Source organism: Dromaius novaehollandiae, chromosome 10 (assembly GCF_036370855.1).
Source record: "Dromaius novaehollandiae isolate bDroNov1 chromosome 10, bDroNov1.hap1, whole genome shotgun sequence".
NCBI classification, from domain to species: domain Eukaryota; kingdom Metazoa; phylum Chordata; class Aves; order Casuariiformes; family Dromaiidae; genus Dromaius; species Dromaius novaehollandiae.
The window spans coordinates 22,069,784-22,282,100 of NC_088107.1; the positions used below are offsets into that span (position 1 = coordinate 22,069,784).

Here is a 212,317-nt window from a genome sequence, read left to right on the forward strand (position 1 = left end):
GTGCTCGGTGAGCCCGCTGGACGGCTTCACCCTGTTCCTTTTGCCATGCCACGTTTACTTCTCGGGTGGAAAAAATGCTGCCATGGCATCGAGGGCCTGAACATTTTAGGGATCGATCTTATGAAGGGAGGAAAGTAATAATCAGTTCTATTTCACTGCTCTGTTCCCATGGTAGCAAAGTTAGGTTTTTTCCTCCCACAATTTTGGGAAGTTATACCCAGAACCAGTTCCTAGATACCATGGAGATAGGAAGTCTTTTTTCGGCTTTCTTTTCAAGCCCTTATGTGCTGATGGATAAAACTCGCCAATCTTGCAAGGCATACCACAGCATTTTCTGTCTCTAGGAATGAATTTATATACCCAGAAGACATGCTCAAAGTTTGTTGCACTGTTAAATGGTTTTGCAGTGAATTTCTGGCATTTGGGGTGTGACACTCTCTTTTAATTTTGGGGTTTTTTTTTAATGTGTAGTCAGCTTGTGCTTTATACCTTACAACTCTGTGACATGTAATACATTTAAAAACACATTCATGTTATACCATTAAAAAAATTGCAAAGAGCTGATAGAAGAAAAACCTAAGACTAGTTTGATAGAAAAAAACTTTGTAGGATTAATGATGACATTTAAAAATCCTTTCAAAGATTTTAGTACAATGCTGCTATCCAGTTTTAATATTGAGATTACAAATATAACAGTCTACTCTGATTTTCTGTATTAATTTTCTGTATTTTCACAAATATTATACATATTGTACATATTCTGCAATGCATATGTGGGGCTTGGTGTCCAGTAAACACGTATCTGTTTCTTTTTTTGCATCTGGCCTTGTTTGAGAACTGAGTATGTGATCAGATGCAGGAAAGGAGTAGGATTTCATGCTTGGACAGCAGAAAAGTGCTGCTGTGTGACAGCCTCTGACAGGGTTGCAGTTTTACATATGCAGGGGAACGAAAGAGGTTAGCTTCATCGGGAGGATGGAGGAGAGCACTGGGAGGAAGGAGGAATTACAGACTTTAGTCAGTCTTTTGAATGGGCTGAGAGAGACTAACTCAAGTAGGAGGTGGACTTGCTTTACCTGAGATGGCAAAACCAAGCACCAGGAAGAAGGTGAATGCCAAGTGTATCTGTAAGCATGTCCCCTATGGGAAAGCAAATGCAATAGTGGATGGCATTCTTCTTTGCTGTGCCACTGCTTTCGTGGCTGGTAGTGGGTACCTGCATACGGTTTTTGTCGGGCTCTCGTGCAGTGAAATGTTCTTGGTTCTCTGGAGAATCCACAGAAAACCTTTGAGCACCATCATTCTCCATAACTTCTAATCCACAGACTGTCTTGTGTGAAGTGTGGGCCAGTGCTGACATCTCATGCCGAGTGGGGCATGCCTATCAGCGTCCTTTGGGCGGGAGATGCAACCAGTAGCAGGATGCCATCAAAAATTGCCCCTTCTGCCTACATGGGAATGGTTGGCAGGGAATTCTAGCTCACTGCCTGTACAGGGAGAGGAGGAGGAGGAGGAGGGACAGCTTGCTGAACTAAGCATAGGCAGTGCAGTTCCCAGGAGAGCAGAGAGCAAGGTGTGCTGGACACAGGTTCTAACAAGTGTTTTGCAGACCATTTGCCATTTCAATAGCCAGCTTGACTGAATTGGATTGAACTGTCTCCAGCACAGCCTTGCTTGCTTAGATCTTCTCCACCTCTCTTGATGTGGATGGATAGCTGGGATATATTTTTGTCTTTAATCTGGTTAAGCCTCTTTGAAATTCTTCATGCTCATTAAGCATTTCACAACATTCAGCTTGTGACTACCATCATGGCAGTATTTGCAGAAGTGGGTACTTGGATATAAGGATATCCTTCACTGTTACTTCTTTTGAGAAAGTGAGAGGATCAGAGACCTCAGGATGTGTGCAGGGCAAGGATGGGCCGAAGTTCTCCAGTGAAGAATGCAAGTGGGCTAGCAAGGTGTTCACTATGCAGTTTGTGAACTCACAGCGGTACAGTCTGGCAGTGCCCTAGCGTTTAACCTGGGAGGTGACATGTAGCCACCAAGGTGCTAGTGCAGCAGAGACCACACAGGTTAGCTGGGGGTCTGGTTAAGGTAAGTGGCGGGGGAAGTTGTTTGGCAGACCATCAGTAGACTCGGACATGCAGAGATGAGTGTGCAAGCAGATACCACTGATGTAGTTTGCCCTTAAGTGGAATTATGCCTGATTCAACTCTCCAATTTTTTATATAAGCAGTAGGAGTTAAATTCCGTGGATACAGTGCACTTTACATTGATGCAATTGAGCCTACACTGTTAAAAATCATTGATTTTGACGAGCCTGTAGACAATTCCACAGCAGTGATAATTTGCAGTTGCAGGTATGCATTAGAAAAGTAAAAATGTTTTCTTGTTTTTGGGACAAACAGTGTAGTAAATGTAATACAAATGAGCTAACTCTATTTGAAAGAACTAGGTATTATAGAATAATCTCATGTTTTTCATCATCTTCTGAGAAAGTAATCAGAAACTTCTTTGATACTTTGGAGAATATACTTTGAAGAGCCTGGAAATGTCCATGAAAGTTGAAGGATGCACAGTAAAAATGCCTGCTTGCTTGACACAAACATTTTCCTAATCAACCTTTTTAGTCACTATATGGAATCACAGTTAGCAGAATAGAGCATCCATTTGTCAGTGTGTTGCAAACTGGTGAATAGAGACGGGGACAGGGTCTGTCGGTGTTAAGTAGGGAGGGCAGCAATGCATTTGATTTTTCATGTTTTCTGGAACAGAAGAAATCTCTTACCTCTTTAGGTCCCCACCCACCTGATTTAGTAGGTCCCGGGAGCACCAGTCAAGACTTGCAATACGTTAATTGCCCTTCACTGGTAGCAAATGATCTCATAGGAGTCACTCCTTGCATTTCTTCACTTTTTGATGGACTTGCTCACTGTGGGCCTTCGTGTAATGATCAGATGTTGGAAACAAGGTCCATTTTATTGCCACAGAAGTGATGTAGAGAGAACTGGGAACGCCCTTCATGACTAAGGGGAAAAAAAAAGGTTGAGATTAGTTTATTGTCTTTTCCTCATATGGTCTCTGTCATCTTCATGCTGTGAAAAAAAACAGAGGGAGGAATCATGGCACTGTCCAGCCTGGATTTTGGATGGGACAAACTACACCAAACTACAAGTGGCACCTCCGTTCTCACTCTCCCATCATCCTGTCTTCTGCTAGAGCTCTCTGCGAGCTCCTATCAGCTCATCTTTCAGGATCTACATCCTGGAAAATGGCTTCAGTCTCACATTACCTTTCCTTTGGCAGCAGAGCCTAGCACAGGTCTCCGGTGTCTGCACCTGCAGGTACACGCTGCTGTCCCTGCGCCGCCCCCCTCCTTTTCCTGCTGAGCCACTGCAGCTATTTGAAGTGGGGGTGCTGCTTTTTTATCCACAAACAGCTTTGCACTGCTGAAGAAGTGGCTGGGGGATGGGAACTGCTTAAAGAACTGGTGTCAAAGAAAGGTTTGTGAAACCTCAGATCATGCTTTGGTGAGTTTTGCCTTTGTGCAGCAGTGCCAGCTGAAGCAGCCCTCCTCCACTACCTTCTCCTTAAACCGTCTTCCCATGGATGTAGCAACGGTACCAGTATAAGTATTTGTGTAACCATGGAAACCAAGAGCGCGGAGCAGATCATGGGAAAAAATAACTCAGGGGGAAAAAAAAAGTTGTATTTTTAACTTGGATTGTTCCCCAGTCTTTTCACTGGATGGTCCCCAAGACAACGTGCACCACCCCAACTGTTGGGGCCATGCATAGGCAGAAATCAACAGTAGGCAGTTGGGTTGCTTAATTGGCATTGCTGATTGAAAGCAAAGCTCCTCCACCTTCATCTTCCAGAAAACTGAGACTCCTGGAAAGTGTTTCACCTTCCCTGATATCCTCCAGCCAATGTCTGGTTTAGTCTAGGCCATGTAAGCTGGCTCCCCAAGTTGCTTCTGTGGCCAATGGAAAGTGAAAGGGTTGTCCATCCTGTCCAAAACGAGGTGTCCAAGACAGATGAAATGGCTCGTGTCCTGAAGGGACCTCTCAATCCATTAAATATAGAGGGAGCCTAAATGAGCGGCTCAGATGCTTGGTCAGATGAGCTCTCTTGAATCTTTAAACTGTTACTGCCCTGCAGCTCTCAGCCAAGGGCACGCAGAGTTTCTTACAGAGCTCCAGTGCAGCTCCTGCTGTTAACTAAAACCACAGACTTCCCAAGAATGATTTAAAGAACAGCATTTAAGGACCTATGCTCTTTCACATCCAGTTCACTTTAATTTGAACTTTACACGCTGTAAACAGATATACTATGAACCATCATCGCTTGCTGTTTGTTTTTTGTTCAAAATACAGCTGTTAAGGTTGTCTTCTGCAAGCTCTTCTGCTCTTTGTACCATGCCATGCTCCTGTTTCTTGCTTGTACTCTGTATATCTGTATTGCCTTTTGCAGCATCCAGTTCAAGCCATTTCACAACACTCTTACCCTGGCTACTTAAGTTTGTTTTACCCATTCAGAAAGTGCTTCGCAAAGAAAATAGGATATTTTAAAGCTGATGTAGAGTTAAGACAATAACTCAGCAACAGGCAGAAAAATCAAATAAGTGGGTTTCCTTACACTTTGTCCTGTATGAGCACTGTCTGGGCACATCACCCAACATGCATGTCTCTGTCCCCATTACATGGTGGGGATACCTTCGTTTTCGTTACGTGGTGGCACACCTCGGGGGCATGGCTTGGGGAACGGGGGGGCTTGGGGAGCATACTGCAGACAGGGTCTCCATGAGGGGTTGCAGGGCCTCTCTGCCTAAGATGCTAAGTGTCAGAGTCTATTACATAGGTAGCTGCAGCTGAAGCGCATTTGAAGAAAAAAAATCTAGTATTAAACTACTTAATCCTTGTAACTGGCATTGCTCTAGCTCAGTACTTGCTTGGAAAAAAAAAGATTAATCTTAAAAAAAGCCCGCAAAACTTCCTTAAAAGACAAACTGTAGTCACAAACCAGCTGGGCTGTCTTCACTTCTGAAATGCAGCTCTGCTGAACTGTTCTCCTGGTGCCATCTGTAGCTGCTGTGAGCTGCTCCAAGATTTGGCATCTGTGTTTGTACACAGGCCTTTTAACAGAGTTGCTTGCAGTCTACCAGTGATTTAACCCTACTATATGGAGAGGAAGGAGGGTCTTGCAGTCAAAGCACAAAGTGCATGGCCTGCGAACCTTGCCTGCATTTATTCTGTGGTACAAGGGAACGTGCGTATCCTCTGCCTTTGCTTTCCTCATGACTGCCAGATTTCGTTTCTCCACCTCCCAAGTGTACTGTCAGTCTTAAGCTGATGTGTAGAGGCCTGCAGCTTCTGGAAGTCAGGGCTCCTACTGCAGCTGTTCCTCTGTGCTCCCTTGCACGGGTGTTTCGCCTGCCCTGTTAGGAAAGGCCAGGGCGTTATCCTTACGGGTGTTATCAGTGGGCCCGGTGCAGATGCTGAGCATAATCCTGCCAGGTGCTAAGCGCCGTGACATGGCTCCAGAGAAGTGTTTCAACACCCCCTTGCATTCAGGAGCAGTTCTGGGGAAGTGAAAGATCTGGAGAAGAAACACTTGCTGCTTTCCAAGTGGGTAAGGATAACTAAAGGGAACGTAACTACTTGTCTTTTATTGACAAAACCAGCGTTTCTTTCAGTATTCTGTAAATGTCCATCTAGAAAAAACATAAAATGTTAAGTTTTATGTAGAGCCCACATCACTGTTTTAGTACCTCTGTAATACTGCAGGCTACCTTTTCAGGGGAATTATTTATGTTCTCCAATATTATGTGTATTTTAGTGCTCACTTAATGACAACCTAATATTTCAAACAAAATACAACTTCTGTAATGAGATACCTCGTTTCTGCCAGGATGTTATTAGGATACCTGCTGCAGTGATCTAATGAGATTGACCTTCATTTCCTAACAAATTGCTCTCCCCCTGAAACTATTTTTAATGGCCCTTCTTGATTTATGCAAAGGGACCTATAGCGATAGCCTTCTGTTTGGGGGAATAAATGCTTCAAATAATTATAAATTTTATCAAACTGACAAGTCGTTTTCAAGTGCTACTATATTTTTTACTGTTACACACACGTTGAGTCCAACATTATGAAAGTCTTTATTTCCTCTGCCTCTCTGCAAAGAGCAAAATAAATGAGTTCAGTTCATGGCGAACAGACAATAAAGGCATTTAATTGCTCGCGCTGTTTCAGCGGTTCCCGGGCGTGTGCCTGGAGGGGATTGCAACTCCCTTGAGTGCTATTTGCTGCCATCTACCGGGCCTCGCTCAAAATGTCAAAGGAGAAGTCGAACCTGTGCTCTGACGTTGCCTTTCGCCTCCTGATACTAAAAACTGTTGTATATGTGACTTCTAATATCTATTTTTAATGAGATGAATTCTGCTTTAAAAGATAATGAAGGAGAAAAATAGAAATACATATTCTGAATATTTGTGCCGATTGTCTTAAAGTTATTGATTAGTTGAGGCAGGATGGTTTAAAGCATTTCAGAGGGAAGATGCTTAGAAGATGGCACAGTTGGTGTTGCATTAATAATAGATAGGAATGTTATGCTATTCTGTAGTTATTGTAATCTGAAAAGCCAAAGTATCTTACCAGCATTATTTAATCCTCACTGCATCCTTGGGAGACATCTTTTATTACATAGTACCAATTTTATGGACTGAAGTCATGTATCCACTGTGCGGTGGCAGATTTTCAGGTTTTGCATGCAAGTTTCCAATTACAAGAAAAATAAGTGGTATGAAAGTGATACAACTGTGTATTTTCTTAGTGCAGCTTTTGCATTTATCCCATTTTTTTCCAGCCTTTCTACAGATCAGGCTACAAACATCATGCTAGTAAACACCTCTTCCAAAAATCCCAACACAAAGACTCTTCTGAGTAAAGAACTTGACTCAAGAAAACGATTTGAGGGTAAGATGGAAGTTAAATTTGAAAGGCAAGGCTTCACAAAAATAACAAGCACACTGTATTTTCCTCAAAGACCGTACATGCTCCCATTTTAAGATAATGAGCTTTCAAGTCTCTACGTAACAGCACCGTCTGGTGACTTCTGCCACAGCAGGGTACCAAGCAGCGCCTCTACATACCTTGCCAGCGAGGCGGTCAGCATCCCCCAGCGGCCCCGCTCCTGGTGGTCTCCTTGCCAGATACAACTTGCTCACAAAGGCAGAAATACACTTTCACTCCTGTTTCCCGGTGTTGGCTGTTGTCATCAGTATTTGTGCAGATAAACAGGAGGATTTGCTCGTGCTTGTGGCCTCCTCGTTTCTTAGTACAGGGACGTGCTTTCCTCCGAGTGTCAGGGAATGGCTCTGCAGGCAAATCTCCCTGTTTACAGTCCCGGCCTCGGTAGTAGTCAGCAAACACGTAGGTCAGTGTCTGGCACCGAGCCTCTCTTGGCTGCCCTTGTCCTTCCTCCTGCCTGAGGCAGCAGTTCAGTCTGCGGCTTTCAGTCTTGCTGCCCACTTCCATTTCAGTCTGTCCTTGACTTTATTTTGCAGCTGTCCCATGTAATGCACAGTCCTTCACTACAGAACAAGGGTGGGAAACCGTCCGGTTACCTCTCATGCTGCTTCTCTGTAGATGTTGGTGGTGCCCTGCCGGAGTAGGCTGCACTGCCTGACCTCTGTACCTGTGATTGCTCATGCCACTTGCGGGCACATTTGAAATTTTTTTTTTTCTTTTCCCCCTAAAGGGCAGTCCACGGTACTATTTTGCTATCAGACAGTGCTAAAGGTAAAAGAAGACCCCCTCGGAGGAGGCCAGCTGACCTCCTCAGTACAGGCTATTACTTCCACAAAGCGAGGAACTGCGAGATGCCTTCGTGGGCACTATCGTCTGGCACCACAACTGTTTGTGGACACGTGGCATTGAGCAGTCTGGTCACAGAAACAACCAGCCTCCAAGAGACTTCAGTTTTCCTGTAAGCAGAGAGCAGGTAAAAAGATATGGAGCTTAATTCTCCAGTGTGTTACACCATAGTACCCTTGATTTTAGTACAGTTCTGTCTCATCTTAAACCTAATGCAATTGACTGGTATATCATGCTTTTAACCCAGAAATCCCCTAGATCCCACACATCTTAGGCAATCACCTCATCAGTTACAGATTTCCGATTCAGCTGTGAGAGTTTCCATACCACAGCACAAAACAGATCTCCTTTGCTCCATCCCGGCAGCATTCTTTGGGTAGAAAAGCCTATGAACTTAACAAGAACGTCATGTATCTGTGTCTAAATATAGCAGATAAGGTTTTACCTCCAGCAGCAATCACACAAATGCTGCAGGAATAAGATACTGTTACTAAGGCTACTCTTTCAATTTTTTCACATAGCAGCTTTCTTACTTTGTTAGAGAGCAGTCTCTTACAATTCAGAGCAGCAAACTAAGCTGACTAAAAATCAGGCAGTGTTGCAAGAGAGCAGCAGTGACCTGCCAGCAGTTTATATTTCATCTGGTGACCTGTCTGCTTCAGCAGACAGGTGCATATATTTTAGGAGTAGAGGGAGGATGAGGCCCAGAGATCACATCTGAACAAAGATTGCACCTGTGAGCAGAGAATGCACAGGATGAGGATTGGAGATCAGCAAATAATACTGTATTATATAAAATTTCCTTCCCAGAGTGCCTGAAGCCTTTTGCTTTCTGATGAAATAACCTGGCATGGCATATATGTCAATGGGTGAGGCTTGGAGGCCTGCAAGGAGGCTGTGAGGATATTTTGGAAGGGGAGGAGATCTACTGAATGCTAAAATATAGCTTTATACTGAGATTAGATTGGATAGGGGATGAGCTCCATTGTAAATACAGAAGCTCCTAGCTCCATAAGGTGTTGTGAAAGGCTATATTTCACCATTTGAAAGTTCATGTTTTCATCTGCATCTTTTTGTTGGTTTAACCTGTTTGGGAATGTCTTCATAGTGAAAGACATGGCACACATCATTGTAGGCTTTAAAACTATATATAAGCAATAGAGAGAGCATGTGTTATACTACTATTATTGATTGATTTTGGTTAAAAAAACCAACAATAAAATCCAGTGAAAACAGAGGCAAAAGATCAAATTCAGAAATTCCTAGCTGTAGTACAGTCCTGAAATACAGTGTTGGGCTGTTGTTAAACGCAGACGTGCTCGCTGGCTTTCACTGATTTTTCTGCTCTTAGTGTTGCTTGCGCCTCACCCAGGGATGACACGTTTGCTGTAAAAGCAGTTGTTTCATTCTTCCTTTCACTGTCGCTGCCAAGCAGAGCTCACCCGGGCCTCCCACACACTGAACGGCTCCGCAGGGAGGAGGCAGAGAGAGGACTTTGGCGGTGGATTTGAGCCAACAGGGTCAGACTGTCTGGTATTGCTTGGAGCCTCCCTTCCCCTCTTCCCAGTTTGCACAGCGGTGTACATACGGCATTCAGCTCCTCTCTCTTTGGCACATCTTCACCAAATGGTGAACAGTGTCAAGGGAAGGACAGAGCCACAAAGGATCAGAGTTAGTTACAGGGATAAGGGAAGGGAAGAACGCGGGGTCCTAAAATGGGCTGCTTGCATCAGCTTCCTTTGGGAACTTCCCGTAGCGTTCAATGGGATTTAGATTTAGGCTTCCCATTCCTGATCAGGACTTTGGGTGGACCAAAAAAAAAGAACCCTAAAACCTCTCCCCCATGTATTTGAGAAAAGACATGATGTATTCTGAGCTGGGATAGGAACTTACGAGGAAAGTCCTGACCATGGGGGATATGTCCAATAAACCTTTGTGCTCTTTTCTCTTGTTGGCAGTCGGCGTACTGATGCTCCAAGTAACCTGAGACGAAACAGAGCGTAGATAGGGACGGGAAGCTTGTTGCTCTCGGAGGCTCAAGCTTCTCCTTTCACCCATGCCCATGGATAGTGGCAGGACACTGTGAGTACAGATCCAGCTTACTGACGCTGTAAGCTGAAAGCAGTGCCAGCCTGGTCAGGTTGTGTTTTATGTGTTCAATTCTGAATAACCAGAACATTGGGCCAAAGCAGTATCGATGCAGGGCACATGAAGCCTTTCATTCACAGCAAGCATCTTGCTCACTGCAAATCCCTTGGTGGGAGAGAGCCCGCTGCTCACTTCAGTTCCTGTGGTATAGTTTGAGGAAAACCGTGGTGGGGTGGTCAGCCACTGAGCCTTGGTACCTCCAGCTGTGGCTCTCATCATAGGACAACTTTGCCAGGGATCTGCAGCCTTTAATTATGAGCTTCTAACTTCTGAGGTTTTATAGTTAAGTGTTTTAACTATCTAGGGGTTCCTATGTTCATGGCCATGCTGTTTTATCATCTGACACATTCAGCACATACATAAGAATATTTTACAGCTGCTTCTTTCATATCCTTGTGTCTGCATTCCCTAAACTGGGCTCTCACATGTTTTGAATCAGCATAGCTCGGTGGCCTTCGGTGAGGCTATCTTAATTTACATCCAGACCTGCACAGACAGAAGATGCAGCTTTGTGAAAGGCATGGGTCTCCAGGCAAAGTAAGGCCTCCTTTCTGCGTGTAAACTCTTGCCAAGCCAGATGTATGAGCAGAGGGGTTCTGCTGGTCTGGTGTCCAGTGTGCTTCACATTGAACTTGAGCATTTTTCCTGACCATAATTGCAATTGATTTTTCAAATCAGCCTGGAAAAGTTATTCTGTCTCTGATATAAAACACAGCTGCGTGTAGCACAAGGAAGGCCTTCTCCAGAGATATAAAGCATTCCAGAGCCCAGCCTTGTGCTGCTCGGGTAAGCACTGGGGCTGGTTTGTGCTGCAGGGGTTATGTGCAGTTATTGCCTTTACTCTTGAAGTGACCTATTTGAGCAGAGAGTAAGAACTGTTCTGCACAAGGGCAGCTATTTTGAACTTATGATTTTTTGGAGAGAGGAAGAAGTGCAACGAAGGATAGAATTAGGTCATAACTTTAGGATGCCAAGATTTTTCTCTTGCTTTTGTTTACTGCTTTTGTAAAGCAGGCACTCACATTTAACCATATTGGAAAGAACAACCTTTTGTCTGCACTCCCTGGATCAAAGTACAAAGGAATTCATTGACATGATGAAAAAAATTAATTTTCTACATTTCTAGGGGAAAGTACAGCTATAAGGACAAGTCAGTCCTGTCAGCTAAGTAATTGGCATTCACCATCAGGAGAGAATAAACAGTCAAAATCAGTTAAAGTGTTTCTCAAAAGCTGTTTGGAAGCTCAGTGAAGTGACTAAAATGCAGTGCAGCACACCAGCACTTCCATGATGAAGTTAGATGTGGGGCAGGGACAGCAATGGGATCTTTGATGATGAGTTGGGTAAGAAAGGCCCCTTCTCAAACTGAGGAGCAAAACCCAGCTCAGTACAGTCCAGACAGTGTCCTAAGCTCACTGATCGCTTATTGAAATCTTCGTTCTTTGGGCTATTCAGAGCTAGTAAGTGCATTCAGATTAGAAACTAATATGTAATCACACCCATCATTAAGGCACTTTAGGCAGTGTGAAAAATAAAATTATTTAAAAATAATGTTAATAAATGGATGACCATATTAAGTGTGCCTGACATACAGTGTGGTATACGGCTTTGCTTTTGGAGGCGGTGAGCACCCACATCTATTCTCTTTTGCAGCACTCGTGCGCACGTGTACGTGGGAGGGAGTGGGTGCGCAGAGAGCGCTTTTGGAAATCTAGCCTACATTGTGTGAATTAAGAACTTAGAAGTGATCTTGTAAGGCGAACCTGTGGCTATTACCAGATAGACACTTTTGCTATTACATGATATCCACTTTGAAAACTGCTAAGGATTTTGAGTGCTTATCTAACTGTATCCGGGATAAGGCACACTTTCCATACATGGTTTAAACAAACTGCTCTTCTTACCTTTTCGGGGGATAGCATAAATTCAGAGCCGTGCCACTGGCTTATTTTGGCAATTTGGAGATGTAAGAAATATTGCAATCAGATGTTTCCAATTTAATTCAATCCCTCATTATGTTGATCTTCCCTTTAATTCAATCTCAGCCTCAGGAACTAAATCATTTGTATTAAAAATAGCACAGTGTCCACCCTTTCTTTTAATCAATGTTGACTGCTTTAGGCAGGTATTAACGGATAATCTCATTACCGGCTACATCGTGAGTTGACATTTAATTAATAACTAAGGGGAAATATTTGGAAATTCAGAAAATAATCAAAGGAGAAAAGAAACCAACCCTTAAAAAGATACACAACATTAAACAAAATTTGAAGGAAAAGTTATTTTGGCCAGGGAGTGTTACTGGCGCAGTCCCTAAGGAGTACAGCCCGTGGTCTCCGCCATGGGCGACAGGCTCAGCCACGTGTTTCGGTTGTAGTGGTAAGGAGAGCATCAACACACTCCCAAGAAGGAGGAGGTGTATGGTAAATCTAACATCATTTCCGCTTAGACTTATTTACACTTACTAATGGGATTCGTGTGTTCGATGCTTAGTGGTATAAGCTGGGATACCGCCACGGAGGTCTGGCTGCGTCATTTCCAGCCCTCTCCTTCTGTGAACGCGGGTGGACACCGTTTGCCTGCTCAGCGGCCTTTTTGTGGGGAAACCACTCCTTGTTGTCCAGTGTCTTGTCTGGGACTCGTGTGCTTCCAGATCGGTGCCCGCGTGTGTGAAGGCGCCTCTTGACGCAGCTAGTTCAGCTGGTGGGGCCTCCCCAGCACCTGCCACAGCTCCCAGACTCTCCCGCCTCCCTGCCATGTCTGCGATTCGGGTCTGTAACGTTCTGTGTCTGGGGAAGGTCCTGGGTGGGGGCAGGCCGCCCTGGGGCTGGGGGCTGGTTCTGCGGGCAAGGTGAGCTGATGGCAGGAAGCTAGGAAGGGCCTGGGTGTCACCAGTCTAGGAGCGTAGGCAGAAGCTGGGCCGAAAGTGAAGAAAGCAGGAAGAATGTACTAGGTCCTGGAGCAGGGCAGGAATCAGGGCTGGCAAGAAGTATCCTGGTGCACAGCTAATCCAAGTCATGCTCTGAGCAGTGGGGAGCAGCTCTGCGATCGCTTCCTAGCAGCTCGCGGGGAAAGTCGCCAGTCAGGCTCGCTGGCCAGTTCTTTGATCTTCCCTCGCTGACTTGACTTAGGAGGCCCTCAGTTCTCTGGAGACAGACAGCTGCCAGGTTTAGGGCTGTCAGCTTGGCAGTGCTTGACAGGCGCTGACAGGGACTTACTTTGAGGTAACTGTGCTGCATCTTCCTTGTTTTCTTACAAGTGTCATCCTGGGAACGTCTCAGAAGTGGGTGGTTTATTGTCCGCTCTCTTTCCATGCAAATGTGCGATGCTGTTGTAATGACAGGCCTTCTGGCCAGCCAGCGACTCCAGCGAAGACTTGGCTGGTTTTTTCCACCCACCTCCCCTGTGACTGCTCCTGATGCTTGAATGACCAGGCTGAATGGAGCCCATGGTCTGCAGCTCAGCGGATGGCACTTTTCCAGTGCATCAGTACTGGGACGATACCCAGCACAGCATGAGAGATCCCAAGCTCCTAAAGAGTCTGTCTGGTGACTGGAACATTTGGTCTTGGGACCAAAGTTGTTCGGCATTTCTGATTGCTGACTTGCAGAAAGAAACAATTAATCACCCAGTGGAAGTGATTCATGGCTAGCATAAATCGCAGAAGCTTGTAACAGATTCCGGGTGCATTTGAACTCCCTGAAAAAGCAGACAAAAGCAGCAAAGGAAATTTAATGTTGAATAAACTCAGACTAGTTCCTATTACTAAAAAAATAAACTAAACAGTCTAATCTGAACATCCAGGATTCTCAAAAATCAATGCTCCAGGCCTGGAGATGTCTGCCCAGCAAAAGCAAATAGGGCATTGATGTGCGAGACATGAAATACCTTCTGTCATTTCTACCAAATGTGAATATCCCCCCCCAATCTCTCAGTGTGGCCACGTCACCTGAGAAAACATGGACCAGGAAGGTCTCACTGAAGGCAGTGAAGAGATTGGGACTGTGTGCCGAGCTTTCCTGGGAACGAGATGCTGAAAGTGGTGCCCGCAGAGTGAGATGCTGCACACCACAGAGAAACACTTTGTGTGGTTCATGCTACAAAAAGGTCAGCGTTGGTCAAGCTCTGGGCTTGGGTTTTATGAAGCAGTGGATGGTTTTACAACATTTTTAACTGGAGCCATAAAAAAATGTCATGTGGTATCCCACAACATCATCTGATATCCCATTGCTGCTTCTTGTCTTAAGCTGAGGAGAATCCTAATGTCTTGCGGTGGCTGCTTTAGCAATAACTCCTGCACAGATACTGATACATAAGCTGGAGCATGTAAGGTGGGCGAGCATAAACATTATTTTCAGGACTAAAACGGAGAAAGTTTGCAAGGAGACTTGCTCCCCTTGCGTGACTGGCTCCACCGGTTATGGGGTGTTCCTTTTCTTTTGATGGGTGAGGTATTGGCCGTCCATGGGGCAGGATACAAGCCCATCTCCGATAGTAACTTGATTTAAGCATAGTGCCCATGTAGGAATCAGGATAATTTATTGTCTTGATTTAATTCTCTGTTTTCTTTAGAAGAGCATTTACGTTCTTTTGCAATTTGGAGAGGTGCAAAGTCAATAGCTTAGTTCTTACAGTTAAATTGCAAGTATTTCTGTTTTTTAATGCTAATCTTACACTGTTCACTGCCTCTAATCTAGGCCAGTAAGACTTCAACGGAGAGGCAAAACCTGAGACTGGATGTTAGACCTGTAACGGCCCCCTGCCCCGTCCCACTGCGCGTGGGGCTGTCCCGGGCCGCTCTGCCCCTGCACGGCAGCGTGGGGCTGCACGGGGGAGCATGGGCTCTCCCCCAGCGCAGGATGCGTGGGGCTGCATGGGGGAGCGCGGGCTCTGCCCCAGTGCAGGATGCGTGGGGCTGCGTGGGGGAGCGCGGGCTCTCCCCCAGCGCAGGATGCGTGGGGCTGCATGGGGGAGCATGGGCTCTGCCCCAGCGCAGGATGCGTGGGGCTGCGTGGGGGAGCATGGGCTCTGCCCCAGTGCAGGATGCGTGGGGCTGCGCGGGGGAGCATGGGCTCTCCCCCATTGCAGGATGCGTGGGGCTGCGCGGGGGAGCGCGGGCTCTCCCCCAGCCCGGGGCGCCAGGCCGGGCGCCGGGTGACAGCAGCGGCACGGCACATCGCGGCCCCTGTAAAACACCATGCAGGTACACACAGGGCGCACGTCGGGGCAGAGCTGGGGGAGGCAGCAGCTTCCCGTCTGTTTGCTGAACAGGGGGGCTATGAGCAAGACTGGCCAGTATGAACAAGAACAGAGGGCGAAAATACCTTTGCGAAAAGCCTCTGCATTCCCATTCCTCCCCCTTGTGTAGTATAAGATGTAGTGGAGGCTTGTAGCGTTACCTTAGATGACTGTCAGCTACTTCCAGCATCTGCTTCTGCAGACGTCCTGGCTCAGCCAGCTGCAGTGCAACAAAAGAAACCCAGACAACGGCCGGACCAGCAGGTCTCATTAGTGCCTGGGGGTACGGGCAGGAGATGCTGATAGGAGATGTTCGACAGCCATAATTTTCAGCTCTCCGACTTAATACACATGAACCTGCTTCAGAGTCCCGAAGCTGCGCTCCCCGTGCTCCACAGCCTGCTTCGCCCGCCAGGCGATACCACCACTCGCTTGGCTTCTGTTCTCATTTGAAAGACGGTCTGATAGCAAGGAACCTGCCCCGATCTACAGGTGGATGGACTAAGCACCACGACTTACAGCTGCCTGCTGGGACGGCAGCAGCAGTACCAGGTGAGCTGCAGGTTTGAAGGCCCAGAATGGTGTTTGAACACGTATCTTCCCCCGCAGAGCCATGACTCCTCCAGCTGCTAATATCTGTGGATAAAGACTAGGTACTTTCCTGAAAGATATACTTGCGCTTAAATTACTGGTCTCAGGGGATTTGTACCAACCCAGGATATATCAATCCAGTAGCAGCTAGGTGAAAAGGGAGGCCTAGATCTGACAAATGACGTAATGGTCCATTTTTGGTGTTAAAATCTGTAGCCTGTTCTATGAATATGATAGAGCCATATTGGTTTTATGGGCAGAACTGTCTCCTTGTGTCGTTTCCAATATCAACACTGCAGTATTTGAGCATCTGTGCATGTTTTACAGAAATAAACAGCTTTGTTTAGGAAAGGAGAGTGCCATTTTTAATGGCATGCAGGTCCTGGATTCTTCCTCATTTTCTGAAGAAGATCCCTTGAATGACCAGTGATTTTCCAGTACAGCCATTATTTCTGTTCAAACGCTTAACTTGAACAGTTTGCCTTGTGAGCTGGCTGCTCCTCTCTGGTTCTGGTTAAAACCACTGTGGAGTGAGGAGGAGGATGGCGTGATTCACAGACGCAGCACAGAAGCTCATGAGTTGGACTGAAGGGGCAGCCGGCAGGGCCTACGCGGCGCGTGGAGATTTCCTAGAACGTAAGGGATGGTCATGTATAGGAACTTAGCTCCTTAGTGCTTTCCTTCACAAACACTGCCTACCAAAAGCGAATTTCTGCACTGGTAAAAAACCTGATGCAGACATTTTCGTATCAGCTTAAAACAGGCATCTTTCGGCTTCGCTTGCATTCGTGTCCGGCGCAAGCTAAAATGAGAACGTCAGACAGTGACCCCACAAGGAGACCCACTAAAGACTTTCCACTGACATAACTCAATTAGTTTCAAACAGGCTTTAGTTAAACTAGTACAATTATTGGGCCTTGAAAGGTTTCAGACTGTTCTTGGATATCTTTTCTCTCCGCAGTGGTGCTTGGTGATTGCCGCTGACAAATGGCATAATCTAGCTCTTTTAACTGAGTCCCTGGCACTTCATTAAAGCGAACAGGGATTACTCTGGCAAAGCCAAAATATCTCTGTCAGGCTGTTAAATGTGTTGCGTATTTACTGACCTCTCTGGAGTCAGTTAGCTTTGGATTTTTAAAAAGGAGGAGGAGGAGGACAACAGCTTAAACCGGTTTTGGAGGGCTTTGAAACAGCGACCAAGCAGTAGCTGGGAATGGCGGGTAGTAGTTACGCTGCAGCCGAATGCTGACCGCAGGTAGTGACACACCTGCGCAAAGCCGGCGTAATTGCGGGAAGAATTGAGCCCTCAGGCTTTTGGCTATTTTTTTGAAAGAGTATTTATGAACAGTGCTACGCTCAGGCAGAACCACAGCATTGCTCTGGTGCGTGTAGTGTCATCTGGTCTGGTGTATGTAGTGTCGTCTGGTCCATGCTAATACATTAGCATCTGCAGCTGCTATTGCTACCTATCAAATCCATGTACAAAATTGAGCCGTTTGATCTCACTGTCACCGGAGCGTGTCCGCGTGATCACGAAGACATGTGTTATCCCATATCCCATCTGCTTTTCAGCAGACTCCATCAGGCGGTGTGCTTCAAGGTCGCGGATCAGACACGAAGCGGACTCCGCCGCACATGAGTGCCTTGGAGGCATCCTGCTTTGTCACGGCATATAAAAAAAATCACTTAAAGCCATTTATTCCTTCGCAGCAGGTCATTTAAGCCCTGCCCACACTAGGGAAGTTGCTAACTTTGGCTGAGCTCCTTCAGTGACAGCGGTCGCCCTGGCGTGGACACGTAGCTGCCTCCGTTTGCATCAATATGTCAAATCACTTCACTCCACGGAGGCCTTAACAAGCCGGTGGTTTAAACAGCACAGCTGCCAGCGGCTGCTTTATCCTTGGGCTGCTGCTGTGGCCGGTCCGGATGGAGGTGAAATAGTGCCAGCCACGGGGAGACTTTTGGGGAAAACGGTCGGAGGCGGTGGGCGGTGCCGGGGCGGGGGCCGGGGAGCCCCAGCGGCTCCCGCTCCCCCCAGCTGCACCTGCCCCCAGCCGCTGCTGCAGCTCTTCTCCCAGCCAGAACTGCTCCTCCACCTGCACCTTGCGGCAGACACGCCAGCGTCACGCATCTTCCTCAGAAAGGTGCATTTGCGGCTAGTTGCCTAGCGAGAGAGGAAAAGAGGACAACTGCAAATTTGACTTTCAGTGTAATAAAACTAGTTTATTTACACAGTAACATGAATGCCACAGAGTACACAGCAAAGTACCACAGCAAACCAGAGTGTAACTGCCCCGATCACAAAGGAAGGCTTGAAGTTTATATACTTATTCATATAAAAATGTGTAAATAGCAATATGAAGCACCAGATAAAGCAATGCAACCAGGAATTCCAGATACAAATTACCCACAAGAAATGGAGTTGAAATCAAAAACAAAAGGAAAGAAAAGAAAAAATCCCTTTTCCAAGGGATTTTAAAGAAATCCCGTTTATAAAAGATCGTCAATTTTGGAATCCCTAATTTTAAAATAATTTTCCCCTTTTAATAAAAATGAGAACATATTCTTAAATGCTCAGCATAATTAAGATTTAAAAGAAAAAAACCCAAGGATTTCAACTGCAAAACCTTCTAATACCAACAAGCCAAAGGATGAAGAAACAGGTTTCAAGTCATTTTTGAAGAGGTGTTATTTGTTTTATGAAGCTACTATGTTCAAATTTACACAACCTTAAATATATATTATATATACAATATATAATATATATATTTTCAAACAAAAAGGGGCAAAGAATACTTTTGGGATACAAAACTTCATATATACACATATATATATATATGCATATATATGAACATATTTCTTCCATATAAAAAAATTCCAACCTCTTCTAAATCCCTGAAGTCTTCCCCTTGGATTTAAGGAAAAAAAAAATCTTCATAGCCTGAAGTTCAAACCAAATTCTCAAAATCTGTGGCGTGGTAAAATGCTTATGTACAGGTAAACTGAGAGTCCATGCCTCACTGGCAACTCTGCGTGATCTGAAAGCGTTCTGTGGTTTCCAACTAAATGCTGAGTGGAGCACCAATGCAAGGAGGCCTAGAGGAAATTATTTAAATTACGTTCTACATCTGTTCAAAACCATCACCTTCTAAATACTGCATCCAGGTGAATAAAAAAGTCCGTATGGATTGTCTACTAGAAATTCTTTGCAACACAGCAGTGGAGAGGACTTGCTCTGCCTTTTGGAGTTGAGGATACCTTAAAGAAATTTCTCCCCAGTATGTCTTTTGAAAAGTACTTTTTGCCCTTTCCTCCCTTGAAGTGTTTGGAATCCAGATGATGGTTTAAGGAACATCTGCACAGGTGTATTTTTGGGAGCAGTATTATTACAGAAGTATTTAAAATGCTATACTGCACTTCTTTCATGTTATCTTACTGCACAACTAAGTCACCATCACATCTCTCTGTACACTGACTGAAGAGCTCTGATTGTGCTCTGTTTAGGTTTTCAGGAGTTTTAGCAGAAGCCACACTACCTCCACTAAATCAGAGTAAGATTGATGGCCCAGTCATGTAGGAAATAATGGTCTTATCCTGTTTGTACAGAGAAACAGACTGCGTAATTCTTATTTGGGGAAAGGGGGAAAGGAAAGTGCATTAAATGTTCCCTCAGAAAAACTGGATTAAATAAAAATGGGACTATTTTATTTATATTTACACATGAATTTAAGTGTTTAACTACTTATTAAATTTTTATTAAAAATAAAAAATTATATTAATTTGGGTGGAGCTTCTCAGCACAAGAACTGAGAAACAGAGACATTTCTAATGCAGCAACAAATACTATTTTTACATGCTAAAGTATGGGACCTACAGTATGAAGCTGCAGAATAAACTCTTCCAGTAACTGATTGCTAACACACATCTGATTTATTTAAACAGTATATTCTTCTCTCTAAAATGTTGGAATTTCCCTGTGTTACAATGCCAAGATGATCTGTTCATATCTTGTGGGTGCTTTTGGCACGTGTGGAGCTTAAAAGATGTAAGGTGGAACATTTGTGTAAATGCTCTCTGCATTCTTGTCTGCAGGCCAGCAACAAAATAGTCTAGCTTGAGTTACAGATTTCACCACGTCTGAATTTTAAAAAGAGACATTCCAGAGGCTCCAGAGTAAAATCCTGGATCCCCTTTATTCCTGAAGATTTCTGGGCAAGTTTTTACTAGTAGATTCTCTTTACATTCACCTGGATTATGCATAGACTGGATCAAATCTGAGGCTTGAAAGATAATCAGTGAATAAGCAATTCCAATTTAAGAAATACAAAGCAAAGACATCTTCCATAACATCTCAGAAGTAGTTTTCCGGCACTCGTGTGTTGTCGGAGGTTTGCGTTTCACTCCGCAGAGCACAGCGTGCGGCACGTGCAGCAGCTCCCGCGGCAGCGGCACGCCTCCCCTGCACCGCCCCTTCCCACGCCAGTCCGACTCCTCACCTGGACGCCGCGTGTCCGGAGCAGATTGTCAAAGCAATAGGCTTCTTGGATGTTGCTGGGGTCAGATCAGACCAACTGACTTCTTAGCTACTGTTACTTTCCTTGTGCAGATTCAGTTCCGAATTTGAAAGCCCACAATTTTGGTTGTTACTTGAAGTTAAGCTGAACTACAAGCAACTTAAAGGAACTTGTTCACATAACTGAATCTCCAGAAACAAATCTTCTCATGGAATAGATCCCCTCATCCTCATATGAAGTACACAATTTCATTTTTTCAATAGTCTTCTGCATCTCAGTGTGGGCAGTAATATTTGTAGGGCTATCACCAGAAGAGTAAGATTCCCACCAACTGACCAACTTCATTTTATTTTTTTGACAAGGCACTAAACGTTGTGAATCCAATCACTGTGCTCTCTCTGTAACATTAGAGAGATTTTTAATGGCTCTAAAAGGATCAGAAACCATTCATTATAATTCTTCTTCAGACAAGCATTTGATTTTCCAGAAATTACTTTGCACTGGAAAAATCTGTAGAGTTCATGTTAAAAATATTTGAATGGCAGCTTTTATTAATAGAAAAATATATATTTACAGTCAATACTGTTATCTTAGATTTGCAGCTCTTCCTATTTCTTGAGCTCAGCTGAAAGTGCTACACTACTAAAAAATTCAAAATCTGTGCACATGTCCATTTAAGTTATCTATGCACAGTTAGGGCTTCTGTTCCTGTTACACACAGGATCCCAATTACAAACGGAGTGGGTTTTTTTCCTTTTGCTGAGCAATTATGCTGTAGCATTCTTAGGATTTGTTTACAATCAGTTTAATGCATACATTCTCAGGTATTTATCTGGCACAACCTGTTGCCAGGATGGAGGACCACCACAAACACAGTTACAATCACCGGTTATGGGCATATCTGCAAAGTCAGCCTGAAGCTCCCCAAGGAACAGAGCTCAGGACAGATTGTGTTTGACTTTGTTGACCATTCTTTTTTAAAGAAAAAAAACCACACAACACTACAAATTGCTAAAGTTTACCCAGTGCTGCACAAGAAAGAGATTGGTAGTGAACATCTATCCATGCTTGATTATACTGCAGAGCTAAAGTGAGTATTGGTTCATCACAAAAATACAAACTGAAATTAGATAGCTAGAGATACAAAGGCTTTGGACCAGCTGCATTAAATATGAAGGGTTGTAAAACATTCAAAATTCAACTTTGCATGTGCGCGTTGACATGGAAGCAACACTGAGAACATGTGTCCGTATACACAGAAACCTACCGGCTGGAAGGAATGAGCCCGTTGCAGTGGCGAGTGGTCCAAGAGCTGCTCACACAGCCTGTACTACTTACGTGAGAAGTTATGTGCGCACAGGCACTACAAAACAAACACAAAACCAGACCACAGAGAACAAGAAGCAGTGCCCTACTCTCAGCTCAGCACACAGTGACTAATAGGTAGCAGAGAGTATTTGCGTGACCTGTCATGCTCCGCGCGTTTCCGCTCTCCGAGCACCGCCGGCCCGCGTCCCGATGAAGCGGGGCTGCATTGCATGCGTGATCCTTTGTAAAGGGTCCTTTTACAAGCCGCTGCTCAGCATTAGTGTAGAAACCTTCTTTCCTGATGTAGTGGAAGTACCTCAACTACATACATTGCACTTGGACTTTCAATGCACTATCCTCTTTTTTCATCAATGCCAACATCTTAACCTTTTTGCCAAAAAGAAAAAAATACATATCACATTAAAAATATATTATTCTTATCCTTGCCTGATCCTTCACTGATACAGGTGAATCAAACAACAGAATAATAATCAGAAGTTTCAAAAATCTCTAGAATGGTCACAAAAAAGGTCTATATACTACTGCACAATCGATGTAGGCTTCTACACACATTCAGCTTAGCTCTGATAGATGCCAGAGAAGACTAATATAGACATTTTAACCCCTCCGAATGTATAGTGTGGGTCCAGAGCTAGTTTTGCTGACCTTAAGCCTGCAGGACTGTTTGTTCAGTTTCCATGCCTCTGGTCCAAGCATGCATACGCTGTATAAAGTGGCTATTTGTTTCAAGGCTGAAGTGAATTGATTCCTCACAGTTTTAACAATTAAAATGAAACATCATTCCATAAAAAGAACAGATGGATATCTGTGCATTTATGTGCCAGGAAAGTAAAGGAAGGGGCTGCAGATCTAGCATCAGGTAAAGGCTGGTATGTAAAGTGAACACTGTAATGTACAGCTTTAAAAAATACATACAAGAATTGCACATAGATCCATAGGAGAGAAGCACAGGCTCGTAACTAGGGCTGTCTGCTGTCCATCACCCGGGTCAGAATATTCGGTGTCGCTTTTTCCCCTGCATCCAAACGTATTCTCCAGAGCGATTTAGGACACCATGCAGAGCCTAGCAAGACTGAGCAAAGACACTGTCTGCAGTCGCAGAGGTTCCATAGGAAACAGCCGTCACGGCAGGCGAGCAAGTCGGCAGCTGCCTTTCAAAGTGAAAAGCTCCTTCAGGTTGAATTTTTTAAAATTCTGTCTCTTTAATACTCAGTAACTCCTTTTCTAGTCCAAACCCTGCCTGCAATGCTCCTTGAGCTGTTGTGACAACATGCTGGTTTTAGGCTGTTGTCTATTAGACGTTAGAAAACACCGGTTGCACATAAGATATGCAGGCAAACACTGCTGCAGGAAAAATGGATCATGATATTGTTAGTTGTGGCTGCCAAATTAACAGCTCCCTCACTAATTAAAAAACAGTGTTCTTGCCCCCTTGTTTTTCCCCTTCAGAGAACTGTCTGGAGTAAAAGTGTCTCCAGGTGGCCTGTTAGCTACACACAGACAAGCTCTGAACAATTCTGCCTCCTGCCAACATCCAGCAGGGCCAGTTTCAGTCCCACTTTGCAATATGGCACAAGTGACAAGAGCAAACCAAAATAAAACAGAAGAGGTGGCTGTTATTTTCAATCCCACTTCATAACAGTGGTGGTCAGAGAAGGTTATGTACTTTCTATCCATTTCCAATCAGGCTTTAGTGCCTTTTGCAACGGAAGGGGAATTTCAGTTGTCCACCATGTGTTGCACTGTTCTTGTATAAACACAGTTGTATCCACAGTACATCAACCACCCAGCCTGGTGAATGCCGTGTAGGAAATGGGAAAGACAGAGTGTGCATACTGTGCTGCTTAATGCAGAGATCTTAAGCTAAGGATAATGGTCTGATTAAGGCAGGATCATTGAAATCAAGGATCCATGGTTAGAAGGGATATGGGTAGGCAGCGAGTCAGAGACAGAGAAAGGGGGAAGAGGACAGAATAGAGATACTTAGTGTCCGCTGACACTGGCCGCAGTCAGCAGGATAACCATGTTTGGGAAGAAAACAGAAGGCAGAAAGTGTTAGAAAGATCCAAATCCTTCTGGATGAGGCCAGGAGAAAGAGGGGTCCAGCCCAGTTAGGGGTGACTGATTAAGCTGAGAGAAAGATTTGCATGGGATGTGGAATGAAAGCAATAGAGGGTTTTGTGGCCTGGAACATGGTGGATCATTCATTTCCCATTTAATAATTAATCCAGTGCTGCTGATGGTCACTGCTATTCACTACCAATGCTACATATAGAAATGACAGAAACCATCCAGAAGAGGAGGGGAGTTTGTTCACTGCAATGATAGAAATAGTGTTATCTGTTAAGGTTTGCTCTCCTTATCAACCAGATATTAATCAAGTTACAAAATGTCTGATCCAAATGTAGTCATATATATATATATATTTATATATATATATACACACATACATATGTATATAAAACTAAGCCTGGCAGAAAGCAACGTTTTGGTTGTATCAGGTATAGGATGCAATGTTTCCTATTAGAACCTATTTGCTCAGGGTTGCTGGCTTTGAAATCTAGTTTTTTTTTTTTTTTTTTTTAAACATTACAGTACAAAGTGTGATCCCTAGGGCAGGCTGGAGTGAGGACTGGGGCAGGGGGAGGCTTCATGAAAAGCAACAGGTTCTGCACACTAGTGCTGCTGCATGATTCTCACAATGCGATGAAGTGAGTCTGTAGTGGCAAATGCCAGGTATTGACAACAAAGCCAGTCTTCGAGAATGACTCCACAGTCCCTGTCCAAGGACTTCTCTGCAAACTTGATCATCAGCAGCGTCCGTTTGATGTCCAGCCAGTTCTGAAGTACGGCATCCCTCCGGGCTGGGTTGGAAGACGTGCTGAGGGCATGAAACAAGTCCTCACGTGGACCCCACAGCAAACACTGAAGGATTCCCTTGGCTTCTGATATTAGGATCCTCTCTGAAGGGTTGGGATTCAGCAGGCAGCTGGCAAGCTGTTGGAGCCCTTGAGAGTAGAGGGAACGGCAAGGGATCTTGGGGAGGTCAGCACGGGTATACTCCTTCTCCTTCAGCTCTGGATTCTCATCAAAGGGATTGGGTAAGTGCAGCATTTCATAGATGAGGATGCCAGTCTGGAACTCATCACACTTTTTGTACTGTGTTGCAGTGATGATTTCTGGAGCCAGGCGGGACTGATCCCGTAGGACCTCAGGATCCACCATATGACTCTTCTGCTTGGCCTGGGAGAAATTGCTCACTATTAACCTGGCTGGGCAAGCAGTGTTGGGACTGGGCTCCATGGACTCAGAGTTCAGAGGGCTGACCCCTGGTCTGGAATGAACCAGCAGCAGGTTCTCCAACCGCAGATCACAGTGTGTGATATGATAGGGTTTCAGGTGCTCCAGGCCCAAACAGAGCTGTAAAAGGAGTAGACAGACCTGCCTCTCATATAAATCTGGGCTTTTTGCATGGCGGGGTGCAGATTCCCGCACAAAGTCGGCCACCGTTAAGTATGGGACCTCCCTTGTGATGACCACCACACGGCTGCGCTGCTTGCTGATGGTCCCCTGGTTGCTCGAGCTGTCTTTTTGTGAAGCCTCTATATTGGAAGGAGTCTCTCTGTTCTTATGCTCAGGTTCTTCCTCCTCTTCTTCCTGCTCTTCTTCCACCTCTGGTGCATCGGTATCCTCCCATGGAAGGAGGCGAACAGGCACCTCAGCAAGGAAATGGCCACAGTCCTGTTGGATGTTAAAGTTGATAGCCAGACTCTGCCGGATGGATAAGCTGTGATAATACTGCTGGGATTCTTTAGCTTTGCTCTTACAGATCTGAGGGAAGAAAATAAACAGAACAGACATAAAAATCCTTAATTTATAAATTCTATATCCTTTTTTTAATACACACGTTCTTGATGGGCATCCTCATTCTAGCACTAAACACAAATACTGAAAAAGGTGTTACTGAATGGACCTTGGAAGACCATCTTAAGGCACATGAAAGTTACTGTTGGATAGGAGCAACTGCATGTCAGTAAGTGCAAAATAGTTTTCCCTGTGCACATATTATACAGTGGAAAATACGACAATTCAGCCAGGTTGCACTTGCAGGGAGAACAGCAGCTGATGCATGGTAAATTCAGAGTAAAGTTTACTTTACAGTAACTTGCTTATCCATCTCCTTTTATTTCTTATTCTTCTCTCAGGTTTGTGTGAAGCTTCAACTGGATAAAAATAATCAATAGCAATATGAGATGTGAAGAAATCAGTGTAGAATATTTGACGATATGATCAAATGATTCCCATAACGGAACTAGCACGGCTTAACGAGTTACCACCTGCCGGCTGAGTCGAGTGATGGGCCGCGTGCTCCTGGCCCACCGTACCTGGAAACTGAAATCTCTTTGCTGAAGCTACGGGAAGCGAACACACTTCACATCTGCAGCGAGGTGAGGGGGAGGGCAAGCAACTCACCACGGCTCAGGTGACAAATGGAAACTCATTAGAGCATGGTACCTTAATTGCCTTCAATCATCTGTCAAGAGCCTGAGTATATGCCTGTATTTTGCCCTACATAGCTGTAGTTCATTTCTGTCCAGAAATATCTTGTTGATAGCTAAATTAGCACCATAATTATTGTACTTATTAATTATTTGCACTGCCATAACAACTGGCAGCTCCAACCTCGTCCCGATAGGCGCTGGGCAACCGCTATTGCAGTCGCTGTTCTAAGGCATTTCCTGATTGAAGTTACTGCCCTGTAAGGACCGAGGCACGTTAACCTCTGCATGTTAACCTTCGTTCTTCTGACTTCAACAAGATTGTTCAGGGCGTGTAAGGTTAAGTGCATGCTTTAATCTTCACAGGGTTAAGCCTAAGTAATCAGTTGGTATAATGCAGCAAGAGGTTTTAACTGCAACGCTCAGACAAAACGAAGACAGGAAGACACTTTTTTCAGATGAAGTTACAGCTTTTGTTAGCTCATCCCAAAGAAGAGGAAGGTCAGATTGATAAGGTAGAGGAGCTTAGTAAGAGTCAGCACTAGTTCTATACAGTCACAACAGTCAAGGAGCCCAAGTCTTGGACTAGCCCTAAATATAAGTGTAAGGTGGCTTTCCTGCTCACTTCTCCCTTTTCTCCTTGTCAGGAGCTCAAGTAGGGCTAGTTATAAACTGGCCTTTCACTTAAAAAAAACCGAAAAACAAACAACCCCCCCCCCACAACTTTTTTAAATCTTTTATGTGCTTACACAGTTAAGAACTATATAGTTTAACGGGAGATTAAGTCTTTTATGCTTGCTGTTCAGAAAAGTGCATTGTCAGATAATGGCATGCAATTAGGCACGCACTAAGTGACTGCATTTTGATTGTCCTCCTCTCTTTGATCTTGTGCCTGCTTCCATACTTCACAAGCATTTAAGCCTCCCTAAATATGATATACGCTATAGTTTAAATTACCTGTTTATCACTGCTATGCACAAAACCCCCAAATTTTAAAACTGCATTTTCTAGTCCATTTTACTTAAAAGAGGAAAATCCTCACTTTTTCAGGAAATGCTGACAGAACCACCTTTGTGCAGTGGCTCTTGCCAAGTTACATTTACAAATGTATTTTACACTGTTAGAGGTAAGGTGAGTTACCAACGGAAAATAATGCTCTCAAGACTTATAAATTTAAACAGATACACTAAAAATACAATTATATATGAAATGAAAACATCAGCTGACTATCTTGGAGACTGAAGTCCCTAGATCTAATAAATACCTAATACTGCACAGAAGATGGAAGTAGAAGAGTGCTGTAGAGACTATCCTACCAATATGTCACATGCATGAGCCTAGCAAGACTACTAAACTCTTATGTAGGCCAGCAAAAAGCTGTTAAGATTGTAACTTTTGGTTATCGCTGATCTTAGCCACATTTGAAATGGCAGCCTAGAGGCAAAAGACTGCATGCAAGATTCCCAGTATGCCAGAGCGACCAGTCTCCAACACTCCATAGGAAAATTAGAAAGACAAAATACTTAAGTGACATGTCTCTCTCTTACTCAAAGGAGGTCCTAAATAGTTTTACTGAGATCACGGGAAAAAACTCCAATTTAATTTTGTATTACTATTGCATGATTAGGAACTTTTAATCTGGTCTGTGCTTCTGTTTTATAATGACAGCTGAACAGATGATGTGTTAAAAAAGAAACCTGGCTCAGTGGCCTTCTTTTACAGAGGTGCGGTAAGATGGTGCCTTCCTTTCCAGGCAGTCAAGGACGAGTATCATCACGGCTCTAACAAAACGCTGTGCAATAAAATGCAGCTTCAGTGTTGTCAGTCAGGTCTAATGTATGCAAAGTCCCATTTCCTCCCCTTCAGCAATAAAAACACTCCGTGGCAGAAAAAATTTATGATGAATAGTCATAAGTTAAAGAAAGGGACTCCCTTGAATTTACACTCTGCCATTACTAGAGTATGTATAAACTGCAGTTTAGAATGATCTGAGTAAACCTAAATTTTATATCATTCCAAGTAATCTGGGCTGTTTCATAACAAAAGTGTATTTATGTATTTAATCCAACTTGTACTTTATTTCTGCCCTTAACCATCTTATGTGGAACATGCAGGAGATCAGGAGAGCCACATCCAGCTCAGTTCAGGCGGAGCAGGCCAACGTATGCACCGCACGCGTGCACCGAGCGCGAGGCGGAGAATGAGAATTCATAGCCATTCCTCCTGCCCAAGAAGTTACATGCAAATCTCTGCACATCTTCAAAATACGATTTCTCGTTTGATAGGTGGCACAGAAATCTCGTTTGCTGAGCCTCTTATGATGCTAATTTACATAGGAGTATTACACTACAGGAAATAACATCCTGCACTCATGACCATTTGTCTAATATTAATTATCCTACTTCTATTTTTTAAAATACTTAAATGACCTAATCGAAAATATAAACTCATTGTAAAAGAGTTTAAAAGTCAAGCTTACTTGCTGATAAGAAAAGTGCAAAGAAGCACTTGCACTTAGCTTCTGTACACAGAGGATTCCCAAAGCCACCTGCCAGCTAAAAATGATATCCTATCAGGAATATATAACCCGTAGAGTATTTGCTATCAAACCAATTAATACGTCTCAGTTTGGTGAATAGAAAAGTGCAAGAAAAGGATTTTTCCTTACCTTTAAAAACCCAAAAGCAAAGGATCAAGACTTGCTCCTTGTTTCTAATTACGGTTCCAGGCAACCCCTTTTTCCTATATACTTTAAAAAAGGGCTCTCACATTTATTACTGAAATTTCAGTTAAAAAAAAAAAAAAAGAGAGAGAGATACTAGTGCTTTCCACCTCTCAAAATCAGGCTTGGTTCGCTCATTTTAGAAAATATCCCCAATCCTAGAATTATAATATTACACAACTAGTTTCATAGGCCTCTCTGCATGTGGCAGTGCTGACTCCTAATTTCGAAAGGGCTGGTCATGCACATCTGCCCCAGCAGGCACCCAGCTGTGAGGGCACAGTTTGCTGCCTTTGCAGCCCGTCCCCATTTCCTCCGAGCCAGAAGCAGGAGGCTGAACAGAACTGTCCGGCAAGGCGAATCTCATCCGTCTGCTGCCAGTTGGACCATCCCTGACAAATGCCCCTTCCAGCCTAGTAAAAACACCCCAAAAGGGAGATCCCACAATTGTCCTTCTGTATCTTGTCCTTTCTCTTTTTTCCTGCTATTCAATCCTAAGTCTCTTCCCGCTACAAATTAAATTGATTGCCCTATTCCTAACTGATCTAACTAAACTGAACTAAAAAGTCTCAATTCTCATTCTTTTAAATATACTTTTACAGTCTGGAAGAAAATGTAACTTTCTTCACCTCTTCATTGTTTTTTTTTCCCAAATAACCAACCCTCATTTCTTTCACCTTTATTCCTAACCTTCTGCTTCTTGCTGCTCGTTTCTGGGTTGTCTCATTTATTACATCTTTCCAAAGAGTGCTGCCCCGTAACGAATAGAGTATTTCAGTTAAGACCTCTCCAGCATCTTATATATAGTGATCATTTTAACACTTCCCAGTGTTAACAAGTCACATTATTGACTCCATTATGATTGTGGCTCATGACCACCTTTGGATCAGCGTCTGAATCCACAGCACAGATATACTTCCCCCAATGTCAAGAGCTCTTAAATGAGGTTTTATTTCAGACTCAACTCTAATGAGATGAGAAATGAGATGAAATGGAGATACTAATTTCATCCCTGCTACAGTACCATTAGATATTATCTTTATAACAACGAAACAGAAAGTGAAGACTAAAGCGATATTATAGTTAAAATCAATACTAAAGTGACTGCATTAATAAAAACAGCTTTCCACTCCTTATTCTGTTGTTAGAGAAGATAACCAATAAAGACAACAATTTTCTCATCCCATAAATGCACAACAGGGATGGCTTTTGGACGCTCTTCTCCCTTTTCCGTGTTGCAGACAGAAAAGCCCGTGGGTAGGTGAGCACGCACGTAGCCTCGACAGAGACAACCGGAGAGCCGAGCTCTGCCTAGAGGTGCATTTTCTGCTGCTTGTGTTTTGTTTACAAACAACATAATGCGAGAAGTGAAAAAGGCTGCTGGGTTGTTCAAGGCTGTCTGTACCAACACTCACACTGGCACACTCCAACCTCCGCAGCTGCCGAAGGGGAAGGGAAAGCTCAGCTGTCTAGAGGCAGCACCCGAAAATGGGAGCATTAAGACAAATCACACACCTGACCGCATTTACAAAACAGCTTCTAAAGAAGAGAAACCTGCAATAATCTTGTGTTCGTGTACGCGTCGGATTACTCTTCAGACTCCTGCTCTGAAATGTAGTGGCTGGAGTCCGGATAAAAGCCGGGGGTTTAGACTGCGGAGCCTGGATTCCCGTCGCACTGGCACTTTATTAGAATGTGGAAAATGTGCTGAAAGCAGCAGAGACAAACTCAGTTTTCTTATTGATCTTCTCAAAGACAGTTTACAGAATGCAAATTTTCTTTACCAACTTTCACTGTATTATCTGGAATCAGAAAAAATAATGGCTAAGAACAAACCTCTTGTGCTACTTTATCATTTTCAGTGGTGCAGTTTCTACTCAGAACTCTATTTTATATTGCTGTTTTGCAATAGTCTTTAATGCCATTAAAAGGTAAGAATCTGTTTACATTAATGCTCAGGTGAGCACACCCCAAAACTATCACCTGAATGACCACAGATTTAAAATTTTCAGAAGAGTTGGATTATTTTAAGTTACGCAACCAAAGCCTACATAGACCTTTAGAAATGATTTAGGGAACAGACGGGGTCCCTGTGTGAAAGCCGATGGTCTCGGTAGCGGGTGTTTTACACCGCCTGCGAGGAACTGCTGAAGGTGCGGGTGCTTTCCTGGTTTGTGACAGGCAACGCTATGTCAAAACTGAGTAAATACAGAGTCTGGTTTTCTTTGCAGCATTTTAAAAGCCTTCTTCTGTTCCACTGAGCTACTCTAAAAAATACAGAAATCCTGTTGCCTTTTACACAGATAGCATGCTGAATTCCTATTGCTGAGACCAGGAAAAGATGAAAATGCTCTGCCCAAAACACCAGCAGAGACTAGGATAAGTCATTTAGCATTGCCTTTAGTTAGCCGAACCATGAAGATGTGATTGTGGTAACACCTGAAGGAAAAGGGCTGATCTGGGCTTGGCAAGCCTTATTTCCAGTGCTGATAAAGGGCTGTTCAAAAGATGAGGTAATGTTGGTTAAAAGCCCTTCCATCTGATGCAAGAAAATGAGAAAAAAGAAGAAGAGAGAGATGAATATGAAGGAACAGAAGGTTTCCGTCTCCCTGGTCACTGGAATACAATTACCTTGCATCTTCGGCAGTGAATCTGTAGGAACCAAACTACATTCACATTTATCAGGACAGGCTAAATTTCTCTATATTTTGCTATTTTAATTTTCTTTTCCTCCCCCTCCCCCTCCCCCCCCCCACAAAGAAGCAAGATTTTAATGTTGCAGAGCTCCTAAAAATTGTTTGGCAGTAGCTTTTATTTCTCCATTATAGGTCCAGTCGGCCCACTGTGCCATCAGCCGACTTCCACTTCACCAGCAGGGAATCTCATTTCCACCCTGTCCTATGCATTTCACAGGGCGTCAGTGAACTTAAAGCAAGAGGAATATTGCGGGGAATGAATTATAAAGCGATGAAAATGAGAAACACTGAACATTGCAAACGCTGCACCATCTGTGCTACTTTGCTGTATTACACAGAGGCACAACTGCAAAAGAAAATGTGTGTCGAATGAAAGCTTGCTATTCCCAAATTGATAGCTTGTTCTTGGCACAACCTTTTCTTCTAAGGAGTCCAGTTGATCTCTGATTAACCTCATTTTCTTGATCTGGCCTTGGAGTGCTGCTTTGTCTTTTTACCAGTGTGGCAAAATACAGAATTCTGCGCTGCTGTGACCGAACTCGGAATGGGTTAAAGGTTTAATGTATATAGCTTTATTATGATCTGAAGCATGAAGTTCTGAGATGATCTTTGATAACACTTCTGCCAAGAACTCGATTAAGAAACTGAACTACCAAAAAAAGTCAACTTTGCATGCCCTGACAAACTAATCATAACTAGAAAATAATTGTGAGCTGCGACTAGGAAACTGTCAGCAACATTCAGCCAAGTGTTATTTACATCTACGTTGCTGTATTTTATACTTGGGACTTGAACCTTAGCAGAAATCCTAATGCTTTACTGCAAGAAGAACTGCTGCTGCCCTGAAGAAATCAAAAGGGATTTAAATGTCCAGCTGCTCCTTTTGAGCTACCGCTGGCACCTCTGCAATTCCTGCATATCCCACTTGAACTGCACTGCAGCACCTGCCTGCGGCCAGGACGCACAGGCTGCAGCCCACAGCCTCCCTCTCTGTTTTCTACGTTTGTGTTGCTCCATGTGGCTTCTGAGTTATGATTCCTGTGTGTGTCTACATATGCTATTGCACAGGAACTGTCTGTGCTATTTCAGCCTTAAGGGAGCTTGATACAGAAAGTGGAAGTCGTTTCCTCCACGTCACTGACGCAGTAATTAATCTTGTTTAACCATTATTCATTCCGAGCAATCATGCCTGTTCCTGATTTTTTTTTTTTATTTAGATTCCTGTTGTATTGCTGCCTTATTCGGTATGTGTAGGGATTGCACTTGTCCAATCCACGTTATACTGCTTTTATTTTAGCGTAACCTTTTCACTACATACTTGGAGTTACTGATAAGACTGGTTCCAAGGGAGTGTACATCCGTGTTGTCCCAGATCTACCAATAATTTAGACGACGGTATTGCACTTGTTAGTGAGGGAAAAATACCTCAGGGGCTGGAATTTTATGAAAACCCTTCTTGTAAGGATACTTCTATTTTTGCACGTTGGAAAAGCAATTTTCTAACCTTGACTAGGTTTATTGTTTTGTTTCCAATGTCTGAGTCAAGGTAATTTCCACATGGCTTCCTGCAGCTTTTTTGCAAAGACATTTATTGGTAGATTAGGTGAGAATAAAGCAAGATGCATAATATAACGTTAGGACTGGAAGTGCACACCCCTACAAGCAGTGCGCCTCCTCTAATATCCAAGCCAAACAGAGCAAGTTGTGCTCTAGCTCGTCCTCCCCCCAGATTTATCAGATCACCTTCTTCCAGTGATACCACCTGCACAAAGGTTCATTCTTCTAAATGCATTTCAGTAGTAGTCAAACAGTTAAACTCTAATTTAGCATTGCTTTTGCATCTCTCCTTTTGGAGATCTGGCATTAACATGCAATTTTTGACTTAAGACTCTGAACATCTTTGGAGGGGTCAATCTCTTTGTGGTCTACAACGATGTAATAAAAAAATACTTTTCCCATTATCACATTCTCTCAAATCAAATATTAAAATCACCAAATTTAGAAAGACTTTGAAGCGTTAGCCAGTTTTGCTTGGGTATTTCCACTAAACTCAAAAGACCTATACAAATTGGCACTGTCAGAAGATGTGGCTCCATATACACTTTCAAAGAGTATTTATAAGGCTGCTTCTGCTACTTTCACTTGTTTAAAAGTAATAGAAGTACGGTATTTTGAATTCATTACAGACACCAGTAATTTTAATTTCACCATTTTTTGCCCTTCTGTTTTGGGGACAAGGGGTTTTAAATGACAGAAATACATAGCATAGTTGTTGGAGGTAGATGAAAATGTAATTTGGTGCACATGTAAGAGATCCATAAGCCTGATATATTTGTTAAATCTAAATTCACAGCATCAGAACACATTCCTATTGAATTATGCAGTTTTAAGATTCTGTAAAAATTTGATCCTGGACTGAGGTCTTGTAACTCAAAGCTCAACTTAGGGGCAAATGCTAAGACAAAGTTGAAATTCACTAAAATTGAATTTAAGGGGAAAGAAAGAAAGAAACAAACCCTAAGAGTTTAGAAAATGTTATATAAATCAATATATTAGCATAGAGAATGCAGTAATAAAAACATGCACCAAAGAAATACGCCGCTAAAGAGAACCCAACTCAGCTGAAAGCATAATATGTTAGGTAAGAGAAAAAGAGAAAATGAAAAGACAACAGAAACCCCTTAAGCTGGTCATGCTTGACTTATAAAGAAATCAAAGAACATTTGTATTGAGAGTATATCTTCCTATATCACATTAACTGCTCAGGAGGTTATTTTCAAGAATAACTTTTCCTCTCATCATGACAACACAACAGTCCACTGTGACCTCCAGCTCAATGATATTTTATGGATTCTTCACTCACTCTAGAGACCATCGGCCCTATTACACTGCGGTAAATTCTGTTAGTCTCTGAACTGATTTCCAGGATAACATCTGTAAGTACAAGAAAAGAAAAGCATATATTTGACCATGCTACATGTTTTTTCTTTGTGCTGGCTTTGCACAAGAGATCCCTGCTCTCCTTTTAAATACTCCTAAGAAAACAACAGCATAGGCCCTGCCTGTCAGGAGATACTTTAAGGGCACATCCCACGCTGTGCGAAGAGAAACCAGATTAGAGATAACCCAAACCTGCATATATAGAAAAGCACCACTTGGGGTCCCAGGAGCAGCAGCCTGAGGTCACACTGCTGTAACCATATTCCTTCAGTTTTTGAATTCTAGTTCATCTGTAGCCAGCTCAGCTAGCTCTGTACTGTGACTCCCCATGCAGTATAGCTGCATAGGAAAGTGCATTTCATCAACGCAGGTATTTTACTCAGTATTTAATAGCACTCGTCCTTCAGCAGAACCGCTAACCAGTTGCAATGCATGAAATAACAAACCACCTGTCTGGCAGACTGTTTTTTCCATCCTTATTTAAAAAAGACTGAATAATGTCAGACTGTTGATTCTGCAACCAGACTAGATTGACGGATATAGAGTATTCATGAGCTTATTCATGATCTGGTTCTCAGCTTTTGGTGCCAATGGACATGGTATCCACATTACATTTCAAATCCTTTCAAAAAAGAGGTCCTGGCTGGCTAATAAATAAATATAAATGCCAAAGAATACAGCTATGCCCACAGATCTGCTTAGAAAGATGTCTTCTCAATTTCAGGAGAATTTTTGTATCACATCAGCTGCAACAATCTTACCTTTTAGGTCTTTATTTCTTTTTCATAAACAGTCATGTGGGAGTGATAACAGTATTTTGCACTTTCTATAGCACTACCTTTCTGAGAATTTCATTGTGCTCTATAAGGAATGGTCAGTTAGGGCTCACATACCTGGGCTGGGCAGTCAGTGTTTGTCACGTGTTAAACGGGGAGGGTCAGAAGTGCAGTGATTTGCTTGGGGTCATACAGGCAAGCTGACAGATTATGACTCTCGGCTCCCCGTGACTCTTTCTCACTATCGTCCTACTAGATAAGCACTGAGAGCTGTACAGATGCAGCACTCAGGCAGACGAGCTTACCTCTGTAAACCTCAAATAATAACACCTTGTGAGATAGCTGTCAACTGTTCATTCATATATTAACAGTAAATCTCGTAAACCTTATTTCTTATATTAGCTAGCTGAAGAATAAATTAGACAAAAAACCATTGTTCTTTTTGTAAAAAGCAACAAAACCAACCAACGGTGACGAGCTCCACTTCTTTTTATGTAGAGCACACAAAGCAATGCTGATGGCTAGACAGAGCTTTTGAAAGGCTGGTAATGAATGCTGGTGAAAACTTAAGAAGCTGTATGGGAACATAGAGACATATTAGTCTAGATTTTACATTTAAAATACACAAACATGGAAAACTTTGAAATCTTCCCTAATTAAGAGTAATGATTTAGTGTAATCTATATACAGATAAATGTAAAAGTTTTGTTATTGCAGGTTTCCAAGAAACCGCTGACACACTTGATACTAAAAATACAGCTGTATTTTCATTTTTTCATTAAAAAAAGAACATGGTAAAATAACTGAGTTCGGTTCATTGTTTTAATGGTTTTAGAGTTGCCAGAAAAAAAAAAAAGGGAAATTTAAAGACCAGATACTAATGCCACATGTGGTTCATGAAAGAAGGAAAAGCCAGTATTTGGGGATTTTTACTTTTCACACAGCTTTGCAAGCAGCACTTATTTATATTTGTAGGACCTATCCCAGTTGGGTGCAAATTAAGGTTATTGTTAGGTTTTGTTATTGATGTCTAAGGCTACATTTTTGAAATGCCTCTTACCTTGACTGCGTAATTGTTGAGAGGATCTTTTGCGTAAGAAGCTGGGTAGTAAACGGCATCGCCGGCCTCACAGCACGGCTTGTCACTGGTTAGCCTGAAATCCGACCAGCTGTCCACCCCGAATCGCAACTGGTCTTTCTGTCCGGCCATGAACAAGTCTTCACATTTCAGTGCCAGCTTCTTCAGTGAGTCGGTGTGAAGACTTCGGATTTTACCTACCACCTCTTCTCGGTTCTCAATCCCTCGATAAAGTGCTTGCCTTTGTGGCTTCTGGACACCCTTGCCCTGCTTAGTCTGAGAGAGGTGTTTCCCCGTCAGAGACTCCATGCTGTTGGAGCACCTGTCCTTAATACTGATAGTGGTTAGGCTGGAAACACTGTTAGTTGCTGAGGTGGTTGCTCTTAATTTGTCTGTAGGCCTGTCCAAGGAGTCTCCCGACTCGTTGTCCAGGACCTTGAGCTCCAAGCTGACCGATGAGCAGGCACTGCTCGCTTCCCAGTTGGTGTCGATGTCGTAGGTGGGATTGGCCACGATGCACAGATTGTTCTCCAGAGCCTGCTTCTGGAGGTCTCTGGGAGTTGGCTCTGTGTTAGCTCTCAAAATGGTTTTCTTTGGCAGTGGAGGTGGCGTTGGCTGTAAGTTGTTCATCGTCTCCTGGTCTACCAGGCCTCCAAAGGCAATGGCATCATCCAAAGCTCCCTTTGGTTGCCTTGGCTGTTTTGGAGGTATCATGGCTGCTCTAGACTGGCCTGTGTAATAAGAAAACAGTATTTAAAAACATTAGAGCAGTTTGCAGAGTGCAAACATGTAGATGCAAAGAAGTATAAGAAAACAAAAGGAAAAAGCTGACTAGGGCCTGCCCCCACTTGAAGAAAACCTAGAAGAATATCTAATCAGAAGCCAAAATCATCAAATCAGCATCACGTATATATTGTCACATAAAGCAAGCCTTCATTTGATTTGGGGTAACACCCGGCTCTGTATTTTACAACCAGCCATGCCGGTGTTTTACATCACATGGGATTACGGACGAGGAGCGCAAGCAGAAACCAAAAGTCAATCCTGACGCTCTGGCCGAATTCCCGTACCAGGAATTGCACTCCCCTTCCCTTAATCCGTTCTGAGTCAATTGACTGAACGTCCTTTCTCATTGCCTGTTCGAAGGTGCTAAAGCTGTGGGCGGATGCTGTTAAGCAGCTTTCTATCCCATCCCTCAGAGAGGTGCGTTTCTCTGGCAGGTGAAGTGATCTTTATATATCCTTGTACTAGTCTGTAAAGCACTGGAGATCACTTTGATTTGAAATGTGAAGAGACTGGAAGTATTATTCCAGAACGTAAATCAGAAGACTTGAGACACAAATAACATAGTTTAGATACCTCAGCAGTTGCATCAGAAAAAGACAAAATTGTACTAGTGCATTCATTAGTTGAAAATAAGTTACATCTATGTTCGTTAAGCCACTGGTTTCAGTAAGAGTAGGATCATATGTTGAGATTACCAAAATGTAAGTCTTATCTTTTCCCCTACAATTTAAAACACCCCTCGTCCTCCAGTCATAACTTTCTCCAGGAACAATTTCCCTTACTCACTTGCCATGGGCACCTTTGTTGGGAGAATTATGTTCACACATAACCTGATCTAGAGGCAGTCAAGAGATTTCAAACAGCAGCTCTGAGACCCAAAAGCCTGGGATTTCTGCTGCGAGGCTCATTGCTTGCAAGCATTTGTGTGCTTCCAGGGAAGATAAAAACATCCTGTCATGTGTTTTAGATGGATTTTAGAGAGGACAATTATGTTTTATAACTGCCTCAGTCCTTGGAAATAAAGAATAAATACACAATAATAAAGAGAGCAAAAAACAAAAACCAGACTATACAAATGACCAACTAACTGCTCTTTGGGACAATTAAACAGTTGTTACTCATGATGATGAGATATTTTTCCACTCTTTTAAATTGAGAACTAACCCATTTTAAAAATGGGATATTTTCCCACTCAATAATCAACTGCTATTTTCAGAGAAATCATTTCATAAATTTTCTACTACTCCTGTGAGGATCATTGACTATCATGTTAAAGTAGGAAGCCAATTTTTACAATTGCAACACAGCAAGCATGAAATGAACACTCTGTATAATTGCAGCTGAGCATCTTTACTTAGAAGGGAACAGCAAGGAGAAAGACACTGACTATTAGACTGCTGTTAAAAAAATACGTGCTTTGCTGAACCTCTGTAAAGAGAGGACTGAATTGGAACATGCAGCCGAACTGTGGGGAACCTCAGATTCAAATCTGAATTTCATTACTTTGGGCCATAATTAATAATAAATGACTATGCACTCCCTGAAAAGAAAAAAGATTGCTTATTGTAGACTTTAAAATATGTTGTTACAGTTTTTATGAATAATACAGAATCCAAAATTCTGCTGGGCAGGATGCATAAAACCCTGGAACATTGGGTTAGACTGCTGGAAAGACCTCTCAATTCGAGGAAATCAAGGAAGATGGTATTTTTTTTATATATCCACAAACAGAAAAGCATTGAATCTTGAATTCCTAACAATCATTCCCTGGAGACAACATGGCAAATGAAAGTTATATTTCTATCTTTTGTTTAAGCTCAAGAAACCATTGGAAAAGCCTTGTAGCTTTTGTGAGAAGCCTGGAGAGTCCAATGCTTAAAACCTGAATTTTGAGCAGGAAATCCCATTAGCTTGGTGTGGTGCATTGACGGTGGTCCCCTTCACCCCGATCCTGAGCAAAGGCTGCACAGGACTGCTCCCCTGGGCCACCACTTTGCAGCCCCCACAAAATAAACATGTTCAAAGGCTAGGAATAGTGGAGAATCCCTGCGCATCTCTCTCACATCATTGTCAAGGTTGCTTCAAAAACGTAACTCTCAGGGGACCCTCTGCTGCTCCTCTCTGATCTTTGTACCGCAGTGGGTGCCCTCCGCAGCAGCGCCTCGTCCTCTCGGCAGCTGGACGCCCTGCGGCAGGTAGCACCGGTGTTAGCTGAGCAGGACAGAACCGCGCTAGAAAGCTGCCCGTGGCAGAGACCGAGCGGCAGTATAGTAGTGAAAAGCAGAACTGATATCTTGCTGCCATAAACACACATCCAAATAGCACAGTCTAACACAATCCTGAAACTCGTTCCCTTCTACTTCCTATCCATTTTTCGTACCCATCCAAACATTTGCCGCCTTCCCCAGCAACTCTTTCCCTTGCACAAGCCGTGACCCGTGTGCTTCTCCCCTCTGGCACCATTCTGTGTTAAAGATCACTCTCTATTTTATCATTCCTGCCCTCTTCCCCACTACGCTGAGTAACTGCTGGGGTTTGGAGAAGGGCTGCTCTTGCAGGAGGCAGTCTCTTAATACGTGCTGCCTTTGTGCCTGGCTAATCCGAGTGCCGAACGGGTACTAGAAGGAAACGACATGAAATCAAATCAGAGCGAGATGCACATCTCAAGCAGCAGCAGCAGAAATCCTCTCCAAGAAAGGTAAGGTTCCTAACTGCTTTTCTTGCTGATTCTCTATTTCCCATCTGCTTCAACCCCTGTCCTCCACAGCCCAAAAGAGAAAGAGGGTTGCTGCTGCAGCCCATGACTGTTGCTTGTTGCAGCTTTTGGAACCGTCACATCGAAACACAATTAGAGAAGTTTTTCATAAGCAGAAATGGTCCTTGCAGATGTCTGGTGGGGGTGACAGCACCCAGAGAATTTCGTGTAGAAGGCACTATGTAGTTACTTTCTCAAATAGTCTTAACTAAGGAGAATGAGTTCGTAAAATGTGTCATGTTACAGTATAGTTTCTCCCCGCAATAACAAATTTTCCATAGTGAAATCCATCCATCTGGATTAAGTCTTTGAAAAGCTTCGTGTCTGGACTGTTTTTATGCTGAGTTCTTAATCCTGTACATTTCTTTTATGGCCAGACCTTCCAGCTCCACTCTCCAAAAGCACGGTGTGATATTCCATGCCCTGCATTTTTAAAGTCATTGTCTAACAAGAAAAATTTTGTCTTTTAATTTTTTTCCCTGTCAAAGGGAGAAGAATGTTTTTACGCACAGGTGGTGGCAGAGCCTTTGTTTCTTTTTCTTGCCTATCTTGCCTATTCTCCCTTCTCCCCCCATTTGCTTAACAAGTTACTCCTAATTTCCTTACCTCCTAACAATGATTCTCTAAAAGTACAGGCACTCCTGGAGGCAAACGAAAAGGAAAAACGGGCACAACATCAGGCTACCACTTACAAAGATTTTTGAAGTGGCTTCCAAACCATTCAAGGACAGAAAGAAGTTAACTCTTTATAATTTTTTTTAATAGTACACTGACAGCAGCTTCATAGAGAGTTTGAAGTAGTTCTACAGTAAAATAACACCTTCCACTGTAGAACTTCACTACACTATTTAAATATTGATGCTTTAAGCCTCTAGACGCCTTGCAGAAGTACAAAACTCTAAATCAGCTCTAAAAAAAAGCCTTGTATTTCTCTAGGTAACTGATTTATCTTTGGACATTGCATTGCGACCTGTTTATATTAGCTGATGGAACTATCAAATCGGACACCTTGAGCTCCCGTTTAATTCAGTTTTATATTCCATAAGCGTATGCTTTTCTTAGAGTAATGACATCAATAATTTTTGTTTAGAATTCTTAATGCCGCTGTGCGTCTTTCTTTTCTGCTCAGACCAGATCAGCAGTACGTATTGTGATAAAATTTCAGAACTGTGAAGAAAAATGCTTATTTAACTGGGGAGACCGCTCTTGGTGAATTGTACAAGCCAAGCGGGTGACGTGCTGCATGCTTCCACGCTTCCTTGAATAGAGCTATTCCTGAGACATCTATTACTCCACAATACATAACATATATTAGTCCAATACATCAATGGCAACAGGCTCTTTTATGCACTTTCTCCCATCTCATTTTGCTCCTGGCATGGTAATCTATGCTACATTCCCTTTCACTCTTAAAAACATGTTTCTAATTATATGCCGTTACCAGCTCTGACCCAAGGATAAAGTGCCTTGTGGGAAGATGTGAATTAGAAAAATGAGCCCAAACCAATACTCCAGCATTCACAGTAGTGACTAGGCTATTACTTTGATTAACTCTATTCTCAGTTTTAGTGACCACTGCAGCACCACTAATCCCTAATCCCCTAGAGCAGGAATTTGGGTGACCAAACAGGATCCATGAGGCTAAAATGACTGATGCCTCTGCCATTCTCCAGCTATCATATCAGTTTGACAAAGATTCCATGTTTTGCATCACCAAGAAAAGCAAAAATTCACAATCACACCTATACAACACAGGTAACCAGCCTTACAAGACCATGTCTATCAAAATCTCAACAGAACTAAAGTCGAAACTGTGGACTGCACTCCGGAGACCAGCAAGAGAGGGCTGGGCTGGTCGCAGGCGGGGGCAGCCGCTGCTCACCTCTTTCACCCACTGCCGGGAATGGAGTCAGATATCCCAGTGATGCCCACGTCGGTACAACCCTACTTCATGTTACAAAGCCTAGTCATAAAAGCCACTTAAAGTATTTACAAAATAAATCCTCTTGAGAGCCATCGGTTGTCCACCCCTGCTGTACAAATATCCCTCTCTGCCCTTGTTCTAGTATTTTTTCCCCATGCATTTGGATATTGATCATCATTTGCATTCTGCATTTTTATTATAGATTAGATTCTGGAAAAGATTCTCTGTATAAGTAGCAGATCAATTATACTGATCTTTAAAATCACTCCCTAACAAACTCTCACCCTGACTGATAAAAATCACTAACAAACCATGAAAAAATAGATGCATAGAATATGCTCCAAGCACTACAAAAGCATCCAGCATACTGCACAGCCACAATTCCAATAAACGCAACACATGTACTCCACTACTCTGCAAAATTATTCAGGACAGATTTAAATGAACATGATAGTTAATTATTCTTGTATTAGTAGTTTATATGTTTATTGTTAATTTAATGAGTAAGGAAAAATCTGCTACCAGAATGATAATAAATGTGTCCTGTACAAAAGAAAGGAAACTTAACATTTATTAACTAATATTCATGATGCACCTCCTGTTTCTCACCAATAGCTTGAGACCGTACAAAACAGCACAGAACTATATTAATATGGGTTGCAGGTACTAAATAATTGACAACTTCAGATGCAACAGCTTGTCTGCCTTGGTGATCCGTCAGCTCTTGCTACGGCCCTCCATTGTGCCGTGTTAAAGATGTTACCCGTGCTAACATAAATTATACAAAATGCATCAGACGGATATGATAATCACTGCCTGTCACTGAACTGTCAGGTTTAGTCGGCAGTGCTTTTGTTGCCTTGTTTGTAAGCCTGGCTGAAGCACGCTGCCCTGCTCTGCTTTACTGACTGTGACAGTACTCCGTGGCAGATGCTGTGATTCAGGACTTTTTCCAATCTCAGTAATCATAAAAAATACAGACATTGCCTACTTTTTTCCCTTTTGGTTAGGTGTGAGGAGAAAATAGTTGTTAATAAAACCAGCTTTTCTTCCTTACATCTTTTTTAAAGTATAGAAATACTGCCTGGAGTATGTTCAGAATATCTTGATTTATTTACAGTGATGCAAACTCAATCAAGTTGATTTCCCCAAGCAAATTCAGAGAAAAATTTACAGATATGTAAGGGAAAGGGGTTTAATAACCTAGTCCATTGTCTTATCATAAGCCACAAGGCTTACCTGAATTATCTTCTCTTAGAATAAGGGCACACCTTAAAGGAAATATATCCAGTCCCTACCTTACACATGAATGTTGGTGTTTCTATGTCTAGATTCAACTGGCAGCCACTGCTTTGTGTTACAGCGTTGTCTTTTTGACACCGAAGGCATCCCTCGTCACAGCTCTGCTCCCCACGTGCGCACCCCCAACCACATGTTGTTTCTTTGATAAGCTAAACAGATTCAGCTTCTTGAGTCTCTCACTATACTGTGCTTGACTCAGTGTTAGGCATTTTAAGAGCTTTTCTTTGGAGATGCTACAATATTAACATTCTTCTTAAACTGTGGACACCTGGGCTTGACTTTGGCCATGGCAGATGCAGGGTAAAAATGAGATATACACTAGCCTCTCTGCCTCCTACTGAAGCTTCCTTCTCTTTATACACCCAGGAACATACTGGGATATTCTGTCCTATCATCGTGGTGGGAGCTCATGTTTCCTATAACTCCCAAGTCTTTGATATGGTATCTGATTCCCAGAGGAGAATCCCCTATTCTTGCAAGGCTTGTCTGCATTTTTTTATCCCTAGATGTATGATTTTACATTTTAGATAAAGTAAGAAGAACAGTCCATATTTTATAAATGAGTTATTCTGAAGTTTGCATCTGCAATTTGTACCTGACAAATAACTGCAGGCACATCTCGTAGTGCTTGTGGGCAGCACTGTGGACACATGCTGGCACAACTCCTGTTGGAGCACGGGGAGGCCAAAAGCAAACCTATCTGAGAGCAGGACCCGAGATAAACTACCACCTGACTGCAGAGGGAAATCTACCAAGCTCGTCATTATTTCTATTCATATAATTTCGTGTAAAATGTCACAACTGAAGATGAGACATTTATCAATGTAAGGATATAATATTGCCTGCTTTGCACTGAAAAGATAAAACATGTATTAGAGCTGTGTTTTCTAATTAATCTTGTACATTATGCTCACATGATACAATGTTCACATGATACAATACATTTCCCAAAATACTATACAAACTGTAGTATGTAACCGTAAAAATATCCTTGATATCCTTGTACATGCGCTTTTATGCGTTTAAAAATCTTGTAAGAATTTGTCAATAAGTTTACTGTGCATTTAGCAGAGACAATAATCACATTCCAACAAAGCTGCTAGAGATAACTTACTACTTTTATTGTAAACTATATGCTGAGCTTGCTTACTGTACAGATCCAGCTTGGCTGGATCTACAGAGATCTCAGAAGAGCCAAAACTACATCAAAATGTAAATGATACAAATATATTTATTTGCGCCATTGTAATTGTGAAAAAACATATAGTTTCTTTAATATGCTTTTTTATTTTTTAAACACTGGGATTACTCAAACAGTAAGAACTTCTCTTCAGTGCTATAATATCAGCTTTCGGGTTAAACAAGGCAAGTTTCAATACAGAGCTACAAGTCTCAAGAGAGAGATGGGTTCTTCAGTGGAAGAGTTGAAACATTCCTACCATAGCTGCACAAGTTTAATAATATATATTATTTATTACAGTTTACTACTAGAAATGTTCCCCTGTAAATCAGAAGCTAGGTAAAGAAAGGTAACTGTAGACACAATTTCAGTTGACAAAGCAAGAGTCAAATGTAATCTAATTATTTTACGTTTTCTCTTACTACCTTTTGTTTCAGCTGCACACATCAATATTTATTAACTCGACAAAATATGTGATTTTGCTGCTCGTCTGATGTAAGATCTAAAACGGAAGAGCAGTTATTCTGTGTCCCTACCTAGTCATCCCTTGATAGCTATCTGAATGAGAAAGCGAGGTTGCTTGAATAAACCAACAAAAAGTTTGAATGGGAGCCAGCGAACTCAGTACCATTTAGGGTAGCATTGCTTTTAACAACAAGCAGCAAGCTTGCCAAGCCAGATTAAAGTCAAGCCTAAAAGTTAATTTAACTCTTTCATACCTGAAATTTGCTCTGGTGACAGCAAATCTGAAAGGAACTCAAGGATGAGGAAAAGATTCTGAATAAAGTGCTAAAAGGTTCAATTTTATATGGTTTTATGAAGGAGCATTCACACATGGGAAGAATATTGACAAAAGTAATGATTGATGGGTGTGATATTTTATTACTACATTTCCCATGAGTTTACTACTACACGTTAAGTGTGTCACAAAATGCTAAAGCATCCTTCCTAAAGGAAGGACAGATGTCAACAACCAGAAGCACGTCTAACTCTATAAGCTAAAGCAGCTGCCATCGGATGTCGTATCTTGCATAAGAAACCTGAGAGATAACGTGTAAAGATTTAAACAGCAGATTCACAACATCATTTCTTGGAATACGAAATGCAAGTAATGCCTTGTTGTATGAGCACAACGGCTATGAAACAGCAATCTGTTAAATGAATTTATGAAGTTCAATAAAGGCAAGTGCAGAGTCCTGCACCTGGGGAGGAACAACCCCATGCCCCAGTACAGGCTGGGGCTGACCTGCTAGGAAGCAGCTCTGCAGAGAAGGACCTGGGGGTCCTGGCAGACACCAAGCTGACCATGAGCCAGCAATGTGCCCTTGTGGCAAAGGCAGCCCATGGTATTCTGGGCTGCATTAGGCAGAGCATTGCCAGCAGGTCGAGGGAGGTGATCATCCCCCTCTACTCAGCCTAGCAAGGCCACATCTGGAGTGCTGTGTCCAGTGCTGGGCTCCCAGTATAAGAGAGACAGGGAGCTACTGGAGCGAGTCCAGCAAAGGGCGACTAAGCTGGTTAAGGGACTGGAGCATCTGTCACATGATGAAAGGCTGAGAGAGCTGGGACTGTTCAGCCTGGAGAAGGGAAGACTGAGGGGGGATCTTACCAAAGCATTGAAATATCTGAAGGGAGGGTGTGGAGAGGATGGGGCCAGACTGTTTTCAGTGGTGCTGAGCAATAGGACAAGAGGCAACAGGCACAAACTGAAACACAGGAAGTTTCATCTGAACATAAGGAAGAACTTTTTGCTGCGAGGGTGACCGAGCACTGGAACAGGCTGCCCAGAGGGGTGGTGAGGTCTCTATCCTCGGAGATATTCAAAAGCTGTCTGGACAGGGTGCTGGGCAACCAGCTCTAGGTGAACCTGCTTGAGCAGGAGGGTTGAACTACATGTTCTCTAAAAGTCCTTTCCAACTTCAGCCGTTCTGCGATTCTGTGACCATGAAGAGTAAGTGATACTTCATATGTTAAGTGATTCCCTAGCTTCATCTTTCTATATGTCAGTCTAGTTAGAGGACGTGGATAAAACATGAGCTATAAAGAGTCTTAATGGAGCAAGATCTACTGCCTGGAATTTTAGCTTTCCTCCTTGCTGTTGGAATGTCTTGGTAGATGTTAATATCACTCTTGGGTAGGATGCTTTCCTCTTTGTGCTTTATAAACAATACCTCATTAACGTTTCATTAGCAGAACACACTAATGAGCCAGGCACTAATTCACATTAAAGCAAAAATATGCAACAACATCACTAAATGTCTATGGAATGTATGCACCAGAGGGTTTAAAAATTTCATCCTTGATCCCCTGAACATATATGGACATGCCTAACTCTTACTCAGGAGCCATCCCAACGCAGTCATTTTATTCTTGTCCAAATGCTACACTTGCTGGTGTGCTTACAGGATTGGAGCCTTACTGAAAGAGAGGTATTCACATATTCTTGAAATTAAATAAGTAAAATAGATTTTTTGTTCTAGAAAATCTGGATGCAAGTGTTCCTAAATTCCCAGTACTTCAGATCAAAATGCTTTAGAAAATTACACTGATAACATTGATACTACTTATTGGGAGATGCTTTTTTGTCTTGCTCACTTGTCTTCCAGAGAAACCCCGCAGGGAGCTCTAACTTTCTAATGAGAGAGAGGAATTCAGTGATAGTTGAACAGACTTCAGGACATATTTTAAACTTGTCTGAAGGAGCAAAAGTAAACTGCCAAATTAGGATAAAAAGAGGTTAGGGTCAACAGAAGATGGCTACAAATATTTTAGAAATTATTATTGATATTACAAAGTAAGCCCTATTTCTTGCTGGAGTTCAGAAAAATACTGAAATCTAATTCTTGCTTCTAAAAATATGTGATAATTTACTCTGTATTTTAAATCTCTTCTTTGATAAAAATTCCTTTAAACGTATATAAACAATGTGCTTTGAGAATGAGACAACAGAATTTTACCTTCTATAAATAGATATTAAAAAGTTTGTTTTTAGGAACAAACTTAATGAAAGCGTCTTGAGCTGTCCAAAGGACAAGGTCCTTCACGGGCTGAGAAAGGTATCTGAAGGATGCTCCAATTTCAGTTTTCCTCCACGAGGATACACTTACCTAAATTGCTGTAGGTAGCACTGCAAGGATTTACGTCAGGAGGACTCGAAGCTTCTTCCTTGTCCTCCTCCCCGTGTGGGGCACGGACAGACGACGCCGGTATGACGGAGGCGCTGCCGCCATTGTCCTGCTTCACGAACACGGCTCTGGGCACACGAGGGGACAGATCCTCCGCTGCCGTCTCATCGGGCACTTGACTGAAACACACAAAACGAGACCGTCTGCAGACCACGGCGGGTACTCGAGCTTACTGGCAAAATACCGGATTAGGAAGGACACATCAGTAAAAGGAACGGACTAGTAAAGAACTAAGCTCCCTTCACCCCCTCTTTTTTTCTTTTTCTTTTTATAATAGCTTTCTACAATATTTATTTTCCTTAGTAAGAGGAAGTAGCTTTTGCCTGAAAGAGTAACAACGGTTCACACCTTCCACGCAAAAGGGGTAATAAAACGTTTCCCAGCTGGCTACAGCCAGCACAGCACGCAGAGGCGCGCGGCCCCATCCCGTGCAACGAGGTGTGCCGGCCTCGCAGGACGGCAGCGAGGTTCACGTGCTCTCACCAGCCAGAGCGAGTTTGCTTTCATCAACGGTACCTGAGTATAGCGAGGGGCCTGTACGTCTTAATAAATGCACAAAGCTTTACTGATAAATTTTCATATACTAGAAGGATGGTGGGAATGGACACTTTGGGAGACAGACCAGTAGCCCATCTAGCCCGGTATTCTATTTCCCATATAAAATATTCCAGGATTAAAATCCAACTGCTAATGCATTAGGCCATTTACACATTAGGCCATGAACACATTTTTCTATGCTTGCTCTCAACTATGAAGGTTTAATCAAATTGTGATGATTAATAGCACAAAGCTGTGAAAACCATCCAGTCAATCACTTTCCGTGGATGTTTTTACTGTAGTATGATTTAAAAATTATGCATAATATATCAAATAGAAGAGTAATATGTCCAGATTTATTTAAAAAAAACCCTGTCCTATTGAAAATATAGCAGCAATTATCAATAATCATGCCACATGCTAAAGACAGACCAAAAATATTTCTGTGCCTTTATGCTCTCTCACTCACAGAAACAAATACTCACTATGGGCCAAATCTCAAGATCGCATATCCTAATCGCTAGTTCCCAGTATTTCAGCCTGATCCAGTAGGCAGTGAGAATTTTAAACACGCGTATTCCCCCATAAAGGACAGGGGCAAGGCACTGCCTGCAATAGATGATCACATCATATATTTGCACAGGTGTTTAATTTTTATGGTTAAAATTTAAAATTTAACTTCTGATAAACAGAAAAAAAAAATAGTGATGCATTTGTAAATAGGCAGAGCAGCCGAGTTTCCATGATACAAATCTTCACAGTGGAAAGAGAGACTGTATCCTCAGAGACTTACCATAAATCATAGGTATACGTCTTTCTACGCTAACCCGAAACCGAGTTACTGAAAAGCATGATACACAATCTTCCAGCAGCGCCAAACCCCGACTGAAACATGCCCCTGCCCTGCAGGCCGCAGGCCCCGCGTGCAGTGTGCACATGCTGTTCCCCCCGCCGGGCTCATGGATTTCAGCCGCAGCCTGGTACAAACAAACCCATGAGACTGGTTAGTGAAAGAGGGAGACGAAACGGCAAAGTTCACACCGCCGTAACCTTCGATCAGCATAAAAACGTTTGCTCGGTTTTAGTACCATGCACGGGAATGGTGTGCCATAAATACACCCACATTAAAGAGTTAACCTGAGGTAAGTGCCGAGTACAGCATACATCAAAGCTAAAGCAGTAAAAAGGCTCTTAAGACAATAAGGAATTATCATAAAGACTTGCAGTTGCTGTAAATCATGTGCATACCTGCATTCCTCAGCAAGAAGGTTTTCTTTTCAAACAAAATAGTTTCTAAAAGCTTTACCGTTCTCGCATTGCCACATCCCAGGAACGCGCACATCTCCGAGCGATCTTAGTGCTGCCCGGGGAAGCGCAGAGCAGACGCGGCCTCCGTACCGGACGCATGCAAGCACATTCGCTAAACCCAAGTCCAGAAGCATTTTGCCAAACAAAGTAAACCAACAGCTCGCAGGGAAGAAAGGGAAAAAAAAGAGCAACTCACCCACTGTACTCGCTCACACAATTCCCCATTAAAGGAAATTCTTTCAGGGCCTTCTTGAGTCTTTTAATCATGTCTTGAACCTCGGGCGAGCCATTGATTCCGCCGTGTTCGGAGGCGCTACAAGTTGTGCAAGCCGTGAGCGACGCGGCCGGACTCTGCACGCGGCGCTACCCCTCCTGCATCTTGGTGTTTACCTTCGCGGCTGCTCCTGGGCGGCCGGCGCTAGCCCTGCCCGCTTAACCCTTGCGCTGCCTCCGCGGGCGCGGACCCCCTCGCGTCCTGCCGCGTGGCTATTCCGGTGCGGCAGCTACGGCCCCGTCCCGCTCATCGGTTACGGGAGAGCGGGTTCAAATTTCAAGGGCGCTTTAAAGAACTTGGACGTAATGTTAAAAGTAACTGAACGCCTCGACTGCGTATTCCCAGCGCTTCCAGCATCTGAAACTAATACACGTGAAAGGGCAGCAGGGAGGCGTCGGGCCGTGCGAGGAAGCGCTTCCCGGTAACTTAATGGCGAAGCGGGGGAGACTGGAGAGCTAAGCACACGTAACGCGAGGCGCCGACTCCACGAGCAAAAGGGCAACCCACGGTCGGCACCGGCACCGCGGGGGGAAGCCTCTCCATCACGCCTTAGCCTTCAAGGATCAAATTCACAACTGCTTTTGCTTCCTGCGATAGTCTAAAAGGTTAAAAATCTCTCGGTTTCCTGGAGAAGCAGAGCAGCTGATAAAGCAGCAGTTCTTTGGGATCAGAACTGCTAAAGCCTGGTTTTGTGTGAATTTGTGTCTTCTTGTTGACTGCAAGTGACACTTAAAGCTATTCCCTTATTTGGGATGTTTCCAGCTGTTTTGCCAGGGTGGATTCCTCGATGCCTCGCCTGGGAGCACATATTTAGCCTTGCCCTCGGTGGGGCACGCGCCGCTCTCCGAGCCCATTTTGCGAGCTCCATAGGAAACGCGCCGCCTTGGAGCGCCCGCGCCTCCGGCCGAAACTCAACATCCAGGTAACGAAGGGAGCGGCCAGACGCACAGAGATCATGTTTGCTTTCCCAAGAAGCTGAGGTTACGCAAAGCAAAAATGCTTGCCATAAAAATAACTGTCCCTCAGATAACAGCCCTCTGAATCCGTATACGCGTGATTCACTCGGGCACCAGCACAGAACTGTTTGAGAACAGTTTTCTGCTGGGACAGGTAACGTCCCCTGCGCCACCCTCACGCCTCCCCAGTTGGAGCCATCAAGAAACAGAAACGGACACGAAGGAGCGAAGAACAGGGAACGCTTGTAAAAAGCGCTTGGGAGAGCGCGTTGCTGAACTGGGGCCAGGTGTAGCGGTGAGGCTGAGCAGCCCAGGTCGCTCCAAGGCAGCAAACCAAACCGCAAGTGGCAGAAAGGGAAAAAAAACCTGAGGTGGCCTTCGACCTAGCTGCGGCTCTGATACTCTCTCTGAGTGGACACCTGCGAAGCAACAGGCAACGTCTTTCCCTGCGGTTTGAGATGAGAGCGCCTGGCAAGGAAGACGACTCTGTCTTTCACAAAAAGTTTGTGGAGCTTCCAGATATATTTCGTTTCAGAGAGATCCCTTTGGGACCCCGGGGGCCTACAGTTTTAAGCTCACATAAAGCCTAACTTCACTGAACAGTGCTTGAGGAGAAACGCAGAGAGGTCAATGGCTTGAGGGTGGGCAAAGGCCACCTCCTGCAGGAACTTCTACTCCCAGCACAGGACGACTTCGTTTCTGTACAGCACCGAGCAGAGGAGACCACTGCTCAGGTTTAACCCTGAGTACGTCACGGGTGAAGGACGCTCAGTCTAGTGGCTCCTGCACTTCAGCTGCCCGTCACTGTCATTAGCCAGAAAGAGTCACTTAAGAGGAAAGTGACAGAAACTCTCTCTTTCAATTCACTGCCAATGACAGTCTGAAATAACCAAGCCATACGGAAAGTTTATTTCTAATTCTTTGTACTTGGAAGTTGACTTATTCCTGAAGCAAAAGATTTATATTCCTCCTATTTTTCTTTTTAATCTCATATAATGCGATGTGTGCGTGGATAAAGGGAATACACTGGATAAGCCACTAAAGACATCCTCCTAAGCTCTTTAGCATCAGTGATACTTAGTGGCAGTGAGTTTCACAGATTAACTGTGCACTTTGTAAAAAAGTGTTCTTTATCCATTGTTTCCGCCTTCCCATTTTACAGACTGTAGTAGAGGACATAAGAACAACATGACTAGGTTTACTATTTCTTATCTACATTTATAAAATAATGAATGATAAAATCCCTTCTAATTTGCTCTTTAACAGGTTTCAGTGTCTACAAATCCTCTTCACATCAAAATTTACCTATGTTTGCACACTGAACATGCATAATTTCTGTCTTCTGTTAGTATATAGATGTTCTTGAGAGAAATCTCACAGGAGTTTTTCATAGGTGAAATGGTAAGATAGGTGGCTAAATGCTCTTGAGATCAAGAGAAGAGAGTCTTTAAACTGGGAAGAAGGACTTTGCTTTAAATAGATTCCTACAGTGATTTGAAATATTTTGTTTTCTTCTTGAGTGCCTTCTGAAATAGCTATGGGATCTGCAGGATCTGAGTCAATGATAATGAAAAGAAATGGTCGTGCTGATCCTTCCTGCTTGTCTCTGGATATGATCCTTCTCAGTTCTGGTGCTCTAAATCACCTCACTGGAGTTGTCTTTCTCCATTGCCTATATATGGAAATTAGATTCCTGACTCGGATTCTTAAAATCACATTTGGCTTAGTGTAATTTAAAGCAAGCAGTGTGAACAGTCTCGAGTGACCTCAAGGCAATCAGAACCACAAAAAGCATTTGAGGATCACTGCTACCACTGAAATCCCTCCAGGGCAGGGAGGAACTCTGCAAGTCTTTGGCCAGTTTTCTAAAAGATTCCCAGCTGTTGCTGCCATATATGTTAATTTTAAGAGCGGCAATCTGGCTGGGAAGTTGTTGAAGGTGAACTCTTTGTACAATATAAGAGTCTAGCATTGGGGTAACTTCTGAAGGATAACAAGACATTTCTAAACATCTTGATACCTACGTACTCTGGTGAGAATGGAACCTGTTAGAGTGCTCAGTGTTCGGGGGTATTTTCATGACAAATAGCCTTAACCCAAATTGCTGATGTACTATGCAACTAAAATGGAGAAACATGCTTTTTTTTTAAAAAAAGAGACCCCCAAACTGCTAAACCAATCTTTAAAACATATACATAAATAGACATAATAAGCATTTCATTCCTTTCGGAAGCCAGACACAACACAGGGATAGTGCTCTGCTGTAGCCCTGGGACACGGGACTCATACCTATCCATTACTAGCTCAGCTTCCCGGCCTTTCGACAAAGAGTTAACATAATGCCTATTTGAGGAATTAGACTCCTAATCCCAACTTTAGCTATGAAGAAATGGTTTCTTATCTAAACCAGAATGCAATGAATATACAGACCTCACTACCTGAAGGAAGGATTTCTGTAAATAGATACAGTTTTATCTTTCGTTCATCCAAGTCTGGCCCAAAGATCCTATAAAGGAAATTTATGAGTGATTTGTAGCTATGAAAGGGAAAAATTAGTTTAAAATGTAATTGAAATTGAAACGACTGTGAACAAATTTCACAGACACTACCATCTAAAAACAACCCTGGAGGAGATTTTTAATTCAACTCTGATGTAGTTTAGGAAGGCAGGAAAGGAAGACTTGGAAAGCTGCCCTAAAAATTCCTTTTAGGGAACATGACTCAATCTAAACAGCTGCTACGGGGCTTCGGCAATAGTCGCTAAGTGAAGGAGAGGTCCTTCTTTTGTGAAACTCCAGTAGGTGCAGTCTGACCCACTAGGTAACAAAGCTTTTGAAGAATATATATTTTTTCACTTTTGTGTGGGCTCTGAACTGTGCCATACCACCCCCAGCAATTACAGTGGCTTCGGCCAGAAACATTGTCATCTTATCTCTTCAGAGGTCTGTTTTGGCTTTGGCCTGAGAACAACTTGTGCATCATGAAAAATGGACTACAGATGTTCTGGGAAACAGATTTTCATTCTGATAACTGATTGACTGACGTGATTGCTGATTTTTAGAAAAAGAAACTATTCCATCTACAAAGTCTTGGAAAAACTTGGTTATTATAAATTCTGTTTTGTCATTTTCTTTTTAAAGAAAAACAAACCAAACTCTTGGAAAAGGATTACAAAAGTGTGAAATTTTTAACTGTAATAAATTTAATTTTGGTTTTCAGAGATAAAGTCAGATCCTACTTTAGTATTTGCTAGCTCCTTTTGAACCACCATATATGCATCCTAGCACCAAACCAAAAGAAACTATCATATGGATAAAATATTAGGATCTTCCCTGCAACAGACATAGATACTTTCAGCGTCCTGAAAAACTGCGTATTTTCCAAGTGCTTTTATAAAGGATGAACTGACCTTTCTAGGGATAATATAACTTTAAATACCTTCAACCCTGTTTTGTGGTTATCAATCTCTACCAGCTTTGTAATCCACTGCAAAGTAAGAAATATTCTATCTCCATTTAATATGCTTTCAAGACCCCCAGTAATCTGACATTTCTTAAGCTTGTCTGATTTTCCAGGTCATCAGTTGGGTTTTTCAGTGAGCTTACAGTTGTTGGTGTTCTCCATTAGAAAAGTGTCACATTCATTGATTGCTATCTTCATGTCTTCAGTTTTCCTTTAAGGCTTCTGCAAGCTTAACTGAAGATTTTAAACATATTTTCGATGCACAAATTTTGGCCTGACTTAACATTAACCTTTTACTAACACCTGATGAGTTAATACAAATCTACAGTCAACTGTTATGTCTCCTCCTTGTGCAAAAATGGGAGTTGACAAGCCTGATTCTCACCTACTGGAATATTAAAAAATACATTCATAACCCTTAAACAAAATTAACCTTATTTTTGGCATCGTAATGCTTCTTTCAGTCTCCCTAACAATATTCAAAACTGAGTTTAAAAAACCCCCAACAACTAAAGGCATCAAATTTCATGGACGTATCAAAAAGAATAACTGATAGATAAAGATATCGACCATCCAGTCTTCTGACTATGTATTTCTCAATAACTCAGTGAACGTTCTTAAGAATTTGTAGAAAGAATAGAACAGTATTGCTAGGAAGAAGAAATTCCAGCTCTAACACTTGGAAAATTGCAATTCCAATTTTCACCAGTGAAAATTGTGAGATACGGTTTTAGCCAATATTACCACAACTTGCAGAAAAATGAAAAATAAAAATGCTCTCTGGAGTAAGATAGGAGAGAATAACAATTCCTTTCAACAGTAAGGGTAAAAGATACTCCAGCGGTACCACAAAACTATAGAACAGGGTGACAGCACCATCTCTAGGGTAGTCTAAGAACAAAAGCTAACTAGGAACGTGGCCATCAGCCTGCCACTGCCCTTCATCACTGAGATAAGCTGTTATTCCTTCCTGACTGCTTCCCTGCCAGATCAGAGAGCTGATCCGGCTGAAAAGTAACATGGTGGCTGTTCTCCTCTGGGATCACTCCTCCAGCCTGGGTCCCTGGGGCGACCACAGGAATGGTCCCGCCAGCACAAGAGGGGGCACAGAGGAGGTGGCCCGCGAGGCTGCGAGACGAGACTCTCCTGATGGCAACACAGCCTCAGTTTCTCCAGGTTCCCCTAGAGTTAATAGAAAAATGGTGTTCCTCTAAAGGGACTATTGAGAGAACAGACTTCTCTGATTCTTTAACTTGCTCTCCAGAGTTGCCTATTTCTCTCCATTTCCTCTAGGGAGAGTCTAGGCGCTTCTCAAGAGCTGGTCCGCCCCGGCAATGCTCCGCACCGTCCGCAGCCTCCCACTGGATTATGCCCTGTATCTACAGGGATCCTGCTCTCGCCATCACGCGTGCCCCACGCTGCTGTGGCACTCTACAGCTTGCAGAGGCGCCAGATGCTGACCTCACCGGCTTCAACAGCTCGTGCGAGGGCTTTGCCTTGCTGAAATTCACACCAGCAATTTGCAGGGGGACTTTCTTGCTCTATGCATTTCCATGTGAATTTCAGTATTATTATTTTTTAAATAAAAAGTCATGAATCTTAGATTACCGTTCATCTAAGTCTGCAGAAACAGACAGTACGCTAAGTTTCTGGAGACCGTCCTTATCTTGTATTTGGGACAATTACTTATTTACAGCAACCTCCAAAGACATATCCTAACACACGCACAGCTGTAGTCAGTACTCAGTGAAACGCATACTGCGCCCACAGGACTGAGTGCAGCAAACGTCTCCAACCCCGTTGGGTTATGCGCTGCCATGACGGCCACACAAACTGAACGGCACATTGAAAAAACGGCATGTTGGAAATAAACACGGTTCTTAGCATTCAGAGACACCCAAGCACGTGTACTTTTGATAAGGGAACAAACGGACCTCTAAATCAAGACGTAAAATGTTAAACTATCATGGATCTAAAGGAGTAAAATAAATATATATTGACCAAATAATTTCAGAAAAATCCAAACAAAAATGATTTCAGCAAATTATGGTTTAAAAAATGAAATTAGTGAATGAAATTGTCAGGCAGAAACAGCAATCAGCTCTGTCGAATCCAATGCTGTTACGGGACAAAATATTCATCGCTACAAAGGCCTGGCAAAATGGAGAGAGATTATTTTATAAATAATGTACTTCTATTATCACTTTTTTATATAGTTCATTGGAGGAGAGTTGTAGTGATGCGGCATTGTAACATGAAGTTAATTAGCATACCTTATGCTCACGGGCATGCGAGATAACGTTAACGCACCACATGCTATGAGTCATTGTTCTTTCAATTTCTGTTTTTCTATTAAATAGTGGCTTTCTATTTTTGCAGAGGAATTCTTTAGTTTTCTGATAACACCAGAACACTTTTGTAAGCTAGAAATCCAGGATAACGTATCTGATTCAATGTAACCTGGCTATCACAACGTATTAACGAACCTGCAACACAAACTCCAGATACTGGGTATTGTTCCTAGTTAACTTTTGCAGCGGATCTTTGCTGATAACCAAAGTAATGCAAAGATTTTTAAAATATTCTTTAAGATACCTAAAATAAATATATATTTTAAATCTTACATTTAATGTAGTAATACTCCTTAATTTCTTCCCTTTTCTGTAGGATATACAGGGCATTTCACAACTGAATGAGAGATTGAATTCAACTGAATGAAAAAGATGAGCAGATTACCTGGGGATTTTCTTGGGAATCTGAGATGGTGACGAAGGGCTCTTTATTTTCGGCTCGGAGCTCTCCAGAGAGTTTTCTTGTGTTTCTCCTTTGTCTTTTGCTAGTGCATCTGCAATCGAAGACTCCAGTCCAGTCAGGTTTTGACGGTCAACCTTTGGTTCAGCTTGTGCTGGTTCACATCTATACATGAAAACAATAGATGGCTTCTCACTGGAGTCTGATTTGGACTCACTGAACCAATGATGACGCTGAACTGGAGGAGGGGGGAGCATATGTATAACAGTTCCATCAAGACCCACCAGCTTTCCTTTCTCTCTTTCTTTCTCTTTGTCTTCCTCATCATCAGTCTTTCTGCGGCGGAAGAAGCTCTTAAAAGATATCCAGCGTTTAGGTTTTGCATCAGCAGCTCGACGGCCTTCTGAATGAAGGATCGACTCAGCCTCTGTCGACCTAGTGGGACTATTTGGCTTGGTCCAATTGCTGAAATGTCTTTGCAACAAGTTACTTGCATGATAGGGTGAAGATGTGGACCGTGGAGGAGGAAACGGTGGTGCTTGCTCCGTTTTGGGACTTGTGGTGTTTTGCATGCCTCTCACTGGCTTTGGAGAATGGGTGGCAACTGGCTGTGCTACTGTATCTTTCTGCATCTTAGGGGCAACGTTTTCCATGGTCTTAGGTGACTCTACTTCAGACTGTGATGTAAACAGAGATTTGGGTCGTACCAGGGTGTTTTTAGTAGCGTCTGCATCAGGGGGTAAGGAATACAGTTCTTCTACGCTACAAGACTTGGGTCCAGACTGAGGTGTTTCTGGAGGAGTATGCGGAGGCTGGATGGAAGCCACGATCTGGGAAAGCACCGTGCTTGCATTCTCTCTGCTGCCGCTGCCAGCAGAAGCCTCCGGCGTCACTTCGGTTTTCGCTGCAGGCTCTTGGGTTGTCTTTTGAATTCTTGGTGGGGAGCTGTGGTCAGAACTATGACTTCTTTGTGGTGATATCTGACCTTTACTGAGACAGCTGTTAAACTCCTGGACCTTCTGAGCCACAGAACCCAGCCTGCATTCGGTGCTATTAGTCACCCCCTTTGCTTGGGAAAACTCCGGGTGTTTGTTTCCGGCAGTTTCAGTCATTTTGCTTTCTGTTTCTATTTCTTCATATGTGTGGCTTATTACACTAGTAGTTTTATCTTTGATAGACAGCTCTCCGCTGGTCCCTAGAAAACTTTTATAGATAGCCAGATTATCATATGCATTTGGATTAATTACAATGGGAACTTTAATAGCATTTTTGGAACTCTTAGCGTAAGTGGGCTCATCATGAATTATAATAGGAAAAGGTGGCATGCCAGCATTATTGTAGCTGTTGAATTTTATCTCAGATAAATTGGGAGATTTAACTGGGATAGTTTTTGAAGAAATGTTTGTAGCTGTAGGTGAAGTAGGAGCTGACTTGTGGCTTGTCTTTCTAGGAGGAACAGAAGGTCCTGAGCTGTTAGCAATTAACTCCACCTTAGGTATCTTCTGTCTTGGACTAGTACTAGAAGTCCACACTTCTTGATATCTGATTGCACTGGATTTTTTCAGATTAGCATTTACTCGTCCAGGTGATGCTGCAGAGGATGTAACAGGTGTTCCTGGAGTTCCTGGTGAATTTGGGTTAGATGATGTATTTTTGGTTTCTGAGGTTTCGGTCTGATTCTCCTTACATTCATTGGTCATGGCAGCTGATACATCTACTATGGTATATGGCTTGCAAACTGGTTGTTCCATATTCACTACCCTGTAAGGTTTGGCTTGCTCTTCCACAGGCACCAGATTTATAGTTACAGCTTGACCAGTAACATCTGAAGAACTTTTATTCTCTTGCTTATCAGTCTGCACAGCAATTTTGCCATCTTTCTCTTCCAGTCGAAGAGCAAGGACTGCCTTGTGGGTTTCTAGACTTTTTGGAACATTTCTAGAAACTTTTGACACATCCTTCACCTGCTGATTATCACAAAGACTTTCATATTCTGGTTCAATCAGTTTGACATCCTGAGGAGTACTGGGAGATAATCCCCCATTACAGAGCCTCTGTGAGGAACTGCTGGTTGTTCCAGAACGAGACTCTTCAGTCAAAGAAGAATCGGGAGATGTAGAATCAGAAGATACCATGCTCTGCATGCTCTCCTGCCCATAAAGAATCACCGTCTCTTCCCCATAACCATTTAAAATTTCATCATAACTATCATCATAATCTACTGCACAGATCCGCTGAAGAGACTTGTTTCTAAGGGGCACAGTATTCCATTTTTTGTCAATGCAGAACGGAACAGGAGACAGGGTGTTAGCTCTAAAATTAGCAAAGCGAGGTTGGCCCCTCATACGAATTTCCATTGCTAGCAACTCTTCATCACTTTCATCCCAGCTCTCATGCTCTTCTTGCATGCTGCCAAAAAATGTATCATCCTCACTCTCATCTTCACTAGAGAATTCTGGATAACAGAAACGTCCACCTTCATTACTTATGACTTCAGTGCTTCCACTCAGAATAACATGCTTACTGTGTGAATCCTTCATTCCACCCATCATGCAGCTTGGAGGGATCTTTCTTTCCAATGATCTTTTATAGCAATTATTTATTCTTCCCAAGAAGGTTTCTCTCGAGTTCATTTCATTTCCAGTTAGCTGAGGTGTGGTATCCAAACCTGCAATCTCCTTCAACACTTCTGTCAGTCCATTATTATTGTTATTTGGTATCTTACCTACGCCATCATTGTTGCCAAAAGGCCTATGAACATGGCTATAACCTTCAATTTCATCTTCATTATTATTGTTCAGTGGTTTTTTGTTCAAGACAGCTTTGTTTCGGTTCCACCCTGCGGGCACTGATTTATTCTCACAATGATCCGGTGCAGTGATTTCACCGCATACACCCTGCCCATCTACCACCATCATGGTGGGTTTCACAGCTATAGTGGGTTTCTTTGCCACAGGTGGACGGAAATTTCCTGTATTTCTACCGCGATGGCTGTTACTTTGGTTTGCATTGGCTTTCAGATTTCCATGTGAGAGGTTTTTCTTTTCAGAGACCGGGGGTAACTGATGCAAGCTTTTAGGCTTGAAGCAGTTCTTACATTCACCAGGTTTCCAGACGTGCTCAGTGAAAGTGTTGCAAGCAGACATTTTCCCACAGCTCTGCGCTTGATGCTGTGCTGTTCAGTGCATGGTAAGAGCTTCATCCATATGTTTCCACTGCTCTCTTAGCAGGACTCCTGGTTCAAGCAGCGATCATTCTGAAACATGAGAGAGAGAATGAGGATGAGAATGGGGAAAACAAAGTTAAGCATTACACTTGCTTGTATTCTGACTGTTCCTACTTTTCCTATGCTCTTAACAATGACTCAGAATAACTAAGTAGCCTTTTCTTGATGCCTTAGCTCTTTTTACTGAAATTGAAAAAGAGAGAGAGAGAAATGGCAATGACTGACAATTGAGAATAATTCTCTGACTAGTTCAGGACCATTGACCTGCAATTTTGCCCAATAAATCAAATGCTAGGAAGAGGACTGAAAGCTGAAGATTAGTGTATATTGCCACAGACATAACCATTTAAATATAAGACAGTGAAGTAAGAATATGTTTTAGTCTCTCAAATACGTTATAGATAATTTGTTTCAGCTTCAAATGTGAATGAGCTCAGCTTTAAGTGGGAAAATATGTTCAAGCAATTCCAAACTCTTCTGCCATTTTAGTACCTTTTTCTTCGAGTTAAATTATTACTGGACAGACACGTTGGTTGAAGGGGCAGGCTGGACTGTTATTCTTTCTATTATTAGATAAATTCTATCTATCTAATTCTATTCTACCTATCATTAGATAAAAAATGCTGGGGTGACCTTTCTAGAAAGTTACTGTTCTTTCAGGTGTAGCTATTCCACCTAAACCCCAAGAAAAGTGTTACCCTCAGATAATTGAAAATCTACTTCAAAGTGAGTCTTACTATTTCCTGAAATGATCAGCCTCAAGTAAAAACCAAACATGGATCCGCTGTACTTCATAGTCCTTGGAACATCCAGGACTTGAGAGTTTCACAAATTAACGCCTGAAGATTTTAAGCCTTCTCAGCCAAATCCACAGGTCTGGTCTCTTCGCCGTTGTTGCATAACAAATTATCTGACAGATCTTACAGAGGTGAAAGAACCTCCATGCGTTCGGCACTACATCTGTAAACACAGGCCTCGACAACCAATACTTTGATATTCTTTCAGGCTTTGTGTGAAAATATACTTGCTGATTGCATAGATACACTCGAAGCATACTAATAAACCTGGTCCGGCCAAAGCAGCAGCTCTCAAAGAGGGTCCGTGGTTGGTAACTCCTCCGCAGGACTGCTTTGCTGAATTCACCGAGGGTACAACAGCTTTTCGTCGGTGCAGCAAACGATATAAACCACGAGGAAAGCCTGGCACTGGGATAAATCCGGCAGCCTCCCCGCGCAGCGCCCTGCCTGCGGGCCCAGCCCCGTCCTCCGCTGGCGAGCGCTCTGGAGCAGAGCCCTCCTCCGACGCCAGGGGGCGCCGAAGCCCAGCGCTGCGGCAGGAGCTGCCGACACGGCCGCGCGGCCGCAGCCCTCGCGTTTGGTACGTCGCCTGAGCATGCTTCCTGACAAAGCTTTTTGCCAAAAAGTCCGTGCCAAAAGCTTTCTCTGTGTGACCTAACAGATATAACCTCTGCCAGGTGGAGATCTACCCAAACTTTCAGCCCTTGTTTCATACACACACACACACACACGCACACACACAGAGTTAAATGTCGTTTTAGTTTTCTGAACTCTGCCAGGATCTGTTGGTTCAACACTTCACAAGTCCATATACTGTAATCAGAAAAATCACATTAAGAAATAATTCTCCTGAAATCACTAAGAGCAAGAATGGGCAGACTAGAATTCTGCACCCTGGTTAGCTCCTTCCTTTCTACCCCTGCCCAAATAAAAGAAAAGTTGCGCTAACTGAAATCCAATTCTTGGAAAATATATCTCTGCATTACGTAAAATCTCTGCAAACAATTTCGACAAAAGGGTTAGTGCACGTGTGTGCAGTTTTTAAGATCCAACTGGCTGGTGTTGCTTCTCAGAAACTGCACAAAATACTCTCGCTCTAGAATCCTATCGCAGACCGACCGTTTTACGGCCTTTTAGGCTAAACATTTCCTGCTAATAAGGTTGGAGCAAAATGATGAGAAAGCAGTCTGTTTCACATATTCCATACGACAAGATTTTTATGCTCTGCTGCTGGCTGTATTTACTCCCGTTTGCTCAGAGATGCTGATCCATTTTTCCCTGGATCAAATCAGTGCCGTGCTGAACATCTGAATGCTAACTGCAGGCGGCTTAACACAACGACGAAGCAACACGGCAATCGGAGTATAAAAACCAGGGATAGTCATAGCCCTGTGTGAACATATATTCCACATCCCAGGAGTACTGCTGTAGCAATTTAACTTTAAAATAAAATGTATGCAGACGTGTATATAAATGCAGACGTGTACAGCTATACACAAACAGAAAACACATAAGATGTATATCCATATTTTAAATTGTTTGCACTTCAGCACCTAATGCAAAAGGTTTAAACACAACCACATGCTCTAACATGATTTTTGACACAGTCTGTGAAACCGAGAGGAGCCGCTGACTTAACAGTTTGATAAACCGCAGATGGGTTTCAATTGGCTCCGGCAGTCGCGGGAGGAGCAGCTCCTGTAACAGGCTTTGACACTGCCTGCAGCTCGAACCAAGAGGAAACCTGCACCTTCGGCCACGGGGAAACCTGCGCTTTTCTCAACGCAGAAGTGAAAGAATTCTCACGCAGTGCTTCTTTCAGCCTTCGAAATCGGAAGCACTCGGATGCTATTAAAAACTAAATTCATAGTGACCTTCATGTTGGCAAACAAGTATTTGCACTCTAAAAAAAAGGGTCTGTCCATTTCTTCACATTTCTTCATTGCTGCATAATTGAAAGTGATTTTTCTGATATCTGCCTCTCCCTTAAAAAAATTACATTTATTGTTTCAACTACAGGATCACTATTATGACCCAATAATACAGCAGAATTGAAAGCTTCTTTCAATATAACAACAATCTAAATCCATATTCCTCACGCATTCAGGATGTTGCTTCAGTTGCAGTTCACTGCTACAACTTGGTAGGGGGCAGCAGAGACCACCGAAGGTAATGAAAACGCACACAAATAACACAAACATTTCTTTTGGCTCAGATGTCCAGACACCGCTCCTTTCTCACGTAGATCCGGACAGGCACACACCTGATCTCTTAGGCTGCTGCAGTGCTCCAGGCACCTCCTCTTCCAGAGCTCCCCTACTTGCAGTTACGACCCACTTAACCGCTAAGGCACGGGAGGGCACCTGCTGCGGGCCCTGCTTCCTTTGCAGCGACTAGCTGGGAAGCCTTGAAGATAGAAAATTGCAGCAAAATCCAGGCAACAATAACCTGAGATGTTAAATATAGAACAGCATTAGGCTTCTAAAGAAAGCGTTAGCAGTAAATACAGCACGTTGATGCTGTGCATCTCATCCCTTGACCTCAAAGCTTTGTTTGCAAGGTGAATAACACCACTTTTCACTATTTATACATGGAAACACTGCAGTGCAATGACACGAAGTGGCTAAAATTCACCAAGTGAGCCAGCGACAGGAACGAGTGCAGCCAGACAAACTCTGCCCCAAACTCGGTGCTGCAGCCGCAGATCGGGATTGAGGTAGCGCAGAGAGTTTATCGGCTTCAAAGGCCAGATCACTCCTGGTGTAAACAGGAATAAGGCAACTCATTTCAGCAGGTACCGCACACAGGAGGGCTCGGCCTGGCCTGTTAAGTGCAAAAACATATTTCACTTTCTAGGGCTGTGCAAGACCAGCGCAGATTCAGAGTTGCAGCGCAGAGATGAAGCAGGGAGCAGCTGAGACATCCTCACATCAGGAAAACCGAACCTTGCACAGAAATGCAGAAGTATTTTCGTGGCTCTTATTTATTGACATCTTTTTTATTGAGTGCACGAAGGTAGTAATAAACATGCATTTCAGGCATTTTCCCTTTGTTCTAAGCAATTTCAGGCTGGCAGGTCTCCCTTGGATGCATGCTGGCTGAATTGCAATGAAGGCCTTCTCCAGTAATACTTTATACTAACATAATCCAATTAAAAGGAACTTAATTGGTGTGCAACATTCCCTACAATTTCAACATTTTAAAAATGAATAGTCTCAGTAAGTACCAGATGGTGACATGCACTAATTAATCAGGCCTGCTCAATGAACGAGCATATTAAAATGAATGCACCTATTAGACATGTGTTTTCAATGCTGTATGCTGCAAAAAAACTCCTCTTAAATGAATGCCTGCTATATTACTGAGCACTATGCACAAGTGTGCATTTCATCACTTGTAACACTATCACTCTTCTGTCTCTGCCTAGATCACTAGATACCTCCAGCACTTTTCCTTTTGTGTGTTCTCCTCCAGGGAAAAGGCATTTAGCTTTAGCGTTCCCCGTCATGAAAAGGGACTCACAAGTTTTACGCTGCAGCATAAATTTCACTGATCGACCTTCTCGTCAGACAACGGTCCATTAAATTACTAGCGAACGACCCAGGAACCTCTCACCATTGACAGGCGTGTCCACAGACTGAAAAACCAGCGGTGTAGGTTTCCTGCAGCGCAGTGCCTCCACACCACAAAACCACTCTGGCTTTGTGGGCTTGTCTGAACTGCTTCTGCTGCTGTGGACAGTCACTCCTCATCATAAACAACAGCTAAGTGTAACACAGCAAGAATAAAAGCCGGGTAACATAGCAGGAATCAAATCGATACCTGATTTCAGTATCTGTCAATATCCAATTTCTCTTTCTTTTCTTTTATTATAATCACAAACATTTTAAGAGATTCTTTGGAAAACCAAAACGCTCCAGCGCCTACATTCTGCCCTACTTGGGTGGCCACAGGCTCTGAAAACGCTCCATCCCAGCCAGTGTCACGGCTTACTGACCCGGGGCTGCAGAAATGTGAGGACATCTAGCACGGATAACTGGGGCTACAAACCAATGAGGCATGGGCCATTTAGGTTATTTTGTCCTTCATGCTGTTAAAAAAAAAAAATTCTTCTCAAAGTTTAGATCCTTGGTAGAACTTCAAAGAAAAGCGAAGCCCAAGTGAAACCAACTGCAACGGCTGTTATATACACAAAATAAAACATGGACAGAAGAGCTTTACAGCCAGAGAAGACATGGTCCCAACTTTAGGGCGTGTTGAGATACACATGCTTGTTTACATTCAGTACCCAAAAGCACTGTGCTTTGACTAATCTTGCAGCATTTATTAATGAAATGTAAATCAAGCAAAAAATGTATACGATGCCATAGAGTACTGCAGCAGAGGCTGGAGATAAAAAATAAACTATCAGTATTTAAAAATGTGAGAATTGCACTCAAAGATCTCACAGCACTTTGCAAAGGTGAATGAGAATTTAATAGTTCAGATTTTGTAGAGAGAGTAACAGTGACTCAAAATCTTCTTCAAAGTCATAAATCCAGGTGGTGGAAGATAAGAAATAGAAATCAAATCTCCTGATTTTCAAGTGTGATGCCATATTCAGCGGATCACGGCACTTAGTCTGTAAGTGGTATGCAAGGAAAGAAGGGGAAACTAATATTCATCGAATATGTGACCATTGCAACAAGGCTAGAATTGTGAGTATGGTAGAAAGCACAGATGGAAATTTCCATAAATGCTAAGTTTTATAATTTTCGTTAGAAAATAAAAGTTCTCTCCTTTCAGACAGTTTTTTTTGTTTTATTCAAGTTAGAAGTTCTGAGTGCCCTGCTAACTGTCTGAGGCAATAACATGAAAATCCTGCAGAAAATTTAATGAACCTTAAGTGGATACTGAGGAAGCAACGACAGACTAAATAGTTGCCAGCTTATTTTAGAACCACTCTTTGGACATCATTGTACTCTGTTGCTGAAATATGAGGGCTGTGATGGATGGAAAGGAGAAGAGAATTACTACCAAAATACCGCAAAAAACTAGTTGCAAACTTGCTGCAAGACATTATGAAAAAATCAGGAATACAATCTTACACTATTTCTTTTTTTAACCTCTCCTGCTGTCTTAACGCTATCTCTCAGCTACAAAGAATTTAAGTTACATTAATATTTGATAAAACTAAGTGAGTAAAGGAAACCCTCAAATATATTTTTGCCATCTAAAACCCATAAGGAAAAATAGTATAGAAATAACAAACTGAAGCAAAAGTCTGCCTAAGGCTAGACAATTTCTAATCCGCCAGAAGAAAATGGGCATTTCTTTAAAATTTACCTGACCCAAACAGGTAATTCCACATAGCAGGGAAGAGGCAAGAAGTATCTTCGGATCTGCACAGCTAATTGCACTGGATCCTTCACCATCATATTTAGAAGACAAAACCCGGTACTAAGAACAGGCTCTCACAAGTGGTTTTGAGGCCCAACAGACCTGCCGAATGACTGATTTGAATATGAGTTCCAATAAGAAGAGAAGATTCTTTAACAGGACAAAACCATAAAAAATGTATTTTTCCTTTTGGCTAAATCATCATATAGCATTAATAAACCTTAAACATATACTGATCAGTAATCACTCAGACAACGCTGTAGAGTATGTTCTTTAGGAATAATATTTCTTTTCACGTAAACAAAAACAAGCTTTGTTTTCTTTTTCTTTTTTAAGAAAAGACCCAATAAGATAAGTCAGACTTTCAAATAGTTTGTTTACCTTCCTTCCTAAAAAGGGTTATGTACAATGTTCCAAGAACCAGCAGCAAATTAAGGGTAAGCCCATTAGCTGAAGGGAGCTAGAATAATAATAAAAAACCCATCCTCAAGTTCAGTGCACCTGAGTTTGTCTCAACTTTGTTTACACTTAAGCATAATTACGTGAATTAAGCCCTTCACAGAATCTGGAGGATGCAGCAATACAGCTATACTTTGACCAAGCTAATTATCTTTGAGTTACGTTTCCTAGGCTCAGTGTTTCAGTACACTTGAAATCCTGCCCTATGATGTCTTTTGCCAGTTGTTTAAGCACACGAAAACATCTAGAAGAATAAACTTTACAAGACAGTCAAATCTCCACTGAATCAAGCATTCACAACCAACAACAATAAAACACCTGAAGAACAGTGATACCGTTTCTGCAGTTATAAAACCTGGTAATATTTGTGATTATCCTTCTGCTGAGCACAGTTTAAAAATGAAAACAGTGAATATTATTACCACAATATTGAATCCATCAGTTCTGCAACTTCAACTTACTTCAAATTCTCTTCTTTGGACTGCTGCAACCTCCAGTTCCAAAAATCTTTACCCTTAACCCCTCAGATAGCCAAATACACTATTGCCAAAAATATATATCCATCATCTTTGGCTTAATAAAGTAACTTATGGATAGCAAAATACAGAATAGTATTAGAAAGGATATGAAGGATCTGATAAAAAATATGCAAAGACAAACAAAATAAAACACAGTAGTATCAAAAGCAGATAGTTTATAAGAGAATTAGTAGATTGAAGCCTTAGTGTAAAATAAAGACATTGCAGAGAAGCCAAATGATTACTCTGCATCAGCTTCAACCACCTCCCCAAGATCCTTGAGAGGTGCTACATAAAGACTTGAGAGAATTAAGTGTAAAAATAAAATACTATCAGCCATTATTTTAAAAAAAGGTATTAAAAATAACGGATAAATTAAGAGCAACAGCTGATAGGACTGGATCATGTAAAGCCACAAACTGTGGAAAAACTTGAGAACTAAGTGGCTGAGCTACTCAAAAATACGTGGGGTCTTATCAAAATCGAGTACAAGTTTAGCAGCTAGGTAAGGAGATGTGTTTCATTACGACTTCTGTAAAGAAACTTGCACTTCTTTTTCCTACCAGATAATGAAATAATGGGTGAAATACATTTTTCTTTAATTTTTTTTTAAAGTTCTCACAAACGAGCAACAGCAGGACATGCAAATGGTGCAACAAAATATGCAAGGCAGCCAGCAAATTATATGCTTTCATTGTCAGAAAGTCAGTGATGTGACTTACTGAATATTGTGTTCAGTTCTACTTATGACATCTCAGGAAAAAACACAGCATAAAAAAGCACAGAGAAACATTTTAAGGAATGAAAAGCTTTTCATATTAATTGAAACTAAAAAGATTAGGATAGCTTAGTTCAGAAATGAGACAAATAAAATAACATGTTTGCAATATATTAAATGATGAATAACATAAAGGAGATGGACTGAGTGTTCCCATTTAGTCTCCCATGAAACAAGAACAATGAACCTGAGAGGCAGCTTGTTTAAATCTTTGAAAAGAAAATTATTTTGTACAAAAGAGCTTCCTGGCACAAGAGACCAAGAGGTCAGCTGGATTCAGAAACGGATCAGACATTTATGCAGATGATGAGACATCAACAGTTATATTAGGTGGGATAAATTTAAACCCTCCAATTTCTGTGCTTAAACCAAGCATTAACTAACCGTGTTAAGCAGAAAATTTGCTCAGTGGCAGCTTATTCCCTTACTCTCCATTCAGGAGATTTCGACAGTGCAAAGCACACGGCCATCACCGGAGCCAGGGCACCAGACCGCAGCCATCCTGGTTCCAGTTCAGCACGTTTCCCCTTTCTGCGCTTCCTGCAAGGTACCTGCTCGTGAAACCGTGCGTCAGTGGTGAGGCTCTTCACGCTCACGGATCCAGCTCTCCCACTTCCTTTCAGCAGGTCCGTTGCGCAGAAGAGCCACCGAGTGTCGGGGCTTCTTGCAGCCCCCTTGCCCGCGGGCTTCCGACCCAACCGACGCCTCCCCGACGCCTCCGCGCCGCAGCTCCCTTTTGCTCAGGGTTTCACCTGCAGAAACCTCCCTCCTGCAAGACCCTTCTCAAAATGCATCTTTTTAAATAACAACATGATTCTGTTTTCTCTGTTTTATCCGAACCCATTTTCTGTCACTATACTAAACTAAAAATACTGCAGCTGCCCAAATGGTTAAGTGACATTGCTACCCCTCGTCTCTCAGTGGCACGGCCTTTCTCTTCTTTCCTCCCACCTTGTTTTGTCACTCCTGGTTATGTCAGGCTTAGATCTCAGCCCTGGAAATGTTTCTGTGTTCATTTCAATTTTTAATGAGTACGTGCTCGTGTACGATGTTGGACAACTGGGACCTCAGGCTGTGAACTGCTTGGGGCAGGTGACTGCCTGTTACACTAGCGTGTCTCTTGTCACGGTCCACACAAATCATAGCCATGGTGGTAATGGCAAAGGTAAGGAAGTCATATGAAAATGCTATAAAAGATTAGTACTGTTTAAATGTCATACTACAGGATAGAAAAATTAGAAGAAGATGGCAGAGGATTGATATGAAAGGGATTTTTCCTCTAAAATTAATGCAAACAATTTAACTTTTGAAGAATCTTACATTGCTAATTACAGAAAATATAAATAAAAATAAAACACATACCAATAGACCTCATTTGCTACGTGGTGCAGCAAGTGGTTGGAAAGGAGGACTAGAATCTTTTAGAAGCTCATCCTATTTCCCATTACAGAGTAACTGGCTGCTCACACTTCTTCCTTGCATTTATGATCAAAGTAAGACATTCCAATTTGAGGGTCTCTGATAACCTTGAGAAACTAGCTACAGCTAATTTTTTGTCCATCAAAGCAAATTCAAGCAGCTTATTCTCACTCAGACTACTCTCCTAATTAGTATGTCACTTATTCATCTGAATAAACTATTTTACCAGACATAATGAATGCAATAAATTTTAATCTGCAGTCATAAACTATAGCGATGAAATGAGTGAACAGCTATAAGGCTGCAGGTTAAACATTATTGTTTACTAATGCTGAAATCAGAAAAAAGCCCTCTGCCTTACAACAGATCTTCTCAGGTACCTCTTTGTCTATAATCCATCCCCACAAATGGGAAGCCACTGCTGATGAGAACCCGACAGGGATAAGAGCACTGTCGTGTTTGAAAACTTGCTCAGGATAGGAATTAGTAGATACTGAAATTGTGTTCTTTTTAGCATATTTATACGAAATAAAAATAAGGCTTTTATTTATTCTGCTGAGCGAGTGCTGTTTCCAACAGCTTATCTTTCACTGTAGGGCTTCGGATCCTTCCTTACATCCCAGGGTAACCCACCCGCAAACAGCACGATTCGCTTTGCCATGGACCCCTTGCACATTCGCGTGCCCAAGCGTACGCTACCCACGTCTGCCGATGCAAGGCAGCGCTGGTCGGGCCGTGAGAAGGTGCGACGCCAGGGCGGCACGGCCGTGTTCACGCAGGGCCTCGCAGAGGACTCGGCTGCGCTGACAAAACGGTGCTTCTGCTGACATAGACCTTTCTGCTTGTTTTTACCAGATGGTACCAAACTGTATTTACCATAACGGTACTAAATGCACATTATGAATGATTCATCAAGTATAAAATTCTAGTATGCTTGTAACAGCAGCATGTAAATACAGACCAAAAGCCAAGAAAGGTAATACCTTACTTCATTTACAACATGGTTATGAGGACTACTGTGAAGAACACAGTGGCTTTCGTGCTCCTTGGCTAGGACACCTGAGGTAGCAGGATCGTCAGCCCCGGAAAAACCTTCCCGTCCACCAGCCAGCAGCGACCCAGGCACCTTGGGAGCGACTCCGTAACGTGCCCGCGTCCCTCCACGAGTACAGGAGAGGATGAACAGCACAACACAGGGCATCCTACAGCCAGCTACTAGCCTTTTAAGCCACCAAAAAAGACATGATATAGGGCAGGAATAAATCAGTAATTTATTTTGGCCCATCAAATCTGATTCCATACTTAAAAATAATCCATGGAGAGAGGATGTATGCAGTAAGGGCATCACTAAATATAGCCAGGAACAAAATTGGAAAGGAAATTTAATAGAAACTCTGTATTACCTTTTATCTTTACATCCAGAGTGTTTTTTGTAGCTAGAGAATTTGCTTAATTTCCTGCATGAGAGGAGAAATGGCCTTTGTTTATTTTCAAAGACACACGTGTAAACCCACGTGAACCACTACAAGCTCTACTCCAGCATCATAAGCTGGAAGACGGGAGAGAGGGAATTGCTCAGCGCGTACTCTGAGAACCGCCAACTCCATGCAGGCAAAGCACGCCGGAAGGACCACCGTGCCTGGAGGGCGGCAGGAACATCCAGCTGAGTTCAGCTGCTTGAAAACCCGAGGAAGCCATCGCAAGGAGCAGGCGCAGGGCGCTGCAGCACCCCCAGCCCCTTCCCGCTCCGGGCAGGCCCGGCAGCCCGGGCCTCCCGGCCGGCTGCTCCTGCCGCCGCCGAGCAGAGATGCCGCCAGGGCTCTCAGACGCTAATTAAGAGGCTGCTGATCATGCTTGAGAATCCGAGCCTGAAACCTAGCCAGCAGTCGCTCACCGGGTCAGGACACAGCGTGGAACAACAGGACTGAAGCACTGCAAACAAGCTTCATCAAAGGCAGTAAGGAGAAAGAGAATCGGCGAGAATTTCTGCTTTCAGAAATGGTACTCAAATTCTTTCGTTAGTTCTTTTTAAAGATATAAATGTTTTCCTAAAGGAGTTGATTGCCAATCAAATTCGCTGCTTGCGCTTGGCAGAATCCTAAAGATTCAGAGCTTTTTCTATCCAGAAGAAACGCTACATGAATTTCCCATCTCATTCTGCTAACGTCACTCAGTCCTAATCGACAGGGATCAGAAGGTAGAAGCAAAATCATGCTCATCTGAATTCCTTCCCTTTTTGGACAGGGTTTCATGACTATACACTTTATTAACATGCAAGACCTCTATGAGCCCACCATTATAGAGGAATGATTTCACACAAACCATCTAAGTCCAAGGCAATTACAGTCTGTCACTACCAGCCTGCGTAAAACACGAAAGGCTGCTATGATCAGCCGCTCTTGGAGGGTCCTGTTGTGTTCCCGGCATATGCAATACGGTGCCATTTGGAACTAAGCTGGAAGGAGACAAAGAACTAGTCTCATGAGGACCAAGAACACTGAGAGACCAAGTCCAACTACTACTTCCAAGTCACAGGCATCAGGCTACAAGGGAATAACAATAGTTTTTCCACTGCTTCTATTATTTTTCTGCACTGCAACCCCATTGCTGCCGCTGTAAAATAGCGGCTAACGCTCCCCTTATTTCACAGAGTCTGCAACTGTTCAAGTATACCTCGGAGAAGAATCCAGGTATCTAATTCGATAGACTAAACCTTTATTGTATTACAGCTCGCTTCAAATAGAGTATTTCAAGTGGTAATACAGAATAGTCTTTTGTACCTTTCTAGTGGACTAAAAGAAAAATATACAGGAAGCTTGAATCTAGCACTGATTTCACACTTACAGATCTGTCCCTTGGGCACAGACCGATACACAGAGGTCCTGGCCTCAGCCTCTACAGGCAGGTCTGGAAGTGGTATCAATACGCCATCAAATCAGGAAAATGGCTCAGGAATTGACATCGCACTTTCCAACTACTGCTTCAAAAACACTGTGCACAAAGAGGTGACACGTGTGCCATGTCTCGAACGGTACGGCCCATGGAAGAGACTACACGATCCCTCCATAGCACTTAACCCTACAATTTATATGGAACAATCTGCACTGCAGATTTAAAGGTTGTGGGCTCAAATTTGGTTTAATAATGCACAGTGACAGTGGGGAATTAATTATACAGTGTAATCACAGGGATCCCAACTGTTAGTGAAATGGTGAATTGCTACTGTAGCTGCAACTGCTACGCAACGCAGAACGCTATTTCATTTCTTCTGCCCCCATAAATAGTTAAAAAGTACTATTGAGTTTCTCGTTTGCTAATAAAAAGCGAAAACTGAGCTCTTAAGTCTTCTCTGCAAAAGAAGCTTCGCAAACCTTTAATCACTAGTGACTTTTGTGAACGGTTACTAGCACCCTCGAACTGTTGCCCTCCACACGCAGCGCAGCATTGCTGGAGCTCGTGCCGGGGAGCAGGGCAGCGGGTGAACCCCTTCCCCTCGGGCACGCAGGGCCCCCGCGGCAGGAGTCCCCGCGCCGCCCTGTGAATCCAGACTTCTCCAGGACTCGGAGTCCACGGATAACAATCACGACTCCAACAAGCTTTTGAGGATCTGTGCTTCTCTCGGTGAAGTCCCCCATCAGGCAGGTTTGGCCTATACTCCTTATTCCCAGTTTACAGTTGTACGTAATAAATACAGATTATTTGCTCAAGCCCCTTTCCACTGTAACCAGTGGGTTTCTGCTTCTGTATTATTGCTCTCCCAATCTTTGTTAGCTGTGATTTTACATTTTGTTTCACACTACTGGTAAAAAAAAAAATAGAAATTAAATTAAAACATACTATATTTAGAACTGAATTTAGCCTTTTGTATACCTGCTAATGGAATACGTCCATTCATAGCTGACTGAAATCTAATACTCAAGACCTAAAAACCTGAATACACATACAGAAGATTTTGCCCATGTTTGTATAGAATTAAAATCTAGCAGTATAAGCTAGGAAAAAGTGAAATAAAATACGTTATTTTTTCAGAAAGCAAGCTTCATTCCAGCAGCTCTATCATTTGTAGTTGCTGGAGCACTGGTTGATTCCATGTACTGTTATGCCATGAAGCTTTGAAGTTGTTTCTGGTCTAAAGCCAGTTCTGCTCAATAAGGATTAAAAATTATTCTAGTAAGATTCTTGGTGACTTTTTGTACAGATAAATCTCACCTCTATTTTCTCCTTACAGATTCAGCACCAGCACCTCCGGGTTCACGGGTAGATACGAAAGACGTGCCAGAAGTTGCAAAGACCGGAGACCTGCAGAAGTCCCTTTTCCCGCCTGTACGATGGGAAAGGGCTCGCGGGTGGACAGTGCTTCCCAGGAGTTTTCCATATTGCCAGCCTGTTGCTACCTCGATTCATTTAGATATCAGAACTCTCAAAGTCTCATCAGCATTAAATACACCTAGCGTATAAACCAGGGCCCTCCGAAAACCACGGGTTAGACTGCGTGAAACAAGATGGTTGTGGAGAAGTTGCTCTGGACTTGCTGGAGCTTGCTTACACTAAGCAAATTAGTCAGTAATGGTATTTCTTAACTGGAAAATGGGAACATTTATTTCTCATAGGGTTATTTATAAAGATTATCTAGCATTTGAGATGATCTGTATAATCCATCGCTTTGGACTAAGATTTTGGAGATAATTTCAGTATTAGAAGTGCTATGAGGAGAAAAGGATACTAGGTTTTGCAGAAACAATGGATTTGTTTTATTTTTAAAGCCATTTTAAAAAGAAAACTTTTTGCTTGCAAGTTTGCAATTTTTGCAATAGCACCAGGCATGCCTGTTGTTCAACAGAAAAATCAGTTTGACTAATCTGTATAAAAATTCAGGTGAGTTTCTCAGGCTTTCAAGGAAATTTACAGATATTTTCTGGCATAACTGGACAATTTATCACTCCTAGCTTCACCTTCTGCTTGACTTGGCTGTTTTAAATACCCCTTACTCATATCATTCGCATATTACACTGAGGAAAGTGTTTGTTTCTTTAAGTAATCTGTTTTTAGAAGTCTCTTCTTGAAACTGAGTGCATTAATAGTGCTTCTAAAGCCTTAATTGTGACAGAAATTGCAATATGCTAAGGGCAAGGAAGGCAGCAGAACTGTGTGTGGATGCAAGAATGCAATATGTAAAAAACACCTAAATGCCAAACTGCAGTAAAGGAATATTCATCAGCTGCTCGTGACAGGTTTAATTGCAATTATAGGATTTGGCCCCTGCATTGCTTGAGACGAGTGTGCTGAGTAACTGAAGTTCCCAGTGCACCCGTGCCATTGCAGCGATGCTCCCGATCCGCGCGAGCTGGCTGCGTTGCTGCTGCCAGCCCCACTGCATTTTGCCAAATGCAGTTCAGTACCAACATACCGCACTTCTGTTCCAGCAGCCAATTCTTCTCCGTCTGATATAATTCAACATGATTAACAAAAGCGTGGTTTCACAGCGCTAATGAGCGTTGTGTAGTTGCGAGATAGACTGTGGGCCTGTATCTGTAATGTCCTATGTTAAATCTGTTCTCCAGGCAGAAAAGACTGGTACATTAACCATGTCTTATTTTCACATTCTTCTTTTCAGAGCAGCCCAGATGAATGGGTATGCACAGAGATAGTCTGAAACACTGAGCAGATGATTTCTATTAAATCTCAAGTAAGACAAATTAGAAAGGATCTTCAATCGCTGCCTTGGGATGTGTGGGCGATGCATTACATTTTACAAGTAACAGCAGTCTGAAATCCAGTTTTCGCTCTTCAGCCAAGGCACTCTTTTGATTACACACTAAAGCTTGAAGAACAAAGAACTGGAAAGGAAAATAGCAGAAGAGAGACTTCACAGAGATAATGAGATGGCTGCTTGCTGAAACGAGGTAACATCATCGTTAACGTCTGCAGTGTTGTGCTGAAGAATGAAAAAAGAGGAGGAAAAGAGATTCCCTGTACTGCCCAATTCAATCCATTTTAGAAGTGGACCGGTTTTGTAGTAACTAGTTGTAGGTAAGACATGAAGTTCCAGCAGGTTAACTCGTTCAGTGAGGGTTTATTTTCCAGGGTAGGATAGAAGAACTAGTTTGAGGCTATGTAAAAATAAGTTCTGCCTCAGGTCTCTGTGAACCCTTAATATGTCATGATCAATAGACAAATCAATATCTCAGAAGGTTCCTGGAATCTCACTGCTGGGTATGCCCTTTCCTTTCCTGGCACACACTTTATTTTTACAGTCTAAAAATAACGTTAAAAAGAGGAGTTAGGAGGAACTGCCAAACTGATTTAGAAACTCTTTTTTTTTTTTTTTAAAGTTCAATCTTCCAAGACAGTACCCTTTGAAGAACGTGTTTCAAAAATCCTTGTAATTATTATGACTAAAGATTGTCGTTTTTAGATTGTTTGGATGGATTTGATACATTATCCCACAAGAATATGGGCACGTTTCCTTGTTTTCTTGTAGATGCATTGGATTATTATACCAAGTTTCAGCATTACTGCTACTATTAAACACACTCATAACAGAAGCTAGGTGAGTACTTATTTTTCTCAAACTGGTAACTAAGTTGTGAATCTTATGTTTTCAAAGGTTGTGCATCAGGTGGCTCAAATATTAGTGGCTTAACAGCTTGGCAAACTGAGCTAAAGCACAACTGAAAATGATTATTTTCATTTAATATGATTGTTGTAGTATTAGGCGATAGCTGTAATACAGCAAGTATAGAAGTTTAACTGAAAGGTAAACTGCTTACTGGTTTTGCCTCTTTCAGTTTACCTCTTCAAATCATGAAAGTGATTCTAAAAATTACTGTGCCCCAAAAGTTTGGGAAGAGATTACCATTCCCTTAACCACTGCCTAAACTAAAGAATAATTAAGAATAGTAGTAGTTTAGGAACTGAAAGTCACTAACTAGTTCGTTCTTTAAAAAGGCACGTGTACTATGTATATGGTTTGTATACTGTAGTAGTTGAGAAAGATCTATTGTATGTATTTTTTTATATATATATATATATATATGCACATGTATATAAAATGGAAGGAATTACAACTATGAAACACTTTGGTATATTTCTGAGATCCTGAAATTAATACACAAAATGTATACATCACAGGCAGAAAGCTAAAATAAGTAAGTGTGACCAGATAAAAGAGGACTCAAGACTGAGAGGACATGATATACCAAAAGTCTGTGCTAGCAATGAATCCATGGAAAATTATTTTAGACAACCAGCTTATTCCAGTGAAAGATATAAATCCACTAACTGCTTGAAACATGTCGTTATAGAAACAGTCTATTAGAATATAACTAACAACAATATACAAACCCAGCTGCACACATCTGGATACCTACTGTAGTTGCCTCCACACGAGATTATATGGCTTTGTCTACAGCAATGGTTTTAGGGACTGCTCCCGCTGCTGCCGGAGCAGTGGGTCTGCCGTAGGGATGTTAAAATCGGACCGGCTCCCAGCTGCTGCACGATTTTACCACGGTGCCATTTGAACTGTTGCAAGGAGGGCGGCTGTACGCAGCCACGGCTGTCTGCTCTTGCAGGCCTGGTGGTGACTGCAGCAGGTTCTTTTTTATATAGTATGTACTGAAATACATGCATTCATGTAGACCTACACATCCTTTACAAAGTGCCATTAAATAATTCCCTACACAGAAAATGAAATTCAGCTCAAACACTGTAAATCTTCAATAACTAATGTGAGAGCACATGCCTTACATACGTTTAATTTTTTAAGTGGAGAGGAGGAAAGGTCATAATACTGTGAGCAAGGAACTTCTAAACCCAGTTCTAAAACTCCCTTCAGCTTTGATAATGGGCAAACTGTATTCTCTTCTGCCTTCTCTATTATCTTACTTCTACAATCTTTCTTCTTTCTCATCCACCTTAGATGCTCAAATGCTAAATCTGATCCAAATTCTTAACAGATGTCAAGTGAATAAACACTGCTATTAACAAATGCTCGTTTCCATTTGCTTTTTAGAAATGCATTTTTTAGAAATGGATTACACTTTCTGCATTTTTTACACAATTAGGCATTCACAGGCATCCTGAGCGATAATGCACAGTCAAAGTGGAGACTAAAACATATTTTTGCATTAATAAGAGGGTCCAAGTGGTTTGCAGAGTGCGCTCTAGGGCCATTCAATTGCTCAACACAGTGTTAGTATTTCAAGCAGAAGGCATTTAACACTATTTCTTGCAGGGTCAAAGTATAAATGCAGGGTATCAGGTATTTATGCAATGCAGCTAGAAGATTTCTATCTAGTAATTTTCTATGACTTAAATGTAAATGTTGCATGAAAAATGTATTAAGTGTTAAACACAAGTGTTGTAACAGAAACACAGCACTGATCTCTGTATTTTGCCATCGCCAACAACTGCTGCCCAACCGCCCCGAGGAGTCTACAGCTCCTATCAATCTGCAATCAAACTAATAAAGAGCAAGTGTAACTTCAAAGAAATTATGCGTACTTTAATATGTGCGTTCACTAAGAGACAGCCATGAAGCACTGCCTTGTTAAATGTTATAAAAGTTCTTATAAATATTCATGCGCAGCATTTGTACTCTAAGCATTTGATCAGTTCTTTACAAAAAAGGGAATGGGGGGAGGAGAGAGGAAGAAATTACTGTTTCCTCAATTCCAGAGTTCAAGGCAACCGCAGAGATGAATTTGAGCATGAGGGCTCTGCAAATTCATTAGCACCACAAACTCACAAACCGGAGAACATTCTTCGGATGGCCTTTTTTTTTTAAAATTACATCTGAAGTTTAAAATAGTTTGAAAGTACTAAACTAATGATCTTTAAATTTGAATTTCTATACCATCAATTAAAAAAAAAATCCAAGAGATTGATCGGTTGCTTCTGAGAACATTCGTACAAAGACAGACTTAGTCATTTGTACTTCCCTGCATCTCCCAAACCCCCTTGTCAAAAACGAAGCGAACGTCACAATAACAGAAATAACCCCGACTGCTCTTATGCCGGCGAGGCATTGTGCAACGCCGAAACCCAATCCATCAACGCACAGCTGCTGTGGGCTAAAATAGCAAGCCTTTAAATCCCACCGTTGCCCCTTGGAAGCATTACATTTCCAGCCCTGTCCTATGGCACGCAGTCTCTTGATTGCTGGTGATTAAGCCTCCGTAACAAAGTCTATCACTACCACTGTGAATTAATATAGATTACTGTAATACATGCTAATGATAGGAAAGCTTGTTCACAAAAGAGAAAAGAGACTGCAAAACAGCTTCAAATAAAATTATAAGCCTAATACAAAAGGTAAAAGATGTGGAGCAGTAACAACTGAACTCCTCAGAAACCACCTGAGGAACGGAGAGACGCAATCAGGGAACAGCTCAGCCTCCGCGCCAGACCAAGAAAACTGACTCTTCCCCTTCGACATTCAGTTTTGAAAATTGGGAACTGTGCTTTTTGTACCAGCAGTGCATACTGCTGCACTGTAGCTTTGGGTAATGGTTGTATTTTTCAGATACTACGCTCTGGACATGCCTCCCTGTTCGACATGCTAGCTACAGGAAAGTCCACGGAGATGCTTAATTTAGACCTCCTCCTTCACGCACACCTCAGTGACAGGTAGACGTAATGTTGGCTGAACAAGATGGTAGAGCAACCTTACTGTAACAGGGAAAAAGGCTTCTTGCTGTGGTACTTCCAGTTCCCTTGGATATCAGTCAAGTCCGACTGCTCGCAGATGTACCGGATCCTGCTCTCAGGTGCAGAGACAAACCTCAGCAGAGTTACTCCACACATATACCAGCTTAGAAATGCAAACCAAGACCAGAAGCACATTGATGCCTTTTACTTCCCTCAGGAAAACTGCCTTTCGCAAATGTTCTTTATCATTTTCATTATATCCTGTTTGATTTGCTTTACCATTTTGACTGGAACAACAATAGCTAGCATATAATAGAGAAACATTTTTCCACAGGTTGGTTTTAATTACAGTAAATCTCAAGGGAGACAGGACATTTAAATAAGAAACAACAACTGCAATAAAGTCTCAGATAATAACATGCCAGGCTCTTTCAGGTGACTGTTAAAATGAAACATTAAACGTCACAAAGGCTCCAATCAGGTTTCGACATGAAGGCCGCTTCTGCGGTGGTCTGCCGCTGCAGAAAGCGGTTTGGCAGTTATTGCAAGTTGACACTCAACTCTGAACAACTACAGCAGGCTATCCCTCACGCTAAAAGTGACTTCCATCTTTGTAACACAAACCACGAGATACATGCATTAAGCTCCGAGTGCAGCGAGGCAGTGGGAAAAGCAAGGCCCTTGCAGGATTCACCACCTCCTGCACCGCAGCGCGAGGTAGAGGGGAAGTTCTGCAGAACTCCGGGGTTGGAGCCGTACCTCTAACACCTTGTCACGGTAAGCGAGTTCTCTTCTAATGTGTTTGGAAAACATACCATCTTTAGATTGCCGAAAAAATACAGAAATTGAAACACACTAAATGAAGGCTGCAGATACATGGTCTATAAAACCTGTCATGGCCCCATAGTGTTTGTGTTTGATGTTACAAACCACCGCTTGGCCGTGCATCTGGTATTGATGCCTATGGGACTCCGCAGCAAGTTCTCCTATAGGGAACTAAAATGGAAGAAACAGGATTCGGGGGCCGGGGGGAAGGAATTAAATTACATTTTCTCTCCCCTGCAACCCCTAAAGGAGCTTACCACCTCTTTTGGTCAAGTGCTAGAGTAGGTCAAAGGGAAGAAGTGTCTGCTTTCGGAAATGAGGGAAAAGAGGATACTGGATCAACCCCCTTTTATCACAGCTAGTTACTACACTGACCTAGCTGTAACATCGAACCACCTATACGTGATTCTACAGTGTGATTTACTAGTGAAAACTATGCAAAGCTGTATGGCTAGAGCTGAAACTGTTGTGTATATATAAGATGTATGTGCAAATTTGGATATCAGTTATGTATCTGTTCAGCTGCTTTTCCAAAGTCATCATAGTACAGTTTCAAAGAAATTATCTAAACACTCTGAGGATTAAGAGATTTATTTTCAGTCAATAAACAGAATCTGAGATTATAAATTCTATGCTTAGAGAATATAAACTTTCATAGCAGCAGTTCAGTAAACAAGACATTCTTGATAAATAGCAAAACATATATTAATGCTCTATTAAGAATGTAATTAAGTACACAGAAGAAAATTGAAAAAGTTAATTTCAGTGCACAAAATAAATTTTATCTTGTGTTTATATTCTGCATTTCAGACTTGCAAGTCTAAAAGTGCACTTATGCAAAAATTATCACGTTTGCCTAGTGAACAGTGCTATGGCACTGAAGGATGATTGTTCACATGCAGAAAGTTGAGCAAGTAATAACAGTTACGTGACCATACTGCAAAGACATTTTCTAAATGCAACTCACATTTGCACAGCCACTGCTGGAGATGCACGTCTGAGCAGATCTGAATCTAAGAGGGGAATACATACAGACATGAAGGTAATCAGTAAAAGGAAGGTGCGACTATTTACCTATGAAAATATTTAATTTGCATTTAATAAACAAAGGAGGAGGAATTTACCTTGCATATCTTCCTCTATCAGTTATTATTTTTGTTTAGCAATAATAAGTTAACCTCCTTCAGGCCCTTTTGCATACAAGACTTTCGTAAACTAAAATAAGTTGAAGGTGCTCACTTCATGTATTGCCACTTCTCTTGTAGGGGCTACAGAACAGCTCGGAGTCACCTCCACTTCCTAAACGGACATCAAATTAACCTGTGGATGGGTGAGGACGAGCAACTTTCTGCTAGGTTACCAAATGGAAGGGGCTCACACAGAGGAGCTATAAGCATCAAATCTTCAACACTAGAGGGGACAACACTGCATGGCTTGGAGAGGCAGGGAGGTGGCTGTTGTGGTTACGTTGTCCTCTACACCCCAAGAAACAGTGGCCAGCAGTGATCTCAGCAGATGAGCAACGGCAAGTTTTACGCAGGTGTCATGGTAAGATCGATATTGTTCTGAACCTCTTGGGGTCAAATTGACCTACTCTAGTTGCATAAAAATCTTCAATTCTGCTTAAGTATCTCTTCAAAAGAACACTTCAGTGATTTAAAACTGCTGGAGCAGTCTGCCACAGCCTCTGCTGCAAGGCCGCATCAGCACCGTTCTTATGTCCAAGAGGTTCCCCAGCGCCAAATGTTTTCCTTGAGAACCATGAGTAGTTTGGGTAAATCACAGAAAACATGACGTTTTAATCTGTTCTAAAGGTACAGACGGGTGCACTTCACCTGGGGCCTGTTAATCGCCTTATTTCTTTCACACAGTTTGGGGCACGTATCTCCCACGTTGGATACCACAGACATACCAATGTATAAGGTAACACACAAATTAAGCAAAAGGCTCGCTCTTCCCCAAACATCAACAGATTTGATTGCAAGTCAGTAATAATTTGAAAACTCGCTAGTCTTTATTGTGAGTGGAAATAAGGGCTGCTAACAGCGGAGGCTGCACGGAGCCCAGGTCAAGGTGACCTGAGCCCTGAATACCGACGGCAAGCTGCGCCGTGCTGCTGGAGCTAGGGCAGCTCCAGAAGCAAACGCCAGCACTGCAGTGCTAGCAGTTCAGCAGCGAGCAGACAAAAAAGGCAGAGGTACTTCAACAAATTGGATATGATATATTGCACTTCTGGTGTTGTATCCCATGGCTACTGAACTACTGAACTGTCATCGACTGTTAGAAGTCACGTGTACTCTTGATTTGCCATCCAAGTGTCTTCCCACACAGGCTGGTGGTCCCTCATTAAGACCAAGATTTACAGAGCACAGATTTCAGATTTTATAGAACCCACTGAGCTTTCTAAAGATCCACCTTTTCTTCTCATGAATTGAAATAACATTTTTTGGCTGAGACTCCTGTTTTTGAGACTTATGATGCATATTTCCCAGGGAGAGCGCTAAGTATGTTAATAAGTTACCCACACAGTCTCTCTTTCATCATTTGCCCCCCTCTAATTCTTTGCAATATGAGTACTTTTCTGTTTCAGGAAATGAGGACAAGAGAAAGCCGTGGATCCCATGAATATAAAAACTGTCTTGAAGGCATGGAACAATCCAGCCCTAATTACAGCCAGCTGGAGTCTGCTCTCCTTGCAGTCATACTTCGATAATTAACCAAATACTGACTGACGCAAGCCCCAAGTATGCCACTACTATTCAGATATTCAAGGTTAATTTTTGTATCCATCACTGAAATCAAGCCTAATGGATATTTTCAGCTACAGTCTTGAAAATGAATCAGTGACACACAGACAAAAGATTAGGCAAGGATTATTTTTTATTCCTTGGATTTGGTGCTACTTTCTTTAGCTGCAGAAAAAAATCGTCTGCATTAATAAGACTAAACTAATAAATTCATGATTAATTTAATGTCTAATACCTGTGAATTCATCCAGTCTAACCGCCTGAGTTTATATACCTTGAAGTCACAATGATTTCACAGAATACAAACCAAAATATTCCAATAGGTATTGTTGTAGCAATACATGCTTATTTCTCACAGCATGCCAGCTTTAAATTAATGTTTCTGTGTTTCTTCCTAAGGAAGCTTTATGTACACTTGAAACCAAATAGTACTAAGCCAAAAGTCAAAAGCATTGATTTGACTGTCAATATATATACACCAAAACTATTATAAAAATAAGATGGCAGAGACAGTGCTCAAGAAATTTGAACTGCTTGGAAGGCAAAAAACTGCAGCCCAGCCCTTCTTCTGCTTGTGGTGAAATACCTTTTTAAATTTAGGCATTGGAATTGTATTTGCAGCAAAACACAGCAAACTGAAAGAGGAAGACGGTACTAACAAGATAGAGTGGCCTTCCCCAATTCTATTTTCAGCCGTCCTCTCCCTGGAAACATGAGTTTTTAGGAAGATTCATCCCCTCTGACTGCTGTGTCTCCTTGCATAGTGCATTAGTGCTGTAGTGATGAGGGGGAAACACTCTGTCAGTGCTTTCTATTGAGTGGTAGCTCCTGAAACTTTTATTTCTAATCTCTAACTCAAGAAATCTATTGTGAAAAATTGAAGTATTTTAACCTGTAAAAGTGATGGTAAAAACTTGGGATGGCAGTACACAGTAGAAGCAGCCAGTAAAGCAACAGTGCAATGGGAAGCATATGGCCAATAAATAATTACTAGATCTTGGGTAGGACTATAAAGAAGAAAAACATCACGCGTCTCAGCTGCATACTTGTCATGTTTTAAAACAATCTGGGTGGGGAGGTAGGAATCTGAAGAATTTAGAACAGGTATTCTTATTTTTTAATTTATTTATCCTCTCACCTTATCTAGTATTGAAAAATAAACAATTCCAGTTATGTTTACACACAGGCTAACACAGTCCTTCAGCAGGAAAAGTATGAATTTTGTTAAATATTTTCTGAATGCCACGATAACTCATACCACAAAGCACCAACCACAGCAGTTGAAGTTAAACTATAACCCAGTTTCTCTCTGAAGGATATACGGAATTTTTATTACCAGAAATGGAAAGCAATTGATTAAAAATGAAAGCTTTGCAAAACATAGATTAACTCTCATATCAGAAGTGATATACAACGCACTGCTGAAAGAGAAAGCAAGCCAGGTATTTCTGGACTGATTCTCAGCTAGATTAAAACCCCTACCTATTCATTTAAGAAGCATTTCTGCTTAAAATATACACGTGCAAATGTTCATATTTAAGGTAGTGATGATTAGGCTGTTACGTATCACTGGCTGTAATTGCTCCTGAAGGCATTTTCAGAGAGTTATACAGAAAGAGTTAAGGAAATTCATGTTCAAAAAGAAGAGTTGCATTGTGGAGAAATCACTAAGGACCCTTCCAGTCTGAGAAGCCTCCAGTATTTCTATTACTGTGTCTTAAAAGGCAGGAGAACAGAAGCCGACTCTACCTTCACAGTAGCGCGGTGACGCTCTAGATACGCGCAGCTCCCTGCACGCAGCCGCGACAGCGGGGCAGAGCAGATGAGCGGGGCGCAGGCGCAGTCCCACGCGGGGCTGCGTGGTGGCCGCTGCCGAAGCAATGCCCTGCAAGGCGAGGGTGTAGCGCGCCCCGACAAAACCCGAACCTTGCTCCAGCTCCACTACCGGCACTTGGCAAAACGCTAAGCGCTTCCCGAGTTTCAGACACATCCCTGGGTAACTGCAGCAAGGAAATGGCTGCACGGTAAGAAGTGAAGACAACCTGTCTTCACACAGCCATGCAGCATTTCTATCTTATTTCTGTCTCTCAGGTATATTTTCAGATGTGGTTGCTTTCTGTTCACTCATTCCCTCGTTCTGCTCCTCACATTAGCAAGCGAGTACCGCCAGAAGCGTATTTACATAAGGGCCGTTTCGTATTTGGGAAAACGCAGTTAGTAGAACTTTTAATTTACAGATTGCGTCACACACCAGCACCAATACTATAGGCTTTAACTCTGAGCTAAAAAACCCCCTCCAACTTAAGAAAAAAAAGATTTACGGCAATGGTATACACAGTCTTTCCCCAGTCAAATAAGAAAAATATTGTTTATACAAAATGATTCTTGCTTGCAGTAGACTTAAAAGTGAAGCATACCTTTTCAGCCCTAGAAGTCAGTCATTCTCTTAATTAGCAGAATCTGAAATATTTGTTGAACTTGCTCTTTGGAATGGGAGAACATTTCTTGCCAATACAACATCAGAGAGGAGGAGGCCAGAGAAGAGAGAAGGACTTAGCATGAAAAATACAATCTAATAGTCACCAGCCAAACAGCTAATGAATGAAATGACAAAATAAAATATATTAGTTTCATATGATGGAAATTAAGGGAGGGTGAATTTGTTAAGAATATAGAGCAAATGAAAATTGAAGACCTCCCTTTAAGCAAGACCTCTTTAATCTCCCCAGTCACTAAAAATTCACTACTCCCAGAACAGGCAATCTATTGCCCCATCGCAAAAAAAGCCAAAAGATGTGATATTCAGTAGCCTAGTAACTGTGATGTGAAATACGGGCGCCTGTTCAAAACGAAGAGCAGTCCTCGTTTGGAACTTCAAAGCTCCCGAGACGATTTTTCCATTTTGCCTGTGCTGCTTATTTTGAAGTTTCCAGGGACAGTCATCACATCACCATGAATTTAACAAACGCACAGGCATCACTGCCCTTTTATCAGATGAACTGACGAGGGCGGTATTTATAACATACCTGTGTTGGGACAGATTTCATAAATAAACATAAATGAAAACGGAGACTGTAAAGCAAGCTAGTGAAAAATTAACTTTGCCCTTGGAAGGGAATTGCTTTTAGGAACTTTTAATAAATATTTCTACTTCATTGTAGCTTAATCTGTCAGTGTTTCCACTTTGAATCATCATGTTCAGTCATTTAAACCTCAACTGAAAAAGCCTGGCTGGACCTGAAAAACTAGCAAGCTAGGTCTCAGGGAAAGAACAGTCTTTTTGTAAAAATATCCCTCCCCCAACCCAAATCTAACCTGAATTTAACATCTACTTCTGAGACTGAGCTAAAAATCTTTGTTTTGTTTACATGTAATTGATCTTAAAACGCTGACCTATCTTTTCTTGGCATAGCAATAGGCAATTCTCTGATTCTTAGCACCCTAAGAATGAATGCAACTCACCTATTCTGCGCAAGAAACACAGCATACAGCTCGTCTTCCACACAGTCCAAAATGTACTTTCTTGTAATTATTTCTCTGAATTACACCAGGGAATACGCAGTATTATGAGTGTCTGTGCAGCGAACGCTTTCTCAAACAACAGTACGAAATAATAAACTGTACAGATGAAGTTTAGTAAGCTCTTCAGGAATGCATGAAGGAAATACACTATACAAATGTAAAATCATTAAAGGAACATTTTTATGATTATTATCTTAAAAATACATTTAAAGCCAGTAGCTCCTCCTCCTCTTACACAGGTACTTAACCATATCTATAGCATAAAGCAATCATATCGGACTCTGCTTCGGTGCCAGCATTTTATGCTCCCTCCTCGCTCCCTGTGCCAAGTCAAAGAGAGGAAACAAAGGCCGGGCTTGTTCCCGGGGACGGAGGAGTTCTGCAGCAATCAGAGGGCTGTTTCCTTTCACATACGCGTAGGGCAGCATCCCACATGAAGACCTAACCTATGCAAACACACGCCTAGTGCAATAACTTCCCAACGGAAAGCACCCCCAGACAAAAACGTGCGCGTGTGCTGCACGTGGAAAAGGAGGTTGCTGACGCTCTCGGAGGCCTTCTCTCCAAGGGCGAGTAGCGGCGCGGCTGGAGAGGCGAGCAGCCTGCCGAACGCAGGGCCGCTGGGCTGCTCCCTGCCTGCCTTTGTCTCGCCAAGGTGGAGGTTTCCTCTTCAGGGATCCTTTCCCCTTATTCTGCTCTTCCTTCCTGATGATAAATCCACTTTTTATTATTCTAACCAATTCAACATTAATTTTAGAAATTTTATCGCTCATTTAGATTTCACTCAGTGAGTCAAGTGGAAAAAATGTGTTCTCAGGCTGAGAGAGAGCCCTCCCAGGCGAGGTCCCCGAGCCAAGAGCACCCTCCCCGGCAACATCCTCCAGCTGTTCCCAGCCCGAGGAAGGATCGCTTCACGTGGCAGCCTCGGCCGCCTCCACCGGCAAGGAGACCTGCCCCGGCGGCAGCCCCTGCCTGTCCCCAGGCCTCCGCCCCCATGGCTCATCCAGCGCTCGCTCAAGCCGAGCGAACCTCTCCACGTCCAGCCGACTCAGATCTCCCTGCGCGAGAGACGCCTATCACACAGCACTGTTATTCCTGCTCCAGCACCGCCGATGCTCGCTTTCATCAGCTAAATGATAATCTGAATACAGAAACAATTATGGGAAACTGTTTCCCGAGCTGGAGCCTTTAGCCCTAATACAATCACAGCTAGTGCTACTTTGACAAATGCTGGATGCATAAAGAAAAGGTGGCTTTTCTGCCAGGCGGCAACAGATGAGGTGACAAACAAAAGATCTCCTTTCAATTTGCTACGAATTTTTATTCTGAAATGATGGCAGCTGTAAGCTATTTATATCTTCACCTAACTTGCTGAATAAGACATGCCAAGATGGTACATTTTCCTTGGTGAGTGAGAGCTTGTGATTAGCACTGCTTTTTAACTTGTCCTGCCCATATCTGTGGGCTTTCAAGTGTCTTCTAGAAATCTGAAAGCACACTGAAGTGCCCCAGTTTCACAGCTGTGGCAAAATAAAGGCACGAAAACTGAAACTGTCTCTTCTTCTTGTTCTCATTAGACATGTCAATAAATCAGAGGTCTGGAAATATATGCACAAAGAGAAGGGACCATAGAAGAAAGGAGAGGAACAGAGAACTTTAAAAAGAGCATAGGAAACAAACTTGAAAGAAAAAAACAGACATTTTGCTTATAATTCCTTTCTGAGCTTCATTTGTCACCACTGCAGATGAAGGGGATCTGCAAGCCCTCCCTTCTCGCCCAGCACAAGAGAAATAAATAAAAAATACACCCAACTCCAAGCCAAAGAACCTCTAAAGGTGGGAAACCACTGACCAAATAAGGCATCAGCCAAACAAGGAGCCTTAATGTGGATTTCAAATAGGAACTGTTATGCTAATGCTGAACCTTTTCTAAAACCTTACCTTTAAAAAAGGTAATGAAAGAATTATCCTTGAGCAGCACTAACAGGTATCCACCGAAATGTTAACACAGTCTATAATATATGGGTGGACTAAATCCCTTATAGTTTTCTCCCTTGCCCAGTCCAAATATTTGTAAGGTTCAGAAATGCCGTCCTCCTTTGTCTACCAAAACCACAGTAAGAATACTACCAGACCTGCCCTCCTTCCCTTCTCCTCCTCCTCCCTCCCTCCCTCCCTCCTTCTCCCCCTTTCTCTCAAATAAAGGAGAGGAGTGTAAGAAGGAACCTTTATAAAATCTTGAAAATCTGCATTCTTAAAATTTTTCAAATTCTGGCAACATACACGTATAGATATATATTCATATGTATACCCCCACATATATACAGATTCCTCCTTTGTTGATTCATGCCAAATGAAAGCCACATGGAGATATGTCATTTTTTGATATACTCAGCTGTATGATTGGTTTCCATCAGCATAACCAAACTAATGGAAATTCCACTGTACACAAGGCTCTGTGCAGCTTTGAGAACTGCATATATATATACACAACTTCTTTACTCTCTTCTCTCCAAAGACAGCAAAACATTTCCTTGAAGTACTAAAGGCAAGGTAATTTTTATTTTTATATACGCCTTTTATTTTTAGTCATTGGTTGCACTTCACCCATTTTTACAAAGGCACAGTTACTACAGCTCAACAGCTGTTTGATGACTATCAATAAACGATACATTAACAAGGTAGTCCAGGGTAAAACACACTAGCGATGTGGAAAGTTAGTTCTCATGCTGTGCTTGTGTCCTTGGGAGATTCTGTCAGCATACTGTGGCATTCAGTATTCTGTAGGTTCTTACTTCAGTCATGTATTTACATTTCACATTATCATGACTAAGCAGCTAATACAGTCATGGAAAGATAATGGACAGTCAGCAATAGAAAAGTCAGGTATCACAAGCTTTTAAGAGCAGAAAGTATTTGCTGCGTATTGAAATGTCTAAAATTATTTCATTATAACTAAAAATATGGAGAAGCTAGAGTCTTTCTACTCCACCTTTAACTTTTTAAGTATCACATTTTTGTATTTCTGAGTAGCACACTGTCATGAAGAAGACATTGTACAGGTCTCCAGTATAACCTACGTATATTTTAGATGTTTCATACTCAATCATGAATCGATGAGAAAGGGAAGAGAATAGGATAAGCAAGTGAGAGCAGCAAAGAAGAAAAGAAGAAAATGGGAAAAGGGAAGACTTTTTCAGAGCAAATGGTCTGCTGATTTTTAGCACAAATAAACAGTCTTCATAGAGCACTAGAGAAATGTGACTTTTGTTATGTTTCAGAAGTTGCATGAGTTACTTGCCATGTAACCAAAAATAGGTATAGAGATGCTTCTACAGCTTATTCTGAATTGTAGTTTTGCTAGGCATTTGGTAGAAAGACATTCACGAACACAGCAATAACAAAATCTAACCTCATTTTTCAACCATGAAGAGATAGGAAGAATCCTCAGGAAGAAATTTCTCTAAACTACAACATAAACCATCAGATACTGAAAGTCTAAAATTCCAGCTGCTTGCTAATAAATGAAACTCACAGAATCACAGATTCATCCAATGTTTAGCTCTTGTAAAATTACTCTATTTAAATTCTGGTTGTATAAGAACATAATCCTCTATAATCCATACAAGTTATCTAAGGAAGCTGTACTAGGGAAATAAAAAGATACCAGAAAAATTAGTTACCACTTAAGTTTGAGGCATTTCATCTATTCATCCGGGTTGGCTTTGCAAAACCTTCTGCAGCAGCTGGCACTAAGCCCCTTTGAAACTTCCAAGAACTTCTGATTTCTCCAGACAGACTTGCTTCACCCCCTTCTCTTCATGGCTACAGATCAGGACAGCAACATTTTCTGCAAAAGAAAGATGATGATGTTATTTCAAACAAATTTCAAACATGGTTTATTGTTCATTTTCCTTCTGTAATGCCCCTTGGATCTCTTAAATGCTACGAAAGTCACCTAGAGACGTCTGCTTTAATCCTATTTGGAATCGACTACTCTTCACAACGCAGAAAGTCTGAGCAGATTTTAGACTGATTTATATAAGCACAGCACAGAGATTTACCAAATGATCAAGATCAGGAATAACTCTTTGGCACAATTAATGCTTTACAGTTTTCTGCTAATCCTCCGCATGCCCCTCTACCATCTATTTAAATATGCGTAAGCATTTCTTTTATCAGAAGACTTATTTCATTTTAACATTTCAATCCTAAAAACTACAAACATGAACATTGCTGGAACACTTGGTCTTGAAATAGATACATTTACTAAAATTAGTTTTTTGTTTTGTAGCTAGAGTTTTAAAGTTGTCAACCATGATGCCCAAGGCCATCCCCTCAAAGAAAAGAACAGTGCTGGGAGGAAGGAGGGGAACGCTTTTAGTTAAGAAGTATCATGCCACAATCCATGAGTGTTACTAAGATGACAACTGCTCAATACAGCATTTACCTGAGAAGGAGATAAGGAGACACCATCTTCACCCTTTACTGTTTTCAAGCCTTTCTCAACTTTTAGAAAAGTTGATAGCACTTTTCTATTTGGAATATCCCTATCTGAAGTCTGGGATTCAGACTGCACAGCTGGCATACTAGACTCTCTTCTCCACTTTAGCAAACAATTTTCTTTTCTGAACCCCAGAAAAGGAGACTGCAGCAGTATGCTTAATTTTATCTGCTATATAGCCACAGCGTAACCCAGTACTACAAGTCTTAGCTTTGTGACAAAACCATGGGTTAGAGTGCACATGCTGACTAAAGGACTGCAAAAACCAGCTGGTATAATTGAGGTCTTTGCTTAAGAAAAGGAACAGGTGACCTTAAAACTTTTCTTAATTCTAACTACAACTTCCTAACAAAATACAAAGAATGAACTAAGAAAAAAAAGGAAGAAAACTAACTGGATATATTACATGTTTCAAGAGAACAAAAGCACGTGGTTTTGTGTTAGCTATGTTGACATAAAAGCACTTTATGGTGCTTAGACCCTCATTCCAATAAAGGTTACTTGAATAAATAACGTTTACCTTAATCCAGGATAACTGAACTCTCAAAGACATTTATAGGTTTTCTCATCTCCTAATACAGAAGCATTTGTCAGTTTTCAGACAGTGTCCAGACTGCGCCTCCAAAATTCCCGGTCTTTTAACTAGTTACTTAATGAAACACTACTGTCTAGTGGGTTTTTTTTTTCCATTTTGTTTTGTCTTTCCTTCTTTCGTTTGGCATTCTGCTGTGACTTCAAGTATGAACATATTTGTGGATGACAAAACTGGAGGAAAGAAAGTAAACACAAATGCCTGAAAAAATTTTATTATTATTAAAGTCCTAGGTAACAGGGAACAAAGTGTTTTACTGCTTGTGTGTCAGGAAGGACTCACAGCCCGATGAGCATACGCAGACTGAACGGCAGGCGAGGACTGATGAACACGACGAGTAGAGCTATCAACACGTGAGCAGCATAAACAAAATGCATTGAAAATGGTGATCATAAAAACATTTGGGGGACAGATTTGAAAGGACGATATTGAGATAGCTTTGCAGATGCACATCTACAGATCAGCTAAGTAAGAGCCATCATGAAAGAAAACACATTATTTGTTCAAAAATAGACAGATGGGAAGGGTGACCATCAATACTCTCCTACTGAAGACAGATAAAGGAATAGGCACTCTTAGTCTTGCTGAGGTTCAGCTTGTGGCTCATCCTCTGAATGGAGATGTTAGAGATTAGTCAGAAACTTCATCTGGATGGAAAAGATTTGTGTTCTCCTCCAGACGAGTTACCAGCGTGGAGAACCCACTGGAATTTGCTTTTGCAGATAAAATTAGCCAGAAGTACCATGTAGAGCAAGAGCAGAGTGGAGAAAATAAGAGCCCTGCAAAACCTCTAGAAAGAGCGGTAAGGGAATACCACAGTCCATAGCCCTCGGAGAACCTCCTTGAGCAGTAAAGTCTGAAAAATTTGGGCATATTATGGAGTTCTTTGAATTAAGAAAAAACAATCCTGAAAAACAGGGAAATCAGCAAATGCTTCGTGGCATGGAACAGATGCGTTGAACAAACATTGAAAAACTCCCTCAATAAGGTGACGTGAATAATTTTTCCTGGCTAGAAAAACAAGGGATTGGGGAATGTTACTGAACTTTGCCGATTTAGGCAGCATGCCCTGATTGCAGCTTAAAGAAGCTGGCTAGCGGAGGCGGCTGGATTTCTCCTGCTTTGAGCTTAGTCCTGAGATAGCCACGCTCCTTCAGCCTGCAGGCTGCCTCCTCAGAGCTGCCGGCACCTCTGGGTATAACACTGCTGTAGCCGTATCAGTCTCTCACCTAAAATAGTTGGAATAAAGCTAGAAATCATACTTGCTGGCAGAAACGCCCCCTCAAAACTCCAGCACAGCTGGAGATGGCAGATTCGCTACCACAGCTTTATACCCATCAGGTCTTCAAGTTGCTCGCGGAGGACATGCAGGCAGTTTTTAAAGCTTCCATTATGTTTTCTGGGTGCCACAGAAGATATTCAGATCTCCCGCATATTATTGCATATTAAAAGACAGCTAAGTCAATGAGTGCTATGAACATCATATATTAATACACCATATCAAGGTATTACTGTACTCACTGTCAGCACACTGCCTTAAAAATCACAATGTACCACTCAAACCCTGACTACTCTATATTTACTTACTTTTCAGTGATCAATACTATAGGATTAATTTACAACGTTTGAAGATAAACGATAAAAATGACATGAAATGCTTCCTTTTAGCTGCTGCTCCATATGTAGCAGCCTATAACACGGACAGAATAAACGAAGGCAAACCCCTTTCTTCCTTTTTCCACGGCCTTCCCCCAAGGTACGAGAGGTGCGGCCCCATGGCCGTACTCGGTACGAGAAGCGCCGCCACGTGACTCCGTCGCACACAAGTCGTCCTGGCGAAACACGGAGCGAGGAACGCTGAACGAAGGAGTCGCGAGCCCCTGCGCGAACCCTCGCCGCTCCCCGGCCGCCGGCACGGGAGCGAGCGGCAGCGCGGCAGGCAGAGGGCACCTCGCTACAGCGTCAGCAACAGGGATCCTGCGTTTCAGAAACCACCGCACAGGTTATGATTTCTGACTGCGTAAGGAGGCAAAACTGAAGCAACGCACAAGGAAACCAAAGCCACGATTTGGGAAATATTTCTCCTGTTCATGTTGACTATAACTGGACTCTTCATGAGCTGTGGAAGACCGAAGATGCTCCAGCTTTGTGTACACTGTCCTATTTTTATCCTAAGAACTACTCTTCGCTTTCAGATCGCTACTGGGTTTGCCAAACTAATAAGCTTTTTGGCATCGCGCACACTGTTTATATACCAGCATGTTGGTATCGCGGATACAAAACCTTTGAGAAATACATAATCACCAGGTCCAGCAAGGCCTGTTTAAAGACCTTGCCAGAATAGTTATGCAGGCAGCCAGGTGTTGCCTCTGTGAAATAAGTGAACCAGAAAGTCCTGTGAAGAATGGCATCCTCTAACCATTTTAATGATAATAATAGACTTATTACAGTGCCTGAGCACAAGGAAAGCTCTGAAAGCCTGTCTAGGAACTCTATTTACAGCATGAGACAAATTGCAGAGGTACCCTGGCACCTCCGACTAGCTCCAGGTATGAGAGCAATCGCAGCTGCCGCCCCGCGAGGGTTTACTGCTATACTACACCTGTTTGGCTAGCATTTCTGCACAAGACTGGAAAAAGGGAAACCCGTATTTCCAAACTGACTGCCCCAGCGAAGCACAGCACAGTGTCACACGCGCGGTGATAACGACGGCCACCGCAGCCTTTCGTTAGAGCATGGGATTTCCTGCAAACGAATCTCACAGGCCTCCTGCAGACAGTAGATGGGTGGCAGCTTTGCCGAAAAGGCTGTACGAATCACATGGGGTAGAAAATATGAAGCTGAAGGCAAGGATTTCTATAGCTGCCTACGTTTGTATACAGGTAGTTCAGACAGCTGTAATACTCAAAAACTCCCCGAAAGGCTTTCTCCCTGCCCCTGCAAGAGGCAGTGACCTAAAAAGGTGACAAAGCATAGCAAAAGTTTTAAAAATAATAAACTGGGGGACCAATGTGAACAGAAGAATTGAAAAAGTATCGCAAACACTTATTATTCATAGTGCACATAATAAACAGCTGAAAATAACTTGCTTCTTACGCTCAGAAATGATGGCTTTTTTAAGTGGCATTACTGAACCATCGCTCAGGTAATAAGTGATGCATTCTACTTTCAGACAGTAATAATTTTTCACTTCAAAATTATCTCCTGGGGTAAAGAAATGCTGCAGACTGCCTGAGTACATCCAGTCCTAACAGAGACAGAGGAAGGGGACAAAGAGGTCTAACTCGGTACCTGGCATGTATCTTCCTCTCTGGGTAGATTTATGTTTTTAATATAAATTCATAGGTGTACAGGAGAAGAGACTCAGAAGAAGGGAGTTTAAAAGTCTAATTTAAAGAATTTTTTTAGTATGAAATATAGACTGATTATATTGTTTAAAATAGAACTGATTTATGGAGAGAAAGGAAGCACTTAATGGCTTGTTCATGCTTAAGGACTCTTACAACAAGTATCTTTTACTCATGCGTCTGAAGGATTTGCACTGACTTCTGAGCCACCAATTTGAAAATGCTTTTGACACTACGACATCGAGAAACATCCCAACGGGCTTTAAGTTGAAAGTCTGTGCACTCTCCAAACACTCCAGTCCTTTCATGGATGGATAGAGAGATTAACAAGCGGAGGGGAGGAAAAAAATCAAGTTACTTTGAATATGGAAAAGAGGTGGGGGGGGAAAGGCTTTCTGCGCAGAGAAAGAAACAGCTATCTTTGTTGCAGTCTGTTCATCGCGGCACAAGTGAAAAAACACGCAGACTCTGAATATGCATCTAGCTACCGTCTTGTGATCACATCCAGCTGAGCTTCTCAATGAAACAGAAAATACGACACCCTAAAGCTAGAGCAGCCAACCCCAAAAGTCGGAAGCAGTTCTGTGGAATCACATGGACTTTCTCAAACACAAAACCCGATCGCACGTGGAAGTGACACAACCTTGGTTATGTTCATCCACAACTCACTTCACCAAACAAACTGAAAAACTGAGATCAGGCTATCAAGCAGGGCATGTCTCACTGTCTGAATTCATACACTTAAACCACACACGAAATCCACCCCCCGGCCCCGAACCACTCCAACCCGCCAAAAAACCCCCAAACACTTCACGTCATGAAAAAATAGTGTGAGAGGAGCCCATGAGGGACTGCCAGGCCCTCACCTCCCAGGGTCGAAGCTGCATCTTTCTTGCTGTAATTTAAGTTCATTAGTTTTTCACCTCCTGTTATAGATCTAATACTCTTAGATAAGGCAAGAAAGTCAGCAGAAAGGAGACACAACATACTGCTAGTCATCCAGCCTTATTAATGAATCTTCCAGTACAAACTCGTCTTGTATTTCAAAGAAACACATGTTTTCTCAAAGCTTGGGAGATGGTTTCAAACTCAGCCAGAAGGGTCTTAATAAACCAGCATGCAGCCAGAGAGCCTCGCGAGGGAGGTCGCGGGGCAGGAGGCAGGAACAGCAGCAGCGCAGCACAGTAAGATAATACAAGTCCACTGCAACTTTTTACTGTTCTTTGCTGCAACAGCAAAACTTCCTACGTACATGTTTTCTGCAGATCTACACTTTAAGTGGTATTTCATATTTACAAGAGTCTTCTGAATAGCTGCGCGTGGCCTTGCAGAGGACCCTTGGCAAAGCAGCGTATCCCTCAGGTAGCAATATGGACACGGGGGTAGAGGGAGGCGGAAAAAATCAGTAATGCTATAGCAACAGGGAAAATGGGAAGCAACAATGCCAGAAACAAAACACAAGCAAACCACCAACCCCAAACCCTCAAATGGCTTTTTACGCAACTTCTTTCTTTCACAAACTAACCCCAAAGCTTGCCCAGGGATTAGGATTTGAATTTCAATTCGCTCCCCCCACCCACCGCCACACGCGCGTGCTCTCTGCCTGGTTTTATTCGAACCATCTGCGAGATCCTCCCTTTTCGGTTTCTCTGTCTGTTAATCTGGCAGCTGCACTTTATCATCTATTGAAAAGTCTTTGTTGCAAAGTTGTTGAGACAGAAGGTCTTTTACAGGCTAGAAATTATCTTTAGAATCAACAAAGAAACCACATCACATGCTGTGTTTTATGGATTAAATGGGAAGAATGCAAGTCGGAAAATATATTTTTTTAATGGAAAGCTAAGTGAACATTTTAGGAATCAAGAAAGTTTCTACCAATACAGTTTTTCTGACCTAAAGAACAGTTTACTGAAGTATTGCAGGCTGTCACTGCAGAGTGGTTTGAAGACCACCAGCGGCACAGGTTGACAGGAGCAAGAGAAACGCACAGCAGCAGCTCGCTGCAGCCTCTGTGGGCAAAAGTTAAGCAGGGGCAATACTAAGCGCAGGGGCTGCTCGTGTTTAAATCCAGCAGCAGAGTTTCAGTCATCGTCTTTATACAAGATACAGTTATTACAAGTTTTTGGATACAAAAGTAATGGAATTTAGACTTTCTTCGTCTTTAAAAGTACCTCAGATCTAATTATCACTGCAATATCCTCCACTAATCTAGCCACAAATCCTGATATACACACACACACAACTGTCTCTCTCCAGACCTTTAAAAGTCTGCTAGTATAGGCGTATCATTTGCACGCATACCACCCATGCCAGGCAAGATCCATTCATCACTAAGAAAAAGTGCACAACTTACTTTGCAATCCTCTCCTTGCTTTTATTAGCCTGTGCATTTCACTTCTCAAGCTTAAATCTTTCTGCATCGCCTTCCTAAACCATATGTGTTTGTTTATATGTACATATGCGTTGCCACCATGCATTTTATCATGAAGGGATAACTTCTGCCTTTAGCATATGGTAGGGCACATCATCACTGAGGAAAAATGGTAAAAACCCTTGTGGTTTTAATTTGTTCCGAGATTTTTCTCCTCCAATCTGTTTCTGAAGAAGCAATTGTTGGCTTACAAAAGAATAGTACGATCTCACTTTTTGGGGAATTAACACACAAAAAAGAGTCTTCGTCCTGGTTTTTCCAAGTGCATCTCATAAAACATTTTTAAATGAAGAAAATGCATTTTAAAATGAACACAAAACTCATGAGTTTTAATTATCCGAGCAACACGACTTTTACTTCTTGACTTATAACGCTATGATCACTTCCCTCCTTTCCCCCCTGCAAATAAATGCTCTCACTACATGGTTGCTACCTCAAAAAGGAACAAATAGAGACAGTATCAAACCGCAATCAAAAAATACTTATATGCATTTGTGTGCAAATTTGAAGAATTCCAGAGAAATGTTTGCTTCCTACCTGGATTTTCTGAATTTCCCCCCCCCATTACCTTAAAACTGGAAATACGTTCCTCCATGTACACAAAACTGAAATGCATTTAACTCTGTAAAACGTATTTGGGAAGTATGCCTTGTACTCACGTCTCATGACTTTTCTGATTCTGTTTTATACAACTTAACGCCTGGGTTTCACCTGACCAAATTCTGAATTCCTCATTTAAATAAAGGAGGCCATTGAAAGTTTCTCAAGCACTCAGTCTTTGCCAAGACTTCCTCACTTCCATATACTACTAGGATTTGCTCTTTCCTCCTCCTCCCTTCCAATCATAATTGAACTTTTGTGTTTTTAATAAATTTAAGCAGCATTTCAGAATTGTCATGAACAATTATAAATTGGTGCATCTTCTGTCCCAAACTTTACCATAAAATAGTAGACCAACTAAAGATATTTTACTTGTAGAGGCTCCGCAAAAGAGATGTGAACAAGCCTAATCCATTCTAAGTCAATAGATCATGCAAGACAGACTTTCAAGGTGCTTTCATCAGGCATTAGAAACAGCATAGTCAGAGTCTATAATTTTACTTATAAATTTGGATTTGCATATAAAATTTATAAAGTAGACCTGAAAAGGTGTACATTAAAAGATAACCCATATACATTTTCATATTAAAAAGAAAAAAAAAGTCAGATCTGCTCTAGAAAAATATCCTGGATAGTCTCAGGAGAATTAATGAAGTGATAATCACAGAGTATGTGTATGCACAACCAATTAAGAGGAGAAAAATTTTTACTAAAATATTTAACAGTGCTTTTGTTAGCATCTATTTCATTTCCCTAACTTATTGACCATCTTGATCTTCTGTGAAAGTAAAAACTGAACAAAAACAAACTTTGAGAAAACAAACTTTAAATTTCTCAAATAGGAAAGAGGAAAAATAAAACGTTTTGATAAAAACCTCGTTAAAAACAAAACATCTTTTCAGATCACTTTTGATCTTTACAAAATGTATACATTTATAGAAGTTAGAAACAAACACCCAAATATATATATTTTTAAACTCCTCCTTCGGCGTTCACCTGTTCTCCACCGTCCAAGCAGACGACTTGAAGCCCATAAAAGGGTGTCAGTGGCCATGTTTTTACAGTTGAGGGCAGAGCCAACCCGTAGAGGTATTTGAAAACAGGATAATTCTCAGAAACTGAACTTCTGCATAACTATCAGAATAACCACCAGCAATTTTTGATTCATTTCTGGTGAACTAAATTTTAGTGAAACCTGTTTTTATCAGAAAAAGCATGTAAGGAACCACAGACCATGAATACGTTTAGCCCAAAGAGCAAGGGGAAGGAAGACTGCTCGGGCCTGCAGACACACCGCCAGCCAGCGTGGCAAAGGCGAGCTCCCTGCCCTCGAACGCAACGGTACCGTCACCCAGGCTTTCAGCGCAGCCGCGGAAGGTGTGAAATAGCACCGCGTTTCCCGTGCACCTCCAGGGCTGCATCTCAGGCGAGCCTCGGCCCTGGACGCAGAGTGCAATCTAAGTACCAAGATAAACGGGACACGGAGCACGTCACCACGTGTCACTCCCGGGCGGCCAGCGGGGCACTGCAACGCTCGGCGGCCCGCTGCGCAGGCAGGTAACGTCCCACAGCGGTGCTGCGCACGTCCGCACTGCTGCTGCGTCGCGTGGTCGGGGCTTTGCTTCTGCTGAGATTTGGGATCCATCTCCATTGATCCTGTCTGTCTCCTGGACCAAACCACGGACAAGTGAATATTTCACCAGCGTTGAGGACATGAAGAAATGTGCCGGGAAGCTGGCGTACACTTCACTGACCCTGAACACACACGTTATCAGCAAGCTCAGCGGTTAATTACAACGTCCCTACAAAAATTCTGGTGGATGGCAATCCAAAATACACTAACTCGCGTGGTGGGAAAATTCCAAAAAGCTGCAAAAAGAAGGTGTCAGACTGGTATTGGACTGCAAATAGTAAATGATTTGTTGCAAAATCTGACAGCAAGAAAACAAAGCGCAATTCTGTGTTGGGTTCGTTCAGGAACGACCTCGAGGGCTCACCCGGAGGGAATCTCAAATTTCCAGTTCCCATCTCACCAGCTCATTAGCAGACACTTGAGAGATACTTCAGGGCGACCATATCACAGAAAATTTCTTAAAGGCATTCATTTGCTTTTACTAAATAAAAGTCATCACCGCAAATGCAGACTAGCCCAGCTAGAGGAGCGGCGTTCTCTTTGCTCTGAAGACGTGCCCCCCTGCCCCTGACAGCAGTAAATGGGAACCTGCAGAGTCGGTGCCCTGAAGCCCCTGCTGATCATCGCAACGGACCCTCCCAGACCTCGCGTCCCCTCTCCTTAAAGTAGGAAACAGAATAAAATACTTTTAATAGAAATCAGGCAGATTACCGAGAGCTTCCTGGTACCAGCGAGCTGCGGCTCTCCACACTGCGCAAATTCGACACGCTGCCTTTTCCCTGCCTTGCCAAACGCACCGTTTCCCCATGCGCTTGCAGCGAAACTGCCCTTGCCGGTGCCGGCTGCCGCAGCACCGCCCGGTCCAGGAGCCTGGCGCAGCTTCAGCACAAACTGCTGCCGGGGCGCAGGGGCTGCCCGCCGAGCCGCACCGCGACCGGCCACGCCGAGCACCCAGCTCTTCCCACAACTACGTTTGGATGACAAAAACGTAAATAGGAAAAGCTACAGAGAAATGCTTTAGCTGAATTTTCTAATCACTATGCCCAGGCCAGCAATCTTTACTTAAACGCTAAGGCACGTGCACAGGCCGTTGGTCAGGATTACCTTTTCCTTGGAAGAGTTTCATCAGCTTGGATGTTTTGCGATGCTGCAGCTGTAGGTCTGCTCAGCGCGGGAATTCACACTGATCTTTAGGAAAATTATTTTCAAGAGACCATGCGAAAGCATCTGGCATGTATTGCTGTCATTTGTCAAAGTTTTACTTAAAAGCAAGATGTTAGAAATTGGTTTGGGTATTAAGATAAATGAGACTGCTCAAATGAAGGGGTACTTCCAAGAAAATAGCGGTACTTAAACTCTACAAGCCTGTGACCACAGCCATTGCACATGGCTTGACTTCTTGGTGAAGTACCGCTTGACCTTGCCATGAGACAGGCAATAAGATATAAAAAAAACTGAAGCAAGAAACTACAACAGAAAGTGAGCTGAATGGAGCAGAAGAGCCAAACGCAAAGAAATGCAACACATACTCCTAGCTCTGAATTAGTCAGAACAGATGCCAAAATTTAACATCAGTTAAGAATGATCAGACCTGCGTAACCAGGGCCACCAACAGTAAAAATCAGAGCTTGAAGCTGGGTCAGAGTTTACAGTGCTCTTTGATCATAAAATCAAAGTAAAAAGAACTGGACATAATGAGTAGTATGTGCCCCGAGACAAAACGCCGCAGGGAATGAGAGTAATGCCCTGTGGCAGGGATCGGAGGGTACTAGCAAGGGGTCCCCGCTGTTTCTCACTGCATGGTATTTCTCTCTCCTCAGGTATTTTCTGTAGGCACTTTTTCTGATTCTGACTGCAATTTAAAAATACTGATGGAAAAAAGCTACAGCTGCAATAAGGAACTGCAAGAAGTACTTAACATTGCTGAAATACTATATAAAAAAAGAATGAAGTCCTTACTAAAAGAAACCAGTACTACTTGCCAACATTTCTGCACTAGACGTTCAGATGACAAGGAATCTAGGACATGCTGAATGGCTCAAGTGTTTTTCCAAAGTCACCTGAAATGCTCCTCCCTGTGACCCGCGCTATCCTTTCCTCCCATCTCTCCAAGTTGTGCAATGGAGCATTTCATTGTTTAAACCAACCATTTCAAGCAACAAACAAGTTCAGCACGGCACATGAGCTGAGCACAAAGGGAAATTTTAGATCATAATCTGAAGCGTCTCATCTTGCAAAACACCGATGCAGAAAAAGGAAATAATTTCTTAAAACTCTCTCTCTAACTGCAGACAGGTGGGGCACTAAGTGCTTTTGGCAGCTACACAGATTGAGCTGTGCGAAGCAGCTGCAAGCTGGAAACAGTCTGTGCGGTGCAGCACGGGAGCGGGCAAGGCCGGCAGGCAGGGCCCAGGGAGCCCGCGCCGCTCCTAGCTGTCATTGCGCTAACAGTACGGGTCAGCTGCAGCACCATGTGGGGCTCCGAAATAGCAGAGCATCTTCTGAAAAAATATCTATATATAATCTCTCTACAGATATAGACAGACAGATATACCGAGGATTTTATTTAAGAGCATTTTATAAGCAAAGGAAGTCCTTGAAAATGACACATACCTTTAACGTGGCAACGTATGCACAAGTATCTTCATAGGTGAAAATTAAAAATGGGGAAGGGGTAAGAGATGAAGTATAAGCAGATCCTCTTTGCAGAATAGTTTGCAGGTCAGTTAAAGATGGTGACGGGACTAATACAAGGCACAGTAAAACTTGAGCAGTCCCACGAAGGATGGCAGAAACATTTCTGAGGTGCTTTCTGAAACTGCGTAGTGCCAGCAAAGGTAGCAGATAATTTCAGATGCAGAAGCAGGGATCATGCTGAAGCTTACATTCAAACTTAGAGTTAGCATGCACTTGTGTTGACAGAGTAACTCATATGAAAAGGAAAAACCAGAGCAGCTAGAGCTGTGAAATCTTTTGCCAGAGAAAAATGCTTATTTGAAACCTTAAGCTAAAGAAAAACAAAAAGAAGTTAAAACAGAGTAATAAAATATTATCAAAATAGCAATGAGAAAGGAGCCACTGAATAACATGCATAGTTGAAAACCCACGCCTGAGAAATGGCTCATTTGGGAATACAGAGAAAAGAGGCGATAGGTGAAAGCAGTAAGGGAGGAATCCTGGATGCAAAACAAGAACTGCTGCGGGACCGGAGCAGCTTGACAGGCTGGTGCAGACAACGAGGTCGAACGGTGAAGGCCTAATTAGCTAAAGAAATTGTCAGGGATGAAACGACCGCAGTCAACGTTATGCTTCAGTGAAACAGCCAAGACACAGAGAAATTATTCAGTGGCATTTTTAGAAAATGATTTTATTATATGTTAGTATAGAGCAAAATCCCAAATTGAAAATGCAGAAGTAACAAGCTACTTTCTCAAACGTTTACTCCTAAACGCAAGTTTAGGGAGAGAGGAGTAGATTATGCTGAAAAAGTAATAGTGATCCATCTGTGCAGGATAAATTATTACCATCTTGTAAGTATGAATTGACTATAATAGACAATATAAGAAAGGATGCAATTCAGCTGATGAGATGGGAAATAACACAGGTACCAACTGTAGATTAACCAAAGTTCCCAAATATCAAAGATGTTTAAAAGAACATCAGAAGGATCATAAATACCATAAGAAAAAGCCCAGAGGAGACAAAATGCCTAAAAACGTGACAGCAACCTAGCAGGTTAGACCAAAGGTCCAGCCAGCCCAATAGCCTGCTGGTGGCAGTGGCCCAGAGCATAAAGGCATATAATGTACAGCACCGCTTTCCCCAAGCCCTCTCCCAGGCTCCAGCATTTGCAGCTTGGAGACTTCCAGAATCAGAAATGGTGCCCTTCCATTTGATGGCCGAGGATGGCGTTTTCCTCCACAGATGTGTCCAATTACCTTCTGAGCCCACAGGAAATTCGGCCCCGTAACACCCCGTGGAGGGACACTGCGCCGCGCAGCTCCGCGCTGCCTGAAGCGCCTGCCTGGGCTAGCTGCCGGGCTCTTGTCCCAGAGGAAAGGCAGATAAGACACTTGTTCCTTCACATCACCTCTACTGACTTTTTCCTATGCATTATGATTTTCAGTCTCTCTCACATCCCTCCCTCAACCTATGCTGCAGGCTGAAGTGTCCCGATACATGTAACAGCCTCTGAGTGGATGCTGTCCCATCCCTTCAGCTACCCACACCGCATCTCTCTTCTGAAGTCTTTTCAAGTCAGACGGCATATGACATTCAGATGTTTTTGAGAAGAGTATAGAAGAATTTTAGAGGGAGTGAGAACAGAGAGACATGTTTAAAGGTGGAGAAGAATTTTAGGGGAAATACATATAGAAAATAGGTTAAGGTTCCTTGTGATACCGTACCTTCTTTGCAAGCAACAGGTCTGTTCAAGCAAGTATTCTTTAAAAAAAAAATTCAAAATAGGAAAGAAACATTTTTAAGATTTGTAGTAGAAATTAAATGATTTTTCTGTGCCTTCATATTGCTCTACACAGTCCGAATCATTGCGTGCCTGCTCTGCTTCCCCCCTCAAATGAGCACTTGGTGGCATTCTGTAATCCTCTACCCCATCTACAGAGACACAGTCACGCTGGAGGCAGTACACTAAGGAGGTACCTTGTATTAGACCTGCATTTATATTCAGTGAGGAAAGAAGAGAGATACCGACAATAAAACAAACTGCTGATAAATGGGCAGTGGGTGGTGGTAAAGAAGGACGAAGAATGATTATTATTGATCTTATACTTTTAAACTTGTAAGTAAAACACTTTGTGGGTTTTCTTCTCCTCCCAATATTGAAAACCAACCAGGATCTTTATTATTCCCAAAAGCATAAACCATTCACAAGACATGTGAGAATGCACCGTGACCTGGCACGCCAGTCAGTCTCAGGAGAAAGGTCCCCTCGGACCTGGGAGCCCCTCAGGTCCCCACTGCCTGCACTGCAATGCTACGGAGCAAGGCACTGCGTGCAAAGCTGCTTTCCTCAGCTCGCTGCTACCTGCTCGCAGGCTGGTGGTACGGTAGGAAACGGCCTGATGCAACTGCTCTAAAGGAGGATTTAATGAATCCCAGCTGAGGTTGGTGAGGCTGCTGCATGTACAGCCCCCTTTGGGCTAAACATCTCGTATTAACAAAATGCTTCAAAATACCCGTACCCCAGGCTCTGCACGCAGGCACTCAGAGCGGCCCTCTTGGGTGTGAGCGTCTACCCGAGGTTGAGCGTGCACGTAGGAGGTCTCGAACTCCTAGAGATTGCTGTTCCTCATTTGCTTCTAAAAAAACGTGGTCTCTCCAGAGAGAAAGACACACACACAAAATGTATTCCCTGTTAGAGCATCCCTGCACTGTAAAGCCCACACAGAGATTTTGGACAGGGTGTACTTCTTCAGATCAAAAAGATGATCATAAATGCCATAAGTTACATTAAAAATGTTGGTTTGCATTATTTAATGATAATGTCCTAGAGGTATACTTTATTAGAATATTACGACTTCAGCAGCTTGTCCAGCAGCTACCTTATGAGCTCCTGCCTTCATTTACTCGCACTGTTGCCATCTTCAGTTATTCAACCTAAAGCTCTCCAAGCAATCTCAAGTCCATTTCTTCTTTTTGTTAAGCTGCAGCAAATGTATTTCAGATTTTCCCAAGAGTAAGATAGAAACACATTTATTTTCCAGTATGACAAAATCACAACTGAATTTTTCTGCTTTCCTGCTTAGAAATTCAATATATAATTGAATTTTGGTGGCTATGAAAATTTTACTGTTTAGATAAAATCTCTGCAATTTGGCAGAGCATGAGGGTTTAAAAATCTGCATTTTTGCATTTCAGTAGAATACAAGAAACATTGACAAAATCCATTATCTACCAAGCATATCTTAAGTCTCTTGGAGCTAGACGAGGGGTACCTGTCCTATAAAAAAGCAGGGAAAGACCAGAGAAAATACTGTTTTTTCCACATATGACTACTTGGAAATATACATATAAATGGGACAAAACACAACAATTTTGAAATTTGTTATTTTCAAACTTTTCAAATGCACCACTTCATACACGTAGTACTGCTACGAGCAGCTACAGTACCTTCGAAGGCAGTGGAAATGAACTGAGCGCATGCTGCTGCTGCTGCTCGGCGGAGTTTGCAGCGGGGAATTCTCCCCACCTCGCTGCTGCCTGCTCTGCATAAACGTGTCCGAGTCGGAGCTGCTGCTCTGCCACGCTTTCCCCATTGTAATCCGCTTTCTCTTATTCTCTCAAACCCCATCGGCAGGTCATTTTTCTACCAAATGAGCTGCTTAAATTCTTTCTCCTTTTTCTCTTTCAAACCTAGGGGAATTTCAAATAATCCCGTGCTAACTGACAGGAATTTATACCATTTCTTTAACATACCGACACTTTTGTATAGCTGCAGCTTAACAGCTCTATTGGTTTCCTGCAGACTCCCTTTTCTTTTTCAGCTGCGTACATTAGTTTGTCGAGTGCTGAGAAGCTTGGCTTAAAGAATAATCTCCATTCTCATTTTCTTTTAAGCTCAAACTTGTTTCCACTGAGGATTTTGAGCATTATACAGCCATTTCTATAGACAGGAAAGTGCACGCCATTATGAAAATAACATTAGAATTATTTCTAAATATTTTTACTTGTTTACTGATGGTAGACATAAATCCTTGAGCTAGATGAGGCCATAATTTAACAAATTGGGATGTTATTTTCCTTATGCAAGAGATGCAGACTGATTACTCCTCTGTCTTGAGATCTACAAGATTTCACTCTAAATAAAAACATCACGCTTGTCAGCATTTTCCTTCATGCCCGAGGGCTAAAAGATAACGTGACCTGGATAGGACTGTTTCCTAAACTTTTTTTTTTTTGATCTAACAGGCTGCTTAGTTTCATGCTGACTGCTACATATACTCTAACTCTGCATTTTAAAAAACTGTTTAACATATATTTTTGCTGACTGCAGCTTGAGAACCTCTGTTGTAGGAAACCAAGAGAATAAAAAACAACGGAAAATTTGTTGGCTCCAGCGGGGCTCGCAGGTAATCGGGTTTAATACGGCTTGGATCTCTGCGCTGGAGAAGGCGGCAGAAGTCCTGCCAGCTGCTGCTATCACAACTAGCTGCCCAGGAAAGCTGTCACCTTCGGAGCACAGCGACCCAGCTACCAACCCAAAGCGTCAGGGTCTGTGTGCGTCTTTATTGCCATTCACAAGCACCGATTTAGGAGTTTCGGAAACTAAGCTTAAATTAATCTGTTTCATGCTTCACAGTAAAAATCAATTGCAAAAAGGATCAGGAACAGGCATTAGGGCTTTTCCCTCCATAGGCAACAGGTCCTTGAGCTAGTCTCTTGTAAGTGAGACGGGAAGTAATTTTTCTCTTCCTATTACGAACTACGCACCAGCTTACAGCTATGCTTCCACTTGCCTATGCAAAACTGGAGAAGGATCTTTTTTCCTTTAAATGGAGGTTTTAAACCTGAGCAGCTTCTTGGTCTGGTTTACCTGGTGGCCCGACCAGCAGCTGCTGCACGGCTGCTTGGGCACCGGCCACTTTGGCCAGCAGCGCCCTGAGACAGCGGCAGCTGCCTGCAGCGAGGACCCCGTCCCCGCTCTCCCTCCTTACGCTGAGGAAGCTTGCTGCATGCTGAATTTAACTGACACCCAGACTGAAGGCAAAAGAAATGCTCTGCGATAACCCCTCGCTGGGCATCATCTTCTGTATCTTTTATTCAACAAAAATTCAAACTGAGCACCGTTCTTGGTTTCACTGGGTACCTGGATTTCCCTGGCAGAGCAGTGCACACCTTAGCCTGCCTGCTGGCTTCAGAAGCTGATTGCAACCTTAACCGGATCCCTCCTTAGCACAACATACTCTCTAACAACCCTTTCTTAATTTTGTATTACTAATTATAAAAAAACTTATTAAATAATTCTCATAACTTTTTGACTCCCAACGGAGCCTTAGCTTTGTTTCAGTGCTTCAGGTGACATAATACAGGAGACAGCCTTGGCAGCAAAAAGCCTGTCGTTAGGTACCTTCCACGCGCACACAGAGTGTTGATGGCAGAAGCAATGCTCCTCACCCGTCTTACCTGTGTGATTAAGCGAGAAGTTGCACAAGACTGTGTTATAGATAAAAGACTACGGATTCAGCGCGTTCCCTGCCCTTGCTGCCAGCCATGCGGCTCTACTCCCCCGTCCGTGCTCATCAGCTCACTAACACAGCAGAAACCCATCCACCTTTGCCAGGCTGCTTCTCTGCCAGGTTTGCAAGTTCAGGCAGCTGGTGAAGGTCTGGGTGCCAGCACCCATGCGGGTGGGCAGGAGGGGCGGCAGGGCGCTCGGGAGCTTCCTCGGCAGCAGCAAACCGCGGCGTCGGATTAAGCCTTTTTATGTACCTTCACTTTAAGACTAATTTTTATGTTGCTGTATCTAACTTCAGCCTATCATGATCGTTTGCCAGTCATGTACCATTTAGAGCATACAAAGAACTGTATAGGGGCAAGGCTTCTCTAGCATTATAGAGAAAAATAAATATAACTGAAAAAAACCCGATAATGAATGCTTGAACAGTAAGGAATCCTCTTCTTCGTTTACCATAGGACACAGAGCCGAGTCAATGGATCAATGTGCTAGAAAGCTCAAAAATATTAACATTAAAAACCTGTTAGTACGGTTTAGTTTGCCAACCGCAGTATCCGTAGCCTGCACAAAGTTCAGCCAGTGATGGACACACCTAGATTTCAGGTACCGAGTCGTACAGAGGCTCCTCAAAGGAGATGCAACCTGCAAATCCGCTGCCTTGCATGAACTGCATCGGGAAATTCTGTTTCAGTGAAGTAAACTTCAGCAATCAAGTAGTTTGGCTAAGCGTCATCAGCATCGCCAGCATGGGTATGCTTATTTACTCAAGAATACTTCGCTGATTTAATTTAGCTTAGTAAAGAAGTGACCGAGACTAAAGGATTTCCCACAAACACAAGAATATGCACTAATAAGTGGTGACCACTTCTAATTAAATCCATTCATGTACTTTTCTTTTTTTTTTTTAAAGTTTCTTAACTCTTATTTTTAGACAAAACCTTTTAGGGCTGTGGTTCCCCTATTATTTTTTCGGCAGGAGTACAAACTTAAGCAGCTCACACCTTTTCTCCCCCAGCTCTTTGCTCCTATGCCAGCCTAACCACCCAAGACAACCTTTGCTTTCTGCTGGCAGCTGGAGATTTTGGCAGTTTTCCTTCCACAGTGAATCACTCCCCAGCTTGGCTTGCCATGCGGCTGCACAAGCACGCGTGCTGGCACAGCGCGGGGGGCAACAGGGGACCGGGAAAAGGCAGGCAGCGGGGACCTCCCGAGCTGCGGTGCCACCACTCTGGCAAGCCCAGCTTTAAATGGCTTTCTGTTTTCCATGCAAGATAAGCTAAAGAAACATTAAGAGATGGAAAGGACTGATGTAAAACTAAAAAACAAAGGAGGCAGCAGGTAGGGCTCAGAAATGGAGCGAAGGTGTTTAAGTGACCAAGCAGGGAGGTGATGGCTTCCACCTGCCCCCTCACTCAGGTTGCAACCACCCTAGACTCCGAAACAACTAATTAAACTTACATATTATTTTGTCAGTACTATCTGACACCAAAATCTCCAGAACGGTGCCATGTCAAGTTGCCCAAAACTAATGAGTTAATACTCACAATCCAGAGAGGCATTCCTAGATTTCTGTTTGGTTTCAATTCCAAGGGAGAGTCCAGCTACATTACCCTGCTCGACTGGACAAAGAGAAAACCTCTTCTGTGAAAAATGTCAATGCTGAACCTCTAAAGATACTGGTTTAGTTAAATATAATAGTTTAAGAAAATGTTTTCATTTAGAATTAAGAGTATTTTGGGGTGGCGGCATTCGCTGCCTGGCTCCTGCAGGCGTATGGATACGCCTCGGTGTTGCTGGAGGACGCGGCGCTGCCCGCCTGAGGAGCCGCAGCAGAGCTGAGCAGCACGCTGGCAGTTGTTAAAACAAGTACCGAACTTGTCATCCGACCCCGCTGCACACCAGCGGGTATCGGGTTCCCGAATGAAAGGCTTCCCCAAGCTGCCAGCTAACGCCTGCCGCAGTCCAGCGGCCAGGGTGACGGGCACGGCGAGGCGCCGGGCAGCCAAGCTGGAAGAAAGCCCTGCCCAGTCCTCGAAAGCCGGCTCAGAAGGTCGAGCTGGCTTCCAAGGCTGGAGTTTCCAGGGATGCCTGCTTCTGAGCAAACCCGTGCGGCTAGCTGCCAGGGAGCTTTCCACGCCGCTGGACAACGCACACGAGCTCTCGGAGGCTTCGGGAACGATCCAGCAGGGAATCCAGGCAGGAGCCCTTTACAGCATCATCCGAACGTCGTCAAAATTAAAAATCACTCTCCCGAGACATTTTGACATCAAAGTCTTATATAAGCTTAACAGAAAAATTCCAACTTCTGCACTTCTCAGTGATAAACATGACTGACAAGGAAAACCCGAGAAAGGCATACCCAGCTGTCCCACAGCTCTTAGATATTTGCTGCCACTTGGCCCTCCCCAAGAAGTATGTATTTTACTGCAATCCGCTCAGTAAAGGTATAGGTGGTGAAGACCCCAAACCCCCAAAGATTTATCTCCAGCTACAGTATCGCATTGCGCAGCGGCACCCAAAAAAGCTCGTGTTTCAGACCGCAACGAACACGACGGGTACACTTCTATATTTAGCTAACGAGCAGCTTGTTTTTCTAAATCCTGACTTTATTGTAATTGCAGCCCTGTCAGAGTTATGGCCGATTCCAGTTACTGCTGTTTTCTTTGATTACTCAGGTCGGTTGAGCTTTCCGCAAGGCCAGTGGCCCCCAGACAGGCTGTTCAGCACCTCGGTGCCCAGCGTGCCAGCCGCAGACCCGGCCGACGTTGCAGCTGCGATGATGACTCCACGTTTTCATACGGCATTTAATGCAAATGCCTTTAGGTTGAATCCTTCTGCCTTCCCTTTACCTGTCATTGCACTGTGACTTTCCAGACTACTACGTGGTTTTTTTTGCCCTGTGAGATGCCTAACATGTTATGTTATGGGAAGTGAATAACAACAAACAAACATCAGCATTGAATATAAACACCAACATTTAATTTCGCACAACTTCCAAGCTTTGTTGTTAGAAAAAGTGGTTAGAAACTAGAGTCTTATACTAACACTAGATTTTGATGATTAAACTGGTTCTTTTATTCTAGCAAACTGAAACGACAGTGGAAATAGTAGCTGATTATGTGCTGGAAACAACATTTATTCTTTCGACTAAGCCACAGGATTCCAGCGAATGATCAGAGCGGAGCAGCAGCGAGGAGCGCGGTGGCGGGAGGTCCCGTGCTTCTGACTCATGCCACAGTTTTTTCTCTCCTATTGTCTTGCAAATTCCCCGCTTATAACCTAAACTCCCTCTCAACTAGAAGCTTCCCGGCCCAGTGGAAACTTGCACATAATCTATTCCAAATGAGCGATGCTTTAAGGGTGTGTCTCCTCAACATCTTAAATTAATCGAGATGCGGGCTGCCGCGGCCCTCCCCGGCTCCCGGCTCCCGAGCTTCTGCCCTGTGTCGTGTACGGACACGGGCGCTCACACGATCCCGCACCCCGAGCTGACAACCACGCAAGGGCCATGGCAGGGAGCCGGGGGAGCGGGTGTACGGGGAGAGGATACACGACCCGATGAGACTGCGGCACTCCAGATTTACACAGGCTTGAATGGAGAGAGACCTTCAGAAGGCATTAATCATCCCCTGTGAGCCATGTCGCCTTTGGAAACTGGTATCCTGAGGTTTGGGTTTAAGGTATTGATTTATTTTCATGAAATATGTTTTAAATCTGTATTTAAGCAAAGACATTATCCCGCATATATTAGTGATATATTCCCTTAATGGGATTCATAATAATGTAACTTTGTCTCAATAGGTCTTAAGAGCCAAATCAAACTTCCAGGATTATGAGTTCAGTCAAAATAACGTCTGCTTTCTCCACCTTACAGCTCTGCTGGCAATCAAGCTTTTGCGGCTGGGATCTGGTTGATAATACCCGAGATGCCACACAAGCCATACTGACGTCTAGGACTCTCTTCTGCTTCTTAGCTTTAGCTTTGCTTAACAACCTCTTTTTGTATGCTAAAACAGTGATAGAAATTGGGATATAATGAAGAAGATGCACTAAATAAGACTGCACCGCTTTTATGGGAGTCCTCTTTGGATTATAACAGAGTTATAATAAAAATCTCCTGGATCTGTAAGAATGGTCTGAGAGGACCAAGAAAGACTCAACCTACTTCCCATTGATAATTTTTCATGCTGTGTACCCCAGGGCATGTGAGAGCCCATTAAAAAAAATCCATCTTCAGATATTAATGCACAAAATGGCAAACCCTTAAACATCGTCTTTCCATGTAAAGCATTTCTATCAGCCTACTATCCTTTTTCAGAAGGGGAAATTTCCACTGTGTCATCAATAACAATACTTTCAGCTATCAGGTTACCTACTAATGAGTAGCTTTTAGTGTGCAATGCCTATTCAGAGAAAGTCAGGCCTGGAAGATGAGAGTACAGTCTTCAATAATTTACAAGACTCATTAATCTTATCCCAAAAGATAAGCAAACAAAATTTGATATTTACTGAGATTTCCAAGAGCAAATCAAGTTACAACTTTCCAGAAGCCATTAAGATTTGTCAGTCAATAAATATTGTCAAAATGTTCTTCTGTGGAATAACATCAGCAAAAGGGTTATCCATCTTAAAAAGCCCCTTGTAATTAGGGGCAAAACATCAGGAACCTTAAGAAACTCCCACTATTGAAAATTAAAAATAAAGGTTTGATAATTACTTGATATGGCAGATGCTAAAGACCTTCACAGTTTGTTATATTAAATAGAAAATGTGTAGGTCTATTCTGGGTTTGCATAGTATAATATATAAGTAGTCTACACACCTAAATACACACCCAGAGATGGAATTCACATTTAACATCAAATACTCACTTTGAGTACAATACAGAGAACCAGGAGTGAGAAAAAGGCAGTGTGCAGAATCGTACTGGGACTAAGTAGATGACTGAAAAACAGGTTGCCTCAAGTTCTGTTCTTGCTCAGAAGAACGACCCCTATTTTCACTAGGTATTAATTTCAAATGCTAATGTAGCAATTGATAAGCGTATTCAGAAGATGAAAATTACTATACAACAGCTAGATGTATTTGTTACATTACTGTCACAAAGATTATGGCTAGAACTGTGGTGCACATCTAAAAAACCAACAGAAGTAATCCAAATGCAATTTTCTTAGTTTTCTTGGCATCTCCTGCTATGAAATATGCACCTTACTACCCTAGAACTGCTTCTTGCTCTGTGCAAACAACTACCAGCAATGAGGGCTTAACGACAGAGAAAAGTTATCCAGTTAGACCTCTTTACTCATATCCGATTCCATACTTATTTGTAGAACAATGATATCCTTTCTTCTGTTTTGAAGTCATCTCAAATGAGATAATTTAAACGCAAAAGGAGCGAGAAGGCAGGAGCTCTGGTATGCTTCCACCGGCTTCCTTAGGCAGGACCAGGAGCTAGGGAGCTTTAGTGCTCCACCTCATTTCTTGTGTCATTTAGATTAATCATACGCTCCAAATCCCCATGGATCTTGGGCAGTGTTCTTTTTCCAGGCCTTGTACATACAAACTATTGTACCTTCCCTTCTTTATCTACAAAACTAGTCAAGTCCTTTTATACGCCAAATCAATGGGCAGCATTAACCTATGATGTAGGATAAGAATGCTTAAAAAATAGATGTGTTTTGTAACTCTTGCCTGCTACATTCCTACGAAGGATTGCTACGAATTCCTTACGAAGAGGAGATCATACAACACCATTTTACTGTAGATCTTTCTGAAACAGCTGTAATTATGGAACATGCAGTTTCCTTAATTCCAATTGTCTTTCTATGAAATACGAATCAGTTCACCCTGCAAGCGGTGTACCCTAGAACTATGCAGCCTATACAATCACTGATATTTCAAAGATAAATGTATGACTCTTATTCTGTCCTAAAGTTTTATATTGCTATGCTAATGTTTACTTCCAATGTAATGCTTATTAACAGCATGTCATAACACAAAGATTATTTAACTGATCAGGCTATTTGATAACACTTCAGGGCTACAAGGAGGTAAAATGTGGTCATTTAAAAATTATAAAATAGAAGAAACATGAAATATACTTAAAACTAGGAAGAGATCATTATGAAACCCTTAAAATATTCAGTACTTTCTATTCCTGTAGCAGACCATCAAAAGAATAGTGTGTGTTTAACAAAAAGTTTCCAAAGTCATTATTCTATTTCTAAAACCAACTTTTTAAAACTTCCAATTGAAATTTTTTTCAGCTTAGTGGTAGGATTAGAACTTGGGGACACAGTCGACTTTTCCTCTTTCACGAGAAAGCACACTAACAGGAGCAAGGAAGAGAAATTTGCAGAGTCTTAGTGGGAAGCAGTTTTCCAGAAAGGTGCGGAGTAAAAGCAGGGTAATCTGATTATATATACAAACGACTGATCTGCGCCGTCTCTACATCTACTCCTGCCAAGTTTTCAAAATCCCAGAAGAAGGGTATCATCTGGAATTGCTACTTAGCTGTATAAAGCACCTACCTGAATACTTCAACATCTGTGAAAGGTAGTACAACCAAGAAATAGCAGTTCCATAATACATATTGCTACTCCCTGTTAATGCAGCAGAAAACCAAATGCATTAGGGTTGAAATATATTGAGGCATATATATGTTTACTATATATATGCATAGCTGTCTTAATCCATATATAGAGTGCATCAAAAATGCAATAAAATTATCTCAGGAAATTGAAAATATAATGGAAGCATCTTTACATTATACTAATAGCATATGGTAGCTTCCTGCAACCACGTAGTTTTCATTATCTATCTCTACCAGTTTTTGCTGAGGTTTTGCACTGTATATTGTTTTAAAACAGGACATAAAAACTAATGAATAGGTAGCATCTTCGCAAATCTTATTTTGCATCTAGAGTATATCTAGTTAAACCTAATTAAACTTAGGCCAACTAAATCCAGGCAACTGAAATAAAAGGTCAAGGATTTTGCTAGGCCTCCTTCTCTGGATCTATGCATCTTATGCAATCAAATACTGATACTCCCCCGGATTTTTAAAGAATGTTGTTTACTGCACTCCTATAAAACTTCAGTGCATCTACAAGAAAATTTGGAACTTCTGAAACTTGTTTCAAGGGATGCTAGCAGCTGTCTTTCCCAAATGATCATTTAATGTTCTCATGTCAGTTGCTTCTGCAAACTATTAAAGTGGTATCACTGCATTGTGTGTTTTTTTCCAAAGATGACATCAAATGACCTGCTCTGTGAAAAACACTTGCAAACCTAGTCCATAGCTGTTTTGAGCTGTAACTTCACAGAACTCTGTAAGCAACAAAAGCTGCATTTTCCCTTCGGTGCCTGTACCCAACTGTGCCCTCTCGTTCTCAGTGTGAGCATCAGGCCAGCGAAAGTGGCCAAGAACCTGACCCAGGCTACCAGAGCGCAGTCGCCCATGGAGTCTCCAACGCCCAACACCAACGAGCTCGTTAAAAGCTAGCACAGGTCTCCTGACACATCTTCCTTTCGTATGGCTTGAACACCTGACCATACATTTCATACAAATGAAATATTTGGATACCAAGCACTGAGGAACAGTAACTTCAGCTCTCTTACAAGGAAGCTAAATCTTCCCAGGATAGAAATGTTAAGTGATTTCTAGGTTATTATCTATAATGGAGTCAAAATGAAGCATAAATACTTATTTTTCCTCTAAAGGAAAACAGACCTAGTTCCTAGATCTTCTGAATCGCAGAATCACTCAATAGCTGAGGTTGGAAGGCACTTTGGGAGATCGTCTGGTGCAACCCCCCTGCTCAAGCAGGGTCAGCTACAGCAGGTTGCCCAGGACTGCGTCCAGTCGGGGTTTGAGTATCTCCAAGGATGGAGATGCCACAACCTCTCTGGACAACCGGTTCCAGTGTCCAATCACCATCACAGTAAAAAAAGTGTTTTCTTACGTTCAGAAGAAAATTCCTGTGTTTCAATTTATGCCCAATTCTCAATGCAGTTTTGATTAGGATTGCCTGTAATTTATTTTGATGGAAATATAGCCCAGTTGGCAGTGGTTTAGATTTTTCTTTGACAATCAACAGGTATTTCACTAAGAACAGCAGATACCTGCACCAAATTCAGGAGGGAAGAGTGGAAGGCCAGTTCAATATGGAATTTTGTTCATTTAGATTCTTTTCAAATTGGCAGCATATTTCTTCTGGCCATTAATTATCATAAGCAAAAAATTAAGGGACCACTGGTTGCTATTAGAGAAGCTTTACTGGAAATTGCTGCTGCTGGATAAAGATTTGCATGCAAATAGTTTCATGAAAGAAGATTTTCTCACATGCAACTCCTGGCAGAAACAGTCACATACAGCTGAAGTTGGGGCAAAGCAGGCTTTCTCTCAGCAACTGCACTGAGATACATATCCATTATGAAGCACCACATCCACATGGCTGCATACATAAAATAAGAACATTCATATGTATAAAGAGGGTGTTCTGAAACAGAGTTTTAGCATGTATAAACTTGAGCCTAGAGGCAAGGGATACCAGTCTCTAACCAATCTTTTCATAACTGAGTATGCCTCTATAATTAACAGAATGGATGAGAACAGTTAAGAAAAGCAGCTGTAAAGAAAAGGTGATCTGATAGGGATAATTAATATTTCCGTGCATGATCTGGGACTCACGGAAGATTAAATATTAGCAGCACATGGATATGGAAAGAAAAAAATCTGTCCTCTTAACATAGTTTTTCCTATGTTCTTCCTTACTAAAAGTGTCCTGGCTTTTATAAGGTTGCATCAAAATCATTATGTATAAAAACTTAACTGCTACAAAATGAAATATTGTATATATAATTCCTGTCAGTCCAATGCAACTGAATGCCAAACGAATCCAAAGGTGCAGTGAATGCCTCAGCCCGTTAGCATCACGCCCTGACCTAGACAATTCTGGCTCATTAAACATTACTCCCATCTTAAACAAACAAACAAACAACACAACAAAAATCCCAGTTACTAACCTCCATCACTTGTTGTCTCTAAACTACTAGTTTATATTTATATTTGTTTATCCAAAGTATCACTTCCTAAATGCCCCTGTCCCCCATATAAACCCTGAATGATTTGGAGTCTGCAGGTTGATTTTCTCATGGGAACTGGAGACAAGTCTCCTGGTTGCGTTCCCTAGCTCAGCTGAGATATTCACCCTGTTACAGCCCACATCGATGGATGAACATATAAAATTAGGGTTTAGAGTGGGTGAAGTGTCTACTCTAGGAAAAGCAAGTATTGCTGGACTAATGAACCTTAGTTTTGTGAACACTAGCTAATCTTTAAGGCTACTTTTAATTAAAGGAGTACACTAAATATAGTAACTAGTGGAATTTATGTGCGTATTGCACTCACGCCACACTTCAGTTTCAGCATAAGAACCTTTTTTCCGCAGAAAAGTGCTTTTCTAATATCCGGATGTAATAGAATTTTTGAAAGACCATTCGGTCTCCAAAGAGAGCTTTACGATTAGCTTTCCATTCTAAACAAAAATTCCCATCTTCCTGAACGGCCCCAGCTTCTCCAAAATAACCAAACCATCAGGAGCTTTCTAGTGTACTTCCCTGCCAGAAGAAACACACATATTTCTAAAGAAAGAACGGGGGAAAAATGAGAAGAAGTATTTAATGGCAGTGAAGTCTGAATGGGCGAAATATATTCTTGCTTTTCTTGGAAGGTCATTTCTCAAAGGCTTAGCCTAGAAGTGCTCTTTTTAATTAGGCTAGTGTGACAAGCTGCCTTTATTCATTCAGTTTTTCCACAGATTAGCATCTTTAACGGTCTCCAACCTACATTTTAGCAACTTAGGGTTGACCTATGTTAACACTTCAAAGATTCACATTTGAGCATGTAAAAATTACATCATATGCAGGGAATCCCGAATTTTCTACATCAATATTCCCCAGCATTTTTTAACCTTAAAAAAAAAAATCCTCAGCAATTTGTTTTTGCACATACCATTACAGAAGTCTTGATATAGAATCTTAAAGACGACATGGTCCTGTCAGGTACTTACAGTGACTCCTAAGCCAGACACAGTAACGGGTCATATATGCCAGCTATTCTGTGCTGTGTGATCAACATATATACCATACATACCTGCACTAAATGCAGTGCCCCAGAGTATCTCACGTTTCACCTTCCTGGCTCACGTTTTGCTCAAAAGCGATTTGTCTAGCTCCTAAATTTATTTTCCCGTGTAGCACTCTCCTCATCTCAGAGGCTAAAAGTTTTAGAACAACTTTCCTATTCATACGGAGTCTGAACATTTTAGCTACGGACCACTCACAAAATGCCCAATTTTAGAGTTAAGGTATTTCGAAGGCTGCTAACGAGCTGCTGTGTAAGCTGAACATCAGGGTTTCAGCTGTCCCCTAGAAACTGCCACGTTAGGAAGTGCTAGAAAGCCGCTCTTCAGCTGAACTGCAGTGGAAAAGAGGGGGCAATATGCGCATTTATTGTCCTTGCAAGTTATACCGCAGAGAAATGAGCTTACACCACCCATGCGGAATGTAGAAAATAAGACATCTCTTAACTGAAGGGTTCCATCCTCCCTTGCAGATGGGTGAGAAAAAAGATCATGTGCCCAAATTACTTTTTCAGCTGGCTTTCAGACTAATTTTAAAATTTATTTAAAATTTATTAAAATTTTATTAAAATCTATTTTTAAATACTAACATTTCGGTAGATGCTTCCCTAAGTTACTGACACCAATCTTGATTTTCATGTCCAAAACTGTGGAGGTTTTTTTGTTTGTTTTTAAATGGGGAAAGGTAAGTACTCCCTGTGGAACTTAAGTTACTTTATTGCTATAGGTTAGTTTTCTCTGCTTTTACCCCTTTATAACTCATTCCTCTCTTTGAAAAGATTTTTCTCACATGAGGAAAAACAAATCTAGCATTAAAATTCTAACTCTATACTTCTCTGACTCTGTACTTCTCCCAGTAGTAAGAGAATATATTTGAGATAAAGCATCTATCTTCTTGGAATTACGTACAGAAATTTCAGATATATTGCACAAAAATCTTAAAAAAACTTGACATTTTCTAGTTTCTCTGATGTTCAGTTACTGTGTACAGTAATAAAAGTCATTACATACATACTTTCTTTTTGAGAAAATCCAATTTTAATTTCCCTGTTTTAAACAGAACTGATGTTACAGTCCTGCAAATGCCAGAGCCTTTCCATCTGGAGATGCACAGAGGCTTTACACCTTTAGTTCTTTCCCTCTTGAAGAAAGTACTGAAATCAAACAGAAAATGCTCCAAGGCACAATAGTGCAGATGTTCCTGAGGAATGGTTACAGCTATATTGCTCAATCAATCAAAATTTTGTTAATAATGTAGTTGAGTGATGCTATAAAAATGATCTGATACTATTTGTGTATTCATTTTAATGACTCCCTGGAAAGAAATGCCAGGAGCCAAAGGTATCCAGGTCTTCTGAATAAGCAGGAACATTTCTGCACTAAGATTAGGAACATCTTCAATGTACACACACCAGAACTTTCCTGAGTGACCCTGAATCCCTGTTCTGCTCCAAAGGAGAAGAAAAAAAAAAGAAATAAAAAAGGTAAACTTGTAGAGAAAGTTGCTTAACTGAATATGAAAATCAGTGCGTGAGCTAACAAATCCGCCAACCCCAGCTTCCCCTTCCAAGCCTTAGTATATTAATCTCTTTTCCTTTCAGCTGCTCTACTTCTTGCATAACAATGTCATTTCCTGAATTCAAATCTCTATAACCAAACCTTAAGGCTGAATAATACTGTATTAAGGTCTATGAAGATTCCCTCATCTAAGTTACTTAAGCAGGGTATCCTTTTAAAATGGGCATGTGCTGCTGCAATTCAGCATCATTTTCTTAGCACCTTCAGAGTAAGAATCAGAAGCAGGGAAGCAATCAGCAACCTAGTGATCTCACTGAAACATGAAACTACCACTACCTCCAGAGCAGATTTTTAAACAAACTACCAATACTTTTTTTTTAATTCTCATGGCTATGTACAGTAGGCATTTATTTCTCTGTGGATGTGAATTTGGGCAAGCTCATAAAGAAATCCTGTACAGGTATTCTAAAGGAAAAAAAACATGCTGTTAATGTCCTCTGCCTTTCTGTATAGTACAAAAAGGCATAGCTTTCCTGAGTTTTCGAATTATGAATTCTTAAATCCTATCATAAGCGATTATTTCAAATACAAAAAGAAGTATTTGATCTATGAAAGATATTAAGCTTTGATTTTCATGCTAGGTAGTTCCTTTCTCTACCAGTATTCCTAAGCAAAATGCACGCTTGAGGCTAAAAATAAATTTGTAATTACTATGTTCAAGCTCCTCCTTTTGCCTGTGTCTTTGCTAAGTCACTATCTTGAGTTTCGATGTGTTAGATATTACCTAAATTGTGCAATCCGTGTGAATTGCAGGATGGGGAGGACGGCAGTTGATGGCAAAGACGACTGCAGACAAACAAGGGCCGGGGGGAACTCTTGATGGAAAGAGTACCAGAAGCCAGGGGTGGGGGGAAGCCTTCGTTCAAGGGCGACTGCTGTGCTGCGGTCTCCCCACAGACATTTTAGGCCAGTTTGTCTTCACAGCATTCGGAAGCTCTGAAGGCAAATAACAAGAGAATCCCAGGGATGCAACTCCTCCCTGTGACAGAGGCAACAAAAATATGAAGACTTTGCTTTACACAAGCATGGATTACTTAGGTTACACACTAAGCTCTCTAGCTAAACCAAAGCAGTTTGAGTTATTTGAAAGAAAAAAACATTTATTACCCATGAGCAAGGCTGGAAAATGTTTTGGTTTTATTATGTCCTGCATACAGGATCCGTATCAGCATAGACCCTGATGTCAAAAAAAAAAGGGGGGGGGGGAAGAGGAACTATTGCACTGACTGTATCAAAAAAGAGATGACATTTCAAACACTCAGAGCTCCTAAAAATACCAATTTAAGGCTGTATAAGTGACTTTAAATTATATTTTGGAAGACCTGAAACATGATGAATTCCCTGTCATGCACAAAATAGACAATTAACATGAATGTACTGCTCTATCATGCTTTTTAAAATATGCAGGCATCTTGTTTTCAATATTTCAATAACGTGATCATTTCCATGTCCTTAAATCTATTACAGTATTTGAGTGTATTACGATATTTTATTGGACAAATAAAAGTACCACCTTTGGAGCATTTGTAAATAAAGCAATTTTCTTACAAAGAAAATGGCTATAAAAAGGAAATCTAACTTATTTAATTGGTACATGAAACCACAGTTTATATCACTTTATTAGTAAAATCGCATTACTTCCTTTCTGGGTTTACTTTAAAAACCTGTAGTTATGTAAAATGGAATCGTGCCAGATGAAGAGTGAAAGGATGATTGACTAGCATCCACCAGTGATAAGCAGCTACTCAGAAGCAATTTTCAGCATATATCTCCTTCCCTCCCCCCCAAGAAAAAAAAGATATCAATAGTTTGGTTTCCAGGACAAGATAAGTGTTTTGCACACGGGAAGCATAGAGTTTGTTGCACAAGGAACCAAAAGTAAGGACTTGAACAAGAAGCAAAAGGGCACCATCTTTTAATGGCCCTAGTCAGCCTTGGTGACAACTTAGCCACTTTTTAACTTGCCACGCAGCAATGTGCACACTACTGTGCCCCAAATCACATCACTGCGCTGATGGAGCAAGTGCTCCAAGTGCACTTAGAAGCTCAATTATTTATCACAGCAAGAGAATGCCAAGACCTGAGCGTCCCAGGGCAGGATAAAATGCCAAGAAGTGAAAAGAGCAAAGCCAAAAACATAGCGTGCCGCTCCAGCAGCGCTAAGGAATGAAGGACAGAACCCAATGTGATTTTTTTTTAAATTTGTCATGAAAACGCACAAAGCAGGAAGCAAATCTCATAGCTCTTGGAGTGGTGCTACAACGATCAGCATCTTGTCATCTCCCTTCTCACATCCCCTGTAACATATTTCAGCACGTGGATGTTTCAGAACTGGGACATATGCCTGCTGCTTGGGTAAGGACAAAAAAAAAAAGAAAGAAGTAGCAGTTGCATCTTTAGCTCTGTCATCTTCAGCCTCCTTTCCCTAAATCTCTGCTGGTGGTATGGGCCCCATCCTCTAAGCTGAACTCAAAAGTCAGCTGAAATGAAGTGAAAAATCTAGAACAAATAGTCTGATCTTAAGGTGCAACTATCTAATGAAAAAAAAGAGAGAGAAAAAGAAAAGCCTCAGGACAAAATTACACTTCAATAATAGATGCACCATATTCCAGCTCACTGTGACCTCTCTTTAATTCCTAATATCTCAGCAGTTTTGACATCTGTCTCAAACTTTGAATCTGAAGCTAAAAATTGGGTGAAATATATGCAATATGAACACAGCCATGTACAAAGCATTATGGACTACAGAGCCTTCTTTAGGTTGCAAAGATGCAAAACATCTGTTTAGAGCTTTCTGCTCTAAAACATACAAACTATTGCAGAAAGAAGTTTACTTTCAAAGTGATCTATTACAATATACACAAAAATGTTTAAAGCAATGAGCTTTTGGATCTTTGCTTTTCTCTTTAAACAATATACAAGCAGCTGTGCCTTTGAGACCATCGGCATGTTAACAAAACATTTCTTAAGGTGCAGATTTACAATCCGCTTAGGACGGCTGCAAGCTGCCCTTGGGGTGGAGGCACTCTGCCTGGCTGGGAGCTGATGAAAGTGCTCGCGTGGTTGCGCAGTCGGCTAGATGTGGTTCCTAATCTGGCTGGAAACTAATCCCCCGCACAAGAAAATTTCCAGCCAGATTAGGAACCCGATTCAGCTGGTCACATCTGCCCAAGTGCTAATACTGCTGAGATTCCCCTTTCTTTGGCACTATCACCTAAAATCAGCTTCACACAATCCAGAAACTGCACCTGCAGAATCACAGTTAGGTACCTCTGGGTGTTTGCTTGTAAACAGCCCCATGCTTTTAGCATTAGTCGACTTCAAGGTTATATTTAGAGGCGATTCCAGCTCTCCTCTAGCATATAATCTGATTTCTTTCTGCAGTTTATTTCTGACTGTAGAAACATACTTAGGGAGAAAAAATCCTTCCAAATATTAAGATAATTCTTGGGTAAAAACCATGAATCGGGCATGATGAAACACCATATCTTAAACTCAAAGATTAACTCTGCCTGTAACATCTTCCCATTACTCACGTGCTCACACCGGTATTGTAAGAGAGTGATGTTTGTTGCCACGCGTCCTCCCTGAACAATTTTGCCTACTGTCAGCTGGCCTTAAAGGAGGATTAGAACCATCAATGTATCTTTGAAACCGCAAATCTTGCAAAAAGCGTTAGCTAGTATGGCAGCAAGAACCAAGCTGTCGAGCTGCCGAGGACAACTTGGTCGAGTTCGGCAGTCACCTCGAAACCGTCCTTGTGGGCCCGGCTCCAGCCGAGGCACAGCCCTGCGGCCCGGAGAGGTGTCAAAACGGCCATGGTGGCCCTGCGGGAAGGAGGCGGCAGCTCCGGGCTGGCACTAGGGCAAGGGGAGGTGGTGGTGGGAGCAGACCAGGCTGGGGACTCGGGGAACAAAAGGACACGTTGGCAGGACGTTAGGCTTTGTCCTCTGCTCACTGAGATGGTTAAAAAAAATTACTAGTTTTCAAAGATCTTGGGTTTTGCTCCAAACTGAGATGAGAACAAGGGTTTAAAATGAAATTTAATGCTCAATAGCATTTTGCAGTTCTGTGCTTATGCCAAGCAATAACACCATGCTAAACATTTCATCTCTACTAAAGGGAAACGTTTGATATAATATATTTCCACTCTATTGGAAAGAAATATGTAAAGTAGTTCAGGAAAACTAATGTATTTTTGTGAATCATTGTGGCCATGAACCCAACATTTTCCATTGCCAAAGCATTTGTCCACCTCTTCCAAATGAGAGCAAATAGACTTGCCTTTCCACCCCGACACTCTTATCTGTCCACCCTACCACTCAAAAGTTTCCAGTGACCTCAAGCACTTCCATTTCCTTAGAAATCCCAACAGAATAACCAACCTCATAAAAGTTCCAGCTAAATAGATTCCATTTGATTGAATTATCCACTATGTAAGATTTATTTACATTTGGAGTGGAGAGCAAACAACCAAGTTTGTTAGGCAGTTCAGTCCAAGCAAACATTTCTCTCAGGAATTATTCCAAGCTTCTGCAAAAAGTTGGGATAAGCTTCAAATCATCCCGGTTTAATATATACTCAAACCTGTAGAAAAAAATTGTTTAATTTACAGATTACCTTTCCAATACATTCTCACAGAATCACCTCATTTGCTAATTTTTTCTTTTTCTCCCCGTAAAAGTCAGAAGAGAACGCTCCTATTGTTTTAAATTAATTGCTTCATTTTTGTCTTGTGTCACTTCATCTGGAATAGAGAAATGAAAGACACTTTCCTACCCTGGTGACAGCTTATCTCCATTTCTTATCTCCACTTTACAAAGTTGGCTTTCAATTTTGAACATCAGATCTGAGTAGTTCTCTGAAGAAAATCCCAAAATTGGCAGTTAATACCTAAAGAAACTGTATTTCCTCAAAAGAAAACTTTGTGCTTTTATTTTTAGACTGTCACAGAAGGTGAAGGACCTAGTAGTTTTAAGACAGACAATTTTGGACTGGTCATTTTTTACTTGATTTTTCTCTGCCAGTCCTCCTAATGTTTCACTAGAATTACTAGTGGCTCTGAGTTTGGAAGGAGTCAAGCGGCTAACAAGTTCCCTAAGACCTTCTCCAACCTCAGTTATACTGAACTTGCAGGCAAATGGAAAATAACACTTAATTTAGCATTTGGAAGGCTATGAGCATCTTGGTAGAGTACAATCACTTTTTATTTTATGCATATGCAATAATCCAGGAAGGAAACAAAAAAAAAAAAAAAAAAAAAAAAAGGAAAGTTATCCAAATACAACTACTGCAATGCATGTCAACAGATATTTATCATCATATCCTAATTTATTTTGTTAATATGTGGTGAAGATATTTGGCATATCAGAATGAAATTGTTGATGAATGCTGCCAAAATGTTTTCCATGCAAAAATCCCTCAATGAGAAACTGATGGTAAGCAGACAGGAGTTTATTCTGATTCTCATTAATAATGTAAAAACAGCAGAACTAACCACTAACTCCAACAACTTACAACTCTGCCTGTGAAAAATCAACCATTCCAAACGCTATAAAAGATTATCAAAATTATCAGAAGGACCATGCACTGGAAAGAAGAAAGTTCATACAAAGACAGGGTCTACAATCAGTTTACTCAACAAGCATTGCTTTTGGTTATTACAAATAAAGTGCAGTACGTTAGTACAAGCGCAAGTGTAATCCAAAAAGCAGTTTTCTTACTTTATAAGAAACGAATCTTTTCTGTTATATTCCTGTTCTACCATTTTGAATAGAAAGCATTATTCTAAACACAAAAACAAGAGAAACGAGCTTTCCAGAACTGGAACACTGATTGCAATATTCTCAGCACATAAATTCTGCTTACGTTCTCCAGCATTAAAAAAACCCACACTTTTTCTTGCATTGTTTAGCAACACTTGACTATAAAATTATATATTTAGCCTTCAAGCAAAGAGTGAACATAATGGGTCCCTACAGGAACGACTTAGAGGAATGTGAAGGATGTTAATTCAATTTCTTTTTCAAATGGCGTACAGAAGGGTGACAGAGAGAAACAGCTTCTAGCTGTCATGCTCCTAATCTGTCTAGCCTATAGATGGCCTGCCTCCAGGTTTCTCTAATAAACTCTATTACAGCACAACCCTTCACTGTCCTCCCAATATGCATATTGCAAGCTGTGTGGTCTAGTTAGACTAGCTCAGGGGAAGCGTTTGGGTTTTGAATTACTATTTTTTAAAACCTGGGATAGTAAAAGAAGGTCATTTCATTTAAAGAACCCACAGGAATCTCATAATATTTCAAATATTTTTATTTGTGTGTGAAGATAGACATTTGAGCGGGATGTGGTGGGGAAATTTTGGTTTTGTATATTAGTTTATTTTGGGCAGAGGAAGATTGCTAGTTTCCTACCAGTGTTTTTGCTAGATTATTTTTCAAGACTGCCTATCGGATTGTTTGCCTGCTAAAATCTGAAATATTAAACTTGTGGAATTCATGAAGCAGAAATAAGGTATCAATGTAAATGGTCAACAGTAGAAATTACCAAAAGGGGAAAAACATCCGTGTTGTCTGGAGGTGGGGGAAACAATGAATAAATACCACTGGTATACTTAAATAGAAGAGCTACATTTAGGGAAACGGACTGCATTCAAGTATATATGGAAGAAGGAGGGAAAACTGGAAGAAGAGTAAATAAAAGGCAAAGGAATGACGGGAATGAAGATTGATTGGGTAACAAAAGTGACGCAGATGGGGCCATCCTGGAGACCTGATCTAGCATACTACAAATTCTTCAGCACAGGACTGATAACATTTGAGTTCTCTGTAAAAGTCAAAGCATGTTGCTTCACTGAGCCCAAGTCCTGAAAATAGCTTCATTTTAACCACATCCTAGATTTCATCACATATGCTACTTTAGGCTATGAATGTTTCACTGTATTTTTAAACAACAAATTATTGACTTGGTATCTCAAATTTTCTTATTTAATCCAAATAAAAGCATCAGAAATTTATGCGCATAAGCTAAGAATACTGGTGCATAATTTTTTTTTGCAAACTCAGCTTGGGATGCCATCTCCTCCTCACCCATCTCCCAAGCCCTGCTGCTGCTTCTCTGCAGCGTTGCTATTCCCTCGGGTCCACTGAGGCAAGCTGTCGTGGGGCCAAGTCATAAAACAGGCCATTGATCCCATCACAGCTGATCCCGTCCCTCTCCCCACAGCCCACGTACTAAGGCCACAACCCTTTGGTGACCTGCTTTCCCTACAGATCTGTTTCAGCACAAATGAGGAGGCAACAAACTGTGACATGCAAACGGGAACATCAAGATGACTAAGGTGACCAAGAAAGCGCACGGGTAACTCGCTCTCCCCGTCACTGCCTCCGCTGCGACGCTGACAGCCTTCTGCACGGCTGCTCCTGGAACTCATCTGGCTGAGCCATTACTCAGCTGTGTAAGCACCACTCAGCTCCCGCCTGGTTTTTCTCAGATCCTTTTCTTGATACAGCCATAGCAGCACTTGTGCTAGTACAGCACAAAAACACCAAACAGGGGCAGGAGAGGGACAATTATTTAAAATGGCTTGTGCAATACTTCTGCCAAAAGATCAGCCAGAGACAGAGCGTGGATTCAGGTTACAATTAAAGGATTACATGGCTAGTTACAGCCAGAACGGATAGTGCCATTTCCTGCTCTTCTGGCCCTGCAGCATGATGCTATACCTTCTCACATGCTTCAGCCCTAGCGTTCATCTGACTAGGACAAGCTGATTCAGGGACCAAAACCAGCATAAAAGCTTAAATAAATAAAAATTTACAGATGAAAAGACTCAACAGCTTACCATTGCTGACAGGGATACTCTCCCCACCACGTTCCTGGTCCCAAAGCCTGACTCCCTCCTTTGTGCTTCTGATGCTCATCAGCCTCCTCGCTGAGCCAATTCAAATTGCAAACCTATTGCTGAAACCTTCCCCCCACCTCCACTGGATTAATTTTCTGCTGCTTTATCACATTGAATAAGTTCAGTGGAGGGCCCACAGGTGCTGTGGAAGCGGAAGCACACAGCTGGGGAGAGGAGGGAAGATGGAAGGAAGAAGTAGGCTATCATTTCTGGATTAATTTAGGTGCTTTTTCATGCAACAGCTGAGAGGAAAGGAAATAAGATCTATAAAGAGAAAAGTACTGCTGCAGGGTAATTAAGACCTAGGAGTAAACATGCCAAATGGTGCTTGCCACATGACAACAAACAAATGTGAATCAGAAGGGTGAATCAGTACTGGAGCGGAGGAAGGGATGTTTTCGCTGCCATTCAGGAAGCACTTCGATTGTTTGGAGAAGGTGTGAGTCATTAGCTCCGGCATGCACAAGTGAGATGTCCAATAACTATAAATACCTGCCATACCTCAGGGGCTCTTTGAAATGGAAGAATGGAAATCTACATGTACTTTCGCAAAATTACAGAAGCATGAAGCCTTGCATCATTTCACATATTTTGATTTGTTCTGTTTAGGCTCTTCTCAATTATATTATCCAAGCATGAAGAGCTATAACCTTGAAAGGACCCATTTTCTTGCTTCTGACACTTTGGATAGCAAAACAGCTATTTGGGATAAAAGATGAGAAGTGCACGGGACTTGACAGCATCATAATTTAACACAACATTTTAGTATGTCTGAACTCGTAACTTACCATAGCCATTACGTGAAATTAGTTTTTTGATGGCAACCAAGAATCTCATTGGCAACAGTTCTGTGTCATAAACACAGTCCTTCTCCTCCTTTCATGTCCACTAGCAGGAGCTCAGCACTGAGGAAGTAAAAAAATTTATACTGCAATCTCACAACATCCAGTTTTACTACAGCTGTAGGATTCTTCAGATATAATATGCTCAAGCTCTTCTTAATCTGTTTGTAACTCCTAATACAACTTATTCCTTCCAAACACAGGATAAAACTCGTCTTACTGACTTCAACAGAGGGAGTTTTCACTCTCAGGTGAAAACCACCACAGTAATCACAGATTATTAGTGGGCCAGGGCTGTCAAGAACCCGTGAAGGGCACTGCTCCCAACCTAAATGTAGCCATTCGGGTGGCTTAAAGCAACACATTACTGTATGAATCAAAGTACAGCCCCTGTTCCTTTGAATATGCAGCTTTTAGATTTTTCCCTATGAAAGTCATCAAGTTGAGAAGGTATTAAACTCCTACGCAATCCTTCTAGGGAAAAGTGTGTTTTCTTCACACTCTGTGTTTTTCAGAACGATTGTTGCAATGTCTTCTCCCTTGGATAAAAGGCATTCCAAAAAGTCCTGGTAGACTATAAATGATCATGTTACAGGCACCTGCGTGATTTTTACAATATCATAAATACCTAATTACACTTTTATATCATTAAGTGATATCCTTTGTTAATTCAAACCCCTTTAAAATCTCCTTGTTAGGAAAAAAAACTCTTCAGAACTATACATCTCTTTTCCCTGATTTAATGAACAGACTTATCCAGGAATACTTTTATGAGGAACTTAATTTTGTCTTCAGAGAGAGCGCTCAGGCATCACTATAAGTTACCATTATATGAAATGGCCCTTAGAACCTCCTGTTCCTTTGATTAAGTTTTGGAACGTGAAAGCCTAGCTGTCCACAATATTACTGCACTGGAAATATTACAATCTGCATTTAACGAGGGCTACAGCAGACAACTTCACTATTGTTGGGAAACCATTAGAATGTAAGGTCATATCTCTTCCTTTGCCAACAAATTGCAAATTGTATTAAATTCTGTCACTCACTGAAGGCTTTTAGCAGTTTCACACTTTGTATTACAGTCTTTTCAGAAAGCGAGCAACTTTCTACACACTTTTTATACAAAAAAAAAAAAGGCTAGGTTTTAAAAACCTAGAAGACTGAAACATAAATTTTCAAACTTATTGCTGCAGAGCGAATAAATCAGGAAACACTGCAGAGGTCTTATCAGCGAATGCTTCTGCGAGCCCGAGCTGCCCAGAATGCAACCCGAGAACATGGGGGAGCTTGCAGCTACAACAGGATTATCCCACTGATACATTTATACGTAGTCACTGGAATAACGCTAATAATTTTTAAGACATTTGAAGAGCATCTGATGAGCTTGCACTGTGTCATTTATGAATCTTCTCTCGCCTACCATCCCATGAAGCAGCAGCTGACTGCTACTGACTGGGCTGAGAGCTGCTGCATTTGCCTTTGTAAAAGCAGCTGAAGGACAGTCGAGCTCAAATAGCTGTCGGTGAAGTCACAAGCTATATTTGCAGCACGTGTCATGCAGTGGTTCTCTAACATGCAAGCAGTAAGAATAAACTAGCCTGTCTCACTTTCGAGACAGCTAAGGTAATGGTAGTGCTTTCACACTGGAATCACAAATCACCTAAGCCGCGTGCAATTTAAAAAGGCTCTAGAAGCAGCAGGTTTTGCACAGCAGGGCCCCGTCAGGCTGCTGAGTCAGCTACCGATCTCCTATGCTCTCCTTGAATGCACATGCTTGGACTAAAAAAGGCACAAACCAGAAAAATAAAATATGCAATGAAACAGGCATAGAGATATAAACTCACTTAAATGATTAAGAAAAATATCTCTTAAGAAGTCTCATTTAAATGATGTCAGTGTATTATTATAAAGTAATTTTTCTGAAAACTAACAACATTAGAAAGCTACCATGGAGTGCCCCTTTTTTCCCCCCCCTCTCCTCAGATCAGGAGTCTCATCCACCCTCCTTCCAGGAGGCTAAATTTATCATCTTCTACCAACTTTCACACATACAGGAGAATCTGTTTACAATCTAACAAGCATGAAATAGAAACATGTCTAACTAAAGCGACTTAGTGAAGCTACCTTCAGTGAATGCTACAAATTTCCCTGTTTTCACTAGGATTTTATTAAGACTTAGCTTAGTATTTTCTTCTGATTAAGAAGCGGCCTCGTTTATTCCACCAGCCACCCAATTCACACACAGCTCGTGCCAGTAATGCAACACCTTTGTCCGCCCTTTTTAGGGGACACTTAATGACTGGTTTTTTTCTACAAGATCCTCAATTCACAGAAAGAGCAAGAACCACTTCTCTATGCATAAAGGAGTCGCCCAGGACAAGCCATTTGCTCTGAGACCAGAAAAGTCTGCTGCACGTAAACCCACCCGAGAGAGTTAACAGGGAGACTGTCAGTTCCACGTTACATCACTGCATGCTTCTGTCCTCTCTCCAGGGTATTATTTTCATATTTCCCCCTGTGCAATTTTGTGATTTTTGCTTTGAGAGAGAATGACCACTGTTCTCTCACTAATCAGTGAAGTGGGGCAGGGAAGCAGGCTGAATCTTACCTGGCTTTCCATCATGAACCACATCAATTAAACTTCAGAAGTGCATCTGTGCAAACCACACAAGCAACTGAAGCTATTCACAACAAGCTATTGCCCAGTAAACTTCACTTTCTAAATTTACTCTTAGCTATGATTAATATCACAAAGAACCCTAATTTTATTAGGAAATTACTCAACCTGAAGACTTGAGAGTAACTAGAACGATGCAACTGGGATAACTGCCCCTACCAGTCGGACCTTCATACTTCCAAACATAGTCTCCTCTTTTCCAGACTTTGAAAAGATCACTTCAGGACTGAACAAAACTCCCACGTTTATGCAGTATGCATACACTTGTTAATCCAATCAGTTTTATTATGAAGAAATTACTAAAATTCAAGTATTTAAAACTCTGTTAACGAACTGTCCAAAACAGTATTCAGTTGTAATCACAAACCTTAAAGAAACAGAAAAGATCTCCTACAGAAAAAGCTGAACAAAAAGGTGGAATTAAAACAAATAAAACAACGAACAAAATAAAGGAGAGCAAGAAGTTGCTTACCAACTCTCAATCCCGGTACAAGCCTTCCGTTTCAGTAAAAGGGATAAGTAACAAATTTGAAATTGATTTTGTGTTTATGTAATTGACTTTGCCACCAGCAGTACTTTAACCACTGGCTTCTGCATATATTTAAGAAGATCACAGCAAGGTTTATCGATAGGTAGTACCTTTAGTCCAACTGATAGGCATGAAAAACAGGTTTTGATGTTTATCAGTCCTCTTCAAAGGTTCTTTAGATTGGAAAGGACCTGCGGAGGTCATCTGGTCCAAACATCCACCCTCAAAGCAGGTTACTCATGGCCTCATCCAGCCAAGTTTTGAACATCTCCAAGGACTGAGGCTCCACTATCTACCAGGGCCCCATTCCAACATCTGACCATACCCCATGGGGAAGAAGTTTCCCATTATATGTAATATGAATTTCTCCCTTGCTTGCAACTTATGTTCATTACTTCTCACCCTCTCACTGTGTACTGGTCTGAGTTCATCTTCTCCTTTAAAGCTCCCTGAAGGTCACAAAAGCCACTAAACCAGGGCCTGTACTACATCTAGCACAGTCTAAATATGCATCTGTTGCAGTTTCCATGCAAACAAATCCAGAGGATGACCAAACGTGACATTTGGTAGGTTATGCTGCATTTTATACAGTTGCTGTCTCACAGCCATTTGCATGATGCTGCCATCATCAACATTCAGCAAAGAAACAAGGATGCTACGGTTCTCTCCGACACAATCAGAGGTGAATCTGAGACGCATCATACCTGAGTGCTGTTAAACTGCCTGCGCAGACAGAAACGCATGACAGCCTGGTCCTGCTGTGGGAACATGGAAGAATTGCACGTACGCTGCTGTCAACGCTCACAGCGCAGAAGGAAGGAGACTTCCCATGCGACACCTTAATATAAGAGGTAGTAACACCCGGTAACTCGGTTCATGCAGTACTGACAAGTGTCAAACACAGCAGGCACAGCCTCACTTCACTCAGTCCAACGGCTCTTCACCAGCCCAGCACCTTTCCTTTACACAAGGAAGGGGGCTGACAGATTTTCCTACTGCATCCACACACCGTATTCGCACACTGTGAGTCAGCTGAAAGAATGGAAAAACACATCTATCAAGAGTGGGCTGAAGGTATCAGTCAAGAAGTAAAAACTTGTCTTGCCAGTTAGAGGGAGTGATTTCTAAAGCTGCTGTCCCCCAGTGAGAATATGGTGATTGACTATGCAAGATCACTTCAGTGCGAAGTAAAGCAAGTTAGCTCAAACAGTTCAAGATGTTCAAATCCCTAGCAGCAACGTAACGTAAACTAAACTGTTTTACTCCATACTGAAGTCAATTAAGAGATATTGCAGCTCATTCTGTATCTCAGCTGCAGGGGCAGGAACCACTAGTGAGGGATGGTAACCAACAGCTAAGGGACAGCATTTCCTTAATGTCCTCCATCCAGCCCGACTGAAAAAGAACACGTCAGGCTACACCCATAGAGAGCAGAACGGAGCTGAGAAGCTGAGCTGAGCTGGCAGGTGTAACAACTTCCTTCATAAACATCTGAAGCAAAAATAAAATCTAAACATACTCAGTATTCTGCAAAGAAAAGTCATTGTTGACCAAATTTTATTTTTCAATAGTAAAAAGCCTCATTTTTAGAGATATTAATGGGGGGAGGAAAAGAGAGAGACAGACAGACATGTTGGTCAGCAGTAGTAAATCCTCCACAAGAAAGATTTTGGGAACACAAGAGTGCTTCAGGCTCTCAGCTTCGCCCCGTCCCATTTTTACTTTGATCTCGGTGTTATTCATCTAATTGGTTCAAGCTATATCTTTTGATCAAACTTTTGTGATATTTAATTTGGAAATTAGTTTCTTAGAGGAACAAGAGTTGTCAGATAGTAACTGGTATCACATCAACCCCAACAAAGTGGTAACAGCCTAGGACAAGTTAGAGCCAAAGTTGCAATCTCAGAGTGTACATGCAAGTTATTATTTTTCAAAAACCACAGTGTTGACATTACAAGGGAAGAAAAGGGAGGAAAGATCATATCTTCTGAGCCCTTCATCAAATTACTTTGTAATTCACCCACCAAACCTCTCCCCTTGTTCCCATAAGAGACAGCAATCTGAGACAGAATAAGCTTGCGGATTTTAGAGCACTTAGGGAAAAAGGTAACCAACTACAACGCTGCAGCTAAATCTCAGGAGATGTAGAAGCATTCAAAGATATTCTAAATAGCTAATTTCATGAAATTTTTCAGATATAAGATAGAGGGTCAACATTATCTAAGATCTATGTGCAAGATACACAAATCAGGAGCACAGAACTATATAGTATCTGCAATTGCCTATGGTTTCTCTAAGTGAGCTGCTTTTTCGAAGTAACTGTCAAAGATATTAGTTTCCAGCATTTCTAAGATGGTATCTGATACTTAATTTATCCTAGCCTCTCATCTTCAAAACAGTTGAGTCCCTGTCACAGCGTCTAATTTCCATTTCACACATCTTGTAATTGTGTTTGTCCCTTTGTCCTTGAAAGTTGACTTCTCATCATTAACGCATCTACAAAGAGCAAGCAACTCCCTCCCTTTCTAGCTCCTTTAGTTAAAATCTACTGCTAATTCTTTCTTTCATGTTTTGGAAAGTTGGCAATTGCTGTAAATGGTTCTTTACACAAGACGTGTGTCCAAGCCCAAAGTGCTTGGACATTTCTCTGTTCTGGGTGCTGGGACATTTCTCTGTTCTGGGAGGGATGCATATTTTGCGGAGGCTTCAGATTCACAATCTGTGAACTAACCCGATGCATCCTGTTGCATGACTTACTGTTAATTTTGTCTTTAATCAAATCCTGATTGTCTTTGGCCATATTTAAATTCTTACTAATTCCCTCTGCATATTTAGGAGCTATTCTTTTCAGCCTAAAAATACTACACAGCATTTCTAGAATTCCCTACTAAGACTTTCAGACATTTTACTTCACTCCATCTACTTCCTTTCTTAAACATATAGTACTCTCTTATTTTCTTACAGAGCAAGTACATTGTTTTCCTTCTTAGAATAAGGACATGCTAACATTTTTTAACATGATAAACTAAAAGCTGTTAAGTACTCACCAAGATAAAAAAAAATGTGAAAAATATAGCTCATAACATTTATTGAGCTGTGTCTATTTCATGATGGGGATTCCTATATATCTATCTACACACACATATATGTCCACAGCCATTGGCCATTAAATGTCTCCACAATCTTACAATTTCTAAAAGTGCCTGCACTGCTTACAAACAGGCTGCATTGACATTAACAGCACAATAACATCCAGACAGTATATAAAACAAAAGCCGTAAGTGTAAATTTTTACTAAACCTGAAAGTGTCACCTTCAGATTTAAATACAAGTGCTTGTAACTATTCCACAGTTGATCAATTTGCCAAGAACAAACTGTAATGTTTTGATCCCACAATCCCGAATTCTTGATTTCTATGAGAAATGAGAAAAATAAAAGTTTGCTTTGAAAGCATACAGCCAAAGCGCCTCCCATGTACTCCTTCACTCCTCAGTATGCTCATATACTGTAAATATTTAGCATTATTCTGCTTGAGGTTCACGACGTGTCTAGTTCGATTAAAACACCCACCAGCCCCCTGGCAGGGGAAGGGATGGAGCAGCAGCCTGAAGAGCCTGACAGATTAAAACAAAGCATCAGCCTAATAACTAGGCACAGCAACACGACTAAACACAGGCTTCATTTTCGAGTCCCAAATAAACAAGTTACATCATACAGCCTATATTAAAACAGCAGTAATAAAAAACTTTCACTTTGAGTGCTCTGCAGAGCAATAAATGAAACTCTGAAATATCTACCTTATCTTCATTTTATGAACGAGAAAATTCCTTAACCTCAGTTTCCAAGGCTACAAGAGGCATGACAAAGGCAGGAAGAAAACTCAGATATTTCTTGGCTCCCAGGTTTTTTGCTGCTTGGCCATATTATCTTCCTAAATTGTAGGCTTTACTCGCAGTTATTTTAGCATATGTAGGATTTCATGAGCAGCCTGTTTTTCTGATGATTCTAATCAGCTTTCCTTTTTGCAAATCTGGCCAATTATTCGGTGACTGAGCTTGATCACTCCTTGCCTATAACTACCTGCAAATAAGCTAGGCAAGAATACCCCAACCAGTTCTAGCTAGGGAAGGACACATTCCTGGAGAAGAAAGTTAAACCCAGCTATTTTTAAAGGTATGCAAATGGTGTGAGTGAAGACAGGAAACCATATTCTAATTGTAAATTAAACCCATTCTTCTGTAAGGCCACCAAAATCTTTAAAAAATGGCTTATCTACACAGGGTTTTTTTCCAGAATTTTTGTTCACTACAAAAGGAAACACATGGCAACAGGAAAATCAAGTGATGCTCCTCCTCTGCAAAGATGTAATGAAATCTCCTCCTTCCGAATGGGATCAGAGTTTGCCAACTTCAGCAGCCACTGTAGTATTTGAAATAAAAATGAATGACAAAATGGGATTTGGCAAACAGCTGCTGAAACACTCAGTAAGTCTGTTTTCCCTCTTTTCCACTTCCTTCTACCATTTGAATAATATCTTTAAAAGGCTTTTCAACACCTCAAAGATTAAACTCGCACATAGCTAACAACTAGAGCAGGCACCCCGAGCCCCATGAGCCCCAGCACAAGTGCAGCGTCGGAATGGGACAGACCCGTCTTTGTAAGGCGAGCGCTCCTTGTACGACCAGTTCCCCACTGGTGTGATATTTCTGGCAGCTGCTCTCGTCCTCACGCACAGTTTGGTTTTCGAGGAGGCTGCCTACGTGCCTTCCGAGACCTGAAAGCATCGGGCGATTTCTCCCAGCTGATTTTTCATTAGCGAAAAGACAACACTATCACAGGTTTAAAACTGGTTCCATCAATTTCTGAGCACACAAAGGAAAGACTAAGATTTCCACAACACAATAAATTATCACCTACATCACAAAAAATCCAGAAAACACCACAGAAGCAGAAAATGGGATAGCTGTGCCAAGGACAAGAATTGTTTTTGATATAAGGAAGCCCTTTTTTTTTTATTATTGAGTTTTGGGATTTTTTGTTTTTAAGATGATGCAAATCTCTACTGGGTATTTTGCAGAGAACATGCAATGCTGTATTGAAAGAAAAATATAAGGACAAGAACTGCTAGATGAATCGGGGACAGGAACCCATCATAGGGATATCCTAATATGCTACGAGACTGAAGGATGCTAGCTGGAGCCACCATACAAGACTCTCCTCCAAAAACAACTATTAAAAAAAATGAAACAAAACTTGGCACAGTTATCACAGATGTTTGAAGCAATAACAGAAAACACATTTTATTGATGTAGGTAAAAACCTACACGTGAGGAAAACACACACTGCAGTATACCTTTTGATACATGTTTTCACATCAGACGAGAGGCTAGCAACAAGTCTTGGGACAGGGATAACTGCTCTTTCACTGGACATATATCTTTAAAATCACTGACTTCTCACTAGAAAGTGCTACTGTATTTAAATTAATTTGTCTCAAAGATTCACAGAATAAAAGTAGTAAATATTTCTGAATCAACAAAAAAATAAGTTCTAACATGCAGCCAGCCAGCCAACAGACTACTTCACACAGTAGTTTCCATTTCTAAGACAGACAAAGATACCAAACTACCCTTGTTTAGGATCTCACATCTTACCCTCAGAAAAATCTCAGCACTAACAAAAAAGCTAAATAGTAACAAAGTATCTTCCTCCTTCCAAGAACAGCAGAACTTCAATAACATTTTAACCAACATTTTCTCTCCTGTATGTTTTACGTTTGGGAATTTTTATCATCTCGTACCAAGGTCCGACAGTCACTTCTACTTTGTCAACAGCGAATCGGTTCAAAGGCAGCTGCAGGAAGATTTAACGACCGATTTAACAGATCATTGGTTCGGGCAGTGTTTGTAAACCGCTGACCCCAAAACACGAAGATGTGCGAGGGCCTGGTCAATCGCAGCGCAACTCGGGGCCGCCGCACGACGAGCCCCGGCCCCCGCCAGTCTTCTGGAAAAGACTTTCGGAGAGTTTATTCCAAGTGAATCATATTAGCCGACATAAACAAATTAGCACATTGTTCTGATTTCCCCTCCCTCAAAACACATCGTGTTCTTGCACTACAAGACTACTGTACAAGTAATTCAAGACATGCCAAAAGCTACCACAAAGCCCCAATTACAGCAGTGTTACTCTGTGTATTTTTAAATCAAACAAAATCTGTATTAGCCTGCTGAAAACCCAGCCATTTCTCCAAAATCTTCAATGCAGATTAAGAAAGAAATCTCTGCAGTAAAGTCTTAGCCAGATTAGACTGCTTTCGGACCTCCGTGCAGAAAGAACCTCAATTTTTGCTGCAAGACAAGACTGAATTTGTGGTGTGCATACAAAAGCTGCAAAGCAAATGAAGTTTGACGTATCCGACACTACCAGAACACTTAACTGCATTTTACAGTTTTGCAATCAGCCTGTCTGATCTCCCCAGTTTCAACTACGCAAAAAGTGATCTTGGGGTCAGAAAAGGAGGGTTCCTTATAAATAAGAAAAAAACATTACCGAATCTTTAACGTGGAGTTTAGAGACAGTATCTTCCATACCCCAAACAAATCTCCCACACTCTAGGTGCTCTCCTCCATCTTAAAGCCAACAGTTCTGATATGAAAAATTATCCAAATTATTCCTGTCGTTGAACAACACAGAAATTAACTCCAGAGATTACCCTCAGATCACATGCTAATGTTAAATATTCAGACATCAGAAAAATATGTACTAATCAGCAGATTTGACTACAGACTTCAGATATGCAGTGTAGCTCTTCCAGCTCACACACAGAAACATTCAACTAGCAAAACTTACTGCTGCCCTGAATGGACCACAGCACATGATCCGAGCCATGTTTTGACAGCAAGTTACCCAAGAAAGATAACAGTACAACAGAATTGCAAACAGCAAATATAACAATGCCAGGACACGCCTTGAGAAACACTTTCTGATATAAAAACATAAATCTTTACCATATAAACTAAAGATTTAACCCTCTTCCAACAGAAGCAGTAGCAGCCTAACAGCTGGGGCCAATACCCACACTGTATAATGGCAACCAAACAAATATTTAGTGTAATTCGCTGTTTTCCAAACACTGCGCAGCAAAGTGTCTATGACCATGAGAGCGTCTTGGGTCCTCTTTTCAACTCTGGAAGAATTGACTTTGGGCAACTTTTAGAACTCTGATTTGTTAAATCAGTGACTGATGGGGTTCTGCTTTATGACTAGAGGTGGCTTCTCTCCGGATGACGGAAAAAGCCTTTTCCCCCAGCTATCCATCTGCCTCCTGTCTGCACGGACAACTGAGATGCTCGTGAAATGTTTCCTCAACCACCTCTTTATAGGCCAGCATTTTTAGATGAACGCAGGTCAGATCAAATTTCTGGACAGAGATACAGGAACTCTCTTCGCAGTCACCAGACACTGAAATGGCAGGCTGACGTGCTGTTATAAGCAGTTTTAAATCACTGCTACCTTCTACTGTACTACTCGGCAGGCAGCAATGCGCTCATCCTGACATACTAGCGTGACTGGAGATTTAACACAACTCCCTAAAACAGTAATAACACTTCAACAAAAATCTCTCTGTAAGATATACATACACATGTCCAGAGAAATCTTAGCTCAAGACACAATTCTTCTTTTATTTTGTCAGTAGAAAAGAGCAGATGTCTCCTCTTTGAATCAAAGTTTGCCGTGGACTATATTTTCTTCCCAGTAACACTAAAAAGTTGATTTTGAGAAACAAACCTTTTCTTAACCTCAGGATTTCAGAACAATGTAACGTAGAATGACCATGTCTGTCCAAAACCTTCCTACCTCATGGTCAATTAAAGGTATTTCCAAGCAGAGAGCACTCATCAACTACTGACAGAAATTCTACACCTTAACTTTCACAAACACTAAAATGGACCTGTTCAGAACCGTTTTCTATAAAAATGTAAACATGCAAATACAGGTATGACATGAAATCCAAGAAGTTGGGACATCAAGTGCTAGAACCAACAAGCCTGCAGAGCCCTCAGCCACAACTCCTAAAATTATTTTTTCAGTTCAAGGACACGGTTTTCCGAGGAAGGCACACTCTCTTTTCCAAGTCTTTTTTTTTTTTTTTTTTTTTTTTTTTCCCCCCAGATTCCAAACTAGGCCCTTTAGACCAAATTTTGCTTTGTCCACTAGCCTCTACCTATGAGGCCAAGGAAGAAATATTCCAGAGAAAAATGAGTAATTTGAGCAAAAGTTCCAAAAAAATAACAACTTCTGCAATTTGTGCCAGTATTTTTTTTCAGTTACAGTTTTAGACAGCACATTCCAATGATTTTGAAATATGAAAGTACTAAAGAAAACGTTTCCTACTCAGAAGACTGCACTTTCAAGTCTCGCATGTGAACTGGGGGGGACTGCGGGTCTCACAAAGCTAGAAGGCAGGAAAAACATCAAGTTTTACAGGGCTACAAACAACAACTGTTCTACTAAAACCAAAATAAAGAGAGATCGAAGTAATGCTAAGAACTAAAAGCATAAAGTTTATGTAACAAAGAGCACAAAACTCAAGAGAAATGCTCATCTGAAAAATATGCAAAAAAGCCTTTCAAAAAGACACATTTATTCCAACATGTCTTAAAGTGGCGGAAGAGATTATGTTCCCTCTATTTTCACACCGTGTGCAGCTTATCTGAAAAGAAGTATTTACCACAGGTCCTAGTATACATGGTAAAACACTGTAGACCCTTTAGGGTTGCACCAAGTAGCAAAGCAGCATTTAAAAATAAAACTATCTTTATTATGAGAAGTCTTCACTTTTCCTTCCCATGGCAAAAATAAAGGGGGACATTTATTTCAATATGTTTTTCTTTATATTAAAGGCTAAATTTCTGATATTTCAAGTACTCCTCTTGACTAATTTCAAGAATCCTGTCCCTTTTGTTCTCTGACTATTTCTCTGTTGTGGAATGACACTCGTCTACACCCAAGGACACTCAGCGACGTGTTCACGTGATGCACAAAGCGCACTCCTTGTCAGCCTGAGCAAGGTGCCTGCTGCAGGTATGGCTGTCCACTCTCCTGGCTTTTTTAAGATCTCTGAGTATGATTCAAGGTTAAGTTAATCTCTCAAACTAATGAACACAGTTTCTTTTTTGTGATGTGACAACTTTCCCTTCTCAACTAGATCATAAAACAACCACTGCCAAGCAAAAACACGTTCAGAGAGAACTGTCAGAGGCACAGCATGATGATGAGTGCAAATGCATTCACGAAACAACTCTCATACTGATCAGCTCTAGAAAAATACAGGAGCTGCTCAGACTTAATTGTCCACTGGAAATAATTTTCAGTGCTCTTATGTCGACTCTGTAGGCAGGGCAAATATCTTACTGCCCATCTTCCAATGAATATGCATATAGCTAACATACATTTGATCTTCCCTGCAGAACCATTACACCTGGAATTGCTATGAGAGCTCACGGGAAAACAGTGATGAAGAAGAAACCTTGAACTGTAGAGCAAAATCAAAGAAGTTAAAACTAGCTGAGATTTACTGACTTAAAATACTTAGAATACAGATATTTTATAAACAGACAGGAGAAAGCCAAATAGAAATTACAAGAAATCCGCTATTGTCTCATGTTCACAAAAAGAAAAGAAATTAAGATTTCACATGATAATCAAAACTGTTCCCGTATCACTTGAAATGCAAGTTTGAATGGATAAACACCTCATTCATTAACAGCAACAACAGAGACAAATGTGAGAAGCTGTATTCTTTTGCTCTAGAGAGACTGACTTCGATATGAGACTGTGTTGGTGAATACTATAACGCATACACTAAAAATATAACACTATCATGATTTTAGGAAAAGCACAGCATACATTTGCTTATCCACTGACACTTATTTTTAATTATTTCACTTGTTCAATAATTCTCTCACCTGTGACTCAGCTATTTGCATCCAGCACAATCACAGCAACTATGAATATATGCTGGCTGCTTATCTTTCAAGGTATTTTCCCACCTTTCTTTTTGCATTTGTAATTAGATGGAAAAAGTAAACAACTCTGCTAGCCACCACAGTCTAAAAAAATGTCAGTGTTATTCATGAAATGCAATGTCACTATTGGCTGAAATTATAAACCTCTCTCTGTAAGTGGTGCTTGCCGCTGATGACAACATTATTCATGATGTGGATTCTGTCTGTATGTACTTCTGTCCGTATTCTACAGATTTCATTTTGTTCGGATCCTTGCACCTTTCACATTACCTACATAGAAAGTTGACTTCTGAATGCCTTAGACTGCAACTTAATAAGCAGACAACTGCAGGTACTCCTCTCTAGAAAAAAAAAATTACATAACATTTGAAAACTTAAGAAATATAATTCCCACTTATATTTAAGTGCTGCTGCTTTGCTATTTCACCTGTTTACTGTGATTTCACATACGAATTACTAGCGTATGTGTGTACCTTCCACCAAGTGCCCTGGCAGTTGGGTTGGAGTGTTGTATAAAATACTATTACATGGCCTTTTCCATAATCTCATCAGCAGGGAGTTGAGCAAGACCCTCTGATAACCCACACTGGTTATCTTTTTCAACATGTTCCTATACAAAGCTGTTTCTCAATTTGCAAATTTGGCTTCAAAAGCTCTGTCAGTTGCTATCTCCGTTGTTCAGGAATAGGTTTGTTGATTTACATTGATAAACAAAGATAATGTACAACATAAGCAATGAAGCCAATTTGCAAAGGACAGAATAGGGAAAAAGCCTGCAACGTTATCACCATTACACACTACAAAGAAAAATTACAGGCTTATAAAACAAAATAGGGAGAGAAACGGGTTTTATTTTTTTAAATGCATCACTTCTTGCTATTTACAATATTATGCAGTGTACTATGGCTTGCAACACTGTATTTAAAGAATGTATTTACTGAATACCATAGTGCTCCTGAGTGCTAATACCAATGAGAGAGGAAACTGATTCAGCTGTTCTTATTGAAAGCGACTGCACAAACAAAACAATCAAATACTTCTCACATTCCAGCAAGCAGAAAAATGGAGATAATTATACAGCACGCAGGCAGAACTCACCATGACTAAAGCTCCAGTGCAGCTGAGGAATCTCTGCCTAACCCCTCTGCAATTTCACCTTAGATCTGCAAAGCTGTCGCAAGAGGTTTTTCATGGCAACTGTTACTAACAGTATCTCTCTAGCTACTGCTAAAACCAGGTGCTTCCTATGCTAGAAGGCAATATTCCTTCTGATGTAGCAGTTTCTGAACAACTCATAAAAAAGAACCACCTTTGCAAGAGATCCTCCCCCCCAAGATAAACGGGTTAACTTGTAAGGAACCAGGACCCGTGCATGCTGACAGGTTCACGGAGCAAGATGACAGTTACAATACAGTGGCCAGAACCAATACAGATTACAGGGTAAATGAAATGCACTTCCAGCTCTGCTTGTCCTGGCAGTTTCTCTAGAGGGACACTGCCTTCCTTGCACAAGGAATTCTTACTAGGCAGAATTCACAGGCACCGGAGCGCTCCAAGCTTCGGCAATCTTTGTCCTAACATGCCTTCTCTGTCTGCATTTCCCAAGCAATCTTTTCAAGCCTGAGAGACTGACCTATAAATATGAGTCTGCCTCAACTTAAGAAGGCCTGACATAGTATTTTTGATATTTTATTGCTACAATCAAACTGACAGCTTCGTTAGCTACAGAGCAGGTTTGAGATTTTTCTTGCAAATAGTCTAACTGGTGTTGCATCCCCCTAGCCAAACAAATTTTGAAAAAATACCAGTCGTCTTTGAAAACGTAATTTGCACAGATTTAAAGCTCTCAAACAGTCAATACTTAAGCCTTGGATGTGTGTTTAATACCAAGCTCAGTGAGTAGTTCCATTAACTACAGTAGACTGCAAATTTCTGCGTGATCAAAGCATATCTAACTGATCACATTGAGAGTCACCTTTTCCCACAGATCCTCTACATCTTTACTGTGAACCATCTCCCCGCCTCTAAAAACTAAGAACGTCTACAGTTTACAGTACAAAAGTCATTAAATAAACTATCTTCTCCAAGGATCATTCCAAACAGTAGGAGTCACATTCCTTAACCATATAGTTACAGACTTAAAGTCTGAGACTGGAGAATATTGTGCAACCTGTTTTTAAGCAAAACTACCCAATCTAGAAGAGAGAGGCAGGGGAAGATAATTAGCAAGGCTTAAAACAAATGGAAAACCAATTACACCACATGACTCTATGGAAAACTCCTATACTAATATTTATTCTCTCAGAGCTTGTATATATTTGCATTTAACTTCAAAGTTTATGAAAGCTATATTGATGTAATCCTGAGCCTTTGCACAGAGAACCAGTGATTTTAATGGGATTCCAAAGGGGCTCAGCAGTTACCCTGTAGAGCACCATTAGGGACAAATAAAAGGTGGAGAGAATGGCAAAATTTGCTTCAGGAAAAAAAAAAGCTAAATACTAATAGCTATACAAGGATATTTTCAACTCAAGAGCTTTATGATTTTTAAGTGCGGGCATTACCTATGCGTGTTTCTGAATTTACCTGCCAGTTTTGCAAGGGAGGATGTAATATCTTCTCTTTTTTAAACTGTTCTTCCTTGCTCTTGCTTAAAAAAGCCCACATAAGGGAAACTGCCAGGGACAGCAGGAGCACGGCGGCACTGACACCCTGCTTGGCAGCGGGTACAAGAGCAACAGAGTCCACCAAGGTACAGATGCAGATGTTAAGAAGGAATTTACATGAAGTCAGCATAGAAGGGCGTCTATATTTGTTCCTGCTTATAGTGCACATTTAAATGTTTTGAAAGCGTATACGAAGGTTTTTCTGACAGTAAGAGTCTCAGAGGTGGAACAACCCTTACATCTTTTCTCTTACATACCATCTTCCTCCTGTGGCGAGCTTCGTACAGAGGCCTGTATAAACACAGGCACCCATCCAAGAAAGAACATCTTAAGACTTGAGGTGCACATTTATTGAGGGGAATTGCAAAAACTTTTAAGGTCAAACTGTAAATGTATCGCTAAGTACTCTTCTACAGAACCTCCATCAAATAATATAATACTCCAGATCTGTTTAAACACCTACAAGGTCGTGTTTATTTGACCAGTTTCAGGCTAGTCACAATATTTTCCAAAATAGAACTGACTTCATGAAGTAAGGATCTTACTCGTCAGCACCACATTGAACTGCTGTCTCAGACAAGATGTTATTAAAACAAGTATTACTAGAAGCCTATGATGTTTAGCCTGGCATGATTTTATCCATTTTTTTACTGTGATTTCAAAAACTTTGCTGAGAACGTCTTCTGAAATCAACAGTACTACATCAGGACAGTTAAGCATTTTTCAGCATTTTTTTTAATTGAAATATTACTCTTAATTAAAATGTGGGACAAATCCTACTAATGGAAAGATTAAAAAAAGTCTCTCCCATATAATATTTTATAACTTTCTGATCTCAAGAATTAAAAATTATTTCTTTCTTTACGTTGAGCACTTCATTTTAGACGGAAATTAAACATCTACTCCAAAAGCCTGCAACTAAAAAAAAGAAACCTACGCAGGAATGACCAAGAATTCTGAGGGCATTTTGAGGTACAGATAGCAAATCAGTGCTGTTAAATACTTTTACCGCTATATATTTACACATGTTTTAAGCCCAAACATAAGCATTTGGTGATCAAAGTGCAGATGTCCAATAAACATCATTATACTCTTCATTACTGCTACTATAACACATAAATGCATCTCAGTCAAGGCCAGGCTGACAACAGGTACAGCAGTGAGTCGGCTAAGGGATCTAGTGTGTGGGGTCAGCCACAAAAGAGTGTCAACCACAAAAACTTCTACAGCTCTATACCAGCATCACTGTGTAAACAGATTCAATCTGCCTCACAAGTACTTACACAAAGGGAAATTAGTCAGGATGTCAGTTTTCCCCCAAATCAAAGGCCCCCCAAAATGAAAAGGCTTTTTCTTTCTTTTTTTTTAAATCACTTACAGATTGACTACAAAAGACTATCCATTAAAATGGCTCAGTTTTAAATTTACTCTGCATTCATGTTGCACAGCTATACGTGATCACAGGGAACGGAGAAATGGTGAACCTCTAGAGAGGTTCAAAAATTCTGTCCTTGGTGTCATCTAAACAGACAAAACCAAAAGCATTTGTGGTAAAGCTGTTTTGCAACTCAGTGAGTTAACGTGGTAACTTCTGTAATAGCAGATGGAGACTCCTAAGAAAATCAGCTTAAAGAAAGTGACCTCAGAGCTACACCTATTGCCCAGTTTGCCTCTATCCATATTTTCAAAAATCAGGTGATCTAAGACCACAGCAAACCAACTCAGTCCACTTAAAGGGATATTGAGAAAGAAATTGCTTTAGTGACCCAGACCCTTATCTATCCTAGGAAAAATGAATAATGAAAACTTCTCACATGTTTGATAATTTCTGCCCATGGTTTCTCAAAAACAAAGAGGAAACAGAAAAACCTACAATACCAAGCCACAACTTATTAAAACTGCAACTAAAACATCAGACAACTACTTAGAATTGTTACCAAGTAAAAACAAGTCATTTTTCCCTTGTCATCAGCCCTTCAGAAATACTAATGCTCGCATATTCTTCACAGGGCATCCTGTTCACTTGTTCTACTTCACTCCACTTTAAAATACCGAAACTCAGCTAGCAAGTCGTATTCCAGTTTATGGCCTGTATTTTTCCACTCTAAACTCAAAACTGTATGGTAAAGGAAACGCTACACTATTGTGCTGATACATATGAAACAATGAAAGTATTTCAGCCTTAGGCCAGCGTAAAGCGCAGTGCAATGCGCGGTCCTTAAACAGCGGTCACGTGTGGGAGCACAGAAGGGAGAGCTGGTAACACTAACAAAAACTCTACAGACAAGGCCTCCGCACCAGCGGCCTCCCCTGCCCTCACAGAAAGTGGGATCATGCTTTGTCAACATCTTCTCGTAGTGGCATACAGACTCTAGAGCCCCCGCTTTCCCTTGGCCGTGGATTGGGGAGGCAATCCTCCTCCCCCAAATCCATGTTACTCTGTATGTATAGAGAGTAGATTTTGCCCCTTGGCACTTTTCGGCTCCCGCTCACAGCCAATAAACACTCCACTTGGTTTGCAAATAACTTGGCGTTATTTCTTTGAACTTTGCTTGAACCAACAAACAAAAATACAGTTTACCATTTTTTCTACCATAGGTAGGTAAAAACATCTGGAGTTACGACATATTAGTAACAGGAAGATAAGAAAGCTTTATTTTCAGTTTTCCATGCCAGGTGTTTTCTTCCCTATCTCTTCTCACATCAGATAACCTCATATAACGTTCATGCTACCACTGCATTTCACAAGGGAAACGCTATCTCCTCATTACGCCCAGGCCATTTGCATTTTGACGGTCTGCCCTTGCCCGAATATTCGCTATGACACACCGACCACACAGGGGAGGGAGCAGCTCGGCCGGACTGCAAGTAGGAGCTGCGCCCGCACGGGAAGCCGGCGGACACGGACCTCATCGCAGGTCCATGCCCAGAAATCTCCCTAGACGGTCTGGGCTCCCTTTTCAAGGGCTGGGGAAGGGATCTGCAGCCATCCATTCAAAGAGAGAGCACCATCGAGTTAACAACATTTGAAAGTCAATCTCTCAGAAAGCAATTAGAATGAAAAAAGCAATGACAAGAAAGGAGGAAAAAGCTCTAGGTCCTTTTAGAGAAGGGGGAAAAGGGAAAAAAGGGCAACTAGGGGGGATGGGAGGGTCTAACTCCAAACTGGGATGAGGGGCAACTCATCCCAGGGAGGAGGGGAAGAAGGGAGGGGGAGAGCCTAACAGCAACGAAGAGACAGGAAAAAGGAAAAGGAAAGCAGAGACACAGGAGCTTAAATTCAGGAAACAAGGTAGAGAAAAGGAAAACATGCCAAAGCTTGCTATTTTGATAGTAAGCTTTTCACATATATATTTTTTCCTAGCACAGTAGAGAAGCTTAACAGCAATTACTAACATCTGTGACCCAAAACAATAACTGACAATAGATTTCTCAAAGATTTGACTGTCTTGATTAGGCGAGAACCCACTGAAGAGCCATTTGGCCAAACAGCATCCTCCCTTGTTTGTCTTTAAATGATCAGTTCCAACCCATCCATTTATTTGGTAAGTATATACAAAATAATGTGTATTTTGGTAAATATATGTTTGTACATAGGCTTTTAAAGAGCTGAAAAGTCAAAAACACAAGTAACCGAAGATGCTGGAACGGTATTTTGAACTCTCTATTTTACTTAAGTAACCACAAGATTTACCAAAAAAGAGGAAATGTCAATGTTTCAAAATAACTGCATATCTATTTACTTGTTTATATCATCCAAGCCCTGCGCCCATGAATGAAGCTCCCTCTCGTATCAATCGCTTGTCTCCAAGCGGGTGCAGCTGGGCGAACGCGCCCGGTGCCAGCCAGGCCGGGCAGCAAAGGCTGCCGGCTCCCTGCTGCCCCGGCACCGATGCCTCCTGCCCAGCCTCGGGAATCGCGTCGGGCTGCCGCTCGCGTGCGGAGGAGGCATTCGAGTCACCCGGGACAAGCCAAGAAAGTCACTTCACAAGTCTATGAATGCATTATCTATGTGAGATACTCTCACAATAAGGTAAATCCATCATGAAATGAATGCATAAGTTCAATCATGGAAAGTTACTCATGGAAAATGGGTAATTCGCTTCTTGCATACTTCTACATTTTAGAGGACAAAATGAGGTTTGCCTGAAAACACACCAGAGCAGTAGCTTTGCCAAGAAGATGCTTCATCTGGATAAGTCATAGCTACTTTACAGACAAGACTTTTTAAGCCAGTATGAAATCAGATTAAGAGTTCTAACTAGTCAAACTGAGCAAATAAAGTATCCGCAAATATTTCCTGCTCTGCAATACGACTGGAACCGAACTGTCTAGGGGAGGCTGTAAGTCACCCAAGAGCCGCACAGAATTAAACGCGTCTGAGTTGCAACAAAGGTGGTTGTTGAGCTGGTAATTTTATACAAGTCTGTAACTATAGAACTTAATTACTGGAATTCCATCAAGTCCTGGCTCTGAAAACAGCTGCGAGGTCTTTCCTTCCTGCCCATATATCTTGTGTAATATTTTTTTCCCTGAGTATACAAGAATAAAGTGCTTTAGCAGACATCAGCCAGCCTTTAAAGCGCCAAGAGTAAGTGGAGAAACTTCGGAGCCCTTTATGGAGTGAAGGGAAAGAAAAAGAAAGAAGGTCGAGCTCTAGCAAGCGAAGCGGCACGAAGCCGCAGCGCTCACACGGCCCTTGGGCAGAGACCCGCCGCGCCGGGCAGCGCGACCCTCCGCGCCGCCCCCGCCGCCCCCCGGTACCCACCGCGCCGCCCGCGGCGGAGCCCCGGCCCGAGCCCTCCCGCCCCGTCCCCGCTCCGCCAGCAACACCAGCCCGCCCGCCCGGGCCGGCAGCGCACGTACCTGCCGCCCGGCGCGGGGGCTCTGCCGCGGCGCCCCGGCCCGCGCAGCCCGCGGGAGGCGCCAGGGCCCGGGCAGCGCCGCCGCCAGCCGCCCCGGAGCCGGGCCCGGCGGCGGGGCGAGGGCGGCGCTGGGCCCCGCGGGGGCGGCGCGGCCGCCGGCCGGACCCTCGGGCGCAGCGAGAGCTCACGGCGCCGCCCGCGGAGGGCGCCGGGCCGCGCGGCCCCTCGGCGGCGCCGCTCCCGCCCCGCCCCCCCGCCGCGCTGAGGGAACCCGAGCCGCCCCCCCCCCCTCCCCCCGGGGCCCGGCGCCCCCCGCCCCCACGCGGGGCCGCAGCGACCCCTCACCTGGCTGGGGCTCCGCGGCGCCTCCCGCGGCCGGGCTGCGAGGGGGGGGGAGGCGGCGCCGCGGAGGCTCCGTCAGCGCCGGCTCCCGCGGCCGCCGCCGAGGAACCGAGCGGCGGGACGGGGCTGCGGCTGCCTCGCCCGCGCGCAACGGCCAACTCCGGGCGCCGCCGGCCGCGGCCACAGCCCGGCCCCGCCCCCGCCGGCCGCGCGCACCTCCCCCTGGCAGGCCACGCCCCCCCGCCGCGTGCGCGCGCCCTCCCCTGCCCGCTCACAGGAACCCGCCGTGCGGCGATTGGCTGGGAGGACGGTGAGGGGGCGTGGCGCCACCGCGGCGCGCGCCGCGCCCGCCGCCTGCCAGACGCGCCCCGGGGGGAAGGCGCGGAGGCGGGCGGCGGGCGGGACGCGAAGACTACAACTCCCAGCACACCCCGCGCCAGCCCCGCCCCCGGGCCCTTTAAAACCTCGCACGGCGCGCATGCGCGGGGCGGTACCTAGTGCGCTTCCGCCTGCGGGGAGAAAGTAGTCCTGGTGCGGGCTCCGGCCGCTCGCCCGCCCGCCCGCCGCGCCGGCTTGTGCCGCGAGCAGGAGGCCGCGGCTCCGGGCGGCGGCGCAGCGTCCCCTGCGGGGTTTTCTCGGGCGGGCGGGCAGTCTGCGCCGCGGCGGGGGCGGAGGGATCCGAGCGGAGCGAGGGAGCGGTGCGGCCGGGCGTGTGTGAGGGAGGCGCCGGCGCCGGCGGCTGCGCGGGCTGAGGGCAGCGCGCTCCGCCGGGACCCCTCGGCCTGCGGCAGGTCAGTAGGGAGGGCCGCGGCGCCGGGCCCTTCTCCGCCCTCTGCCCGCCGCGCGGGGAAGGGGGCCGCGGGGCGGCGCGGGCTGGGGGCGGCTCCGCGCCGGCCTCCCCAGCAGCCGGGCCTGGCCCGCCTCACTGCCCCCCGCGCCCAGGGGGCTGGGAGGGACCCGCCGGAGGTCGCGCTGGGTGAGGGGCAGAGCTGCGGGGGGGCTGGGCCCTCGGCCTCCCCCTTCTCCCGGGGAGCCTCCTGCCCGCTTCCCTGTCTCCCCCGGAGCGGCAAGAGGTGGTGATTTCTGGTGGCCCCTTGATGTTATTTATCTGCTGTTTCACCACACCCGAGTGCCATTTCCTCCCAAGCAGGTGCTTCGTTATAGTATGGTTTTCTGACCCGTCTTTCCATTAGTAGGTTTTCAGCCTGTTTCTGAGGAACCTAAATTTCTTCTTGAGGTTGGAGAGAGGAAAAAAAAAAAAAGAAAAAATTACTCCCAGAATCTGAATACACTGGAGCCACATGTCTTGCAATGCGCCATTCATTCAGATCCTCTGAAACACCAGCGCAGAGCGAACCTGGCCTGGTCCTGGCTCCCTGGATCAGATGGGAGCTGGTGGGAAGTTTCGCAGTACGGTGGTGTCCCACCTTAGGAGAGAGCTAGGCATGGGTGCAGAGCTAGCTGTTGGAGATATTCAAAGGGAAGACCCTCAAAATTGCTTGTGAGTGAGATAATTACCATAAGTTAGTGTTGCTTAACAGCATCCAGGAAAATGAGGGAAGAAAGGGCAAACTCTTGTTTCCTCAGGAGGGAAAAAAAACCCAAAAACCAGTGGCAGAGAAAGGGAGCTCTTGCTTTCTAAAGCACTTAAGTTTCAAAACTTGTTAAGACTACTCCCTTCTAACCAAGCAGAAGCCAGGTGTCATATCAGTGACAGTGCTGCTAGAGAGGAAAATTCTTCATTGGTTTACAGTTAATACCTCTGTTAGCAGGTGAACTCCTGGTAGATCTTTGAAAATCCCTTTCTCTTTTGTGGAAAGTGACTTGTGTAGGTGTATTAAGCTTGGCTAAAGCCATGTAAGAAGTCAATGACAGAACGGGGCATAAGAATTTGGAGGGAACTGTGCACTAGCAAGTTTACCTATGTTATTTTGAAATGTTCTTTCTTGATTTCTTAAAAAATATGAATTTAATCAGCTGTTGGAAACAGACTTTATTTTCATGATTTTTTTTTTTAATCTACGCCATATGTGTAATGCCACACAAATTATCTGCTATTTGAAGATGGTAATGAAATGCTGTTTTACCTTTTTCTAATACACCTACATTGTGCATTTCTTAGAAGGGCATGGGTACTTTGCATTTCTAGGATGACAACAGTGGTTTAGATGCTGACAAATACTGCATTTTTTTCCTCAAGAATATTAAGGGAAGGTGATTGGATTTTTTTTCCCTATGTCCACAGAAGGTCTGGCAGACATGGAAACAGAATTTGAAATTCCTAATCCTAAGTAGATCTAGGCTTACAAATTGTGGTTAAGGCAGAGCATTCTGATTAGTCTTACATTTCTTAAGTTAGGTTTTTTAAAATACCAGCAGTTTTCAAACTAGAAAAACTGAAGAGTAAGTAACCCCACTGTCCTGATTGTAGCAAAACAAAATATTTAATTTACATACTTTGTTAAATATTTTTTTTTTTGCTCATAGTGGGGCCCATAGGCAGTAGGGTGACAAGTGCCCCTCTTACTAATGGCTGAGAAAAGGTAGGGGAGAATGATGTTTCTACAGGGATGTTTCTTTAGGACCTGAGAACAGGGTTCGACTCTTCTCTGTGTATCTGGCTGTTAGGATGTGACTTTGTTCTATCACAACTTCTAGTACTTTGCAGGAAAGCAAGTGAGAGGAGAGAGGTTCTTATTTTCTTCCCTCTTCTGTTTTTGCAGGGCGTTTTTCCCTGATAAGCCCAGGCTTTCTCTGTCAGTTCTCTGAGCAGCTATCAGACAAGACTTGCCCATTTCCCTGGTGCTACTAGACTTCTGAATGAAAGCAGTGACTGTGAGCTGTAGTTTTCTCTGTACCGACGCCATGAAGTTTTCTTGGTATCAGAGCATAGGAGTTAAGACAATTGCATACTAATATGTTCAGCTTAACTTTGGAAGCTTTCTTTTAAGTGCGTGTGTAAAGAAATGTATTGAAATGAAGGGTCACTATGGTATCAAAGCTTGCCTGATAAGCAAGATATACCTTCACACATGCGAAAGGAAGCTCAGCTTTCCACAGTATGTGTTTCTGAGATTTTCTCAAGCTTGCTGCTGACTGGGCCAAAGGCTGCAGACAAGTCCAGAGCATGCTTAACTAAAACAAACTTACTTAGGTTTCTGAATTCCTGGCGCACTTCTGCCTGCTGCCCTGGTCCCTCAGGACTGTGACTGAAAAAAGGAATCACTCCTGTTTACCGTTACAAAAGCGGCTGCAGAGCTGTGTTGTCTGTTGGAGTACTGCATGTTGTGGGACGCACCATGAGAAACTGTGGTACTGCACAAGATGTTACAGTGCAGGTGAAGAAGCTGGGACTTAGAGTAATGGGAATAGTATAGTCACTCTTCCGATGGTGATCTGTGACAGAGCAGGATAACTCAAGGGAACCTCTATGTACTTTCTGAGGAGTGTAGGTGAATGAGGAAAGGATGTCTTTTTTTAATTTTTGGCCAGTTTTTCATGTACCCTAATGAAGTGTTTTTTATAGCTGTAATTTGATTGGCTTTAAGGCCCAAAACTGGTTGCTTTCAGCATTCCTTTAAGTTCCCTTATTTTATTTTCATAACTTTTGCTAGAAAGAGAGGGGAATTTCCTGTGTTCCTGGGAACTGTTAAAAGTTCAGTTCCTTTTAAGAGATGAAAAGTGGTGGTTAACTATACTTCACCACTAAGTATGAATTTACTAAGAACGGTTTCTTTTCAGGATTTTTTTGTTAATCCAGCAAACTTGTTCATGAAAGCTGCCAAGTCTAGCTGGTGTTCGCTATATCCAGTGCAAGCAGTAACTAAAGTTTATGTTAGCAGTGTAGGTTAGCCTTCATTGGGAAGATCTGCAACGTTGGCCTTATTGTATCATTCTCTCTGTACAGAATTGGCTTGTGCTATGAACAGTGGTGTGGTTGCTCCAGTGAGGTCAGCAGTGCAGCTATGAGTCACGTGACAGCTATTACTTTTTATTGTATATTGTCTGATACTGCTCCTGTATAGAAATATGGGTGCGAAACAACTGGAATTGAGTTTATATATCCAATTTCAGTGAGATAGGTGAAATGGACTGGTCTTGTAATAATCTTTTCTGTAGTTGTGGTATTAATACTTGTCTGTTAGGGACAAACCTAAAACTGCTATATTCTATTTCTGAAAGGCTATTAAATAACAGTTTGATAACTATAGCTTTTGGTGAATTGCAGGTAGAGGTGGATTTGAATAACTGTGTTTAGCTGGGAGGAATTTTCATTCTGTAATACAAGGGAACAAAATCAATTACTGTGGAGTGACTGAATATTTCCAGGTTCTAAATGTATTAGGAAATCTTCCTTGTTCCTTGACCTTATTCTCCCAAAATACTGAGTGAATTTGAAGAATGCTTTTCTTTTAATGTGATCATTTCTCAGAACTTCACTGACTAGATTTTATTAATAGTGAAAATGTTACATGGAAGTTTTACTAATTGTCTTCAAAGAGGCTTTTTAAAGATGTTGACCCTAGAAACAAATGATTCTGCTTTCCTTCCCAGGAGACTGGGGCAATAGCTGATTTTGGCTAACTGATTTCATTTTTGGGGGGCTGTTCGCCTTATGTGGCAGACAATGAATAACAAAACAAATCCTTATACTTACTTCACTGTTTTTAGAATTCTTGTGACTCAGATTACTCTTTACTTGAAAAAATAGTAAGACCTTGGAATATGCCTTTTGGGTATTGTGGTTGGGTTAAGTAATAAGAGGGACAACTGAGACCCTTAGCTTATAGCTCAAAGAGTTATTGTAGTATGAAAATGAGAAGAATTGCCCTAGCTGAAGACTGACTTAGTGTTACTGATGACAGCAGTACATGTGAAGTACGTAGTCAAGAGAATGAGAGTGGTGAAAGTGTCAGTTGCTAATTGATTTTAGGAGACTTAAAACTGATGGACTTTAATATCTGAATACTTTTTTCCATACTTTTTCTTCCTCTAACTAGTGCAGAACACAGGATTTCTTGTTAATTTACTGCATTACTGGGGAAAGTCTGCTTTTGTTCTATTGGTGTGTTCAGATATGAAAAGATAACTTCATATCTTTAATTGTCTTGTGATATCTGAGGGATTGTTTGTGACCAAAAGAAACTCTCAACAAAGTTTTCTTTAATTGCAACTTCAAAATATTTGTCATCTATAGAAATGGCTTGGCCTTTAGGTGGTGGTATAGCTGAACCTGTGCTTCCTGCTTGAGGGTGTAGTTCCAAGGGGGCTTGAGCCTATGAATCTTAGCTGCTGGTGCCTTCCGATGCTAGCAGTCATCACACTACTTGAAGCAAAGGTAGCTTAAATGACGTATCTCATTAAACCCCAATTTTATAGGATTATTAGATCAGATGAGCAAATTTGCAGGTTCTCCAATAGTCCAGAACTGTATAGGCATTTTAGGATGCTCTTATTTCTCCTGCAAGGTGTATTTTTTTAATGAGAGTTCTGCATTAGTTCTTACTTCCTGGATTTGAATGTTTTAAATAAATTGTCTCAATAAAGGAAGACTATAAAACAAGACTTTGAGGTCTGTGTTTCAAAACTAAGTACCAAAGTAGTGATAAATTGGGAGAAATCTGGAAGACTTAATCAGAGGCTGTGTAGCTTTAGATGATATAATGTGCTCAGTTTCCCCCAGAGTTTCAACTTTGCCAATGCAAAACCAAATAATAGCTACAGACAAAAAGATGTTCTTCTGTGCCTGGCTAGCAATGTAGTTGTCTAGAAACATGACGTAGGTTCTTTCCAGGCCTGACATCTGTCCTGTTATCATCATGGGCAACTAAAATCTTTTGGAGCAGATTTGTGACTTAGGATGCGTTTTCTGCAGTATACTTTAGCTGGTGCTGCACATGACTCATGGTACAGATGAAATGAAATTAAGATAACCAATATTTGACTAAATCCTCACCATTTCAACATGTGGGAAGGCTGACAACTTCAGCTACTCCTCTGCTCTGTTTAATTAAGATAAGAAAGCATATTTGCTCCAATTTTTCTAAGAAAAGAAGAGCCAGCATAATAACTATTCTGTATTAGAACAAATGAATTGGAATTTGTGGAATTCCAGTACTCTGCTTCCAGAGTCATGGGAAAGAATCTCGGCTTTCATTAGGAGTATAGATGTTTAGCTTTAGATTGGAAAGAAAAAAAATGAAAATGTCAAGTCAGCTTATGAGATAATCCCCAGATTTTTTTTGGTAATCATATTTCCTCCCACTCCTGAGTATTTTTGGGCCCTCAGTTATTGGAATTATTTCAAGTATTTATAATTTCTGACACCAGTAGAACTTCAGTGAGAGAGAAGAGCTGAAGCTCAGACTGTAATTTTATAGAAATTTAAGTCACTAACTCTTGACTATGCTACTTGCATCCCTTTTTCTTGTGCCAGCTGCAATGCTTGTTGGACCCTTTACTGAGCTGTTTCAGCCTCTAATTTGGCATAAACTAACTTGATAATTCAACTGAAAGTTATTCTCTTTCTTTAGCATGCTGAAACACACAAATTGTTGTCCAGTGAACAGAGGTGCTGGGTGGAAAAAGATGCGACTGGAGTAGTCAGTAGTTAAATAGGCTCAGGCTGCCATTGAACTATAGCCTTAGGCAGTGGAGAACTATTGTCTGTACCTTCTCGAACTTGGCTTATCTTCATGCATGACCTTTCTGAATGCTTTTCTTGAAGTGATCTGAAAACTCTCTACACCTGGCTAGTAGCAGAACAAATCCAGCAAGCTGTGTTTGGTGACTGAGGGTGGCTCGTGTAGCTGTGGTGGTTTACCATTGCTGGAAGTGGAAGGGTCCATGTGCATTCTTTCATTTCTTACAACCTCTAGTGTTCTTGACCCCTCCCTGAATCCTTCCAACTATATAGCTGAGCTGGCAGAAGAGAGGCAGCTTGCTCTCTTCCCTGCCTTTCCCAAAGGGAAAGGGTTAGGGAGTTACAGCAGCTCTGTAAAAAGTACAGTAAGTTCTGGAGGTGGCGTGACCAGGTGAGAGAGAAGGGGAGTAAGGCTTTCTCTGTTCAGTGGTCGCAAGCTACTACTCTAGCTCAGTAGTTTCATAACTCATCCTTAAATCTAAGTTTTACCAGAATACGCAAGGCTTGAGAAAGAGAACTGAAAATTCTGTGTGCTTCTGATGTTCAATTTATGCCAACAGTGTTTTGCCAGCTTCACGTTCTGCTTCACCAGTTGAAAGTGGTGTGTAAATTGTCGTGTGACATTATTAGGATTCTGCAAACTGTTCACTAATGCTATAAACACTTTATTATCGAAACAGAAAGAGTCATCATTTTCATGCTCTGAGCACAGGAAAAAAGGCGGCAGGAAAAAAGCTTCTGATTGATACTAGTTTGTGATCCCTGGCTTTTTAAATATTAACATGAAGCCACAAATAGAGATTCATGCTGCTTTCTGAAATTTGATGTCTTTGAACAAAATGGCATCAGTTTGAAACTTGCTGGGTTACTTGGAATGGGATGGCAGCAGGTCACTCCTCCATGGACAGGGGTCCTGTGACCTGAAGTGATCCCTGTTCTCTAGTTTTACAGAGTGGAACTAAATAAAAATACATTTTTTTAATTCTAGCCCAGGAAACTTTCTTGAAAGTATAAAAATCTTGCAAATATGTGTATTAGTCTAACCAAAGTGGTCTTTGTCTTAACCTAAGATTAAATTTGATTGTTAATCTATTTAAGTTTGAATACAGGAACTGTAAAATTAATAGCTGCGTATTTAATTTGATCTGTGAGGCTTTGCATGGATTGTTTTGAATGAGCAGTGATATGGAGATCATGCTAATATGAAAGGTACTTACTGTTGTTATTTGAGAAACCTCTTCTGATACTGTTTTCTTAACCTTACAGTAATTTAAAATACTTTGCAAGTATGGAGAGATCTGAACTCAGTTACAGATGTTTTACTTGCATTTTGTCTGTAGAAAAATTCTTTAAATACTTTTTTAGGTAAAAGAATAACTTACTTGATTTCGTATTGCTAATCATAAGATTTATGTTCTGTCCCAATGCCTCTTCAGAAAGTATTTCCCAAGAGAATTATAAAAAAGATGCTTATCGGAATGGTTTGCAAAGCATGCAGAGAATAACAGATTACAAGAAATATTCTTATAAGTTTTCAAAATTTAGATTTGTGCGTTGTTGTTGTTTGGGAGAGTATTGTTAAATATTGGTATGCAGATAAGCATGCACAAAGGCTTTAAAATTTTATAATGAGGAAAGAGTGTGAAGACAGAGATCACAAATGCCTAGAAAATGCCAGAAACTTTCAATAAAATATAACGTCAGCCTTTAGCTCAGGTGTCTTACAGACTTTTGGGAATTAAATATGCAAAAAGCAATTCTCTCTATTCATGCAGAACTATTTATTCTCAAGTCTGAGGTCAGTAACATTTGTCAGAAGTGTCTATAATTGACTTTTTATGGAGGCATTTAAATAAAGTTTTTGAAAATGTAGGAACTTACTGGTCTATAGGTGTATTGCATGCCTCCCCCGCAACTTGTGTGGATGTGGATCAGTGACTGAATACCCAGTAGGAGGCCGTGGGTGATGATGAGAAAGGATGGTGATAATGCAGCCTTGCTGTAATATTTTAAGTTGTGGTTATCATGAAAAAGGATACACTAGTCTATCATATGCAAATATATTTCACTCAAGTGGGTCGTCAGTTTACTGTAGGAAATACATGCGTCATACTTGCCTTACAAATCTCAAAAATAGAGGTATGAGGTTTTTCAAAGAGGTTTTGAACTTGCTCATTAGCATCTTACTCCTTCAAACATGTTTGTGTAATATATTGTAGTTAAAAAAAAAGGCAATTGAAGGTTTTTCCAGATCAGGCAGACAGGTTACCTGGCATCCTTCAGCAAATATGATTCGTTGTGCGTTTCCATTGCTAAATAAGTTGGCGCTTAAAGGATAAATGAAACACAAAGTAGTCACCCCAAAGAAGCTAGACAGTACATTGGCAAAAATTGACAAGCAATTAAAATGGCAATTGATGTTAGAAAGAAAAGAGAGGGAATGACGCATCAGTGAAATAACATGGTTTCTTTTTGAATGCTGAATGCATAGGAGAAGTAGCGAGTATATTGTGTTAAATGCTGCAAGGGTGACAAACCATGATTTGTAAAAGTGGTTTTGATGAGAAATTCAAAGAGTGTGTGGGAGGTTTATTGAAGCACATAAGGAGATGGTGGTATATAGGAGGAAGGTGATGGAGGTAAGAAATTGTATTGCAGAGAGGCTGATGAGATCTGATTTTTTTAAAGCTCCTATGAGACATTGGGGCATCAGGTACCAGTTCTCATTGTAAAAAGGAATTTCTGTTTTTCTAACTGATGTCTCTACAACCACTAACTCTGACTAATGCATTTGTAGGCTGCGTTTTAGAATTAGGTGACCTCTTGGATGTTACAGCATGGTTAAGCACCTGGTATGAACTAAGAATTGAAAGAGCTGAGTTTTCCCTAGGCTTGTTCTTCCAATGAGTTCTTTGGCAATGTTTTCACTAGTATCTGCCTCTAATTTTGTTTGACTCTTCTTTTATACAGACAGGGGGTATCTGGCAGTACAGACTCTGAGCTCTGCAGTGCAGGACAGAAGCAGACAGACTCCAGCGCAAGCCCTGCACAGGCCACCATGGGGCTGCTGCACACAGTGTATGTAGGGAAACTGAGGGGAGCTGGGATATTGAGCCTGGAAAAAAAGACAAAGGGGGATTTCCATCGCTGTCTTCAGGCTCCTCGTGGGAGGTTATAGAGACAATAAAAGCAGACCCTTCTGAAAGATGCACAGTGAGAGGACAAAAAGCAATCAACACAAGTTGCAGCAAGGGAGAAATTTGTATTGGATACAGGGGGAAAGTTTTTTTTCAGCATGAGGATGGAACAGGGGCCCTGATAGGTAGTGGAACCTCTCTCCATGGAGATGTTAAAAACTTGACTGGATGAGGCCATGAGCAACAGGATGTGATTTGGAAGCTGGGCCGCCTTTGAGTGAGTATTTGGACCAGGTGACCTCTAGAGGTCCCTTCCAATCTAAATTTGTTTGTGACACTGTGCATAATAATACAAGAAATAATGGTTTAATTTATGGAAATGGGCTTAATTCAGTATAGTAGAAAGGCTGGCTAAAATTGAACTTTTTTTTGTTCCTTCTTCCCCCCCCCCCCCCCCCCCCCAAACTGGGTAAGGACAAGCCAACAAAAGGAATAAGTGATTAGACAGTCTTGCCTTGCTCATTAATGCTTTCCTAGCTTAGCCAGCAAAGCTAGTTGGAATTTGCAGAGCTTTTTTTAGTGGTTAGGAGGTATTTATGTATAAGATCAATGGTATGAATATTAGCTGACTTCAGGAAACCTGTAATTGAGAAAGGTATTTTAAATAGGAGTAAGTACAAGGTGATGGTGACTGAGAGATGGATACTTGCGTATGGGAAAATTCCAGTGTGAAATGGATGAATACTTCTTATTAACTGTTAGCCGAAAATGAAACATACTTCTACTGTCCAAAAAGTACAATTTTTATGAGCTGAAATTTTGAAAAGTCTTTCTTCTCCTAATTAGCTTGATTACTCAGTATATTTTCAAATAATAGGCTTCCTCTCCTATTTGTCTTTTACATTCTAAACTCCAAGACCTAGACTTGTTATGCTGTGAATGGGAGGTATTAAGTAGTGTCTGGTGCAGTATTGCTCTGTGGACTCTTAGGATTCTTTATCCACACACTACAACATGCTTCTGAAGGTTTGCTCATTGCTGCATGTATCTGGAAGTTTAGACTTTATCGGACTTTCCTATTCTGAGAACTAATTTATTCATTGCTGTAGAATCGTTCTATGTGTACCACTTAGCAGCAGCCAGGTAAAGGTTTCTTAAAAGATGTTTTTTGAAGAGGATATTTTATCATGAAAAGACAAAGTTCAGTTTAGGTATGGACTGAACATGCAGGATTCTTTTTGAGACCTTACCCTGGAGCACTGGAATGCTGTGGGCATATTTCGTCCACAGTTATACATAGATGACCCTTTTTAGAGGTCAGGAAACAGTTCCAGGGTGGGAATTAGCTGGTTTGGGGGGTGTGGAGGGGGGCTGTTAAAAACCAGGAAAGCCAAGCTTCCATCACTGTGACATAATGTTGTATCTCAGGAAGTCTGTAAGCTCAAATATAATTGTTAAAGTTTTCATAAAAGCTGAATGCTTTCTGCTTTTAAAATATACTGTTTAAAATGCAATGTCATGCTTTTTTGCCTTTGTTCTGGGAGGTGTTGGGGAGGAGCAAAATACAGCTGCAAATTCTTTTTGAGAGGAACTCTTTAAAAGAAAAGGGAGTGCCAATGGCTGTAATACAGTTGTCTAACTGAAAAACCTTCTGGCTGGAAGGGTAAGATTAGATGTCATTATCGATCCTCAGGTAATCCATGTACTTATTTCCAACAGGCTGTAAAAGGTAACCAGGGAAAGTAAGTTTCCTAAATTTGCAGTACCGTACCTGCATTTCTGCTGAGAAATGTTTGGGGTCCACAAATCCGAAAAGACAGAATATTAACAAAGCTTGCTGTGTTCTGCTAGTTTGCCTAGTCTCTTTTCTGTGATCAAGGCTGTGAACTTCTGGTTATTAGATTATACTGAAGCGAAATGTATGTTGTAGTCCTTCTGAAAATACAAATCTTTTCCATGTTCCCACTGCTTAGTATGAATAAACCAGAGTGTTACTGACCTTTTGTCAAGGATCGTTCAGACTTTAGTTCTCATTTAATGTTGCAATAAGAATTGTATAATGTGTGTTCTAATCAGATTGTCACAACTATGTCTAGGTGTCTGAAACTGGGTAGTGACTAATAGCTTGATATGTATGAGGTGAAGTGGTATACTAACCACGTTTTGAGATATCCACAATAAAGGGGTTTTGGATTAATAGCACTTTAAAGCGTCAGACTGTTTCTGAAGTTTGGTTGTATTGTCAGCTCTCTTAAAGATTTCCTATATGATGTCCTTTAATCCATCTGTGCCTCTTTATCCATATATAGGGATGTTGGGATGCTATTTATGCTTCAGCCCGGAGGAACCATATTTACTTAACAAATATATATAGAAATGAGATCATCAAAAGGAAATGTGAAAACAGTGTAAATTTTTACCGTTTGCTAAATACGGTAAATACTCAAACCTGAATGCCAAATATCTTTCAGAACACTTAAAGCTAAACATGAATTAGGAATCTTTTCAAACAGAAGTGCTTGAAAGGCTGGCTGTGTTCCACGCGAGCATTCCGTCCTCCTGTCTGTCCGGTCCTCAGCCTGCTTGAAGAAACTTGTATCCTCTGTTAGGACTGAATTTACTGTGTACATAGATCAACTCTTCTTTGCAGAGCTCGTGCCTGTTTCCTGTTTGCAGCCCCTCCTTTCCTATGTCAGATGAGCAGCTGGGGGAAAGGGAAGTTGGATGGGGATGCTGTCGTAAGCGTAGATCTAGGTCTCGGCCACCTTTCTCCCAGGTTCTCCTTGTTTGCTCTTTGGCTTCAAGCTCTAGGCAGCGATGTTCTGCTCTTAGTCACTGTTTTCCCCCGCGTTCTCTGGCTTCTTGCCTATGATATGATGGGATATGTGCAGAGAAGAGATGGCAGTGTCAGTAAGAAAGATAGTGGGTGGAAGAAGTTAGCAACTAGCCTCAGAGCAATTTGTCTAGGCTACTGGAAGTGGCTTGGGGATCAGATGAAACACTAAAGATGTTTACAGGCTGTTTTGAGCACTCTTGGCCTAGAATATTTAGGCATACTGTTGGCATAGCTTCTTTCTTTTCAGAGCTTTTCAGCAGCAAAATTAGGGATTTTAATTTTGTATGCCACAGGTGTTCCAGAAATATGCTTTCTGCCTGTCTCTTCCCATACCTCACAAGCATCTCTAGATGTTTGATGTACTGCTTAGAATTGGAGAGCTGTCAGCTCGTTCCAACTATCTGTGCCATTCTTTGTTTTTTCTGTTTTCCATTCGTGAAACTATATGACATTCCTGAGGATGAAGATGAGGATAGGTAAAGCTTTATTCTATCATGTCTACATCCCACTGTTCATACAAGCTCATATCTTTATGGAAGTATGTGGGTTCTTGTATGATTTTGTAACTTCTGTATGCTTTCCCCTTTTGTGATGAAATGGGAATCCTGATATGTGCCCATTTAAAAACACATTTAAGAACCAATTTCTTTAAAACTTTTATTGAAGTTTTGTCTGTAGTCTTCCTATATCACTTTATCTTTACACATTTTAGCGGTGGGCTAAGAAAAATTTGAAATCCTGTCAGCACTGGTCAAAACATCTGTCTGCTGTTCTAGAAGAGAGGGCTTTGGCAGAATGGTACTCTGTGACTGTCATTTGTTCTTGTTCCTTTTCTCTTCATGAATCTAGGTGAGGTTCCATCACGTGTCTACTGATTTCTTGATCTTTGCTTGAACCTCATGCCTGTTCTTCTGTGCTTGTTTTCATTCCTTTTCTTATTATTTTTCCTTCATGGTCTCTTTCTGAGGTCTATACAATTTGTGTCCCATGATGCAAATGATATATGTGCAAAACCATTCCAAATTAAAGACTGTTTCAGAAGAGCCTTGGCTGAGAAGAGTTTTTGTTGCACTTAATGCAATATTCATGCGTACTGTCGTCATTCTCTGATCGAAGTTTGTCCGTCACTGAAGAGCTTTAAGAACAGATTAGAAACTAAGCTCCCCAAGCTGTCTATTCCAGTTCTTTGCTACTTTTGCTATTAGAAAGATTTTGCTAGCATTAGTTTTGTTGATTCTTTAAAGGGAAAGAAATAGCAGATCAGTTTGAGAGCATTTATATAACTGTTATTTTGCACGGTTAATGCTATATAAAATTGTGATTTCTTCTGAGATATCTAAGATATCTCATAAGATATATAAGTTCTTATAAGATGTATAAGTTTTAAAGATATATTTAGTTTGCAAAGATATTGCAGGTTTTTGTCTGCTCAAATTCATTCTGTATAGGAATAGTGCAAGGCAACAGCAAGCATGAGAAAAATGAGAGGAAAAGCATATGGAAACTGGTATGTCATATTTTTCTGAAGACGAGTAGTTTCTAAAAACAGGCAGAATAAGTTGCATGTTTTGTATAAGAGTCATTTACTCTTCCCACACTTCATTTCCTCTAACCTTTGCCCCTATACCCATATCAGCGCATTAAAACATCTAGTTCCATGCTGTCTTTGTTGCTCTCGAGGTCAGAGTAGATGCTTTTACATTGGGTCATGAAGCCTGTGGTGAGTCATTCTTTTAAGTATATATTCAATCTTTTCAGTATATTCTCACATCCAAAATATTCAACCCCCTATTCTGCAAGATGATCAGTAATGACTTGTTTTGGTGGGTATGTGCATGAGAAATTCCAGTCTGTCTTCCTCTGTGGCGGTAGCTACAGTTTCCAGTCAAGGAATTTAAGTGAGCTATGAAGATACGCTAGCTTTCCTGACTGCTTTTGTGATGAGTGGGGCTTTCAGAGAGAGCAGAAATGAAAAAATTAATTTTAAAACAACTTTCCAGTCTCAGCAGTAGTTGTACTCACTATTAAATTACTTTATTTTCAAATATGTAACTTAGCACTGCACTTGTTGGTCAGAATCTGGATTCCCTTTCAGAGTTATTTTTTCTAGCTTATAGTAAATGTGTAGTATTTTAAATCATCACAGCAGCCTGCACCCATTAACTAATACTGTTTCTTGCTTTATTTATGTGATGCTGGTAAATGCTAGAGCTGGGCAAATGCCACAAAAAACTTCACATTCTGTTCATTTACATTTTTAATAAACTGCTTAGCTCATGACACTTATGTTTGCATTGCATAAACACAAATGATTGAGTCTGACATCAGTATTCAGAGGAGCTGAACTTTAATTTTGAATAAAAGTAGCTGTTTAACTTTTTTGCTTTTACTTTTAACTGTTTCAGTGGAATGAGAAAGCTAACAGTACCTGATAACTTTGATCATTTATAATCACTGGTTTCAGAGGAATGTCTATGCATAGTTTGTGTGTCCATTATATAGTTGGTTGTTTTTTCTTTATGGGGGTAGCTCTTTTGCCTTCATAACGTGAAAGTAGCTATTGGAAAACTTGGATGTCCTGTGAAACATGAGGTCTTCAGATTCTGTTAGAGAAACTTTCAAATGATAAAGCAAGAGAAGTGGTAGATTGCTTACAGTAACTGTGGATACTCGGAAGAGGCTTTTTAAGGACAAACTGCACAAAGTTGTGTCATTCCTGGTAGAGCTATACTGAACTGAAGAAGAGTCATGAATTAAAAGAATTCTCAGGATCTATTCCAATACTTAATTTTCTGTGATCTGAATGTTTTAGATGTTCTTGATCTATGACATGATGATTAAATTAATTTTGCAGAGATGTATATGTTATAGTGTTACCTTAAATAGCAACTGATGCTAATTAAGAAAGTTAATTCAGAAAAATATAGATTATCCCAATCTTCAGACATTTAATGCCTGCTATCAAGGACTGACTGACAAAGCCTTCCCTCATGGTACCTGCATAGCAGTTAATGATTTAGCTATCTAGAGGTGGATAACAGGACTAATTGTATGGCCATCTCAATTTGGGGTTTTATTTTCTCTCAAGTAATCTGAAAAAGCTTGAGTTTGACTGGTGCAAAATTTATTTCATGTATTTGAAGGAAAGAGCCCAGTGAGGAGCTGGTTTTGCTTTTGTTTTTGGAGAGTTGCGCATATACCTTTGCTCTCTGAACAGGGGTGTAAACTCTAGAAAACAGGATTTTGTACATATGAGATCTCATGTATGACCCAGCATAATGCATTCTTATAAATAGGGGTTGAATATAGAACCAAACGCTTAAGGATTTTTTTTTAATTTTTTTTTTCTGCAGCTGTTTGGCAGCTATTACTGAGGTTTGAGTATTAATAGCTTTGTCAGTGTTTGCCACGAAGATCTGAATAAACTAAACATAAAACTAAGCTTTACGTCTTTCCCTTCTTGCTTGGGAATGTAATGTAACTCAGGAATTTTTTTCTGAAAGTCTTAATTTTGTTCTCTAGTGTTTTGGGGTTTTTTTAATTGGCAAGAAGTAAAAATAAAAGCAGCTGGCTATTCTCTTGTATATACTTCTTGGTCTGACAGAAAAATGTTCTTCTCATTAGGTTCGTCTTGTAATTTTCCTGAAGACATGAAGACTTTTGTCTAATGAGTTGTCTGTAGGAAAAAGTCAAATCTGATTTTGCAGTCAAGGATGTTGGATAATATACTTCTGCTCCAGTTTGATGGAAGACAATGCTGCTGTCAAGAGAGTCTGAACTTCCTCTGACAGATTCAGAAGCATTATGGTGTAAATTTAGAGCGTACTTTAGTTTTCTTTGGTATTCTGACTGGCCTTAACCTGGACAGACAGACGGGAAGCGGTGTTCCTATGGTTTTTCTCTCAATAAATCATCTGAGCTTAAGTTATGTAAGGCACGAAGTGTTTCAGTTCTGATGCTTAGGCACAGAGTGCTATGCTGCTTCTGTGACATAGCAGAAGATCTTGATCTGCTGTCCTCTAAATGGTAAGTTTTGGAGCTATTAGTTCTGGTGAAGAAGTATGAGAGGCATCAGGACCAGGAAGTATGGGGAGAAAATCTTCCACTCTGCAGTAATGTTTCTAAAACTAGCATTGGCGATGAGGTAATTGGAACTTGTGCAGTGTTTTATTTACAGGCTGTGTTTCAGATGTTGACTTCATATTTAAATATAGTTAACTTTAATATAAATATGTATTTATAGCTTTGCCTTTTAATTAGATGAATAAATATTAATTCTTTCTTTTGCTTAGGATCTGATATGATTTTAATTCATTAAAAAGATAACTTTACTGAGGACAATTTTCACCATTTCACCATTCCAGTGTTTCATACCATCTTAAGACTCTGGCTTTGGGATGAGTAGAAAGTCAGTCTGCATTTGACAGTGGCTTGTTGCGTGTTCAGCAAGACCAGACTTGTGGCGCTGTAGAGTCCGGTTTTACTTCACATATGCTATGAAGTCACTTTGCAAAAGCAAAGCAAGTTTTGCTTTTCAGAGGTGATGAACATGCTTTGGACTATGTACAGTAATTGCTCTGATTTGGGTCTGTTACAGACTTTTTTATGGTTTGGGCTGTGCCATGAGATGGCTCTGCGTAGTGTTAAGAGAAGAATGGCTGCTTATAGCTAGCGCTGTTGTATGAGCACTGGCCATGAACGTGTTTCTCTCTGAATCTAGTCTCATTCTCTGAAAAATAAAGATGCAAGTGTGCTGTATTCAGATGGTCTGATGGATAAAATCATGTTTGATTGCACTTGGGCATATTTTAAATGGCATCTTTGCTGTATGAGTAAAATGACTTGATTCCTTGAAGGAAAAATTTATCGTTACAAAGTTTACTCTTCACTTACGCATACATAAATGCTTTTTAAGTTAGTCTTAGGCTTTACACTTGACGTCAGCCATGTTTTTAGGTGTGCGGCCCGAAAGTGTAATAACAGTGCAGCCACAGTAATGGTGTTACAGCAAAGTCGTTCTGTCTAGCCCCTGTCATGATTTGTTTTCAGCTGTGCTGTGACAACTACCTTCTCTTTTAACTTTTTTTTTCTACTGTACACATGTGATTAGAGATTAGATTATGTGATAGTTCTCAGTCTACCCAAAATATGATTCAGCCAGCCACTTCATGGGGGGGGGGGGGGTAAAGCAATTATATGATCTTTTCTTACTAGAATAGCATTCACTACAGTTACATGTCATGGACTACAACAGTTAAACTTCCTTTCTTAATTTCTTCTCACGTTACCTAAATTATACTTTTGTTTTTTGAAGGTATTTGGTTCTCTACTGTTTGTCTTCTGCCTATTGATGTATATTGTAGAACTTACGTTTTTATGGGATTTTTGGTTCTTTTCTCTTTTCCTCATTAATACAGTTAAACCATGTTTGTACAGCTCTCTACTACTGAGTAGTCACTAAGTGAATTGCCTGGCTAGAAAATTTAAAATGAAAGTTTCAGAAGACTGTTGCAGAGTTTCTGGGCCATGAGATCTTTGTTTTCTGAGAGATGAGGGAAGGATGGGACAAAAAGAGAAGAAAAATTAAGCCAGATCTTTGAAGGCTTAGGATAACGTGGAGACTTGCCTCGGCTCCTAAAGAGGTTTAATTAATGTTGGTATAAGCATCTAATGGATCTTTGGAAATCTTGTTGATGTTTCAACACTGAGAACATGGAATGGTAGGAGACTTGTTATTGAGACTTTTCTTGGTCCCATCTTGGATTTTTGTTTACCTCTGGTCACACATAATGCTGCCCTGTTCTCTGAAGCTTAAACTTGCAATCTTCCTCCTTGATCTCTGTCTTTGTTTTCTTTGGTTTTGTTCATTTGTCTTGTTCTTTTTCCCCTCTTTACATCTGGCTTGATAATGCACCTCAAACTAGATATCCAAGAAGTTTTCCAGCTTCTATAAATCAAGTTGTCGCTGCTGTTTCACAGCTGACCACTATGATGCTGGTGCATGAAATACAAGAAACCCCCCCTCCTCCCCCAAATCTCAACTTTATTTGGAGTTTACACTTGGAGGAAAATCAGTGCAAGGAAGAGCCTGGGGTGTTTGGAACTAAGGTAAAGTCAGAAAAATGTATTGCTGATGATATTGGCTCATCCATAGTAGAATGGGTGGTGTATGTCTGCTGCTGGCAGTCCAAGAACAGTGTTGCAATATTGAACTTAAAATTGGGAACAGCATCTCTGCAGTAATTGCGTGGTGGTAAGATTGAGCACTGCAGTTTGGGTTCAGCTGCACTCTTTGTTCTGCCTTATGTAAGCTCTAAAAAAATATAACTGAGTGCATGCTGGATCTTTCAGAGCTGATATATACTGAAATACATCACAGTTCTGCAAGCACTTTAATGATGTAGTCAAAATCAGTCTTTCTGTGTTCAGACTTATCTGGCTTTTTCCTTAAGCCAGCACAACTAGTAATATGGCAGTGCAGTGAACTCAGAACCGCTCTAGTTTGAGTTAGTTTCTTCTGGAGATAGTGCCTATTTATGTTGCATTGAAGTGCTTGTGAGATTGATTTTAATCTCCAAACCCTTATAGTTTATTTCTGCATTTGGGTAGATGTATCCTATTTTCATTTTTTCAACTATACTTGTAAGCCATTAAAAAAGTAAAAGTAGTCAAATGTGTCTCATTTTGAGCTCCTTAGCCAGGTTTCGCATTGACAGTGCTATGCAAACATTAGTTTCAGAACAGATCTAGTTAGGGCTTGCCAGCTGCCTTTTTCAAAGCCTGCAAATTCTGCTGGAGCTCAAGTTTGAGGAGCAGTAATTTCCTTCTTCCTGGCTACCACTGTTTTCTTTAGGTTTTTGTTTTGTTACATTTCTGAAATGAACATGCAGCTCTGCAGTGGGGCTGAAGCTAGGTGACAGTGGCTTTGGAGCAAAGGGATGGGATGTTAAGTGCAGGAAGTGCAGCTGAAAGACTCGTGTAGATTCCCATCAGTTCTCAGTCAGCTCTTTGGTAACAATCTTATTTGCTTGTTTGCTGGGATAGATTAGAAGCCGTTGTAAAATTACTGATGTTAAACTTCTTTAGGACCTGGCTCAGTTTCGGCTGAAAGAGTTAGTATCTAAAGCATGTGGGTTAAATAAAACAAACGTTAAAGAAGAATGAAGTGTGTGTTCTCCCAGCTTCCTGTGTTTGTGTTCTGTTTATATGTTGTTAAGGTTGATGTCCGGCTGCCTCCCCAAAGTTTGAAAGCAAGCTTAGACTCTGCTGCAGCTGACTAGGTCCAGATGTGAACAGACGAGTGGGGAACCTGGTGAGAAGGTCACAATGGGCATGAGGGACAGAAACGCTTTGTAATGGTATGCTCAGATACAGAGAGCATGTGTGGGAGTGCTAAGTGCCACCAGATTGACGTGGTGAGGCTATGAAGAGGCCCTTGACCCCGAGAAGGCTGCTGGAGAATAAAGCTTTTTTTTTTTTTTTTTTTTTTTTTTTTTTTTTTTTTTTGAAGACATGCACAAAGCTTTGCAAATATGTTTCAAGGTTTTGGTCTAATTGCCTAGACTATTTTTTAAGAGATTAAGAGAGGTTGTATACCAAAGCAAAACTTCATTACTCTTAAATTGTTTCATAGAGTGATCAAGTATGCTATATATTTAGTAGCTGTGCTTAAACAGCTTTCTGGGCATCAGAGAAGAGCTCGTTCTTCCAATCATTTGAATTTTCAGATTTTTCTTGTACTTGAAGCCCCAACTTTGATCTAGCTGGACTTTCTACATGTGAAAAAGTGCTCAGTTTGTTCTCCCTTCATTAATAATTAAAATTCTAATTATTCGACGAGTGGATCTCAACACCTTCCCTGAAAGCATTGCACTGCTTGGGAGCTTTCAGTCAATTTCTTCTCCTTGTAGGAGATGTTAAGCACTTGGAAGAAAGCATGATATAATGTTCCAGTTCATAGATCTGTAGATGTTGCTTGGAAGGGACATCTGGAGGTTACCTTAGTCCAGCCTCCCATTCAGAGCAGGACTGTTGCCAGTGCTAGTCTAGGTCAGCTACAGCTTTGAGTATTTAAAATCTCCAAGGATAAAGATTCCACCACCTCTCTAGTAACTGTTCAAGTGCTGCACTGCTCTACTAGCAACACTTGTTTTCCTAATGTCCAATCTGAACCTCCAAAGCCACAACTATGGCCATTGCCACTACTGAGAATTTGGTTCTGTCGTCGTTGGTGCTCCCCTTCAAGTAGCGGTAGGCACCTCTTAGATTGGCCTTTAGCCTCCTGTGCCAGGCTACACATGCCTGGTTTCCTCAACGTCTCCTGTCAGGTCGTGTGCTCTGGACCTCTGTCTATCGTCGCAGCCCTTTGCTGAACACTCCGATTTTTGCCACATCTCTCTTGAACTGGGGTCCCAAAACTAGACTCAGTTCATGGTTTATAATATTAGAGCAGGAATTCAATTTCCTTCCTTCCTAGTTGAGTCTTTCTTTTACATGAATAAAGGATGTTTCTCTGCTAGAGGTCAAAGTTTGTGCCACCTAGAAACAGTCTGCTTAGTTTTAATTATTTTCTAGATAAGGGATCGGAATGATGGGATTCTTAAGGACTATCTAAAGATCTGAACATTTGGAAAAGCGGAAGAGAGAAGGGTGGATGTCATCTGAAAAATGAAAGAGAGAAGGTAACTACTCTCCTTTCTTGCATTTTCCTTCTTCATGTGTGAGAAGGATATCTTGTTTTGAAACTTAAATTTACTCTGTCTCTGGTGGAAATTAGATTGACTCAATGCCTGTTTCACCTAGACCTCCAATTGATGTGCTGGTGTGAGCATTAACTGAATGTCTGCTTAGCTGAACAAATTGGAGACTTACCAGAGTGATTTTTTTATCATCTAGTGAGTCCTCTAGCACCTGTAAGAGCTTGTGAAGGTGTAGAGATGATATGTTACTAGAGGGAGTAAATGTTCCTGTGCTTTCAAAGTGGGTCATGAAATGAGTAGAGCAGAGCTCACAATCTCAGAACAGGATGTCAGATTTGGTAAAGCTGAAGGAAGTAGTAGTATTAGTTAAAATGCTCTGATTTTCCTTGAGCTTGACCACTTTGGTACTCAAGCCAGTACATCCTGCTCTTCTAGTGTGCTCTGTTTATTTTTTTTAAAAAAGGAGAGGGGTGGCAGTATTTGTTGTAATAGGGGTCCGCAAAAGATCTAAGACACAAGAAAGTGTCATTAGTTTTGCTCATGGAAAAAAATTTCTCTATGAAATTATGAGAGGGAAAAAACCCTGTAATTTTAAAAACATGGTGGACGATTTTGAGACTCAGATCACCTTAGTTTGATCTCGGTGCTGAATGGAAAGCATACCAATCCAGGAGAGAACAGCACGAGACTGTAACTCGCGTTAGCCTCTCCACGTTTGAAGCCCAGCTGTACTAGCTGAAAGTCTGATAGCAGTACTCACGTGGAATATCTGATAGCTCTTCAAAGATGACTTCGAAACTAAAGGAACAGGAAGTTAACTGATACTCCCCTGTCAAACAGGCTGAAACTGCAACCAGTAATCACAAGTTTTTGTGTTTAGACTTTTTTGTTTTGGATTTTTTTTCTCCAATGCAACAATGATGTATTTTAGTAAGAAAGGGGATGAATTAATTTCATTATTCTTGGTTTTGTTATCTCACATATCAAACTTCCATGGAAGGCAACAAGGGTACAAAAGAAATGGATTCTAACTTGGGAACAGTTTATTTTGAATGAGAAGTTACGTTGTGCCTCAAATAATTGATTGCTCATTTCTGTATTTTTTGTGGAAGCCTATAAATTGAAAATAATCCAGCTATCATTGCTCTGTAGTCTTATATACGAATAACACAACTACATATACAGCTATATCGTGAAAATACGGACAAGAAATTAGCAAATGCAACCTCGAAATGAAGCTTCAGGGCAGCCTTAGAGTTGCAGGTTCCTCTTGGGCCAACGCAGGAACTGATGTATGATGAAGATGAACATTTCTAGGCTGGACAGCAGGGTAGATTGAAAGAATGGGATCTGTGTAGTGATGTGCCGATTATATAATGAATGTAAACTTGACTACAGGGAGGAACTAGGATGCTACAGTGTGATTTCCAGCCACAGTGTGTTATTGGCCCTGGGCTCAGAGGTCTGGATGCAGCATCATTTATGACCTCTTTCTTCTCTGACCTTAAGCACAGCTGCTTGTACGATCTGTCGTGAGGCCTACCAGCTGTGACTGGCACGTTGGTTTATGGAGTAAAAAAGGGAACTGGTTCTGTGCTGTCACTGCAGATGTACTGAGGTATCAGTCCAGTGGCAGAGGGAGGAGCAAGGAGAGCAAGGGAGACAAATAAATCCTCAGTGTCACACACATTATATGCAGATGAAGGTGGGTTTGTGGATCTGAAATAAAAAAAGCCTTGAAGTTGAAAAGCTGAAAAATTAGCTTGGCTGCTGGGTTAAATAGGGGCTAATGGGTTGTGATATGTCTTCGAGCTGACAGTAAATTAGACTTACATAATGTTTAAAAAGAAGTGCTGCTTATGGGAAACAATGAAATAATTTACCTTTTCCCCCTTTTTTACTAGAGGTATGGAGAACTTGGTGGCTGGCTCCACCCTTCCTCCGCTTTTTGCGGATGAAGATGGATCTAAGGAAGGTAGTGAAATTACTGTGACTGGGTAAGCAAATACTTTTTTTTTTTTTTTTTTTTTTTTTAAAAAAGCTTTGGCTGATAGACACCGTCTCTAGATTTGCCAGGGAAACTGTTTCAGTGGGAAGAAAGGTGTGCTAAGTAAAATCTTAAGAAGGAGAAACTTACACAGCATTTCCTTGGCCTTGACAGAACAACATAGGACCTTGCATGAAGGGGAGCATGGCTTCTTCTGAACTGATTAAAAGCTATCAAACTTCTCTTTTACATCCCTGTTAACTTTGAAAGTTTGCTTCCATGGGATTTTAGTCTTTTAGGGAACTTTAGACAGTGTAATGTGGGCAGAGATGGAGGGTATATCACTTGGCTATAGTGGTTCCTGCTGAATAGATCATTTTTATTAATGATATACTGTTTATCAGTGATCTCCAGAAATCACTGAAACTAATGCTTTTCATTTTTCAGGTTGACTCTGTTTTTACAGAGTGTAAAACAGTGGCCTCTTAAAGTCACAAAGGCTAAAGAACCTAGTCTTTTAGGAGTGTGTGGGCCGCTTGCTGTGTGCTGGTACTTGGAATTTTTCCTCTTTCATAAACCTCCAGGCTATAAAATTCAGACTTTGCGGACAGGTAAAACACTACAGAAATAAATGTGGAGATGCTTACTTCAAACTGGTCTAAATTTGGCTCTGCATATCTGGGACTTCAGACTTGATGGTGCCAAATGAGGTAGATGTTCAAATCTGGATTATGTTTAAGAGGGATGAGGATGTTGAATGAGCTTTCATGCATTTTCACTGCAAATGGCTACATCACATTGAAGTTTTTCCCTATATATATAGTTTAGAAAGCTTCCCTGGTAAAGGGTAACTGTATTACCCAGCAGATAGGAAAGCTGAAATACTCTTCAGATCTTAATAATGATTCTGAGAAAATCCAGCTGCATTGTTGTGTATTTTTTGACACATCAAATGTAATTAATATTTAATAGCAGGGTGCCTGTTGTATTCCCTTCCTCCCTCTCTAATTGTTGGTAGTGTGAACTCAATCTGATATCTGAAAGTCAGGCATGGAACTTTGCAGCCTTTCTATCTTTACCAGTAATTATGCCCCAACTGGTGACTGCAGCGAGTAATAAAGATACTGTTTTCGCTATTTAAAGACAAACTTTTCTGTAGGCGTTCAGCTAACAATTCTGTGATTATACCTTACTTTTCCATAGCTATATGCTACATTGTTAACAGGAACAATTATTTTGAATATTTAAGGTATTTGTCTTGTATGTAAGCAGCTCTATATATGAATAAACAGACAAAGTAGATTTGAAGCATGTGTTGTTCTTATAGTAATTTTCACGAATGTAACTGCCTAAGGCCAGGCAACCTTCAGCCTGGTTTAAGAAGGGATTAGAATCTGTAATAAGAGTCCCAAACTCTGTTAGGAGTGTGTCCACTGAGCACAGTGGTTAGAGTGACTAGGAGACCGTTGTCCCAAAATATGTGCTCGTCTATATGTGCCTCTAGATATGTGCCTGTATATATCTGCACATGTGGCTTTCTGCCTCCAGGTCGCTGGGCCCTTTCATAGAGTATGGTGGATTGATACAGATCTTGCAACAAAATTAGATAGTGGCCATTCAGGAGCCTTCAGGGACCTAGTCATGTTTGTGCTTTAAATACCCATGCGTATCAACAGGAGTTCATACTGAATGAAGTTCCATTCAAACTCATACACAACCAAAATCCTTCAATAGTTTTTATGGAGAAATATATTAAATGCATCCAAAAGGTAAATATTGGTTGAAGATGAGACCTTTCACTTAGAATTCTTTCTGGTATTTTTGAAAAAGTATAGATTCATGCTTTTAATTTCTGATCCAATTGATTATTTGCTTGACAGTTGTTTGTGTAATCAAAGGCTTCACTAAAAATTAGGCAAGATGTCATTTTAAAACTCAGATGGTGTTTGGAAGTCCCTGGCAACTATGGTAAGCACTTACAGCAGTTGCTTGGATGGAACAGTCAGTTCTTCAAAAGTGATTTTTTCAAAATGCTTTTTTTCTTGCTACTGTTAGAACTGAATATATTTGCAGTATTTCTGCATCGTGTGGAAGACTAGAGGAAGTGATTTAGCAATATGATTAAATTTTTCTCACTATTATGTGCTTTTTCAGATTAGCTCATTCTGAGAGTTCGTTCAGTGGTGGAACTTCGCAGTCTGTAAATAACCCAGATTTGGTGGAGGATTTGTCACAAGCTCAGCAACTGCAAAATGAGTCCTCTAATACCACTGAAAACGCAGAGCAGAAGCCTGAGGAGGAGGTGAGGTGAAATAATATCATTGAAACAGTGACTTCTCAATGGAGTTAAAGCATGGAGTTTTGTCATTATAGTTCCTTTTACTTAGATTTTTTTATAGGATCACAAATTTTCATCCATTTGCCATTTTCATCTTTTGATTCTCTCCAGTTATTTCTTGTGTGTTGCACAGCTATACACATATAGCCAAGGAAAGCTAGCAGTTGGACTGTACAGAGAAAAACATGCGTGTCCCTGGCTTAGCCAGCAGAGTCCCCAGACTGTACTGCCTCTGTTTTTTCTGAAGACTGAATGTGTTCCATTGCCACAATTTCATGTCTTCTGAGGCAGGAAAGTGAGACCATTGCACTTGGGAGTTACTCATGTCTTTGGAAGCATTAAGCTTGCTTCTTTAGACTCACCTGTGTACTGTCGTGCACAGTATTTGGTGACTAATTTATGAAGGGACTGAAGTTTGACAGGAAGGTGGCTTCTCTGAGAGATTAATTTGATATTCCTCTCTTGCTGTTTGTCTTCAGTTTTGATGTCTTTTTTCTTTTTTTAGTGAAATTCCAGAAGGGCAACCAAAAATAATATGATGGAGGGAGCATGTTGATTATGGGAAAAGTTAGAAGTACTGAAATAGCTGTATGTATATAGCAAAGGAAAACAGTGTTTTCCAGAGATTATAATAGTATTATGAAGCCAGGAAGATAAGTGTTAGTTATGTCACTCCCTTGGACTTGCTATATGCCACAGGCAACCCTTGCAATGTTCCCTCCTTAGGAGTTTCTTCATCTCATCGTTGGAGATGATGCTCAACTTCTTTAAAGTTCTTTGAATTTTTGTTTGAAGTTTATTTTGAAATTCCAATATATTTGGTGGTAGAAATAACAAGAATATATGAGGGGAAAGAAAGTGTATAGAATGACTGTTCTGCCACACACATTTTGGGCCCATCATGCTCAAAAGCAAAAGATTAGGAAGGAAAAATAAACTAGTTAGTAGCAACTGCTAGCTAATATATAAAGTTTCTCAAAACATGATGTTGAGGCAAATGACTCAAACTCGAAAGAAAATGGGTGTTAGAATAAAAATAATACTTGCAGTAGCCTTAGCGAGGATAATAATTTTCATGAACTATCACTCCTCATGGTTCATAGCATAAACTGATATTAGACTCTGGTCACACCTAATCTGTGACATACTGTCATTCAGTTGTCCAGTACAAACTTGGAAGTTTGATTTGGCTTTTCACTTTCTGAGGTGATTAGGTCTGAATTACTGCTGGAGTAAGATAGGAAACAAAAGGGCCAACTGATAAGTTCCATTGTTGTTTGTACAAAAAAAAAAAAAAAAGCGGTTATCTCAGTTGTATGTTCTCGGTGTATTTAGACTATTTCTTAATTTCATAGTTTTTCAGTTAGAAGTTGCTACAGATGTTATTTTATTCTCCCAGTGGACCAGGAGTAATACTACAAAAACTTTTCACAAGGAGACTTATTTGTCTGACTTTACTTAGAGAACAGTCAGGGTTGCTCTAAAGTGAGGTTTGAAGTTTACTGAGGAACATATGTGGACAGGATGTATTGCAGCAACATACTCCTGATGAAAATATGTGAGACATGAATATTTATTCCTTCCAGGGGTGGTAATTTTTTTTCTTTCAATCTGAATTTTCTTCCATTTTCATTTTGCAGCAGCAAAGAACTAAACGAGGAGGCTGGGCCAAGGGGAGAAAGAGGAAGAAACCCCTTAGGGACAGCAATGCCCCCAAATCCCCCCTCACAGGGTATGTGCGATTCATGAATGAGCGTAGGGAGCAGCTTCGAGCGAAGAGGCCTGAAGTCCCTTTCCCAGAGATCACCAGGATGCTGGGCAATGAATGGAGTAAACTGCCTCCCGAGGAGAAACGGGTACCATTAAACTCCCTTTTCCTTACTGGAATATCATTATTGTTAAATGGGAATATTGTTTAGTGAGGAAGTTAACATAGACTTTTGATCGAAGTTATGTTTAGGAATATGTTTTAAAATAAGGTGCACAGGCCCTCCAGAGTTCAAATAATGAACCCTGGTAGGGCGATAGCATCTCATGCAGATGTGACTTGGGGAAAACTGTATCCTCTAAATAGTGCAAGGCTATATTGGGGCATTTTGGGGAAGGCTGTAATGAGATATCCCATGGCTTATGTGATTTATGAGGATGAAACTCTGTTCTACCTAACCCAGATATAGCTGAGAATTACCAGTTTCCAAGGCCAGAGCCATCAGAATGGTGGGGCAGCAGTTCATTCACTATAGCTGAGGAGCGTTCAGCAGGGTTTCAGAGCTGCTAGAAAGATTTTACAGTTTTGTTTATTTTACAAACTCATCAATGAATATAAACATCTGGTGTCTGAGAGTAAGACAAGTACTCCTGAAAGGACATGTTACTGAAGGAAATAAAGTAAAATTTTTAAACAGTGTTTTAAAGGGTTGCTAGCACTTTATAAGGAAAGTCAGGATCTGTATGATGGGTCAGTGAGTTGCTTATTCTAATTTCTACACAATATGCCTCAGGAAAACTTTTTTTTTTTTCATTGGGGCAATGTGGTATCTTCTCATCAGAGCTACTGAAGCCTTCTGCATTGTCTGATATGTGGATGAAAACAAAGTCAGTGTTTGTTCAGGTACTTTAACTCCTTCTGGTGCAGACCTTGTTACCACTCATAGGTGTTTTATGATCCATACCTGATTTTCAGTTGGAGGTTAGAGCAAAGCAGTAGTTGAATCACAGTAAAACTTGGTGCTATAATATGGTTTTATCAGGATATTTAAGCTTGTGAAAATACTGTAATGACAAAATGATGCTCAAAGCTTATATGATGGCTAGATGAAAAATGGGATGATAATACAAGTTCCTTTTGTCACTTTTTAAGTTGGATTGTCTGATTCTTTGTAGCCTTTATTAGAAATCTAAAATGCGCTGATTTGCCCTTTGCTGGCATGTTGCTGTTTATGAGCTAGTTCATAGAATAGCAGTTACACAGAGATATTATGAAATGGTGTATGGGCAATTGTGTTTTATCCATAATGGAAGCTGTGTCAACAGAGCCAATTGATTTGGTAACAGATTTGCTGCAGTGAGAATGCTGTCACTGATTGCTGGGAGAAGGGGGAAGTGAGAGAATAAGAGACCCCTCTTCCCCTTGAGATATTCTTACAGTCTCTGAGACAATTTCTTAACCTAGAGTTTTTAACTCAATCTCCTTTTTCCTATATGCTGCCTTTTAACTCCCCAGGGAATCTGTCCTTTTTAAATAAGGCCATGGAAACCTAACCTATGGGAGTCGGGGAAGGACTGGGGAGTACTTTGTTTCATTGTGTCCTTCCTGCTCCTCTTTATTAAGGCTGTGAAGGGCGTTGCTGATTCAGAACCCATGTCTCTAACATGACAGACCCCAAATTATTGTTAAAGTTGAGTAAACTTGGTTTTGGTTGTCTAACCACTATAAAGTCGTCATTTTCTAAAAGCAAACAGTGAGGCTAAAGGCAGTACTGCACTACTGTGTGGGTTAACGTTGCATAATCCATGGGACAGGCATGTGTGAAGTTCTCTCCTGGCTCATCTCCAGCATTTAGCAAACTAGCTGTCTGATGTGACAGCTGAAAAGAAACAGTTCCACATTTCCCCTGTTCCAGCCCAATAGTCTTTCTACTTCCCTTTGCATTTGTCCAGCATAAGGATGAGTTGATTGAGCTGAATGAGCTAGCCAAATACTGCCTCTGCCAAAAAAACAAGCCAAAGCCCAACTTTGTAGTCATAAAGCAAACTGCTCCCTAATAGTCATTCTTCTTTTTATTCTCCTGTATGGGGAAATATGTAATGGGGCGTACAGATCTGTGCTAGAAAATCTACGACATCTAGTTACAGATACTACAGCATAATTCATTCTTACTGATTTAGAACAATCCATTCAAAACAAGTTGAAGGGAAAAAGTTGTGGATTTCTTCACTTATTGTCTCTGCTCCTTGAGCAGCACAAATTTATTCTTCCATAAGGCACTAATTCCTTTCTACCATCTCCAGCAAAGCCCAAAAGCAATGCAAACCCATCATCAAATTTTCCCCCCAATCCAGAATAGAAACGGTGACCTCAGCAGGGTCAGGACAATGTCCCAAATGCGTTGAATATATAACTGCGAAGTGGCTTGTTGTAATGATTTCATGAAGATAAAAAGCATACTGGGTCACTAAGGTTTGCTCTGGTTTAATGTTTCCATTGAATTTTAAACTTGAATGGGGGGAAGGAGTCTTGGTGGCGGGGAAGGCAGCTTTTTCTTGGAAGAATCCCATTAGTCCCAGAGTTGTGACCACTCCTTAAGTGACTTTCAGTTCATCAGTATCCTTAAAGTATTCTCCAGTTAAGCTTGTTCCATTATGCAGGTGCCTGAAATTCCTTCAGGCTAGAATACAATGATTTCTTTTAACCTAAATGCAGATATTAAAGAAATTGATAGAACCCTCTAGGCTCTGTCCTCTTTAAGCTCTTCTTTTAGACTAGCCACAATGGTTTGCTTACCCCTCAGATGAGGGGAAAGTGTGAGGTGGTAGAAGGACAGTACTTTTTGACTGTGGGGTTTGAAAGCAAGTGCATACTGGAATCCCATTGCTACAGATCTGAGCATTGAATGATAACCTGTTAACAAGGGATTCTTGTAGGGCAGCACAGCCACAGAAATGCAATTCTTAAATATTTAGTCTATAGTATGTACATAGTATTCTGTTGAGTTGAGTAGCCTAGCAGCCGATTACTTCTAGGTCTAACAAACAAACAAAAGGTTAGCAGGATGATGATTTTTGGATAACACAGAGACAAAAGGACACCATAACAGCAATGTTTTATCCAGGAATCTTAGTTCTCTGCATCTCACATACATTCTCATTGTTTCTCCACTACTTTCCTGTTTGCATAGGTGAGATGGATTAGCAATTCGTCTGACAAGATGTTTTTCTTCCCTTCTTCCTGAAGGGGAGGAAACTCCCTGAAACTCTTGGACTTTTTCGTTTCAGCGATACCTTGATGAAGCAGATAGAGATAAGGAGCGTTACATGCGGGAGCTGGAGCAGTATCAGAAGACTGAAGCCTACAAAGTCTTTAGCAGGAAAGCGCAGGACAGACAAAAAGGGAAATCACACAGACAAGGTATTGAACAGAACAAAAATTTGTGCCTGTCTAGAACAACAAAAGATCCCCAGCTAGCCGTATAGCCAGACACTCATTAAAAGCCTTTGATTGTTATAAAGTGAATGTGTTTTCTATAGTGCTTGCATCTACTAATGTAAAGTGACTGTTTATGCAGATGTAACTGCATTTGGGTTGTACTAGGGCAGGTTCATTAAAAGCATCCAAATTAGATGCTACTTTTACATGACTTATTAGGAAAGCTATGCAAGTTTTCTATCTGTGACTGTTGGTTGTGTGACTATGGTTGTGTAGCTATTTTAATTCTTGTTTCTTATTTTCTTGAGTCTTGTGTATTTTGGGGAATTTCTTGTTTATTTTTTCTTTTCCAGATGGAGCAAGACAGCCAGCTCATGATCATGAGGTAAACCTCTTCATTCTGCACATCAGTGGGTAGATCTTCAGAGGAAAGTTGCTACTGAAGTCAATAAAAAGTTTATGCCAGTTGATCATATAATCAAAGGTTTAGATTGCTGTGCATTCTTCCTCTTTCTGTAATGTTTTTAAATCAAGAGTTAGAAGCAACTGAATACTCTTATGCTCACGTTAGTGTGACAAAAACTAAACAAAGTCTGGGCAGGTATGAATGATCTGAGATGAAGTGGAAGTGTAGAGTATACTTAGGCAGAGGCTGAAGGGAATATCTTATTTTGTATGTGGTTTGCATTTCAAAACATAGCTATATGATTTGAAATGTTTTTAAAAAAATCAGTGGGTGTAAGTTAGTATAACTGAACTTTAAGAATCTGGTGTGTTACAGGTTCAACTTGCAAAATTTTGCTTTGCAGTTTTTCAAAGCTGAGAAGCCTGAATTTCCCCTCCTCCCCCCATTTTTTAAATCTTATTGAGTAAATAGATGTCTAGGTAGAACTGATAAATAGCTTGATACCTAGATAAACCTTTCAAGGGTAGTTAATTCCTTTTAGTCTATGGTTTTGAGGTACTGGTATTTTACAGCAGAGTAAATGCTGTGGTTTCTTTGAGAAGAAAACATGGAAAGTTACCAAATTATTGTGAGATCTTTGGTTTTACCTCCCACCTCTCCCCCACACCCTTTCATGCATAAATGTTAGAAAAGAGTAATAATGTCTGGAGGTATTGTCCCTGTGCTTCAGCTGATATGAGACCTATCATAAACCTTGTGTGTCCTGGCTGACCATGCCATCTCCCTTCCTGAAGCACTGAAACTTTTCATCTCTAGTTATCCCTCTTAGGGACACAGAACTTCTTGCATGGTTACCAATAAATTCCATACAAAAAACAATGAAAAATCCTATTTGTACACAGCCTCTTCACTGGGTAAGCCCTAGGCCTTTTGGAAAAGATTGTTTCCTTTTCTTTGAGGATTTTTTTCTTCCCCTTGGGAAAGCAATCAAGTTGCTTGCTAATGGGTTCATTACGATGGTGATAAGAATGTACACTGCTGAGAGGCAACCACTGGTCTTGTCTACTTTAAGGCAAATAAGTTTCATTTCCAGGAAAATGCTTTAGTAGCATGCTTTTGATATGTTCTGATTAACTCTTAAAGGCAGTCCTCCCAGTAAGATTAATCTTCAGAGGTACACAGTCCCTGAGATTTCTGTTTCTGTAGTCTCTGAATCTGAGTTCATCTTGAGTTGTACAAAACCAGATTATTGTGAAAAGTTTCAAGTACCAGGTCATTGACAGTGACATTTATGTATCCTTTAAATTTTACAGGTGACAAATGACAAATTCACTGAGTCTTGACTCTCATTCTTCTAAACACAAGTTGTTATTGCTGAAGTCTCACACTTTGTAAATCCACTTACAGAGGAGTCCTCTGAATTCTATAGGGCTTCCAAGCTTCATGAGATAGGTATTACACAGAACCCAAAGGCAGACATCCACTTCTGAAAGCGTGCTTTGTTCACTTAGCATTTTTCACCTTTATATTATGAAATTTGCTGTGCTTATCACTGATATGCTTTCATGCCTTTTCTGCAAAGTAATTAAGTATTACAGTCCTCCACAGGCAAGTAACAGCAGAGTAGGCTTAGATTGTTTTTAAAAATATATACTCAATCATTACTCAAAGCAAGGCTAAAGCTGCTGTCTGTTTTGCTTTTTTCTCTTACCCATATTGACTATTATAATTGTGCTTGTGATTAATAGTTATGATCTGATTAAATTATTTTTTGACTGAATAAGAGAACTTGTCAAATAAGGCTGAGGAAGTCTTTTCTCCCCTCAGCCTCTCCAGGTGTTCATGATTTAGTTTCTATGAATCAGCATCGAACTAATTTTAAATATTGTATATAGAAGTGACTTCCAAAAAGCATTGCAGTGAACAATTCAAATAACTAATATTAATTACAACAAAAATATGAAAAAGATGAGACTTTGGAAGGTGAAAGTAAAGTTTTCATATCCAAATATAGCTGTGAAAAACATGAGAACACAGTCTCCATGGGTTCAGTTGGAGGCGTGAAGTAGAAGATACATCTTCCTTCAAATCTTGTATTATAAATATGATATATTAAAATACATATTAGAGCTGTTAATTGTGATCGGCAGTGACTGAACGTCATTCTTGCTTTAAAATAACACAAATCGTGCTTATATTCAATGCTTCAGACTAATTGGAAGCAACCTTATAAACCTCAAATATAACAAGGATGTCTGTAATGCTTAGGCTCCCCTCGTACTCTTGTCCTCCCCTATTATGTGACATTCTGTGTGTCCACATGACCATTTCTTTTCTGAGTTTGTAAGCTGTGCTCTCCTTTTTTTTCATTGTTCTGCTATTGCTTCTTTCAAAGATGTATATGAACACTTCAGGGAAATTAGGCATTACACCTGGTCATGTCTAAAACCTTTGAAGATAGGCAAATGGCTGCTGTAGTATGAGCATGCAACAAGAAAACATGTACTTGAGAACTTCAAGTCTAGTTTCTTCTGGAACTTCCAAAAATTAACCTCAGTTTAATAAGCCAGTGAGAAGGGTGTTATTGGTAGAGATGCTTCCCAGACTGTCAATCTTGTTTAAAGCAGAAGATAGAAATAATAATTCTGATTCTCTTTTAATTTGAGGAATGACGCTAAGATGTACAGCCTGGACAGACTGGGCCTTCTCAATGAGAAGATAATCAAATCCTTATGACTTTAATCCCAGGTGAATCTCAGAGTGGCCTAAGTATTTCAGAGCCCTCAAGAGGATCTTTTATAGCTTGGGTAATGTGTTCTGTGATGGAAGAGTGCTGATGGCTTTTGTTATCATTCTTCTATTAAGTAGAATGTCTTGGTTGCCTTTCAGAAACTGAATGGTTTCATCTAATTGCTTTAATGTTCTTTATTTTCTAACCAAAGAACCTGTACCCTAGGGTGATAAATGGAATATCAGCAGTGCCTTCCTCACCATTCATTCTCTAGGAACCATTTCTGGGCTGAGCCATTGCTGGGCCAAGCCAGTGCCTCTTGGCAAACAGGTAGCCAGTGCCTCTTGGCAAACAGGTAGCCAGTGCCTCTTGGCAAACAGGTAGCCAGTGCCTCTTGGCAAACAGGTAGCCAGTGCCTCTTGGCAAACAGGTAGCAATAATAAGCATGAATTTGCTAGGCTCATCACTCTAAGTCTGTGGGGTTTTTTATGGTGTGTGTGTGTTTTTAACCAAGCTTCGTAACTGCCAACATTTTTTAGTGTATGTTAATGCTAAGGTCCTAGATTTCAGGGTGAAATTAATTTCTGGCTGGTTCAGGGAGTGTTAGGACAAAATGAATGCATTATCATGCACAGTGCTATACATGACTTCTAATTTCTAAATATATAAGGAAACTTTTCCTATAATAATAAGTTCAAAAACTCATGCAAAGAGCTTGTGTGATGAAGTAAGCCACAGAGACGCTAATGCATCCTGCTGCTTCTCTCAGAACTGTGAAAGCTTATTTCCACACCCCCAGTCCCAACCTGTTCCTAGTGTACATTCAATTGGCTCATGCCAAGTGAGCTTTGAGTTCACTCATTGAATCTGGAGCTTCCCAGCTATATTTCTACAAGGCTGTAAAACTCAGCTTATCTTTTACTTTAAAGAATAAAATAAAATGACAGGTTACTCAGGTTAAGGACTTTAAGAACATTTGAAGTTCCTTCTACCCTTGTCTCTTGGTTGACGTCATTCAGTTCACCCCAGTCCAGCCCCTTTATGAGACAGACACCAATATGAAACTCTTAAGCTTAGTTGCAGAATTCCCTTATAGGCTGTTAAACACTTAGATTTTTTTTGCTGGGCACCACATCTTGTTTGACACTTCATTTAAAGCCCAGGGTGTTCAAATACAAAGGCCTCTATCGTAGTGGCGGAAGCAAGAGTGATATTTTTATCTCTGGCTTTGAACATAATTTTGGAGGAATGAGTTCTTGGTGCACTTTGATGGCTGAAGTATTTGAGGGGTTTGAAAACTTTTTGCTATTTATAGAGATTCTTTGGTAATTAACTTTTGCTCCTATATTAAGTAACAATTTGATTGCTGCAGTTCATCAAAAGGGGGGAAATAAAAGCTTGAATTGGCTTTGTCAATAATGATGCAGGCTTTAAGCATTAATTCCTGTTGATTTTGACATGTAGAAGTGGTGACTGAAGTATCACTAATAATATTAAATTTGAATTTAATGTCAAAAATCCCTGAAGGAAAACAGTCATTATGGTGTCTTTTTTCTTTGAGTCCACCCGCTTCAAAAGATTAAAAAAAAAAAATGCCTATTAGAGTCATGAACTGTAAATTGGTATCATAGCTTCTGCACATCAAATGCAGCTACCTCTTAGGTTGTAGTAGTCTCAAGTTCACATGGTTGAACTTGCCAGCTTTATCAGAAATTAGGTGAACAGGTTTGAAAGTTGCCAGAAAGCCTTTGACTATGCATTTTATGATGAGCTGCTTTGGAGGAGATGGCACTCCAGTTCCTTGAAGTAATCCCCACATTGATGCACATCTGCCATGATGAGGTTGAATGGCTGCTTTCTAAAAACAGCATACACCTATACCTATTTCTTCTCCTTTCTGCCTTTATCCTTGCAAAATATGGCATATTCTGTAAGCAAGCTTCCTCCATAGAATCTTACATTATGTGCCACGTTCATATGTTTTCTTTTTGTTGGAGGTGGCATCCTTTTAAATGTTTGGAAAAAGATATGGCTCACTTGAAGCATCCCACCTCTGTTTGAGACAAAATGCATATCTTGCAATTTGGAACAGACAGAAATGTGGAATTGACACCCTGTGGAAAAGTTGTGCGTTTTTCTCTTAGCAATTCTTTTTCCTGGCTGTTTTCTCTTTAGCTTTGGTAGTTGAAAGACAAAGAGCCTTGATACTCACCATGAATGTTGCTTGTTTTATCTCCTGTTTGTTGACATTCTCTGTGAACAATTTTAGACTATGTCATTTGGTTGATTGTGGAATGGTTTCCATTAAGATACAGAAAACAGATGAATTCAAATTTTCAAGTTTTAAAACTACTGAGTGGTTGTCTAATGTATAATGTCTTCAGGGCAGAAAGTATGTTTTAATAGTCTGTAAGATATTTCTTGATCATAACATTCAGCTTCTGTTAAAATCATCAATAGGAGTTAGAACCATCTTCCATCCATCCAGTTCTTGGTTTATCTGCCTCAATTTTAGATCTCCTTTCTCTATTTTCTTGATCAAATTTACTGTTTCATTAATTCCTGAAAGCTAACGGTATTTAGCTATGTATTGCTTTTTCCTTTTTAGAAGGAAGCAGATACAAAGGAGAGATCTGTTTTTGATATCCCGATCTTCACAGAAGAGTTCCTGAATCATAGTAAAGGTAAATTAAACTCTTGCAGGGACTCCCTCCTTACTTCTCCCAGGTTTTGCCACAGTACTGTCAGCTGAGCTAAGGTGGGGGAGTGTGAGGACTCTTCAAATAATGACTTGGGTATAGTTGGTCCATGTGTTTGTGATATTACTTCGCCTCTGCATGTTTACAGTGGCTGCGACAGCAGTTATTCCTGGCTTATTGTCTTCCAGAACTGTCCTTTTTAGAGATTGGTGCTAGTGTTTAAGCTCCACTGGCTGTTTTTCTAGCCATTCCAAGCTGGAATTGCTGTTGTACAGGATTAAGAAACATCTGAGACACAGCAAGATGATGGTTCAGGCCAGGTAGCTGTATTTTAATTTGTAGCCCTAGAGATGTGGAAGATTCCCCTGACATTTTCTGTTACTGTATTTGGTTTTGGTAGTTGCATGTCCCAGGAGCTGAGGATTTTTTTGCTGGGTTTCCTGAAGACTATTTCTTAACTGAATAGACTTCAAATTCAGACACTTCTGATGATGAGTAGAAATGTATTTTTGTAACTGATATCTTGTCCCTAGGCCTCTTATCACTAATGCTAACTTTCATACTGAAAGTATTTGAAATCATTCCTTCAGTCTTCCTAATAAATTCCTCTATTCACTTCTGCTCCTGTGCTTTAAATGTCTTCTGATTTGTCTATCTCTCTAGAAATTAACTGCTATTTAAGTACAACTCTAGGCAATACCAGAACTCCATGATGTGATGCTTTTTTTTATGCGTAGTCCAGAACTGCACTGTTTTCAATGATCAAGTGAGCAGACACTAGAACATTCGGCTTTGTTAACTACCAGTCATAGGGATATTTTGGTTTTGGTGCTTTTGAGATTTTCATGACTCTTGGGGTGGGAATGGGATGATATTCACAGCACGAGAAGCTGAGCTGCGACAGCTGCGTAAATCCAACATGGAGTTTGAGGAGAGGAATGCTGCTCTGCAGAAACATGTTGAGAGTATGCGTACGGCAGTGGAGAAGTTGGAGGTGGATGTGATACAAGAGCGTAGCCGCAACACAGTGCTGCAACAGCATCTAGAGACCTTACGCCAAGCACTCACAACCAGCTTTGCTGGAGTCCCACTACCAGGTAAGCCTTTGGGTTTTTTTTTCTCCTTAGGACTCTGCCCAGATTTAAATTTAACTTTTAATGTTGCTGTGAAGTTGCATGGCCTGTCCTTGTAATTTTGTAGTATAGGGCTGTTTTTGAGCCTTTTCTGTATCAGATGCTGAAATCTTAAATCTTCCTCTTGATGTATTCTAGCATCAACAGAGCTTTTTTGACATTGCTTCCTTTTTCTTTTTCTTTTTTTAAATACACTTGCTCTTTGTTTTGTTCCTGAGAAAGTACTTATTCAGTCTTTGTTCCCTTTCACTTGTTTTGCGAAAATGTCTTACTAAATAGAAAAGACAAGACCTATAAGTTTTTTGATTAATGGAAAGACTTCAGTGTTAGCATCTGTATTGTTAGGTGCCGGAGAATCCACTTAGATACTGTAAATGCCCAGCTTAAAAAAAGTTTCAATTATCAGCTGTGAGACTCAAAGAAAACCAGGCTTCATTAGTCCTGGTGTCCTTGGAACAAATCATTTTGTGGAGGAAGGTGGAAACTTCCTTTTACAGAATCTAACAAACGAGGTGATACATGGCAAGAGCACCTTTATAGTAGTTTGCATGTTGGCACAAACTGGCCTAAGCATAGTCTTAAATTTTTGGAATTGCTGCAGTCATCTAGATGTTCCGTCACTCATTTTACTATATTAACTATAGGTAGCGGGGAAACGCCTACAATGGAAACTATTGATTCGTACATGAATAGGCTGCACAGTATTATTATGGCTAACCCACAGGAGAACGAGAACCTCATAGCCACAGTCCGAGAGGTGGTAAACCGGCTTGAACGCTAGTGGTTGGTAAGTGCTCTTGTTCTTTAGGCTGTTTTTGCTTGATAGCTACTCTATACTTCTGGTACTTGTTCTGACACTGATTCTTGTGTAGGTCACTTTATTGTATAACCAAGGAAGAGTACTTTTTTTTTTTCCTTCTAAAGCCACAAGAGCAGGTTGACTTACTGAAAGTCAAATGAGGTTGAAAAATAATCTAACTGCACTTAAAGGTTCCGAAATTCTCTTCCCTAGCTCCAAGATATTTATATATGCAAAGACATAATATAGCTGTTTGCCCAGTTACTCAGTGTATTTGATGTGATGTGAATAATAACAACACTGACGGTGTAGAAAAGGAAGAACAATTATTTACATTTGAATGATAGGATGACTAATTTAGAAGATGGTTTCTTTCTCAAGTGAAGTAAATTTGAAGAGTTCTGCATAAATGTAGGGTCTGGTCATGGAGAAATCTCATTTGCCTCAAGAGGTTACAGGTGAGCTCATTTCCATTATAAACTGAAAATACCGTAAAACTACCAAGTCTGTAGCACCTGTAGTCAAGTTCTTCTGGATATGAAGGTTTACGTGCAAGTGAAGCACTGATGTGTGACTCAGGCTAGATGTAGCATTTCCTGAGACTGTAATGATCATAGGTTTATGCAAATAGTATTGCAGAGCTTATGATTCTGCACTTCTGTTTCTGTTCAGCAGCTTAGAAAGCCCTAATAAGGGACTGAATGGAAAAACAAAGAAAAAAGAGTCTTTGTGCATTACTGTGCTCCCCTCTATTTCCCAGCCCATTTACTCCCCCCTCCCCCCCCCAACACTATACAGCCGTTGGGAGCTTGCCTTTTTTCTATTGTAACTATGCACATACCTGGATTCTTTAGGTGTATGTCATGAAGAGATCTACTGTACATGTGTCTTAGTGTTGGTGTTTAGAAATGCAAGTAAAAATCTGAGTTGTGCCATCTGCAACTATGAAGACAGGGCTTTTCATCCTTTCTGATTCTGACCTTTTCTGATATTGTGTAGAACAGTTAATTACACTTCCCCAATTATAGCATGGCTTAAGCTAGAAGATCGTTGTCCTCCCAGAGGGTAGCCAGATGGAACGGGCTGTAGTTCTAAGAGACAACTGAGCTCCCAGCAGAATAAAGAAGTGGCTTTACTGCTGCTGTTTGTGAAGGGAACAGCTTGTCGATCCAGGTCTGGGATTTTTCAGTAGCTCACTGGCCACCTCATTTTCCTGTACTGTTTTCAATTAGCACTCTTGCAAGCTCAGAGAATTGGGGAATGGGGAGGTTTGACAGGATGTAGTAAGAGGGAAAGCAGTTTCTCAGCAATCAGGTATTAGAAGGGCATGCCAGGCCCTGAGACAGATGTTTGCCCTTTAAATGCCTTGCCAGAAAAATCATGTCTCAAAGCTACTAAAATCTAGACTTTGATTCTCTTGTCATGAGGATTCTTATTTCCTAAACCATTGGTATTTTTTGTATTCTTAAAATGCACATATTTCTCTTTTAGAAAAACTGTATTCAGCTGTAAGTGGCTTGGAAAAACTAATTCTTTCTCTAGAATTCTTCCTCCTGGTTTACAGTGAAAAAGTACAACTCAATTTTTTCCCCCATCCCCAAACCACTGCAATACCTTCTCTGCTTTCAGCAGGAAAACAGTGTGAGGCAATTAAAAATGTGGTTAATAATCACCTGATTTCATGGTGTAAATATGTGCATGTAGCTGGATCTGATGTTCCAGTAATTCATAGGGCTATTCATTGTGAAATGGATGTCAGGTTAGTTGTATTTTGTGACATAATCTTAGATGGGAAGAGGGCTTTATGGTTGCAAATCTAAGAAAAGGGCTTCCATAAAAGAAAGGGAAGCTTAGGACAAAGCTTCAGTTGGCATCGATAAAAAAAAAAAAAAAAAAAAACTAATCATCAGACTGTCATCACCATTGTCCCTTTGTTAACATGTATATAAAATATATTATATACTATTTCTTCGAAATGTAATCTGTATTGTCCAAGTGGTGTTTTTGTGGTTGAGAGACATTACAAAATCAAAGTTCATAGAAAATCTATTCATTATGATAGTCTTTAAAAAGACTGTAGTACAGAACTTGGGCTTCTTTTTCTGGAGGCTCAAGTACCTTTTATTTAATGGCTGTTTGACTGTAGTAGTGAATGTTTCTGTTCTTCTGTACTGCATGCTAAAGAGAACTTCTTTGTGCAGACATACAGTATATGGTGGGAAGAAGTTGTTTCTTATTCAACAATCTGTTCTTTGGATGGAAGTAGGAATCCACAGGTATAAAATTAGCAGCTATCCTGACATTGTTATGTCCCTGTAAGCTTCTTTGTACTTTTTAGTGCCATGTTTCCAAATAAACCCTCCAAAAATTATGTCACGGTGTCCTATTTCATCCTGACAGATTGTGGTCTTCTAACGCTTATTTTTTTGTTTCATCTGCAGGTCTCATGACCCAGGGATGCTTTACAAAAGTTTTTCGGCCAGTGTGGAATAAGAAGCCATGAGGGAAAGACTGGGGGTGGGAGGCAGAACTTGCAGGTTTGTCCTGCTCCCTGCCTTTGCAGTTTGTCAGTGGGGCAAACAGATCAATGCATTAAAAGGTCTTAAGAAGCCACGGAAACCACCCACTAAACATTTTTGAACTGTCCACTGTGTAAACCTTTTAAGAGCATGTGACTTTTGTGCAATCTTCAATTTTTTATTAACTTTTCTGGATGTGAGGGTGCATACATTCTGTGACCTGGCTGACTATGGAGGTGAAATCTCTCAGTTTGTGAAATTAAGTCAGCCTACTTGTCGTGGTAATAGCTTTGACGTGTTATATTGCTTCATGTCTTCTGATGTCCTTTATTTAGTTTTCGTGTTTATCTTGTGGGATTACATTCCCCTACTTGAGTTTTCTTCTTTTGATCTTGTTATCTGATACTTGCAGTACTGGATAGCAGCACCTGTTTTCTCTGCCATGGCAGGCAGTCTTCCTTGGTGCACCGTCTTGTCCTACCCTGCCTGCTGTGTTTATATAAGCTTTTCTTCAGCAGAACCCTGTTTTTATGTTAGCCTGTGACTTGTAAAATGTGAGTTTGCTCCCTGCCTGAAATGGGCTGTAATTGGTGCTTTCTGACTTGATTCCAGTACAACAGTGACTATCCTACCACCCCCTCTCTTCAAGCACCCCTCTTGCACATGGCATCCTGCTCTTCTGTGAAGGTCCACTGTTACCTCTTGAAAATATTTGGTGGAACATTTTACTATTGCACAGGTCAGTGGTAATCAAGAAAGTGAAAGGTTAGCTCTTCTCGGTTGGCAGGGAAAGCAGAAATCTCCATTTTAGACTAAAAACACAAAGCTTATCTTTCCTCCGATATGTTTTTCAGTCTGATTTGAATGTTACTGCTTACTTTTTGAAAGATTGATCTCATGGTGAGAGCTGTATTCTGTAAAAAGAGAAGTGGGCTGGGGAATTGTATTTTCTGTCCTTCTGAAACTGTAGTGCTGAGAAACAATATACCTAGAAACAGCACGTGTATTTTTGCATGAATTATTATAGCAGAGAAGGTTGTTAGCAGCTAGGTCCACATAGCAGCCCACAGAATTCTAAACTGCAGCCCATAAGTGCTTTCACCTTCTTACTGTTAAAGTATAGCCTATGGAGCCTATAGCATTCAGCATATTATGTTCCAGTGTGATCTAAATGGCCTTTCACTTGCATCAAGTAGAACTTTGCATGCTAGGGTCTGTAATCTTGCTAAAGCTGCGCTGCACCTCCTGTCAAAGATAAAGGCACCTACTGTCTGCACCAACTTATGCAAATCATTGCCTGTGGGTTCCTGTCAATTTGTTAATTCAGACTTTGAGCACTTGTTGAACATCTTTAGGCTTTATAGTAATGATTGGAATGCACTCTCTTCCACATGACAGTCTCCTTGCTTCTCCTTCAGAAATCTTTAAGGATTTCCCTGTTACGAATTGGAGATTGCTTTCATTACTTGAGTGCATTGCAATCAAGATCACTTTCATGTATCTGTAATGCAAGTATTTGAAGATTAAAAAGTAGTTTCTTCTTTCCCATGCTATACACATGGACTTTGTGCTTGCCTGAAGCCACCTCAAGGTCAACGCCTTGCATGTCAGGTCTTTGTTTGCTCATGGGCTTATTGCTGTAGCCAAGCAGCAAGGATTTCAATGTAAATTCAAGTCTTCCTTCAAGGAGGAAACTCCTCTCCCTTGTCTTCAGTCTCATTTGCAAGATTTCACCAAAAAGAACCTCAGTTTGCTGCGTTGACTTACACTTTCTGCAGTGTGGACAAGACCAACTGATGTTGGCATGGACTTTTTAGTGGATTCTATAACAAACATTGCCTGGGAAAAATTCTACAGATTAATAATGTCTCCAGAAAAAAGCACCCATACCTTCATGTTGTGTGCATATCTCCTTTTTAGGATTACGGATATTTGACTTCATTGAAGTGGCTGAAATGCACTGCCAGCCAAAAGTTGATTTACAAAATCCTAAAATTCAGTCTGTAGCATCTTATAGCCCATAAAGACTCTGGAAATTGATATGTAATATAGTTGGATGTAATTCCAGGCTGTGCAATACACACACTCTATAAATAAGGTGTGTGGCTGCACGCTGCCCCTGCTTATGTAAATTCAGTGCAAGTATCGGCTCATAGCATACTGCTAACACGTCATTCTGTGGGGTAGCACGTAAGTGTTCTCAAATGAGACACTTGAGGTGATATTATTAGCTGGAGACTGACAAGTCTTTTCCCACGAAGAAGGAAGGGAGATGTTATACCTGTCTTAAAGCACCTGGGGAAAGATTAAGTTTGCGTTCATCAACAATATGACAGATGATGTTTTGTCTTACTAAGAAGCTTCCTATCTACACTAATTGACCCTATAAAATGGATTTTGCCTTTCCAGTGTTTTTCTGAGCGTCACTTCGGTTTACATTTTTCAATGTTGGCTGACGAAAATATGAAGTGGGTGTTGATGAGAGGAGCAGGATAAAATGCTTTCTCTTCACTTAGAGAAATGTTAAGAAAACTGTATGAAAATGGAGTCCATTTGTTGGATCAATGTGTTTGGAATTGTTGAGATGCCAAGTTTTCTGTACAATGTTTTTGTAATTAAACTTTTGGAGTTCCTTTGTTTTTGAGAAGTTGATGTGCTTGTTTGACACTCGCTTCATTAAAATTGTTCAACATTGAATCCATTCTGATTCAATTTTAACTGCATTTTAATGAAAGAACCATTACTAGCATTGCTTTCTTGTCTCAGAGACTTTGTCAACTCCACATTAATTGCCAGTATTCTCCAGCAGTCCAGACTGGTAATGCATGTTTTCTGTAATTGCTCATTCAGATGACTGTGTACCTGTTTTTGAGGGCTTTGTTTATTTTAATGTATCTTGGAATGATGTGATAGGCTGTAATTTTCTGTTGTAGGAAGGGGGGGGTGAGTGCTCACTCTTTATTCCATCTGTCAAATGATCAGAGACCTAATGGCTACTCCATCTTCTGGCACTTCAGTGTATTAGCTCTTGATAAAGATGATCTTTGAGAGGAAATAGTGTTAGAGAGCAGCCCCTTCCCCCTCCACATCTCAAGTATATCTTCTTCTGAAACTGCTAAGGGAAGTAGCCACTAATTGAAGTGATGAAAACTTCAGAGACTTTTATAAAGAATTATTATTGGGACCTTTCCTGGCATGTCCTTGTTCCCCAGCTTGAGTCACCTTAAGAAGGCCTTGAGTCTTTTTCCCCCTGCGCTTTTTTAACATTCCTGTCCTCCTCTGCCTTCCTTAATTTCCCACTATCATCTTTGTTTTCTCTACCTGTAAGAACCTTCTGTATCATACTGTTCCCCCTCCCAACTCATTTTCTTTTCCTCTAGTATATTTTTTCATACATCTTTCCTTCTGCTTGCTGGATGTGGAACCAGCCTGTAGCCTTGTGGAAACTGTACTTTGGTTATAGATTCTCTGTGGAGGACTTTGGATGATTTACTTCTGCACTATTGCTCCTTCTAAGCTCACAGTGCTGTAAGCAGCCATTTATTTAGGTTATTTCTGTAGTCAGACCTCATTATTTTGATTGCCAAATTAATGCCTGGTCTTTCTGCATAGCAACATGCTTGGTTCAAATACAACTCCTTCTGCTGTCTGGGACAGACTGCTCATTTAGGCTTACCGTGCTTTGGATATTCTGCAAAATACCAGCTATGAGATGCTAAAGACTTCAAAAATAGAAGGAATATAGAGAGGTCTCCTTATGACTATAGTCACTATGTGACACTGACTAGTTAAGAATTGGAGATGGTAATGTCAGAACTGGTGTACACCTGCAAAAAAGTAGCAAAACAGCAATGCATTCGTAATGAGGGAAAGGTCCAGTTTTTTCACCTTGTAGCGCTGTGTATGGCATAAGGAGCAGATGGTGGCCATGCTGAGTGATGCTGAATTTAAAGTAGTGTATTATAATATTTCCACTGGTTTTCTTCTGTTTCTTAAACCCTGTTTACTCTACTACTGCTGGATGGGATCCATGACTAATAATCACTTGAGGGAAGTGAGGGGGATTTGAGTTTTGGGGCTCTTCTAAGAGGAAAAGATCATTTCCTTCCTGTTTCTTAGGCAGATTCCTGTTTAATAATGTATTTGGAATCTTAAGTGAGGTCTGTGGTGTGTTGCTTGCTTGTTTGGTGTCTTTAACCTCTTGCTTCAGTTCAGTTGTATCCTTTGGAGTCCGAAATGCCCTCAGGCCTGCAGAAGGTAAACACTTATCCTTCACTTGTCCCCTAGAATTTTTGTGCTCACGAGCAGTGAATAGTTTTGCTGCATCTTCCTTCCTCATTGCCCGTAGTATTGAGATTTTCTTTTTATCTTTTAGAATATCTTGGTTGTATTCAAGATTTGCCTTAATTGCAAAATCTGCAGTTTTTGCTGCATCTATTGTACCATCTTTTAAGTGGTAAGGTGTCCACATCCATTATGTAACAGAAGAACTAACATAGCTTTCAGAACTATGACTTACAGGCTATATTAATAAACTTGTAATTCTGATGCTGTGAGTTTTGGGGTTTTTACTGTTTACTGTGTAGGCACTGAGGGTTTGTGTATCTGAAGATATGAAAATTGGAGTCTGGGAGCTATAGACAAAAGAAGATTTGAAGTTTATTTGAGTAATTGGCCTGTCTTATTGCTATAACCTGACATATGGAGACCTGTATAGTGTGGGTGTTGAATTTTTTTTTACCAGTTTTTGACTATTTTTACCAGTTCTTGAACATTTTTGTGAAAATAATGACAAGAAAATGCAGTTGGGATTTTTCTAAGCATAATTTTAGAGGGAAGCAAAAGGAGAGGGGAACTGTACAAATCAGAGTAGGACACTTAGAACATGCGGCTTTCTACTCTTAAAAGTTTCTGAGCTACTCTGTAGTGAAAGAAGCACATTATTGATGGCAGATACCTCTGAACTTTGGCTAGCCTGTGGTAGACTCCATATCAAAGTTGTTGGGAGGGAAATGGGCTGAATTATATAATAGCTTTTACTTTCATTCTCTGACTGGTGGCTCACTCCAGTGTGAGGACAAATACAACACGAGTTTATTGTGTTTGAGTCTGTTTGTAGCCATAAGGCAATGTTCAATCAGCTCTAAGTCTGAAAATATTTATTTTAGACTCTCTAGGTTTTATTTGCACACATATCCCAATAAGTCAAACTTAGTACTGAAATGCCCTCCGTTTTGTTAATTACTTAATGAGGTGCTGAAGTTATATTTGAAATGATCTGCGTGGAGATGGAGAAGTAGGGAAACAATGTAGGAGGAGGGACTGTTCAGCTGAGTGGAGAATTGGGTCATGGGAAAATGGTTAGTTTAACTAGAGATTAAGGTCTTGATCCTGAAATATTTAGGCAGGAGGTCAAATTTGTACATGCAAATTGTTCCGCTGAGTTGACTAGAGTCCCCAAAATACTTGTCGCATCAGTGCAGTAGAGTGGAAATAAAAAGAAAAATGTCGAAGTGCCTTTTTTAAAGATTCTTTAAAAAAAATTCAAGTACTAATTAAACAGGAATAACTTCAAGAGAATATTGAAAATAGTCTATCCAGTTAAGTTACATTAATGGGATTTGAAGCCATTGCATGTTGTTAACTGGGTATGTTACTTTATTCGAATGGTTCTTTTTCCTTCATCTCCTTCTTCATGCTGTCTCTTTATACCCAGGTTTATATCTCATTAGAAATTAAGCCCTCATCCTCCTCTGTAAATATTTGTAAAAAATTTGCTAATGTTAGAAAAGTTAGGTAGCGAAGCTTCTGCCCTAGTTTGCATGCTTTTGGGGGAGAAGCTTTATCTTCTCTATAAGATAAAAAGGACAGCAGGGTTCAGAATGGGCCTGCTGGGGGCTACAGCAGTTCACCTGAGAACATGGGACAAGTTATTTTTGCAATACTAGAACAAAAGAATGTTTCAGATTAGGAGACATCAAGGAAAGACGAAATCTGTTGAGAAAGTGTGGGTATCCGTGCATTTCACCGAATGAGGCTCCTGCCTGACAAATGAAACTGCCTTTGGATTTTTTTTTTTTTTTTTTTTTTTTGGTTACCTATGTGAAAAGGAAAGTTTTGATCAAGGATTCGAAGCTCTGGTTATAATAAACAGGAAACCTTCATTCTCCTGCTGTTACCTGGAAAAGACACCAGTTAGTCACGAGTACTACCTTCTACAAAATACAAGTTTTAAAAAGTAAATAAAGTAAATCTTGACTATATGCAAGATACTCTTCCAAGCTTACTAACATTTAGTCTAAATATCATAAGTACAAATCTTTTAGCGATTTGTCAGAATTCATTCCCTGCCTACATATCTGCTCGGGCCTGGCTTCAGGATTCTGGTGCTGTTTCTCTTTGGCCCTGTGCTTGGCCGTTCACAGAATAACTTGGGACTTGCACCAGTACAGTGTGGGTGAAAAGTTGTGTCTCAGTGATGTTAAAGCATAATGGTGTATATGTTTTTTAACTGATGAAGTTATTCTGAGATATGGGGGTGGGGTGAAATTGATCCTCTGTGCTTTCTCATCTCTTGTTGATGAAACAGTTTCTCTCTTAAAGTTGATAAAAATACTACTGTTGAAATGTTGGTAGCTTTGCTAACTCATGCTCTGGCAGGTAAAAGGAATTGTCACTTTTCCCTAGAGGTATGTTGGTGCATTCAGTTCCATCTGAACTTTGTTAAAAAATTCTTATTTTAAACATTTTACTTTTATATAAGAACTTCTACCTAGCCAAATCCTTGAGCCAAAACCTTGGCTGGTACATGTGAGTCTGGCTTCACTGAATTCAGTAGGATGACGACACTGACACCCATGGAACATCTGGCTGTCTGGGAATCAGAAAAGGGTGTAGCTGATTTCAGTCTGGAGTGATAACATCGTGGGATTTCTCTGTATCTATCTCTCGTGGGTAGTATAAGTTTTATTAAATCTGTTCTACTGTTAGTTAAGAGAGAATTCCCTCGTCTAATTTATTTGAAATAATATTGCTTAAGCCCAGGACACTTGCAAAGAAATCCCGAGCTGAAGTTTTAGGCCTGTCTATTAACATGCTTTTTCTTCCCCTAACCCTTCCAAATGAATGTTAACAACTGTGTTGGTATTGTAATTCCTCTCAGAGGAAGCTGCTTTTTCCTGTACAGCGCTCCTAATTCCTGCCTAAGTTGTTTTTGCTTCTTTTAATATTGGAGGAAGAGAGGGAAACTTCTGACTGGGGGAAGAGATGCAGGAAGTGTATCAAAAGTGCAAGCCAGCAGGATGGCTGAGCCCAGGAGAGCGAAAAGGTCTGGAAGCTTAACTCCACACCTTGCTCGGAAAGGACTGTGGCTTCTTTAGCATGAATGCTATCTACACGGTGACACAACAGTATACATGCTGTTTTCCTTGTGTATAAGTATCAATTCTGGAGGGTGTTGACATTGTCATCAACAGATTTTAGTTCTCCTGAAATACTTCATTACTGTGATTATATGGAAGTAGAACATTTGTTCCTGTAGAAGAAATATGGCTGTATACAAGCACGTGGCTTGCAAACACATGCTATGAACTTGATCTGTAGAAGGGAAGGATGTATTTTTTCTTACGCATACTAACGTTAATGAGTGTTCCTGGTATGTGTAAATGCACGGAGTCAAGTTCTGCTTACACACCCAAATTTTTTCTAACAAGGTGGGTAAGATTTTTCTCCTACCTTCACCCACTTAAACTCTGTTCACGTTAAACGGGACTGTGTAGAGTAAAGATAACAGGAATAAGAGGTTAAAGGAATAGAATACGCAGTTGCTCTTGAAGTTAGTGTTCACGTACTGCCAATGTAGAAATAGTTGAGTTTTTAGCCTGAGTATTTCTGTGCTCAGACCTGCAAATTCCATACATTCTTGAAATGCTTTTGATCAGAAGAACTAGCAAATGTGAAAATGGAGTTCTAGCTGCACCCTAATTTCAGGATTGTGCAGGTATGTGGTAAATGTGCATTTCCAGATGTCTGAAATTTCTATCCTCAAAAGGAAAAGAATCCATTTTCTACTGGGGGAAGCAGTGCCCTCTAATGATAATTCTTGATATCTCAATGAGAATGAAAAAGCCTGTTAGTGGGAGCCAGAGAGCTTCTCTGTGCGGAAATTTAAGTCAATCCCCTGATTTTGTTCTAAACAGATGGTAAATTCTTTGGTTGTTTTTATTTTTATTGGCTTTTATTACATGCTGATACTGTCCTTTTGTTAACCTGCTTTAGGGGCTGGTCAGGATGGAAGATGTAGAGCAAGCATTCCTGTGTTGCACGAAATTCTGGCTTAGCAAATAAAATGCACTCAGCCTACATGTCTTTGAAGTTGGCATTCTGATGGCAAAGGATGACTGTGATAAAGGTTTCCAGCTGGCTAAAGCTGATGCTGTCTGTTGGCTGATATGCTAAAATCAGCACAGCTGATTTCTCCTCTAGCTTCCTTACTAGCTGGAGCTGTGAATACATAAATCCGTGTAATGGAAGCTTAGCAACTGTTGATATTTACATAGTTCTGTGTCTTTGCAGAGCTGGTTTTCATGTTGGGAGCCTGCTACAGCTTGACATTTACACACATTTACTGCCAGCGCTCTGGAGCTACAGCATATATGCTATGATAATAGTAACTGCTCCACTATGATCTTAGTCCAGCCGAGAATATCCATGGCCACTTGTGAGCTGCTATAACTTATGAAAACAGTAAAAAACTACCCAGCTCTCTCTGCTGAATGTCTTCAGCTGTTTCTGTGAATTGGAGGAGCTCATGTAGAGGTTCTGGCAAGAAATAGTTTGTGCAAAGTAAGCAGGGGATCAGGGAGGAGAGCTGGAAGGGGGAAGTTGGAAATCCCTTCTGGAGGTATCCTGCTTTCATTATGGCTCACTGGGTTTCATGAAACCATGCACTGAAATAATGTGGGAGCACTAGCTATAGAGAACCCTCTATGTTTCAGCATCTAAGGTTGTTAATGAATACATGGCAGTCTAAATTAATCCAACTCCTGCTTCCAAGCAGGTGCCCTTAGCTGTATGTCTTTCCTCTCCTGCCTTTCTTTCCCTCTGTCCTCAGTCCTTTGTGCTAAGCTGTTTCAGTCTGCTAAACCAGCAGAAAACTCTGCCTCTACCAACAAAGAATTTCTTGCAGTGAGAAACGTTTCACAACAAATATCACTGTGGGAACAGTGAATTTGGAAGGGCCCCATAATTACTGCAGTCTAAGAAGTATTTAGAAAATGCAAAACTATAGAAATAAGTGTTTTAAATTATCTTCTCTTCTGTGAAACGGGAGAAACAAACCAACACAGTAACAATGATATTCTCTCTAGTACCAATTTCCAAGCGAGGATGAGGTATTGACAAGGTCAACAAACTGAAGGTATAAAGCCAAGATCTTGATTTGTGGCAGAGGGGAAAGGAATATAATGTTACTGATAAAAGAAAATATAGTAAATAACAAACTCCTGTCTTACTCCCTTGGGGTACTTGCTCAACTGCAGGAAGAATGTTTTTGGCAGAATCCCTTGTGCTGTTTAAGCATGCTTCAAAGAACATAGCCTTTCTTACCTTGTAGAAATTCCTGCTAATGGAATTCACACCCAAGCATCTCAAAAAAGTTTTTTTCCTGTCTCTTTTAGGCCATAAGTCAGCAGAACTGATGTATTTTACCCATGGGCCTGCTTGTGCAGAAGTAGCTTAATCTGGGCACGTCCCTACCTTGAATTGGAAGTCTGCTGTATTTAATGGGGTGTTAACTCAGTTTATTCTCTGGGATTTGTGCAGTAATTTTACTGTCTGCAGAAGGAGCGATTTGAAGCAGGGTGAAGTGTATGTATACACTGTAACATACCTGTTGAGCTTTACAATGATGCCTGGACATGCTTGCCTCATTCTGGTGTTTATATTTTTTCATCACAGCTCTTCCATCTCCTTTTGTGGTAGTCCTGTTTTGTGAATTTGAGGGTTAGCTCCCTTTTTTCTGGAAACAGGACTGAATTGAATATACTCCAACATTTACAAGTAGCATCATCTGATTTGTTCTGAAATCTAGTATCGCATGTTAGACTAATACAACCCTTTGATTTCTGCGGGTTTTCATAGGCCTAGCCACAGGCATGATTTGGTCTCTATCTTCTGTGGCCTCGATATATGCCAACTCTGACTTAGTCTTTGTCCCTTCCCACCTTCAGTCCTGGCCTCTCCCCATAACTCTTCACTGCTGGGGTTTGGTCTTTCACTTGCATGGATTTATCCATTTGGTGCTTTCTCCATCTCTCTAAATCACTCTGTCATTAGATGAGAAAAGGAAATTTATATAATCTGTAAATGACTGTGGCAGGAATTCCAAGATCCTCCCTAGGAAGTGACTGTTGCCTACAAATGCAACTGTACTTTGGTTCCAACCAACAATAGTAACTGAAAGTATCACAGAATATTTCATAGACAATTGCTGTTAGTGCATTCAGTTGTTAATTACTCTGTGCTGTAGAGTACAGTCTGCCAAGGCTCATCGCACTCGGTTCTTGTTTGCTTTGTCATGTTGGCCACAGCTCATTGTATTCAGTTACTCAGTTCTTGACCAAGGTACGGTCATGATGTTCCTGTGAAACCCTTTGTGTGTGTGGAAAGAATCAGTCCCAGCAATCCCAACGAAAAAAGTGTGCTAAATGGTCTTGGCAGTACAGAAAAGCATAAAATGAAGGATGGATACTGAAGTCCCTTTCACTAGTAGGGCTCTTTGGTAGTTGATGTTGTAGCAGAACCCAACTTTAGTAATACTGTGAAAGCATGGAAGTGAATTACAGCCCAAGACAATGATAGTGTTAAAGGAATGAGTTCCTATAATGTCGAAGTGATAGCAGGAGCAAAGACAAGGGGGGGAATCGGAAGACAGAGAACAAAAACTAAAAAAAGTAAGTTGTCTGCCTGTATAGTGTGACAGGGTGACCTTAATAAAGACTTATCATAGATGCAGCTATTCTGCAAGAGGCAATGGTGTAGACCAGGATCCCTGCCCTAGAACACAAAGCTGAATCATTCAGTCCTCTTGCATAGGTCGTCTTACAGCCTCTGGGTGGTGAGAACCCAGATGACAGTTTCATGAACTTCAAGAACCATCAGGGTGTTGCTAAATTACTAGGCAATATGTATTTGATGTGAATTAGACACACTATCATTTCTGTTGAACTAGCCTTAATGCATGCTGCGGTGTTTATGCTGGTTATAGAGGACAGACAGCAGTAACTTCATCAGAAAGTTTTCTGGGACAAGCTTGTGCCCTGAACCAATATGAAGTATCAGAGTGAATTTGTTCCAGTTCAGTATGTTGTTGTTTGGTTTTGGCATTTTCTGATCTAGTAGTAGATACTTTAAAATTAGCTCTACTGTCTTGCAGAACCAAAATTTCTGACACGTGGTCTGATCAACATACTAGCAAAAGGTACTCGGATACTTCAGTAATGAGGGTAATACAAGAACTGATGCAGAACAGACAAAGTTCTTGCTTGGGCAATTCGCTTGCTTTTCTCTACTCGAGTTCGTCATGCAAATGAAAATAGTAAACATCATCCATTTAGTGTGAAAGCTGCCTGAGAAAGGGGCTGTGCCTGAGCTTATGTACCAACACTGTCTAGGAAAATATCACTGTGATCTGAATTGGGATCTATAGACATTATTTAGTTAATAACAATGAATCATTTACCTTCAATGATAGCTTTGCATATGTAAAATGAAGAGGATTAAGGATGAGAGAGTAACTTCTTGTCGACTTTTTATTACAATGTAAGATAGGCTTGTGAGATATATATATTTTTTCTGCTGTTTCAGAAGTGGTGCCTAAAATTGCTCAAATATTGCGGTCAAATCTTGTTTTCATTATCCTTTCTCAAACTGTGGCCTTTAAAAACACAAGCAGAAATGACATCCATACCAATAGGTAGCAAAGGTCTTACGTAGTCCTCTGAAAACAGTCCTTTTTTGTTTGCATGGCGTAGTAGTCAGAAATGTGGCAGGAAGGTATAGTGGAGAGAAGAAGAAAATAAATGGCATGAGTGTAGGAGCCAGAAATAACCTTTTGAGTGGGCTGGTTCCCCTAGCCAGAAATTACGAATATAATGAAAGAGTTGAATTTTAACCTGTAATGCAAGGCCTATAGGTAGGCTGCCTGGACATATTTTCATCTCAAAAATATTAATGTTGGTGTGGATATATGATTAAAATGAAATGATTGATGCTAAAATTAGTGGCCTCACTCTTTTACATAGTTTAACTGTATCAGCTTAGAAATTGATTTTTATTATATTAATGAACCCTATCTGGGTACAATGTCTGCAGAGACTGAATAGTAAATAATACCATTGCACAAAATATGTTGTGTAGCAGGACCCTGAATACTTACTATATTCACCGCTTTCCAAAATCTGTATCTTTTTCACTGGACTTCTTAGCCGCTCTTCAGTCTTAGGCTTGCTGTTCCTCACTCAGGTCAGTGTGAAGTGCATTTCCACTAGGCTGGAAGATGACTGCTTTTCTGGAGATTTAGAATAAATGACATGCCACTACAGGGGACTTTACTGAAGGAGACATGGTTACTTTGAGTACTGTTTCAGCTGAGGAAGAAGTGGCACTGCCAAAAAACTTGCATTGCAGTTAGAAGCTGGTCATCATCCTGGGAGATCGGAGCTGTGTACAGAAGAAAGTGAAAATGACCTTTTCCCTTCTGCACAAGAGGGGAATCACAGATCAGAAACCTTCTTATGTTATCTTGGTATGAAGTTGGAAAGAGAAGAAAGGATGGGATAAAACACAGATGAGATTAGACCACTGGAAGACCTAGAGCAGGCTCTGTTGTTGCCCATGAGAGAGATTCTCATCAGCTACAGACCTCCTGGGAGACTGTTTGCTAAGCTTCTGTGATGAGAAGGTTCAGAGCTAGTGTCAGTCTGGATGGTTCATTAGTTTAAATGTCTAGTTTTGGGAGGTATGTTCTCAAGCAAAGGCTTCTAAATATAAAATAGTCTTCTGAAGTTTTCATCTTATGAATATTCACTTGTTGAATTTACATTTTGTTTTTCATCTCTGAGCTTTCAGAACAGAGCTTACACAGAGGACAGCCCTCCCATCTGTCTGATTAAACTCTCTGATGGGAAAGATTTTGCAAAAGCGGTACCTTGTTTTTCATATGTCCCTTCCCTTAGTTTCTTTCAGAAAACTTTGAAGACCCAGCCATTGTGTCATGTGCCAGCTGTAGTAATCTAAGACTTGAGCAAAATTTCCAGCTCAGGTACACCTGTGAAAATGGTCACTGCAGTGGAAGTGCAGGTGGAGCTGACGGTAGAATTTCACCCTGAGAGCCTGAGGTTATTTGGTTAGCTGTTATCCATACAGGAAGTTCTTGATGAACTTGGGAGAGAGCAAACACCTCTGACAAATGCCTGTCAGGCGTCTGGAGTGAGCGATTTGGAACTGCAGGAAGGACTGTCTATTAGGATGTATGGTTATCACTAGAGCTTGCAGAGGTATCTGCCTTCTCTAGACATTTCAGCCATGCTTGTCACCTTGGTACACAATCTCTTCCAGGAGTATTAGCTATTGCTGTCAATCCTGTGCTTGCATATACACTAAAATCATTAGCAAAGAATGAAACCCTTAAATAAGGATATATATTCTTCACCAACCCCTCCCCCCCCCCGCCCCGCTTTTGGATGCTTGCTTCTATGCAGAGGATTTTGTTATTCTATACTCATTTACTTTCCTTTATATATCAAGTAATTTCCTAATCTGGCTTCACATGGTGGCTAATGGAACAGAATTGATGCAATTGCTCCAAAAAAAGGCTTTTAGTCACTGGATTCTAATTAAAGCAACCCTTTTTTTCTCAGAGAAGAAAAAAATCCTTGTTCAAAGAGTGCACTTTCTTTGTATCAGATGAATATATATGCAACAATTTGCCATCGTGTTGGAGACAGAAGTTGAAATATGCTTGGAGCAGTTGTATTCAACCCTGTGTAAGTGCTGGCACTACCTGGAGCCTGTTTCTCCCACAAGGTGATATTTCTACCATGTAATCTTGCTGCTTCCTGCTGTAGGCTGTATTAGGGAGAATGTGTCAGAAAAATTGTCAAAATGGTTTTCTGTCAAAAGACTTTCATTATAGTTATGCCCATGGGGAAAAAATGCATAGATTTAGTTCAAAATTCACAGTTCTGAATTTTGACCAGCTTGAGTTTTAGGGGCAAGTCCATGTGCCCAATTGCAGAAGCACTGCGTCTGCAAATCCTACCCTCAGGTTCTCTAGGGAGGAAGGTACCTTTGATCTTGCCTGCTTCTTCCATGTGCTCAGTTGCACAAGCAGAGGTGGAAGAGAGCAGCTTTTGCTAGTATGGATCTGCTTCTGGGAAAAAAAAAACCTATAAACCTTCTTCTTAAAAATAACCACTTAAATTTCACATGTGTGAAAGGTTCTCAGTGACTAAAGCTGGGTGCAGCCATGAAGGCACAAAAGGAAGGGGGCTAGGCAGTAGTGCAGGAGCTGTACTGCCATTATATGACATAGAGTGCTCATTGTACCAGCTGGGTCTAATCTGGAGGGAAGGGAAATTACCTTGTCTCTAAACCTTATCTCCCTTCCAGATCTGACCCTTAGACCGAGAAATCTGCTGTTATCAGAACAAAGAGCTATTGCAAATGCACCTTCCATCCGAAGTGCCAGGAGCGTTTTTAACTGCCTTGTGTATCAATGAGTCTGTCTAACAAGCCTTACCCAGCGAATGCGTTGTCTGCACCCACAGCCAGCCCTAGGAGAGGGAGATGGGATGAATGAGTTGTAGCTGATACCAGCTGCAAGACTTGTTGGAAAGACGTGGTGCATAAGTGTTCAGGAGGCTCGGTAGCACAGAACCTCGGCTTGTCTTCCCTGTATAACTATCCCCGTTGTTCTGAACAGCCATCTGTAATTCCTTTCCTGTGCTGTCCTGAACAGCAAACAGCTTATCACTCCCCACTTGGAGCTTTTGGACTCTCCATGCATGAGCACTTGCTCTCAAAATGCCCTATAGAGCATGAGAAATTATATCCCTGAAAATCTTTTCTTTCCAGCATCCCCAGGTAAAAAGCATCTTTTCCCTGTCTCTCCCTTCCCCCCCCCCCCCCCCCCCCCCGGTTCCTTGCACCTGAGCTGGGCTGTATCTGTGAAGCTCCTCAACCTGTAAGTGATGCTGTTTGCCTCTGAGTCAGAGAGGCTTTTAAATCTGAGTGTAAAATGAGACTCCTACAGCAGTAAACAGAGCGATCATACAACTCCTTTTGAAGTTACCATTTAAATAACCTCCAGGGCTTCACTGATGCGGGAAGTGAGCAAGAGGAAATAATTCCGTCCTCTTCCCCCCTCCCACTCCCCTCTCAGAAGCAGGGAAATGAAAATGAATTCCCTGGCAAAGGAGGGACACTGGGTTTCAAGGCATTGCAGGAGAGATGAACGGCTCATGCTTATGGCTTAGTTATTGAGTCAGCACATATTCATTCATGGACACAATTTATTAACCCATAAACACTGCAGATGATGGTGTTATCACTGTGATAAAGTTATTTTAATTAGCTGTATAATTTATAAGGTGGCTGCTGCCTCAAAGGAAACCCTGTGTCTGCTCATGTCTCCAGGTCCTGGCTTGGTGTGAGGGAGGGAAGAGAGGATCAGGGAAATAAAAGGAGAGATCCTGGTAGGACTGCAGGAGCTGGGCTGGTTACAGACTATTCTCTGCCTTTTCCCCATCCCCGCAGGCTGTTGCTGGTGTCGATAATGCAGGAAAGGGTGAATGCATGTGAGTCAGGCGTCTAGCTCTGCATCTGAGCTGATGCTTGGATTTTCCCTGAGGACTGACAGACAGAGCAAGAGCACAAGTGAGTTTGCATGACATCTGACAGCACTGGAGGGATGCTCAGTGATGTGCTGGAAAGGAGCTCATCCTGTGCCGAATGGGCGGCTGCTGCTGTAATGTGGAAGGCAGCGTTATATGCCCATAAGATTATAGCAATGTCTTCTGTTTGTGGGCTGATGCCAGGTGGCTACCAAATATGAGCAGGGCGTAGCCTTCTGAGAGCCCTGTGGCTAGGGAGTGCAGTGATGGGACAGCCTTCCAGTGAGACTGCAGGCTTACCCGGTGCTGGAGGGCTGGAGAGTATGAGATACCAAGTATCCTGGAGAAACGATAACACTGTAACTCACTTAGATATTGCTTGTTTGCCAGGTGGTTTAACTAGTCAGTACCTAAATGAGTTCACTCCTTTGTTCAGTGATTTTATTAAATGCTGAAGTTTATTCAAATAATTAAATAGACTTTATTAGTGTAGCGTAATAACTGGAAAAGACCCTAAAGGCGTCTTAGCATAAGTCTGAGTCTTACCAAGCTGCCTGAGGTCAGTTTCTCCTAGGATCAAAGGATCTAGGATCATAAGTATTCATAGATCGCTATGTTTTCAGACTTTTTAATCAAGTAATTTGGCTTATCTTTCTTAAGGAGAAATATGCGCATGCTTGAAGATGTTACTAGCCAGTCTTTGGCCCAGCTAAAAATGTGGGGAGTTTCCAAGGCAATTATACCTGGGCTGATTAAAATTTGCTCCTTAGTCTGGGGGGTATCTCTTTATGTCTGTTTTTATGTTAAGTTGCTGAACAGTTTGATTAGGTGCTGGAATAAACTGTGTAATTATGCGATAGACGTTCCTGATGCCTACATTGTTTTCATTATCTAATGGGTTATCACCACCCATTGCTACTGCTGCTGTGCAGTAACACTTAGAGAGGCTGCTGTTAGAACTGGAGCTCCCTTGTGCTAGGTGTTGTACAAGCGTTTAGCCAGGCTCTTCAGGACAGCGTGCAGCTATGGTTTACAGTACTGGTGTACAACAGCCCATTATAGCACCTTATAGACATGAGTGAATTATTTCTCAATGTCACCGTGAGGTTGAAGAGTGTAATGGTAAGGGAATAGCTGACCCCATATGCCTAGAAGGGAGGCCATAGTGGTTGTTACCAGTATACAACACTTGGCCACCACTCTGTTTCTCATCACAGGGCTCTGCTGCCTTCTTCTGAGAACTTGTGCTGATCAAAAAGCTCTCTTCTGCCTGTAGGATGGGAGGAGGGCCATAGCACCAGAAAGTGGGAGCAGTTGCCCTATTGCCAGGGGAACTTCAGGCTTCTTTCCCTCCCCTGGTCTATAATGCATCCATTAATCCCTGGTTAGGGATATTATTCCCTTCTCAGTCTAGTGCTAGACTAGTTCTGTCTCACTGGATCTCTCTTAGCTCTTAGGAACTCCATCAGAGGGCACTTCTAATTTATCTGCCAGAACTTGGCCAGCCACACACTAGTTTCTTTGAGACAAGTCATCCCCTCAGTCAAGGAGATGTCTTTATGCCAGCAGCAGGAAAGATCTCAAAGTTGCGCCAATCCTACTGGTCTTATTTTCTGATCAGACTCCAAACTTCTGCCTGTTTTCCAGCCACCTGCTTTACGCTCCTCCCAACATCATCCTCCCCTCTACCATAAATCCTTTAACCTAATCCCTTCCAGAAGTTCTTCAAGTCTTGTCTATCTTCACCTTCCCATCTTGGCTCCAGGTCAGCCGTGATATTCACAGCTGGATTTTTATAATCTCATCATCCTTATGATGCCTTATACATTGACGTGCACAGTATAGCAAACGGTAGGTTGAGTCTCTTCCATGTTCCTCTTCCAGCCAGGTACTGGACTCTACATGCTCATTAGTCAATAAACGTAAGCCACAAGTTGGGCCTTGTCAGCGCTGTAACCCTTTTTGGTTTGTAGTTTTATGTAGTATTCATGGTATAAAAATGTATTTTTAAGAGTTTTTGGTAAAGGCAAGAAATTGCCCACTTAAACCTGCTGGTGTTTCCCAAAAAAGAAAAATCAGGGTAGACAAAATAATTGGATGGGTTCCATAGCAGAAATTGCCTAGCAGAACCTTTAATCCATGAAGACAATCTACCTTTGTCCATATTCTTCCAGTATTACCAGTGCTGAAGCTTGTTAGCATGTAGGAGATGGTAGAATTTCAAGTGTACTTGGAACTGGCATCTTCTGCTTTTTTGGTGAGTCCTCCTGAGAGTACAAGATTAGAGTCAGACCATCCTCTTTCGTATCCTCAGCATGGGCTTATGTTTCATCAAATGCATTTTATTGCAAGCTGAATTCTTTCCCAGCCTTTTGTACTTCTCCAGATTCCCTTGACCCTGCACCAATCAATTACAAATTGTACAAGTCCCCATTGAAAACAGTGCAGAAACCAGAGGAATGCCAGCTTTACCATGTGGTACACTTAACTCAAAATATTTTAAGCTTACAACTGGTGGGTATGATTCTTCTGTTTCAATCTGCTCCTTCAGATCAAAAAGCTGTTAAAAGCTTCAGCTTGCCTTGATGCATCTGCTGCTTCATGACCAATGAATGGCATGTCCAGGACTGGAGGCTGTGGGTAGGAGGATGATATTTTGTGATAAATGTTTCTGATGGTATTTTGTGTTCAGAAAGTTTTTTAAAAAGCCTGCTACAACAAATGATCAGTCTGTTAGAGAGACTGCTAAAATAGCACTTAGTACTCTTCTGATTTCATGAGGGACAAGTAATGTCTGTAAAGACCACAGACCTCTAGCATACGCAAAGTTACTTTTTGCTTATGCCTCTTGCTTCTCTTCCCCTCTGCTGTGCTGTTACTGTGTTAGATTGGCTATAACTGCAGAATATTCTGTAATATCTTACGTATTAGATCTCTTACTAATTATGCAACTCTTTTATACAGCTTTGTAGCTATATGATTAGATCTGCAAAGTATTTAAACCAAAAATATAAAAATAGTACTGTTGTTTTTCAGTTGTCTTGCATTTAGTTTTCTGTGTCAAAGGTTCAATGAGACAGATTCTGTGCTGATGGGAATCAATGATGGTGGAGCTGATTGATTTGAGTTTAATGGTTTGAGACTATCAGGATTTCCGGAGTAAGCTAGGAGGCTGGAAACACGTTGGCAGAGACAGTCTGTAAAACCTTTGAAACAGTAAAAAGGCATAAATCTCAGGCTTCTTCCTGTCAGATGACTGTGATCTGTGATAGCACCAGTGGTGGAAGGAGAAGAGGTACAGAGGCTACAAAAAGGAACTAATGTTTCTGGAAACGGCTGTTGGGATTTAGATCTGGTTTAGCTGGGATGAAGTTTTGGGACTGGGGCCAAGTGCTATTTCCAGAATTTGAGGTTGACCTCTGGCTTGGATTAAGGGCTTGAATTCAATGCAGTTTAAATCTGAGGCTGAACGTCAGTTGACATCTGCTGGTGGGGATTCTAGGAAAGCAAACCTTAGTAAGCTCTTTGAAGCTTCATTGACTGAGGTGAACTTCAGTCTCCAAATACTGGTTGGAAAGCGAGATTTATTTGAGCCATATTCCAGCAAGAAAAAGAGAACCCCAACAGGTGATGTTTAGGTCTGGCCTCAACACCCTCATTTCTCCTGCATTTTGGAACCTGAGGGGCAGCGAAGAGAAAAAGATGTCTGGCAAATAGAAATTCAATTGGTTTAATACGCAGACTATTTTACTGCAGTCTAACTGGAGCCCCTTATTAAGAATCTGATGGCATTTCTAAATAGGGAGAGCTGCTCCCTTGGTGGGGGCAATCTCCAATCATACACCAACATTGCTTTTGACATATTTATGACTCCAATAAAATCTCCCATCTGGTATATTTTAAAATAAAATTGAAAATTTATCACTTTCCTTTAGTTGGTTTGTCGTTCTCCCTGAGAGAAGATAGCTGGGCTAAGATTATTGCATCGGCAGCCTGTCAGCTGAGGTTAGACTGAGGTGTGATTTAAATTTCAATACTTTCCACATTACAGCTGTCTGGGGTGGGGAAATTACAAGGAGAAAAACAGAGTATGTTTCTGTTATTTTTATTCATTAGTCTCTCCTGATTTGTTTTGTTTCTGTTTTGTTTAGCTCTACTTGCTATTCAGGGCACCTGGGAAAAGAAGATCCTCCCTATTTTTCTGTATTTTCACAACTTTTGCTTGGTCAGAGACACTTGGAAGGGGATGAGACAGAACCTGATTGCAGACTCTCCTTTCACTGAACTCTTAGGCAGGACAGTGATAGCAGAAAGAGATGCTTCTCCAGATCAGGACACCCGATATATGAGGTACGGTGCAGGTTTGTAGCATTTTATATAGCTTATAGAGACTGTCTTGAAGAGACTGACTTTTGGCAGAGTAGAGCTGAGGGTGCAGTGCTGATTCCTGTTTCTCTGAAAAGAGACAGAGGGAGAGGGATGGGTGGCACTTTGTGTGGCTTGGACAGCTGTGTCATCTCGGTTCCATCACAACATAGAGAAATGGGAGTTACTGGAGGCAAATGCAAACACACACTGGATGTGCTCGTGTGTTTGTAAGCCTTGGTGATAAGTTTAGGCCAGGCATTTTTTTGAAAGTCTGTATTAGGTGGGATGAATTGCCTGCCACAGGACTTCTCTGGGAGTCCATAGCTGAAGAAGGTCTGGAACCTGAACCAGCTAAGCTCAATCCCGTATTCTGGTTGAAGGCTGGAATCTGGGTTCCAGTGGATCACCGGGATTTTATATTTGGCCTGTGTTGGACAGACAGTGTGGAATAAGGGTGACGTGCAGATCAGGTGCCTGCACCGATTCCTGGCAAAATGATACGCAAACCTTTTTGAAGTGGAAGACTCTCTGGGCTTTGTGGGGTCCAGGGATGCAATATATGCTACCTCACCCTTCAGGCTAATAATGAAGTCATGGCTGCCTCGTTGGTCTGGCATTACCCTCTAGTGTGTTTGATTAAGTAAATTTGTTTCTGTTCAGGTGCTGAATCATCTGGGTGTAAAATTATCAGATATCTTATTTGGGCAGCAGAGTAAAAAGCCTTTATCCTCCACCCCTGCAATTGCTTCATTGTTCAGACTGTGGCTCTAGCTATAGTGGGACTTAGGCATCTGACGCGCTTCACTGTAGGTGGTAAGGTGGGAGGGCAGAGTGGTGATACGGCACCTGTGTGATGGCTGCAGTAACTTACCCCAGATCTCAAAACGGTCACTTGGCTGGTGCAGCAGCCTGGCAGCCCAGACCCAGAGTAGCCTATATAGTTATACGCTAGCTCTGGGGAATTAAATCCAGCAATGCAGGTGCTCACTCTGGGAGAGGATTAAATCCTGCGCGTGGTTAATGAGACATAGGTATCGAACCTATGTGGGGCCAGCAGGAAGCTCAGACCCACTCTCTTGTGTGCTGTGGTGTGCTGTGAACTACAGTGAAAACGCAAGCGATTGCCTTAGGCTTATTAAATGCAGGCTTCATTTAAGACACACAGGAGTCATTTTCTAGGGAGTGCACACAAACCTTTTATGCACAGCTTGTGTATTTGGGGACTTGTGTAGCATGTTTTTCATCTTTTCTAAAGTGTGTAGTTTGGGCTCCTGATTCGTTACATGTATGGGGCTTTTGTGCTTCTGATGTATGTTTGTGCATATGAACACATAGTTAAAGATCTGCCTATGTGTGTTTGAGCATGACATTAATGTATGGACAAGTCTTTTGGCATTACTGTGTGTTTGCTTATGGTGTTGTGCTTTCACCAGCATGTATTTTGTACACATACAGCATTTGCATATGGGTCGTTTCATTTGATTGTTCTATTTTCCTGTTTTCTGGACTGAACAATTAAGCATGTTTTTCTGAGTGCCTCAGATGTGTTATTTCCTTTCACAGCAATTGTCTATATGCTAATATCAAGCTTATTCTACATGGATATGCTGGTGCAATTTTTGATTGTGTAGACCTAAATCTTTAGCACACAAAATGAGTGGATATTTTGTTTGCGTACTCAGTAAATGTATACTCCAACAGTACTTTTGTTTTCTATAGAAACCAGAGGGTTCTTTGCGCTGAAAATACCTGTGCCTTCCTTATGCGTTGTAAATGTGTGTTTGTGAAAGAGGGATTACAGCATGCAAGCTTGGAGTGTGTAGTAAAAGCATGTTTTATCTCTAAAAATTTGTGTGCTCAGTTTTACATTTGTGCAGTGTAAGCACATATTTTCCTGTGTCTGCTGGCAGAGATACAGAATTGTTGAGTCTTTGTTGTTAAAATAACAGA

At 41.5% G+C, this 212,317-nt stretch overlaps 2 protein-coding genes across 9 annotated transcripts; one reads left to right on the forward strand and one right to left on the reverse strand.

The window, feature by feature from the left end:
- Window positions 1–18,060: 18,060 nt before the first annotated feature.
- PEAK1 (pseudopodium enriched atypical kinase 1) lies at window positions 18,061–149,274 on the reverse strand. Of its 4 annotated transcripts, XM_064517574.1 has the most exons (8): window positions 149,037–149,274; window positions 89,837–90,003; window positions 80,852–80,897; window positions 56,818–60,088; window positions 49,586–49,702; window positions 47,467–47,663; window positions 36,395–37,143; window positions 18,061–25,532 (listed from the first exon to the last, which is right to left on the reverse strand). In XM_064517574.1, exons 4-8 carry the CDS (start codon window positions 59,976–59,978, stop codon window positions 24,378–24,380), a joined length of 5,379 nt encoding a protein of 1,792 aa, XP_064373644.1. In that variant the 5' UTR covers window positions 59,979–60,088; window positions 80,852–80,897; window positions 89,837–90,003; window positions 149,037–149,274; the 3' UTR covers window positions 18,061–24,377. The 4 variants fall into 4 exon arrangements, with proteins under 4 accessions (XP_064373644.1, XP_064373643.1, XP_064373645.1 ...); XM_064517573.1 differs by lacking the exon at window positions 80,852–80,897; XM_064517575.1 differs by lacking the exons at window positions 80,852–80,897; window positions 149,037–149,274 and adding an exon at window positions 148,693–148,948.
- A 245-nt stretch (window positions 149,275–149,519) lies between these two features.
- Window positions 149,520–192,803, forward strand: HMG20A (high mobility group 20A). 5 transcript variants are annotated; one of them, XM_026109466.2, is made up of 11 exons: window positions 149,520–149,824; window positions 170,224–170,330; window positions 172,253–172,345; window positions 174,490–174,637; window positions 176,314–176,529; window positions 179,669–179,801; window positions 180,173–180,204; window positions 185,565–185,640; window positions 186,537–186,752; window positions 187,433–187,575; window positions 190,029–192,803. In XM_026109466.2, exons 2-10 carry the CDS (start codon window positions 170,317–170,319, stop codon window positions 187,567–187,569), a joined length of 1,065 nt encoding a protein of 354 aa, XP_025965251.1. In that variant the 5' UTR covers window positions 149,520–149,824; window positions 170,224–170,316; the 3' UTR covers window positions 187,570–187,575; window positions 190,029–192,803. The 5 variants fall into 5 exon arrangements, with proteins under 5 accessions (XP_025965251.1, XP_064373651.1, XP_064373648.1 ...); XM_064517578.1 differs by having other exon boundaries at window positions 149,521–149,564; XM_064517579.1 differs by lacking the exon at window positions 149,520–149,824 and adding an exon at window positions 168,851–168,961.
- The last annotated feature ends 19,514 nt before the right edge of the window (window positions 192,804–212,317 follow it).

Excerpts from the sequence above, each read along its gene's own strand:
- PEAK1 (XM_064517573.1), bottom strand. The coding sequence starts at position 59,978 with ATGTCTGCTTGCAACACTTTCACTGAGCACGTCTGGAAACCTGGTGAA. Across the intron at positions 49,703-56,817 it reads ATTCCCAAGAAAATCCCCAG|CGCCTCCGAACACGGCGGAA; the intron begins GTAATCTGCTCA and ends CACAACTTGTAG. Across the intron at positions 25,533-36,394 it reads TCAACAATTACGCAGTCAAG|ATCTGTAAGAGCAAAGCTAA; the intron begins GTAAGAGGCATT and ends TTCTTCCCTCAG.
- HMG20A (XM_026109466.2), top strand. Across the intron at positions 174,638-176,313 it reads AGCAGAAGCCTGAGGAGGAG|CAGCAAAGAACTAAACGAGG; the intron begins GTGAGGTGAAAT and ends TTCATTTTGCAG. Across the intron at positions 176,530-179,668 it reads TGCCTCCCGAGGAGAAACGG|CGATACCTTGATGAAGCAGA; the intron begins GTACCATTAAAC and ends TTTTCGTTTCAG.